This window comes from Paroedura picta, chromosome 10 (assembly GCF_049243985.1).
Source record: "Paroedura picta isolate Pp20150507F chromosome 10, Ppicta_v3.0, whole genome shotgun sequence".
NCBI classification, from domain to species: domain Eukaryota; kingdom Metazoa; phylum Chordata; class Lepidosauria; order Squamata; family Gekkonidae; genus Paroedura; species Paroedura picta.
Window position 1 is genome coordinate 71,996,068 of NC_135378.1, and position 288,358 is coordinate 72,284,425.

At 43.3% G+C, this 288,358-nt stretch overlaps 1 protein-coding gene across 1 annotated transcript; it reads left to right on the forward strand.

Moving 5' to 3' along the window:
* The first annotated feature begins 18,460 nt into the window (after positions 1-18,460).
* Positions 18,461-235,074, forward strand: STPG2 (sperm tail PG-rich repeat containing 2). The gene is made up of 14 exons (XM_077300835.1): positions 18,461-18,625; positions 23,304-23,413; positions 27,379-27,537; positions 29,679-29,843; positions 38,760-38,875; positions 40,558-40,669; positions 53,913-54,017; positions 55,894-56,047; positions 58,767-58,930; positions 62,126-62,215; positions 94,315-94,474; positions 134,337-134,452; positions 231,927-232,075; positions 233,423-235,074. The coding sequence occupies exons 1-14, from the start codon at positions 18,520-18,522 to the stop codon at positions 233,445-233,447; spliced, it is 1,731 nt and encodes a 576-aa protein (XP_077156950.1). The 5' UTR covers positions 18,461-18,519; the 3' UTR covers positions 233,448-235,074.
* Positions 235,075-288,358: the final 53,284 nt, after the last annotated feature.

The following is a 288,358-nucleotide window of genomic DNA, read 5'->3' on the forward strand; positions in this document are numbered from 1 at the left end:
GCTAACACACCTACAAGCAGTCATATAGAGAAAGGAAGGGAGAGTGGAAGGCTTGGTATAGTTACCTGTCTGAGGAATGGAGGGTCAGAGGAAGCAGCAGGAACCAGCGTGGGAGGTCTACAAATGTTCTGGGAACCACGCTCAGAATGGCTGTGTAAAGCCACAGTTTTTATGGGATTTTGGGAAGGGGCTACGTGACAAGATTCAGGTGAGCACATGATGAAAATCATCCATGTTGAACAATGCCGTGGCTGGATCAGGAGATGGCCAAAGATGGGCTTAAACAAAGGTGTTAATGTCTCTGAGGAAGAGAGCCATCATGTCTCGATGGGGTGAGCTGACAGGATGTGGGGAGGAGATTTCCCCTGGCAGAGGGGCCAAGTGTGAATATGAAAGACAAAAGGTGTTTGCCAGACCACTCAAACAGAAATACAGTGGGGGGGTTCAGGATGTGAACTTGAAGCCAGAGGCACCTGGGTCAGGCAGAGGTTGTTATTTCTAAACCTAAGGCATGGAACAAGATTTCTAAGATGGAGTCTGGCCTGGCTTGGCTGACCCTAGCAGCGTCATGGCTTTGGCTTAAGTCTAGACCAGCGGTCCGCAACCTTTTACAGGCTGCGGACCAGCAGCAGTAGGGAGGGCACATAGCGCGGCCCTGCTTCCCTCTCCCCCTTATCCCACAGAAAGAAGCTTGCCAGGCTGCAAGCTTGCGGCCTGGGAAGTTTCTTACTGCTGGGGGGGGGCGGGGAGAGGGAGCCGCAGCCCAGTGCCAGGGCCTTTGCGGGCCGGTACCGGGCCGCAGCCTGGTGGTTGGGGACCACCGGTCTAGACTATTGTGGGGTGCCACTGATTAAAGAGGACAGTGTGCCTGTCTGTGAGGCAGGGGGTCCTGCCACATTTAACAGAACCCTGGGCAGAAATCTGGAACTGACCCCGCAATAATGTACTAAAATGTGGAGAATAGACCATCTACTGAGGCTCTTTGTGGAGGCTTTTTTCTGTGCCATCTATCCCGTATCTCCCTTTCCCTAGATCCAGCTTCTGTGTACTCCTGGTCTGAACACTATCAGCAGGTCCCGTTTCTCTGATACTATCTAAATCCTTCATAAACTTAAAGCACATTTGAGAGTCCTCTGTAGCATCAACACGTTTTGATCAAGTAGTGGAACATAGTAAATGAAGATTTATCCTATTGTATTGGGATGTGCATAGAAATGTTTTTTTGGATTCCAGCCTGGGCAGTTTTGGTTTGTTGAAATTTTCATCCAGATGCTTGGATATTATGCCATGTGTTAAGGGATGTTACTACATTCATATGACATTAACATTTTTTTAAAATGGGAAATGCATTTTCACTGGTCACGGTTTTTCGCTCCCAACCAATTGGGATGGAATTCTTAGTAATTGTATCCTCCACCCAAGAAATGTTCCTTCCAAAGTTCAGCCAGGTGCAAAAGGATCTCTCTTCTAGAAGCAGTCTCATAGGCAAGCACATTTCTATATCTAACTCCCTCCTCATCGGGATGAAATTCTCAGGGATATGCTGAATGGAAAGAATACGCTCGTTTCTATAGAATGAGAACACGGTGTAAGGCAGCAGCAACATGATTTGGGAAATCATTGCATAAAAATGCTATGCAGAGGTGAAACTATGTGGGATATATTTTGGATGGATAGTGCATCCGGTCAGGCATATTTCTGCTGAATCACTGTTTCCCACTATTGCCCTAGTCCTCAATTCCTTTTGGAAATGAAGACTTAAAGCCATCCAGGGAAAATGCAGAGTAAAAACACAGATAATTGTAGTTCTGTCAGAAAAACAGAGCCTAGCCTGTTCTCAGACCTGAGATTGTCGTCATTTAATTAAATGTATTTATAATTTGATTTCTAAACCTCCCCTCCCTTCAAGTGGACTTAGGGCGGTTTACAACATAACTTTATTAAAAACATTTTGATAAAAACATGAAAAAACACAGTGAAAAAATGGAACTTTGTCATTTTCTGTTGTCACCGTTCTCTAGCGGACAATTTCCAGGTTATTCCCAATGGTGAGATTTTCCCTCAAGTGAGGGGGAAGTCCCAAGTAGAGAGAGGGATGTGGCTTTTCAAGATGACTGTGAGTGTCTTGAAAAAGTGCAGTTTCTATTGGACTTTATTTTTAAAGGGTCCCCCCCCCTCTTGCAGGCTGTTTTAGTGATGTGTTCTAGAATTATGTTGTTTTGTATTGGTTTTACTGTGGCTAATCACTTTGGGTTTCAGCTATGTGAGGTCAATGTTAGATTTGAAATGCTTTCAAATCAATACATAAGATTTTTCAAATGTACATTAAAAAAAAAAGAACTTCATGCTTATGCACACAATATTTCTGCTAATGTGAGATGATACAAATGCTCCATATGGCCACCGGAAAGCAAGGCAGCAAAGTCAAAGAGTGACAACCCTCCTTTAGCTCTGACATCGATACTCACAACAGATGGCCGTACTGACATAATCCCCTGTTCTAATGGCAGAAAGTATCCTGGGTCTCACTGCCATAGCACAAGATTTATCTGGATAGAGCATATTGCTGTGTTTGGTGTTGTGGTTAGGAATGCGGACTTCTAATCTGGCATGCCGAGTTCGATTCTGCACTCCCCCACATGCAGCCAGCTGGGTGACCTTAGGCTCGCCACGGCACTGATAAAACTGTTCTGACCGAGCAGTAATATCAAGGCTCTCTCAGCCTCACCCACCTCCCAGGGTATCTGTTGTGGGGAGAGGAGAGGGAAGGCAAATGTAAGCCACTCTGAGACTCCTTCGGGTAGAGAAAAGCGGCATATAAGAACCAACTCTCTTCTTCTTCTTCTTCTTCTTCTTCTTCTTCTTCTTCTTCTTCTTCTTCTTCTTCTTCTTCTTCTTCTTCTTCTTCTTCTTCTTCTTCTTCTTCTCCTCCTCCTCCTCCTTCTCCTTCTCCTTCGCATTTCATTTCTGGGCCCCATTCAATGAGCCAGTCTTGACTTTTTAAAAGCCCAGACCTGCCTTTCTCAGCTTTTTTACCCTTGAGAAACCCCTGAAACATGCTTCAGGCATAGAAAAACCCCAGAAGTGGTTGGAAGCATAGCTGGGTAGAAGCCCACCCAGGGCCTCTTCCCTTTCCACCCATATCTTGGCCATTTTGGGAGATGGGAAACGGCTCAACATGACTGTACATGGTCATATCGCCTGATAAATGTTTACCCAATTTAAAATACATTTATAAATGTAATTAACTCCCACTAATTTAGGAAACTCATCCAGGGGCTATTATGCATGGAAAGGTTTTAATTGAAGTCAGCATGCTGACCCTTTTAAATCATCATTTTTAAAAACGGTAGTATTTTTCTGCAAGGATTATGCATTGAAAGATGGATTCACCACAGCACATAGTGATGGGGGGGGGGAGGCGATTCCTTTGTTGTGCTAGATGCTCATTGGCAGGCCATGATCAGCTGCAATGTCACATAACCATCACTGTGGGACATGCTACTGGCAGGGCACTGCTTTGCAGGTCTTTTTTGATTGAGGTTAAATTAGCTGAGGATAGGAGCAGGGCTTTCTGCATGGGGACGGCTTCCCTCCTTGTGGAACTATCTGCTGAAGGAGAGTTGTGTTTCAAAGGGCTGTGTGCCGGTGAATGCGGGCTGCTTTTAGGAAATGTCAGATTTTGCTGAATTGCTTTCTGCCCTCCTACGTGTGAATATATGTATATTATTGTTGTATTTCTGTAGGCATGTTTTGTTTTGTATTTTCAACTACCATGAAAGTCTATATGTGGTTAGCCTGCTGGATACTAATTTTTAAATCAAATAATTAAAAAAAACCCTTATTGTGCTTCCTGTACGTGAGACACCTCAGCAACCCATTAGATCTGAACAGGAAATGGGATTAAGCTGCACTTATAAGTTTGGTCTTAGCCCTGATTCTGAATAACTGTTCTTGTCCTATGCCTTCCACTTTTTCAACCACTGAATCTTCCATTTGTAGTCATAGAAAGCCAGAATAATTCTGTCCCCAAAGGCACAAAATTTCATTCTTCATTATAATAAAGGCAGGGTATTCTCATTATGTGACTTTTGCACCCTTAGGTGCAATTTTAAAGCTGTCCAATTAAAATTACTAGGGTTACAAAGTTCATATTTGATCAGAATCAAAAATATATTTGCCAAGATTCTGACAAATGTCTACAAACTTCTGAGAGGGTAGATCTGGTGGCTTTTAATGGCAAGTTGCCCATTCATTATTCTTACATACAGAACTGCAATATTTTGTAATAAACCACTGAGCTACAATGTGTGGTCCTTGAAAATCCCCCTCCAAGTGTTTTGCAGCAGAAGTCTTTTATCTGCATGCTCGAGGAACATAATTGAGGTTGTGAACTATCACATGAATAAAAAGGGCATCTTTTTCAGTTTTTCTAACCAAGCATGAACATGGCGAGCTTAGCCTTGACTGAATGCATTTAGATAACTCTGAGGAAAAGATGAGTCATTCTTTTTAAATATATGAATCAGGGCTATTGTACTCCCATAATCTGTGTTTAAACCCTTCACTTTCACTTAAAGACTTGCTGGCTTTTCATAAGCTTTTAAGTTGCACACGGGCTATTTTGAGCTCTGCCCAGGAAAATTTGCGAAGTGAGGGGCAGTTCAATCTTTCAGGGCCTGCATGCATCATAATATCTATCTGTACTGGGGAGTTTTTTCAATGGAGGAGACTGACAGGTACTAGAACATATTTTGGGTATGAATCCAACCTCTCAGCACATGATCAAATGTTCAGCAGTATACAAATTCGAGCTTACAGATGTGCTATGCTAATGTGGACCATATTCTTAACCAGACAGACCATCAAGCAAAAAGAAATCAGTCACTTCCTTGAAACCAAGGGAACCTACACTGCCTCTTTGATGGATCTGGGAAACCTGCTTGGTCTTGTGATACAAGCCTTCCCCTTGGTTACAAGATATTCCATGGGTAGCAAGCATAAAGGCTTTGGGTTGCTGCCTTCAGGTTTTGTATTGCGCACGAAGAATACAGAGTCCGCTGAAGCAGGAGGTTTAATAAAACAACAAAGAAAAATTGCTCACGTACAGGCTATGTGGTGAATTTTCTAAAAAAAACTTGTATTTACCAGGTCAAATCATCAGAGGATTGTTAGGTCTCCTCTGACCACTGGCAACAGATGGGGGAGGGGAGGGTACATAGATCCAGATTAGGAAGATTTGGGGATGGTGCCTAGGGAGGACAGGGACCTCGGGAGGGTACAATGCCATAGACTTTACCCTCCAAACCAGCCATTTTCTCTGGGGAAATGGATCTCTGTAGTCTAAAGATGAGCTGTAATTCAGGGGGATCCCCATGTCCCACCTTGAGGGTGGCACCCTTAGCTCATCAACAGAGCCTCAGAACTCTATCCACTCCCAGAGGTAGTGAAAGACTTCAGGCAAGTCCTCGTGACATCATCAGGCAAGTCCTTGTGAGTGACATCATTTGCATTCTGGTTGGCAGGGGGAGTCCAGGTATGGAGAACCCTCTGTAAATGGATCCAGGCATGGTCCCATCCTTTAATTCAGTTGTGCTTGGGTGGAGACATATGTCCCGTCCTGCTCTTCTGTACAAATGATTGCATTACTCCTGTGACTTCATATAGAATCTGCCAGTTGACTTATTTCTCTCATGCCGTCCCATGCTTTTCTTGACCTGTATTGCATATAGTGAACCAGAAATAAAGATGGAGGATAACAGCTGCTTTTCCTCTTTGCACATCCAAAGGCCTACCTGGGGCGTGTCATCTGGAAGGAGCCTGGATGCTGGAGCAGCACGCCCATGGGCTCTGGAGTCAAAACAGCTGAGTGGCAGTTTCACTTCCCAGGGACAGGACAAGCGCCTGCTCATCACACTTACAGTTTTTAAATGATAGTGAAGGTCCAAGTGTAATCTAGAGTCCCCTTTGGGCCAGATCACATATGAATGTGCATCAGTTGATGACTCACAATGTGTGATCTGCCTCTACTAATAAATACTGTGTTTGGAGATGAGATGAAATATTTGCCGAGAGTGTTGGATTTGTGACAGCTCTTCCACACATAAAAGTCATCACTATCCCCTTGGAGTGACGCTTGGGCAGACCTTTATTTGGTTGTGCCTCATGTCTGCTGCTACAATATGCTTCTCAATCTGAAATAAACTTGGCATCCTCTTTTCAGCTTTCGCAGGACTGCCCCTAATGTCATCCTTCTTGCGTGCACCTAGAATGCCATCTGCCAATGTGTGATAGCAAGATCTCCAACCTCAAACATTGGAACAGACTTCCTTTTGGATGTTGGGAGAATAGTGGCATAATGTATCAAAAAGTTGGGTTTGTATATAGGTTGTAAGAAGAACTCTGGGATGAGTATCATTGGGTTGACCTCTACTCGTTATCTCTGAGGACAAGCAATGCTACAGAGTAACAGAAGATAAAACACTTTGAAATAGTATTCTATGTTATGTCTCTGTACCTTCTCCTCCGGATTGCTGTCTGGGGTGGGAAAGGTTCTATTGGAATGGAAGGATCCTTCCCTGAGTTTGGTTTATCTCTTATCCTCTAGCTGTGGGAATTTCTTTAGAACTGTTCTTCTCCACAGGAACTACACTGGAGGAAATTATGGCAAGTCAGCCTGTGTATAGTCTTCAGGTAGGGTTGCCACCAACGAATCTGGCAATTACAGGAGTTTAGGGGTGGAATCAGGGGCGGGCAAGGTATTGGTGGGCTATAATGCCATAGAATCCACTGTCCAAATCAACCACTTTTCTTTGGGGGATTTATCTCTGAAACCTGCAGATCAATAGTAATTCTGGGAGATCTTCAGGCCCACTCAGAGATTGGCAACCCTACATTTAGTGCATTCTGACACTGGTGGCCATAACAGTTATGGTCTGTCTCTTCTAACACTCACCTTTGTGACTGCAATACCCAGCACTAATCTTCTTGTATATGTGTATATATGTGTGTGTGTGTGTGTGTGTGTATATGTATATATATATATGAGCCAGCTTGCTGGGAGCAGCAGTATATAAATCAAATTATAAACAAACAAACGAATAAATAAATGAGCAGCTGCCTTCCTCTTCCTTAGTGCTCTCCCATCCAGGTACTGACCCTGCTTAGGTTCCAATCTGTGAAAAAATTGGGCTAGACCATACTGCTTTCCCACCTCCCTAAGTGTGTACAGCTGATTGTATTTGGAGTGGATGAGAAGGTACCCTGAATGTGGCAGGATCTATTGGGGGACTTCATTTCCATGAGAAAAACATAACTCCTCCACTCTCCTCTTCCTTTCCTCTCATTTCCAGCTCTTTCCATATTTACTTTTCTTCCATATTTAGTTCTCATAAGGAGAGTCTCCTCCCCTTCTGTAGGTGATGGAGCTGTTGTAGCAAACTGGAATTATAGCTGGAATTATTCCCCCTGGAATTATAGCTGATATTCAGCCCACAGAGACCAGTTCCCATGGAAAAATTGATGCTTTGGAGGGTGACTTCTATGGCATTGTGCCCCACTGTGGTCTCTGTTCTCCCCAGGCTCCACCCCGAGTATCTTGGAGTTTCCCACCCTGTATCTGGAAACCTTCCTTCATCCTCCACTGGTGGTCGGTGGGCACTTAGCAACGCACCTGCCAATCACATTACTACCACCACTGTAACCGTTCCAGCTTCCCATCAGCTTTAGCGTGTTTTAAACTGGTGTGTGCAGTATGGGAGAATAGCAGAGAGAATTTTTTAAAGAGGCAGGGAAAGGGTTGAATTAATAGCTGTGAAAGCCAAGGAAAATGGAGGGAGTATGAAAGGGGAGGTAGGTAGCAGGTAGATAGGAACATAATTGGCACGGTGCTTTGGCATCTACGGTTGCTATGTGTAGGATTGCTCTCTTTGATTTGAGTCAGATACTACAGAATCTAATTTGGGAGGAAGTAGTGCATTTTCCTAATGACTATATTTACGGAATTGTGTGGGCTCTCTGGGACACCAGAATTAACGAGCCTGCTTCAATTGTACTCATTAAGGATTTTAAACTTAAAATATCCTTGTTCTTGAATGGCTCATGTCAGTATTTCCCCCCCTTTTACAGGCCTCGAATAGAGAGGAACTTTGTGCTTATTTGGAAACGGATTGTGTTTATATTGCTTAAATTCAATGCTTTGCACAAATATGTAGTGCTACATGCATCATTAAGGCTGAATAAAATACTCAGAAGTAAAAATAAAAAGACTATTGTTTGGTGAAAGACAAAGTCAATGACTTTGTCAACTTTACAGCAACAGCAGAAAAATGTCATGTGCTGTGGATCGCAAGTCTCTTCCGGAGAGAAGAGGTCAAAGCTGAAACAGATGAAGAAGGAAAAATGAAAAGCAGAGTTTGAGGGGCAGGCCTTAACGCCATTGAATGGAGGAAATGGAGGGCAGGGATGCTCCCATACCTTTGGTTTTGCAGAAGTGAGAGAAAACTGTGGGGCGGGCGGGGGGGGGAGGAGGAGGATGTCATCACATGGAATGATGCTCTAAGAATTTCCCCAATCTCTATGTATTAGTGGTCAGACCCTTCCTCTCACTGAGAGGCAATTGATAGTCAGAAAACTTCAAACATCCTTCCTTCAATACATTTCAAATACATTCCCTAGCTGAAAATGACACTAAACTAGATGTCAGCCAGATCATGGGAACAAATACATATCAAATGATTGCCAGCCAGAAACAAACCTGGACATACAGTTTAGAGTGGGTAGGAAATAATAGATTATCTGCTCTGGTGACCATCTCCACTTCAGTGAGAAGCATAATTTAGGACAATAGGTTTCCCAGGAATTTGCAACTAACCTAATCAATTTCCTAGTCTCATTTCCCTGGCATACATTTACCTTACATTAACAATATTTAACACCTTTCCCAAACAGTATAGGTTTCCTGTTTCGTACTCAAAGGGTCACCAAAAGCCATTTTACATCTTTAGTTCCCTTCAGATAAAGCAATCTCAGAAGAAGAAGAAGAAGAAGAAGAAGAAGAAGAGTTGGTTCTTATATGCCGCTTTCCCCTACCCGAAGGAGGCTCAAAGCGGCTTACAGTCGCCTTCCCATTCCTCTCCCCACCACAGACACCTGTGGGGTGGGTGAGGCTGAGAGAGCGCTGATATCACTGCCCGGTCAGAACAGTTTTATCAGTGCCGTGGCAAGCCCAAGGTCACCCAGCTGGATGCATGTGGGGGAGCGCAGAATCGAACCCGGCATGCCAGATTAGAAGTCCGCATTCCTAACCACTACACCAAACTGGCTCTCAGCTATTGTCTATCTCCTGGGAACCTATCAAAGTTTCTCTCAGGTCACTGTTAAACTCCTGAACGCTCATCAAGTCATTGTTTTGAGGGCAAATATGTCAGCATTGCCCTGGGGAACATTTTCCCCATATCAAGAACACCTAGCCACTAGTGCTGTGTGTGTCTGTCCCATATATACACCATACTTATGTGTAATTGATCAGTATTTGACATATTGCTATCGTGTAGCTATTTAAGTTACACTATTGTGTCAGTTATGGGGAATTACTTTTTAAACAATAAAAGAGAGTCCCAACTGGCCTGGAACACAGCCTAGGTGGGGGGAAGGTCTCCTGCCTCTGCCCACCCCCAGCCATTTTCTCACACGGAAACAACATTCCCCTGGTACTGTTTCTGCTGCAATCTTTTATTTTTTGAAAGCCATTCTCCACATCTGCTGTGTGACTTTGGGAAATGCAGGCTCAAGTTATTAAAAACCCAAACATGTAGTGGGGCCCTTAGATAAAGGCAAAGCAACAAGTCTGGAGTGGGAAAGACGGATCTACTGACCTGTAGACCTGTAGCTCTGCCTCTTCTGCAAACAACTTCTGCAAAGACACGGTATGCGACTTCTCACCCAAAGGAAATTAAAGCCATGTTCAACTGCCATTGGAACATCTAATCCTTTGGAAAATGAGGAGTGAATGAAAATGCTATTTTATTGGTGCGAATGTTGGGTGCTGTTCAAAGAAGGGCACAACAAACTACACAACCAGCAAATATTTCATTTCTACAAACCCTCACACAGACCGTGACTTCATGTCACGTTTTGAAAACCCTAGTGAATTTCACAAGTACTTTGTGATGCAGAACTGTATGAAAGGGACTCCTGTTTAACAACAACAACAACAAAAACAGCAATAAATCCAAGTGGGTACATGCACAGTCGTTTTCTGGATTGCCACCCAATTATTTGTCTGTGTATTTATCTGCTAGCTTCTGTGAATTTAGAAACGGTTATGGTTTCCCCTCTCTGTTCACAGATCACGGAGATGCAAGTGTTGTGATAAGACTTATGATCCTCTCTCTGTCCCCCACCCCCATTTGTGACAGTTCTACATGCTGCTTCCTGGGACTCACATCCTAGTTATCCTTGGGACTACAGTGTGTGTTTTTAATACTTACCAAGGCAGCTGTCATGTGGAGGCAATATTCTAGCAGGTAGCTATCGGCCTGAAATCCCTGTCTTCATATCCAGGCAACACATAGAATCATTAAAGTAAGATTTATTTAGAGCACACATTTGGGAACATGCTGCTTTCAGGAACACTGATGTTGCTTCAAATGTTACATCCAACAATCGCTGTCCATTTAGTTCACTTATCTCCTGCCTTTCTTCGCAGAGGGGTCCCACATCACTCTCTCCTCCATTTTAGTGGTTACCTCCTCCTCATGAGGTAGGTTAGGCTGAGAGTGTGTGACTGGCCCAAGGTCACCTAGGAAGCTTCTGAGGCAGAGGAGGGATTTGAACCCGAGTCTGACACTCTAACCCCTATACCACATTTGGCACAGTCGTGGTCCATGGGTCTTACGTAAGCACCACACAACTACCCCTTGTTCACATGCTTTGCTTTGAGTGGCATGTGTTCTAACTTGCAAACAAGCTGATTCTTTGGTGGTGAATCAGTATTTTGTCTGACATTCTGTTTGGCTTGGTACTTCACTTTTGTAGAATGTTCTTAATTGTGTCGCTTGTGGTTTTGCGGTCATGTTTGTTAACCACCTTAGAATAAACAAAACGTTGGGATATAAATGTTTAAACTAAGTTGGAACAACATAACATAAAGGATCTATGGTTTCATGAACCATAGATCCTTTACGCAGCGTTCCACAACCCCTGGTCCGGGGACCGGGACTGGTCCGCATATCAGTTGGTACTGGGCAGCGGCTCCTCCTTGTCCTCCTCCCCGGCTGCTGCCTTGGGGGCTGCCCTGCCACTCTGCTGCTGGCTCACCTTTGGTGCTCTTCAGTGGCCACCATGGCTGGGGCTGCCCCTCAGCGTGGCACTGCACAGCTGCTGCTGGCAGCGCCCCCCAGCGGGCGGCAGGAAGTCAGGGGCGCCGGTGGGAAAGCAAGTGGAGCAGGGGCTCAGGTGGCAGCAGTGATGTCCCTCAGCAAAAGACTACCCCCCCCCGGGCCTCAGTAAAATTGTCAAGCGTTGACCGGTCCCCGGTGATAAAAAGGTTGGGGACCATTGCTTTACGGTATGTTGTTCCAACTTTATGGTATGTTGTCCCAGCTAAGAAAAAACATTTTTTTTTCACAAGTGTTCAGAGGGGTTCCCAAAGAGAGTGCTCATGAGCTATCAGTAGCTTGCCGGTTGCTGCCAAATCGCTCATGCATTCCTTTCGAAGGCCCAAGAAAAGATCACAAAAAGATCTGTTCCAGGCTTTCCTTTTAAATCTTTTATTTTATAGGATATCTCTCTGTGCTATTTCACTTTTAGCTTCAGTTCTGATGCTCATCATAGTCCATGTTCTGTTTCTAGGGCAGAACAGAATTTGGCAACATGCTGGGGGTTATGGTGAGTGAAATAGCTTGGTATATTTTTCATTATTCAGGAGAATTTCTCCTTAAAGAAAAATTGCTGACCCCCTAGTTCAAAGATATGAGTATATTCACATCTATGCCCATAATTGTGTATTTTTTTAAGAGTAATTTTGCAATACCTGAACCAAACTCATCGTTATTAAACGGGTAAGAAATTGATCTAGAATGGGATCCATCTTATGCTGGGTAGATTCAAGTTGAAGATGCTACAGAATACACCTTACAAGCATATATTTGTATCTGTCAGAGACAGGTACATAGTGTCTTTAATAATGTTTTTTAAACCACCCATCTTATTTACACGCTCAGCAACCCAAAGATGCCCTCCTCCCACTGAGAAAGGAGGCCAAGGGAGAATGATTGGGACTGGGCCGGGGACTTAATGATCTCCCCATGGAACATGGCTTCAATCCAAGGATATCAGTCTCTTCCCAAGAACATCTTTCAACTTGTGGAAGGACAGCCCAAGACAGTCTACATGATGGTTTGTGAAATTAAAGGACTGGTCTACTTCAGGGGTAGTCAACCTGTGGTCCTCCAGATGTCCATGGACTACAATTCGCATGAGCCCCTGCCAGCATTTGCTGGCAGGGGCTCATGGGAATTGTAGTCCACGGACATCTGGAGGATCACAGGTTGACTACGCCTGGTCTACTTCATCCTGACTTGGAGTAGTTATCCCAAATATTTGCTGCATACTTCCTTTTGAAGAGTGGCTTCTGCCAGCAAAGGGTCAACGGGAACAAAAAAAACCCCACATTAGTGAACTGTCTTTGAGAAGCTTTGAAAAGAGATTAAAATTGAACAACAAAGGAATAAAGAGAGGAGGGAAAAATCACAAAGAATGTGAGAGAATGTAAGAGAGAAAACCTCAATAGTACATTGGTTAATTTATTTTTTTTGGGGGGGGGGGAAGCTGTGGTTGCATTATCCATCTCTGAAACTAGAACAACTCTTTACTGAAGAGTCTGTGGTTTGGTAACCTTCGTTTAGAGGTAGCCCTGGAAGCTGAATAGAAGACTCTTTTATTTCTCAGCTACAACAAGCAAATGTGCCAAATGCATTGTGAGCAGAGAAGTAAGCAAGGCAGGCCTCTCAAATGCCAGACTCCAAAGGCTTTCAGTGCAGAGGCGGAGGGCCCTCGTCCACTTCCACAGTGCGGACTGCATGTTAATCAGGAGCATGAGTCATAAGGTGCCTCCCCTGCCCATTCACAATTGTCAATAACGACTCTGGGAAGTCTAGCCGTGGCACACTGATGTTTCTTTCTGTTTCGGGAGTCTGACATTTTTGGAGGGGATAGTTTTAAATACACCGTAACAGCTAAACGCAGGGGAAAGAGCCCGTCAGCATGTCCCCAGTACACTTCTGGCGCCCACCAACATGCATACCACCATTCTAAAGATCCTTGCATTCTGTATTTCTGGGGACAAATACAGGGATGCAAAAGTGCACTGGAGAAGTAGGAATTTTTTTTGGGGGGGGATAATATTTTGGGGGGATAATATTTGGTTTATTACAGCTATACAAGTAGATTACATGTGGAGGAAAAGGGAACAATGGGGAGGGAAGGTAGCATGGCACATCCTGATCTCACCTGGTCTTGGAAGCACAACAGGGAGACTTTGCAGGTTACTTTGATGGGAGACTACAGAGGAAGACAATGGCAAACCATGTTATGTTTCACTAGCCTAACTGAAAGCCCCTTGGAGGGCCACCATAGGTTGGCTACAATTCAGGGTTGCCAGCTTTTGACTGGGAAATACCTGGAGATTTTGCAGGTGGTCCCTGAGGAGGGCAGGGTTTGAGGAGGGAAGAGACCATAGAGTCCACCCTCCAAGCAGCAATGTTCTCTAGGGAAGGGGTGGCCAACTGTGGTTCTTCAGATGTTCATGGACTGCAATTACCAGATCTTGGTTGTCTGGAGATAAGTCGTAATAGTGGGAGGTCTCCGGGTACCTGGAGGACGGCTGTGCTATTACAGCTTGATGTACATACAGGGAACAAATGGAGAGCCTCTCCCATTTATGGATGCATATGTGGAGAAACAATTGATATAGGGCCAGGAGATCCCTTTCTGTTGCAGGAGAAACCTTTCTTGGGTTGCATTTTCCAGGAAACAGCATTTCCAGCTTTTACCTTTTTCAACAGTCTTCAGGTGACAGACTTGCTTTTGACCTATTTATTGTTTAGTCTCAGCACACTTCTTTCTAAGACCAGATTGAGTATGGCAAACAGATCATGCAGATCTATACACAGCCACTAGCAGAACAGTCCCCTGGTTAAGATCACATTGCCTTGACCTTTCTTGCAATAGAGGAGCATCAAGGCCTCAAACTGATGGAGGGACTTGCACCACCTTATTTCCTGAACTGAGATATTTCACCAACCCTTGCCTGCCTCGCGTCCTCCTTAAATAGGCCACCCTTACAATCCACTCCCCAGCCCTCCTTCAGGATCAGAAGTGCCCTGAAGCCCTGTCTCAGCTGCCTTCAGGGTCATTCCCAGGCAGGACTGATGAAGTGACTGACTTCACCTGACTGTCAGACTTGTCCCCAGACCTGCTCTGCCTGCTTCTAGGTGAACACATGAAACCTGGTGCAACAAGTTTAGAGTCCAGTGGCACCTTTAAGATCAACATTTTTTTATTCAAGGTATGATCTTTTGTGTACACAATGTCAGATACAATTTTGACAGTGTATCTGAAGAAGTATGGGTGCACAAGAAAGCTCATACCTTGAAAAAAAATTGGTACACAGGGACAGAGGAAAGGAAACATTCCTGTGCTTCAGTTAGGAAAATGCAGTAGTAAACAATTACTATAGCATATTGACAGCAGGGCTGGTTTATCCATGTAGCACATGTAGCATGTGCTATGAGTCCTGTGCTTCTACAGGCCCCACATGGTGCCTTCCACCCATGGATCAGGGCCGTAGCTTCTCTCCTCCATTTTACCTCTTTAAGGACACTTGGAGTGACATCCCCTTCCACTGTGGGAAGCCCCCCTGCCCCCTAGTCTCACTGTTCCCACTGCAATTGTATTCTTCTAGCCCCCTACAAATCCTTAAACCGGCTCTGGTGCTAAGGGCCCCGTGAATCCTTAAACTGTTCCTGATTGATATCATCTAACCATGTGTGAAAGCAGCATCAGGAACTAGAGAGGCTGGGCAATTATAAATTGGGATATGTTACATTTTGCTATTTAATTAGGAATTTGCAGTGCCAGCTTGATCACAATTACATACTTTTAAGTTGATTGATCAACTATATTAGAGGTTATAATCAACAAGAAGGGGTTCAAGTCATAATACTGCAAAAAATGATACAATTGAATAGATTTTATTCTCTGAGCTTCTTTTAATTCTACTATTCTAGAAGCTTGTTCCTGCTAGGGAGCAATAATTTACGATGGGAGCATTTTTGCTATTGTGTTACTGTTCTCTGTTTTTATTTTAAAGCAATCTAAATGATAGCTGCAGATATTTATTACTGTATTTAGAAAATTTCTATCCCACTTTTCCATAGAACCTGCTTGTATATTAAAGTACATCACAATAATATTGCTTTTATTTACTGTAAAGCAATAAGAGCAGCAGAGCAAACTAATTGCTGGAAAGTAATGTGGTGCAGAGTGGTAAGGCAGCAAACATGCAGTCTGAAAGCTCTGCCCATGAGGCTGGGAGTCCAATCCCAGCAGCCAGCTCAAGGTTGACTCAGCCTTCCAAGGTCGGTAAAATGAGTACCCAGCTTGCTGGGGGGTAAACGGTAATGAGTGGGGAAGGGAATGGCAAACCACCCTGTATTGAGTCTGCCATGAAAATGCTAGAGGGCATCACCCCAAGGGTCAGACATGACTCGGTATTTGCACAGGGGATACCTTTACCTTTTTAAATGGCAGTATACACCACCTAGTGCTGTGTTCATGGAACTGAAAACTAATTTTTAGTTCCTCCCTGCTATCCTCCAAGGCTACTTTGATGATTAGCTTAATAAAAAATCATTTTGGGTTAATAAAATCAGCTAGGCAGTCGCCAAATGGCTGATTTGTGAATCATTTTATTTTGTTTGAGGCAATTTACATCGTGCTTGCAAAACTTGTGACCTGGAAAGCTGATGGGCACATCAATTCAGCTCAGTATCATGGTTTACATGTTTGACAGTCTCCCTGTTTTTGTAGTCCCAAGGGGATGGGTTGCTCAAGACCCTGATGGAATGCCCTACATGGTTTGTGGGTTGTGACTGGTTTTGTTAGGTTGTTAGGCACCCAGTCCTGTTTTCAGTCTAGGTGTACTGTGTCTCCCATAGACTGTCCTGAATAACCAAACCTTTAAGACCAATCTCTGTTGGTCTTAAAGGTGCCACTGGACTTTGATTTTGTTCTGTTGTGCTGCTTCAGACCAACACAGCTACCCACTTGAATCTGTCCTGAATAAAATAGTGATATATATTTAGGGTTGTATTTTTGCCATAAGGTAAGGTGGTAGAAGGCTGGATTACAGATCAGTTCACCTAAATTAAGATAAAAATTTTAAAGAGGCACACTCAGACAATATACTTGTGCCTACTCTCTGATTGTGGCAAACTGTTATACATGTTTTAAATGTGCTAGTTCTCCTGTTCCATGTGCACCACCCTGAGACATCACAGTGTGGAGCGGTATATAAATCAAATGAATCAATATATAGCTCACTCAGTCTGATTAGCTAGAAGTTAATGAAGAGGCAGATGGCCTTGCTTGGCAGTGGTGGGATTTCCCAACTTTTACTTGTGTACAATCACTGGACACTGGAAGTGATTAAAGCTTTGTATTAGGATGCCAGCACGATACAAGAAGAAATCAAAACTGAGCAGAGAAACCCACAACCAACCTCAACTTATACACCTGGGGTTGTCAAACTGCAACCCCCAGATGCCCATGGACTACATTTCCCATGAACCCCTGCCAGCGAATGCTGGCAGGGGCTCATGGGAATTGTAGTCCATGGACATCTGGAGGGTCACAGTTTGACTACCCGTTATACACAAAAGCCCCACAATAGATCTTCTCTCCAGTGCCTGCTATTGGTCAGTTTCACTTTTCAGTTTCACTTTAAACTGACTGAATCCTGCAGACTAGCTGCGCATTGGTCAGTTACAGTGCAGGTTTACAATCCTGCCTTGGCCCTGAAGTTTATAAGTACTATATGCTTTTTTTTTTGTAAGAAGGATGCTTGAAGTGGAGGTTTCCCCCTAGGGTTGCCAACTCCCCACCTCCACCCCCGGGGTTGGGAGATAGGGAGGGAAAGACTTCTGTAAGATATGCTGTCCAGCCCACCTACTAAAGCTGCCATTTCCCCCCCAGGGGACCCCATTGCTGTAGTTTGGCGATCAATGGTAATTCCAAGGGATCTCTAGGTTCCATCGAGAAGTCGACAACACTATCTCCCACTGCAAAACAATGATAAGAAAATATTTGTCTCTCATTGACAAGGCAGCCATGCTAGGAAATTATGTGGCATCTCCCCTGTTGTGCTGTGATCCTGCGTCTATTTGCTGAGAAAACCTATAAGACTTCCCAGTGAACAGGATGGAGCCCTGTAAAATAAATTACCCAAGAGGCAAATATAACAAACTAAAACCAAAATGTGACACTTGAAGATACTGTAGTGCATGCTTAAAGCACTGACTATGAATTAGGAGCCCATGGTTCCAATTCTCCCTGCTAGAAGATTTCACTGGGTGAACTTGGTTTGCGGTTGCCAGCACCAGGCTGGGAAATTCCTGGAGGCTTTAGGGTAGAGTCTGGGGTGGAGAAGGATGTCAGCAGAGTATAGTCTACTGTCCAAAGCAGATCGGTCTGCCAACTGTAGGTAAGTTCAGGCGTTTGTAGCCGTGTTGGTCTGAAGCTGCAGAACAACATCTGAGTGCAGTGACACCTTTAAGACCAATAAAGTCCCTCCCCCCAAGGTCTCAGCATTGCACATTTCTTCCATCTGTACATAAAATTTGGTTGGCCTTAAAGGTGCTACTGCTATCAAACATTATTCTGCAGATAAGCCGTAATTCAGGAGCGCTCCAGCCATCACCTGTACGCTGGCAACCCTATCCCTTGACCCAAGCTGTCTCCGGCTGACTGCCTAGCCTACCCCACAGGGTTGTTGCGAGGACAAAAAAAGGGCGCGCGTGCAAGTTGCATTTTTAACAGGTTCTTTAACAGAAGCCTGGGATAAAGCGGCCTAGATGGATCCGGTCGACTGAAGCCACAGGCCAGGGGTAGTCAAACTGCGGCCCTCCAGATGTCCATGGACTACAATTCCCAGGAGCCTCTGCCAGCATTCGCTGGCAGGGGCTCCTGGGAATTGTAGTCCATGGACATCTGGAGGGCCGCAGTTTGACTACCCCTGCCACAGGCGTTTGGGGGCCGAGAGACCTCCTGGGGAAGCCCCTTCCCCCCAAATCGCCCCGCTCCTTGGGGAAGCTGCGGGGGGGGGGAGGCGCATGGGGGCACCTCGATTTGGGAGCCCAGGAGGCGCGGGGAAGGGCAGGGCGGGCCCGGGCCGGCCTGTTGGGCCTTCCGTAGCCATGGCGACGGCAGCCGCGGGCAGAGGCCGAGCCAGCGGGCCTCATGTACGACCGCGCTCCCCGCGCCTTGTCTGTGCCCTTGGGCTGCACGAGCTCCCGCCTGGGCCCCGGCGCCTACGAGCTGCTCTCCAGGGCCGCGCCGCGACGAGGTGACGGGGCCGCGGGGCGGGCGGGAGGGAGGCGGCGGCCGCTCCCTCCCTGCAGCGCCGGGGCTGGAGGCGGCGGGGAGTTTTGGAAAGTATCATTATTGTTGCTGTAGGCAGGGGTAGTCAAAGTGCGGCCCTCCAGGTGTCCGTGGACTACAGTTCCCATGAGGCCCTGCCATGGACATCTGGAGGGCCGCACTTTGACTACCCGTGCTGTAGAGCAGGGGTAGTCAACCTGTGGTCCTCCAGTCCAGATGTCCATGGACTACAATTCCCATGAGCCCCTCCCAGCAAATGCTGGCAGGGGCTCATGGGAATTGTAGTCCAAGGACATCTGGACTGGAGGACCACAGGTTGACTAGCCCTGCTGTAGAGTTTCATTTCGGGACTGCCCTCAGCTGTGGCGTGGGCAGGCTCATCCCGGTGGGACTCAAAAGCAGCAGCTCCTGCTTTGGGTAATGCTTTTTGTGGGGGTGGGGGTGAGGGTGGGACACACACTTAATCGTGCTTCCATAAAATGGCCTGCATATTTCAGCGGAGGCTCCCTTGGATTCGGGTAGGGACTCTTCAGCACATGTGCATATAGTGCGCACCCCTCGGAGCCAAGATTTTTTTTGGGGGGGGGGGAAGATGGTTGCCTGTGTTCTGTTCAGGGGCAAGAGGTTTCTGCATAGATGTGGCTTAGCTATATTCCTTATGCACGTTGGTTCCCAAGGGCTCGTGGGTGGGAGCAAGGGCTACCAACGGCCAGGTAGGGCCTGGCGATTTCTCAGCATCACCCCTCATTTATTTAGTTGATGTTTATACCACCCCTCTCGATTGAGATGAGTGTTCCTGGAGAAAATGCCTGCTTCGGGATGGGGACTCTAAGCCATTATACCCCACTGACGTCCCTGCTTTCTTTAAACCCCACCGCCCCAAGGCTCAAACAGCAAATCCCCAGGAAGTGTGAAATGGGGTGTGTGTATTAGATAGATAGATAGATAGATAGATAGATAGATAGATAGATAGATAGATAGATAGATAGATAGATAGATAGATAGATAGATAGATAGATAGATAGATAGATTCTTGTCAGTGACCATCATGGAATGAATATATATAAAACCAAATATACACATACACACAAACATGTCGATTTCAAATGAAGTTCTTGGGAAGGACCTTTAGAAATATAACGGAATAATAAAGGCCATTAACAATATTAGTTCCAGGAATTGATCAAGGAAACCATATGCATTTTTCTGAGTCTGCTGCTGTCCCCCCCATTTGTTTCAGTTATATCCTTTGAAAGTATCCCTACAATCCCCTCTCCCTTCAAATTTCAAGTTTACCTTGGTTTTTTATAGGCAGTTGTCATTGCTGTCACCTGCATACTTTATTTGAGAGGAAGTTCCATTGAACTTGATTTGATTTATTTCCCAATAATTTTTTGTAGCTGTATTATTCTGTTGCCACTCAGACCACTGAGAGTAATAGGACACCTTGCTGACTGATTGATTTATTGGGACATCAGTTTTGATGAATCCAGGAGTTAGCATTGGTTGTCTTGAACCTGATTCCTTATATAAATGGCAGCGCTTGGTATTAAGTTGCATTAGGTTGTAATCCCACCCTTTATCCATCATCTCTAAAGATTATTTGCAATCAATTCTTCTTACTCAGAGTAGACAAAGCAGATTTGCTTACATTTTAAGCCTCTTTGAGTTCAGCAAGGCAGAAAAGTGGCAAACAATAAAAAGAATAGTTTTGTCTTCTACAGCACTTCCCAGTTTGAAAATTCATGAAATTCAGGAACGATTTTTGGCAGTACTACTGGGGGAGGTAATATTTCTAAATAGGGGAATATTTAAATTCACAGTTTTTTTAATGCTCAGAACACTACTTGGGTTTATTCAGTGAGGCTTAATCCCAAGAAAATGTTTTTCAGATTGAACTGTAAATCAGAAAAGCATTTAAGAGGAATTGGTGCATGCATCACTATATGTGCAATGTGCTGAGTATGTTAACTTCAAAAGTGGCTGCACTACAAATTAATAAATAATAAAGGACAAATATAGCTAAACCATCTTGGAGCCACTGCTGAGGTTGTTCTCCCCCCCCCCCCCCCCGGTATTGTGCAGTTTCCCAGTGTAGAAGGACAGGGATGCAAAAAGCAAAATCTGAAAGAATTCTGTTTAAACAGATCAGATGCCGGTGTCTAAGTAAGGGATATGAAACTCTGCTTTCCTGCAGTTATTATTGGAATTTAAGCACTCTGCTTTCATATGACTCCTGGCATTTTAGAAGAAAGTAATAATGTAGCCCAATCTTTTTGTTTTCAAGTCAGCCGCTGCAGTTTATTACAGAGACGTTGGTCCAATTTGTTAAAGATCAAAATGCTATAGGCATATTGCACAAGGGTGCACAACCAGGAAAGAAGCTCCTGTTTAAAAGATAAGTCATGTGCTTAGAAGGCAGCGGTCCAATTTAAAAGCAGTGTGTTGTGAGCACCTTTCCGTCCCCCCTCAAGGAGATGTTTTATTGCTTCGTTATTTAGAAAGGAAAGAATTTCTGTATCTGTTACGTTCTCATTGTGAGATGATGATCAAGGATCGTGTGTCTTCAGTATTTGGCACTTGTGTTATCATTTATGTTTATGTGATATTTATCCTCTCTTTGAACCATTATGGAATGGCAGCTCTTTAAGTCCACCGTATATTACTGTCAGGGTATAACAGGTCTTTACATACGTGCAAGCTTTCCTGTACAGGATGTCAGATGTTAACAAATAACCGTATCTGAATGTTGCTTATATGCACACTTGTAAATGTGTTCCTTAGAGAGACTGTATTTATTTATATGAAAATGTCATGAGCCTGTACAAGGCATTAAGTCTATTGTGGCTTACGTTGTTGCCTTTTGCTGCACATCTATTTTAAGGGTTGAGCAACCTGAATTTTCCCATTCATATGTGTCACTCAGAAACTAGAGTAGATAGCTTTGAGATTTTTTCCCCATCCCTTTTCTCTTCCCCCCATTAAACATCTGTTAGATTTTCTGTGCAGCTGTGTTATTATGGGTGTGATGGACGTAGTTACAAAACAGAAGATAAGCATGGCATTAATGGGACCTATACAATATCAGGGCCTTTTCACACGGGGATCTTTGTTGCAAATTGGTCACTGAATGAAAAATCGCCATTTAAAATAGTGGAATTCGTCGTTTTGCATACCTGGCTTTGTAGTGGAATCAGTTGCGTTTTTTAGCGTTTCCCACAGGCTTCCGGTCTCGGCAGAAATCGCCAGAAAGGAAGCGCTATTGCCAAGCTCGTCCCGCCCCTGGCCGTCAAGCAGCCAATGGGCAGCCGTTAGCATGCTCCCAAACAGCCCCTTTCCCTTTAAGGAAGGTTTTTTTTTTAAAAAAAACACACCCATTGTAACGAATCTGGGTAGATTCGTTGCAATGGAGAGACCCATCCAGCTGCCTGGGGTGTTTGAGCTGTCGTTTGATCGTTTGATCGTTAACACGCTATCTCCGAGTGAAAAAAAAAAATCCCCCCCCCTCTCGTGGGCCCGATTTTCGGCTGAATGGAATGTGTGAAATGTGTGTGCTTAGTGACTGAAGGGGAGGGACTGAAGCCGGGGAAGCCTCTGTTTGAGCTGTCATTTGATCGTGGCCACGCTGCCTCCGAGTGGAGAAAAAAAATCCCCCCTCCCCCCCCCCACGGGCGCGATTTTCAGCCGAAACAGTGTGAAAAATAAAGGGAAAATACATCAGCAAACGGGCTTCTGCTGGCTTCTTGTGCTGTAAACAGCTCTGAGGAGGGACTGCAGCCTGGGAAGCCTCACTGGCTAAACGGAGGCTCGCCGGTGCGTTGATCTCCACTCGCTCGGGGAAAAAAAAATGGCGATTGCTTCGCCGGAAGTTTGGAGGACAGGCTCAGGAGGAGGGACTTTGAAGAAACCGCAACAATGTTAACGCACAGGTCTTTATCGCTATTGTTGCAGATTGGTTGCAGGAGTGTATCGCTTTCCGGAGGGTGAATCCACTTTTTGGGATTCCCCTGAAAGCGCTACAACGAAGCGCTTTTTGCGGGTCGGTTTCAGGAGTGTTGCAGATTGTCTACGACGTCGTGGGTTATTCCAGATTAGTAGCGTTTTCAATTAGCAACCATTGTGCTATTTTGAAGCCGTGCGAAATGGCCCTCAGTGTTGCATATCCTTCCATTAATCCAGGGGTAGTCAAACTGCGGCCCTCCAGATGTCCATGGACTACAATTCCCAGAAGCCCCTGCCAGCATTTGCTGGCAGGGGCTTCTGGGAATTGTGGTCCATGGACATCTGGAGGGCCGCAGTTTGACTACCCATGCATTAATCCATCCTTTCTATTTCTGCAAAGGAGTGCAGGGAAGCAATCTCTGGATTGGGGGGAGGGGGGGTCTGTCACAGCAGAAGGAGGAAGCCACAAAATGGGATTATTTAAAGGGCTTCTTTGGTTGCACCTAGATTGTACATCTGCTGCTTTGATGCCGGTTGGACTCATAGTCGATTTCTTTCCAGATTATACATTTATAAGAGCCGTTGAATTTATGCATGTCTTTGCCTAGTTCACACTGTGTGTGAATGCGGTTTATCAACTTTTTGTTAAAGGTTGAGATGAAAATAAATTTTTATAGATGCATATTTTTTCCTTTTCGCAGTGGGATATGCTCCATTTCTTTCCCTAACCAGTCGAGGCTTTGAGAGTCCTTCTCCGAATTTTGACAATGATTTTCCAGGGCCAGGACACTATGATGTTGTCAAAGAACAGGTAAAATGATGCTATATATAATGGTACTACCCGAAGAAGTCACGACTTACAATCTGGGTACAGGATGGTGGTGGAAAGTAGTGTCGAGTCCCAATTGACTTATGGCAACCTTGTAGAGTTTTCAAGCTATGAGATGTTCAGAGGTAATTTGTGTAGCAGCCCTGGACCTCCTTGATGGTCTCCCATCCCAGGGCTAACCCTGCTTAGCCTTCAAGTTCTGATGAGGATGGGCTAGCCTGGACCATCCTGGTTGTATTTAACACCCAGGCCTGGAGCTCTTTGATCCTTACCCCCCTCCCTCACACAAACACACACAGGCAGATGCCTTCCCTCCTCACTTCCCCTGTCCTCTCACTTCCCTGACACACATATACGCATACACACACACACATAAGCACATGTGCACACAAAGAGTCCTCCCCCCCCCCCCTCCTTACCTGTTCTCCCAGGTGGGGAACCAGCATTTTCCAGCCTGGAGGGCAGCTCCTGCATCACAGCCTGCGGCCCAGACCCTGAAGGCCTGGAGGTCAGCAAACCTGTGTTCTCTCATCCCTTATTTTGCGTTAGTCTTTTAATTATTTGTCCATCTTGTTTCCTTTTTAAATTCCTAATACCAGCTGTTTTTAGTACAATAGGGAAAGGGGCCATGGCACTGTAAATGGCAGTGCGAAAGTCACCAATTTGACTATTCCTGCTGTGAGGTATTTCAACAGTGCTTTGCCATTCCTTACTGAACAGAGTAGCACTACAATTTTAGACTTCATAGAATCATAGAGTTGGAAGGGACCTCCTGGGTCATCTAGTCCAACCCCCTGCACTATGCAGGACACTCACAACCCTATCGTTCATCCACTGTAACCTGCCACCCCCTTGAGCCTTCACAGAATCAGCCTCTCCGTCAGATGGCTATCCAGATTCTGTAAAAATTTCAAAAGATAGAGAACCCACCACCTCCCGAGGAAGCCTGTTCCACTGAGAAACCGCTCTAACTGTCAGGAACTTCTTCTGAATGTTTACATGGAATTTCTTCCATTGGTTCTGGTCCGTCACTCTGGGGCAAGAGAGAACAACTCTGCTCCATCCTCTATAAACCTCAAAGTTTAAAAAAAAATCACCACAAACCATGACTTAAAAAAGACAAGAGGACAGCAAGGGAAACACTAGGCTGCAATGGGTTGGCTGTCCTGTCACTTGGATAATTGATACCATGCGAATGAAAGATGACAGCCAGGGAAATAATTGCTGTTCTGGAAATTGGTTTACGTTTTTCTCCAAACAAATAATAAATTATGTATTTGGCCTGCTTATTTCTGAATCAAAATAAGGATTGCTGCAATTCACAGCATAACATTGTTGAAGATACTGATACCACATTTCTCTGAAGTGGCTGTCAGTGATCCTGTAATGTGGGATCTAGGCATGCTGTGCTAATAGAGAGGGTTTTTTTTTGGGGGGGGACATAGCACAGCAAGCTTTAAATAATGGCTTATACATCGGTTTGAAATATTGAACACAACAATGGGCAATATAATGGGAATCTTTTCAGTTTTATATGGTTCTCTGCCAAAAATCTTAGCAGAACCAAGTAAACGGAAATGTAATTGAATGCAGTAAAAAAGTAATTGGTTTCTTTTCCACTTGTGTGGAAGGATATCTGACAGATATTTGTGTGGTTGAATTAAAATTTGCTGAAGTTATTGAAAAAGCTGTTAAAAAGAATATTCAATTTTATGTGAATTACAGCGCAATCCTGTGCAGAGTTACTCCCTTCTCTACCCATTGGTTGCAGCGGGTTTGGATGAGAGTATCTCTGCATAGAATCCTGCTCTTAAACTGTGTGAATTACTACCTAGAAGACTATATAGAAGGTAATTGAATATTTTGTGTTGGCAGTTAGATTTATAATTCCTGGTTAATCACCACCTTGTGGTGGTTGTTGAAACGTCAAGTAAGATGGGATTTCCTGTAAATCACAATAGCCATCTTGAGTCCAGAATCACTGCAGGATACACATTATTTCTAATTAGACAAACTTGTTAAAATGCTACAGTCAGATTTCTAAACTGTACATCTCTACATCTTAAACGGAATGCACAAGATTTAAAGATTTAGTTGAGCACATCTGTGAAATGTACAAGCAATTCCGTTAAATGGTAGAGACTTTTAGATCCAATAATCAAAATTTCAGATTTGATAGTGCAGGATACTTATTGTTGGGCTTTTTAGGGAAATATTAAATGCACACCTCTGGAGGGAAAAGAAAATACTGCAGTATAAGAAAACATTGTAGTATATTGTGGTTATTCTTGAGAGCTGAACTTTACAAAAAAGTTTTTGAAAGGATTACCCCCCCCCCCGGTCTCCATATGATTTTAGTCTAGAATATGGTTCTCAGCCTATGCATTTTGACCATCAGGTGTGTTGAAGAGGCCACTTGGTGCATCATGAGCTTATTCAGGGCTACAGTGTATTTTATTATCCTTGTAGAGTTTGCTGTAATTCTTGCCTCATTTTTTATGCATTCAGGAAGAGCAGTTGAATGGCCAGACAAGCTCACTGAGCGGTGAAGGGAATTCCTTTTAAGCAGATACATTCAGAGCCATCCTTCCCTTCCCTATTCTGGTGTCTTCCAAATGACCAGAGCCGCACCCCCCCCCCATATATACTTGTGGCATAGAACCCAATCCCCCTTTGTTCTTGACAACTTTGTGAGGAATTTTTTTCCTTTTCCCTTTCCCAAAAAATCATTTTTGTTACTGAGAAGCCGCAGTGCATATTTGTGCTGCTGTTGTAAGATGTAACTTCATATCACTTCCAATAGAGTTTAAAAAAATTAAGGTTCATGCAACCTTAGGTTTATATGAACCTTCATACCCTGTAATATCATCAACCAAATCTATTTTATTTTGCAAAAAGGAGTGATAGTCCGTCACAAACTATTCAGGTCAGATCTCTGTTTACGGTTTAACAATATCAACATTTTGTATTGGCTATTTATAAATATAACTTCTTAACTCGTTTAAATACCATGTTTCTTGACATTTATAGAACATTTCTTTAATATATTTAATCTTAAAAAAAAAATTTCCCAAATCCTGTTCCATTCTTGTTGTAGAATGGGGCAAAAAATATCCTTCCCTGGTTTTCATTTGGATTTAATTACCTCCTTTGTCTTTCTGATCACACTTATTCCCCCTGCCAGGGGTGTTAAATAGAGATAGCAAGCTGTGCTTGTTTGAACAACTTGTTTGAGCAGCAGAGGAGCTTGTAAGCAACTGCAACTAAGGTATACTGTTATAACCCCCCCAGTTACAACCCCTTGTGCTCCCTTTGGTGACTGTCTAGGGCAGGGGTAGTCAAACTGCGGCCCTCCAGATGTCCATGGACTACAATCCCAGGAGCCCCTGCCAGCAAATGCTGGCAGGGGCTCCTGGGAATTGCAGTCCATGGACATCTGGAGGGCCGCAGTTTGACTACCCCTGGTCTAGGGGCCTTTTGCAGGCATGTGGCCCCAGGATGGCTCATTTAGCTAACACCAGGTGAGGAGCCTTCCAAATTTTGACTCCTACCCTGTGGAATTCACTCTTGGATGACATTTGTGCCCTGCTGGCTTGTTTAGTTTCCACAGGGCATGTGAAACTGAATTATTTAGGTTGGCCTTTGAAGGATAACCACATGTTTGGGCTGTATTAATAGAGGTATGGTGATAGCCATGTTTTAAAATGTTTTAATGTTAATATTTTATATTTGTTATTTGTTTTTATGATGTCTACCTTATTGGTTTTAATATTGCCGATTGCCACAATACCCTTTGCGTGCGTGGCAAGTAAAAAAAATCCAATAAGTAAATAAATGCTGGGATTTCCCTGCTTTATTATTATTTTTTTTGGTACAACAAATGAATGTACTTGCAATGCAGATTATTGTCTCATGTACACCCATCTTCTTTCATACTTTATTTCCAGAAAATTATTAGAGGGGGCCACAGTCCTCAATACAAAGAGAAACGTTTCAAAGAGGTCCGCACTGATACTCCAGGTCCGGGTACCTATAGCCAACCTCCTTCAGTTGGCATGGAAATCCAAAATAAGATGAAGCAGTCATCTAAAGTTCCTGAAGGTCAGGTATGCCAGCATAAAGATTGCACTTGTTATGGATTTGCAGTAGACAATAGTATTCTATTGTGTAGACCAGGGGTAGTCAAACTGCGGCCCTCCAGATGTCCATGGACTACAATTCCCAGAAGCCCCTGCCAGCATTCGCTGGTAGGGGCACCTGGGAATTGTAGTCCATGGACATCTGGAGGGCCACAGTCTGACTACCCCTGGTGTAGACTGTGGCAATCATACCGACATCTGTTTACTTGTAGATATAAATATTTGGATGCCAGTACTACAGTATGGGCACATGTGTACCTGGAACTAGAGACATTTGTGTAATATTTCTGTAACCAGCCTTTTTGGTTCCTTGCTCCTGTCCCTTTCCTTCTATTGTCTTTGAGCCTGCTCCTTAGAGGGTGTGGTTAGCATCTGAGTGTGTTGCTGGCCTGTTTATTAGGTGCTGATTCTTAATATGACTCCATAAACCCTGTCTCTGTGAAGGAACTGTGGCTCAATGGAAGAGCCTATACTTTGCGTACAATTTCCAGGTTTAGTCCCCAGCATCTTCAGTTAAAAGGACCAGGCAGTAGGTGATGTGAAAGAGTTTTACCTGAGAGGCAGAACTGAAGGACCCGGAAAAGGCAGGCTCCAAAGAAGGGGATTGGGGGGTGGGGGAAGGATTTTCATTTCTCTCACTTCAGTTTCCTTCTTATGGAAAAAGCCGCACAATATCCTAAATGTCTAATGTCAAGAGGAGATATGGGGTCATCATGTGGGCATAGAATTGACGGTCACTGTGGGTGGGCAGGTAGTTGTGAATTTCCTGTGTTCTGCAGGAGGTTGGACTAGATGACCTTGAAAGTCCCTTCCGATTCTATGATTTCTGACAATTTCCCTTCTCCTTAACTCGGTTCTGAGGTAGAGGCGTGTATTTTCTTTTGCACAGTACTGTTTTATGCATCTTGAGACATGAAGAGAGTTTACGAGGTGCAGCCAGCCTTGCAACATGCTGGCTAGAATGTGTATTAAAGCTGTAAATAGATGTAGTTGCTCTTGAATCAGTGATTTAGCACAGCCCAAGCAGCACCGAACATTTTGAATTTTATTCCCCGTGCTGCATTTGTGGTCGAAGCAAGCTTCACAATTTGGTTTGTGGCGCGTTTTGGGCTTCTCTGGAATCCTGCTCCAAAGAAACTAGTCAAATGGGAAGAAAACGAACACCTAGGCTTTCTGTAAAGAAACCCCATCTGCAGAGAGGGACAGTTGGAGTCGCCTTCATTTACACAAATTGCTTGAGATCTTTAGCCACTTCTTATTGTTTTTGTCTGCAATAGTTCAGCAGGCGAAGCAGTTTGGCACAAGTGTTAAGAAACTCAGTGGATAAAGGCTAAAAGACAATGGAGGAGGGACAGATAAGGATAAGAAATCACCTTAGATCACTCTTAACAGAATTATTGGCATCTAGACCTTTCAATGAATATGTGCCCTACTGTTATTAGTATGATGGTTTTTTTTTTAGATGCCAGTTTTTCGTGCTTATATCAACTTTAGTACATTTTTATCCTGCCCAGCCTTCAAGGACCTGGGGGTGGTGTACATCCTTACCTCTTGTGATCACCCTCTAAGGCAGGGGTAGTCAACCTGTGGTCCTCCAGATGTCCATGGACTACAATTCCCATGAGCCCCTGCCAGTGTTTGCTGGCAGGGGCTCATGGGAATTGTAGTCCATGGACATCTGGAGGACCACAGGTTGACTACCCCTGCTCTAAGGTACATTAGGCTGAGTGAATATGATTGGTCCAAGGTCATCCAGCCAGTTTCATGGCAGAAGTTGAGTCTGGCTTTCCCTGTTCAATACTCTAACCCAGGGGTAGTCAAACTGCAGCCCTCCAGATGTCCATGGACTACAATTCCCAGAAGCCCCTGCCAGCTCCTGGGAATTGTAGTCCATGGACATCTGGAGGGCCGCAGTTTGACTACCCCTGCTCTAACCATTGCACTAAGTATATATGTGTTCTGCGGTTATTGCAGTTGGAGTGTGCAACATCCACAGTTTGTGGATGTTTTCCAGAGTATTCCTTTTATAGGTCAACTCTATGTCATATTCTGCTGAGCTGTGAGATGTGCCTGCTTCAGCCATAACCATCTTGCTTTTCTCGTTACAGAAAGTTGCCGGCAGTATGAAGCTGTTCCGAAAGACAGACGCTCCCTCTATCCCATCCCGAGGGCAAACGTTTGGTTATGCCGAGGCTGAGGACGGCACTCTTGTCAAACATAACCCTCCTGATAAAGACAGTACTTTGGGTCCGGCATACTATCAAGCAGACCCTGTACGTAAGTTTCTAGCGTCTTTCCCTGAGATTCACTTCTGTGCAAAACAAATGTCAGTTTCTTAACTTCCTTGCAGTGGGAGGGCATGTTTGCGTTTGCAACTTAACGTTGTGAGCCGCTGTCCTGTCATTTCTAGGTCAGTTCCGGGTGACAGCTTGTGATAATCGGACCTCCAAACTGCCGTTGTCATCAACCCTAGGCAAACTTGAACTGGGGAAGGTAGCAAGCTATGGTATTTCCGTAGAAAACCACAGGTCTTCCTAGAGTGCTAGTGTCTCTTTCTGCCACTTCTTCTCATTGGAACGGGACCACTGCCCTTTCCCGTGCACGCAAGAAAAGCTCTGTTGTAGTAGATCAATGCTAGTCTAGTCTAGCCACTTGTCATCCACAGATCCTTCAGAACACTTACAGTAGGGATGAATAGGCCATGCCTCTACCTTTTGTTGCCGGCTAGTGTCTGCCATTCGGAAGTATACTGCTGCTGAACATGGAGGTCCACGTTCCACCAGGGTGGCTCCATATATTTGCCAGCACTAATGGCCAGCACTGCTTTCTAGAGCAGCAAGTATATATAAAGTTCCTAATGTTACCAGAATTTCCACTATGGCAAAGCACTTAACAATTATATTTCATAGACTCCACTCACTGTGCTGCTTCTACCCTTTTCCAGTTTCACTCTTGGATTCCGTAAGCCTTTTTCTAGTTCATTGTCAGAGCACAATTGTACTCGTCCGCAACAACAAAATAAATAATAGAATCCTCTTTGAAACGAATCCTTTTTTGTGCCAAGAATTATATTATTTTCAGAAATACAACCACAGGAGAATCAGGGCTTCCAACATCACTAGGTCTGTACTGGTACACATTTCTCTTAATATGGGTTCCCAAAATTGTGGGAATGGAAATTTGGCATAGATGAACTCCATTAACAACCCTAGAATAATGACTGTCTAATAAGCTTGTGTGTGTTTTACTAACTTACATACTCCATGTGTGTTTTTGTGGCTTTCTGATTGCCAGGATATTATTGGCAAGCCTGGAGTTTACCCATAAAGTGGCAAGCCCTCACTAGCCTTGGTTGCCGTCTCACTCAAAGATAACTTAGTTTCATACAGAGTTGTTCTCTCTTGCCCCAGAGGGACAGACAAGAACCAATAGGATGAAATTAATTCAAAAGAAATTCCGTCTAAACATCAGGAAGAAGTTCCTGACAGTTAGAGCGGTTTCTCAGTGGAACAGGCTTCCTCGGAAGGTGGTGGGTTCTCCATCTTTGGAAATTTTTAAACACAGTCTGGATAGCCATCTGACGGAGAGGCTGATTCTGTGAAGGCTCAAGGGGGTGGCAGGTGACAATGGATGAGCGATTGGGATATGAGTGTCCTGCATAGTGCAGAGGGTTGGAATAGATGACCTATGAGATCCTTCCAACTCTATGGTTCTATGATTGTAGAGCAAAAGCACCAATGAGGGAAAATGCAGTCACAAAGATGACGTTTTCTGTCTTTCTTGGCTAGTGTAGCATAGCTTTTGTTGTGGCTTCTTTCGATACTGAGATTACCACCCTTTCTTAAAAGTACTTTTGCGATGCTTCTTACTAGCAAGTACTTTGTCATGTACAAATAACCTTGATAATCTTCAAGTTCTGCTCATCTCTAACAATGGGAAACAATTTATAGTTTGCATTAAGCATAGCATTCCCTGAAAATCAGTAGTTACTATTCCCTATAATTTTTTTCCAGTCAGTGCATTAGGGGGCAGCAGAACCATAAGATTGCTTTGCTGGGCTTTGGTTTTAAGAGCCGTGCCACACTTTGACTTCATGTGTATTAACTTACGAGATGCAGGGATAGAACAATCAAGTGTTTAAATTTGGAATTTCCCTCTTGTAAAAAAAAAATCTAGATGTGTTAAAAGATGCATCATATACTCTCTAGGAATTATATGCTCTTCGGCTCTGAATAAGCCGTTTTTTCAAATATTCAGTGGTCTTAATCTTGAGCTAACGAAATAAGAAAATAATGAAGAATTAGAAAATACTGTAGGATAGCGATCCCCAACCTGTGGGCTGCGGACCACATGTGGTCCTTCGACTAATTGGAGGTAGGCCCCGAAGGATGCCTTCTCCCCCCGCCCCGGCCCTTTACTTCATCCCCCCTGGCTCTTTACAACACACTTCAGGTGTCATTGTCTCCCATCACTCCCAGATGGGACTATCTCGTTGCAGAGAAACAAGCTCAGGGTTCCCATTGATTTGTCATTGACATGAGTTAAAATTTCCATGAAAATAAAATGTTCCTTATGTTCATTGTTGTGGCGTGTCTATATCTTATTTTGAAGGGATGTTTAAACATTACCATAGCGATCGGAGAGCGTTAGGGCAGTGGTTGAGAGTAGAGGAGTAAACTACCCCCCCCCCCCAGGCCTCAGTAAAAGGCGTTGAGTGGTCCCTGGTGAGTGGCCCCTGGCGTTGAGTGGTCCCCGGTGATAAAAAGGTTGGGGACCACTGCTGTAGGACACAAAGGAGCAATTTATAACTGAAAGCAAAAAGTAGACAATTTATAACTGAAGTTCAGCCTATGTGGATTTGTAGGACAAAGAAGAAGCTCGTCACTGTGGGTGATTTCTTGACCGTAGGTAACAGATTGGGATGAGGAGTGGGATGGTTCCAGTCATTTCTCCTCATACTTACATGGATCCCCCCTTCCTTTTGGCCTTATTAATAGTTGCACCAACACCAACAGAGTCAAGTTCTCTGTGTGTGTTTGCTAGCAAGTTTCAGAATCTGATTTTTAGCCTTGACTAAATGGGGGGCTCGGCTAGTGATGTGTTGGTGGAAAGTGCCAGTAAACATAGCTGACTTATGGTGACCCCACAGCGTGCTCAAGGCAAGACACATTCAGAGGTGTTTTGCCATTGCCTGCCTCCATTTTACGACTCTGAAAGTCTTTGGAGGCCTCCCATCCAAATACTAACCAAGGCTGACCCCACTTAACTTCTAAGATCTGAGAGAGTGGGCTAGCCTGGGCTTAGCTAGTGTATCCCATGCTTAATGTTCATGTACACAGCATCTTTTTCTATCATACGTTCCTTCAATCCTTTTCCTGGGAAGTTAGGACTGTGTATGTTGTTCTCACCACCTTCGTTTTGCTTGGCTGAGATCGATGGCCAATAAATCGCAATATAAATATAAATAAATAAACATTGTTGTCTCAGCTTCTTGTATCTGAAAACACTACATTGTGTTTTGAATGAAAGTGAATGCCCTCTTTTCTCCTTCTCTCCTCTGCATTTTGTTGGAGAACTGCATTATCATTGCCTTCCCACTAGGTGGTGTTGGCACCAATAAAACTTTAAAAAAAAAGTTTTGGGGAATCAGATCAGACCTGGCTGGCCTGTCTATGACTAATGCCATTCGATCTAGGGAGCTAAGCAGGGTCAACCATTTTGTTAATACTTGGATGAGAGACTCCCCATTCTGCACCCAAGGGTTAATGCACCTTCAATGTAGATTTTCCTGTTCTGCACAGGAAAATCAAGCTGCCAAAGCACATTGAAAGTTCATTATCCTATGTGTGCGGAATGGGCCCTAGTTTGCTGAACAGAGGCAGGACATGTCAAACTATCTCTGGATGTCTCTTGTCTTGAAAACTCCCATCTGGTCACCATATGGTGGTTGCAACTTGATGGCACTTTACACTCTCTCTCTCTCTCTCTCTCTCTCTCTCTCTCTGAGATCACAGCAATATTTTAGCGCTCTCTGGCCAGTATGATGCCACTGTTCCAGCCTTCTGTGGAATCTGTGTGCCTGTCTTCCCCCAATATGTCGTGACTTGTCCAGTGCAATCACACCATAAAATGGCAAATTGAATGTCATCACAGCTAGAGAGGGGGTGGGTTCCTTTTGCTGCTGCCAAATACTTCAGCTCTTTTTTTTAAAGGAAAAGGTATTCAGAAGCAGCACAACTGCAGGGCTTTAACAAAATACTGTCTAGTCAGTCACTCTCTCCGTTGTTGACGGCTGCAAGACACCAGTCGCCTGAAGCAATTGCATGAGTTACGATAGCAGAAGAAAATTGCATCTCAGTGGTGCCTACACAAATATGTGGAGCTTTAAAAAATGTGGCATTAAGCTGTTCTTGTGCAGCACTACCCACACTCCCCCAGTTGTAGGAAATCAAAACAGAGTTGGGCAGAGAATCATAGTGGTCACAGTGTGAGGGGATCATCAGTGTGCATCGGATGAGTCAGGAAAACCTCAGCTAAGCATAAAGCGAAAATGCGTTATCTTCAGGGCCCATTCTGCACACATTGGATAATGCCCTTTCCATGTGCTTTTGTGGCTGGATTTTTTATGTGTAGATCAGGAAAATCAATTTCCGAAGTGCATTATCTAACATGGGCAGAATGGGCCCTGAATCCATGCAACAAGGGCGATTTCGCACAAAATCGCACCAGGTTCCTCCTACTTACCGCAAAAGAAGAGTTGGGTCTTATCTGCCGCTTTTCTCTACCTGAAGGAGCCTCAAAGTGGCTTACAATCACCCTCCCTTTCCTCTCCCCTTTCTTCTGCTCCTAACCACTACACCAAGCTGACACGTGGTGTGATGGCAGCCGTACTTGTACAGTTTGTTTGGATGGGTACTGATTGGAGTTTCAGACAGAAGTGTCATCAAGCTGTATTCCTGATGTTTTTTGTACGCTTCTCTGTCAATTTTATGTGACCCTGTCTCTGCTTGTTCCATCCTTGGCTGATGACTTGTAAGACCACAGAGAGCCTATGTAACCCTTGGAAGTGCTCAGGGCTTTTGGTGCGCATATAATTGATTGCACATAACTCAGCCTCATTGACAGCGCTGCAGTGGCTCACCTGAGAAGCCTGTAAATGATTCTTGCAAATCAGAGAAGGGCGATATTCTGCCTGGATTTGCTGTTTTCGTCCTTTGTTCTCCCTCTCTGTGCTAGAATAGCTGTGTAGTGGCTTACCAGACTTGGATGGCCCAGGCTAGCCAGATCACATCAGGTCTCCTAAGTGAGGCAGGGTCAGCCCTGGTTAATATTTGGATGGGATACCACCAAGGAAAGCCCCGGGGTGCTATGCAGAGCCAGGCAATGCTGAGTTACTTCTGAACTCCTCTTGCCTTGCGAACCCTATGGGGTCGCCGTAAGCAGCTGTGATGATGGCGTTTTCCATCCATTCCACTGGCAGTTTAGAGAATGTTTTTGCCCCAAAGTGCTGTCGCCCATTCAACCTAGAAGATCGATAGAGATGTGAAAGCCGTGTTTAGAACCTCTATAGCGTGATGAATGCAGGCGTTCATTGTAGAAGCTCTTTTTGCAGCTCATGCAGAGATCCCATGTGTGGGATCCAAAGACCACGCGCTTAGAATTGCCGCATAGCCAACCTTTTTTCCTCTACCCTGTGCCGTGAGCTCTGAAGGAGAGCTGTCACAATGCTTCCTGCCCACAAAATCCTACTTTGAGAATTGCTTCTGTTACAAATGGCAGCCTCACGTTGATCAAAAGAGAGGCCTGTGAAATGTGTGCTTGCTCTCAGGTTTTTAAAAATTAAGGCATAGTGGGAATGTGCGGTTTGGGTGTTAATTACCTTGCGGCTGGACGCCTTCGTGAGACATTTCATGGCAGTGCACGGTTTCTGTGCAGGCATTTGGGGGATGCAGTATTTATTTCTATTTGAGATTGCGCAGGCTGTAATCCCCAATCTGCTTTCCCCGTGTTCGGCATTCACGCCAGGAGCGTTGACACTGATCGATTAGATAATGTTGGGAACATGCTGGGTACTACCTGAGCACTGCAGCCCTGAAAGACAGTCCATTAGTGCTGGAATTAATGCACTCTGGGACTTTTAATTCTTCGTGGAATCTATTTCCATATTTAATTACGGGAAAGTCATAGGGAAAAAAAAAAAGAAGTTACAGAGCACCTCCATCCATTTTTATTGTCAACGGGAGTGGCAATTAGTAATTCTTCAAGTTATATTGCAACGCTCACTTAAAATAATGCACCTCCTTGCTGAGTTTGCTTCAATTAAACCATATTTTATTTGCTAATGACATAGCAAGCCGACAGCGACCTTGAAGCCGGCATTGTCAACACTTCTTGGCAAAGAAGAGCTTGGTGATTTAGAGTTAAGAGTGCATCAATTTATTCTTCAGCCTGTCAGTGTTTTTTTAAAAGGCTTTCTAATTCCATTATAGATGGGTTATTGTACCTGAGTAATGCACAGGTTAGCGAGTTAAGCAGCAGCTTATTTTGAACCCGGAGCTTAAGCCTCGTGCGCGTAAAGGAATGATTTCATTCTGGTCCACACAGTTGGAGAACAAACGGCCTGCAGTTGGCGCACCTTTAAAATGGCTTGCAGAGTGGACTATTTAAAACGTTCTATTAAATGTCTAATATATATTGGCCTTAACGTGCTTTTGAGAAGGCCTGCAAATATTTAGCTATTAGATTTGAGTTTTGTACCCAAAGATAGTCTTCCCCCCATTTTTTCTTTCTATGGGGAAATGTCAAGGAAAGACCCCCCTCCCCACCGTTTATTTATTTATTTTGAAAAGGCTTCTTAAATTCACAAACATTATTTATGCAGTGTGATTAGTTTTATCAAAGCTACAATGCTATCATTCTGCCGCAAAAGGTATTGAGCCAAAGAACTGGTTTTCCCTCATCCCTAAAACTGTTTCTGAAGGTTGCCTGACCCTTGGGAACATTGTGGGGGCCCAGATAGGGGATATTGCCACAGTTATGTGTCCTTGCCTTGCACTCTTCTTCTCCTCCTGCCACAGTTTAGAAAATGCTCCATGCAGGACCTCCTCTCCCTACGCCAACTTGGTATACTGGTTAGGAGCGCTGGCTTCTAATCTGGCGAGTTCCCCCAGCTGGGTGACTTTGGGCTCGCTGGGCAGCCAGCTGGGTGACTTTGGACTCACCACAGCACTGATAAAGCTGGCCTGACCGAGCAGTGATATCAGGACTCTCTTAGCCTCACCTCTCTCACAGGGTGTCTGTTGTGGGGAGAGGAAAGGGAAGGTGATTATAAGCCATGCTGAGACTCCTGGGAGGAGGACCACAGGTTGACTACCCTGGAGGACCACAGGTTGACTACCCTGCCATAAAGCAACTTTCCTCTTCCTGTCTTCGTTACGACTGCAGTAATACTTTTGTATCTATCAGTCTGCAGCTGATCTCCCAGACCTGGAAAATGTTCTGCCTACCGTCCTATTGCTGAGACTCAGCAATTTGTTTTTTTGGGGGGAGTGATTGGGTTAGAATTTGACTGCCAGCTGATCAGGTGAAAGTAGACTTCTGATGCCCCCAACCCTGTTGCTGTACCTGCACAAGACTTGGGCACAGCAAAGTTAGAGATCAGAAGTCAGTTGTCTGTGAGCCAGCCCCAAACATGATGTTTTTAGGATGGGGGCGGGGGTGAATCAGAAGTCTCAGCTGAGGTAGGAGTGAGATTCTGCCCTCTTTCCCCCAGTTTCTATACCAAGCCTGGGTTGGATGCCCTTCTAGACTCCTCACATATCTCAGAGAAGGCTGGATTGTGATCTTTTACCTGATTTGAAAACCTTTTTACTGGAGGGTTTGTTCATGCCCCCACCAGCTGAAATCGGACTGTAGCCATCACAAGGAGCCTGAAATGCAAAATGTGTTAAGCCTGAGCCTGAAATGCTGAATGAGAAATATTAGCAGAGGGTTCAGGTGTAAGGGGGTGCGAGGGACAGATGGATCTAGGCTCTACTGCTAGGATTCCCATCTTTTAAGACAAATTGATTTTCACTGTTGCGGTTATCCTTCAAAATGGTTGGTAAATAATTCCCTGCAGTAACCACTAGATGGTGGTCTTGTCCCATTACTGTGAAATATTTTTGGGGCAGTGGTAGAACAGTCAGATGCGAGTCCAGTAGCACCTTAAGAGATCAACAAGATTTTGGGGTTATAAGTTTTTGAGAGTCAAAGCTCCCTTTGTGAAATCTTAGCACCTCTGGCCTTAGGAGTTTTACAAATCACATCATTATGCGATGACCTTTTCCCTGCGGTAGACAGAGATAGTTTGCTGCTGATCCATGTATTCACAACAGAATTGGCTCTTATGGTATGCTGTTTGTATAAACTGGGAGCAGAAATGCCATCTTGCTGTTGGTCAGCACCTTTGCAGACCTTCCTAAAATATATACTTACTAGTATTCAGGCCCGCTGTATTCTGAATACAGTGGGCACTAGGCAAGGGAGCCCCCGGCAGCCGGGCGCAGGGCAGCTGGCAGGGGCTCGTTGGGCTGCGACCTGACGCGGCGAGAGCCTAAGCAGGCCAGAAAAGGGCAGGATGGATAAACCCTACCATCATTCATAAATGCACATGCTGGCTTTTATGGAACCATTGGTCTTGATGACAAAAGTGTTGCTGAGGACTTGAAAAACGCTGTTATTGATGTATTTATTATGAATAGCTTCCTCATACAAATCCTCTTAGTAAGTGAATCCTCCCTCCCCAACAGACCTTTATAAGGACTGTGTCCATACATATCACCTTGTAGGAGGTGTCTTTTTGCTCCCCCTTGCTTTTTCATGAAGAGCAGAAAGCAGGGGTTTATACTCCTGCTTTTTGCTCTTCAAGAATGCAAAACATAAGAAAGATCTTCTTTATATTTGAGCTGTGCAATACTTGAATCACAGAATCACAGAATCATAGAGTTGGAAGGGGCCATACAGGCCATCTAGTCCAACCCCCTGCTCAACACAGGATCAGCCGAAAGCATCCTTGGATCCATGCTAGTGTGGTGTGGCTTAGATAGTACTGAATTTGGCCCAGGGAGGCATGCATTCAGATCCTTATTTTAGTTGCATTAATGAAAGTGTGGTTTACCTCATTTCTCTCCCCGCTCCCCTTCTTTCAGAACGATCCCAGTGTTTCCATCAAATATAAAGGAGCTCATTTTGGCAATCTGACAGAAAAGAGACATGAATTCAAGCCACGTGAGGGCCCCGGACCTGCAGATTATGACATAACTCAGTATGTATTTCCTTGTTTTGAAATTAAAATTCTCATCTGACCCACATCACCTTTCATTATTAGAAGTAACATATTTTGAAACATGAATGAAGGTGTGAAAGAAGGAGATTTGCGGGAAGGACATTTGAGGAGAACTGTGACAAACTGAGATGGTATACAATCACCTAAAAATTTGATGGAACAGGCTTGTTCAGATTAAATCTATATACCTTTTCTCTTAAAATATCACAGCACAGTCAACATGGCAATTCTGTGGAGACATTCACAAGTGGCTTGCAACTTCCTGGCTCTGTGTGGCAACCCTGATATTTGGTGGTCTCCCATCCAAATACTGACCAGGGTCTACCCTGTTTAGCTTCTAAGATCTGATAAAATCAGGTTAGCTTTGGCCATCCAGTTCAGTTTTGTTGCATGACAGTAGAAATATTTAAATGGTTTTCGCAAAGACCCCCACCTTTCAAATGACCTTACCATGGACTGGTGCGCTTACTCTGCTCTGAGGCTGAAATGGCAACATGGCATTTCAGGGACTGATTTCAGGGAATGAAATGATCGCTAAAACGGCTGGCAGCCATTTTGGCCTCACAGAAGGAGGGAAATCAGTCCCTAAAATGGCTTGCAGCTTGCCCTATTCTGAGGCCAAAATGATTGAAAGTTTGGGGAAGTGAAAAAGACTGGCCCAAAGCTGGCCTTTTTGTTTTTGGGCTTCTAGGTTGTTTGAATGCTCCAAACCCCAAACTGAACCAGAATTTTCCAGTTCATGCCCATCCCTAGCTGGGAACTAATGGGTCAATGTGAAGCATTACTTTCCATGTACAATGCACATACAACATCCTGACAGCCTTGGCTATATTTTTGTTACACTTAACTTTTGGCAACCTTGACCTGGATAGCCCAGAGTAGCCTCATCTTTTCATATCTCAGAAGCTAGGCATGTTCAACCCTGGTTATTATTTGGATGGAAGACCTCCAAGGAAGTCCAGGGTTGCTCCACTGAGGCAGGCAATGGCCAACCACCTCTGAGCCAGCGGGGTGTAGTGGTTAAAGAACAATGGACTGTAATCTGGAGAATTGGATTTGATAACCTCCTCTGCTGTGTGCAGCTAGCTAGGTGACCGTGGGCTAATCACAGTTCTCTTAGGGCTGTTCTCACAGAGCAATTCGGTTGGAGCTCTCTCAGCCCCACGTACCTCACGGAGTGTCTGTTGTGGGGAGAGGAAGAGAAAGGTGCTCGTAAGCCGCTTTGGGACTCCTTCGGGTAGTGAAATGCAAAGTCTAAAAACCCAGCTATTGCAGCTATTGCAGGCCAGGCCAAAGTGAATGGACATAATTCATGGCAGAAGACACAGGATTCTGACATTCTTGCGAAAACCATATTGTGTCGCCATAAGTCAGCTGTGACTTGATGGCAAGAACAAACAACAACAAAACCCCTGGCAATAAAATGTCGATGTGAGAAAGGAACAAGCCACTGTTGGTGTGGATTCTTCTGAGGTCAGGCTATAGCACTAAAATAGTTTAAGTCCTAGTATTAGTGGGCAGTCCAGTTTGTTATTGCAAAGAACAGCTGTTTCTGATAGATTCATCGAATGGATTGGGTGGGAGAGCTTTCACTGTGCATAAGTTGATGCTTAGGCATTTAAAGGCGGTGACTCATAAATCTCTCCAAACTTTCTCTAAAGGGAAAGTGCTGTGTATTATGAGAACATCAACATCAAGAGGGAAGGCCTGAAAAAATATGACCTCTGCATTCCTCGATACCATGAAATAATAGTATTACAGGCAGAAAAGAAGGTAATGCCATTCAACTGTTGCTTTTTGTAGTACTTAAAAATAATTTATGCCAGGAATGAAACCCTGAGATATAAAGGATTACATGGACGGAAAATATATTGGTGTTGGACAAGAAATTTATCTAAATGCCAAAAAATATATATTCTGTTTTACGTTTGTTAGCACTCTGTTGGAATATTGTGAGGACAAATGAGATAAAAGATTAAAGAACTCTTTGCAATTTATGCACACTCTATGATTTTAATGTACCAGTTTATCTTCTGAAAAATTGAAATCTGAGAAATCATGTGTCATGTTTCTTCAAAATAGATGGGACACAAATGCCCAGTCTTTTTCCTCCCAACTTGAAATGGGAGTTCTTGAAATTGTGAGTTCTTTGATCTTAAATACCAGCCCCCCCCCCTGGTATGCAGTTTAATCCTACCCATGGATAGTCACGTATCTTGGTTTTGTCATGAAAATATTTCGGTGTTTCATTAGCATTATATACTTTTTATAACTGCAGGGCTCCTGTATACTTAATGTGCTTTGAGTCTTCCAGCTCATAGCTGAGATATCTGTGCCTTTCGTTTTCTATCTGTTTGGACACATAGGAGGTGACCTGCTCAAATAGTAGATAAGAAGAGTAGTAGAGGAACTCACCCTAGCCATTCAGAAGAGCTGGGTGCAATCTGCCTGAAACATCATGTAGTCTAAGATTACTATAGAGCAATTATAGGCCGCTGAACTGTACTTGGCTTATCTCTTACATTAAGTTGTTTGCCAACTAACTTTTGTTTTGCAGCATTAATGTTTCTCGCTGTTTGGATCTGATGAGGAAAGTAAAGAAGTATAAACAAATTATGGCTTCCAGTATTATGGACATAATTGGGTTATTGATTTGAATTACACTTCGGCCTTACATTTTGTCCCACCTCTTTTGTTTTGGTATCTCGCCAGCCACAAATTAATTAAAATCTACTAGTGTCTGCTTGTCACTGTTACCTACCGTTCTACCAGGGTCTGCATAATGGAGCTCTTCCGCCAGGTCTTTGGTTGAGGTCAGAGCCAGGAACAGCCGGGGCCCCTCCTCAGGCTATGTGGTCCACCCTGGGCGGTGGACAGCTGCAGGGATGGGGGAGGGACTATACCACCAATCTTATTTTATCTTTTTAGCTTAGGTTTGCTTTAGGAAAGGCTTAAATATAGCAATCGTTAATTCTGCAGCTAAAAATTTATTTTGTAAAGGAATAACACATTAAGTCCGGGGTCATTTTTTAAAGAAATAGTTGGAGAATTTTCTATACTTCAGACCCAGTAACAGAAACAGTAAAAATCCCCTTTCTATGACAGGGAAGAGCAAGCGTGTCAGAGTAAAAGAGATGTTGCCGTAAGAGTGATGATTGGCTCTAGTACTCATCTTTGCTTTTCCAGCTTAACCCTTTTGATCATCAATCAGTCAAAAATGGCAGGTAGTGACCATTAGGAGGATTCATTAGCACCCCGCAGCATGCTTGCACCAGGTGACCCACATCTGTCTTCATTAGAAGTTTGCTAGTTGCCAGCAGTGAACAGATGGGTCATTATTGCGTACCTTGCCCTTTGGGTGTGCCTGGAGGACAGGCAAAGTCATCCTGAGCAGGACACGCCGTATTACCTCACAGGGAGCAAGCAGCATACCTTTGCTAATATTATTACAGAAAAGGAGCATGATCATTTGTGGCTGATGAAGATGGACGCGCAAGTTCCAAAGATGCTTGGAATTATTTTTAATAAGACAAAGGAAGCTTTAGCCATGGCCCGATTCAGTTGCTGTTCAGTTTGGCAAAAAAAAAAAAAAAATCTCATATTAATGGATGTATTGCAAACTTTCAGAAAAAGTATTTTTGTGCACTTTTAAGGGGTGCGGGTGCCTTTCATGTGAGAGTTCATAGTGTATTGCAGTGGTCCCCAACCCCCTGTCCGGGGACTGGTACCGGTCCGGAGATCAGTTGGCATCGGGCCGCGGCTCCTCCTCATCCTCCTCCCCGGCTCCTGCCTCGGGGGCTGCCCTGCCACTCTGCTGCTAGCTCACCTTTGGTACTCTCCAACAGCCGCCATGGCTGGGGCTCCCCCTCTGCATGGCACTGCGCAGTGCCCCCCAGCAGGCGGAAGGGCAGGGGTGCTGGTGGGAAAGCAAGTGGAGCAGGGGGTCAGGTGGCGGCGACGTCCCTCGACAAAAGACTATCCTTCCCCGGGCCTCAGTAAAATTGTCAAGCGTTGACTGGTCCCCGGTGATAAAAAGGTTGGGGACCACTGGTGTAATGAACAAACCCAGCTGAACCTGAAAGTACTCCATGAAAATGAAAGTCAATGTCTCTTTAAACATTCGTGTATTCCTGAAGCATAGAAAAGTTTAACATTTCTTTCATTTTGGAATCTTCTTTGATTCAGGCCTTTTAGAACAGAGTGTACTCCATATTGGAAAGCTTTTAAAAGGCAGCCTTTATCTATGAGCCCAATCAAAGTCGTGGCTCAGTGGTAGAGCAGCTGCTTGGCATGCAGGAAGTCTTGGGTTCAATCCCTGGCATCTCCAGTTAAAGGACCAGGCAGCAGGTGATGTGAAAGACCTCTGCCCAAGGCCCTGGAGAGCCACTGCCATTTGGAGTATACAGTACGGATCTTGAAGGACAAATCCCCTAATTCAGTATAAGGCGGCTTAGAATCGTAGAGTTGGAAGGGGCCATACAGGCCATCTAGTCCAACCCCCTGCTCAACGCAGGGTCAGCCCTAAGCATCCTAAAGGCTTCATTTGTTCGAGTCCCAGTCCCCACCCTTTCCCAGAGAGTCCTACTCAGTAGCCAATCATAAATAAACTGTAAGCTGGCTTGAACCCTATAAAAAAGGGAAGCTAATGGATGTTTTAAATGAAACAAAAAGAACAGCTGCTTTTTCTCCCCTCATTTTTCACCACCCAAAAAAGTCCCAAAATGGCTTATAAGCACCTTTATCTTCCTCTTCCCACAACAGACACTGTGTGTGGTAGAGGTGGGGCTGAGAGAGCTCTAGAGCAGGGGTAGTCAACATGTGGTCCTCCAGATGTCCATGGACTACAATTCCCATGAGCCCCTGCCAGCAAACACTGGCAGGGGCTCATGGGAATTGTAGTCCATTGACATCTGGAGGACCACAGGTTGACTACCCCTGCTCTAGAGAATCGCTCTGCAAGAACAGTCTTAAGAGAACCGTGATCAGACCAGAGTCACCCAGAGGGTTGCATGTGGAGGAGTTGGGAATCGAACCCGGTTCTCCAGATTAGAGGTCACTACTCTTAACCACACCACCTCACTGGTTCTCTACTTGGTGTTTAAGTCTGCATTATCAATGTTATTGCATGCATGTCCATTTGTGCAGTGACATCTTTTCTAGTGTGGTTTGCTGCAAGGTTCATGGCATCTCTAGTTGCAGATGGACTCACAATTGTTTTCCTTTGGAAAGCAAATAATCAGTTTAGTTGATGGGAAGGGGGCGAGCTCATTTCCTGCCATTGAATAACTGGGGAATAGGAGATTTTAACCTGGCAATTAAAAACTTCCTTTTGATCATCCTATCAAATGATCAGTTAAACCGAGGACCAAACAAGGAACTACACTTCTGCGCCTGCACTTTGAATGGAGACTGGGGCTGCGTTTCTCAAGGGGCTGTCCCCGGCCCTGATTTTGAAGCTGAGCAGAATGTCAAAGCATCTTCAAAGGAACAAAAGTCAGACTCCTACTGGAACATGAGTATGCATGCTCCTTAAGTGGCTGAGTTCCTTTGATACTTCTGTTAATTACTACTCCTGTCTTTTATATAATGAGGCTGTTTTTGAAGTATTAATTTTTAAATTGGTGTATTAGAATTCACATCGGGAGAAAACTGTGTTCATGAGTCATGGCGATATACTGCTAGTTACAATGGAAGTTAATTAACTAATGACAGTGAGTTTCGGGGTTTGGCTTCTCTTTTCCTTATCCTTAAAGATTACAGAAATAACAGTTTTTTCATATACATTATCACTGTTAGCCCTAAAGGGGTGTGTGTGTAAGCTTAGAAGCATGTTTTGCTGCTCAATGAAGATGTACAGCTGAGTGTAGGAATGGCTTTTCTGAATACCTGTTAAAGTTATGGTGACATTTAGAGCTATTGTTGGCATTTGCAACTTTTATACCAAATGTCATCTTGTGTTATATTGTCAGCTGAGAACATGAGGATTTAGCAGTTTGAAATGGCAATACATGGGAAAACATATGAGTTCGGAGCAGCCGTAACCAGTTATAATGCCAAAATCACACATGGCCAGCCTGCATTTATCTCCGTCATCACTCCTCTGTCTTTTCGGCGAGCTCAACAAAGAAAAAGCTTTTGCTTAGCTAAATATTTTTTAATACTTTACATTTGTATGAGTTTTATGACTTACTAACTAACAGTGAAATATATTCCTGGGGTTAAGATTTACCAAGGCAATAAGTTATAGAGAGCAATTTGGAGGAAAAAATCTGGGGTTTTGTGAAATGTAAATGGGCCGCCTTCTTCTGAAATATAATTGCAAAATCATTCTTTCTTTCTATAAATGCAAGCAGTTTATTTCCCCCCTAACTCTTTCAGCTGTATATATTTTGTTGGTTGCTGATTATGCAGTAGTGGTTTTTCAGGCATTTCACCCTTGAGAAATTTAATTTCCATTGCTAACATTATCAAAGAATTTCAGGGGATTAACCCTCCTCTGTGTAGGAACCCTGTTTTTCTCCCCTTCCCCAGGCAGAATGCCAGCCCATGATAGGGAAGGAGGGGAGGGTGTCTTTCCCCATGTCCCTACCAAACCTACATAAACAGAGATCAGCCAAAGTTTGTTCATATATGTAAAGTTGGGTGCTGTACGAAAAAAATATGGATCATGCTCAGAATAAAATGGAGCTATACATACATACATACATAAAGTTTAGGGCCTATTTCCAGTGGTTATTTTGCTTTTGACCCTGTAGGCATACTTGAAAAATGTCAGATTATGTATGTTGTTTGGAGAATACATTGAAATCAGGATTGAGATAGGGCTTTTCCAATCTTGCTTTTTGCTGGAATTGGGAATTTGGTCTGGAGCCTGTAGCATAGTTGACAAGACTGAAGGTCAAAGGTTTTTAGCATTAATACCTGGCCTGCCTACATTGGTTTACAGACTAGTTTTGCAAACTCTTAATTTAAAGATAGAAAATTTGTATATTTAGCCCAGTTACTGAATCAAATAGCAGCTTGTGTGCATTAGTGGAGAAATTGTCCTCTGCTGCATGACTTAGTTTGGATTAACACCTCCTTTGACCATGAAATTTCAGTTCAAACTCCTGAGCTTCCAATAGCACATGTAGATGTCTTACTGTAGTTCTTACTGTATTGGGTCCCTTGGGCTCTCATGATTTTCAGGTAAGGATGTAGTAGTCAATTTCACCAGTGGTTTTTATGAGCTAAGGTTAAGTGGCAGTCTGTCTGAGGTAGCCTGGAATCCACAGGAAGATCCCAGGTTCTAAGATGTGATAGTTACCAAATAGTTGAGGCTAACCTCAAGTAATGAAAGCCCAAGGTGTTCCCTGTACAAGGGACCAAGCCCTATGAAGATAGGTTGAGGGACTTGGGAATGTTCAGCCTGGAGAAAAGGAGGTTGAGAGGGGACATGATAGCCCTCTTTAAGTATTTGAAAGGTTTGTTACTTGGAGGAGGGCAGAATGCTGTTTCTGTTGGCTGCAGAGGAGAGGACATGCAGTAATGGGTTTAAACTACAAGTACAACGATATAGGCTAGATATCAGGAAACATTTTTTCACAGTGAGAGGAATTCAGCAGTGGAATAGGCTGCCTAAGGAGGTGGTGAGCTCCCCCTCACTGGCAGTCTTCAAGCAAAGGTTGGATACACACTTTTCTTGGATGCTTTAGGATGCTTAGGGCTGATCCTGCGTTGAGCAGTGGGTTGGACTAGATGGCCTATATGGCCCCTTCCAACTCTATGTTTCTATGATTCTAAGCAAAAATGACAAGGCAGACCCCTGATTCCTGAAATCCATTGTATTAGTACAAAATGATTAGTGTATGAGTGATTTTTTTGCCTACAAAATTAGGTGACATATTGTAGCATGCCAGAGCCAACTTATTTATTTATTATTATTTTTATATACTGCCCTCCCTGAGGGCTCAGGGCGGTTTACAGGAAACAGGAAAAGATACAGATAACTTGATCTGGAAGTAGACAGAATCTGGAGCAGTGATTAGAAAGAATAGCTCAGTTATATGAAACAAATTGAAGAGGTATTTCTTTGCCTCTGCTGCCAACGTATCCTCCCCCTTCTTCTTTTTAAATCTCAGTACCATAATGGATTTATTTTGATTTGAGCTCAGCACCACCTGTGCCCTGTGGTCTTAATCCACAATGGTGTAAGTAAGGCATGCTACAGTTCCGTTTGATTTCAGTGACATTTGAGCACATCTGTAACTGTTGCTACCTAGCAGTCTTTCTTCTTGATGTCTGTCATTTTTTGTGGGTTGACCGTGCTCCATGTGGCTACTGCCTCTTGGCAGAAATGTGGTCTGTGAGAGCATAAACAAATAAAAATAAATATATTAATTTCCCTTTGATGTAGAGAAAGTTGTGCTGGCAAAATTCAGAAGACAGGATGATAATCAGAAGGTAGCTACTAGGGTTTTTGTTCATATTACAGTTAATTCCAGCCCTGAAAAGCAGCATGCGTAGTTCCAGAATGTTCTAGAATCTGGTAAGCTCGATTAACATGAGGTTGTGTTTGGTTTTTATGTATGATATATCCAGTTCATTATGTATCTTCATGTGGCATACATAGTGATCCAGTTAGGATCTGCAAGGGACAGTGGCTATTTCATATTTTGATTTCAAAATATGGCCTAAACCAGTGGTCCCCAACCCCTGGTCTGGGAACCGTGACCGGTTTGCGGATCAGTCGGAACCAGTCCATGGCTCCTCCTTGTCCTCCTCCCTGGCTGCTGCCTCAGGGGCTGACCTGCCACTCTGCCGCCAGCTCACCTTTGGTGCTCTCCAGCGGCCGCCATGGCTGGGGCTCCCCCTCGGTGTGGCACTGCGCAGCAGCTGATGGCAGCGCCCCCCAATGGGCGGCAAGAAGTCTGGGGCGCTGGTGGGAAAGCAAAGGGAGCAGGGGCTGAGACGGCGGCAACGTTCCTCAGCAAAAGACTACCCCCCCCGGGCCTCAGTAAAATTGTCAAACATTGACTGGTCCTTGGTGATAAGAAGGTAGGGGACCACTGGCCTAAACAATGGTGTTTCTAAAGCAAGGAGGTTTTGTGATCCTCCTCATACACTATACAGATGCAATAAAAGTTGGATACTCTCTTCCGCATCTTGTTAATAAATGATCATGTCCCAGAGTTCCTGCACTTTAGATACCTGACAAGAAGGTAAATATCTCTTTGCATCTGAATAGGTTGAATCAATTTAATAAAGAATACAATTACCGTGATTGTCAGAAATAATACACTTCAGAATGAATAAAGCACTCACTTGTGAAGTTGCAGATACAGCAAATTAACAGGACAATAAAAATACATGTTTAATATTTCATAGTGGAGGTGATTTATTTAACAATCACTATGACTTGGCACATAAAAGCAAGCATTAATTGTTTGTCTTATAGAAGGTGGAGCTCTTAGCTTTTATTATTGTCCAATAGTGTTATTTCAGCTGATTAAAATATATTCCAGTGCAATAAATGATAAAAGAAACAAACAAATCCACTTTACTTTCATTTAAAAATATGAATATTTACCGTTTCTTCTGTGTTGGAATCAGATAATTTATTATGTGAAAGGTTGTGAGTGCTTGAATATATCACTATCTGAACTTTCTTTCTACTGTGCCATGATTTTATTCCCACTAAATGTGTGTACTCTGAATGGCAGCGGTACTTCAGGACCCAACTCAGATGCTTGATATCCTTTTTAGGGATGGACACCAACCACATTTTTGTAGTTTGGTTTGTATTTTGTGGCTAAACCATGAACTCAACCACAAATGGATAGGCTGGTTCATGAACTGAACCAGCTATCCCATCATTGTGTGGTGCCCCCATGCCCCCCGCCCTGCTACCACTGCCACTGCAAGGCATGGTGGACTCTTCCTGCCCTGAAGTTGTGTGTGTTCATGCACAATGTCGAGGCAGACTGTGTGTGCTGGGGGATTCCATACCTCATGCATTCATGGGAAATGTCAGCAGTCCAGCATAGCTGCTGCCGTGCATAATCAGTCTGTGAAAAGCAATAAAGAGCAGAAAGCAGGGGTTTGAATGACTCCAAGCTTTTGGTGACACACAAAATGCAGGGGGTTAAATGGCTGAAAGTGAAAAGTTGCAGCCTCCAGAAAACAGGGTTAGAATGACTCTGAGCCATTTTACCCCCTGCTTTTTTGCTTGTTGTCTAAAGCCATGACCAACAGAAAGCTGGGGGTGAAATGACTCCAAGCCATTTTACCCCTGCTTTCTGTCCCCATCCCTGTGGCTTTTGGGGTCATTTAAACCAGGCAGCTGTTTTTGTGAAGAGCAGAAAGCAGGGTTTTAAATGGCTCAGAGTAATTTCACCCCCAGCTTTCTGATGACCGTGGCTTTGGCCCTTTTAAACCTCCATTCCCGTTTTTCACAAACTGCCACCAACTGCATAAAATTTGTGGAAATTCGTGGTGGCTCTTCAGTTTGCAAACATTGCTTTGCAAACCGTAAAACAGCCAGAATTTGTGATGAACTTCATTTCATCAGCCAGTTTGTGCCCATCCCTAATCCTTTTACCTGAATAGTAGTAGATAGTGCCATTCTCTAAGGGCCGGCTTTCCATTTAAAGCCTTAATAAAAGAGCCCATTTCCCAGTGTCACGATTGTTCTTTTACCTGTCATCTTGAAGTGGGGGAAAAAAATAATATAGAGTGACTGAGCAAAAGTATGATGATGAGTTGCAGAAATGTTCTTCATGCTGCCATGATCTTGCTGCAATAGATAGGATCTTTCAGAAAGCGCTACCGCGTTTTCTTGAATCACTGTAAACTAAGGATGAACATGGAACGGCTTTCCCTGAAGCTAAAAACATATTGGGAACATTTGCTGTCAACGGCATAGAGGACAAAAAGCTTACTTCGTAAAAAATAAAACTTTGAGGCCACCAGTGAGGTGAATGCTTCCGTTTCTAGCTAATTAAAACGACTGTTGTTCTGGTACGATGGTGGCCGTTCCCAGAGGCCCATCATTGCTGTTGCGTGACAGTTTTCTCTTGGCTAATTAAAGACATTTTTCCATGCAAACATACCTTCATGTCTCCATGTTTCAGACCTTTTCCAATTGCTGCTCACATAATTGGCTACATACATCTTACATAAGCATTGTTATGTAAGAACTTGGTAATAATGCAGCGTATAAGTTCTGTTCTTTATTCGAAAGCCGACTTCCCTCTTTGGCTTGCCTTTTCCCTCCCCGTGTCTCCAGAGAGCCATCTTCCTTGCAGCCTTCGTTTACGGATGATTTTGAAATTAGTTCTCCTTTACCACCCGGCCGAGTCAGTCACTAAAATGGTTGTAATGCCATGCCAAACATTCAGAAGCTATGACTGATAACATGGGGACCATCAGGAAATTTCAGTTTGATATTCCTGGTAGCTTTGATACAAAGGTTATTTCTGATCACTGAAGGATGCTCGTTTCCTCTTTGATCCACAAATATGGACTGTAAGCAAGTTGCTGTTCCTAGAACTCCTGTGAACTCTTCCATGAATGCTGAGCAGCCCTGTTCCTCTAGCAAGCTCCCAGGCAGGACATAGTGCTGCTTGTCATCACTTCTTGTTCGGTACTTGTAGGCTTTTGGGATATGGGTCCAAAGGTACCCTTCTTCTCATAGAGAATCTGCCATTTTTGAAACAATTCCTTTTGCTAACTAAAGTCTTCTTGGAGCAAAATTTCCTTTGTGAGCAGAAGGGTAGATTTGGATCTGAAATGTAATTTTAAGAAATGTTTATTTTTCAAATCTACTCTAATACTGTACTGAATTTTGAAAGCAACGACCAGAACTCAGGTGTATGACCCATCTGATGACATTCTGGCCACTAAAAAAAGAAAAGAAAAAGCAGTATCCAGTATCACATTAAAGACTAATAAAATTTGTGAGCTTTTGTGAGTCACTACTCATTTCTTCATGAGCCTCTTGTGGCACAGAGTGGTAAGGCAGCCGTCTGAAAGCTTTGCCCATGAGGCTGGGAGTTCAATCCCAGCAGCCGGCTCAAGGTTGACTCAGCCTTCCATCCTTCTGAGGTTGGTAAAATGAGTACCCAGCTTGCTGGGGGGTAAACGTTAATGACTGGGGAAGGCAAACCACCCCATATTGAGTCTGCCATGAAAACGCTAGAGGGCGTCACCCCAAGGGTCAGACATGACTCGGTGCTTGCACAGGGGATACCTTTACCTTTTACTCATTTCTTCAGAATTGGCCACTGTTTGCCAAGCGGCTTATGGCCCTCAGAAGATCCCGGCAGCAGCACTAGCAAAGCGTTATCAGTAAGTTTTGAGATGGATTTAAATGGGAGGAAAAAGGATAGCACAACCGTGAAAGGTTAATAGTAATCACCTTACATTAGTGAAAACTGAGATAGACTTTTTAAGAGGTATAAAATATTTATCTGCTGATGGAATTTTCAGTAGGTGAGATCTCTTAGAATTAATCATACTTTGATGCTAATTTCTTTATGAATATTTATAACCTCTTCTGAACAGTCTGCAGTTACTTTAGGACTATAAATATGCCAGTAGCTTCATCCCTTCTGTCCAAAATCCCATAGCCAGAACAGCCATTGAGACTCTAGGCAGAGGCATAAATTTGCCCCACCTCTGCGTGTAGCAATGCTAGCCAACATCTGGCGGAAGCACCTTAATGTATTTTTTCTCCATATGGTTTGGAAAAGTGTTGTTCGTGTTGAGTTTTGAAATACTTAAAGGAATACTTAGGGAGAAGCTTGAATGACTCTCCGCTATCTGATTTGCCGGCACAAGCCAGCACAACTGACACCATATTTTCCAAGTCACATATAGCTTGACCATCTAATTTTCCCCCCCTTATAAATCATTCATCATTCAAATACAGCATCTGAGGCTCTACAGCAGGGGTAGTCAAACTGCGGCCCTCCAGATGTCCATGGACTACAATTCCCAGGAGCCCCTGCCAGCATTTGCTGGCAGGGGCTCCTGGGAATTGTAGTCCATGGACATCTGGAGGGCCGCAGTTTGACTACCTCTGCTCTACAGGATCTGAGGCTTTACTGACTGATCCCCCTCACCCCCCACAAGTTATGTTCCACTGTCTAGCTAGGTAACATGCGCTGTACCATGCTTAGCTGATTCAAATCTTTTCAAATTTAATTACCCATGTAGAGCGGCCTGATTTCCTTTATTTAAAATACAGGATGTATCTGAGCCTTGAGTTAACTAAAACGGATGCTGCAATTATGTAAATTAGTGCTGCCAATGCAAAATGGTTGCTGTATTGCAAGCTGCAAGACGTGTGCTAAGCACTAGCCAGTCAAGCACTGATTGGCTGGCTAAACGGATTTCCTACGTCTGTGGCTCCGTCATTCATTCCAGGCTCACCTTCTGCTGTGCAAGCCCCATTTCCCCTTATTAGAGCTAAGGTGTGCTAGCCATTTAGCAAGAAGCTCAGTTGAGATAAGAGCCATATTGCATACACTTTAGGTTAATAAGCATTTATTTGAAAGCGTATTTAAATTTGTTTTATGGTACTTCATTGAGCAAGAGCATATATACTTAATGAGATACATTTTCACGAGCGCTTCAGACTTTAGAAATTTGGGACCTATTGGAAAAGAAATGACAATTACCGTATTTGCCGGCATATAAGACGACCCCCCAACATTTCCACTCAAAATATAGAGCTTGTTACATTACAGTACTATGGACTACTATGGGCAGCTATGTCTATCCCAACTGAAGTGCACCCGGCGTATAGGACGACCCCCCCCCACTTGGAGGCATGTTTTTCAGGGGGGGAAGTAGTCTTATGCGCCAGCAAATACTGTGCTTTCTCATCTGGAAGACGGGTTGAAATCCAAAGCCTCATGTGACATTCTTTGACCACCCTATTGCTTCTGGACCACCACTCCTGACAGCTCTATCCCTGCCTGCTTCCTTCCTGATCATTGAGCCTGGCATGCTAATATGCAACTGGAGTAGATTAAAAAAAATCTTGCCTTTGTACAGAACCAGCCTTCAGCAAACTGAACATTAAAAAATAAATACCAGCACAATAAGCCATTCTTAAAAGGCAGTGAGTAAGATGACCTTAGAACACTTTAGGTCAGTTTATTAACAGGTGTACTAAAAGCCTGCGCGAATAGGACAAGTTTAGTATAAAGGTAAAGGTATCCCCTGTGCAAGCACCGAGTCATGTCTGACCCTTGGGGTGACGCCCTCTAGCGTTTTCATGGCAGACTCAATACGGGGTGGTTTGCCAGTGCCTTCCCCAGTCATTACCGTTTACCCCCCAGCAAGCTGGGTACTCATTTTACCGACCTCGGAAGGATGGAAGGCTGAGTCGACCTTGAGCCGGCTGCTGGGATCGAACTCCCAACCTCATGGGCAGACAGTTCCAGACAGCATATCGCTGCCCTACCACTCTGCGCCACAAGAGGCTCAAGTTTAGTATAGAGGGCACAAAATGAATTTTCTTGGGAAGGTTATTCCATAGGGTGCTACCACAGAAAAGATTCTCTTTACTATATACTGTATTCAGTAATCTAAGATGCAGAAGCTGTAGGTATCTGGAGAAAGGTCCTGTTGGGCAAATTGTAAAATCCTATTATTTAAGAGCATCTGCTTAGATTGTCTGGAAAGATAACTGAAGCTCTGACTAAGATAATATCCAGAAATAATTATTTTATTCATGAGTCTCATTCCATTTTTAAGCTGCACCTTCACACTTAGCATTATTGCTGCACTTGTGTTGTTACAAGCCTTGCAGCAACACATGAAGAATTTTAATGTATAGATATTGAAAACAAAAATATTTGTGGTTGAAGGTAATTTAGGGATCTCTTCTATTTCATCCCCCCCAATTTATCTTTGTTGTTAGATTTCATATGAGAACTGTGCTTTAAATCAAGAGACCTTGTTCCAAGTTCGCAGTTCCAAATAACTGGTGTTCATGTTATGTCTTGTGCGTCTTCTGCTTTAACAGGGTATTCCAGGTCCTGGACAATATGAAATAAAAAGTCAATTTCAAAAGGCAGAGGGCATGTCACAAAATGGAAATGAAGTTGCTCCTTTTCTTTCACTTGCTGAGGTATGGAATTATTTATTTTTATCCTTCTTTTCTATGCATTGGAGACTCAAATAGCTTTCAGAAATACAACATGATTCCAATAAAACACTATATAAAAACAAACAAAGCACACATAACATGCTTAGCTGGTGCCTATCAAGGCCAAGGCCATCTCCCCTCCCCCCCACCCCCGCCAGTAGCTCTGGCCATACCTAGACTTTAAATACCTGCCACAAGAGAGAAAAACACTCAGTCTACAAGCTGACAGCCATCTCTATCCATAATTCCCCTTACTAATAATCCTCGTAGTTTCCTTCATTGTTTTTAGTAATTTCTTATATACTCCCCGCTTTTCTGAAAAGTGAGAAGAATAAGGCCAAGTGATAGGTATGTATAGTTTCCCTTTGTTAAGAACCCACTGAAGACTTGGTGTCTTTAATACCTATTTGTTTACAAGTAAACATACAGAGTGTAGTGGAACCAAGCAGATTCTAGCAGCAGTTAGCCCAAATGCTAATCCAAATGGATTATGTGTTGGAGTCCCGGGTTGCAATTATACCCAAGAATGCATGGACTCAGTGCACTTGAAGTGACTTATCTCTACATAAAACACTAAAATAATTAATCAATAAAAACATGGAATTAAATCTTAATTAAATGGAATGGCAACATCAAACTGCAGCAGCAAGTGATTCTCAAATGAACAGTAATTAAATATTCAGACATGAAATACTAAAATAATTTAAAGAAAATAACAGAGCAATCCTATACAGAGTGCTCCCAGTCTAAGCCCATTGATTACAATTACAAAAGCATGGGAGGCAGTATAAACTCGATAGATATTATTTGTGGAAATTTATTATCATTACACATTATTTTTCCTAGATAATATAATTCTCTGTGCTGTTACAGTTATTTATGGTGTAAAGAAATGGAAGCAAAATGTTTCTCAGATGTTCTTTACTAAATCCTAAATATAGATTTAATATGTTTGCCGTTAATGAGTTAGTTAATCAGAATTCAGAAAGATGAGTGCCCATTTTACACGTGAGACTGAATCAGTTTTTTTATATATTGAATCAGACCCATGGGCCATAAGGCCAGTACTGTCTGTTGAGATTGGCAGTGTCTTTCCAGGATCTCATGCAAAAGTCCTTCACATCATCTGAGAGCCAGTTTGGTGTAGTGGTTAGAAGTGTGGACTTCTAATCTGGCAAGCTGGATTTGATTCTGCACTGCCCCACATGCAGCCAGCTGGGTAATCTTGGGCTCCCCACGGCGCTGATAAAGCTGTTCTGACCAAGCAGTGATATCAGGGCTCTCTCAGCCTCACCGACCTCACAGGCTGTCTGTTGTGGGGAGAGGAAATGGAAGGTGAATGTAAGCTGCTTTGAGACTCCTTTGGGTAGAACTCCCTGGTCCGCTCCAGCTCCGGTCCACCCTGGCCCCCTCTGGGCCAATGTAGGGCAGGGAGGCCTTCCAGGCCCAGCTGTTCCCTGTCTATATGGGCCTGCTGTGGGACAGTCCCTGTTGGTCTCCACAGCAGACTAAGGGAACTCAGAAAAATCAGTTTCCCTTAGCCTGTGAAAACTGAGGGCCCAATCTGCAGCAGGCCCGTAATGGTCACCTTTCTGGCAGCTGCATCATATGGAAGCAGGCACCCTGCTTCCAAATGACCTTCCTCTCAGCCTTTTCTGTCTGTACAGCTTGGCCCTTGTGAGGGTAATGGATGAGTAATGATTTGAACTCAGGTCTCAGTAAAGGACTAGTGACCTAGTGTAGCATAGCTTCATATGTTATTGATGCAGTAATGAGAAAGTTGTTCTATCTAAATGCGAATCTTTCTGGTCACAAATTCCACTCAACTGCCTGTTGTTAATTTATTTTGTTTCCTCAGAGATTTACACCTGTGAAATCATCCACTCCAGCTCCTGGCACATATAATGAGCCACGCTGTGCTCTTGAGTCCTTGAAGAAAGCATCTAAAAATATTCCATTTGGTCATACCTCTGTTCGATTTACTGAGGGCTACAGGCTGCAAAAAACACCAGGTTTGCAATTAATCTACATATGTCGAGTGTTAAGTTCATAACCCATTGTAAAGCAAGATAGTTTGTTAAGTTAGCAGTTGATCTTAGTTGTATGATTAAACAATGTGTTCTACATATTGAAATGGAGACAAATAATATTTATTTTATTTTATTTTTTTAACTGAGAGCCAGTTTGGTGTAGTGGCTAGGAGTGCGGACTTCTAATCATAGAATCATAGAATCATAGAATCATAGAATCATAGAATCATAGAATCATAGAGTTGGAAGGGGCCATACAGGCCATCTAGTCCAACCCCCTGCTCAACGCAGGATTAGCCCTAAGCATCCTAAAGCATCCAAGAAAAGTGTGTATCCAACCTTTGCTTGAAGACTTCCAGTAATCTGGCATGCCGGGTTCAATTCTGCACTTCCCCACATGCAGCCAGCTGGGTGACCTTGGGCTTCCCACGGCACTGATAAAGCGGTTCTGACCGAGCAGTGATATCAGCGCTCTCTTAGCTTCACCCACCTCACAGGGTGTCTGTTGTGGGGAGAGGAAAGGGAAGGCGACTGTAAACCGCTTTGAGCATCCTTCGAGTAGAGAACAACGGCATATAAGAACCAACTCTTCTTCTTTTTCTTTTATTTATTTGGATTTTTATACCATCCTTCCCTATGGCTCTGGGCGGTTTACATAGGATGTTGTACAAAATTATATAGAACACTAGCAAGAAAGCCCATTGCGACCAGGAATGCATAGGAGGTAATCAGGCCTCCTTCGTAGCAGGGAAGCAAGGGTCGTTTGCAGTTTGGGCTTGTTTGCAGTTTGTCTCTGTCTCTCTCTCCCTCACAGCAAGAGCCATAGTAGGTAATCAGGGGTCGTTCGCAGTTTGGCAGGGCTCTCTGTGTCTCTGTGTGTCTCTCTCAGGCATCTGAGAGCAAAGTGGCTAGTGTCCAGGGAAGGAGGGCAGGAGCTGAAGGGCCAATCGGTGCGGCCAGCTTTGCTTGGACAGGCAGGATACTCTCCACCCCCAGGGCTGTTTCATAAATATTAGAGGAACAATGGATAAGGATTATAACAATCTGTCAGGTAACAATCATAATGTAATGTAGCATGAACAACAACACTGACATATCCCTGGGGAGATCAAATTATTCAGTCATGGAAGGGGCATCTGAGGAGGGGCCCAGCAGATGTTTTGAGTCAGCTGGCCTCAAGTGAACGTATTTTAAATATTTTTTTGAGAGGGGACTGTAAGGAATGGGCATGACCTGGCTCACAAATGTAAGTTCATAACAAATGTTGGTTGGTTCATGGTTTGTGAACTGAAGTTCATGCAGAGAAGAACTACCAAGAACTTCCACAAATGTTAAGGCAGCTTGTGAAGAGCAGAAAGCCGGGTTCTAAATGGCTCTGGGCCATTTAAACTCCTGCTTTCTTCTCCCCATCATTTTTACAGGGAAATCCCCACTTTCTGCTTCCTGTAAAAACAGCAGGGAACAGAAAGCAGAAGTTTAAATGGCTCTGAGGACTTTTAAATGCTGGGTGTGGGTGAGGCTAGTATTACTAGAAAAACTACCGAATAGGATACTGCACATGCTACAAAAATGCTACAAAGGGTTTTTTTTTCTAATATTCTAGTATAGGCTTTATTGAAAAGAAGATAATAAAAAGCATAAAAATAGCTAACATACTAACAAGCAGTCAGAGAAGAATAGGGTGGAAAAAGAGGGCCCAGTACAGTTACCTTTCCTGTAGAGATGATAGGCAAAAGAAAGCAGTCTATGAATCCCATATCCAAAATACACGAAGGGGCTTGCTAAAGCCATTGTTTATATATAGGGTTTGGGGGAGCAGGTTTACATGATGCAAGCCAGGTGGGAGGTTCGTTGGAAATTTCCACTGAGCCTGGTGTTCGGCAACTGCTGACCCAAACCGGAGATGGCTGTTAATGGCCCTAGACCAAGATGTTAATGGGACTAATAAAAGGGAGCCATCATGTCTCAATGGATCTAGCAGCTAGTATTTGGGGAAGAGATTTCCCCTGATAGAGGTGCCAAGAATGAGCCATGTGCAAGACATGGAAGTTGGCTAAGAGCCCCTGGGCAAACCAGTTCTGGCCTGACCACGCTATCAGCAAAACTATGGGGTGGGGTGGGGTGGGGGGAATCAGAGTCCAGAGGTACCTGAAATTCCAACCCGATGCATGTCCTGGTTTCCAAAATAGATTCTGCCCAGCAGTGTGTCTTGTCAGGGTATTTCAGGGTGTTCCTGCATCTGTCTTGCTCCCAAGCCTAGACTGCTCCCAAGCCTAGACTGTTGCGGTGTACTGGTTATGGAGTACAATGTGCCAGCATGTGAGGCAGGGGTCCTGCCATACTTAACATGTTAGACTGGGGTTTTCAAAGTAACAAGCCTAGCAACTGCTTTGGAGAACTGAAGTATCCAGATCTGTAGTGACCAACCTGGGTCTTACTCAGTTGAAGGCAAGATAATTCTGGTGAGATTATGTCTGTAACCAATACTGCAGTCCTGCAGCTGCTCAAATACTGTGGGCTTCAGTCATGTTAATTTGCAGCAGGATTGCACCCATAATTAATACAGATACCTACAGTCTGGCTTCGGTATACTACAGCCTTTTGTCCTGTAGTTTTAATTTTCAGCTTAACCGCTTCTGGTTTACAGAAACAAATAACGAGTATCTTCTCGGTTTTCCAAATTTCGTTGTGTTCTGTGCAGGCCCTGCATTCTATAATATCCTCAATCACGGCGTATCGAAAAAAAGTTACAGAAAAGCTGCTTTGGGGGAAAAGAAGAGAGATGCATTTGGTTCTTCAGTTCCTAGGCTTCTATATTTAGTGAAGAGGGAAGCTTTTTCTAGCCCTGGACCTGCTGATTATCAGGTAAATTAGATTTCTGTGTTAAAAAAAAATAGAGCCCAAATAACCATATCTGTAGTAACTCTGCACTGACCTGGTTGCCTAGGTGAGCCCCATTGTATTGGATCTTGACTGCTAAGCAGGGTTGACCCTGGTTAGTGCGTGGAGGGGAAATCACCAAGGAAGTCCCAATGTGGTCCCTATAAATCGGCTGAAGCTTGATGATTCTTTCCCCCAGAGTGATTTTAAATTCAAATGGTTAGAAGAACCCGTTTCTCTGCAAATACAATTGTTTACAAATGATACTGAGTTCTAACTTTGGAGGGCAAGGTTCTTAAAGATTATTACATATTATACTTAAATGAAACCTCTAAGATGAAAGGCAGCATGCATCAGAATACATGAGCTTAACAATGCACCGGAGCTGTTACCTTCATGCTTGGCTTGTGTGTTTCCTTGAAGAATGTGCCTCTCTTTGTTGGAACAACGGCCTAGTTAGATTGACTGTTGCATCTACCAGGGTCCTTTGGATGGTCCCCTGCAAAGAAACTTTGCAGCTTCTGGTACAAGCAAACAAAAGAGCTTGTTTTTCTGACTTCTGCTAATCCATTTGGAACTTAAGCATTTTAACTTTGTGCCATACTACACATTTTGCGGTGGGTCTGTGATTGTTAGGAAGTAGCGTGTTGACAAACAAGCTATGTTAAAATAATAGATGATTATCTGGGTCCTGAGTGATGTGGCGAGGGTGGGAGCCCTTTCCTCTACTCCCCCCTCCCTGATTATTATTATTGGTCTGGAGAAGACAACTCCTGTTCAACCCAGCTGTTCTTAATCCCTCCTCTCCCATGCTGTTTTCAGGCTGAATTCCAAATCAATATTCATTGAATTTAGTTCTGAATAAACCGTCATAAGTGCCAATATTGACAAAGGGCCTGCATTCTTTGAACTACTCCATGGGGAGGAGCATGCAGGAGCCAAGCTTGATCAGCTAACAAAGGAAGAGGAAGGGTGGGACGGATTCATATCTTTATATAACCTAGTGTTCTGTTTGACCCCAAAATGGAAGCTGGTACAATGATGCATATGAAACTGTCATAACTGAATGAGAACATACTCCTTAAATAAGAAAGGCAGGCATATGGGGCTGAAAGATTAATTAATTTTTAAGTGCAGAGAAAATAAGTCTCTTTAGTTGATAGGAAATAACTAACATTTCAGCACTCGTAGCTTTACAATCAAGCTAGAAAAACAGCCTCTCCTTCATGAGGCTTCAATTAATTAACAGAATCTCTTTCTTTCACAAGTTCCATATTATCAAACATATTACCTATGACTACCCAAGGTCCCCATTAACATTCACTGACAAGCTTAATTTAACAGAATCATAATCATGTGGGGAGGATCAGAATACATATTACCAAGTATGTTGGTTGTAGGAACAATTTTCTTCCGCATTTCTCAAATGCAAATAATTTTTTCCCCCTAGGTCTTAATCAAGCTGAGTAGCTAACATATATTATCACTAGAAATATAGCCCATTGCAGATTGAAATGCAATGGGCGCTAGCAGTTATCCCCCCCCCCCGCTCCGTGGAGCAGCCTACCTAAAGCGTAGGAGAGAGGGAGAGCCATTCTCCCTCCCTCTCTTAGTTTCGTCCTTCCAGCTGCCCTGGCCGGTCGTAGTGAGCTCCTCAGGCTCTTCTCTGAGCTTGGCTGGCTGGCTGATGGGCAGGAGAAGGAGGCTTCGAGCCAGCGGCAGCAGCAAAGTCCTTCAAGCAGGAAGAGGCGATGGGGCGTCAGGGGCGGGGCGGACGTCTCCGGCGGCGCCGCTGATGGGGCGGCGAACGTAGCTTCCTGCGGCGGCGCAGCAGAAGCGGCTGTACTGTTGGGCTGACGGCCCCACCGGCTTCGGGGCGGTCAGCGACTCGGCGGCGGGCTGCGGGGCTCGTTGTTGAGCAGGCTGCGGTCCAGCTTCTTCTGCCTGGGAGCCAGCTGATCCTGCAGGCGCCGCGTCCGCCAGTCCAGGTACCGGCTCCACATGCAGCTCGCCTGCCAGCCCACCAGCAACGCCGAGCCGAAGGCCAGCAGGACAGCCAACAGCAGCGGCTGTCCCGACAGCGGTAGGAAGCGTCAGGCCGCGTCAGGCAGGGAGCCCCCGGCAGTCGCGCTGCGCGCGGCTGCCGGGGACTCCCTGCCCGGAGGCCTGACGCGGCAAGAGGCGCTTCGCGCCTCTCGCCGCGTCAGGCCTCCGGGCAGGGAGCCCCCGGCAGCCGCGCACAGCGCGACTGCCGGGGGCTCCCTCAGGCGGCGGCCTGACGCGGCAAGAGGCGCTTCGCGCCTCTCGCCGCGTCAGGTCGGGAGCAACTGAGACCCGCGCTGCGCGCGGCTCTCAGTTCCTGGGGCTGGGAATCGGAGGGACCAATCGGCAGGCGCTTCGCGCCTGCCGATTGGTCCCTCCGATTGTCTGTCATGAGGAAGGGTCCAATCTGGACCCTTCCTCATCCCGGACTCATCCCGCCCCAGGACCCCTTACTGCTTTATTTAGACCGTGGCGCCCGCGGCGCCACGGGCGGTTTACAGATTAGAAGTTATTATAGATAAATTTAGAGATGGGTCTCATGATGGAAGGAGGTGGGGCATGCTATTAAGATGCCTTGAAAAAGTGAAGTATGCAAGATTCTATCCAGTTTTTTTCTAAATAAAAAGCTCTTAAAAGTCACTAATAAAAAAGTACTTAATTTTTTCAACACAATGCGTAACCATGGGACCTCAATGTAGCAGGTGCTAGCGGGGAGACGTTAAGTGTATCGGCCAGTATGTGATAAATTTGAATGATTGTTTAAACAGGCCTAAAGGTAAAGGTATCCCCTGTGCAAGCACCGAGTCATGTCTGACCCTTGGGGTGACGCCCTCTAGCGTTTTCATGGCAGACTCAATACGGGGTGGTTTGCCAGTGCCTTCCCCAGTCATTACCGTTTACCCCCCAGCAAGCTGGGTACTCATTTTACCGACCTCGGAAGCATGGAAGGCTGAGTCAACCTTGAGCCGGCTGCTGGGATCGAACTCCCAGCCTCATGGGCAAAGCTTTCAGACGGCTGCCTTACCACTCTGCGCCACAAGAGGCTCTTTTAAACAGGCCTAGCGTGAAACAAATAATAATATGCACGAGGGTTTAGATATTTGAAGAAAAGTAACTCCTGTGTTGTTGAATTTTCAGCACAAAGAGACCGCCAAAGCATCACGCAAAAAGGCAAAGCAGTTGTCTGTTTTTGTGTCGGCAACAGAGAGGATTCCATTAATTAGCACGGTAAGCCAACTCCAGGTTTGGCAGTTCTTCCTTTATGTAGTCTCTGTTCTGTTCAAAATGTGGAGTAACAACTAAAATTACATGTCCATATTCTCTCTACTGTAATTGAGAAAAAAAAAATCAGGCTAATGGAAGATCCTGCATGCGCTTTCTGTGGAATGTTTCATTTTTAGGAAACTGCATAAAGTCAGGTACTTTAAAAACGTACCATTTAACAGAGAATGAAATCATTCCTACGTGGAATAAGCAGTTGTGAACTCCAAAAACATTACCAGTACTTAAATAATCGTCACCCGCCCACACCCAACAATATATCTTCAGCAAAGAACTGTGTTGTTAATTAGATAAGCATCTGCCTTCCCTATGGTGTATTGCTGAGAGACAGGTGTTTAATTGAGGCTATTTAAGAGAGGCGTTAATTACACTTTGCATCTTAGTCCTGGTGCAAACTTGGGTTGGTAGACAATAGTTTCTCTCTTGTGCAAGGAATACAATTTAAAGGGGTGAGCTCTTGCAGATTGATTCTGTGGGGTCAAATGACAGACAATCAAATGGCAGTTCACTAACTTGACCTTTCTTTGAAAATTCAAATGGATAGCCGTGTTGGTCTGAAGTATCACAACAAAATCAGAGTCCAGTAGCACCTGGACTAGACTAGACTCGCTCTACGTGGGCCTGCCCTTGACTTTGATCTGGAAGTTACAGCTGGTACAAAACGCGGCTGCCAGGGTCCTTACTAGGACACCTTGGAGGGCCCATATTCAGCTGGTGCTTCACTTGTTACCAGTCTGTTTCCGGGTATAGTTCAAGGTTTTGGTATTAACCTTCAAGGCAATGTGTGGCTTGGGTCCTACTTACCTGCGGGACCGCTTGGTTGCTTATGCCCCCCACAGGGCTCTTCGCTCTGTGGGTATGAATTTACTGGTCGTCCCAGGCTTCTGGGATGTTCACCTGGCCTTGATCCGTGTGAGGGTCCTGGCCCCAACCTGATGGAATGAGCTCCCAGAACAGCTGAGGGCCCTGTCGGAATTGTCAGATTTCCACAGGGCCTGCAAGACGGGGCTCTTCCACCGTTTGGTTGAGGCCAGAGTAGACCCCCGGTGTTTCTATCAAGGACCCCTTCCCAAAGTCTATCAAAGTCTACTAGAGTCTATTAGACCTGCACCCACTCCTTCTTCCACTCTTAGATCTGCACACCACTTCTTCCACTCCTAGTGGAAGAAGATTTGGCCTCCGTCTGAACTGTCTGAACGAGGTGAGATGGGATAGATTATTGGTGTTTTTGACCACTTGCTTGTTTTATTGTAAATTGGGGTTTTACGGGGTTTTATTGTATTTTAATGTTTTATTCTGTGAACCGCCGCGGGTTCCTAGGAAATGTGGCGGTATATAAATCGAAATAATAAAAAATAATAAATAAGACCAACAAAGATTTATTCAAGGCATGAGCTTTCGAGTGCAAGCACTCTTAGTCTGAGGAAGAGTACTTGCATTCCAAAGCTCACACCTCAAATATTTCTTTGAAAATGTTCTTGACTCTGTTGGACTCGCATAAATAGATACATGGAACTGATGATTTTGAATTTGTTGAACCAATCAGTTGTATTAGCATCTATGTTTTATTAATAAAATAAGCCTTTAAAGCACAAGAAGTCATCTGTTTTTAGCCATGTTGTGTCCTAGCTATAGCTTGTTAATTTCTTTTTGACCAGTGGTGGGGTTTTCACTATTAGTAGAGATACTAAATTGAAACTCCAGGTAAATGTGGAATACATAAGAATCCTCATCCAAATCCAATAGAGAAAAGGCGAATGAGCAGCAAGCAATATGACATCTGTAGGGTAGAACTCTGATAAATGACGACTATGCAAGAACTCCTTCTCTTTCTGTTTACATTCTAGTTTGGTGTAGTGGTTAGGAGTGTGGACTTCTAATCTGGCATGCCGGGTTCGATTCTGTGCTTCCCCACATGCAACCAGCTGGGTGACCTTGGGCTTGCCACGGCACTGATAAAGCTGGTCTGACCGAGCAGTGATATCAGGGCTCTCTCAGCCTCACCTACCTCACAGGGTGTCTGTTGTGGGGGGAGGAAAGGGAAGGTGAATGTAAGCCACTTTGAGACTCCTTCGGGTAGGGAAAAGCGGCATATAAGAACCAACTCTTCTTCTTCTTCTTCTTTTTTTTCTTCTTCCTAGTTAGGCATCAGAGGACTGTCCACAGAAGTAATTGCTTCTTCCAACCAAGTCAGTGCTAGTTAGAGACACTAGGGAATGAGGTGTATATTATGTTGCGGGTCTTTGGGACACCCCCCCCCCCAAAAAAAAAGGGATCAAAATAAGGCAAATGTGCGCAAGCCTCTGTAGGGTAAAACATGTTGTAAAGTTGAATATTAATATTTAATAAAATTAAAAACCCAGGGCTTAAAATATAGCCTCATTAAAATCCAAGTATACATTCATACTAATGCCACCACTGACCGGATGTGTTTCAGCATTGGTGCCTTTATCAAGGGTCAGGCATAAATAAAGCAGCATACATAAAATACAGGAACAGAAACGCTTACTATGTTAAATATATCCTTGGCTCCTTTACATGCAGTGATATATGTTAACTATGTAGGACACTAAGGACTTTAATTGATTCTATGGACCAGAAGGCCAGATAAAATTCTTGGAGGCCTCTGATGTTTCTAAAGCAGGCCCTGGTTCAGATGAGCACTTCCAGTGGCCAGTGAGTGTCCTAGAGCAGGGGTAGTCAACCTGTGGTCCTCCAGATGTCCATGGACTACAATTCCCACGAGCCCCTGCCAGCATTTGCATTTGCTGGCAGGGGCTCATGGGAATTGTAGTCCAGGAACATCTGGAGGACCACAGGTTGACTACCCCTGTCCTAGAGGAGCCAGCCTTTCTCCAAAGTATGCAGTTCTATGGGAGCCTTGGGTGAGCAGCAGAAGGCTGGTGGAAATACTGGTTCATTTCTCTAAGAAGTTGTGAAGTTGTGAAGAAATCAGCGCTTGCCTACTCATCAATTTCTGCCAGTTGAAAGATTCAGCAGAAAAAGCAAAATTGGCTACACATAGCTGAACAGGACTATGAAATCATAAAACAGTTTAAAAATTATCAGCACTAAGCCATAAAACAAGATAAAACAGGCCTATTACTATATTCATAAAGAGTTCTTAGTCTTGAACCAAGCAACTCAAACAACTAAAATGGTATAAAAACCCTGAGTTATAAATTTAAAAGAAATGGTTTGTCCTAGGGCATTAGGTGCCAGATGAGCCTCAGTAGAGACAGCATTGAGTAGTTGGGCCACCACTGAAAAAGTCCTGCCTCTGGTTGCCACTGGCCTGCATTTTATTCATTTATTTAATTTCTATTTCGCCTTCCTGGTGGATTGGCTCAGGACGGTATACAACATCTCATTCACATAAAATGATCTGAACTGTTCATTAATTCAGTTAATAGCAATTGAATTTAGTTTCTAGCCGCAAATGATTTGGGTCCTGCATCTTTGTACCAGCTGGCAGCGGCAGCAGTCCCAGTTTTTAGCGGTTCTTCTGGAACTAGAGTGTAATCAGAGGGCATCTTCTGAGTTGATGTTACTATTTCACTGGTCCTAACCAGAAGTCTGGTGGAAGAGCTCCATCTTACAGGTCCTCTGGAACTATGCCCGTTCTGTTAGGGCCTGGACGTGTTCCAGGAGTTTATTCCACCAGGTGGGGGCCAGGATTATACTTTGAAATTGATATTCTGCCAATTATCTATGGAGCATCAGTTTCCACACTACACCACTTGTGATTCCCATATCTTGACTAGAATATGAACACAAGAGACTTCTCTGTTTTACAGGTTCCTATAGAAGAAGATGTGATTGTTGACTGTAGCATTTTTGCAACTAATATTCATAACAGACGGCCCATTAGTCTTTACTTAGTATATAATGATGAGCAGATGCTCAGAAATGTAGGCTTCTGGTTCTGTGAAATGAATGACTGTTAACTATGCCAGTAACAAAAGCATTATTATAAATGAATCCAAGATTGTATACCGTAATGGTATTTAGTAGAAAGTAGCTCTATGTAAATTATGTACTGTGGTAGAAAACAGCATACGTATTAACACATCATTAACACATCTGTTGTTGTTGAAGTTGTTGGGGTTTTATGGGGATTTTATTGTATTTTATTGGACTTTGTGAACTGCCACAAGACGACCTCTTGTGAGTGGCGGTATATAAATTGTAAAATAAATAAACGAACAATACATTTCCATGTTTGTATTAAGGTTGGGTGCTTCGGCACCCAAATTGGCTGTTTGCGCCCGAAGCTGACAGCGCCATGCCATGGAGGGGGAGGAGAGGTGTGGGCGGCGGCATGCTGGCGGGTGCACACATGCAGGCACTGAGCTCTGCACCTGCGTGTCTGCACCCGCCAGCATGCCGCCACCCGCACCTCCCCCCCCCATGCTGTGTCGCTGGCTGTTTCAGGTGTGAACGGACGCTGAAGCACCCAACCCTAGTTTGTATGCTTCAGTTTTGATTTCATAGCATCATAGCATACATGTACAGATGAAGATCTTTAATTCTAAGCAAAAAGTACAGGTAATACGGAAGCAAGGCACCTCCTTTATTTTCGATCTTTATCTGAATAAAAATGTAATTGATTTTGTCAGTATTATGACGAGATACTTTGGTTTTAACTTTTGTACCCCAGATTAATAGTGTTTCTCCCATCTCAAAGCCCCACCCTCCCATCTGTGTCCTCGTGGTCTGAGATCATCTTTATTTGTGCCTGGAGGGGCTCGATTGCCACCTTATCCTTGGCGGCTGTCGTGTCATTCAAAGGATGTTTAATGAATGCCGGAAGTGTGGGTTTGGTTTATGCCACGTTGAAACAACAGAAGCTATACTTCTCTGAAGTCTGTGTGTTTTGCAAATGGGTTGTGTCGTCATGGCAGCAATTAAAGACATGGTGGCAAATATGCTATCATAGGTCCATATAAAAAGGGGTGTGATGCAACTAGTGATAGTTGACCGATTTGCTTCCCCATATTTCCCTTTTCTTTCTTATTGTGCTCTGGAACTCTGGGACCTCTTACCTGTTGCTGAGCCCAATGAAATGGCTACCTGACTGTGGCTAATAGCTTTTTCAAGTGTTTATTTTGGTGAACGTGTTTTTGCATTTTATTGTGTTACACTGTTTGATGTAACGTGTCCCAAGTCTGTAGAGAAAGGGTGGCTAACAAATATTAATAACAATAATGATGATGATATGCATGTGTGTGGGAGGAGGGCACAGAGTAGCAAAGTGGGGAACATTCAGAAGTAGGAGGAAGACCTGGGCCCATTCCTCACACATTAGGTAATGCACTTTCAATGTACTTTAAGAGCAATTTTCCTGTTCTGCACAGGAAAATCCAACTGCGAAAGCACATTGAAAGTACATTACCCAATATGTGCAGAACGGGCCCTGAGGAATGTCAGGAAACAGGTGACTCCCCTTACTTCTACTTTGTGTTTTTCTTAGGCCCCATCAGGCCAAAAGAAGAGCTAGGGCATGTCAAGAAATATAGAGGCACATTTCTACCTCTGCCCTTTTCCATCCTCTGCCCATGCCTGTTGGCTGGCATTGTTTCAGGGCTTAATCAAAGGTACAGTTTTAAAGCTCTTTGCAGCCTAGAACTCCTATATGTTCTTGACTGTCTGCCCATGACAGCACTCTGTTCCACACAGCAGAGTATCAACCAGGGCCCATTTCGTGGTTCTGTGGTTGCTCCCTCATTCATTCATTCATTCATTCATTCATTCATTCATTCATTCATTCATTCATTCATTCATTCATTTTCGTATTTATATACTGCCCTCCCCGAAGGCTCAGGGCGGTTTACATGGAATGGGCTCCCCAGAGAGGAGTGGGCAGTTTCTAGGAGGCTCTGTAAGGCTGTTGTTCTCACCAGATCTTTTTTGGGGAATGTAAGTTGTTGGCTTTGTACTGCATGAAGTTGTGTGTTGTTAGGCATTGCTGGATTTTATTAGGTCTGTCTCGTTTCCTTTTTTTGGTCAGTGAAAAAAAAGGAAACCAGGCCAACAAAGAACGTGGTGGTTAGACAGGACTGGGAGGGACACCGGCCAGAACATTGCACAGCTGAGGGAGGCGGTGCGGGATCGAGGATCGTGGTGGTGGCCATGCTATGGGATTGCCAAGAGTCAGACATGACTGAATGGATGACAGTAGCAACAACATTAGGTCTGTGTGAGTGTTGGGGCATGATTTGTGGTTTTACTGTTGGAATGTATTGTAAGCTGACGTGGGGAAAGGCGGGATATAGCTGTTTTAAGGGAAGAAAGAAGCTATATGGCAAATCAGTAGAATAAACAAAGGAAAGCTTACAGTAGGTAAGCCTGTGGGGACAGGTGACAAGTACTCAAGCAGCAGTAGAGGGGGAAATGAGGCTGTAAATCTCTGCATACATCAGCAACAAAGCCACAGCTGAATTGAAAATATTTTTTCTTCCTTGCAAGCTACCCTTTCACTTCAGCAATGTTTCTGGGCAAAAATTCAGTGCAGTCTTTTTACTGTATAGATTTTTTTTTTTTGCTTGGGGCAGGATGCATAAGCTTGCAACCATTAACAGGTTTGGGATTTTATTGGTTTTGCATGCATAACTGTTCTGTTTTTGTTTTATTTTATTTTTTAGGTTTTATTCCAACATTAGAACAGTGTATAAAGGACCCTGTTATTCCGTAATGCTTTTATGTGATTAAAAACAGATTATAAACTTCTGTAGTGAAAATGGTTCCTATTAAATTTGACCAGAAGCTATCGGATGTAATCTACTATTATTATGCTGCTCTAATGAGAACTGGTGGTAGGTTGCCATTAGACTGTTAATAGTGCGCCGTACCACACAGCGATATAGATATCATTAAATATCGAGTGTTTATTGCCTCTAAATAGTATCAATTTGTTATGGAGTGAGGTTGCAATCATAGAGGTCTGTACTTTCCACGTCTTGGGATTTTTGTTCCTGCTAATGCATATGAATCCAACATGGATTTGCTTCCTTTTTCAATTTTTTAAAATTGTATAATATTTGGTTAAATGCAGAAATTACATACGTGGGAGAGATAATTGAATTGTTTATGCAAAATATTTGTACCCTTTCACCCATGATCCTCAGGGCTACATAACTAGGATTTTTAAAAAACATTTCTAAATGCAGCAAAGACACAATTGGTAGTAGTGGCAAAATTCATCAACATCTACTTTAGATGCCACTACTTGGTCAAGTAAAGGACAAATCATGGTATGAAGGAACAGAGTGGCAACTTGCTAGCTCTTCCTGCTGGGTTCCTGCAAGCCCCTCCTACCCCTTCTATCAGGCTCCTGCATGGTCAGAAACCCTCATGTCTGTCCCAAGTTTTGTCTTGGCAACACAACCCCTTCCTCTTATTTTCCAGGATGCCCAAAACAAACCGGGCAACCATGGTTGGCACCAATGACTCAGTATATGTCCTACTAAACAAAGTCTTCTAGCACTCCATAGCTCCAGAGATGGTGAGCCTACCCATTACCCCTTCCTGTTGTCGCACTTCAGACTCAACAGTCATGGTGTATTTCTACAGAACAGGCTAAAAACATTAAAGATATAAGAAAGTTTAATAAATGAATAAAAAGAGTACACATGTTCTTTTCAAACATTCAGACTGACCAAGGGAACAAAGAAATGGTGAAAACATACAATCCCCTTACTACCTACTCTGACCTTATCATAGATTATTCTTAATTGGGACAAGCAAGTTTTGCTCAAAGTAGCAGGGATGTAAAGTACATTATTACCTTAGTTCTCATGGTTGGGACTTCTTCCCATTGTCCATTGTTGCATGGACAAGACGGAGCCCTGAGATATGGACCTGCCCTTTTTTCAGATCCTTTATATGTACTTGTGCAATGCAATGTGGGCCTATGAAAAAGAAGTTTAAGGTAAAGGTATCCCCTGTACAAGCACCGAGTCATGTCTGACCCTTGGGGTGACGCCCTCTAGCGTTTTCTTGGCAGACTCAATACGGGGTGGTTTGCCATTCCCTTCCCCAGCAGAAAAAGTTAGAGTTCAGCAAATCATTAGAATGCTAATCAGACCCTGCATGGTTTGAGGAAATTCTAATTGTAACAGATTGTACTAAAATGGAACAATCCCTGATGCGTTCCTATATGTTTCTTCCTCATTTGCTGGGCTAATGAAGGAATAAGATTTATATACATGTCAGATTAAAAATAAACCTTTTACGGGCTTATTCTGGTTCTTTTTCGAATTTCAGAAACATTATGTCAGTCATGCTGTTTTATCAATTTTCACTTAAAAAGCATCGTGCCAGATCCTGCTGTGTGACTATCCCTTATCCCCTCCAAACTTGCAAGTTTCCACTATTTCACTTCATTACCCATCCCTCGTCTGTTGCTTTGAATTAAAATACATTTCTGCCGATCAAAGAAAGCAATTGCATTAAAACTTCATTTAACCAGATCATTTGAGCCCTCGGAATTCGGTTAGGAACCAATGAAAATCCGTAGTAGGGCGGTTGTAATCTTGTTCCTACTAGCTTGAAAAGGCATAGCAGAGACAAAAGGGCAATTACTGAGCAGAAGGACTTGGGTCGTGATTGCTGACTGAGATATTTATCTATTGAAAACTTTTGCATGATTTCATGTGTGGCAATTTAATATTCATTTTATGAAACGAATTACCCTATTAACTTACAATGGCGTAATAGTGCTTTATGTTCATCTTGCGCTGTGATGCCATATGGCGGTGGAAAGCCGATGCTCTCTAAACATTTAAGCGTTCCTTTTGTTTTGTTTTCTGATAGTAAATTATCCTTCCAGGAATTTGAAAACTGCCTCTGTGCTTTGCATCAATCTCAAAGACATTGCCTGTCAAACAAGATAAAATATTCCAACAGGATTTGCTGCCAGTCCACTCTGAGGTGAAAGTGGCCAGGTAAAACTAGAGCAGTGGTTCTCAACCTGGGGGTCAAACGACCCTTTCACAGGGGTCACAGCAGGGCAAGCAGCTTGGCCAGGGGGGAGGCACCATCTACACAACAGCCTTGCGGTGTAGAGAGCGTCTGGAGTAGCGGAAAAGAGTGAGATTGGCATGGTGGGAGGCAGAATTGAACTTAGAAACGCCAGGAAAAAAACCAATTTATATATAATCATGAACAATGGATCTTTATGCCATTGGTCAGTTTTGGTTTAATGTCTGTGAAAGAACACTTGCAGAATTTTACGGTGGGGGGTCACCACAACATGAGGAACTGTATTAAAGGGTTGCGGCATTAGGAAGGTTGACAATCACTGAACTAGTGGCTGATCAGGGCTTTAAACTCCTTCCCGGTTGTCAGTGGGTCAGTTGGGCGTGGCGGAAAATGGCAGAGAAAGCACATGGATTCTGCCTGTCAGGCAGGAATAACCTTTCTGGTCACATACACCGAAACCTGGCTTAAAAAAAAAAAGGTTTTGCTAAAGAGGAGCTACGTGCAAAGCATAAGATGTTAGTGCCAAATGAAATGAGAACAATTGTATCAAAACGTCTCCAGTTCTGGGATTGTGGCTCTGAGGATCTTTCCGGTAATTAACAACTCCCTCAACCTTTCCTCAGTTGTTAATGCAAGTGTTATCAATTAGTGTCTCAGAAGCCTCTTGCTGTCTCTGGATAATGGCAGAAGCGTGAAACAGCCCTGCAAATGATGTGCCGTAGAGTCAAGCCTGAAGTTACTCTTGCCACTCTAATAGTGAGGATCCGAGAATATCAAACCTCCGGTGTCAATTTGATTTATGGAGAAAAAGGAACAGATATTGTGTCACCGAGATTGGACTTTCAGAACTGTAATGCTTTCTTTCAGCCCTCACCCAACTGCTACTTTAGGCCTTGCATGTTTAAAAACTCCAGTGGTGTGAGTACTGCCATGCCTTTTCTCTTAAGGCTTTGCGCTCCCTGAATGCCACTGGCTGATGTCAAAGAGGTCCTGTGTTTCCAAGGTGTCACGGTCTCTCTGTCTTCCACTGACTTAGTTCCTTTTGGGTCACAGAAGCGATGGCCAACCTTTGCTTAAGTACAGTATTTGCTGGCGTATAAGACTACTCTCCCCCCCCTGAAAAACATGCCTCCAAGTGGGGGGGGTCGTCTTATATGCCGGGTGCACTTCAGTTGGGATAGACATAGCTGCCCACAGTGGCCCATAGTACTGTATTTTGAGTGGACATGTTGGGGGGTCGTCTTATACGCCGGCAAATACAGTACATGTAGAAGAAGACGAGTTGGTTTTCATGCCCTGCTTTTCACTACCTGAAGGAGTCTCAAAGTGGGTTACAATTACCTTCCCTTCCTCTCCCCACAGTGGAAATCATGTGAGGTAGGTGGGACAGAGAGTGCTCTGACAGAACTGCTCTGCATGTCGAGGAGCAGGGAATCAAACCCTGCTCTCTAAATAAGAATTTGCTGCCCTTAACCATTACACCAAACTGGCTCTCAGTGAGTAAGAAAACATTAACCTAGCTAACAGGGAATGGGAAAACACCAACACTATGCCAAATCAAACTGGCTACATGTCACAGACTGTCAAATGACATCTTCTTGGTATCATTTGATTGAGCAGCTCCAGACGGCATGGTCATTTGTCACAAATGGATGACACATTTAAAAAGAGGTGTGTAACATGAGCCACTTCATTGGGAGTATCCTGACTTGGGTATGGCATATCACTAGTCACTAGTAGTTCATAACTGCAGAGATGAGTAACTGTCCAGTGATGTTATACACACAATAAAAGGGAGATATGTTGATTCTGCTGGATAGACGGTTGAATTTAGGTCTAAGTTTCCTGGGTTCGGTTTCTGCCTTATCTGCAGACTCATTGGCAGACTTGCCTTTTTCACCAGGCCCCATATGTCAAATAGGAGCAAAGAGAGCTGGTTTTTTATATCCCACTTTTTACTACCTGAAGGAGTCCCAAAGTGGCTCTCCCCACAGCAGACACTCTGTGAGGTAGGTGGTGCTGAGAAAACTCTGAGAGAACTGTAACTAACCCAAGATCATCCCGCTAGCTTTATGTAGATGAGTGAGGAATCGAACCCTGTTCTCCAGATTAGAAGCCACTGCTCTTAACCCCACTGCACTACACTGGAATAATCTCTAAAGGCTTTTTTTAGAGATAAGAAATAAGGTGTTTAAAAATCATTCTAAATGGTTACCGTGTGTATATGTATCCTTCCTGTTCTCTTCCCTCTTACGTCTATCTTTAATCCCTATCTGCTGAAATGGTTTGTGTTTCTGTGCCAATCCTAAATATTTTCTTATTTTATTCTCTGTTATGCCAGAGCTGCTACTGTACTTTTAAAATCTAGTTCAAACAGGAGGCTTCCTAGCCATTTATACATGACATCACGTTCTCCTTCTTAGATTTTTTTTTCTTATACTACATACTCAGCATATAGAGATATACCTTGGGCACTGCTGGCTCCAAACAATATTCTATGAGGTTTATATATGTAAATGCAAACAAAACAAATCTATACCTTTCTTTAAGTATGCACCCTCAGTAGTGCTTTTCCATTATTATTTTATTCTTTTATAGAAAAAATAAATCCAGATGTTGAATTGCCCCAAACCACTTAATTAACGAATGCCCAAGTTGGGACTCAACGCTTATGTTCTTTTCATTGCATTGGACTGTAGTCCAATTATGGCTAATAGTGTAAGCAGTAAGCTAATAGTACCAGGTGTATGTTTTTGATCACAATTTAGTCATTCTGCTTCCCCCCAAAGGAAGTAATTGCTGGCTAGATGGGAAAAAATGACCATATTGTTAAATGTTATTATTCTTGGGAGCAGTTCTGAGGGTGAGGTGTCCATAGTAAGAACGGTATATGGCCATGGAGACAAAACTGACTGTTAAATTTGGCTTGTATTTCTGACATTTTGTAGGATAATGTATGTATTCATTAGTTATGTAATGCAACAGTTTATGTGGATATATATTCTGTCAATTGGCATAAATATTTTGACTGGATCAATAAAAATCCAAGCACACTTTCCCACTAATTTTAGTAAAAGTTACTGTATTCCTTTTTGCATTTCCACTGCACTTCTCATGTGTGTCTGGTTTTGGGGCTTTCTTTTTGAAAGTATTGCTGTTAATTTCACTTGTCCTTTAGGACTCAAAACTTAAGATTTACTATATTGACTAATACACATCTGGGCACTGAATATTTTTCTTTGATTTTGGTAATGGTAAGCGTGTATAACTAAAGCTGCAATCTTTGCCTTACTTCTCTGGTTTCATCTGTGCATCAGACATCTTCCGTGTTCCCTGGGAGATGGATGATGACCTCAGGCTCCACATGAAATATACAGCCCAGCAGGGACCTCTAGTTATTCATCCTTTCACAGTCCAGTTTATCCCATTTTTAATGTTAATTACACCTATATGACCACTTCAGTAGTAGTGGAAAAAAAAGAGCTGTTTTTTGGTATCCTGCTTTTTACTATCCAAAGGAATCTCAAAGTGACTTACAATTGCCTACCCTTCCTCTCCCCACAACAGATGCCCTGTGAAGTAGTAAAGCTGAGAGAGCTCTGAGAGAACTGTGACTTGCTCAAGGTCACCCTGCAGGCTGCATGTGGAGGAGTGAAGAATCAAACCCAGTTCTCCAGATTAGCGAGCCTACTGTTCTTAACTATGACACCACGCTGGCTCTCTACCATGCTGGCTGGTAGACAAAGTGTCTGTAACAATATGGTATATTAAGGCTTTTGTTGCCTTGTACCTCTCAGTATCTATTTTGTTTCTGTGTCCATTTACGTACCATTCAGTATTTTCTTACCATGAATGGCTTGCTGATTGCCCATGGCCATTGATAACACAATCTATGAACCGTATGCAGTCATGTTCACGCATGGTGCAAAGTGTGATTTACATTATACACTGGCTTATATTGTATTTCTTTGGTCATCTGTGTGTTTTCCAAAAAAGTCCAGGAGATGACTTCCCATGGATTGGTCCTGCTGTAATGTGTGGCCCATGTCTTATTTAATGGAGACAGGGATCTCTTTCTGAAATCCCTTGTCAGGTTCTTCCACTGCGTGGTATACTATAACACTTGTCGTGGCAGTTTAGTTTTTCATATATCCACTGTACATCCTTGATTGCAGTTGGGGGGGGGGGTAGGGGAAATGTGGAATGCCATGACATCGGGATTTCTCTCCTAGGTGTTCTGTTCTCATTTCCAAAGCATTTTCATGTGGGGAAAAGAGTAATAAGAAATTCACTGCGGAAAGAGCCAGTGTGTTTAGGAGTGCAGACTTCTAATCTGGCATGCCAGGTTCAATTCTGCACTCCCCCACATGCAACCAGCTGGGTGACCTTGGGCTCGCCACGTCACTGATAAAGCTGTTCTGACCGGGCAGTGATATTAGGGCTCCCTCAGCCTCACCCACCTCACAGGGTGTCTGTTGTGTGGAGAGGAAAGGGAAGGCGACTGTAAGCCGCTTTGAGCCTCCTTCGGGTAGGGAAAAGCGGCATATAAGAACCAACTCTTTTGCTTCTCTTCCCGCCCACCTTGTTCCTTCAGACTGTATGGATTGAATTTCTGCTAGTCACCTCCATGTTGGTGCCACAGATAAGAGGCCAGGATGGGTGATGCCGTTTATATTTCTGGAGCCCGATTTAACAGGCATATTTTCCAAGTGAAAGCTGTAACTGTGCTCTTCTCTTTAAGATGTGTTTCATCTTTCAGTCTAAACGTGAACAGAATTTATTTTTGTGCCAGTCTTCATGCAAAAAAAATCTACGGCAGCGTTTATAGCAAGGGGAACTTGACATGTGCTTGTAGCAACCAGCTGCTTAAGATCCTCACTTCTTGCTGTTTAGAAAGTCAATTTATTTTTGCACAAAGTTATGCACATATAAATAAATTCGAGGCTATCACAAAACGAGACACAGTAATCAACTCTAACTCAGCAGTTGGCAGCTATTAATTGCCATTTACACACATTTAAATGCAAGACTAGTGATTGCTTTGATTCATAAAAGGCTGAAGATGTTTTTAATGGGTAAAAATTTTTCTGCACTCATTCTGAATTGGAGAAGAATAATCAATTTTTTAAAAATTAAGCCAACTTTTTTTTAAAAGCTGTCGTATTAATTTATACAGTAGTGTGATCATAAATGTGGGATAACATGGATTTCTATTACATTAAATTTATTGGGCATAGAAAATGAAAGTTTGATCAAGATGGTGATGTGATGTTTTTTATTGAAGAGCCTGGGTTTATGAGACCTCAGCAACTGATTACTCTTCTAATTGCTACCTACAGAAGAGTTCTGGGTGGGGGGATATGTGCATTTTATTTATTTATTTTATTTATTTATCATACTTATATACCGCCCTCCCCGGAGGCTCAGGGTGGTTTACATCATAACAGAGAACAATACATAAAACAGTATTTTGACTTTTGTAATGAACATACTGTTGGCCTAAGAGTCTGAAGTAGAAACTATGAATCAACTAGTCCAGTGGGGAGAAGAGCAAATAGGAGGGGGGTATTTTTCACTGGAAAGGTGAAAAGAATTTAGGAGAGAAGAACAAGGTAATGAAGACCAAATTTAAGATTTTCTGTATTCTTTGATTTTTGCCTTGAACGATCTGGAAGGCTCTTCATTCATTCATCCACTGACTTGAAATGGGATCTCCCTTCAGATTTGGTGTTTATGCCAGCAGCTACTCCTTTTTCTTTCCCTATTGAGTATGTTGTGATGGCAGCATGCAGTCTGAATCACACACAAAAAAGAGGCATTTCACCTGACAGTTAAAATACCTGTGAAGACATTTTAAAAAATCCTAGTAGGGAGTGGGTAGAACAGGGTTGCTGGTGATGAAAAGTGACATCAAGTCACAACCATTTTATGGTGAACCCATAGTGGTGGTTTTCTATTGCCCACCTCTGCATAGCAACCTAGACTTCAGTCTCTCATCCAGGTACTAACCAGAGTTGACCTCTTTTAGCTTTTGAGACCTGACAAGAACAGGCTAGCCTGGGCCACATGAGTCACGCAGATCAGGTTTAATCACAAAAGCTTAGAAAGCTAGTACATATTCCATACCTCTTCTCAGTTCTAAACAATGTTGGAAGGTGAAAACAACATATTTATAAAACATCAAAATTTAAAACCCAAAATCTAAGTAGCCATCAAAATGTGAGCAGCAAAATAGTTACTGCCGAAGTTAAAAAAACAAAAATAAAACCCAAACCCACAAAGATTGAAGAAGATAAGGGAAGTGGCAGAGAACACACAAAACTTTAAGAGTCCAAACCCTGACCAAGGAGAATGTATGTCTCCAGGGAATGCGTAGGCGAGTTAAAAGATCTTTGACTGGAAATGGATGTTGTGGAGGACATCTAATCACCTTTCATTGCCCCCCATCTCCCGCAGTAGCCAATGAAAACTGAGCAAGGGTTGGGATAGCTTATTTGTAGACCTCGCAAAACGAAAAAGGCGCAGGTGGGGGCTTGCCGCTTCTGGCGGCCGTCAGTTCCACCTGGCAACATCATCTTCCCGCTTAAATCCCATTACACACCACTGCTTGCGCTATTCAGAAAGCATCAAAAGTATGACGGGCTTGAAAAGTTCTTGCGCGTATTTGCTGCTGCTCAATTTCAATTAGGCGTTGTTGGGTTTTCATTAGCGAGACCTTTAAAAACGCATCCTCCTCAAAAACACTGACGAGAGCCCTAACTAGGAGGTGTCACTGTTTTAGAAGAAAATTATAATGATGGAGTATGATGGCTATAAATAGATGAAGCATTTTAGTCATTTGCCACGGCAAGTCGTTTAATAATTTCATGCTGGGTCCCCTTTCAATAAATTTAATGAAAACCAGCATGATGTTGTGGCAGGTTCTATTGGATTTCTCTGCCATCTTAAGCTCCGTGGTGTGAGTGATTAAAATAGCGCCTAATAAACTAGTATTAACCGCTCTCCATCTTTCTTTCTCGCCTTACAAACTGACACAAGACCTTTATAGACTTTTCTCCTCTTTGTCGAAAGGGTGTCTTTGTTGTTGCCCCCCCCCCTTTCATTGTCTCAATGCCTGGGAACTAGTAGCGACTAAACAGGAGTTGTAGGGCCCTGTTCATTCCAAGAAGCAGCGTGAAGCTTATTCTGAGGCAATCTGAGTAGGAAGTAATGAGCTGGTTGTCAGCCTACTGTGAAACTTTATTAATCTGAAGAGACCCTTCTTAGACCCACTTGATGAGCACAGGAGTAGCCCAGCCCTATATATCCATGTCATCATTTATCAGTCTCCTTGGATCTGTGTGCCGCACGGAGATTTATTAAGCCTACTTGCTCCCCCATATGATGCGTCTTACTTTATGGCTCGCTTTCACTTCTTGAGTATGTTCACCATGCTTGACTACACATTGTGAAATAGTGATCTAGCAACGACAGAAACTTCGCCTTGCTTTGTGTGTAAGATGACGCCGTTGCCAATTTTTAAAAAAACGGCACTGGGTAAAGCTCTCTTTTCCCTGCATCTCTCCCGCCAGTGTTTGGAGCTGAGCCCAACCGTTGTGCCAAAGACTGGAAATTAGTTCACTTTATTTTGCAGATCCCAGTTTGAATGCTCAGAAAAAAATGGCTCTCCCATAGGATACTTGCTGAAGCCATGGAGGGGACCCAGTGCTTTCCAAAATGCTCCTCCTCTTCCTATACACTACCCATCAATTCCTCGTGTAACCCCAGTTTACCTGGTTGGGGTAGCAGTTAGCAGTCCTGCTACTGTCAGGGTCTACGTTGGCACCTACATCCTGCCATGTATAGCAGTATGCGTAGTTTGTTTTTTCTGTATTCTCTGCAGGTGGGGGATGGAACTCTGTGTTGATCTCTTGTGTTGGCTCTGTTGATACTTTCATTATCTGAGGAAGTGCACATGCACACAAAGCTCATGCCTGGAATAAACCTTTGTTGGGACTCAGATTTTGTTGGCTGTGTGCTATCCTTCTGTTATTACAGAAGCGTTCCCCAACCACTGGGCCACGGCCCGGTACTGGGCCGTGGCGAGGGGGAGGGAGGCGTGGCGCGCCTCCCCCCTGCAGCATGGTGCTCACTGCGCTGGGAGGTGGCCAATCACTCCCGGCGCAGCGACCACCGCACCGCAGCGGGGGAGGGAGGCGCAGCTGCTGATTTGCGGGCACCAGCGGCCACAGCTCCCTCTCCCCAGCCTGAAAAAGGTTGGGGGCACTGTTTATACCTTCCCTTTCCTCTCCCCAGAACAGACACCCTGTGAGGTGAGTAAGGCTAAGAGAGCCCTGATATTACTGAAGAAGAAGAGTTGGTTCTTATATGCCTCTTTTCTCTACCCGAAGGAGGCTCAAAGCGGTTTACAGTCATCTTCCCTTTCCCTTCCTCACAACAGACACCCTTTGAGGTGAGTGAGGCTGAGAGAGCCCTGATTTCACTGCTCGGACCGAACAGTTTTATCAGTGCTGTGGTGAGCCCAAGGTCACCCAGCTGGCTGGATGTGAGGGAGTGCAGAATCGAAACCGGCATGCTGTATTAGAAGTCCGCACTCCTAACCACTACACTAAACTGTTGAAAAAGGGGCTTGTGAAAGTCTTAAGAAACATTTTCATGGACTTTGTTTCTTCTTTTGTAAACCACTTTTGTTGAACCTACCAAGCCTGCTTATTGAGGAGTTGACCGAGAATCTGACAGCTGTGGCAGGTGGCAAGTGGTCAGAGAGGAGGAGGGAAAATGCACATGCCTTGGTGTAGTGGTTAGGAATGCGGACTTCTAATCTGGCATGCAGGGTTCGATTCTGCGCTCCCCCGCATGCAACCAGCTCAGTGACCTTGGGCTCGCCACGGCACTGATAAAACTTCTGACCGAGCAGTGATATCAGGGCTCTCTCAGCCTCACCCACTCCACAGGGTGTCTGTTGTGGGGAGAGGAATGGGAAGGCGACTGTAAGCCGCTTTAAGCCTCCTTCGGGTAGGGAAAAGCAGCATATAAAAACCAACTCTTCTTCTTCTCCTACGCTACTGCCTACCTTTCTCCCTTGAGTGCCTCAAATATTATTTCAGTTAAAATGATCATATGTTAGGTGATGTGCAAGACCTGTACTCAAGGCACTGGAAAACGGCTCCCAATCACTGTAGACAATTATGACATTGAGAGACCAGTGGTCTGACTTACTACTATGAGCCAGCTTCATGTGTAGCTTTGCCACAAGATAAACAGTATATCATTAAACAATCTAAACTGTTTTAGAGGGGGCAGGCAGGAATCTGATTTTCTGAATTGTCACACCTTGGCTATAATAGTTTTAGCAGAGCTTGAGTTCCGTAAGGTGGAATGTGTACAGAAACTGCTTCCATAGTAATGCTGTAGTGTATAGAGGACTCTGTATCTATCGGGGTTCTGTCCCTTAATGCAGCTAATAAATGCATGTGCCTTTTACCTGTATGGAATCAACCAATGCTATATCATTTAGTCGTTTCTAGTTTATCAAGAGTTCTTTTCTTTTAGCAGAATGAGCTATATCGTACATCCTGAGAGAATGAGCCCTCAATAGAGAAATCCTTTGGGTGCAATAAATGCTAAGTTGCCATTAATAAGCAATTGATCCTGCAGTTGCTTATATTGATGGATGTGTTGCACCAGGTCTCTGATTACTGATTTAGGGAATACTGGCTGCCATCAGGGGAAAATCCTGGTTTGTTCTAAGCTTGAGACGGCATAAATCAAATCAGTCGGATGTCATTAAATGCCCCAAACACGCATAACTTTAACTGTAGGCAACAATAAATGATTCTACTGAGACTGTTATGGATTCCAAGGAGTTGTCACCTGACAGTTCTTACTATTTGTGTCATCAGCTTTTTGATAAATGATTGGCCTTTAATAAAAACTAATTTTCAGATATTTCGTGGCACTGCTTTGCCCATCATTGTTCCTGGCAGCATTTCCCAGCCGGTTCACTCATGTGAGTTTACAGCCAGAAAACTGCCATTAAAAGCTAAAGTATGTCACTTGCCCTTGACAAGAGAGTGACCAATTTAAGGCCTCAAGGCAGGCCTTGAAAGGATTGGGCCAAGAGTATCATGAACGAGATGACCCGATTCATTCTCTCAGCTTTCACGTTTGCAGAAAGAAGAGTTGGGTTTTATACTTGTCTTTTATTTACTTTTAGGCAGCCTTTCTCAGCTGTTCTACCATTGAGAAATCCCTGAAACATTCTTCAGGCTTCGAGAAATCCCAGAAGTGGCGCAACCGTGCAGAATATGGGTGGGGAGCATACCTGTGTACATGCCCACCTGGGGCCCCTCCCCTTCCCACCCCTTCCAGGCCCATCATTGGCCATTTTGTGAGTGGGACAGGTCAACTTGACCATATATGTTCATATAACCTGATAAAAGTTTTACAGATTTTAAAAATATATACACATTAATTAACTCTCATCCATTTGGGAAACTCTTCCGAGGCTGTCAAGAAACCCCTGCTTTAACGTGTTTCAAAGCAGCTTATAATCACATTCCCCTCCCATCACCACAACAGGCATCTTGGGAGGTAGGTGGGATTGAGAGGTCTCAGAGAACTGTAACTGGCCCACGGTTACCCAGCAGGACTTCATGAGGAGGAGTGGGGAATCAAACCTGGCTCTCCAAATCGGAGTCCAATACTCTTAAATGCTACATGCTGGCTTTCCTATTGGATAAGGGATATCTTTTGTGTGCATTTGAGACAGGGTAGGGAAAGGCAGTCATCTGAAAACCAGCACAAAATTGGCCCAGAAAGAATGTTTGTAGGCCATCCTTCTCTTTCCTTAAAAAAGAAAAGAAAAAAGAAATCAGCCAACCTTTTCAAGGTGTTCTTGTTTGGATTTCTAATAAGCGGGAAGATTGCTTCAATACCCTATTTATGTAAAACTCTATCCCACTGTACATTTTGAGGTGGCTTGCAAATCAATAACAGATAGAAAGTGAAGGTGATTTATATTTCTCCTCAGGCAGCCCACTCTACAGGGAGAAGGCCACCGGTAAAAAAGGCTGTAGATGTTTACTGAGACCGCTATATTTTCACTTGATCTGTATATCTCAGTAGGAGGGGACTAAACATGAAAGCTGCTCTGACTGGGCAGAAGTGGTATGAGGTTAAAAGTCAAAGAATCAAATTTAGAAAAAAAATATCAAACACCCAGTATGGTTGCTGTAAAGCAAGGGGTAGTCAAACTGCGGCCCTCCAGATGTCCATGGACTACAATTCCCATGAGCCCCTGCCAGCGAATGCTGGCAGGGGCTCGTGGGAATTGTAGTCCATGGACATCTGGAGGGTCGCAGTTTGACTACCCCTGCTGTAAAGTTTCGATAGTATGACCGTTATCACCCGTGTGTAACAAAAAACTGTTCATGTTTCTTAATTGCCTTGAAGAGTTATTACAGAATGTCAGTGTGATCCAGCCTTGTGATTCTAAAAGAAGCCAGTGGCAGTTCTTCTCAAATTACAAAAGAAAGAAAGAAAAGTCAGTGAAGGAATAGAAAAGCAAGACCAGAAAAGCAAGACCAGACCAAGAGAGAGAGAGAGAGAGAGAGAGAGAGAGAGAGAGAGAGAGAGAGAGAGAGAGAGAGAGAGAGAGAGAGAGAGAGAGAGAGAGAGTTACAGTAAAAAAATACACTTCTGCGCAACTGTTAAAACTAACAGGTTTAGCTGTGCTTTGTGTAGCATGATTAACGAAAGAAATCAACTAAAATACAGTGGTTTAAGTCAAGTAGATGAAGCTGATAATTTCTCTTGCATCTCCAACAACCTTTGGTTCAAAATGGTCCATCATTGGACACGTGCATGGTACAAATAATGTGCATGGTACAAATAATTATTTCATTCCATAAGAATAGTTTTCCAAACGTTTAGAAACCTCAATAAGTAGAGTGGGCATAAGTATGCTTACTGAGCTGAAACTTAAGGGGAGAAGCCCAGCAGAACAAAGTAGTGAACTAAGAACACCATCCTAAGCAGAGTTACTCTCTTCACAGCCCTTCAGAGCTGAGCAGGGGTTAATTCTCTTAGGATGGCACTGTTAGTTACCCATTAGTTACTTTGCCTGGGAACCATAACCTGGAGGGAATTCTCTTACATTTCTTGTGCTGTAATTACAGCCTGAGAACGAAATCTTCCTTCACTGAGGGAAAGCAGTTTCAGGGAAATGGGAACAAGGCTTCCTTTTTTCCTAGTAGGGTTTCATAGAGATTGAGAATAACAGAGTATGAAGGCCCTCTGAGCAGCAGCATTCTTTCTGACCTCCCACTCGTGTTGCAGACAGCTTTTAAAAATAGGGTTGCCAGTTCTGCGTTGGGAATTACTGAAGATTTTGGGGGGTGGATCTTGAAGGAGATCGGTTTTGGCGGGGAGAGGCAGTTCAATAGGTTATAATGCAAAGCAGCTGTTTCTCTAGATCAGTGGTTCTCAACCCTGGGGTCCCGACCCCATTTGGGGTCACCTGGCCCCTTCTGTGGGGTCCCCAAGGTTGGTTGCACGTGTGTGTACGCCACTCCCGCCGCCGAAGTTGGGGTTGATGAGTTGGCGCGGTTGAGAACCGCTGCTCTAAGTACACTGATCTGTTGGCTGGAAATCAGTTGTAATCCCAGGAGATCTCCAACTGACATCTGGAGGTCGATAGCCATATCTAAAACTTCTGTAAGCTTGTAGTGTTTGTTGTTCCGGAATAATCTATCACCCTATTTCCAATGTGAAGAAGGAGAAGGGGAAGGAGAAGGAGGAGAAAGAGAGTTAGTTCTTATATGCCGCTTTTCCCTACCCGAAGGAGGCTTAAAGCGGCTTATAGTCGCCTTCCCATTCCTCTCCCCACAACAGACACCCTGTGGGGTGGGTGAGGCTGAAAGAGCCCTGATATCACTGCCCGGTCAGAACAGTTTTATCAGTGCCGTGGCGAGCCCAAGGTCACCCAGATGGTTGCATGTGGGGGAGCGCAGAATCGAACCCTGCATGCCAGATTAGAAGTCCGCATTCCTAACCACTACACCAAACTGGCTCTCTTGATTGCTTGGGAAGATATCATCAGGACTCCAGTTTATGAGTACATTTTGGGTGACTTTACCGCAGGCTTTGTGTGTATATATAATATATAAATATTTATGTCGCATCACTCTGCATGTTGCTCATGAGACAACTTCCAACAGTTATTAAAATGACACAGTAATGAATTAAAAAACCACAGTGAACCAAATAAAACTGGCAATTACATCTAAAGAGCCCACAGCAAAAATCCTCATAAGAAAGCAGCAGGTCTTGTGCATGAGAGAGAAAAGGCAACTCAAGAGAAGACCAGCTCAGCCTTTGCCTGGTGCCTAAGAATCCGGAGGCTTGGTGGCTGATGAACCCATGGAAGGGTGGTAATTCTACCTGAGACCTGCTCCAATTAGCTTCTTGCCTCACTTCAGAAACCAGAGTAGGATACAGAAGGGCTCCTGTAGCTGATCCTAATACTTTGCACTTTTATATATTGGGCTTCCCTCTCTGGTTAGATGGGAGGTATGACCCATCTAAAAGTTGCTGAAAATAGAATTTTACCTATTTATCTGGTGGCCAAACAATACCGACCAATGACCTCAGTATATGAAAAACATAGAAAATATTCTGGGTTAATGCTGTATTAATTGCTGGTATTTTTGAGGAAGATTTTGCTTCCCTTTTTATATACAAAATAATTCAGTTGCTAGCAACACTCACATGTTACTAATTTGCTAGAGAGAGGTCCTTAGTGCAGACCAAAGTGGCATGAGAAGTACTGGATAGTTCTTGACATTCTCTAGGCCAGTTGGTTGTCATGCTTGAGCCAGGAGAGACAGTGGCAAAGAGGCAGTGGAAATGTTAGTATCTTCCATTGTTCTATCTCAAAAAGCATAAAACATTTGGTTAACATTGGGGGTATTCAAATCATCCCCCACCTTTTGGATTTTTTTTTTTTGCTTTCAAGTCACAGGTTGACAGCAAAAGTTGTACAGAGACAGTCCACATCATCATCTGGATCCAAATATTGGTCCGGGTCAGTCCTTCTTAACTTCTGAGATCTGATGAGGTCAGGCTTGCTTGGGCTATCCAAATCTTGGTCTTTTCCTTCTTAATTGTTACAAAACTTCTGATATGACTAGAGGACGAGAGATCTGGATAGACAAAATTAAGAACCCTTTTAATCTGTTTGAACTCTTTTTGCATCCTTCAAAAAGTATGAATATCGTTCTGTTTGCATTTGGAAAATGGAAGGAAATCTGATTTCCATTATACCTTGGAAGTCGCCATTTAAAAGCAAGATGTAGAATTGTACTTCAAAGTGTTCAGTAATTTTTGAGAATGTACAAAGGTATCTCCATTTTATTGTAATCAAAATAAAAGCATGACAGCAACATTTCAATGAAAACATTTCTAGGTAATGAAATGTAAAAACTTGATGATAATGATATTTTTGTAGCTAGATCAAAAATTACTACTGCAATTTTTTTTACATTTACTTTCTGATGTGTTAAGTTGTAGATTCCAATGGCTGTGATCCAGACATTTAAAAATTATGCAGTGAATAATGCAAAACACAATTTAGTTTAATCCTACAAAATATATGAAAAAATTAAAAATAACTTTTGATCATGACAGTTTTTCAGTTGCATGAATGAATGATAGACCTCTTTATAAAGTGCCTCATCCTTTTATGTCTAATAGAGATAGAAGATATAGATATTAGGAAGATTACATTATACCCAGAATAAAACTGAATTACAATTACATATCTTTTTTTGTGTTTTTCAGTATTTGAGGCAGAGTTCAAAACCCACAGAGAATATGATTAAAGATCTGAAGAGCTGTGTGCGAGAATTTTTAGATTTTAATAGGAAATACTTATTGGAACAGTAGATCATCTGGGATGGGCATCTGACTCGGGGAAAATTTGTTAGGTCCTAATATAGCAAATGATTAAGCATATCTTTTTTGGGAGTCAAAAGAGGCCTCTTCTCCCTCACATACCAGTGCAAAAGTTGGTAGGATTCAATCTAATGCAGGGGTAGTCAAACTGCGGCCCTCCAGATGTCAAAGCGAATGCTGGCAGGGGCTCATGGGAATTGTAATCCATGGATATCTGGAGGGCCGCAGTTTGACTACCCCTGGTCTAATGCAATACAACAAAAACAAAAACAAAAAAAAAGTTGGGCTTTCCCTAATGTAACGATTGTTGTCATTTAGAGACACATCCTTTTAGGAACTTAATGGATTTTCTAGAGCCGCAAGGGAGTGGCGGGCTATCAATCTAATAATAATAATAATAAATAATTAATAATAATTAATAATAATAATAATAATAATAATAATACATAATAATAATAATAATAATAATAATAATAATAATAATAGAGTGGTGGTCCCCAACCTCCGGGCCACGGCCCGGTGCTGGGCCACAAAGACCCCAGCACCGGGCTGCGGCTCCCTCTCCCTGCCCCCCCCCCGCAGTAAGAAGCTTCCCAGGCCGCAAGCAAATCGGCCATAAAAGCGGCCCGGCAAGCTTCGTTTTGTGGGGGGGAGAGGGAAGCAGGGCCGTGCATGCGTGTTTGTGACGACGCATGCGTGCCCGCGCAATCACCCTCCCCACTACCACCGGTCCGCAGCCCTAGAAAGGTTGCGGACCACTGTTCTAGAGGATCCCAGCTGGCTAGGAGAGAGGAGCTACAGGCAGTAGAACTTCAAAAAGGAGTTAGGGAAGCTGGGAAAATACCATGTTTGGCAATAAACAATGATATGATATTATACATTCTTGTCCAGCTGTATGCATAAATGAAGATACGATTCAAATATTATTTCTGATGGTCTGAATGCTCCAGGGAAAGTGGAGGACTTTGAAGCTGCTTCACAGCTGGGTTAAGATAGACACTTAAGGAAGTGGAGGAGCTTAAGCAGTAAAAACAAGTGCACTTCACGAAGGAATACAAACTGCCCCCTTAGGTGACCTGCCAAGGTGACCAGGGAGAAAATTCCTTCTCACACAGTTCCTGTGTGGCAGAGTGGCTCTCAAATTCTGTCCCAGTGTACTTCTGTAAATCAGGAAAATGACTGATCAAATGAATTCAAAGACAGAGGAAAAGTAAAGGTGTGGGAAATGGGAATTGCTCAATGAATACTAGCTCTGGGACAGACGATCTAGAGAAGGGTGGGGAGGGCCAGGGGGTGAGAAATAAAACTAGGCCTTTGTTTCTCTGGCAAGTGCTCTTCTTACATTCTGCTAAAGAACAGCAACTAACTGACAAAAAGAACAACCAGCAGAAGCATAGGGTCTCAATATGCCTTCAGACCCCTGAGCATATAGAACAAGGCCAAACTGCATGTTATAAGGAAGAGCTCTTATAGGCCAGTCTAATGTTTTTATATGTGGTTATTTGTTTTATTATCTTGTTTTTGTAGTGCTACCTGCCTTTGGGCCAGGGATTTTCAGGAGAAAGGGAGGAGTGTAAATATCTGTAATCCACACCGGGAGCGGTATAAATAAAGCAGTAAGGGGGGTTGGGGTGGGCCCAGTCCGGGATGGGAAAGGGTGGCCATTGGCCTCGGACTGACAATTGGAGGGACCAACCGGGAGGCATTTTGCACCTCCTGATTGGCCCCTTCGCTTGTCTGTCCGGTGCCAAGCGCACCTCCCGATTGGCCGCTTGGACCTGGAGTCAGAGCAGGGAGGGGGCTGGGGGAGAGGGCTTCCGGGCAGGGAAAGGAGCTTTCCCTGCCTCGAAGCCGGGATCCTGGGGCGTGAGGGGGCCGGGGTAGAGCCTCCCCCCTCCAGCCACCCAGGTACATTGCCTCCCCCCCATGCCTGCTCTCATTCCCGGGGGCCACTAGCGCCCATTGCATTTTGGCATGCAATGGGCTTTTTGGCTAGTTTTAAATAAAGGAGTCCAACACAAAAAGGTTATGAACCCCCTTTCCTCCTGTTGTTTCTGTTCTTAAATTGGCAGCCCTTGCCCTTCTTGCTGCACCTTACCAAAAGTAAGAAAAGATGGGATTTCCTATGTATGGAGTTGGATCCAGCCACATTCATATAGGTCACATCATCACCAGCATAACTTTTTTTGGGAGGTTAGAGCTTTTCTTCCCCCCCCCCCCCAATTGAAAAAAAGAAATACATTACATGGAATCTTCCCACATTAATATTCTATAGCATTTTGCAAAAGATAAAATTCTTGTGAGGGTTTTCATCTTACTTTGTGAAATATACAGTCTAAAATAAATACTAGAAGCACCACAGATTAAAGCCTTAAACTGTAAATTGCATACCTGATTACTTCCAAGACATGCTGTCAGTCTGCATGGCTGATTTGCCAAGCATGAGAATTACCCAGTAGATGAAAAGCAAGTTTTAATTTTACAATACATACAAAATATTTAATGTGCACCCATTGCTTCTTAGTATAATTTGATGTGTGATTAACATTTGCATTTTTAACCTTTCCAACATGCCTTGAGTATTTTGAGACAGTAAATTGAAACGTTTGCAACCATATACTCCTAACTGCAATGGTAGTAAAGTGACATCATTACTGTAAAGTAGCTTCTTCCTTGTATACTTAATATTTTAAAGGCAGTGGTCCCCAACCTTTTTATCACTGGGGACCGGTCAACGCTTGACAATTTTACTGAGGCCCGGGGGGGTGGGGTAATCTTTTGCCGAGGGACGTCACCACCGCCTGAGCCCCTGACTTACCGCCGTCCGCTGGGGGGCGCTGCCAGCAGCAGCTGCGCAGTGCCATGCCAAGGGGGAGCCCCAGCCATGGTGGCCGCTGAAGAGCACCAAAGGTGAGCCGGCGGCAGAGTGGCAGGGCAGCCACCAAGGCAGTAGCTGGCGAGGAGGACGAGGAGGAGCCTCGGCCCGGTACCGGTCCCAGGACTGGGGGTTGGGGACCACTGCTTTAAGGTAAGGCATATTAAAAAAAACAACAGCACCTTGTTCTGGAGTTAACCAGTATTTGCTTTATTTGAACGAAGAACAATTGGTGAAGTGGGAGATTACCAGATATGCTTTGTTTTGTGAAAGGTATAAATACCATACTTGTAGTGGATGGCAGTGCATGAATACTGGTAATATCTGTGTTGTGAATAAGTAGTGTGAGTCATGTTCCTGTACCTCTCAGACTGGTGGCAGCGAGTGCTGTTGACCCCGTAGGGCAGAGGTGGCCAAATTGTGGTTCTCCAGATGGCCATGGGCTACAATTCCCATGAGCCTCAGCTAGCATATGCTGGCCAGGGCTCATGGGAATTGTACTTCATGACCATCTGGAGAGCCACAGTTTGGCCACCCCTGCCATTGGGTTTCAAGGGAAGAGACATTCAGAAGTGATTGACCATTGCCAATAACCCTGGACTTCTTAAGTGGTGCTGATCAGGACTGACTCTCTTTAATTTCTGAAATCTGGCAAGAGCAGGCAAGCCTGGGCCATACATTTCTGCATTGGTTACTTTGCTGCCTCAGCTCCTCTGCGGGAGTACAAATCTGGGGCGGACGAGGTGCATCAGGCCAAATGCTCCCCTGGGTGAAAGCAGGAAGAGGCAAGGCAACCCACCCCAGCTCAAACTTCAGCCTGCAGCCCAGTGCAGAGTCTCCAGTGTGGAAACGGTCCCAGGTCAGGGCACCTCCCAGACCACATTACATTAATGCACTCCGCATGCGACTGTCCTTGAAACTCTATATTCATCTTTGCATTAATAAATACGTAGCTCAGTTCCACGGAAGCGGGTTACTTGGCTGTGCTGACAGTCTCCCCACCAGGCTAACTATTGATTTGTGCCTGGATTCTCATTACAGTATCTGACAGCCCTGCAAGTTTTTTTTGTCACTGTTTGTCATGGATTTGGAGGCAGAGATGCTATTTGATCTTTAATGCTGCTTAGCTCAGCTATAAGCAAGAAGAATGCTGAAATGTTTGGGATATGAGACAATGGCATGTCAGTTGCCCAATAATCTCATCAGCCAAAGAGAATCTGAGGCTCAGTTCTTTTGCCAGATGTGGCTTAAATAAAGTGATGGAAATGCTGCTTGCTGTGGCTTCCAAACAGCTCACCGCTGGGACCCTCGAAAGATGCTTTGTCTTTGTTAGAGACCCACTGGCTTAGAATGCCCGCTGTCAGGGTCCTCTCTTGATTGGTCGTTACGACACAAAAGAGTGAGGAGATTAATGGGGATTCTTTACCTTTTTCATAGAAAAGTAAAATATCAACGTCTGGATAACACAACTGCTGCATTGTAGGGGAAATTCATCTTCTAGGCAAATCAAGTACTAGGAAAACCAAGAGGTTTGCACACCCTCCAATCCAATGTGCCAAAGGAATAAAGTAGGGAACTTGTCAGGGAGGTTTGTTTTAGTAGATTCAGATCATTAAATGGGCATCATTGACCTAAAGCAATGGTAGTCAACCTGTGGTCCTCCAGATGTCCATGGACTACAATTCCCATGAGCCCCTGCCAGCAAATGCTGGCAGGGGCTCATGAGAATTGGAGTCCATGGACATCTGGAGGACCATAGGTTGACTACCCCTGACCTAAAGTACTTCGAGTTTAGAAGTTGCTGCTTTGAAACTGATAATTTATTGGTTGGCTCTGGGGATGGGGTTTATAGCCCAGTAATGAGTCCAGGGTATCAATATAATTTTTTCCCCGGGTCTCTGCTTTCCACTTTCCAGATTTATAGTAAGGGGCTTCTGGTACCCCACATTGGGATCGGGTTTTCATATAGACTAGGAAGATCTGATATTTGGATGTTCAGATGGAAGCCGTATCTGATGTTTTAAGGCACTTGCATTTTAAGTCTGGCACTTGCACCATTTGATAGTTAGCCTAGAATTATTACCGTCATTACTAATACTAATGTTTCCTTGATGTTGATTAAAAATATTAATTTAGCAACTTAGCAGAAAGAGTTTATAAATGATGGAAGAGTAAATGTTTTGGCTTAATTGGAAACTATTACATCTGAAGCAAACATGTTCATCTTAGATAATAAATTAACACTCTTCAATTGGGATGAAACGAGAGCTGTTAAATTAAGAATTGCTGAATAAGGAAATACATTATCACTTCACACACAGTATATAAATGTAAATAATTACCTATCTTTAAAAAAATGATAAATTAAACTTATTAATGTTAGATACCCACTGCACAGTGTTGTATTCCTTCTGCCTATCGTATACATTTGTTCTTGAAAGTAATGAGTTCTGAGCTTGTTTGTTATTTCTTTCCATCTCTGTATAAAAGTGATAAAGGACTGTAAATTGTATTTAAATGTTTTTTTAAGTTTTAAAAAACTGAGAAGCATCCTGATCTTGCAGACTGGGAAGCTCTAACCTTGTTGAGTGTCTGGGTCCTTTTGCAATTTTGAAAAAGGGTAGAAATTTTGGGAAAAACATGAAATATCTCCCATGGGAATGGAGACAAGGTTGTGTTCAAGGCTATGCCTGTTGTTTGCTGACACTGTCTTTGGGACACATGCAGGCAATGATAATAAATCAGCTGTCACATTCAGGTCAGCATCTAATACTTTTTCTCTGCCCAGGAATTTCCAGAAAGCCTGGAAGCAATTATAAAGTATTAAGGTAATTAACAAAGCAGAATTACAAACCAATCCACAACAGGTTTAGGAATCAGTTGTTCTGTTGATGGTCAAGGGAGCAAGGAGGACTGGGGCTCAAGGTCTACAGGCCAGGCAGGGTATCAAGAATGTTTTATCTCCAGAAAACAAACACAATATTAGCAACAAGGCACAGACAAGACTTTGCTTTACCAAAAGACTTGCGGGACAGAGCAGTGGTTGCAAAAGTTGCTCCCACAATTTGACTCGCTTCCATGTCTTGCTTTTATCTACCTAATTAGCCGAAATGCAATTGTTCTTACTCATCAAGCCCTTGGTCCTGTACCATCTGTGTCGGAAGCCAAGGCACTCCTCCACTTCTCCTGAGCTGTTAATCTCACCTTTCATCTCCAAAGTTCAGCTAGAGGTATGAGACAAAACTGAGGGCCATTTCGCACGGCTTAAAAATAGCACAATGGTTGCTAATTGAAAATGCTACTAATTTGGCATTACCCACGACGTCGTAGACAATCTGCAACACTTCTGAAACCGATCAGCAAAAAGCGCTTCGTTTTAGCGCTTTCAGGGGAATCCCAAAAAGTGGATTCACCCTCCGGAAAGCGATACACTCCTGCAACCAATCTGCAACAATAGCGGGAAAGTTCTGGGCGTTACCATTGTTGCGGTTTCTTCAAAGTCCCTCCTCCTGAGCCTGTCCTCCAAACTTCCGGCGAAGCGATCGCCATTTTTTTTTCTCCGAGCGAGCGGGGATAAACGCACCAGCGAGCCTCTTTCTGTTTAGAGGCTTCCCTGGCTTCAGTCCTTCACCTTTAGTCACTAAGCACAAACCACATAAAAGCCCGTTTGCTGAAATAAAGTCCCTTTATTTTTTACACATTAATTCAGCCGAAAATCGGGCCCGTGAGAGGGGGGGGGATTTTTTTTTTATCACTCGAGGCAGCGTGGCAACGATCACACGATAAAACGACAGCTCACATTAGGCAGCTGGATGGGTCTCTCCATTGCAAGGAATCTACCCAGATTCGTTGCTATGGGTCTGTTTTTTTTTAAAAAAAACCTTTCTTAAAGGGAGAGGGGCTGTTTGGGAGCATGCTAACGGCTGCCCATTGGCTGCTTGACGGCCAGGGGCGGGACGAGCTTGGCAATAGCGCTTCCTTTCTAGCGATTTCTGCCGAGACCGGAAGCCTGTGGGAAACGCTAAAAAACGCAACTGATTCCACTACAAAGCCAGGTGTGCAAAACGACGAATTCCACTATTTTAAATGGCGATTTTTCATTCAGTGACCAATTTGCAACAAAGATCCCCGTGCGAAATGGCCCTGATTTCTGCCTCTTTGTCCCTTGCCAGAATGAACAATATTCATCCCTTGAAGCTTCTTTTGTTGGTTCTGATCCTAAATCCAGCTGTGCAGATGGGCCTCCCACTGGTGCAGCTCCTGATTCTTCCATCTCTTCATTCTCAGAGAAAGTGGCAGTTGGCTGACTCACAACAGCCAATCACAAAATATTGAGAAAATTTGTAAAATGTCAGAAGGTTCTGAGTCAAGTGTTATCTTAAAACAGAGATTTCCTCTTGAATGGGCTCTTCCTGCTCCAAGAGGCAAAGGAAAGCCAGGGATTCAGCTTCTAGGGAAAAGAAGCTAAGCTGGAAGACACATTAATGTCTAAGTTCAAGATGAAGGCACACAACTGAGATTCAGCTGCTTAGAATGAGCTCAGAATTTTGATAGACAGTTGGATGGAGAGTGGCCTGAAGGTCCCTGGTTTCCCTTTACCCCTGTTCTATTCAACAACCTTTGCATTTTATCTCCAAGACTTGAGGAGCCAGAGAACATACTGGTGAGCACTGCGACATCTGTGGGCACCGTGTTGGGAATCCATGGTATCGACAACGTACAGAAGAGTTTTTCACATTGCTAAATGAGAGCAGTCTGATCTTCTATCCTTTTTGTTACTTGTAATTTACATTCTCCGAGTTTACCTCCAGCTACCCTACCTGCAGGCTCATCCCAATGTCTCTGCGGTGCTCTGCTCAATAGGTCTTTGGAATTCTGCAGAGCAGAATTTCTGCCAGTCCTTTCATCTGTCCCCTCCCCTAGCGATGGTGATTGTTGCACACCTAACAGTGTTGACGAATGATGCTGCCCGGAGGTGATAACATTGTCTAAGTCACAATTTCAGTGTAATTAACATGGGTTTCTTTAGCGCAGTGGTCACATCGCATCCCATCCTAAATACTTATTTGTCAGCACATTAGCTCTCATGAACCAGCCGTAAATCTTCCTGGTAACTGATGCTTTTATGCTGTTTGTCACCTATTTCCAATCAAGTGACTATTGTGCTCCCTGTAATGGGTGTGCTAAGCATCACAGTATTTCAACAGACACTTCAATTTCTTTAATATTGCAGGAAGCTCCACCACCAGGCTCATACGATGTTCAAAAATCCTTTGCAAAAACGCAAGGCAAACGCGAGTACATGCCTCCTCGAACCGTGATGGCTAAAAGAAAACATGCTTCTTTTCTCAGTGGAACACCTAGGCACGGTTTGCCTAAGGCCAAGGCACCAGGTATGTCGACTACCTACGTTCCCAAGGAACCTATGACTGCTAAAGAATTAAACAGGGGGAAATTAAAAATCACCATTTTTAGGGTTAGGGTTAGGGTTAGGGTTAGGGTTAGGGTTAGGGTTAGGGTTAGGGTATGTCGACTACCTACGTTTCCAAGGAACCTATGACTGCTAAAGAATTAAACAGGGGGAAATTAAAAATCACCATTTTTAGGGTTAGGGTTAGGGTTAGGGTTAGGGTATGTCGACTACCTACGTTTCCAAGGAACCTATGACTGCTAAAGAATTAAACAGGGGGAAATTAAAAATCACCATTTTTAGGGTTAGGGATAGGGTTAGGGTTAGGGTTAGGGTTAGGGTTAGGGTTAGGGTTAGGGTTAGGGTTAGGGTTAGGGTTAGGGTATGTCGACTACCTACGTTTCCAAGGAACCTATGACTGCTAAAGAATTAAACGGGGGGAAATTAAAAATCACCATTCTAAGGGTCTTGAGGTCTCTGCACTGCTACTGATAACTTTGCTTTTTAGCTGATTAAAAGGGAACCAGCATTCAGGATAACGTTCGGAACCATTTTTCATCTACACCAGAATCGATATCAGCTCTGCTGTGGTGATTTTACTAAGGGTGGAATTAATGGGGCACACTATGTATTTTTTTTTAAAGCAAGCTGACCTCAACGCAAATCTGTATTTATTATATTTGTTGGCTGCTTTTTAGACAAACATTTGTTTCTCAAGGCCCTGACTGATGGTTGAATTACAATGCTGACTAACAACTGTAATCATCTAAAATGAATTTTAAAAAATTAAAGGATTAACCCCTACTACTAGTTTCGATACACAGAATCAGCCGAAGGTAGGAGTTATTACTGGGTACAAGTTTGGGGGGGGGGACATGCTTGTGGTACCTGTTAGCATTGCACTCTTGGGGAGGTAGAAAAAAGTTAATTCAACATATCAGATTATAGGAATGGAATGAGGCTTCCCTTTTGCTTAGCCAATTTGTTGTAGGGTTTAGGAGTGCAGACTTCTAATCTGGGGAGCCGGCTTTGATTCCCCACTCCCCCACATGCAGCCAGCTGGGTGACCTTGGGCTCACCACAGCACTGATAAAGCTGTTCTGACTGAGCAGTAATATCAGGGCTTTCTCACTATCACCTCCCTCACAGGGTGGCTGTTGTGGGGAGAGAAAAAGGAAGGTGATTGTAAGCCAAGGAAAAAGCTGATATCTTTGGTCTCTATTCTTCTGATCAACTTTCCTTAGTGGGAATAATGTAAATCTTACTGGTTCTTTGCCTTCTCTGAAGCACATCCATTGTGCTTGAGGGGCTTATCACTTGAAGTAAAGGTATCCCCTGTGCAAGCACCGGGTCATGGCTGACCCTTGGGGTGACGCCCTCTAGAGTTTTCATGGCATTCTCAATACAGGGTGATCACTTGAAGTAGGTCTCTGTAAATGGAACAGGAATGAACATCCCGTAAGAACAGTTGCAGCAGTGCAGTTAAGCCTTGTTTGCTTTGGTCTTTTAGCATTTCTAGCAGCTCACTTAAAGGTTGTTCTGATTTAATGGAAGTGTGTAATTGCAATGTTGCTGTAGGGAAGCTGAGGTTTTAAGACCTAGATAGCTTTTCAGTTCCACTGTAACTTGATCCTTACTCATTTGTACCACGGAAGGATTGCAGTGCAGTCAATAGATGTGACTGCAGCTAATTCCATGAAAACCCGTGTAAAATGCAGTCATTTTTAATTGATCCCATGAGAAAATGTTATTCAGAAGTCCATGATAAGCAATCTGTTCTAAAAAATTTAAAGGCTATCTAGTGATAAACAAAAGGGGGGGAAAGTTATGGTAAAACAAGTAATTAATCTTCAACGTGGGTATCAATCCACAGAGTTTGAACTGTCCTGTCCTGTCCTGTCCTTTACCTGGCCAATCAGGGAGAAAAGCACAAGGCTCTCCTGATGTAGGAGCTAGATAGTTGGAAGATGTCCAGGACTAGCATGAGCTAGTACCAGCATACACAAGAGCTAAAATGGAGGCTTCTTATAGGGACCTGATGACCCTAGCCAAAGTTGGATCTTGAATCCTGAATACAGCTAAAGGTTGGTGTTCTTCTACTTAAGACTGGAGTGAAAGGCCTTGCTCCTTCCCAGGGCCTCTGTTCCGTCCTGGTTCTCTACCTTCTTTATTTCTGGAGAAACTTTGGACATGCTGGAGATAGTCAAATCCATCCTTGATTTTTTTTTTTGCAGACTAATTAACACAACCTAATTAAAGAGCAGATATTTGCTAGGAAAGGGGAGAGACAGAGAGTTTCCTAAGTACCTAGAATCATAGAGTTGAATGGTACCTCCAGGGTCATCTAGTCTAACCCCCCACACAATGGAGGAACTCACAAATACCTGCCTTGGAGACTTTGGGATGCAGGGAACAGGGACACAACCCTGAAGATGGCAGCAGATCAGTTATGGAGCCAAGGAGAGAGCTGGTAAGGTGTGCTAGAGTGGAGGAAGGCCAACCTGTACTATCACTCTCTGGAGCAAAGGACTCCTGTGATGTAAAAACCTCCTTGAGAGAAAGGGCTTGCTTGGTAGGGAGAATCAGAGAAGTAGGAACTGGATGTGGACAGGAGCAGGAAGGATAAAAGGTCAGCGTTGAAAAGGGAGCAGCTGGCTAGAACAGGGAAGTCAGCAACCCTTGGGACTTCTGCAGGCTAGGGGACTAGGAAGTAGGCTTTGAAGTTGATGCAGTGCATTTTAGTACCACATCTGAGCCTTCCATTTCAAGAGAGAAAGTTTGCCTCTTGGCATTTGCTGCACTGCAAACAAGAGCGGTTTGACACACATCTGTGATAATAACCTGTTTGAGGTATGTGGGTGGGAGGAATGATTGCTGGTAACATTTCACCCCCTCCCCTCCAAATGCTATGCAGGAGATCTTGTGCACAGTAATATATATGCAGATTAGGACAGGATGTCTTGATCAGAGAAAGCATAATCTTACTGCTGTGAGATTATTATATCAAATAAAATGAGCAGACAATAATAGTGCCGGGCAAATGTTCATTTTAAAGTTGCAGCAACCTTATTTTTTTAAAAAAAACAACATCCAAAGTTATGAGAGGATTTCATAATATGAGTCATATTGCTTGATGATACTCTTTCCTTATATTTAAGTTTTTCTCCAAAGTTTTGCAAATGGTTTTGAGGCTTTTCCTGCTGAAGTGCAAGTGGAAGAAAGTTATTGGCGAAGATTCAAGAAGCATTCAGGTTCATACAGTGGTACAGTATGATTTCTGAGTTTTCTCCTTGACTAGCCGAACTCTCCCCTCATGATTCTATTACAGGCTGGTTTTGAAATGTCGCTTTGTTGCAAAAACAGTTTGTGCTAGGAGAGGATTGTGTTAGTCCAGGGAACCCCCTACATCTATGATAATGCTTACTTGGACGTCAGTCCCGTTAAACAAGGGATTGGGAGGTAAAGCCCTTTCATGTTCCTTGATAGTTAAATCAAACAAGGAAATGGAAAAAATACACATCAAGAAGAAATATTCATCTTCTGTTTATTCATTAATTCATTTGTACCCCACCTTTCTCCCCAGTGGCAGCCTCCTGTCGTGCATCGCACCACTGCCTATCCGTGCACAGTAACACAACTTTTATTCAGCCACGCTCTCTAAAATGGCCACCACTGGGATCTTTTTTTCTGCTGTGTCAAGCTGCTATTTTATGTTCTCCCTGACATGTATTCAGCCATGACCATCTACTGCCTCCCTTCCCCCCCCCCAAAAAAATCTCATGAAATCTCAGAAATGATGGGGAATGTTTCATTGCCACCATTAAACCCCTATTCTTGGCTAATATGGCAGCCTGATATCATTTTCTTCCTCCAAAGGAAAAAGAACGCCAGCATATATGACAGACATGAGGTCTTGCTAAACCAGTTGCTTTTGTAACCCTGCAGTGAATCAAAATCCTAATAATTTTATTAGCAGTTGACCACAGAATGCAGGTCCTAGACGACATAACCATGCCTATTTTCCACATGAATTTACTAAACCAATAGACACATCATGATTCACACCATCATCGGGTCCGCTTTGTGATGTGAAGGTGGCTTTTTATCACTTTTTCAAGGATAAAAGTGATGGAACAAGTCACCAGATTTTTCATAATTTGAAAACCTGATAATTGTTTAGGAAGTCCATGGAATGGCATGAGTTTTGGTTCTGCATTCTTAATGGAAATAACTGTGTTATAATGTAATAAAACAATTTTCAAATATTGGAGGATTAGAGAAGATGGCGGACATCTGCAAGTAAACTCAGGGGGAGGCAGTGAGACTCAAAATGGTGGCATGGCAGGAAAATACAATTAATCTTGCAACTCTTTGCTAGAAAACTCTGAGGTGATCCGAAGTCGGAAAAAAGATTGTCATTTTTGAGGATTCTTAAAACATGGTGTAAGTGGACATGCAATTTGAACCTAGGGACACACAGAGTTTTGTGCAGAAAAATGTACAATGCTTGAATCTTAAGAACATGCATTCGGGGGTTGGCTCTTGTGTAGATATTGTCAGAGAAAGATTGAAAGCTTCATAGTTGTGGAAGCTTTCAATTTAACCTCAGTTTGCTGTGATATCCTAATGTTAGCACCTGGGCAAAATGGAACTGGCCTCTTCCCCACGTACTAAGATTATAAATTAGGGATGGACAGAAATCTAGAATTCCAGTTTGCATAGAGGAAACAAACTGTAACTTGCCCAAGGTGTTTGCATTCAAACATCACAGCAAATTGGAGCTTGATTGACGTCCCCAATAGGAAGTTTTTAGTTGCGGCCTTGGGGTGGGGTGGGGTATGCATGTGATGAGTGCTTATCATGAATAAACAGAGCCTGGTGGAGTCATCTGGATGCAGCCAGTGTTCACGTATTGATCTCATTCATTATTATCTCCAGTTCTTTGTATTTGGTAGGCGATACGAGTCTTGTGCAGCGCAGACTATATCTTGTGTTTGATGTTTAACAAATAATTAGTAATAATGTGGAGCAGTGCACTTCACCATAATTCATTCATTGCCTTAGTTACAAAAGCCACTGTTTGAATTGCTCTCCCAAACTCATTATGTTTCTCAGCACATTCCCACAGGAAATTACTTTAGGTAACAAATAGAATTTATCTTCAAAATTAATTGGACAGATCACATGAAGGTAGTTGTGTCCACTTTCTCTATGACTTCGCCCAGTACCTTTTGATATAAAAGTCACTGTTGTGTGAAAACTAATTATTTCTTCTATTTGCTTGTTGGCTTGTAATATTACATTCCAAAATAGTTGGAAGTCTTTAAATCAGGGCTGAGTTCTCAGGCCGTTGCCATTAAAGTGTGCAGCCCGACTTCTGAAATTCTCACTTTACCCCCTCTTTCTCCTTCTCTCTATCCTTTTTAGATACATCAAAATGTCATGATGTTAACTAAACAAAAAATACTGGGTCAAAAAGCTGGGGGCGGAGGAGGCTTGGTACACTTACAGATTAAAGCTACTCAAGATGGAGATTAGCTGGTATCCCACACATCACTAGCTACCACCTGGAATTTATCAACCTTAAGGAAGACCCATTTTTAAATGTCAGGGTTTCCCCCTCTGAATATGAGGGTTATCAACTCAGAGCAAGTTACTTGCCTACCAAATAAGATGGATATGCATGGAAACATATGCACCATCTAGGCAATGGCTCTCCCCAGATTACCTCATTTATTTATTTTATTTATATACCACCCTACCCGAAGGCTCAGGACAGTTTACATGAAATGGAAACAATACAATTAACTCAGCTTATAGTGATGTGGTAACAACAATAACAATAACAAGATAATGATAGTAATAAACCATTGTAGAATAGTAGAATACTAGAAACATTGATTAACTTGTACTGAGGCCCAGTGGTTTGGGTGGATCTGTAGTGATTGTCAGAGGGGGGCCAGTGGGAAGTGGTGGTTCTGATCGACCAAATGCCTGGTGGAAGAGCTCCCTTTTGCAGGCCCTGCAATGAAGTTGCATTAATACGTGCCAACCAACCAGGCCATGGGATGTGTAGCTTTAGTCTTTTGTCTAGGTGAGAGATGTCGATGAGTCCAAGGAAGCAGATTATGTATAGGCCTGGATGTTAGCAAACATGGAAGTATCAAGAGCCATTTCAAAAATTTTGATTGCTGCTTACATAAGAGCATGGAGCTATCAAAAAAAAATTCACAAAAGATGGTTTGTGCAAATGGCATAATATACTTCTGAACCATAGGCCATCTTTATGCTGTATAAAAAAAAATCAAATGGATTTTAGTATGCAAGCATGGCAGGCTACCAGACTGGACTCACCAGGATGGAGCAGGGACAAGAGGATGCAGCCACAGTAGCCTCAGCATCAGAACAGCTTAGGGAAGCTCAAAAGGTATGGATGCAGGGAACAAGCCTGGGTGAGAGAGAGCAAAGGTTTCCTGGGGCCAGGTGTTTTAAGTCAGGGTGTGGCTATGTAGAGCAGGGAACAGAGAAAGAGGGTGGAGCTTAGCTCAAGGGCCAGGTGTGAAACTGAGGCTATAAAATAGGAGGATAGGAAACTAGCAGGGGGTTGCTGACTGGAGAGAAAGGGGGGGGGGTAGAAAGGAAAGACAAGATAAATAGAGGGGCAAGCCAGAGTGAGAGAAAAATTGTTTCAGGAAGATGCCTAGGCAAAAAGGCAGGCTTCAGTATTGTGCTAGATAATGTGCTATAACCCTGAGGTGAGTAAAGATAACCACACATTCAGGTACCTGGAGCTCTTAAGTGAAAATAAAAGCAATCTGTGTAAGGCAGCAGTGATAGGGCTGCTGCTTTCAAGATCCCATGGCCCTCAGGTAAGATATCCTCTTTCTCCCAGAGAGTATCATAGAAAGGCGGTATTTTACCATTCTGCTTAGCAGTATTGGATACTTTGTTCCAGCTTTAGAAGGCTTCCTGTGATGGAAGTGGCTGTTCTCTTGGAGGAAAATTTGCTTTCATCTGCTGAGAGCTCTTTAGCCTGGAAGAAGACTTTTAAAGTTTGATGAGTGTTTTTTTTTTTAAATACTAAACTTGCAGACCTTATGACATTTTGCAGACTAAACTAATTGTGTCTGTCCAAGTTACCAGTTTTCCATTTACAGAATTGTGAAAGCTGTTAGTACATCGGCAATGTAGCAAGACTTTCAATAGGACCTGATACTCATAGTAATAAAATTCATTTTTTTATTGTATGATGTCAGTGTAGGCCTATTGAATAGGTTATATTTATTGCTTGGCCCAAGCATCTCTGTTTTCTATATATCTGTTTGTGGGAAAAAAAGACATTGAGGTTCCAAAAATTTAAATTTGAATGTGCTTGCTAGATGTTTTAAAATTTAAATCCAATTAGGAAACTGCCAGCTTTACTCTCAGAGAGAGAAGGAAATGAAATATGGAAGTCAAAGAATCAATGCAAACCTCATTTTAATCATAGAAGACTGATCTTTGACATGCAGCTTCTGCCTGCTAGACCAGTTTGTTCTCTTGCTTAGCAGGTTTTGCTGTTGCTTTAATCCATTTCTTGCCCTGGCAGAGAGAATTTGGGGACCTGTCTCATTGTATCCTTTCCCCCTCATTAGGAAGTGGAAAGTTGAAGCCCGCCCCTTGTGAGGCTTGCTTCTCTGTCACTGGTACAGCAAATGGGGACTTGGGGGCAAATGTTTAGGTGCTCTTGCCCGTGAGCTTGGCAAGTAGCATGTGGAGATGCTGGAGCAAAGCAGAGCTTGTCTCCTGTGAACTGATGGCTGGATCCTAGCAATAATTTTGGCTCCGTTTAGGAACTGTGAATAGCAGCTATGGCACAGTTAAATTATTTAATTCTGCTTTGGCACCAAACCTCAAGATTTCTGCTTGCAAAGCCAATGTCTCCTAGAGACCTCCTTCTCTCTAAAGTAACAACTAAGTCCTAAATGTAACAACAAGACTCCGTTTAAAACATTTTCGGAACAGTTGGCAAGACCTTCGTAAAGGAGAAAGTTATTGTTTTCATCCTTTTGCAAATTGATTTCCTGGGGGAGAATATTAAAAGAGATTATAGAAAGTCCAAGTGACTTCATGCTTAATTTTTTTTTTTATTTCAGGCATTTTAGGCGATAGCCTTTGTTTTTTTGGACGCAGTGAATTTACATATATTTATTACATTTTTTTATATTGCATGTATTATGCAGTGCATATATTATGGTAGAAACTAATTTGAGTTTGTGTATTGGAGGCATGGCAATTTGCTGGTGTGTTGGCATGATTTCTATAGATGTGATAATTGCCAGTGATTGGTAAGCTTCCTCTCTTTGTGGGAAAGGACTCTACTTAGGATTGCCAGCTTCTCGATAGGGCAGGGGTAGTCAAACTGCGGCCCTCCAGATGTCCATGGACTACAATTCCCAGGAGCCCCTGCCAGCGAATGTTGGCAGGGGCTCATGGGAATTGTAGTCCACAGACATCTCAAGGGCCACAGTATGACTACCCCTGCGGTAGGGGCTAGCTATCAACCAGATCTCCAGGCTACATAAATGGCTTATTCATTCATTCATTATTTATTTAAAATATTTATTCTATTTCTCCTGGAGAAAATGGCTGCTTTGGAAGGTGGGCTGCATGCTATTACACTCTGCCGAGGCTCCACCCTCGAGTCTCCAGATATTTCCGAACCCGGCGTTGTCAACCCTAACTGTGCTTGTATAGGTAGCTTGCCCGTTCTGAAATGATACTGTCCAGGAAGGGCTCTAACACAGGGGTAGTCAACCTATGGTCCTCCAGAGGATCATGGACTACAATTCCCATGAGCCCCTGCCAGAAAACGCTGGCAGGGGTTCATGGGAATTGTAGTCCACGAACCTCTGGAGGACCACAGGTTGACTACCCCTGCTCTCTAACAGGTATCTTTCCCCCTTGCTCCTACTGCTATCCTGAATTAGCAGGTGAGTTGTGAGATAAGCCCTTATCTCATCTCCAGGAGAGCATCCTTTGCCTTGATAACGGCAAGTAAAGAGCAGCATGTGCGTATCTGACAGGGAGGCTCAAGCGAGAAAGGTTAGTGTGGGATGTCTACCGTTCCCCCTGAGCGTTTTGTCTTGCAAGGAAGTGGAAAGCTTTGCTCTGTCTTGACCTTGTGCTTTGTGATTTCATGCTCTTGCTCATCTGCATTTTACAAAAGGTTGATTAGAGCTCTGCATGTAAGCGTCTTGAGTGGTAGCGCTTTTTTTTTTTAATATATATTTGTAGTACAATTCTTACCGAAGAATGCAATTTATTTTTTTTTCCACTCAAATTAAACGTAATGAGGCACAGCAGCTATTAAAGTGATACTACCCAGCTCCAGTGGGTTAAAAAATTAGCTTTTCCTCAACATATTGCAGAGTGAATATAAAATATAGGCTTGCTTAGGAGAGCGTATTAAAATCAGCCAGAGGGAAAAGTTGTGTTTTCCTTTCGCATACTTGCTGTTTGAGTGGAAAAGGTACTCTTTGCTGAAATGTTAGGAAGGGGGATGTACTTGAAAGTGGGACGGCATGTAGCCTTTTAAAAGCACATCTGTGTTTTGCAGGTGAGGCCCTGCAGCAGGTCTGGCTGTTTTGGGTAGTGACGTAATTGTCCCTATGTACAGGCCTTTCGGTTGCCCCAAAGCTGTGGAATGGCCTTTCTAAATAGATAGTGGCATTCAAGGTGGGAAACAATATCGGGCTTTGAAAAGGGTGTCATTTTTGTCTTGCTGCTGAGGTTTCTCTTTTAGCATTTGATCTTTTATCGCACACTCTTAACATTATACATATTTTTAGACAAGAAAGCCATTTTGAAGTTTAGAATCATAGAGTTGGAAGGAATCTCCAGGGTCATCTGGTCCAACCCCCTGCACAAGGCAGGAACTCACAACTACCTGCCCACCCACAGTGACCCCAATTTCATGCCCAAGTGTACACACCTATACTTCCCAACCATATTCTGCAGTATCATACCACTCCTGAGGTTTCTCAAAGTCTGAAGAATGTTTCAGGGGTTTCTCAATGGTAAAAAAAAAGGTTGAGAAAGGCTGACTTCTGGCCAGTTTTGATTTCAGTTCATGAAAAAATTCATCTGCATATTTCTTTATTCCCTTGAACAAGGCTTTCATCTGAGTTTCATTGATTTTTTATTTCAGGCAATAATTCTTTGATGTCTGTTACTGTAACAAGCACACAAGCTTGCTTTTCACACCATGCTTTGTCTGGGAATGGAACATCGGTCTCTGGGGACCTCTGCAATGAGTCCCAGTGCTTCCCTCTGACCGCTTGTAAAGTAACTCGTAATATCAGAAGTGCATTTCTGCAGAAGCTTTTGGATGTGTGAAGATCTCCAGGCGCTTGTTAGCTGGAATAGCAGGAACTGAAGGCCTCTAAGTAATTCAAATTGGCATTTGTAGAAACAACTGCAGGAGAAAGCAATTATGGATTGAACCTGGAGAATATTTGAAAATTCTGGCATGATATTAAATGCAGTCTTTAAGCAGGGAGATACTCTGGTGAAGCAATTGTAGAATGTACACTTAGTTGTCATGGGTCTGCTAAGGAATAGATAGTACAATGTTTTTTGATTGCAGGGGTATGAGTGAAGTCCTGTCTTTATCTCATGGTTTCAGCAGCCCATTTCTAAAAGTGCTTTTTAGCCCATGAAAAGGTAGCAGGAACATGAAACATCACTTTCTCGGATCTTTTGCATTGTTGTAACATCCAAAATACTTTATGGCAACTGCACACTTAGAGGAGATACAGAAGTTCTATTTAGGGCAGGGGTAGTCAAACTGTGGCCCTCCAGATGTCCATGGACTGCAATTCCCAGGAGCCCCCTGCCAGCATTCGCTGGCAGGGGGCTCCTGGGAATTGTAGTCCATGGACATCTGGAGGGCCGCAGTTTGACTACCCCTGATTTAGGGCATTACAAGCTCTGAATAGAAAGCATAAGATGCATACACAGAATGAGGGAATACCTCATAAAATAGAAGTTTTCACCCTCTTGTGGAAGACAATGATAGAGGGGATAGACAGATCTCTCTGAGGAGATATTTCCATTAATTGAGTGCCATAACCAAGAATGCCCATTTTCTGATTGCTACCCATCCAGCTTCAGATGAAGGGCCCTCCCAAGAAGTAACTCAAAGTGATTTTAGTGGTCAGGTAGGTTCATATAGGAGTAGGTATTTATACCTACTGGATCTTTTAGAAATGCTCTGCTCAGGTCATCATTTACTCAGAAGTCTCTAAGAATAGGGAGTTTTTAAGGTACGCTGGTCAATACCAGCATCTTGAATTGAGCCCAAAAGAATTTGGGAGCCACTATAGGTGCAGCATAAGAGCCTCTTCTGGCGCAGGGTGGTAAGGCAGCAGAAATGCTGTCTGAAGCTGTCTGCCCATGAGGCTGGTAGTTCAATCCCAGCAGCCGGCTCAAGGGCGTCACCCCAAGGGTCAGACATGACTCGGTGCTTGCACAGGGGATACCTTTACCTTTACCTTTACCTCTTAGATGCTACAGAAGTAATTGGAGAATTTGTTGCTGATGCCAAACAGGAATCACTGGATATATTCAACAGCAAAAGCTTTACTGTGTGCTTTGGAAGAAGGGGCAACTGTAGCCAGGAAGGGCCAAAGGTTTACTTCTCCTAGGCAGAAGGTGGCCTGGAGCTACCTGAGGGTGAAAGACATCACAGTAACAAGAGTGCAGGCATCCATCACCAGAATGAGGATAGTGTGGAGGGACATCCAACAAACCAGTGGGTGGGGTATGGCCATAACTGTGCCAGCAAACACTGGCAGGGGCTCATGGGAATTGTAGTCCATGAACATCTGGAGGACCACAAGTGGACTACCCCTGCTCTAGAATATCATCCTTCCCAACCAGCATTACCTCTGTCTTACGTGGACTCAGCTTCAGTTTGTTCTGCCCTAGCACGTGACCACAGCCTCAAAGCACTAGTTCAGAGTCAAGATGGATGTATTTGGAGGCATGGAAAATGAAATATAGAGCTGAGTGTCGTCTGCATATTGCTGGCATATAACCCTCGGGATCTGGAGAATATCACTCAGTTTCATTACACTCTTTGAACTGGATGCATTCTCAATAGATTCAGCAAACATTTCACTTAAGACTATCTTCAAGGGTATGTTGAGGTGTGTTTAAAATGCCAACTGGTAATTTAAGTTCTGATCTCTCATTGGTGTCCTAGTACTGTGAATCCCCCAAAATTATTAGGTTGGCGGCCATGTATCAGGGCTTTCAGTGTTCTCTTAGTCTTCTGGTAACCTGAAGTAATCTTTCATGGTCCTTGTGTCTTTGGTTGTTGAAGTGATAATGTTGTAAACAGGGACATACTTACACCTGCCTACAAAAATGTTGCAGACAGGGCCTAGAAAACTGACAGAAGAACAGAAAAGATTTCATGCTGCATTTTAATTCTTGTATGATTTCTTTTAATAGTTTAATGTATAGACTTGCTGTTTGCTATTTTGGAAAAGTTTCCTTTGCTTTGTCCTGCCCGATCATGAGAGAAGCCAGCAGAACTGCTGTAAAAGGATGTAAAATATTTGTCAAGGAGATTATGTGTATTTCAAGTCAATCTGAAACAGTTTTGACAACTTTAAAATTATATTCAGTCTGAGCATCAGAAATGGTAGCATATAAAATCATAACCCCACAGCACCGCATGTGGAGAGATTATGGTTGTGCAGCAAATCATTTTATTTTATTTATTGTAAATGGAATCCAGTGTACAATATAGCCTTCTGAATTGTGCTTTGCCAGTCAAGTTATTTTTTAAGGATTAAATTAAATTCATTGCTGGGTGCGTGAATCCGCAGAGGAACCTCTTCCTATCTATTTGAAATATATCAGACCTCCTTTCCCCTTGCAGAATAAGAAAAAAAGTTTAGAAGACAGCTTTCCGCCTCATTGCTCCTTTTCATAATAGTGCTCATACCTTAATAGCCAGATTTTATTGAACACGAATAGAAGTAAACATATGTTGGAAAAGAAATAACAAATCACACAGAGAAGCCCAGCTTTGCTCTATGCAGTTTTGTGTTTATGGCAGGAGAAAAAGTTTTATGTACTCGGTGATTATTGGGTAGATGTTCTGGGTGGTTTGGCTGATTGTGGAGTGCATCATGGCCAATTTTGTCCCAGACTTCTTTTGTTGGGAGAGTCCAGTAATCAAAATACATAGCAGGGAAGCCCTGTGGTGAAATGTATGGTTCTCTGGAGAGGCTCAGTTGCCAATCCAGAGACAACAGAAGCGGGTAAAGAAGTGATGGTTATGATAATAAGCTTGTTGTATTTATTCATTTTATTATAAGAGTATCATATCTTTTGTCAAGAACGAATAAGGTAAAGGTATCCCCTGTGCAACACCGGGTCATGTCTGACCCTTGGGGTGACGCCCTCTAGCGTTTTCATGGCAGACTCAATACGGGGTGGTTTGCCAGTGCCTTCCCCAGTCATTACCATTTACCCCTCAGCAGCAAGCTGGGTACTCATTTTACCGACCTCGGTAGGATGGAAGGCTGAGCCAACCTTGAGCTGGCTGCTGGGATTGAATTCCCAGCGTCATGGGCAGAGCTTCAGACTGCATGTCTGCTGCCTTACCACTCTGCACCACAAGAGCCTCTAGAACTAGTAAGGTGGGTTGAAAGGTGGGTTGAACTAAAACAATATATCAGGCAGTATTTTAATATGTATCCATAAAGCTAACCAGGTATATTTAAATGAGGTAGAATAGTGCACAGAGGTAGCTTCCTGTGCCTCCATCGAGCATCTGCCTTAAAGCATGCCAAATAATATATTTACCGGTGTGCATTCGGGTAACCTGAGCTGAAAAAATTCAGCTGGATTTTTTGGGGGGGCTGTTTTTCTGGCTACCGAAATAGCTAAGCCTGAAAAATCCTAAAAATATTTGGGATTTTCAGGACTGCCAGATAACTGGTGTTAAGGTATTTAAAGAGACCAAGATCCCTTCAAATGCCTCAGACCACTCCAAGCCAGGAAGTTATGGCTTGGAGTGGTCTTGGATGTTGAGTTATTTAAAGAGATCTTGGTCTGTTTAAATGCCCAGGACTCATGGAGCTGAAAAAATATTGCATTTCTGATTATTTACCAAATTCAAATACTATGCCAGTATTGGGATTTGGGAATATTGGGGAAATACCAATATTTTTCACGTTCAGTGTACCTGAACCTGAAAAATACTGGGTTTTCTGCATAACCCTAAATATATTCTCCAAGAAATTGTAAACATGATGACCATGTAAAATAAAACCCGTGGATATCTTCTGGGCTGTTCTTTCTGAGTGGGCAGTTGAAGACAAATTTAAAAAATGGGATTTTCCCGCAGCCATATTGGGTACCTTCTTGTCATATATCTAGTTTTGAACCATGCTGAAGTTCCAGTCAAAAAATCTGTACAGAAGCTGGGACAGAAAGAGTGTTTCTCTGCATGCTTGAGAAAAAATCCAGACAAATCTAAAATCTTAGAAAAAGAAATGGAGGATTAAAATGCCATTAAATAAAACAACTGTAGCTTTAATAAATGCCCACTGGACTCTCAAGACTGTGTTCTGAGAACTTGGTGGCCAGTTTTTTTTTTTTTTTAATGGGGGGGGGTCTCTAGAACACTATAACCATATTGCAGAGCCTTCCACATTTTGGGTTTTATAAGCCAAAGATTGGAAGGGGAGCAGGGATTGACTGCTTTGTACCCAGAGGGGGAGATGACTCATTGGGTCAGGCATGGTGGTGATTTACTCATGATTTGTATGACTATCCTAGTCCTGATGGGAGCCACCAAGCAATTCATTGCCATGTGACTCACCCAGCCCCACACAACTCACCTGACTTGCCAATGCTTAAGTTTCACTATTAGTCTGCACCTGGGGGCAGCTACTGGCTGGACCTCACAGCAGCTACCCCATAAGTCACCAGTATAACTTGCTACTGTGTGCACTTAGTATGACTTGGTCATTTTGCCCTTCCCTGTTTCTTTCCTTTTATTGGTTGCATTTGTTTTCCTTGATTCCCTAGAAACCTGGAAAACAGATATCTAAGAATATATTGAACAGCCTTTTTGAGCACTTAGAACAGTGGTTCTCAACCTGGGGGTCAGGACCCCTTTGGGGGTTGAACAACCCTTTCACAGGGGTCACGGCAGGGGCGCCATCCACACAATAGCCTTGTGGGGTCGATCAAGATAGAGTGTTCGTCTGTCTGGAGCAGTGGAAAAGTACGAGATTGGCATGGTAGTACAACAGGCAGAACTGAACTGAGAAACCCCATAAAAAGCCAATTTATATACAATCATGAACAATGGATCTTCACGCCATTGGTCAGTTTCAGTTTAATTTCAGTGAAAGAACATTTGCATAGTTTTATGGTTAGGGGTCACACAACTGCATTAAAGGGTCGCGGCAGTAGGAAGGTTGAGAACCACTGACTTAGAAGAACGTTGCCATACCGCTCCTACACCAAGAAATTGATTATATTTTGTTTCATGCAAACATTTTATTGCCTAGCTGCATAATTTTGTAACATTTTCATGTTCATTTATTTTTCCTTTTGCAAAATGTTTTTAATCTAAGATCAGGAAGCTCCAAGAAGTTGCAGAACTCTTCAAAAACATGACTTGTGTTTATATATAATGTATTTTATAGGAGCTTATCCTCTCGGAGGGGAAGAACAAAAAGGGATGACAAAGTAGAATAAAAATTCTCTAAACTTAACAGGCGATATGTTTGCACTATTTCTGATATCTTTTTCCTCTTGTTGTTTAGCATTGCTGTTTAGTACAAAAAGAATGAAAAGATTTCTTATCATAAAGGTTATTTTTGGCTGTTTCACAGTCTACAAGAAACAGATTGCATGAAATGAGAAAATGAAAAGTCCAGTGTTTTTCTTCTGTGGGATTCTTTCTTTCTCTTTAATGAGATCAAAGATATAACATCAGTTAAGTAATATCCATTCTTTCTGATGGCTATAATACAACAAAGTCATAAGATTATGGGGAAAGCATCTTGATATTTAATTCTGAAGACAGATAATTGAAGCAGAATGTCAAGGTTCGTGGAATCAAGATGCATGACCTTGGGAGGTAAGAACATTGCCTTCTTATGTCAGCCACGTCTGAAACCTTGTTCTGCTGTCCTATGAGTGTTCAGTCAGCTCACATCCAGGACATCCTGGGGAATTTTAGTATGAGCCTATCCTTTGTGAAATACTTTGCCCAGATTCCCCCATTTTGTGTATTTCTTGTCTTGGTGCAATGGCCTGTCATATCAGACCGCTAGATAGGTTTTTGATGGTTATCACTGCAAAAGGCAGAAAGCCAGCAGAAAGAGTAGGACTGTGCATAATCCCATCATGCCACCTGGAGTAATTTAGGCTGGCCCAGGGAGAAACCTTCCTATACTCAGTGTGTGGCTGTCAGATCAGTGAGCCATTAGCCACAAACAGAAGATGCCAGATTCAAGCCCAGACCTTGCACTGCTGCCATGAGAAATGCAGCTGCCAGTGTCTTCACTCCCAGTGATAGAGAGCCTGGCAACTCCTGGGCCCTTACCTGGCACCATACCTTCAGATGCAACCAGAAGAACCAGCTGGGGCCCAGCATTGGAATGGCTCAGAGAGGATAGCAGCTTCAGCCAGGAAGCCAGGGAAGGGCTAGTGAGACCTGCACAAAAAGCAAACTAGATAAGCCTGCGCAAGGGAAAGGAAGCCCAGTAGCAGAGCCAAGAAAAAGCCAGGGAGGGGGCTGAGGATTGTCAACTCACCTAAGCCCTGGCTCCCAGTTGAATTCTGGATCAAGTTTAAGGTTCTGGTACTTGCCCAAAAGGCAAGCCACCATCTGGGTTCTGCATATCTGAAGAGACCACCCCTCTAGCTATATTGCCTGAAGGGCACTCCGCTCTACTAAAATCAACCAGCGGGTGGACCCTGACCCCAAGGAGGTACATCTGGCCTCAAACAGGGTCAGGACATTTTACATCCTGGCCCCTACCTGGTGGAATGAGCTCCCAGAACACATCCAAACCCTGTGAAACTAACACAGTGCTGTAGAAGGAGCTCTTCCATCATGCTTTTGGTTGGTGCCAGTGAAGCAGTAACATCTACCGGGTCCTCTCTGTTATGAAAGATGCCCCTGACCATACCCTAGTTCCAGAAGAATGCAAGGCAAACTCAGATCATTGATGCTATTCTGTTTCTGAGACTGGATGTTAAACTAAACTGCCATTCAATTTTTAAATCTCTTTATTTCAGATTTTATAATAGAATTTTAACAAAGTGTTTAACTGTTAATTCTGGATAGCATGATGTACACCATGCTGAGCCAGTTCGCTGGGTAGGGCGGTATTTAAATTCATACAACAATAAATGAGCCTATTCATGTTTAGATTTTGGGTTGTGAGTATATTGGAAAAGGTTTAGTGCAGCAAGAAAGTGGGTTAAAAGTAGGCTCCTTGGATTGGAGCAGTCCTGAATCTGAGATATTTCTAGCAGAGTAGCTAGAAGGGCTATGTGTTCAATGTGTGTGTGTGTGTATTTCTCTGAATAAACTTTGTTCTGCGACTTTGCCACATCCCTCAGTCCAGGCTTCAATTTATACCCAGATTTTTATCATTGGAACCATTTTGTTTCCAGAGTACAGTGGAGAAAGTGGAAAACTGTCACAGAAAATCCTTCTGGGATGATGTCTAGTCTCACGCACCTCCATAGTGTCATTGAAAAGCAACTAAATCCCAGAAGATATGGGGACCAATTTATAAATGACAGACTTCCTACTTGAATATTCCTATGTGCAGTTTCCATATACCCCGGCTGGACACCAACATGTCTGTCAAATGCACAACAGTTCATTTTCACACATATGCGGTTGTATGTGCCTGTGGTGTCATGTTTATTGGTCATGAATAATGATGAACATACAGTTTTCAACACAAAAGCAAGCTCTATGTGGGACATTTGCCATTTAAGCAGATCGTATAGCAGGATATTTTGCATGATGCAGGTCTCAATTCCTTGGGAAAGCAAGTCTTTCATTATGGATTTGGCTGTTTTTCTCCCTTTGCTATTTTGTAGGCCTGCATATCAGAATTTCTTAAATATTACCATATGAACGAATAAGGTGCAGTATATTTATGTAAGTTTTATGCTAATTGGAAGGATTCTTGTCAAGCCCTTTGCCTTGGGATTGATGTGTCACTATAGGTAGATAAGACCATTTTTGTCTCCTTGGCTCTTGCTTGCTCTAATGGAAGCTTACAATAAATATGAAATCATTTCCCAGTCATTGTTAAAAATAACATCAGAATGCATTTGCATTGTCAGATCAAATAAAGAGCCTTGCGGCTGTACTTATAATCAAATGATTATTGTAGCAGGGTTCAATATTGTCTGTAGCAGAGAAAACCAAGAGGGCATTATTTCTAAGAATATAAATGCAAGATCAAAGTGAATGAAACAAAAGAACGCCAGAGGATGCCTATACCGCAAACACAAAACTGTCTTTCTTTTCAAAGAAACAACCGTTGGAGTTATCAAATGTATTAGAAAGACAAGAGGCAGGCAGTTATCGAAATCTGCATTTAATAAGGCAAACTGAAAGAAGTAGGCTTTGTGAAAGCATACAACTATGTATTTTATGTATTCCAACAAGTGTTATGTGCTTTCAAGTTTCTGGTAACTTGTGACAATCCTCCCCCATTTTATGTCACTTTTAAACTTTGTAAAAGGATTTGCAAAATGTAGCTGTGTCTTAGCTTCAGGACGTCTTCCCTAAACTCCCCTGAACCTCTAAAAGTGTATATTTTATCTTTCGTGATCCCCTAGGACTGAAATTCTGCATATTTTTAACTTGATGTGCTAAGAATAGCTCAGCTGTTAATCCACAGTATGTATGCTCTGCATCCCATCTAGCATGTTCAGGTTCCTCTTAACAGGATGGGACATTTTCTGCAGGAATCAGGAAATAGCCATCTAGTATTACCTGATGTACAACATGAGTGTTGTTTGATGTAAAACATGAGAACGGCTATTAATTCATTCTGATTTATTAGATTGCTACACTAATCCTTAGTAATGGATGTGATCAGACCCAGGTTTAGCCAGCATATTTACTGAAGTAGTATATATGATTCTCTGTGATACTAGGAATTTCATAAATCTTTCTGCACATATATGTATTCTATTAATGTTGGAAGGGGATAAGGGGATACAGAAATGATGCGAAAAGCGATCTTCCAAAAACCTGCCAGTGTGCCATAAAGAAATCTGTGTTCCTTGTGTAACAAGTTAATACTGCTTTAGTCAGTTCTTGCTTACAAACCATGTCATCCCAAGGCTCCCCATCTGGCAGCGGACAGGTCTTGTCATTCTTCCTTTGACTCCCTTCTCTTCTGTTTAGCCCAGCTGTGCCTTTCTAAAAGCCATCTGGACCCTCACCCTTGACTCTAGTCCAAGCTAACACTTGTCGTCTTTCCTCAGAGCCTACACCAGGGGTAGTCAAACTGTGGACCTCCAGATGTCCATGGACTACAATTCCCATGAGCCCCTGCCAGCGTTTGCTGGCCATACCCCACCCACTGGTTTGCTGGATGTCCCTCCACACTATCCTCATTCTGGTGATGGATGCCTGCACTCTTGTTACTGTGATGTCTTTCGCCCTCAGGTAGCTCCAGGCCAACTTCTGCCTAGGAGAAGTAAACTTTTGGCCCTTCCTGGCTACAGTTGCCCCTTCTTCCAAAGCACACAGTAAAGCTTTTGCTGTTGAATATATCCAGTGATTCCTGTTTGGCATCAGCAACAAATTCTCCAATTACTTCTGTAGCATCTAAGAGAGGCATATGCAGAAGGTTAATTGATTTTTTTTTTCCTATGCTGCATCAGGGTCGGAGAATTCAAAGTACTGCCGATACCATGTTTCAGATTCTGGACCTCATTTTGTAGTTAAAAACTCTGGTTTGAAATATGGATAAACACATTGATGGCAAATTGAAGATTACTCAAAAATGGAAAGAGTTAGCGCCAGAAGAACAGTTTTAAAGTAACAAGTAGCAGGCCAACGCATTTGAAAAAATTGATAAGGCTTTCAAAATGAGAAGCAGTTTTGTTAAAGTTTTAGATTTGTTCAATGATGTCGAGCTTCTCTTGCCAATAGCAAGGTTTATTACTGAATGTTACCTTGGGAAGCGTCTTCTTTTATATGAATCTGGCTGTTGCCTTCCCCTGAATTTTCTTTCCACGGTGATATCCAAGTTGGATTTCAATCACCTCCAGTATTTATTTTGTATTCATTCCAGAAATTTTCACAGTTGCTGTCCATTTAGCTCAGACACATATCCAGCTTAGAGTACTGTGGCAGGGAGGATGTGGGTCTCTGCCAAATATTGCCCTCCACGATTGGCAGACTGCCGGGAATCTCTGTATCCGTCGACCTTCTAAAAACTTCACCTTCTGCTCTTGCCTGTCCCCAGAGTTGTACCATAGACCAGGGGTAGTCAGCCTGTGGTCCTCCAGATGTCCATGGACTACAATTCCCATGAATCCCTCCCAGCAAATTCATGGGAATTGTAGTCCATGAACATCTGGAGGACCACAGGTTGACAACCCCTGACATAGACAGTTTGAAAAGGCAGTGTCTGGTGTACAAAGAAGAAGAGAAAAAGACCTCGTTGCTTAACAAGACAACAGACAGGATAGTGAGGTCAGCACCTCTCCTGTTATGTGTCTTCCATGTCTGTATCCAGGTTGCTACTCTTAGGGCAGTTCCCCCTTCTCAGAAGTGCCACACTCAGCTTTACCCTCTCTCTCAGCTAGTGATGTAGTCAGGCACCTATACCTGTCTCTCTTCTTCCCTATCAAGCATGTTACTTCCTAAACAAACCCTTTCCTACTGTTTAATCAGGTTGTGCTCCATTGTTGTGTTAATTATTCTGCTAACATTTATCAGTTGCACATAAAGCTTTGATTCAAACCCTTGGCCCAGTTAGTTATACTAACTTCACTAACTGATCTCTGGTAGTGGCCACATTCCATGGAGGGACTTTGGCAACTGTGTCTATATCCCCAGAGTAACCCTTCAGAACATAAAATAATTGTTCTTTGAATTTGGGGGAAGGGGCTGAGTGTTACCAACACCCTACATCTCGTGATGCCCCATTGGTTACTGTTTTAGGGCCCCTACATGTGTTCAAGGGCCCCCAGAGCCCCTTGTCTGGCTCTTTCAGTCATGTGTCTGTGTACCTGCCTGCAAAAGCCATTTACTACAGTGGGAGGCTTTGCTGTTATTGTCCTGTTTGCTCTCTAGCCCGCATTTTAAATGATCACAGTCATATGAATTGCATTCGGCTCAAGGGTCATTTATATATAAAATGTCCTCCCTGTTGACCAGTGTCCTGATGGTTGTTGGAGTTGTCTTGACCATTGTTCAAAGGAGGGAGCTAGAGAAACACATCTGTGGGCGTATAAAGGGGAAAAAAAAGAATCGTCCTCGTTAAAAGCTTGCCCCTCTAGCTGGAGCGTAAATGGGCAAGTTGGCTGACTTCAGCTTTGCAAGCTATAGCTGTGCTCTGTAATGGTGCCAGGAGAGTCCAAATGTTTTCACGGGATATGGGACAACTTGATCAGTGTAACGAACATAGAAGGACTGGGGGAAAATAACTTCCCAAAGGTTTTAAATCTATTGCTTGAACTGAAAATAACACATAATTGTACAGGGTGCTTGGTATGAGCTTAAATATGCTGTAATTGCTTTTTGCTGATGTGATTTTGATTTATGATAACCATTAGAGACACTTTCCTGTTCTTTTTTTCCCCCCTGGGTTTTTGCAAATTAGGCACTGAACGTAGAGTCACCGATAGTTCAGATTTTGGCTTGAAAGCAGTTTTGGCAAATGCCCCGCTGTTGGAATGTCCAGATGAATTCATAATTTATGCAACCTGACGGTGAAATAACGTTTCTCAAAGTCCCTTTTAACCTACACTGGCCGTTGATGCGCTTGTCCTTTGTAAGACCTAGCTTGTAGTAACACAGAGAACAGTTCTTCTTCTTGTTCAGAATGATCCAGGAGAGGAAATTTGGCAATCGTGTCTCTTCTATTTTTAAAGCAAGACTTGGATGTATGAGTATTGCGCTGTGACCTAGCAGAGTCTCCCATAACTGGCTTCTGTGTCAGAGGTTTCTTGTCCGTATAAGGAGGGGTGCCAGCTCAGGGTTTTTAAAGGTCAGTAGCAGCACTTTGAACTGGGCAGAAATGCATTCATGTCTGAAGCAACGAAATGAGCTCGGCTGTTGCACGCTTGCTGTGATGCACAGCTGGCAACAGATGTCCAGCCGAATTCTGAACCATCTGCAGTTCCTGAATGGAAAGCCAGCCCCAATATCAAATACATTTCAATAGCTGATCGTGAAATTACCCAAGTGTGTATTGACAGCAGCAAGCTCCTTATTGATACAGTTGTTGAATGGGGTGTGGGGGTGGGGAGACATTTCTGGCTAATGTAGCCACCTGAACATCCAGCACCAAAGCCAGTTCTAGGAGTACCCCCTAATTATGCAACTGTTCTGCCAGGGAGTATGACCCGATACAGAGCACAAGGATTCCACTTCCAGGTCAAGAGGAATTCCACCATAGCTACTAGTTTTAGCTCAAACCTGTGGTGTAGTTTTGAAACCGCACTTGTGCCGTAGAAGCTTGCTGGGTGACCATGGGCTGGTTACAAATGTTCAACCTAAACTACCTCATGGGGTTGTTGCAAGGATAAAGTGGAGGAGAGGAGAATGCTGGAAGCTGCCCTGGATCCCCATTGGGGAGAAAGGCAGGGCACATGCAAAGTAAATAAATCAGTAGCATATCCCTGCTTCACAACTAGCACTTCCAGGTTGTTTCTGTCCAAATATTCAGGGTGGCTTCTGAAATATTAAGTCCCAAAGGCGAAAGCCTTTGGAGAGCGTCCTCTATGGCTGCCTGCTGCAATGCACTTCATCAGACATGAGGCCATGAGAGGACTTCTCTAGCTGTTGCCCCCAGGCTGCGTGGCCTCCTTGTTTTTGCAATTCCAGCATACTTTAAACATAACCTTGTTCTGGAGGGCCCTTGCAATTAAAGTCAGTTATCTGTGTCTTTCTTCTGTGCTGAGTTTTTTTAGAATACTACTACCTGGTTTTACCGCTGTACTTACCTTGAGGGTTTTTAAAAATCAGATTTATGAATCTATTATAATTTTATTGCATCCATGATGTTTAGCTGTTGTTGCTCATGCTATTCTTTGCATGCTTGCTCAGTTGCCTATTTATCTGAAACATTTATATCCCACTATACTGTTAAGACTGTGCCCCAAATGGCTGGTGTCAAATATTAGACAAAAACGGGACCAAAAATATCTCTACTACTGAAATGTGGTAAAATGTCAATAAAAACAGAATACTTTCCTCTAAAACTTAAAGGTGTGCTGAGCAGCATACAATGTATTAAGATACTTGCCTGCTTGGGTAAGGAAGCGGGGAACAGGCTGCATTTGTAAAAGATACTATAGGCAGATCTTAAGTTTATGGTCAGCTAGAGCTATCCAGCCTTGGTGTGTCAGACTTGTTAACTGTCCTTGGTACTGAAATTGAACTTCCCCTATTAATGTGGGGGAGTTTATGGCCTGCCATAGTCCATAGTAACTTCCTGCTATGCAGAACTAAGATACCCTTGTTCAAGAACTGTAACCTGGGCATTACAGTGACACTTCTGAACCTGTCTGTTTGGCAGATAACTGTGTCCCATGCCCATTCTCCTGACATACTGTAAGATAGACCAGGTCCCCACCCTTGTTGAACTTCAAGAATGTAGACAACAGCTGTCAAGGTAGAGGGAATGGGCAACCACAAAATGGTTGCCTTAGAGGCATGGGCCAGTCACAAAATATTGGGAGATTCTAAGCTAAGCATCCTATAATGGAGGAGTTATTTATGAATGGTTACATTCGGAACTGAGAGGAAGTTGAGGTATCCTGGGCTTTTCAGAAATATACCAGGAAATGCTGAAGCAAGGAATGCCAGGACAGGCTCTTCAGTTTGTGGAAGAAGGAAATGGGTGCTGAGAAACGCATTAGCAAGCATTGTGGCACTCATGAATACAGTTCTGGCTATCACTGATGTATACCATGTGTTTTGGATGCTGAAAAATTAAGTCGTAGTTGAACTATGGCTCTCCAGAAGTCCATGGACTACAACTACCATGAGCCTTTGCCAGCATGAAGTCCATGGATATCTGGAGAGCTAGTTTGGCCACCCCTGATATATACCATGATTTCAAATGAGTTTAAATGCTAATACTTATGATTTGTTTATTTAAAGCATTTACAGCCCTTAAATCATAATAAAGATGTTCAAGATGTCTAATAGGTCTGTATAGTATTCACTGTAGTCCTGAATTCAAATGTTAGGTGCTGGGAGCTTGAATTCCAAGCCCACTTGATCCAGTCCTGGCTGCTGGACAAAGCAGGGATCTGAAGCCAGGACAGGCATCTGAAAGCCGTATGGAAGGGTGATATAAAAATCTAATAAATATGTTTACTACCCAGGATCTTCCTTGTTCTGAAGGCTTCTGGAACAGCTATTTTCCCTTAGTCTGGACAGCTTGTTACTGAGAAGCCCATCAGACTATTCCTCACAGGTGCAGTGCAGCACTTGGACCTGACCCTCTGAGAACCTGAAGCCTTGAGATACCCAGAGTGTATAACATGTTGGTTATGCAGATAAACGTACCAAATACAAACTTCCTATGCCTGTAATGGAGTGGTAAAATGCTTTGGGAGCAGTTGAAAATCTGATTGCAAAGAGGTAGGGCTCTTCATTTGAAAACAAATAATATGTTCCTGGACTCCTGTATAGAACCAAAAGGAAGACAAATCAGTAAAATGACATTCTCCCTAAATGTATAAAATATATAAACATTCTCCATACACATACGCATGCCAACACACATATATACACATACATATATACACATATACATAATACATAACATACATATATGTGTGTGTGTGTGTGTGTGTGTGTGTATATAACTGCATCTGCCTATAACATGTCAGTGAATGTAAGATGCCTTCCCCCTTCCTGACAGCATGCCTGATTAAAACCATGAGGAATAACAACCCTAATCATCTTTTTGGTTAAATCCAGTCTTTTTTATAATAATGATAATGATGATGGGGAGGAGGTGGTGGTGGCAGCTTCATTCTTGTATGTGGCCTTCCCCTGTCTGGTTCAGGGCAGCTCCCAACAAATATAAAGCCATTAATATATATGATAAAATGTTAATTCAACAGATGAATTATTAAAAACAATTTAAAAACTGTGTCTTCTATTTCCATGTGCGCCCTTACGGGGGGAAGCCAATGTGGAAGGTTTTAGTAGGTTGGATGGGGTGGATGGATTCTCAAGTAGGGAAGCCAGTATTTTAGATGTTATTTTCCTGGCTTCAGCCATAGGTGCACAGTGCCTGTTTCCACAATGCCCATATTTTAAAGCGGCAAAGTGTTAAGTCCACACCTCTGGTGGTAGAGCGTACGCTTAAATGGATATCAAAAGCAGAAATGTATTTGGGAAGGGAATGGTGGTCTAAAGAAAAAAAGAACCTTTTGTAAATCTGTTTTATGTTGCTCAAGAATGTTTGTTTCACAGTAGCATTATGTGCTTTGTAAAGTGTTGGTTATTCAAGGAGGATGACTTAGAGCAGATGTTTTCAGGTAGTGAAAAAAGAAGCCGTCGGATTTTGCTCCTCTTGTGTCCTGGCAGTCAGATTTCTCAGGGCCTAAGTTTTAGAGCTTCATAGTCCACTTTGAAGCGGAGTTCTTTCCTCTTCCCAGTAGCATTCTGGCTTTCTCTTTTGCAGCCCAGCAATAGCCCCTGCTGCCTCGTAAGCGGAAATGTGGCTGTGCAGATGGGAGGCTGAAAAAGGCCAAGAAAAAAAAATGTGACAGTGTCTGAATTAAGCTTACTTTTAGTGCCATAACTCTAGTTTATTAGGCCGGAAAGAGAAGCTTCTAAGAACAAGCCCCAATATCTTTGTTTTATGGTTAGAGGGGCCTAGAGTGCAATCCTAAACAGAGTTACGTCCTTCAAAGCCCATTGGCTTCAGTAGATTTAGAAAGCTATAACTCTGCTGAGGATCATGCTGTTAGTCACCGAATGTAAGCTTGTCGCCCATTAACAGGATTAAAAAAAAAATATTGTAGCAGTGCTAAACACAGTCACTTTTTGATGGCTTATTTAGGTAAGTTCTGTTTCAGCAGACACTGAGCTTGAATAGTGTATGTTTGGAATTTTGAAAAAGAAAAGACCAAGTAGGAAATATACGGTAATCTACATAAGGTCCCAGATATTCAGAAGGGAAATGACTGTGCGGGGAAAGATATAAATTATAACTTTATGGAAGAGGTTAATGCAGGAGTAGTCAAACTGTGGCCCTCCAGATGTCCATGAACTACAATTCCCAGAAGCCCCTGCCAGCATTTGCTGGCAGGGGCTTCTGGGAATTGTAGTCCATGGACATCTGGAGGGCCACAGTTTGACTACCCCTGGGTTAATGTATATTAGAAAACAAACTGGCAAGGGGAAGAGTTCTGTTATCAGATTTCACCTGCGTTTCGAACCCACCAAGTTACTTTCTGGGCGAGAACAAATATTAGGTGAGTGAGGATTCATGAAATATGGTCTTTTAAAAATAGATTTCATTAGCACTTTGTGCCGATAATTTATTCCTCCTTTTATTCATCTCTTCTCATACTAATAATGGATAGGTTATTTGCATATAAATAGATTTCAGTATTTACTGAAGCAAAGGCCTAATATGTTTCCCTTTTCCATGGACATTGTTAAATAAGTGGCGATATTGCAACGATCAGCAGTTATGAATTGTAATAATTTTCTTGGTCAAAATTCTGTAGAGTGCATCAACAATCTGACATTTTAAGTGCTACAAGGGGTTTAGATCTCTATTAAAATAATGAAATCATGAAAACATTTTCCTGTTCCTGCAGAGATGCTTTTGATAGCCCTCTTAAAATAAAGCTAACATGAACTATTGACAATGTTGGTTTTGAACTCAGCCAATCTGTTTTTCAATAGTTTTTTTCTTTCCTCCCACCCCGCCCTTCCCTGTCTCCTAGCCCATGATGGGATTTCACAATTAAATAATACTGTGGAAGTATTATTAAATAAATATTTTTCCTTTTTAGAGCTGGTCATTGTACATACAGGCATTAACTGGTTGCATTCAAATGTCACAAACAGTAGAGTTTTGTTAATGTAGGCGCAAACACGGAAGGTGAACAGGCCAGATCTTGCCTCCTGTAGAAATGGAGATCGCTGTGTAAATTGTTACTTTGCATTCATGGGGATTCTCCCATTTTGTGCTTGCAACAGTTGTTTGAGGTAGGCGTGGCCCATGTTAGAAATAGCCCCAAGTCCCCCAATACCAGTCATGTCTAAGACAGGCCCTGCCATCCAAGTCAGTCATCTTTCCTTCGCACCACAGTGGTTGTCTTCTGAAAGATATGATAAGAATGGGGTGTAGTAAATGATTTATGTCTCTGTTTGGACCTGTATTCATTTCTAATTAATGTTTATGACAATAGTTCTGTCCCATTCATTTCGGTGAGATTTTGCTTGCATAGAGGCAGGTTTGCAGAGCAAGTGCGGAAAAGTTTGGTCTTGTGATAATTATGCAAGTTGGAATGGGAAAGTCTGCTTTTGAAATGCTGTGCTTGAAAACCCATGAATAGGGGGTGGGGGGGAGATAAAATAAGATAATGTTCTCCCTGGCCCATTATGCACGGCCGCCAAAACGGCGATTTCGGGTCACATGGAAAACGCGGAGGGGGAAGACGCGACGCATACCGGTTATACACGGGGCGGGGCGCGACGGCGGCAAAACCCAGAGTAACCGATTATGCACGCGCCGATCCGGGCGCCGCTTCTGGTTGCGCCCCGCTCACCCGGAAGCTGCGCTTTCTTCCGCGTTTCACTGACGCGGCTTTTTCAGCGGCATGCACCAAAGCTGCAGCCGGTTGCAGCCGGCTCCGTGCGTTATCCGTGATTTTAGTCGCCGCCATTCCACCCCGAATGTGCGCTAAAACCCCCGTGCATAATGGGTCCCTATGGGATTTTAATTTGTTGCTTTGAATAATAAGAACATGTTTCAAGCGTGCAGTGCCAAGGAAACAAACAGTGTACTTTCTTGCTGATATTACAGAATTTGAAATGACTCAGGATGTGTTATCTTTCTGCAAATAATAGATGGAGAGGATAAATATTTGACAGCCTTTCCAAATATAAATTGTAAATTGTTTTTACCTGGAAGAATATTAACTAATTGGCCTGTATGCTCAGATGTATGCCTTTCTGCTACCAGTAGAGGTCACTCAGTGTAAAGTGAATAATTTGCTTTCAGCGTTTGAGAAAAATATAAAATATTGCTAGATTTTTAGTCCCGATTCAGCAAACCCCCTTAAAAGTAATAGCTTCTGATTTTCTTCCCACAACATGGACCAGTACTGGGGAAATGTGCGGGTGACAAACTTTCAGAACATGGTTGCCTACTGAGAAACCGATGTAGGGTTAGACTAGCAGATTAGGATCTTGGAGGTAAAGTTAAGGCCCACTATTGAGTCACAACCTATTCATGGTAACCCCAATAGATTGCCCCTCATGGGGTACCATGGGCAGAGGTCATTTGCCATTGCCATCCATTGCATAGCAGCCTCAGTCTTCCTTGGTGGTCAGTCATCCAGGTACCAACCCAGTTTAGGTTTCCAAGCTCTGATGAAATCAGGCTAGTCTGAGATCTGGGACCAAATGTCCACTTTAAAATAAAGTTTGCTGGGTAATCTTGGACCATTTGTTCTTTCTCAGCCTAACCTGTGCCAGGGATTAATATTGTGGGATTAATATTGGAAAAGTAGAAAATGTATGCTGCCTTGGGATCCTTGGAGGATCGGCTGGATAAAAAGGTGCTAGATCAGGGGTAGTCAAACTGTGGCCCTCCAGATGTCCATGGACTACAATTCCCAGGAGCCCCTGCCAGCGAATGCGAATACTGGCATGGGCTCCTGGGAATTGTAGTCCATGGACATCTGGAGGGCCGCAGTTTGACTACCCCTGTGCTAGATAGATTTAGAGAAGGAACTGTGTATTTGATTGTGTAGAATTTTTTTAATGATGGGAGAAGTGAACTTTGTTGGAATCCTTTGCCATTTAGTCGTCCCCCCCCCCCCCACCAGAACCATTTATCTCAGCAGAAGCTCCATATAGCTGCATCAGACCGATATAAACTTGGCTGGGATAATCTACCATTTTTGCCCTCCTCTCAGAACTGCCCCCCCCCCCAAGAACAATTCCACCTAGCAGAACCAGAGTGAGAGGTGTGATGCCTTCATGATTTGGGTGGGGGCTATGACCCACTTGGCTCTTCCCAAGCACTAGCTGTAGAAGTAACTATCTTAATCTCAACACACTGATTTGTCTCTTTTCATCTTCTCTTCCTCCCTTTCTGTCATGTTTTATAACATAGGCAATTATTTTGAATTATACAGTGTTTGAGTACAGCAGTAGAAAAATGGTATATAAATACGGAGGGCAAGTAAGCAAATAAATACATAGTTTATATAACAAGTTCATAGAGACACCTCTCCACAATGTATATTACCCTAATTAACAAAGTAAGCTGTGTTTCAGTATCTTTAAATCAGCAAGGCAAATTCATAATGATTAACTGAAGTTCCATTTTTTTGCATGCTTGCTTTATTTCTTTCTATAACCACAAGGAAAAGGCATTAGTGCATTGTCACGTAACATGAAGACTGAGCAAACCTAGATTTTTAGATGTGCTATAGATTAGCATCTATTCCTATGAACATAAGGCTTTTTTGCTGAAATGAAACTATCTAGTAATATTTCTATGTGAAATGTTTCTAGTGTCTGGAACTTGCAGTGAAATACTACTTCTATTATAACTACTAGTACTGTGGGTAAAAATTTATGCTGGTACAATGAGGGAGAAATCTTCAGTGGGTCTCCTTAGAAGTCAGTCTCATTGGGAGTGGCCAGATATAAATTGAATTGAAAATTGAAATAAATAAATTCAGTAGGGCTGTTTCTTAGAAAAGTGCAGTTAGGATTGCTGCAGAAATCGTCTTTACTGTTGTATAGAATGAAGCTCTCAGATCCAATGACTGAATGTCTAAGTTAATAATTAAAGGGATTCCCCCCTATTTCTATTCTTAACTTTTAACAAGACCCTTAGTTATCTTGCTTATGCTCTTTGCATGGGTCCATTGGCTGAAACAGTGGAGCTGGGTGTGGTTGGGTTTAGATTTTAATTAAGCTACCCTCTCTTGTTGCTGCTGTATATCTTGTTGTATGGGGTTTTATATTGCAATTTTAACATTTGCTGTAAACCACCACGGGACGACCAGTTGTAAGTGGCAGTATATAAATATAAATAAATAAATAAAGTGACATTCTAGAAGTTAAAAAAAGAGATTATGGCTGTGTATTGTTGAGAAGCAGTCGTCAAACCACGGAATGTGTTTTTATCCATCCATTATTGAAACAAAAAAAGAAGAGCCAGAGTGAGCTTTTACTTTTGATACCACTAGATGTCCATATTTAATAAGGTTTGTATTTTGGTGTCATGCTAAGAAAATATATTTCCGTTTACATTCTGTTTTCAATTTCTGGCTTAGTATCCTAAGTAAGGATGTTTCAGGAATAGTGGTGTGATACCAAGGATGTGAGATGGAGAACAATCCACAATCCAAATTAACCAACTCTTGTCAGATATGAAACAGGATTGTAGATTGTGCTTCAGTGTGTCTTCTTCAGAAGTTCCATTAGAGATTTTAAAACTGCAATTTGTTGTTACTCCCTATTTTATCGAAAATGTTGTCACCACTATCACCACAATGCAGACTTCTGGCCACTCTACTCTCAGGCTTCCTTGTTTTCAGTGAGGAAAGGAAACACAGTTTTCTGTCTTTGGTATTTCTCACCGTTACTTCAGTGCGTTTATGCCAAGGGAAAAACTAGTGTAGTCTTGCTGATGAAGTAGGCATAGCACTATGCATTCTGAAATACCTTGAACTGTCCCTTTTCCCAACTGGAGATCATTGGGTGAAGCTTGATAAACAGGGTTGATCCCTTAGGATTATATCTATATTCTTGCTTCACTAGTTGGCCAAACTGACTTGGACCTCAGCTTTTAACCCTGATACCATGCCATAACCTGAATAACCCAGGTTGGCCTGATCTCATCAGATCTCAAAAGCTAACTAGGTTAGCCCTGGCTAGTACGTGGATGGAACACCACCAATGACTCCGAGGGTCATAACACAGAGGCAGGCAATGGCCAACCACCTCTGAACATCTCTTGCCTTGAAAACCCCATGGGGTCACCATAAGTCAGCTTGATAGCAAAGCCAATAATAACCATCTTGGATATCTATTGCTTCCAGCTCTTCAAATACCCTCCCATCATGTCCCTCTCTTTCAAACTCTATCCTTCTCAAAGGAATGAAGTGTTCTAGCACTATGTCATCTTAGGGGTGGCTTGAATACTGTAACTTCATTTGACATAATTTTGGCTACGGCATGCATAAAGTATGTGACTTCCATTAGTTAAAAAGGAAACAAAGAGTTTCTGTTGTTGCAACCTAAAAGATTGACAACTTGTTCAGCATGGAGCTCTGTACAATACAAATATTGCCTTTGTATTTTGTGATTTATCCCAGGAAACATGAGACCTGGAATTTTATTTCAAGGAGAACATAGAATTGTCAAGATTTCCATCCTCTGAGCAAGACTGAAGGATACCCATTACCTTCCTTTGGTCCTGCTGCACGTGAAAATAATACTCATGTAGCGTGTCAATCAGCTAAGTGGTTTAGGAACCAAAACATCTTGGCATGTCAACATTAGAGTTCCAGATTTGCATTAACATGTTGCCATTAGGAAGAACTGTTTGACTGACTTATAACAAATTAATTGCATGGGCTGCCGTTTTCCATGCCTGAGGTATGCTTCTTGCAGGATTTATTTTTTGAAACATCAATAGCTGAAAAAATATCCCTTAGTGTTTACATATTTGGGGCACGTTAAGAATGTCATGTAAAATGTTTAGTTAACATTCCATTGTTAGTCTCTCATATGGAAGGCTAAGGAGAACTGATCTCTGAAGTGGCTTTGCAGTCACTGTGACACAGAAAGAGAAAACCCAAGTGATAGCACTTTCATCTAGCGGGAAGAAATTTCTTTTCTTTTAGAATAGAAAAAAGCATCGTATGCCAGAGGAAAGCACCTCTCTTGGTGAAGTTGATCCACAAAATCCAACCCCTTCTGCCATGCTGGGAAGTGACCAAGGTCTATGAGTCCACCCCCTAAGGCCATTCTTCTCCAGCTTGCCCTATGACCTCAGCTCAGGCGTGAAGAGGGTTTTTTGTATCCAGCTCTTCTTCCTGCTGACCCCTGCTTGAAGCTCTCAGGAGTGGGCAACTGAGTGTCCTCTTCTGCAGGAAGCTCTTAAGAGTTTAGTGTTTTAGACAAGATCTACAGAGTCTTCCAGAGTCTCATGAGAAAGTTGAATTCCTCTCCCAATGTGATCATACCACTGTCCTGCTCCCTAATGTGGCCTGTACTCAGCTGAAGAAGCAGAGCAACCTCAAATCTCTCTGACATTGCTTTGGCCATCCCAATTCTCATGCAATCCCTGGTTATGCAGTGCTCATACCCTGTTTTTGTGTAACCCAAGAGACAAAACTATTGTAGTAAACAAATGATTTACACTTTTCTTTTCTTTTTTTTTTTTTTTGCTCCCCCTGAATCCAGCAAGATGGGTAATGGGTCTTAGAGTTTGGCTCCTTAAGCAGTTCTTGTGACCTCTTTCTGAATGCAACTGAAACTTTCATGAGCCAGTTACACTAACATGCATCCAATAAGGCCCAGCTCTGCCAGTGATATTGCTCCCTGGAGAGAGGTTGTGATCGTTGCCTGGCATCAGAAAGTAATGGTTTAAGAACTCTTGCAAAACATACGCATCCCTTCTCTCCACCCTGTTTGTCAATCTCTCTGTACTCCCACGTAAATGTTCTTGATAGCTTGGTCAAAAAGTCTTTCCCACCTCTCATTTATCTGTCTACCCCCAAGAGGTGGCCTGAGTGCTTGCGGCAGGGAAATGTCTGTTACCCTCATTCAGAACTGCACTGTTAGAGCCAAAAAAGAAATTAACATTCAACACGTTATGTGGGAGGGTTTTTTCTTGGGAGGAGGGACTTCAATAGCAAACCAGTCTGACTAAAATCCTATTTACAGCAGATTTGATCTGTGTTTTGGAATTAAAACAAAAGCTCAAACATGGTGATCTCTTTTCATTATGGGTGGGAAAGTTGGACAATGGAGAAAGCTGCTAGGGAGAAAGCCACTTGATTAGGAGTATGGTGTAGGAGAAGAGCTTTGCAGATACTATGGACTGCCAGAAAGATAAACAATAGATTCTAGATCAAGCCTGAACTTTCAAGAAGCTAAAATGACCTAACTGAGACAATAATGACAATAATGTTAAGAAAATCTGAAGGCAGCAGGAAAAGAGAGAAGCCCAGCTTGAGCTGGATTGACTCAAGCAAGGAAGACCTGGCCCACAGTTTGCAAGGAGTATGCAAGACCAGAGCAGGCTGTTCACAATAGGACATTTTGAAGGTAATTAATTTTTGTAGGGTTGGAAGTAAATTGATGGCACCCCCCCCACACGTAAATTCTTAACAAGAGTTTTTCAATGCAAGCCCTTCGTTGAATAGAGATACACAGACTTTAATATTATAGTTACTTTTTGAAGCCCTGCTTTTCTTTTAATATGTGGTGGTAATATGTTTGGATGCCTTGAGAGGGAAGGAATGGCTCAGCAGACATTATAGTTCTGTCCTTCATCTTTAATGTAGCATCGTCGTGTCTCCCCACCCCCACCATCATTCATATTTAGTATAAGAGCTACCTGGAGATTATCCCAGAAATATCCTACCGAACATCACTTCCACGAGGCCGCTGCAGCATAAAATGTCTCTAAGCATTTCTTTTATGGAGTTAACCTAGAGTGACTTAGAGCCAAACATGATTTCAGAGCTGCTCTGAGGAAAGCAGAGCTTTCTTGAGAACTCAGCAGGTTAGATCTTACCTTCCGCTCACAGACTGTTGTGAATACTCCGCTGAGTCCTATTAACCTAAATGTTTTACTTATCTAGCATTTATGGAGTACTGTTCTGGAAAGCAAGCTTTTAACTCCTCATTGTTGATTTTTGCTTCCTAAATTAACAGCACGAGTAGTCTCACAAATTTCTTTCCATCCTTTGGGGGAAGATAGGCTTTATTGCCTTTCAGCAGGCTTTCAAAACACATAAAAAAGACTAACACTGGCAATAAAGAACCCTATTTTTTAATCTCTTACTGGTACTTATTAATATTCCTTTATTTTGATTGACGGTAGGAAATGGGCCTAATCAAGGGTGCTTATCAACTAAGAGTGTCTGTGGTTGCAGGGAAAGTTGGAACTCTAGTTAAATGAACAGTTTGGGGGCAGAGTTCATTGGGGTCTTCTCTGCACAGGGTCCCTCAAAGTGAATGACAGCTGAGGCGCTCTTTCTTAAAAGCTTCCATTCATTTCACTGAAATTGGGTCCAGAGATCTTAACAGCGGATTGTGTCCGGGAGATCCAAGGACCACCCAGTTATGAATTTCTTTCCCCGGTTAATTTCTTGAATTATTTAGATTATATTCACCATTTGAACTCCACGAGCTGGCAAGAAGAAATGCTAAATATTCAGCGTACATTTTTGAAGTGCCTGAAGCAAAAACAAAAGTGAGGCGAGCGATCATTCTCCTGGCAGGCCAACAGCCAGAGCTTTTCTTGCTGCAGATTTGTGCCTTGTTTGTCACAGAAGCTGCATCTCAATGTGCTTTCCCCCTCCTTTTTGATAGGGAGTTTTAAAATAGCAATGAATCATATTCATATCATTTTGTTTTTTTTTCCTTTTCTTTACTTGTGAAATTACATTCTTTCATCTCTCTCACTGCCCATAAGGTGAGCACAATTTTCAGCTGCAGAAACATACACCTAAAGGGTTGTAGTAATAACAGGCCCTGGTAATTTATCCCATTAAGGAAGCGATCCCAAAAGTTTAGCTAGGATACCAGAAACATACACAATCTGCTTACTATGTGGGAAGTTGGACTGTGTCTGCTTGCTTCTTAATTGTGTGCTGACGTTCTGCAGGGTAGACGACTGTGGCCAATCTTGGAATGCTCTGTGGTTCTTTGTGGTGTGTCTGCACCATATTGATGGACGATGTGTGCTAGCTTTGATTCAAAAGGGTGAAAATCCTCTCCTCCAGAGAGACAGTCCGGTAGAGTCACACCTTCCTGTTTAGTTCCTTTTAGTCTACTATGGCTCTTGCACAGGATTGGGGAATCCTTTTCTGAGGGCTAGTTTTTCTCTGAAGTTGTTTTTCAAAAAAGTCCATTGTGTTCCCTTATTCTTCTCTTCAGTTTTTACCACTTTCTTATCCTTTCCAGTAGTTTTTCTGTGATCCCTGGTGCCCATGGTGATGAAGACCACTTTCAAAAGTTGTCATCAGTATGAGGGGAAAGCTGTCTTCCTGTGATGGACATGATTGGTCTTTTCTTTTGTCTGGGAGAACAGAGCACTCTGGAGATCTATGTCTGCTGCCTTAAATTTACTAATCACACAGAATGCGGAGGCAGTAGGTTCTGGGCCCACTTTGTAGGAAAGCATTTTCTCATCCTTTGGAGCAGTGCAGACAGATCAGGATCACTTGTAAGAAACCACATGCCCTGTTTCCAGCAGCTCCTGTACTAACAGCAAAACTGTCATGGCCAAGCTGTTTGATATCAAGTCAAGGAAAGACCAAACCTACCCCCTTGGTACCATGCCGGTGAACAAAGAAACCAAACAAGCATTGTTCTTTATCACCTTCTCTGGTAAAACAGAAAACAAAACACCAACAGCCGGTGAAAACTGACTGTCAGTTTTGACAGTGAGATGATTTTTCACTATGTGAAACTTACTAGTTTTTAATAATTCTAGTAATATTCATTTTTGTTTATTTTTAGCCACACTGAGCCCACTGTGGGACTACTATATAGTCTCCCACAGGTGTTTTTCATCAAGAGAGCTGGACTATGTAATTTCAGGGAGGGATCTGATCCTTTTTTGCTTTCTCACCTTGCCTAGAGAATGCTCTCCCCCTCCCCATGCTCTTAGATGTAAATAGCTGTTAATGCTTTTGTTTTGGTGCAGACACTACAGTACCAAATTGACTGCCTAGGGAGGTGGTGAGCTCCCCGTCACTGGCAGTCTTCAAGCAGTCACTGGACAGATACTTATCCTGGATGCTTTAGGCTGATCCTGCATTGAGACTAGATGGCCTGCATAGTCCCTTCCCATTCTAGGATTCTATGAGTCTAGTTCAGCAGTGGAAGGGGCTGCCTCAGGAGGTGGTGAGCTCCCCCTCACCGGTGGTCTTCAAGCAGTGGCTGGACAGATACTTATCCTGGATGCTTTAGGCTGATCCTGCATTTAGCTCTGTGATTCTACAAAACTATCTGAATCTTAAGTCAGTTTTGAGTGTTGCGAGTTCCAATCATTACTCTTCTCAGCATTAGAAGTAAGAGTTGAAAAATAATAGCTGGATGGTTGTATAGTTCTCTGACCATAATTTGAAGTGCCATTTATATAAAGATGAGCTGTAGGCAGAGTGAAAAGGGACAGTTACAGCATGGACACACTATGGACGTCTCTTTTGACTGCTTCATTGCTCCCTTGCTACTTCAAAGTAACATGCCATGTGAATCCATTTCTAAAGAGCAGCTTGACAGTTGCTGTGGAATGAATGGGGTCACCTTAACATTGCCTTGGAAATATCCATTATTGTTAGTCGATTCTTAAATATTAGAAAAATAGGTTTGTGTGTTTGAGCATAAACTGACAAAAGATGCTTGTGGCCCACCAAAAATTAACTAATGCAATAATAAGAACAAAGTTGGAGTCTAATGTCTGCCTGATAACAGCAGGTCCTGTCTACCGACAGCAGAAGGTCCTGCAGTCTCGCTGGTCAGTTGGATGCTCCTGGACTCCGTTCCTGAGGCTGGTTCCATCTCCTTGTTCCTCTTTAATAAAACAGAACTTTTGCAATAACTTTACCTTTAAGGTCTTGGTATTTTTGTGGTACTCAAATAAGAAAATTCTTGATGGAAACATCCAGCTGCTTACAACCACAGTTCCTGTTTTCATTGCATATTTTCTGTGCAATGAAAACCTGGATTTTTAATAACAGCTGATTTCTTTCTTTTAAAAAAATGCTCATAACAGGAGCCTGTGGTAAAGTTGATGGCATTTAACTAGTCCAGGATTCACAAACACGCCTCCTACCACGAAGAAATGTATGCTTGGATATAAGAACTCCATCCTGTAAAGTAATCATTTTCAAGTCCTCCTTTTCTGTGCGAAAATGTTCACACTGAGGGGCCAGCAGCATAGATTTTCCCTTGAAATTACCCATTGCTACTGTTCTCTGCTGCGTTTGCCCTGTAGCACTGGTTGACATTTCATAGAGAGTGAACCTCTATAGGGCTGGAAAATATATAATTATAAGAATCACCTTCTCTTGATTTTCCTATTATGTACCAATCACAGTGCAGGCAGGATTTTCTTAGGTGTTTGCTATGAAGGGAAAGAAGTTTTATTCTTGCTTGACCTGTGATTAAAGTGTGGCATTTTGGTAAATAAATAGGAGATAGCTTCTGCATAATTCAGTTCTAAACTAATGCTGTAAGAAGCTGGTAATGTGGGTCTTTGACCTGTATCACACAAGCAGCACATGTATAATGGAAACTATGTCCTAGGATAAAAATTATGTAGCAAAATGAAAATTTTCCAAGCGCTAAATGTACGCGCTCCCCTTCCCCATTCATTAAATTAAACCCTGCATTTCTAGCCACCCAGGTTTGCTAAGACCTAGGGCAACCAAGAATGGTTGCATTTTAGTGTACATACAGATTGTGGGCTGGATCGCATTCAGAGAGAAAGTAGAGGTAGGATCCTGATGTTGCTGGGTTCTGAAAAGTGGTAACTTGTATAGAGGCTCAGTGAATACACACCCATGTTCAAGTGATGTCATGAATAAGTGTTGATGAAGACCACACGTTTTTGTGCAATACTACCCGGAGGAGTACAACTGTGTCTTCCCCTCTTGAAGGAAGGGACCTGCCGATGTCACCTGCAAGAGGTTTGGCCTCACAAAGCAAAACAACAGTGCCTAAAACAGGACCATGCATCTTGCTGCTTGTGTCATTATAGCTAAAGTATTTTGCTGAGCATTCCCTGCTCATCTCAGTGAACTGTTTGAGGCTGAAAATGCTAATGTTCTTTGGAGGGAAGGATTAAATGTCAGGAAAATAAGCAGGTGATAGTGATACACACTGTTGTCATTGAACAGGGCACGCGGTATCTTATATAGTGATTATCGCTGCATTTACTTTGAGCCACTGAGTAAATGCTTGTGGAGAATGGAAATGCTGCCCATACATTGAAAGTGCTTTTATATGAGAGATTCTGAGAAAGATCCATGACATTAAAAAAAAGCAATTGGTTCATTTTGCATGTGTTAGGACATATAGTATTGTAACAGACACAAGGGATGGCATGAAGGCACGTAATACTGTTGTCAGGTTAAAGCTGTTCAGATATCTGCCTGATTATGGCTTGAGTAGGAGACCTTCTAGATTAGTTCATAAGAGTTGTATTGAGAACCAGTGTTCTTGGGTGTGCTTTATGGCAGTGGTCCCCAACCTTTTTGAGGTTGGGGACAGGCAGGGCAACTGCCCGCCTGCGCATGCGTGCCCGCACATTGTGCATGTGCGGCCGTAATCGCGCATGCGCGAAAGTGCCGTGAATGCGCAATTTTGGTGGCGCATGCGCGGCCTGGCCACGGCCCTGATTCCCTCTCCCCCCCCCGCAGTAAGAAGCTTCCCAGGCCACAAGCTTGCGGCCTGGGAAGTTTTTTACTGCAGGGGGGGGCGGGGAGAGGGAGCTGCGGCCCGGCGCCATGGCCTTCGTGGCCCGGGGACCACTGCTTTATGGTGTTGGACTAACGTCAGGGAGACCAGAGTTCAAACCCCTTATTCAGCTGAGAAGTCGTTTGGATAACTGTGGGTCACTCACTTTCTCTCAGCGTACCCCTCCCTTCAGGCTTCTTGCAATGGTAAAATGGTCGAGAGGAAAACAGTTGACACTGCCACGAACTTCTTAGAAGAATGGGGAGGATAGAAATGTGATGTTTTATCGAAGAGTGATGGTACAAACATACTGATGTGCATCAAAAATGTTCCAGGATATTCACAATGCCTCCATTCATTCCCCAAGCCAAGTGGATGTATAAAAGACACTTTAATATAATAACATGGTAGCATGTTGAGATGATGACGGATGGTGATTTGGGTTGTATTAATGCTGATGTTTTAACATATATATATATATATATATATATATATATATATATATATATATATATATATATATATATATATATATATATATATATATATATATATATGGAATACCATTGTTATCTCTGCTTTCTTTCACGGCTGTACTTTTGACAATACATGACTTGAATGTTTATCTTGGAAGATAATTGCGATTTTCCTTTTATTCCCTCCATCACCCCATTTTTAGGACCAGGGGCTTACAATCCAGTTGTGAAGTCAACTTCCTGTCTTACTTTATGGGTTTCTCGGATGCAGCGTTTCAAAGAGGCAAAGGATGATACTCCTGGTCCCGGAGCATACAAGGTTTGTTTGTTTTTGGCCTGGAAAGGTACATTATTCTGGTGGGAGTGTGATGTAATTAATTGGTTTGGTATAAAAATGTCTCCTGCTTGTAATACTGGTTTGTATTATAAAATGAATACCGTCGCCCCATCCCCACACCCCCAAATTCTTTCAGCTTGGATTATAGACTTAGGTTTTTTCCATGGTTAGCAAACCAGGTATTTAATGCCAATTACTTTGTAGTTGAATCACAGAGGTTTAAAAAAAATTAAAGCCCTTAAATCTTGATGAGACTCATTAATTGTTGTACATAATATGAGTAGACTATAGAGCAGCATTTTGTTTGATGATTAGCTCCCCTATTAGTAACTTTCTTTTTAATCCTTTTGTGTCAGAAGTCTGGTGTGATTTGTATTCTCCATGCCAATCTAAAATAGATTCTTGTTCCTGTCTATTGAGATACGTGTGTTTGGAGTGGGGGGAGGGGGGCAGTTGAATTTCCATGTGGTTCTCTGTCATGGCAGCTGGTGCTGTAAGATTGGAAACCAAAAACACAAGCCCCATGAGCACAACCATTATGAATTGGGAGGAAATTCTTGGGAAATGGACATATCTTTTTTTTTTTTTTTACCTTAAACACTCACCAAAAATGCTTGTAAATAAAAATCAAGTCAGTCTGAACAAAGATGAAGGGTAGCTTGCTCTCATCTTTTCAGATCACAGATTCTGTAACACACAAAAGATGGGTTGAAGGGATGCAATCTGATTCTCAGGTGCTATCAAGTTTAGACACGTATGCAGCTGGAAGCAAGATGTTGGTGCGTTCAGATGACAATAAAATTATTTGAACGTTGGTTTGGTATTTGGCTGCAAAAAACAGGAATATTTACAAGATGATTTATTTATGAGAAAAATTAATGCTTTCAGAATGTCCTGACGTTGACCATGTTTTGATTGAGATGAACAGGCCTGTTCAAATGTCTTGATAAGGTTTATTTAGAACTTGAACAGATTTCAGGCTGTTTGGGTTGGATCCAGCTGAGTTTTTCCACTCAAAGTTGCTGAAATTGCCTTTGTTAACCCCCATCACTTTGATGTAACTGGATTTATGGTGGTTTATGATTGATTGATATATACGATATCAACTTTTATTGTGGGTGTCTTTGGCTGAAAAGTGTGGCAGAAATATGAATACTTAATAAATGTACTTATTGATTGAAAATTAAGGCTGTATGTTTGACTGCAGCCCCCGTACCAGAATGAGAATCATTAAGCCACTTTTACTGTTTCAAATAAAACTCTGGGATATGTTGGGCTGTGCTAGGTGAACTTCCATCTCAGTATGCAGTGAATGGACAAATCATTTATATGATGCAAAAGTAAGATGACATCTCGCTTTTGGCGGAACAGTCCAGATTTGTAACAATTTGTCCCGCATCCTGTGGCGTTTTAAAAGTCCCAATTTTTAAAAAGAAATACAGCTGCTGGCTCACCAGCAGCCCAGCATTAACGAAGCGGCTAGACCAGGCCACGAGGAGTGGATGCCGCTGGGCTCCCTGCCCAGTCTTCCCCTACCTCTCCACAGGCTTGGCTTACCTGGTTGCGGGGAGGCCAGGGGAGGGGCGGTGCCATGGCCTATTTAGCTGGGAGCTCGCAAGTGGGACCTTCCCTTTGGCTTGTGGCTCCCGACCCATCCAGCAGCTTCCTTCGGCTTTTTCCGACCAGCTCTGGGCTCTTCCGGCTAGAGTGGCTAGAGGACTCCCTCCTGGCTGGCTTGCCAACTTCGTTTGGGAACGCTGTCGGCACCATTTTTGTGGCTGCTTGCCTGCTACCTTCCTCCGCTTGGAGCCGAGACTGCTTCTTTTGGTGGTTTCTGCGGCTGTGCAGGAACGGGGCAGGCTTCTGTGTCAGGTAGAGGCTGTGTCGATCAATGACTTTGTGGGCTGCACATGGAAGACTGTCTGCCCCAAGGCCTGGTGAGCTTGGTGGCCCTGCTTTGCAGAGCTTTGTGGTGCCCACGCATCCTGGTTTGCCCACCCTTGCTCCTTACCGCCCGCTGAATTTGTGGCATGGTCAGCCCCCCCTCTTTTTAGCATGGTGCCATCCAGCAAGTGGCGTGCAGCAAGGGCTGCAAAGCAGGCTGCAGCCTTGCCCCCTGTGGAACAGCCGCATCTCCCGGTGGGTAGCGGGGTGGGGTTCACACCACGAGTGGGGCTCGTCTACTTCAAGGGACTTCTTGGGACCACCGGTGAGGCATTGGCCATTTGGAAAGAGGCCATGGCTGGGGGGCTAGCTATTCTTTATGGCATATATGCCAAATTTTAAATCAAGACCCCCCCCCCCCCCCCGGGTCAATGGTGTTCCGCTTTACCAATGTTAAAATCTGGTCACCTTACCCAAAGGCACACCCCAATCACTAAGTAGTGAATTCACCACATCACTAAAGTCCCCCTGTGTTTTGCTTCATTAGGTTACTGCCCGTCAGAAAAAAAGAAAAAAAAATCTAAAGAGTATATTTGTTTTATAAGATAATGTTTTTACTATGTCTCTACCTTGAAACTTTATCCTATTAAGGCTAAATTTCAGTGTCATCCACATGGGAGGAAAGCAATTCTGTCAAGCAACTTCTTGTACAGATTCCAGGTTCCATCCATCCAGCTGTCTGAGGAAAGACTATGATAGAATCTGCCCTATACGCAGCATGTTATCCTGATGCCGTAAATTGTCTTGAAGACATCAATGTTAGAAAGGCGAGATAGTAATCTTTGTAATAAATAAAGATGTGTGCTGCTGCCGGGCTTAATTGTCCTGTCCCCAGGTCAACTAAGCTGCTCTAACTGGCTGATAAGTTGGTGCCAAAGCTCAAAGCACCCTGGGGGTATTTTTTAAAAAAATACAAAGCTAGGAATTGCAGACAGAAAATGAAAGCATAGGACACACAGAAAATGGCTTAAATGTTCCTTTAAGCCTCCTTTCTGCCCTAGTTAGGTTCCTTGTATTATGGGAAACGGGAACGGTTTGCTTTGAGAATTAGTAATGAGGAAGAATTTTAGATTGAAGCCCAAAGAAAGCGATATTATACAACTTTTCAGTGAGAATGCTTTGCCTGTGGAGGGTTCACTGCTTATAACAGGGGTAGTCAAACTGCGGCCCTCCAGATGTCCATGGACTACAATTCCCATGAGCCCCTGCCTGCTGGCAGGGGCTCATGGGAATTGTAGTCCATGGACATCTGTAGGGCCGCAGTTTGACTATCCCTGGCTTATAACGTCTTCAGGTCTAGATCATTTGTGATCTGCCGGAAGTAAATTGAGACCGCTTTATTCCAGTATTCTGTCAGAGGATTATGCACTGATGGGTTTGTGTTTTCTTCTGTCTCTGCCTTTTTTACGTGTGCCATTAAAAATTTCAATTATATTTTTCAAGGACTCCTAGTAACAAACCCTGCCAGGGCCAACAGAAGCTAACAAGATTTTCTATAGTCCTGTTTAGTTTTAGAATGGTTTCATGGCAGCTGTAAGCCACCAGAATGGTGCTTTGTGGTGTGGATAGAATTGATAATTTAATATCATTTCGAACCTTAGGGTACTCATATAGACAAGTGTCTGAGTCATGTAGTGGTCTTGCTCTCCTTTAAATTTTAAAAAATTCTTTATACATTTGAAATATTTGAAAATCCGATCTGTTTTCAGAAATTCAATCACACAATTTATTCTTTATTTTCCCCAAAATATGCAGATATGCTAACCCAAACTGCAACAGCCAATTTAGATACAGTTACATGCAGATTAATGCATCATTTAAAACCATTTTTATATGTTAGCCAATTTTATGACATTTCTGTCATGTTGAATGATAGTTTCTTCTTTAACTTGACAGGGTAAAATTTGGTGGTATGACAAAATCTTTCTCCTCCTCCTCTTTCGAATGCAAAATATTCTTTTATTTCTCTGCCTTAGAAAGCGTATAATTAATGTGATCCTTGGCCTACTGTTTGCTCTAATACAAGAACTTGCAAAATATGCTTATATTAGAACAGCTGCGTATAGAAACATTTTCTCTTATAATCTAAAATATTGCATCGTGACTTAATAGAAAGTAGCTTAGTTTTTTTCCCTTTCCAATAAAAATATTAAGCACATAACTTAAAAATTGAGTAACAAGGAGGGATCCTTTGAACTTTGCCGCTAACAGGTTCAGCAGGCAGATATGCTATGTCCATAACCAGGGGTAGTCAAACTGCGGCCCTCCAGATGTCCATGGACTACAATTCCCAGGAGCCCCTGCCAACATTCACTGGCAGGGGCTCCTGGGAATTGTAGTCCATGGACATCTGGAGGGCCGCAGTTTGACTACCCCTGTCCATAACTGTGATCCCCTCTGTGCTGTGACCCCCTGTTTGCCTCATCACCATCCACCTCCATCATCCACAAAATAGCTTTATGGCTGCACTTATAGCTTTGGCATTTCACTTTCATTGCCTTCTGCCTTGCCAGCAGCTCTCACATCTGAACAGTGGGTGAAAATAGTTCTTCCACAGGATCATGAATGGTTGGGTCAGGAAATTAAATGATGGAGGGGGGAGACTATGACTCCCATAAGAATCATAGAATCATAGAGTTGGAAGGGGCCATACAGGCCATCTAGTCCAACCCCCTGCTCTACGCAGGATCAGCCCAAAGCATCCTAAAGCTTCCAAGAAAAGTGTGTATCCAACCTTTTGTGCACATGCACAAAATAAATTCAACTGTTCAATGGATTTAAGCAACAAGTGACAAGACTACTTTAACCAAAATTTCTAGTTACAGGCCAGTAGCTTAATTTGTTCACCATTCATATCAGGGATCCTGAAATTTTACGAGCCTCTTTACAATGGCTGCCACAGGAGGTGAAGCTTAACCACAAAATGTCAGGGAGTGAGGTTATGCATCGCTCTAATAGTAACTCTTCAACTTTTCAGTGAAGAAGCTCTGTTTAGCAAGATGCTTTCTAAAGTGAACATTTTGCTTTGAAATATTTTCTTACAGATGTACCTTCTGTCACTCAGTGAGGAACATTGTGCTGTGGTGGCAGCTGAAGCAACTTTATGATCAGCCAGTTAGAAACCAAACTGGGGAAAAGGCTCATCTGGCCCCGTATACCTTCTAGCTCCGGCTTTCTCAACCAGAGTTTTGTGAAACTGTGGTGTTTCTTGATGGCCTTTTCTGAATGGGTGGGAGTTAATTATTTTTAATATATTTTTTAAACATTGATCAGTGATATGACCAAATATTATCATGTCAACCCCTCCATGACCTATAATTGGTGGGTGGGGAGGGGAGGGGCCCCAGGTGGGCATGTACACAGCTATGCTTCCCAACCATATTCTGCATGATTGCACCACTTTTCAGGGCTTTCTAAATGGTAAAAAGGTTGACAGGGGTTGTCCTAGAAACATTTGGTGATCACCAAGAAAAGTGTCAGGTGTAAAAGTGGGGACTCCTGGTTTATATAATTAAGTGCTGAGTGATAAGTAGGGAGATCATGTCTGCAGAAGAGGAAAGGGACTCTGATTGAGTTGTGTCATACATGAAAATACACGAGAAATAACCCAGCAAATAAGTTCAAATGTGCTCACAAACAACCTATCAAAAAATCAGCTCTCTAGTCAAAACTAGTGAGCAGAAGTGGGTGTTCAAAGCAATGGGTGTTCATATATCCTCTGGAAAATAGTAGTCCCAAATCTAAAGAAGCTTGATATTGATAGTATCAGGTAGAACACATGTTATTATTTAAAGGTGAATGTTAGTAGTATGAGCCTGGTGGTCAAATACCACCCTAAGTGGAAGACATGGAATCATAAGCAGTGGCCTAGAATTTCTTGTTGAGAATTCCATGTGATGCTATCACTCAGCACAGAGCGACTGATTCATAGCAGTAGGTTTCAGATTGCTATGACTGAAAGGTGAAACAGGGTCTTCATTCTTATTCATTCTCTTTAATCCTTGAGGGCTTATATATGTTTATGAAAATGAGATGAATTGAAAATCATTTGAAAAGGGAATGGCATGAGCTGGAATGCTTGTGTTACATTTCATGGCTAGGCCATTTAGAGGACTGTGAAACTGATACTGCATGTTTGACTTAACTATTCAAAGAATTCTGCTGAATCATATCACAGATCTGTACCGTATCCAGCATTCTGCTTCCTGCAGTGGCCAATTAGATGCCCCCTGGAAGGCCATAAGCAGGACAAGTCAGTTACAGACCTCTCCTGTAGCTGTCTAGTAAGCAGAACCTGGGAACATGGAAATTCCTTTTAGCCATCATGACCTGTCCTTAGGGTAGTTGGTCTCTAGGTGGTGACTGGAGATGTCCCAGAATCTCCAGGAAAAGAGTTTCCCTAGAAAAAATGACTGTGTTGGAAGCTGGAGTCTAGGGCATTATACCCCACTGAAATCTCTCCCCCCACCAAACCCCACTCTCCACAGATTCCACCCCCCCCCCCCCCGATTTCACAACCCGGACCCAGCAACCCTACCTGCCCTCCATGAATGTGTACAATCCTCTTTTAAAGCCATCTATACTAGTCGCCGTCATTATAGCATATGATCTGCTATGGGGAGAGGAAGGGAGAGGTGTTGGTAAGCAGCTCTGGCACTCCTTTGGTTAGTGAGAAGTGGAGTATTAAAAAAAAAAACACCTCTTTTTCTCCAGCTCCTGTAGTTTGCAAGTGCTTGGCTCGCAATTCTGAGTAGAAGTTGTCCCAGGAGTATTCTTTTGGTGAAGCAGGATGTAAAATTTTTTTGAAAACATAAATACATTGCATAAACAGGTTCATTTTTCAACAAAAGAACCTTCACATGCCTAAGTTAAAATCTCCTCTGAAGACCGAGATACAGTTAGAAATGTATTGGCACCAGAACTATATATATGGCTTGTACTATCTCATAGTGATGATGTTTAGGGAGTAAGAGGTTTAACTCAAATGTTTTTTAGGGTTGCTCCCCAGGTCTGAATTTTTCGTTCTCCAGAGTGTCACCAGAAGCCAAATATGAGTGGTTCCTGGAAGTCAGATAATAGTATGACTCAAGGCAGGGGGAAAAAACCCAACCCTGGGGGTTTGAAATCAAGCTGTGGCCTCATGTCTGCCTTCATGATCAATTTCCTTTTTTAGCACCAAAATAGAGATACTGCTGAACTTTTCTTATAGCTTAATATATAGTTTTGACATTGTCATTACATTCAGAAATATTATTAGGAGGAGGAACCCAAGAGCTCTTCAGCTTGCAAATTTTAAGTGATCATTTTCTAATCTGTCTTAATGTCTGAGTTTGTACGCATGGGAGATTGGGGGGGGGGCAGACCTGATGTGCCTAGCCAAATGGATTCTCTGCAATTCAGCGGAAGGATGCTAAACTAGAAGCAAGCTCCATAGGACACAATGGGACTTAGTCACAACTAACCCCACTCAGGATTGGGCTCAACGGAGGGAAGTGCTTGCAGTCAGCATGATCTGTTCTTGCTGTTTCAGAAAAGAACTTGGATTATGGAGAGCTCTCTTATTTCTACCACTAACCGTAGTCCTCCATGACATCTGTTAAAGTTAGTGCTTTTCTTCCAGACCGAAATTGGAAACTATAGCTTGAAATGAGTTCCTGGTCTGAAGAAAGGCAACTAACCGTTTATCAGTTCAGACGTCAGTTAACTTCTAGAGAAGCTATATAATAAGCACAAACAGGACCTATTATCTAGGGAAGAGAAAGGAGCATTTGAGCCCATGGCTCATTTTCAGTCCTCCGAACCACACAGGAGAGGAAAACCATCTGCCCACATAGCCCTTCTTTGGGAAAGAGCAAAGTAGAAGTACAGTAGATGTATCAGAATGGTTCTTCTTGTTATCATACAGCAGATACGCTGCAGTCTTACAGAGAAGTGGTGGTGGGATGTGGCATTTTTGCAACTGACTGACTCTGTAGGGTTTTCGAAGCAAGAGACATTCAGCGCTGGTTGGCCATTGCCTGCCTCTGCCTCTGTCTGTCTTAGTGGTCTCCGATCCAAATACTAACCAGGGCCAACCTCGCTTAAGCTTCCAAGGTCTGATGAGAACGGGCTAGCTTGGGCCATTCATATCAGAGCATAGAGAGTCAGTCTATTTCAGTGAGTTTAGATTGGAGTATTAGCCTAGGATCGGACTGTTGGATTAAAATGGTATTAATATGGACACTACATTAATATTAAAACTACCATATTAAGTATCTTAAAACTATGTAGCAGTTTCCCGATTTCATTCTAGGGAATCTGGGAATCCTTAAAAGGGGTGGATAAGCCTCCCAAAGTCAGGTTTCTCCTTTCAGTAAGCAACCTCAGGAGAATATTAGGTGTTCACTAGCTTGCATTCTCAGCTCAAATGGAGCTAATGGTGAGGCCAAGAGCACTGATCAGTGCTCCACATGGACTGAATGTGCTTCCTAAGTTATGCCTCATATCCTCTGGCAGAAATGTCAAGGTTCTAGAGTTGATTACTGGACATTGAAGGCAATTGGTTTGAAAAGCGCTGCTTTAGGGGAACGTGTAGCATTCTCTCTGCCATTCGAGCTGCATATGCTGCCGAGATGTTAGCGTCTGCTTTTCTAGGAGAGTAAATTATTCATTTGGTTCCAGCAGTTGACTCTAATGACACTGTTCAACTGGCCAGCGTATGCCAAAACGCTGTGGTGTCAAATTAATTGTGATTGGAGCCTTGCAACCAAACCCTTCGCGAGTGTTATGAAGGCTCAGAAGATGAGTTTGTGAGATGCTGATGAGGCACCGAAAGAGAGACCAGCTGAGGCTACAGATCTCGACTGCCATGCACGGCAGTCACCGCAAGCTTAATGTCTAGAAGATGACTTTATTATGCGGATAAAGAATCTGACCGCATCCATGCAGCATGAAACAAAAAGCTGTGTGTCTCCAGTGTAACAGCTGTGCTGTTGGCCAGGAGCCTCTTTGTTTATATCTCCATCAGCAGTATCTTGCCTTGGCCCAGTTATTTGTGCACAGAGTTTTGGAAGCACAGAGAACGATAGCATCAATAAGATGAAGGTTTTCTTATAATGGTGCAGATTCTCTTCAACACCATGAATTGTATATTAAAGGGTTGGTTTTCTGGACAAACCCGAGGCCCATAGAGCTGTGTTGAGGTAATACAAAGGATCTTTTGCACAGTCCGCAAAAGGGACGGGTTTCTGTCTCTGTAACAACCAATGCAGAGTTGTTGAAAGGAGACTAGAAGGGCATTTGACAGCATAGTGTGTCATTCCAGCCATGCAATTTGCTAGGAATGCTGCTGAAGCCCCGAAATAATCACAGTGGGATAGAGACTCAAAATGCCTGGAAGCAATGAATCCCTTCTTGAACAGGTGACAACCTTGCGGAAGATGAGAAACCATTAGGTTCCATTTCTGGATCTGTTTTGAGTAACTCTCATGAACATTTAACATTTGACTTGCAGGAGGACACTGGAATAAGACACAACACACAGTTGTTGGCTATAAACAAGGCCACACCTTTATTACCTCCCCATGGGAGGGTTGGCATAGCATGGGAGAGGGAGCCTGACCTAGCAGTCAGCAGAGTGCACAAAGACCCCACAGAGTCCAGAGGTACCCTGGGGATCTGCACCATTCCCAAGTGGGAGAACAGATCCCCTTGCCTACTGGAGTCTACAGTTATGGGGAGCAAACCGGATGCAAACCTCAGTTGGCTGTCACCTGGCAAAACAAACCCCTGGGTCAGCCATGCTCATATGCTGCCTCCTAGGGAGGCCCCGAACCCCAGGAAGTCCCATTGCACACCAGACTTCTTGCCAACAGGCTCCATCCAATGCAAACTCACAGCTGTGACGGAATATCAACCATGAAACATACACCTCAAACATGGCCACGACGCTGTTGACACATCAGCATGGGGTGCTCAGGCAAAGAGGGCGGAATCTGCACACAAGTCACCTTTTTAGGCGCTTTGGGTCCTGCCTGCCCCATGGATGCTGCGCGCACTGCATGTGTGTAGCACACTTCGCGAAAGGGCCATTGGGGTGATCGTGTCCACCTCAAGCCAGCCCTCCTCTGCGTCAACTGGCAGCTTGGGTGATTCCTTGCTGTTCATTGTACTAGGACTAGGTACAGGCACAATGTCCGTTCTGTTCAAGTCTCTTATAAAATCTCCTCCCACAACAATGTCCCTTCTATCAGCCATTAAAATATTGTTTATTATACTTAGTCTGAAGAAGGAGTTTCTTTTCCATTATGCCATTTTTGGGAATGTAATGACATCATCAGTTTCTCTGAGGTGGTATGATAGTGCTGAAATCTCTGTGGTTTGCATAGTCTGAAGAGCATGATGGATGGATGGATGGATGGATGGATGGATGGATGGATGGATGGATGGATGGATGGATGGATATCCTAGCCAACCACGTGGGTAGAATTAGGTAAAGGAAAGCAACAAATTCAAGATAATATCGTTGCTAAAACACAGAACATCAGAATTAATAAAAGTTCCCAATATATTGCCCCTCACTTTAACAAACAAGAACCAATGAAATATGTGAGAGAGTGTGTTTTTTTGCTCCAGAAGTACAAGAACATTTCCTTTCTATTTGGGGAATGGTTGTAAGCCTTCAAGCATATTCGGCTTCTGGAAGCGAATTGCATTCTGCTAATAAATCTAAATGTCTATATTTAGAGTTCTGCATTGTGAACAAATAGCTGACGACTGTAAAACAAGCAATGGGGATATACCATAGGAGAACACTTCCTATACAAATCAGTAAGCAGTCCAGACCATATTGAACAGTGATTCAAGCAGGTAGCCATGTTGTTCTGAAACAGAACAAATTTGGAGTCCAGTGGCACCTTTAAGACTAACCAGGTTGTATTCAAGGTACGTACACTGTATCTGAGGAAGTGGTCATGCACACGAAAGCTCATACCTTGAATAAAACTGCGTTGGTCTTAAATGTGCCACTGGACTCTGAATTTGTCATATTGAAAAGTGTGATTTGTCCCTTCTCTCCCCTCCCCTCTTCAATTTCCTTCTAACTACCTACGGAAAGAATGACAGCTGCCCATCAAAAGTGAGAGTTCTAATGCTGCACACAGGAACAGTGGCTGCTCTTGCCTTGGTATTACAGCACCATCCTCATTTTTAGAGCAACAGCTGCCACTTTCAAGTAGCAGCTGGCTACCAAACAGATGCATGGCTTTTGAGCATTCAGGTCAGGCAGGAGGGTATGGGATGTTCATGGCTGGCTCGGTTGAGGGGAAGAGGCATCACTTGGAGAGTGGCCTGGATGAATTGGTTTATTCTTCAGAACTTTCTCAGGGCGCACAGTCCTGGGACATGTGAAATAAAGAGAAAGATTGGTTTGACTGTTTGCATATATATGGTCTATGGCAGGGGTAGTCAAACTGCGGCCCTCCAGATGTCCATGGATTACAATTCCCATGAGCCCCTGCCAGCATTCGCTGGCAGGGGCTCCTGGGAATTGTAGTCCCTGGACATCTGGAGGGCCACAGTTTGACTACCCCTGGTCTATGGCAAAATAACCGTGATCCTACATATTGGGAATTTCCTAAATGACTTGATGAGGCTCCTCATAGATCATTAGAATCAGGCTGTGTAGGAACAAGTAATTATTTGGTTTAATGTGAAATGGGGGCAGGGAGGCTGCAGGACTGTGGAAGCTTTGGGGCCCGAGGGCTTGTTAGCTATCGATGGGCAGGGCAAAGAGCCTGAATTTCAAACAGGCCCTCGGTTCAGCCAGACATTGGTTGTGGAACTCATTATCATTCATTAGACGTTGACACTGCAGCTAATTCCTTCCATTCCTTCATGTTTACAGGTCCCTGTGCAAATCTGACTCCACCAAAATTATGTGATTGCGGGTTTACATGTTATGTCCTACTCAGTCAGTTCTTTTATTAAGAACAGAAGTTATTTACATAATATGATGAATATTTATCATTACTTTCTTTTCTCCACTAATGCTTAGGTAGTTAACTCAGGAGAAATGCCAGGGGTTTGCAATATTAACATTCCATTCCATTAGGGATACAAAAGAGACAAAAATGATCATTTTCCTATTTATAATCCAGCCCCCACTTGTTGTTTTTCGTGATTAAATTGAGCTAATAGTTGTAAAAACTGGCTAAGAAAATGGCGGGTGCCTTGCCATCCCCTCAAACAATTTAGTGCATTAAATATTTTTAATCTCATTAAAATAATTTTAGATGAGGTTCAACCTTAAACTTCGAAAAAGCATTTATTGAAGTTATAAGTAGCAGAGGAAGGCTTTTCCTGTGATTAGCATGTTGAGTTTTGCATAGCTTAAGTCTGCAACAGGAGAATGAAGTCAGAGTCCAAAGCAATGGTTTATCAGCTTATTATTTAATAGTTAATAGTTTATTATTTTATTGAACTTCAGTCTGAAACAGCACACATTTCATTTCACTGCAGCATTGTCTGTAATCTTGTAGGCTGTATTTCTTCAACATCACGTCTGCATATCTTGTACTGGAATTAATGCTTACAACATATTTGGATATTGAGAGTATGCCAGAGATATTGAAACCGTGTGGCTCTTAAGGAGTCTGCTAATTTTTCCAGCCCTTGAATCCCATTTAAACATGCTTGTTCCTCTTTTCTTAATTTAAAATTGGATGGAAGCCTTTGGCCTTAAAAATAGTAGTGGATTTCATCTCCATTATGACTTCATCTCTCAAGAAAGTTTGATACTGCTCTGTTTGGAAGTTAAAATGTGTATAGATTCCAGCCCAGAATTTCATCTTCTGCTATGGAGGAACCTTTGAGAACACCACTGGTTGTTATAGATAGCCAATGGAGAGGAAAGTTGGATTAGACCCTAAAATCCCAATCCTAGGTTAGGTATCTATCACATTTTTATTGCATCCTTCCCCCCAGAGCCCATAGTGTCATGCAGGGGCCTCTATTCCTAATAGTAAGAGCATGTTTGACGTATAACTTCCCAACCATTTACAATATTCCCAAATATTCTGTAGGAGTGATTTTTAATAGGCCACAGTGGCAGCCATCCTGTGATTATGACTACCCCCTCTCCTCAAAATTCTAAAGCTGCCCACAGACTCACAAGAATTAGGGGCACCTATAGTAATCAATTAGAGCCTCTTGTAGCGCAGGGTGGTAAGGCAGCCAACATGCTGTCTGAAGCTCTGACCATGAGGCTGGGAGTTCAAGCCCACCAGCCAGCTCAAGGTTGACTCAGCCTTCCATCCTTCCGAGGTCGGTAAAATGAGTACCCAGCTTGCTGGGGGGTAAACGGTAATGACTGGGGAAAGGAATGGCAAACCACCCTGCATTGAATCTGCCAAGAAAACACTAGAGGGCATCACCCCAAGGGTCAGACATGACTCGGTGCTTGCACAGGGGATACCTTTACCTTATAGTAATTAGTTATGCATCACTGCCAGAGGTACTGGATGGGCATCAGGGGCACAGTCCTAACCCTGAGTTGCCCCTAATGCAGAACACATGCTTGCTCATCCTGGTCATATCTACCCTTTGTGATCTGCTTTTTCAGGGATCTGGGAATAGCAGCTGTTATGTCACAATTCTGCGTGTTCAGAGTCCTTCAGCCTTGAATTACCTAGAGAACTACCTCTAGGTCTTGTCAGTGTCCAGTCATTGTCTTCCTGCTGACTTTGGACAGTAAAATTTGGGGTGAGGTGAGAATTTGCCAGCTCTTCCTCCCTACCAACAGCATGGAACTCCTGCCCATTCCCAACAGCCTCCAGGGTCCTTTGATTCTCCCTTTATATAGACCTTTTTATTGGGCATTTTTGTGTTGCAGAATTTAATCCATCCCTGTACAGGCTTATTTATTTCTGGGTTAGAGTTATTAATTTCTGCTTGGCTCAGAGACTGCCCCGAGAACTTCTCAGCGTCTATAGGATGTGGTTTGCCTCATTATGCAAATAAACTTTGTGAATGGAAGGGAAAACTATTAACTTCCTCTTGCTTATATTGACCAAGCAAGACTGCATCAAGGTGCCAAATTAACTGCTTAACCTGAGTTGCCCTCTTACATCACCTCTTTGCAAATCCCATTTTAGTTTAAAATTGATCTAGTAAGAATTAAAATACATACAGACCTAACTATGAGAATGAATTAAAATCTATCTTCAGCCACTCACAAACTCCACTAAATTGCCACTAAACAGATGGGGCAAATCATTATCATCATTACGAGGGAAATGTACTCATGAAAATAAGCATTCTCTCTCCCTCCATCGACATTCATGGTACCCTGTGCCAGTAGAAACTCTGAGCTAAGCTTTCTAATAAGTACCATATGAAATAAAGATTTTATAGCGCCACAGTGCAACAGAACACTCACTAATGCTTGTGCGGCCTAAAATTAGGGAGGATTGTTTTCTCCACACAGTGTGCGTTACAACTACCTCTGTGGCGCCACCTTAGAAGCACAAGAGAGGGAAGCTTGCTGGATTGTCTGTAGACTGTCTATCCCAGGGGTAGTCAAACTACGGGCCCTCCAGATGTCCATGGACTACAATTCCCAGGAGCCCCTGCCAGCATTCACTGGCAGGGGCTCCTGGGAATTGTAGTCCATGGACATCTGGAGGGCCCGCAGTTTGACTACCCCTGGGATAGACAGTCTAATCTCCTAAGGCAGTGGTCCCCAACCTTTTTATCACCGGGGACCAGTCGACACTTGACAATTTTACTGAGGCCCGGGGGGGGGGTAGTCTTTTGGCGAGGGATGTCACCCTTCCGCCTGAGCCACTGCTCTGCTTGCTTTCCCACCGGCACTCCTAACTTCCCGCCGCCCACTGGGGGGCGCTGCCAGCAGCAGCTGTGCAGTGCCATGCCTAGGGGGAACCCCAGCCATGGCAGCCGGTGGAGAGCACCAAAGGTGAGCCGGCGGCAGAGTGGCTGGGCAGCCCCCAAGGCAGCAGCCGGGGAGGAGGAGGAGGAGCTACGGACCGGTCCCGGTCCCCAGACTGGTGGTTGGGGACCACTGTCCTAAGGAAAGTTAGGAAAGAAGATTTCTCCCATGTCGACTGATGATCTTAAAACAAAACGATCATTGTCCAAAGCACAGGAAACCAATCACTCAACTGCTTGCTCCCCATCTTGCTGCAGTCCAGTTATTCCATTTATATATTTGCAAGTTGTTCCCATGCATTCGGGACTATGGAAAGAAATGTGTACTTGACCAACTTCTTTGTGAGTTATTAACCTTTCATGCCCTTTTTGCAGGCCTCGTGGTGCAACTTTTCTGTAAAAAAAAAAAAGTGTATGTCTTCATTGCCCTTCTATGTATGATCTATATTAGGACCACATCTTGTGATGCACCTTCTCTTTTTGTTAAACGTGAAGCAAAGAAAAGTGTACCATCAAGGGAGAGCAAAGGTTATATTTCAGCTGTTCTCCTGTATATTAACCTGACCTGTGCTGTGCTCAATTGAAAGTTTCCAGGGGCCAAGGTGATCCTTCCTCCATATACACATCCTACATAAATAAAAACATAAGAATCACTCAATGAGACCATGAAGACAAAATGTTGTCTGTGATTGTGGTGAACCCTGGTGCCTCAGGAGTTTTGCAAGCAGCGCATGCATAGTATAGGTAGACTCTCAGTGTCTTCATGTTAAGGTAAAGGTAAAGGTATCCCCTATTAATAGATTACAGACACCGCCTAGATAAGAAATACTGCCCTGGTCTTCCTGCTTAGTGGCTGCAGAGTAGATCTGTTTGTCTAATAATTCATTGGGTAAGACATTTATATATTAAGGTAAAAGGTAAAGGTATCCCCTGTGCAAGCACCGGGTCATGTCTGACGCCCTCTAGCGTTTTCATGGCAGACTCAATATGGGGTGGTTTGCCAGTGCCTTCCCCAGTCATGACCGTTTACCCCCCAGCAAGCTGGGTACTCATTTTACCAACCTCGGGAAGATGGAAGGCTGAGTCAACCTTGAGCCGACTGCTGGGATCGAACTCCCAGCCTCATGGGCAGAGCTTCAGAATGCATGATTGCTGCCTTACCACTCTGGGCCACAAGAGGCTCTATTTATATATTAGAATATATATAATAATTTTTTTGCCCCCAACTCCAAAACTGTCCATAAAACTATAAAATGAAAAAAAAAATACAGAGCAAGAATCAAATCAGCAATAGATTACATTAAAGATTCGACAGAATAATTAATAGCGCAGACTGTTCTTTGTATTTCCTTCTCAACACTTTGTGCTTTCTGAAGTTTGAGCATCACAACCAGGAACCCGGGTTGTGCGGAAGAGGAAAGCAGCTGCATTTTACTTCTGTTCCAGCCATTAACTGTAGTCAAGGTGCCTTTCAGCAGGAAGGGATGACAGATAGGTAACATTCTCACTATCAGATGCATCAGGGGACAGCAGGAGACAAAGTGCACTGGGATACAGGTGCACCTTCTCCAGAGCACTAGCAAGATGAATGCACCTATTGTCATCGCTCCCCTGCCTCCCCTTAGCCATTAATATGACAGTGTTGTAATTGATGGCATGACATGGGACCTGTTCTGAAATTTCTTTCCTTTCTTTTGAAGCTGCCCCATGTTGCTTTTGGACAGAGTCTGGTTATCTAATGTGTCAACAGATCTGTCTTTCAATTTCAGTTCATGCCATCCCAGTAATGACAGAAAATCACATACACTTGTAACACAAAAGAGATATTTTCTAGGCCTGATGATGTCTGTATTAGCAATGCCCTGCAGTGGTCTGTTACATAGTAATGGAGAAGGTCAGGAAGATATTTATCAGGGTAGGGAGAAATGTCAGTATAATTTAGCTCATCAATCAAGATATTTTGCATTTTAGGGCTCTTCATTTTACTTAAATGTTTCCCAGGATGCACTCTCCAAATTGGAAGAGTTCAACAGCTTCAGACAATGCTGTGTATCATAGATCACCAGTGTGTATTAAACAAATGCTTGAGAGTCTAGAACATTCTATGAATAAATATGATTATTCTAATCACTAGCAGTAAAGCCCGTTGTGTGCTGTAATACAGAGGGTGCTAGCTCATGGTTTGGTGTGAGTTTTCTGTCTCACTTGGAAGCTGGCAATCCTAAAAGGACGTCTCTCTGTGCACAACAGTCCTGAGCCAAGTCAGGGTCAAGCACAACTAGGAAGTGCAGAATTCCAGAACATAAACCTATGCCTATCAGGTGACCTTACCTCCTCTCTGCAATGTTTACTTGGCCTGAAATAGGCCGGGGTCGCTATGTGGATGGTTGGGTGGCTGTGGAGGCATTATGCCCTTTTGAGGCCCCACTTACGAACCTCAAGCAATATTTCCAGCCCAGGGTTAGCCAACCTCCAGGTGGGACCTGGTGATCTCCTGGAATTACAGCTCATCTCCATACTATAAAGATCAGCTCTCCAGGCACAAACAGCTACTTTGGAGGGTGGACAGGGTTGTTGTGTAAAAGAAATATTTGAGGCTTCCCACACAGTTTGTCCCACACTTGAGGCTTACTGCACAGGGTTGTTGTGCAAATGAAACAGGAAGGAAAAGAGCCCCTGCAACAGCATCCAGTTTCATCTGCACAGCAACCTTGTGTGGTAGGCCTCAAATTTACAAAGTGGCAGAGACATACATGGCTTGGCTGCATCTTCCCTCCAGCAGTGAAGCCAGCCAGAGCAGTATTTTAAGGGAGAAGGGACATTTCTGTGGTCTCCCTGTCAGTCAACCGTTAGGCAGAAGGGAAAAGCTTTCCCACCTCAAAAGGAAAGCATACACATGACCACAGACTCCCGTGCCTTGCTCTTGGAAACAGCAGCCCTCGCCTCAGTCAGGGGCTTTTAGAGGCTTCCGTCACAGCAGTCCTGAAGGGAGGGGTGAGTCTGTGGAATCCTAAACAAGAACAGCAATTGGCCCTGAGTGGAGGATATTCCACCAATAGGAGGCTTCAGAACCTTCAGCATTTTGCCAGGGTTAGGGTTAGGCTCACGATTTCATGTATCTCGATTGCCAGTTAAAAAGTTGCACACTTTGGAAATTACTGGACAATGTTTATGACCTGAATTGTTGATTTAAGTTTGAGTTTGTAATTTCTGTATCAGAAGATCTGTACAGGAGACACGGATGTTTCACTATATCTTCTTGGCCACAAACTGTGTTCAAACTTGATTTTGTAACCAGTTTGCTGTGAAACGTATGACACCCTGTTGTTAAGAACCAACATGTCAGAAAAAGAAAAAAGCTGTAATATGGTTTGCTTTGCTGTACTTGCTTGGTTCTAGAAAAACAAGACATGCATTTCATGACCCTGAAAGCTTATACCTTAAAAACTTTCTACGTACTTTTCAGATCCTTGCTTGGAAAAGAGATTTGTAGAATGGCGGTCTTGCCTAAAGTTGGTCTAATAAGAAAGCACTTGGTTGCTTTGTCCTTGAAATAGTTATGAGTTGTCTATATATACATTTACAAAGTAAATTGGGGATTTTTTTTGTGTGTGGCAAGTATCCAGAAGTTTGGGTTGAACCCCAAGAAATTGAGGGGAGGGAGAAATTAAACTTTGTTTTCAGTTGTCTATAACTTCATAGTCTTCATGTATTACTGAATCTTAATGTGGTCAATTGTGCTACGGTGTTTCATGCTCTCTCCTTGTCATTTTTTTTTTGTAAACTGCCCTGCAGACTTGAACACCTTGAGGTCATTTTTACCCTCAGTGGCACTGAAAGAGGGAATTATATTGGCATGTAGGCGGAAATTGACAAAATTATATTTTTCTTATTTTCTCCCTGGTGTTTTTGCTTCTGTTCTGTTGCTGCGCTGCCAAAGGGAAAATATTAATGAAGTATAGATTATTTTTCCGTCCAGCTTGTGTTGGGTTCAGTGAAAATCCCCAAGGGTTGTTTTTTTCCTCCTGTCCAGGGTTACCTTGAATTTAAACTTTTGAGCTGTTCGGATGACCTGGAAGGGATAATGTTACCAGAGTGGTCCATTGCTTGCTTCTTTTATCTGTGTATTAACCTTCCTGTCATAGCTGGTTAGAAATAGACTTATGGGAGTAATTGTTATTTCTGATGTTCAGTGATGTATCTGACAAGAAAATATTCAGTCTCCTGTCTCCATTACGCATTATTTGTTCTTTTCATCTATCTTACTGGCTCCAACTATTGCCTTTCCTCAAAACAGCGTCTCCGGAATATTTAATCTATGCTACTGTTGACTTTGTTATAATGAACTTGCTTCTCAGTCCTGTGCCCGGCACTTCAATCTCTGACTGTGATGGAGAGCTGCATGTAGTTGAGCTATCTATCTCTTTGTCACATTTTGATACCGCCCTTTCCCCACGGAGCTCAGGGCAGCCAACGTGGTTGTCACCGTCTTCATTTTCTCCTCTCACCTGTCATGTGAAGTAAGTTTGAGAGAGTATGTCTGACCCAAGGTCCGCTCAGTGAACTTTATTGCTGAGCTGGTATTTTCACCAAACGCACTCGGATCCGAGACGGAAACACTAACAGCTATGCCACATGTAGCCCCCATCTGCGGATAGCTATAACTACGGATTAGGGCCACGCTGTCACTGAACAGATTTTCCTGCAAAACTGGGGGACCCCCTCAGGTTTGCAGAAAAATCAGGAAAAAATGGGAGATTTAATTTCCCTGTTTAAATAAAACAGGATTGCCTCTGCTTTCTCCCAGACACTACTTCTGCTGCAGCTGACTTCAGGGGTGGGTGGTAGGTTCTGGAGCTTCTCTGAACTTGGAAATGGTGGGAGAGGGTGATGGCATTCTCCCCTCATGAGTCTTGCAGGCCTCTGACTTGCTGATTCTGAAGGTGAATTTTGGCTGGCAGACTCTAGGGGGGAAGTTGGGATTCCCATCAGGGGTACTATTTAGCAGTTTTAACAAAGTGCCCCCAAAGCAAGACTTTTCTGAAGGCTATAGAACTGCCGGCTTATAAATCCACTAGCATGAAAGACTTGATCAATTCATTTATTTAATGTGTCATTTAAATATCCAAACCCTACCTTTCCTCTTGGCTCAATGTAGAGTAGTAACCATGAACAGTGTCTTCTTCAACAATCATGGCATTTCAGAAAGGCTGCTGCTACTTCTCATTTGGGAATCAAAACCTATCCTGGGTTTCTTAAAATAAAAGGTAGACCAGACTAGACTTGTAAGGAAAATAATTTTCCTCATTCTCCCATGGCTATCAAGAATCTTGTCCAGACAATCAGGCAGGGAATTTTAACAGAAATTTTCTAGCAACAAGTAGCTAAAAATTGTAGATGTGGACAAGCAGTAACATAATATTTTGTTTTGGTAATTTCATGGCTTTTTAAAAACTAGTGGCTGTCATATGTGTGGGGAGAGCACAGTTTCCCTGCATTCTTCCCCTTTCTTGCTGATTCATCTGATCCCTGGAAAGATCATTCCTGGGCTTATGGGATCTGTGTGGAGAAAACCCCCAAATGAGTTTGTGAGGAGGCTAGAAGGCAAAGAGACAAGGAGTGAAATCTCTTAACTGCAGTTCTACTGAGAGGAGAAGGAGATTTAATCCTTTTGCCCTTTCTTGTCCCAGTCCCCAAAGCAATGTGTGGTTGATGTGTGACCCCTTGCATTTTCTTTCCAGGGTCACAAGGGGCTGCAAACATGGAGACAAACGCAGGAAGATTTGTGGATGAGCAGCAAGTTGTCTTGGATTCAGCAGTATTACTGCACTGACAACATAGCTGATAGGGATATGACTTGTGGTTTGGAATATAGAACTTGTGTTCACTTCCTGTTATGTTTTTATCCCATGTTTCAGCGCAGCATTGCCCACTGGAGCACTCACAAGAACTGAATGCTGCCAGCGTTTTACATAAATGAAAAAGTATGGTATGGGTCTCCAACAAGATGTTCATGGGGGCTGCGGTGTCCGCAGACACATTTCCTGGTGCTCGCTAAGAGCTTTTAGAAAGTGGGAGGGCTAGATGGGAGTTTTGCCCAGCAAGACGTCCAGGCATTGTGCTGTAAATAAGCTTGTATGTTCTCAACGTAAACAAATTAGCCTAGGAGAAGGTATAAGCTAGAAGTCCGTGAAGACCAGCAATACGTTGCAAAAGTTTCCTTTGTATTTCAGTATTGTCTGCCGTGCCTGCTGTTTGCAGTGTGTAAAATGATTCCGCCTCGCTTGATGTGTGCCAGAACCCAGCGGGCCCCACTGGTGGGAAGATTATTATCATCCAGCTATAATAAAAAGCTTCTGGAAAAGTGCATGTAATACGGGGTTTATTTTCTGGCTGTGACCAAGGTTTCTATTTATTTTCGTAGTGCCCGCTAGCACCATTGTGTTCTAAGGGGCTCTTTGTGTTTTCATTAGAAATTCATTTTTCAGGGTTTTTTAACTCCGCTGGAGACATTTGCTTGGAGATAAAATGTTGCGTAGAGGGCTGCTGCCCAAGAGAGGTCTTTTTTATTTTCCCCAATTGGAGTTGGGATTTATGGTCAATCAATCATTAGTACCTAATTGGGGCTTTTCTCGTGTTCGCCACTAATAAGTCATTACCTTCTTAAAATGGTATTAGCATTTTTGAAGTGCCGGCATGGAGAGAGCAGGGAAAGTGTTGCTTCTTGGGTGGCTTCAGCAAAAACATAAACTATATTGCATAAGCAGAGTAGTGGGGAAATGCCCAAATGTGCGCTGGAAAAGTCAGAAGTTAATAAGACATCCATGCACAATCCCCATTCACTTTTTGCTTGATGCGGTGTAGTCCCTGGCAAGGCCTGCTCTTGGGCTGTCCCTGATCAGTTCTTTAGGAGCAGAGCTGCAGGCAGAATAGGCCAATTGCTATGCTTAAATTATCTGGGTGATTTCCAGTGAGCAGAACGTCTTAATTCTTGGATTGGACACTTTATTGATTCCCTGCAGTTTAAAACATCTAATTGAGCAGTTGTCCCAGCTCCAGGAATATTTATTGAAAATGCCATTAGGCTTGCTAAAATGAAGAGCTGGTGTTATTGTAATTGTTAAGAGTGTCTGAATAGGAGTTGGGAGGTCCAGGTTTGAATCTCCACTCTACCACAGAAGATTGCTGGATGTCTTGGACTCACAGCCTAGTCTACCTCACAGCGGTGTTTTGAGGATAACATAGAGGAGACATGAATGATACAAGCTGCTTTGGGTCCCCACTGGGAAGAAAGGCAGGGTATAAATGAAAGAAATAGGAAATTATCTTTCTGCTCTTCATATTTTAACAGAGCTGGGTTGGAGTAAAACTCCAGAAGAGGAGAGAGGTATTGAAACTTAGCTAGGTTGACTTTATTAGCTAAATATGGATAGGCAAGAAAGAGATAGGTAAGATAGGCAAAAAGGAGAAATAAATGGCAAGCAGCCATTAGAACATGTTGAACGAATGAAATAAAGCAATAAACACAGCAATTCCTTGTGTCCGTACTATTGATTACAGATGTGAGCCACTCCCTGCTGGCCCAAAGGGAGCTCATCCAAGTGAGGTAGTTGACATGTTTGCATATCTCCACTGGAGATGGAAAATGGGAATGAGGAGGAAGGAGAGAAATCCCTTAGTTTGAAGGGCTTGCTGGTGAGGGGCAGTGGAGAGCAAGATCAAGGGCTTGAAGGGGATGAGGCACAACAGAAGTAGAAGGGGAGAGAGGTGGTAGGAGCTGAGATGCTGGCAGATAAGAGGTGGATTTGGGCTAGAAATATTGGAGGAGGTGGAGTGGTTTGGTAGTTGACTCGGTGAAGTCTAATACTTTGACCTCCTTATCGAATTCAGCTAGGATTTCCATGCTGTTTAATTTGAAGCCACTTCTGCATGGGTTCCGCTCTGCAGTACTTTTAGACTGGTATTTTGGTTTCAAACACAAAGTAAAAGAAATATCAGGAAAAATTTTTTCACAGAGTAGTTCAGCAGTGGAATAGGCTGCCTAAGGAGGTGGTGAGCTCCCCCTCACTGGCAGTCTTCAAGCAAAGGTTGGATACACACTTTTCTTGGATGCTTTAGGATGCTTAGGGCTGATCCTGCGTTGAGCAGGGGGTTGGACTAGATGGTCTGTATGGCCCCTTCCAACTCTATGATTCTATGATTCTATGGATTCCAGGCCTCTCCCCAAAATATAGTGTTTAGCACAGTCGACTTTGTCAACTATTGTGGTTTCTTAATGTGGGCTGTACACTTTGTGCTGGGCATGCAGATCTTCTCTCATAAGGACCACATTGAGTTTGGAGCCATTGAGTCACTCCAAAAGCCCTGAATAATTCACCTGCACTGAGTAATCTGATCTCTTGGGGGGGGGATTCTGAAGGCATTTATTGGACTGATGGTTGTCATTATCTGATTGTCCCTAGTTCTGCTCTCTTAAAAAAACAAACAAAAATAATGGCACTGAATTCTTGCCAAGATGCAGCTGGTTATAATACGGTATGGTGGCTTACGGACGGTTCCAGGTATATCTGAATTAGCCTATATCTACTCATTTGTCATGCTCTCAGAATTTATTCATGACTTCCAGTTGAGTCCAAGCTATGCTTTGGCATCATGTCTGAACAGTCAAAACATGGCCTGCAACTTCCCTTCAAATTGAGATCGCAAACTGCTGTTCAGCTCTGATCTGTGGTCTTTGTTGGTCATGGTCAGCAAAGTGAGATCAAACCACATTGTGACCATTTGAATGCAAATCTAAACTACAGTCTATGCTAAAGTAGAAGTTGTTGAATGAGTCCAAGTATAAGATGGGGCATTGGAAAGGTGGGTGTGCTTTGTATAGTGTTGTTATTTCTTGAGATAATGAATATGAAACCCAAATATCTGGGAAGCTCATTTTTTGATGTGAAAATGGCTGATTCAGATAGAAGAAACGTCAAGGAACCCACTAGTATCTCCTTGCTCATGGTCATTTCCCCAGGCTGCTGCCATTTTGGTTCCGTTTTTAATATATTCTTGAAAGAACTTTTTCGCATTCAGCTGTTAAGACTGTAAGAAGTTGCCTGAAGATATAGCAGTTAATAGATTTGGTTACATGATGGTGATGATGAGTGTAAATAACACCACATCTCTTAGGACAGGGGTAGTCAACCTGTGGTCCTCCAGATGTTCATGGACTACAATTCCCATGAGCTCCTGCCAGCAAAAGTTGGCAGGGGCTCATGGGAATTGTAGTCCATGGACATCTGGAGGACCACAGGTTGACTACCCCTGTCTTAGGACACCACAGAGTGAAGGTGTGGGGTGAGAATGTTCCTTCCCATTTCCAAGACACTCCCTGTATTATCACACTGCACTAACAAGTATGTGCTAGCATCATGCAGCAAGAGTTTCATTTCCGTCCATCTGTATTTATGCTTTCTTACAATGAAGTTGGTAGGACAGAATGTAGTTCAGGACGTGCATTTGGCTGTGCTTTGTAGTGAACATAATACCGGGCAAATGAATGGCTGGATGGTCCTTCCTGTGACTGGCTGAGGGCAAGGGAACCTTAGGCTAGTGACCTTAACCATGCATTTGTTTTCCCACATGGCACCTTGCAAACAGTTCCAAACCCTTTTGAAAAAGTATATAAAGCCAACAGAACATCTTGGGAAATAACATATCTTTTTTGGCCCAGGACTGTGTTGAATATACTGCAACACTAAATTTGATGAGTGAGAACAGTAATGTGCTTGGCATGCTAAAAGCAGCAAGAGATCTAAGGTAAAACAATAAAATGTCTTGTTGAATGGGCTATTTGTACAAGACTCTAGGTATACAGTGCTTCCTGCATTTGCCGGGAGTAATCTTGGGGCAAATAAACCATATCTATATCTATATCTGTATAGATCCACACTCAAAAGCATTTGTCTGTGGAATGAATTTTTAATTATGGGGAAAAAGTCAGCAGAAATAAATGTTCCAGTATTCAAAAAAAGAAAGACTGCTCCACTGTATTAATATGAATGATCAATTTAAAAGAATGGGCAAGTCCACATAAAGATATTTCCAGGCTTTTATCCAGCTTGCCTCTGAAACATTTACAGGAATATTCTTTTTTGCTAATGGCTTTTTTGGATTTAATAGCAATACAAAACAATGTATTGCTCATTGGCAGGCTTACATCTTTGATATTCCCAGAAGTACTTGTGAACATGTGTCATTGCAGTAATTGCCAGCAGAATATATATATATATATTAACGTTGGTTGTACTATCTTTTTGTTCATGTATAAAATTGTTGATTTAGTTGTATACATCACCAACCTCTCTGCTTATTTGGAAGCCAGTATTAATTGGACACTGGCAAGCAAGTGTGATAGTTTGCTTTATGGGAAAACTAATAAAATGTTTAAAATCCCCAATTCTTGCCCAGCGCACCTGCCTGCAGGCTGGCTTCAACATCCTTGCCATACTGCTGTAATGTCAGAATTTGGAATGTTGATCCAGCAGAGTGCTATAATGCCTGAAGTGCTTGGAAGTGAATTCCAAATAGACATATGAGAACTTCTTTTGTCTTATGTCGCTAATAGCTGAAAGCCAGCGTGATGTAATGGTAGGGGGCCTACCTCACAGCGGGGGGGGGGGAGGAAGAGAAAGGGGCTTGTAAGTGGCTTGATTGACAGGCGGAAAAGAGGAGTGTGTCTAGCATGTTCCCCTCTTCCGCCATGGTGTACTACTGACAGCAGTAAGTTTAACCTAGTACTCATCTAAGGGGATGATATTTTTCATGCACCATTTGGACAACCATCTAGTATTCAAATAAAGTTAAACCATGTAGAGCAGGGGTAGTCAAACTGCGGCCCTCCAGATGTCCATGGACTACGATTCCCAGAAGCCCCTGCCAGCATTTGCTGGCAGGGGCTTCTGGGAATTGTAGTCCATGGACATCTGGAGGGCCGCGGTTTGACTACCCCTGATGTAGAGGGTGTGACAAAACCTGTGATGCCATACGGATTGTGACCATTGATTGAACAGACAATGTGGTTTGTTAATTAACAGCTCATGATGTTGCATCTATCCTACCTTCCAACGTGCTGGGTGATGCATAAAACTTTGTTTCATTTGGGTTCCATTAGCAATAGAATCTGACGTTTAAAAAATAGTATTCTCAATGTGGTATTTTATTATGCATTAGCTTCACTTTTCAATCACTGATAAAAGCTGTTTCATAGAAAAGATTTTTAGTAACTACTTTTCCGTGTGCACTTACGGCATTAAATTACATTTGGTTTATATGTACTGGAAAAGTTTCAATAATATAAATGGCTCCAAACTTTAGCATTTATATAACACTTCTGTAACAACCTCTTGAAATGGTATCCATTAAAACCTTTTAAGTGTAATAAATCACACATCATTATTTAATCATACTGAAAATATTGTTTTAAAGAGTGGTTTACGTTTAGAGATGCACAGAATTGGCAGTTGCACAGCAAAAGGTTGCAGAATGACAATGTCCACAAAGTTGGGTTTTTTTTTTTTTTTGGTATTTCACTGTTGTGCAGAAGTTTACTTCAACATTGGTATTTCTCAAGACTTCTGAGTTTTGTATCTATTTTCATAAAGTATAGTTGTTGTGGTTTTCATAGTTTGGAATTTTGTCCCAAAGGGACGGACGAGAAAGAATGGGATGAAATTAATTCAAAAGAAATTCCGTCTAAACATCCAGAAGAAGTTCCTGACAGAGCGGTTTCTCAGTGGAACAGGCTTCCTTTTTTTTAGATGTTTGAGGTGAAGCCTAGTTAGGGCAGGGTTTGGGGTGGGGCCTCAGCTGGGTATAATACCATGGAGCAGCCATTTCTGGAGCAGCCATTTCTTCAGGGGAAATGGTCATCTGAAGATCAGTTGTAATACTGGGAGATCTCTAGGTGCAAGGAGGTTGGCAACCTTACTAGATGGACTATTAACCACTCAGGACAGGAGGTTGCAGTGGGGAGGAGTGGGTGGATAAATTCTCACAAAGAGATACTTCTCCCCCATTTCCTCTCCCCACTGAAGAGCCCTGACCTTTCTAGTTATTGATCTACATCAGGCTTGCAATCCAGGAATCAACTTTTTCCAAAGGAATGTCGAGAAGGAACGTGATAAAAATCCATAACTCTCAGTATTATCTGCTGTGTGAAGGATCACATGGTTCAGGCATGGTTTAAACTTTGAAAACAGTAGACATGACTATCACATTAAGCTTCCTTTTGTTGTTGTTGTTATGTGCGAAGTCGTGTCCGACCCATCGCGACCCCATGGACAATGATCCTCCAGGCCTTCCTGTCCTCTACCATTCCCCGGAGTCCATTTAAGTTTGCACCTACTGCTTCAGTGACTCCATCCATCCACCTCATTCTCTGTCGTCCCCTTCTTCTTGTGCCCTCGATCTCTCCCAGCATTAGGCTCTTCTCCAGGGAGTCCTTCCTTCTCATGAGGTGGCCAAAATATTTGAGTTTCATCTTCAGGATCTGGCCTTCTAAGGAGCAGTCAGGGCTGATCTCCTCTAGGACTGACTGGTTTGTTCGCCTTGCAGTCCAAGGGACTCGCAAGAGTCTTCTCCAGCACCAGAGTTCAAAAGCCTCAATTCTTTGACGCTCGGCCTTCCTTATGGTCCAACTTTCGCAGCCATACATTGCAACTGGGAAGACCATAGCCTTGACTAAACGCACTTTTGTTGGCAGGGTGATGTCTCTGCTTTTTAGGATGCTGTCTAGATTTGCCATAGCTTTCCTCCCCAGGAGCAAGCGTCTTTTAATTTCTTTGCTGCAGTCCCCATCTGCAGTGATCTTGGAGCCCAGGAAAATAAAATCTGTCACTATCTCCATTTCTTCCCCTTCTATTTGCCAGGAATTGAGAGGGCCGGATGCCATGATCTTTGTTTTCTTGATGTTGAGTTTCAAGCCAACTTTGGCACTCTCCTCCTTCACCCGCATCAACAGGCTCTTTAGTTCCTCTTCATTTTCTGCCATTAGAGTGGTATCATCTGCATATCTGAGGTTGTTGATATTTCTCCCTGCAATCTTGATCCCAATTTGTGACTCCTCTAATCCCGCATTTCTCATGATGTGCTCTGCATACAAGTTAAATAGGCAAGGCGACAGTATACAGCCTTGCCGAACTCCTTTCTCAATTTTGAACCAGTCAGTGATTCCATGTTCAGTTCTCACTGTTGCTTCTTGACCTGCATATAAATTTCTCAAGAGACAAATAAGATGCTCTGGTATTCCCATCTCTTTAAGAACTTGCCACAATTTGTTGTGCTCCACACAATCAAAGGCTTTAGCATAGTCAATGAAGCAGAAGTAGACGTTCTTCTGGTACTCCCTAGCTTTCTCCATGATCCAGCGTATGTTGGCAATTTGATCTCTAGTTCCTCTGCCTCTTCGAAATCCTGCCTGTACTTCTGGAAGTTCTCGGTCCACATATTGCTGGAGCCTAGCTTGTAGGATTTTGAGCATAACTTTGCTAGCATGAGAAATTAGTGCGATGGTGCGGTAGTTTGAACATTCTTTGGCATTGCCCTTCTTTGGGATTGGAATGTAAACTGACCTTTTCCAATCCTGTGGCCATTGTTGAGTTTTCCAAATTTGCTGGCATATTGAGTGTAGCACTTTTACTGCATCGTCCTTTAAGATTTTGAATAGTTCAACTGGAATGCTGTCACTACCACTAGCTTTATTGTTGCTCAGACTTCCTAAGGCCCATTTGACTTCACATTCCAGGATGTCTGGCTCCAGGTCAGTAACTACCCCATTGTGGTCATCAGGGATGTTAAGCTCGCTCTTGTATAGTTCTTCTGTATAATTTTGCCACCTTTGTTTGATCTTTTCTGCTTCTGTGAGGTCCCTACCATTTTGGTCCCTTATCATACCCATCTTTGCATGAAACGTTCTCTTCATATCTCCAATTTTCTTGAAAAGATCTCTGGTCCTCCCCATTCTATTGTTTTCTTCTATTTGTTTGCACTGTTCATTTAAGAAGGCATTCTTATCTCTTCTAGCTTTTCTCTGGAATTCTGCATTCAATTGGGTGTATCTTTCTCTTTCTCCCTTGCCTTTCACTTCCCTTCTCTCCTTAGCTATTTGTAAAGCTTCCTCAGACAGCCATTTTGATTTCTTGCATTTCTTTTTCTTTGGGATGGTTTTAGTTGCTACCTCTTGTACAATGTTGCGAACCTCCGTCCATAGTTCTTCAGGCACTCTGTCTATCAGATCTAATTCCTTAAATCTATTTGTCACCTCCACTGTGTATTCGTCAGGGATATGATTTAGTTCATACCTGAGTGGCCTAGTGCTTTTCCCTACTTTCTTCAATTTAAGCCTAAATTTTGCAACAAGAAGCTCATGATCTGAACCACAATCAGCTCCTGGTCTTGTTTTTATTGACTGGATAGAACTTTTCCATCTTTGGCTGCAGAGCACATAGTCAATCTGATTTCTGTGTTGACCGTCTGGTGATGTCCATGTGTAGAGTCGTCTCTTGGGTTGCTGGAAAAGAGTGTTTGCTATGACCATTGTATTCTCTTGACAAAATTCTACCAGCCTGTGCCCTGCTTCATTTTGTACTCCAAGGCCAAACTTGCCTGTTATCCCGGTTATCTTTTGGCTTCCTACTTTAGCATTCCAATCCCCCATGATGATAAGCACATCATTTTTGGGCGTTGCTTCTAGAAGGTGTTGTAGGGCTTCATAGAACTGATCAACTTCATCCTCTTCAGCAGCAGTGGTTGGGGCGTAGACCTGGATCACTGTGATGTTGAATGGTTTGCCTTGGATTCGAACTGAGATCATTCTGTCATTTTGGGGATTGTATCCCAAGACTGCTTTTCCTACTCTCTTATTGATTATGAATGCTACTCCATTTCTTCTGCGAGATTCTTGTCCACAGTAGTATACCTGATGGTCATCTGAATTAAATTCACCCATTCCTGTCCATTTTAGTTCACTGATTCCTAAAATGTCGATGTTCAGTCTTCTCATTTCTTGTTTAACCACGTCCAGCTTGCCTTGATTCATGGATCTGACGTTCCAGGTTCCTATGGAATAAAAATCTTTACAGCATCGGACTGTCTTTTCGCCACCAGTTACTTCCACAACTGAGCGTCCTTTCGGCTTTGGCCCAGCCGCTTCATTCATTCTGGCGCTACTCGTACTAGCCGTCTGCTCATCCCCAGTAGCATATTGGACACCTTCCGACCTGAGGGGCTCATCTTCCAGCGTCATATCGTTATGCCTATTGGAACTGTCCATAGAGTTTTCATGGCAAAGATACTGGAGTGGTTTGCCATTGCCTTCTCCAGTGGATCACCTTTTGTCAGAGCTCTCAGCTATGACCTGTCCGTCTTGGGTGGCCCTGCATGGCATAGCTCATAGCTTCACTGAACTACGCAAGCCCCCTTGCCACAACAAGGCAGCGATCCTACAACCTGACAAAAGTTGTAATCTGGCCAGAAGACATGTGGAAACCATCTTGTGTGACTGGATGCTTGGAAATCTCTCCAGCTTTAACGTGTGTCATATTTCCATCTCTTACGCCTTGACTGCTAGTTTGATTCATCATGTTGTTTTTAGCTGTAAAAGTATATTATCTAAGAGCGCATCATCAAAGGCAAGGTTAAGAGTAACTTCTGCAAACAGATATGTCAAGCTTCTGGAGTCTTACATTTTTCTTATGACCTGAATAATGAACATTGGATAAGAGGCAGGCCTTTTATAACACCCCTTTCCTGTAAAGAAAAGAAAGCAAGGAGAAGTTCTTGAAAGAAGAGGCCTTTTCACTTTCTAGGATCTCTTATGAATTTGTTTCAGTGTTACAAAACAAACTTCTAGTGGTCTAGAATAGGTTACTGACAGCAAATAGCTACGAAAGTGCAGATTTCAGCCTTGAAATAAACAGAACACTAACAGTTTGAAGCATTAGAAGTTACTCATAAAATATATATCTCACCGTTGTATTCATGTGTCCTGGGGTAGATGAAATTGTCTACTATAAAAGGCACCTGCAGTAAACAGGAAGTAAGTTTTTAAGCTCCTTATCCATGTATTCCAAAGAAAGCCTCAGATCATTTTCTTCTTTAATGAAATGATAGGTTTTTGTCAGTCTTTGCAACAGAAAAAAACAACACTTTTAATTATAGATACATTCAAGCAGCTGCTCTGCCATCACAGCTTTGCCAGTTTTCATGGCCACAGATGTCCTAGAGAACCAGCTGTGTTTGTTTAGTTTGAATTTGGGTTGTGTGTCATTACTTATAATTGTGATTTTTTTAGCCTTCAACCTCTTTTGTTACTTAACATCAAGGTTCCTGATTACATAGAGACATGCAAAAATCTCTTTGTCATTCCGTGGATAGCGTTTGCCATTTTTAAAAAACTTAGTGTCACAATAGGAAGCAAACAAACCATTGATATAAAGTCTCCGATATTAAAGACAATTGATTGTGAGGCTTGTAGATGAAGGAGAAAGCATGGAACCTGCACCCGATTCTCTAACGCGTCTCTGTTGTCTGAGGTGAGGTGCCTGGGCATATTTGGGATGAAACTTCTCTGCCAGTCACCATGATTGGTTTCTTTTTGTTCTCAAGCTCCTTGTGATTAGCACGCAGAATGCATTTATCAAGGAGTACCTCTACAGAGCAAGGCCTAAAATTGGTTCTTCTTCTGTTATTTCTTTCTCTTTTACAAGACCTGTTGCTTGATCTTTATCTGCAGTTCCAAGATAGACATTCTGTATCAGACCTCTACTTTTTTCTTGAGAAATTGCTTCCCCATCTTTCTTGATTCTGTGGTTGGGCATCATGTCAGCATCATAAGCCTTTGTAGACTAGGTGGGAAAGCTTTGAAATGGTTTTATGGGCCTTCCACCCTTGCCCATTTGACAGGTTTCCCTACCTTTTTTTGAGAATTATGAGTCAACTAGCTTCTGTAGGCATGTAAAGTGGGATTTCTTTCTATCATTGTTTGATCAGCTGACTCTCCCCCAGTACCCAATCACAAACTGCTTTTGAAGGTCCACAGTTCAAAAAAGAACTTATGATGCAACAAGGGAGATTATTCAACAACATGGGGCCAAAAATCTCGTGGAACACAGTAGACATACCTTTCTATGCAGAGTTGCCAGTATTTTGAGAGATTTGGAGGATGGAACCAGGGTTGGTGGAGTATGGGAAAATGTGACCTCCATCTGGATGATGGTGTAGACATTTTCCTAATCTTTGTGGTAAAGACCATAAAGACATGGATAAAATTCCTGGCATGTTACAGATGCTATTTCCTCCCTGCTTCTCAGTTTCTCAAAGGCAGGAGGTTGAGACTGAGCAAGATTGCCTGCTGTGTGTTGCTAAATGCCGAGCTTAATTTTATGGGTCCAGGCCAATGTTTATGTCATGCACAATACAAAATATTTTTATGGAGTTCTTGCAGATGCAGACCAGCTTTAGAAACATTGTATTTACTATAAATATCTCTTATCATTTTTGGCATATGGGGAGAACGGAAAATTCATATGCACTCTCCAAGATGCATATTTCTTATCATTTGATGGCAGCAGTGAAACCACATCTGTGTGAACATTTATAGAAGGCAACATGCCATCCATCTCTATGCAAACAGGTATGATCATGGCATATATTCTTGGCATACTGTGCTACTTCAGTGGGGAAAGTCATCCACAGATGGTTAGGTCAGGCCTCTGTTCACTCCGGTAGGGCTATTCATATTCAAATTATTTTGAGTGGTCTTAATGGGTGACCATGGGCTGACCTACCTGTTGTTTAGACCTGCCTTGACTGTAGAAACCAACCCCCCAAAGTCTAGCATCTTGCACCACATATTTTAGGTAATTCTGTGCCTCAGAGTAATTTTCAGATGCCTTTAGAGACAACATCATTAATCGTATTCACCCAATTAATTTCTTTCAGTGTAGTTTTGTGCCTTGCAGAGAGTTAGAACACACAGTTAAGGCCCTCCCATTATTCATAAATTTTGAGCATATAAGATCAGGAAAAAGCTAGTGATGTATTGGTTGGATCTTAGCTTGTTAAAAATGAAATCAGCGGGGAAAGGAGAGGCATATAATCGTGTGAACGTAATCGTTTCTTTTAAAAGAAAATGAGTTTGTAACTTCTCTGTTCTCTATCAGCTCCCACAGTGAACCATGAAATAAAGGCGTAAAAGGAAAAGACGCTCAGTATGCATGGCTTGGTCTTAAGCAAAATGTCTTTTATCTATTAGAAATGGAAGGGGAAAGGCAATTGGTTGGCAGGTTGAAAAGCTTCTTTGACACAACACTGTATCATGTTTGTGAAGCATTCAAGAAACCGTCCTTTCCTTTTATATTTCATTTACGATTTACGATGAGTTTTTGAAGCATGAACATTTTTTTTTTGGGGGGGGGGAGAAAGCTGGTTTCTTTCATCCGTTTGTATTACTCTGCTGATTTCCCCCCACCCCTGATCAGTTTCATCCAAAAAGCAAAAGGCCCTAGAATCACAGAGTCAGAGGGTCAAAGAAATAATGAAGTGGAAAATTACAAAAATGCTTCTAATCTCTTCCTTTTAAGAGCAAGCTGAAGACAACATGTTGTACAAGAAGAAGACCAGCATTGAGTAGAAAGTGAATGCTCCCAGGCTAGTTGTGCCCTGGTTCTGTCCTTGTTGTCTGGAGTCCTCAGAATCTTCTTAAGACTTAGATCTTATCTGGTCCCATCTAACCCTTTGTATCGTTACTCAGGGGCTGCAAGCGTGGCATAGTGGTTAAAGAGCACTGAACCAGGATCTAGAAGAACAAGGTTCGACTCTTTACTCTGCCACTAAAGGACACTGAGTGATTCTTGGCCAGTCACTCTTTCTCAGCACAACCTCCCTCACAGCTTGTCATGAGAGTTAAATGGAGGAATGTTGTAGCCCAGGGGTAGTCAACCTGTGGTCCTCCAGATGTTCACGGACTACAGTTCCCATGAGCCTCTGCCAGAGTTTTCTGTCAGGGGCTCATGGGAATTGTAGTCCGTGAACATCTGGAGGGCTACAGGTTGACTACCCCTGTTGTAGCCCATTTTGTGTCTCTACTGGAAGAAAAGTGGGCTATGAATATATAAATAAATATAGATAGGCAAAGCAAAGTGTGACACTTCAGATTTTATTTTATTTCATTTTATTTTTTGTAATTCAAATATGTTATTGAGCTATCAAACAAAATATCCATACCCATCACTAACCCATCAATTCATCAATCCAACATTCAATCCCAAATAAATACAAATATACATTCAAGACTTCTCTCCTAGTCCTAACAAATGAGATAGTAAACCTAAATCTGTGACATAACTATGCTTAAAACCTGCTGTTGCTATGTTAAATTTTACAGATCTTCATAAAGTCTGGATAGTTTTTTTTCTTCCCCTGGCATCAGATTTTAAATGGCAACCAACCATCGCTTATTCCAGGGGTAGTCAACCTGTGGTCCTCCAGATGTTCATGGACTATAATTCCCATGAGCATTTGCTGGCAGGGGCTCATGGGAATTGTAGTCCATGAACATTTGGAGGACCACAGGTTGATTACCCCTGGCTTATTCCATATCACATTTTTCCGGAGTGGTGATGTCCCACTTTCAGCATCAAAATGTTTTGTGTTTGATTATGCAGCCAACCATCTCTATTATGTATCCAGTTTTCCATTGTAGGTGGCTAATGTGTACCCCGATGGCAAAAGCTTTTAGTTTTCTTCGTGTGTTTTTCTTTCACTCGGTTCAGAATGACACATACTTCAGTTGCAGCTGCTGAATAGCCAAGCCTGTTTCAAACAATTGGCCTTATTGTTGGCTAATTTTTTAATCAGTACAGTCGAAAGCACAATACCAGGTGAAGTGAGATTTCAATAACCCTACTTTTACTATTTAAGCAGCTAATGTTTACTTTTTCACATTATAACCAGTCCTTCACCAGGGTTATGCATTGACCTTGACCGCAGATTCCATTATACTTTGACAATGTTTCTGTGTAGACTTTTTCTGACATCACTTTGTTTAATATTGACGCTGTTATCTTGTCCTAAAGAGGCACTGGTGATATGGTGAGATTCGTATAATAGCACAATCCCAGTAGGTGAAACATCTGCCCTTATTGTAAATGATGACATAAGGCAAAGAATTGATGTGATTTGTTTCTCCGTAAAGACAGAATGTGCCAGCATTTTCTGACTATTAAAACAAATGGCTGCCTGGTGATCCTGTCAAAACGAGAGGAGTTTGTTGGGTTTCAGCAAATTGTATTGGGGCCAAAACAGACAAGACAAAAACATGGATCGCTGCCCTGATGTGAAAATTAAATTTCATGTGTGGTTCTGATTCAGATCAAGGGCGCTAAGGAAATAGATAGAGGATTTAACCGAATGAAACTGAAATTCCGTTGCTACTGAAGGGGAAAAAAGACAAGTAATTTTAAAAGAAATGTAATAATAAAGCACTCAGATTCAGCTAGTAAGATCAAGCAAGGATCTCAGTTAGATGCCCTTTTCCGTCTCGCCCTGATCTAAGTTGCAACTGTGAACATGTGCACTTTACCATTTACAAGAAAATGGTATATTTGTAGCTTTGGAAATTTATGTTGCTCTATCTTGAAAGATTTATGTTTCAGTTATGTTAAATCAACACTGGCGTGTGAACTGGACTATTAAAAGGAGGAGTCACGATGATTCCACTGGTGCATTGTGGTTGAGCTGCATGCTTCGCCGCTTTCTGTGTCCCCAGGGGGGACACATATTGGTGGTGGACCAGGCCTGCCATGGATTTGTGCGTCCCAACAGACATAGCTGGGGTGGAACAATTCTGTCGTGTGGGGGGATGGTGGGGGATTTTATTTGCAGGAAGATGGGATTGCATTCTCACGCATTCCCATCTTACTGGGGGGGAAAGGCCCATGTGGCGCTGTAGAGCCAAGTGGGGAATTTTCTGTTCCCTCCTGGCCTCCATAGGATGGGGAGGAGCTGGGCTTTCTGCGTCCACACGGACCTCTGTTGGGCTAGACCCCGTTGGCCCCTGCAATGCCTAAGGAAATGCAGAAAATATCCACGTTCCTTTAAAATGGGGCAACAGGGGCCCGGGAGAAGCCCACCCCAGCGGCAACTTCATATGGAAGTGGGAATTAGCCCCACTGCCATATGACCGCCCTCCCAGCCATTTCTGCCCATGCAGAATCAGCCTCAGAAAGTATTCCCACGTTACAGTGCAAGTGTGTGCATCCATGTAAGAAACCGATCCCACTTTCACTTTATAAATGAAATCAGGGATTTAAATCACACAGTCAACCAGACACATGTTGAATGTAACATGAGATTTAATCCATGTATAAAGAAGTATCATGTGTACATGAATTGTATATGTGCTCACTGTAATTTGTGAACATGGCTCAACTGTGTTCAATGTAACGTGTGAATAGGGCTCATGTACACTACGTTATGTGTGTTTAGTGCAACCTGTGAACAGGGCCAAATTGTGATGTACTGATGTACTCTTGGTCGTGGAGACATGATTGACATTTTCACTCTGTCATAAAGCTTATTGTGTGCCCTTGGACGTGATCTGCCCATAGATAAATAAAAGATGCTATATTTATTAAGCATCTCTCATTCATTACCTCTTAAAAGGCATGGAAAATTCAACTCCAGAAAGGTAACTTTCTTATAGTGTCTTAAAGCTTAACCTTATAAAAGAAAAAATTAGTGGGAATTATAATTTTGGTATTGAAATGGGCAGATTTTTGACTATCAAATTTATCTAGTTATCTATCTATTTATTTATATTTATATACCGCCCTCCCCTTATGGCTCAGAATTTTACAGAATTTTGGGTGGAGGATGCAACTTACTTTATACTGATTCCTAATAATAATTTTAAAACTCCATTCTAGATATATTTTGAGTTGGATACGTTCATCTGTTGTTCCTTCATTCCGTCTGCCTTTCTAAATTTCATTTCCTAATGGAAGGCAAAGTCAGGGAATAAATATTCTCCTTTTCTCACAGTACATAGCCTTGCACTGTCAAAAATGTCACGGGTTAATGGTACAACTGAGCTCCATTTATCTTACTTTGACAGCTCAACCAACCTAATGCAGTCTCACCCCAACATCCCTCTTCAACCAGGTGACGCTCCTAGCCTTTGTTCTCTTAATTTAAAGCTGCTTTGGTGCATTGGTGATGATTTTGAGAAAAGTTTGGGGTTCTTTTCTTTAAACCTTTCTTGTTAGGTGCAATGTGATGGGGTGGAGTGAACAGGCTGGGTGAAGGGGGGAGGCAGCATCACCATTCACTTGAAAGGACTCAATGTGACTCATCACCCTTTCTGAAACTGGAGGTTCATTAATCCGGAATCACAGGGATACCATGAAAAATGACAGCTATGTATTTTTAATTTTCAGACCTTTCTATTATGCTTGCTTAATTATTCATTAAAGCTGAAAGGCTAATATGTGGTAGAGCTCAAGCCAATTTTATCTTGCAAACTAATACGATTTCTAATCAGGACTGTCTCATTCAGCTGGCAAATGAGTTGCAAAAGACTGAGGCCCTGAATTTCTTCCATAGAGACATAATGCAAATAGGATTCTGAATAAGCTGTGACACTTGCCTCATTCTACAACATTCCATATTGATACTTAAATCTGCTTTTTGGGATCCCTAATAAAGGCAAAAGCACTTTCCGTAGCCTTTAACTGTCATGCAATATGCATGGTTACTATCCACTTCAGATGTACCGAAGGACACACATATACCCCACGGAATTTTCAAATGTTTTCCCTTTGAATGCTGTGTGCTGTGCACCATATTACGTTTTGTTAAAAAAAAACCAAAGATTTTTTTCAAAAGGGGTTTTGTGAAGTAGCATAGACAAGCTTGCTACTTGAGAGCACAAATCCAAAGCTACATCTTGTATGTGATCCTCTTGAATTGCTTCCTTTTTCCAGAATGATAGATATTTGCAAACAGAAGGTCATCTGACTATAGTTTTCTATAGTTTTCTGACTTACAGTTTTCTAACTATAAAACAACATCAGTTATGGAAATAGACAATGACTCTTGGCAAACAGCCTTTCCACTCTTCTATTATATAAGTTGTAGTTTCTAGGATTCAGTTCTTGCTCATGGCCTTCAAGTTGAATCTAGAAATCAGGGCATTTCTGCACATCACTAAAAATAACTGAATGGCTTATCATTAAGGGTTATTAAGGGTTATAACACCTCCGGCCATTCCTCACCTTCTTGTTGTCTCGCTGCAATCTGCCGCCTTTTCATACTTCTTACACTCTGCATGCCAGCTTGAACTGGCCAAAGAGAGCAATGTGCTTTACAGGTGACTCTCTTCTGCCTGTCAATCAAGCCAGGCAGGCAATCCCCTTCCTCCATTGACTAAAATGGATTTTGGTTTTTCCGCCTTTCCAGGAGTAGGGGTTTGAGGTAGAGCTTCCAAAATTTCAGGGTAGCTCTGGGGGGCTCTTCCCTGACGCCCCTCCAAATTTCAAAAGGATTGATCCACAGGGTCGGTTTCCAGGGGCTCCCAAAGTGAGTGCCCCCATCCCTCCATTCTATCCTATGGTTCTCAGGCTTTCAGAAAAGTTTTCTAAAAATACACTGGGGATTTAAATTCTTCCCAAATTTACAGAAAGTACATTTTCTCGGTTCCCAGCTGCTGTCATGGGCAGACTTCAGGAGAGGCTATACGCCTGACTGCAGACTCTGAGAGCAGCTTGAAACTTGCCTGTCACCATGGTTGGTACTGGGAGTGGCTGTGCCCAGCCACACAGATGGAGCACTGTAGGAACTGCTACCATCCTCGGCGCTACTGTGGAGTGTTCTGGGAGCTAATCCAGGCCACACTGTATGGTGGAAGACCCCAGGAGAGTTTCTGAGACTGGCCACGGTGGTAGACCATACCAGGAGCGGCAGTGAATCAGTGTTGCCGCAAGTGGGTGGTGGTGTCTGGAGTTGCTCTGGTGGTGGTGGGGAATGGGATTCTCCTGCTTGTGAGTCTTCCTGCCCTCCCACTATTCTTCAGATATCCTGCCTGGTTTTAGAATATGAGTCTCAAGAAATATTCTCATCTCTCATATCCCATTATTTTTGTTGGACAGGACATGTAGGCTTTACAACTGTATCTCTTATGTGCCTGTTTTTCCCTTCGCCTCACCTTGGCTGTATATATAGAGACCATGGAAAGTATTAAAATTGTGTCTTATTTCCCACTCTCACTTAAAGGTTCAGATTGATGTTGAAATTAGAAGGGGTGCGTGGTCATGGTAGCGAGATGAACAGAAGCATAAATAAAACCAACCCAGATGGGCAAATCTCATTCCTTATATAATTAATAATGACAGATGGGAGGAATATAACACTAGACTTCAAGGGGGTGTCATGTTTTCAGTATATTTTAAAGTAATTTATGTTGTTTGCTAAAAACTGAGCAGCGTTTTTCTCTCCTGAATTGTAGCTAATAGAGTTCTAGCATAATGGAAGTTTTATGGCCGTGGCTTCAAGGAGCTTGAGGGATAAGGCGGTAGCGGATTGACATGCAGTAATCATAGCCACAATCATTTCATTCCTCCATTAATACTGGGTCTAAAAGATTAATAAATCAGTGCAAACAGGCCCTTTAGCTTGTTATGTCTTCCATAATGTTTCACATTGTCAAGTGTCACAATTGTGGTATGAGTGTAGGATGAAATAAAGTTTTGTACATTCAGGGGCAAGGAGGTAACACATTAAATAGGTTTCCACCAGTATTCATTCCTAAATGGATTGGGTAGATGCCCTGCTGTCCATGGGTAAGATGAGAAAAAGACCTAATTTTGTTTTTAAATTAATGTTTCCATAATTTTGGGGTCTGTGAGGTTTTGTCGTTGTTTTTTTTAACTAATCATGTGTGTATTTGAGAAGAGTGATTTGTTTTCATCCTTTAAAAAAATTAACTACTGGCTTTGGTAATATTACGTTTTCCACAAATGAACGCAACACAATGCCAGACCAAGGCATCCCCTTTTGCCTGCCTTGTACCTCTGCTAGCCTTTTGTATCTTGTGCTGAACCCAGCCATTGCATAGGGCCCCGCCATGGAATCAGCCAGCCTGCCATGGAATGCGTTAACACTGCAGAAGGGAATCAAGCAATTGGCCTCCATCCATATGGTTCTGCAATTTACACATTACTAAGCCACTGGGGAGCCATTCTTAGAAAAGCAGTTCCTGGGAAGCAGAGTCATGTTTGAAGGGTGTAGCTGGTGTGACTCATCAGCCTCTTGGAGTGCCTTTCTTCTTATTCCAGAATCACACTCTGTCCTCCCCCAGTACCTCCAAAACTCTCCTCATTTCTTATTTCTGTCCTGGTTTCAGGATGCCTCCCAAATAACAAATATTTGAATTTACTTATATATATTATATGGATCCCACCTTTCTGCTAGAGACTCCTTACACATACTGAGCCGATATAGTCAACAAAACGGGACTTTCGATAAACGATGCAACCCCTTAAAAGTAACAACATAATCAGAAAATTGGTGACCAATAACTCTTTCCATACCCCCGCTCATACAGATAGATACATCTCGGGGGGGGGGGGAGAGGATTAGAGGGGCCATCTAGATCAGGGGTAGTCTCACTGCGGCCCTCCAGATGTCCATGGACTACAATTCCCAGAAGCCCCTGCCAGCAAATGCTGGCAGGGGCTTCTGGGAATTGTAGTCCATGGACATCTGGAGGGCCGCAGTGAGACTACCCCTGATCTAGATCTTAATCAATGAAGAATAAGGAGGGGAGCCCAGATCTTATAGCCCCGGCCTCAAGCAAAGATCTGGAGGAAGAGCTCCGTCTTGCATGCCCTGTGGAACTTCGAGAGCTCCTGCAGGGCCCGCAGCTACTGCAGGGCTAGGGACTACCAGCAGCAGCAGCAGCAGCAGCAGTAGTAGCAGTATTTATCCCCCCCCCCCTTTCTCTTTATATTCGGGTGGGTGATACCATTTATACTGTATAAATACAGTATGCAAAAAATAATTAAACGTCTAAAACAACTAAAAACAGTCTTGTCCTTAATTACCTATTCTAAACCAGGTAAAATGATCCATAAAAAGACATGGCAGTGTACTAGGCGTGCCTTCCCGTGTACCTATGTTGCAATTGACTTTCATTTGTCCATTTCAGACAATGCATGGAGGACACGTTTAGAGGGTCATAATGAATGCAATAAAAAAAGATCTTATTGGCAAAGTGATAACCGTACAGAAGTTTTTCCATGTGTGAGATGACCTCTCCCTTCTTAAGGTCGCAGGGCCCCCTTTTTGATTAATGCTCACTTTTGTTATATAGGAAAGACTACATATGTAAGGACGTATCTTTTTGACTTGTCCGGACGCCACAACTTTCTAAATTACTTTGATCGTGTTAGGAGCAGAGGCAAGAGTCCTCCTCCTCCGACTCCTACTCAAAGCTATATGGAGTCCCACAATGATTTTGGCTTATGTTGTATTCTTGAAAAATGCCCTTCATATACATTTATATATCTGAAATGTTTTGCAGCAACTCAAATAGTAAAGATCTGTACCTGCAGGGTAGATGGCTAGACGTTTAAAACACCAGTTATCTAATGTACAGACCAATAAGTTTTTACGTGCCTGAGCTGCGGTTCGTCATGACTTCTGAAATAATTTTCACAAAACTGGAAATAAAATCTTTATTGAATGCCTCAGAAGTACCTTCCTGTTTCTTATGTGGCTTTTTTTTCTTTTCCTCTGTAAAACAACATAACCACACTGGTGGCATTTTGCTTCTCCAAATGTTGACCTCCATGCATATTTCTCTATCAATACTTATTTCTCCATATAAAATGTACAGAACTTCAAGCTTTGGACAGAATGAACACAGTGGAGTAAAACCAGTGTAGAGAGAAATGTGCTGAAAAGGTCAAGGGATGCAGGCCTTTAACAAGACGTTTCCCCATTAGAACTCCATAACAACACTTTAGGATGCCATTAAATTAAAGTACTCTTGGGGTAAAGCACTGCGGTAAAGATGAGGTTTCAGTCCTGTCCCTGCTGATTCAATGCTTAAGTTTTTCACCAAGTGAGAGACTTCACGAGTATTAGTTAAGAATATCTATCTTATTTTAATATAGATTTTGGTAAAAGTAATTTTGGATTATTTAGTGTTAAAACCTATAGATAAATTAAAAAAAACATTATAAATTTTATTAAGTTTAACTAAACAGTCGTGGCTTTGATGAATATTCACATTTAAATGAAATTGAAGAAGAGTTGGTTCTTATATGCCACTTTTCTCTCCCTGAAGGAGTCTCAGAGCACCTTACCATTTCCTTCCTTTTCATCTCCCCACAACAGACACCCTGTGAGGTGGGTGCAGCTGAGAGAGCCCTGATATTACTGCTTGGTTAGAAAAGCTTTATTATTATTATTAGCCATCAAGCTAGTTGCCTGCAGGAATGCAACGGGCGCAAGCGGCGTGCGCAGTCAGAGCAGGCAGGCCGGTGTACCTGAGGCGCTGGTGGTGCAGCAGTTGAGTGGGGCGCAGCGCTGGTGGCCATGAAACGTCACTGGAGGTGGTCAAGCCACCATGTGCCGTCGGAGGCCGCAGGCTCACTGGCGGGTGGGGGTTGGGGTTGGGTCGGCATGGCTGCTGGCGGGTGGGTCGAGTGGCGGCGAAGGTGCGGAGCCGCGGTGAAGCAAACGACACGGAGACTGTAGTTTGGTGAAAGCAAGCCTCTCGATGCTCCGAGAGCAGCTTATTTATACATTCTTGCAGACCACCTGGCGAAAGCTCAGTGGCTAATACTTGCCGCAACAAGGCGGAGACCCTGTGACCTGGTCAGGCAGGTAGCTCCTGATCGATGCATACCATGTCCTAATATGGATTATTGACCCTCCTGTCCACATGCCCAAAGGAGGCCTGATATGGTTTGTTTACTACATGCTCTGTTTAGGGTAAAGGTGCAGTGTGGAGACACTGTATCCTTGGATGGTTTGCCAACCCCAGGTAACGAGTCCAAAGTGCACCTACCTTGCGGGAGCGGCATCCTTGCCAGCCAGGAGAAGTCTGAAAAGATAAAGAGTCTCTTATGTTATTTATTTAGGCTTCAACTCTGCCGGAACCGTCTCTAGATTTGTTTTCCGTTTTCAATCTTTCGTCAGTGGCAGTGAGTCCGTCCTTGTTAATATTTGAGTATAATTAGGCAAACGCTCCTGTATCATGGAGAGTCAAGGCTGTGAGCTCTACAGTTGAGGCTGGGGCAGTGGGGGCTCACAGCCTCGACTCTCCATGATACAGGAGCGTTTGCCTAATTATACTCAAATATTAACAAGGACGGACTCACTGCCACTGACGAAAGATTGAAAATGGAAAACAAATCTAGAGACGGTTCCGGCAGAGTTGAAGCCTGAATAAATAACATAAGAGACTCTTTATCTTTTCAAGCTTTATTAAGCCACTGGATAGATTCTGTTTCTCTCTTGTCACTATTTGGAATCGTCCATTTTTTTCGTGCAGCATCCAGGAAAAGTCTGGCAGTGAGGCTGGCTGAGCGCCTCGCGGCTGGCATCTGAAGATGGGCACTCCAGGGGCCATCCCAATTCGGGTGCGCTGGGCTTTGGGCTTTATTTAAATATTTTTGGGCTTTATTTCAAATAAATAACTGATACATAAGTTCTAAGATCTTTCAGAGCAGAGGAGGCCTGCTGTATTGGAGCCACTGCAAAGGACATTTTGCAGTGCAGCATGCTGGGGAAGGAGCTACTGCAACAGAAGTAGGCGTTTGCCTTATAAGGGTGACAGAAGGGGGGTAAGGTTTCTGCTGCCAACATAGCAGATTCTCCATTCATGCTCATGCTTAGGTCCTCATGCACTTCCTGAAACAGAAAAGGTTAGAATGCATTGAAGCATGCTGTGAATATTGTTTTCATAGTTATTCTATTCTGAGTATTTCCAATCAAGGCAGAGGGAATTGCAGGCCATGTTATTGAAAAGACTGTTCTTGGTACACAGCTTTACAGGAAATGCCCTGGCCACGTTATTGCAAACCTCATAGAACCTGATATACTGGGATTTCAGAGCTGTTTGCTTGGTTAAGCTTTTATAGGGTGTTCTGAATGAGAGTTACAGCCTCAGCAGCCTTAAGGCATTTCGGCAAATTGTGCTTGGAGCATGCACAATGGTGTTTGTGTGTGTTTTATTTTTGTGCTTAAAATGTATTTATTTAGATTTGTGGTTTTCCTTATCCCAAGGGCTCAGAGCAGGTAACAGTATTATACAGATATAAAAAAAGGCCAGTTCCCTATTGAGTCACAATCTATAAAAATGAAGTGAATGTGGAGCGTAGTAGAGGGGTCTAAAACGAAAGGCAGGGAAGAGGAAAACACAATCACATCCATCTACAAATAGGTTTTGCAGTGCCATTAAGGTGGGTTGAGGGGCAACCATCTGTAGACAAGTCATGCAGTTGTTATTAACACTTTACTGAATAACTTTTGACTTCTTTTCTGATCATTGAGCCTCCTTGCCAGCTACCTCCACTGTGTATTCAAGATATTAACACATTTTGATCCAACTCCACTGGTCTGCTTCTCTTAATCTAGCTGCTATAACTTTCAGATCATTTTGCCCATTTAATATGGCAAATTCCACTTCTGTATCATAACACTTCCCATCCAAGAAGCTTGATAACAGGAGCCATATTTTGAACGGCCCAAAAACTTGAACAACCACAACGTCAGCATGTTTGAAATGCAAGGAATTCCTAAAGTGGTTTCTTCCGGGTCAGATTCGTAACCCTAGTTTTTATTATTAAAGGCCTAAGATGTCTTGATCTAGATTATTTGGAATTCCTACTCCCGTATGTTTTCCCGTATAGTCTTGGGTCATTGGAAAACCCACTCAAGGGCTTGGTGTTTGTTGTGGACAAACAAGGTCAGCTCTCAAGCTTCTGTGAATCTAACTCTCTTGTAGGTTTGTGTCCTCAGCTCGTTTGGATTTCTTTTGTGTCTTTCTCAAGAGAACTGACAGCCACAGTAAAATAACCGGAGTATTTATCCTAGTCGGATAAAAGTGTTTATCCTTAACACTATTTCGCTCCCTTATATATTTGGGAAACAGCCTCTTGGGAGGAGACTGTCCAGGGCCCTGTCCGTCCAGGTTCAGCCTGATTGGCCCTCCCCTTCCATATCCCACCCACCCTCCTTGCCTGCTAGAAGCCTTGTGGCTGCAGCCTCCATTGTCGCCCACGAGGAAAGAGGCAGCGACAGGGCTTTGCGGCTTATAGATACGCTCCTGCTGGGAGGGAGCCGGGCTGCCACCCCTTTCAAAGCCCATTATTAAAATGGGCTTTCATACTAGTTTTCTAAATAAAAGACAATTACACATTTACTAGAAGCATGTCTCATGTGTTCAGTAGGGTTTACATCCCAGTAAACATGCATCTAATCAATCTGTTAGAAACTGCAGGGTATGATATAGAAAGCAGCCTCAAATAGAGACAACCTATAAATCAATTAAATTATAGATATCTTAATTGAGAAGGAGAAGGAGAAGAAGAGTTGGTTCTTATATGCTGTTTTTCTCTACCCGAAGGAGTCTCAAATTTGCTCAGTCCTGAATTTGCCCAGTCTTTGGGTGTCCCCTTTGCTGAGTCTAGGTAGCTTTTATAGGGTCTAGGTAGCTACATTAACTAGTTTGTGAGAACTTGATTCCAGTCTGGCAAAATACCCATTACACCATCACTATATCTTAATTACCGAGGGCTGGCCCCTATCTGAATCACCAAATTTGCATAACTGGACTAGCCACAGTTATAATTAGAGTTCTGTAAAATCCAGGTAACCTTCAGATTTACAGAGAGATCTTCTCAAACAAAGCACAACTAATTTTGGGATTAAACTCTAAAACCTTAATAGTGACATTTGTGTAGTCATTGTGGTAACTAAACTACTGACATTGAGGTGATGCTTTACTTTCCTAATGAAACTTTAGAATGCTTAGGGCTGATCCTGCGTTGAGCAGGGGGTTGGACTAGATGGCCTGTATGGCCCCTTCCAACTCTATGATTCTGTGATTCTATGAGACCTAGAATAGCATTTGAATGCTGAAAGGGGTCTGGAACAGACAGCAGAGAGGTAGCAGAGGTCAGTGAGCCAGCAGAGGCAGGAGGCATGCCACAGCTGTGTGCGTGGGGGGGGGGGGGACAGCTTGGAACCCGTGTGAATGAGCTGAAGCTGACCATGGGGAGAGGCAGGGGAAATGGGGTCTTCCCCAGGGAATTCTCATAGGTTGTTGTTGTTGTTGTTAGTTGCGAAGTCGTGTCTGACCCATCGCGACCACATGGACAATAATCCTCCAGGCCTTCCTGTCCTCTACCATTACAGCCCCTCTTATTATCACATGTTACCAAAGTATGATTGCTTCTGGATATCACAACATAGTCTTCAGTTTGAATTCAGTAGCTCCTTAGAAACTTTAGAATTACAGCTGCTGTCTTCATATACCTTACAAAGGGCACTTTGACTCTCAAAAGCGTTTAGGCTAAAAATCTTGTTGGTCTCTATGATCTAGCTGTTCTGGTGCCGAACAGCATGGCGACCCTCTGAAAGATTGTCCCAAGATGCAACCAAATGTGAGGCAACATATGAAAATCATTCAAGGGATTTGAGAGAGAAGGTTCAATATTGTTTTTAGAATGATAAAATAGCTTTTCCAACATATTCTGAAATGTACAGTGAATACATTTATTCAGTACTCTTCCAATATGAGAAGATGGTCTTCTGTGTTCGGCATAAATGCGACCTGGTTACACAGTACTCAGTGGAATTTAGTCAACAAGGAGAAACCATAGGAAAGATGGTTTTTCATCTCCACAGGAGGCATTCATTTGATATTGGGACCATCAAACAGCAATATTTAAATCAAGCTGTTTTGGTTGGAAGAGATAAGATCTAAACGATCATGTTTAGACCCTGGAGATTTCAAAATGTCCTTTGAGATCTTTGCCGTTCGTTACATATCACCACGGCTTGTAATTAGAAACAGACAAACGATGAAAACATCAGATTTTTCCACAAGAACTGCATTACGTTGAATACCTTTCAGTACTCTATTTCATATATTCATCCCCCCTCCCATATATTCTTGAAGTACTTTCTGCTGCTGTGAGTTGAACAAACAGATTTCTGTGTAGTAATATGAAGGTGACTGGTAGCAAAATTCAGTGATACACAGAACTGAGGGAACTGCATGATTTGTATGTAAGGCTGAAAACAAAAAACGTAGAGAGTGAGATATTAGACTATAAGTAGCTTCCTTAAACTTATCTCCTGCTACAGACACCTTTGCGACTCTATAGATATCTTATTTGGATTTTGTACAGAAAAGGGATATGCTTAAGGGAAAGATGGGAACCACTCTCCATGTCAGAATTCTGGACATCTTCTCTGAATCTTTTTCATCCAGCATCTTATCTCTTGTCATGACAACATGATGTTCAGGAGGGCATGCTACAGGACCTGTACAAGCTAGAGACATTAAAGTTGCAGGGGACCTCCGCTAGATGTGACTCTATACGCTTTCCAAATTACGTGCAGATTGGACATAAAAGGTAAAGGTGTATTCCCTGTGACGCCCTCTAGCGTTGTCTTGGCAGACTCAATACACAGGGTGGTTTGCCATTCCCTTCCCCAGTCATTACCGTTTCCCCAGTCATTACCGCAGATTGGACATAGGGGTTTCAATTATATATGGCCCAGAAGATGCCCTCAGGAAAATGCTTTTGGAGGACATGTCAGGCACATGTTCAAAAGTGCAAGCTATGTAGATCAAACACATAAGGAACCTATTGGTGTTTCCAGAGCTGGAGAATTCCGCCTCTTCTGTTGCTCTGAAGTTTGGTAAACATTTTATTTGAATGGATGTCTGGAAATGTATCGGTTCAGAAACCACCATGAACTGCTTGAAAGTTAGTGGAAAGTTCAGGGTAGTTGAACTGCCACAAACTTCCGCTTGTGAACCACAAACTGGACGAAATTAATCATGAACTTTTAGTTCATGCGCTAGTTTGTGCCAGTCCCTAATTGACTTTCTTTGATTGAGAATGTGAGTTTTAGTTATGCTTACAGAGTTGACTTGTAACCTATATGGTTGCTTATCCCCACTTCACTAAGCAATATAGAATTTGAAAAGTGAAACCCTGTGCTTTTCTATACCTGCATTGCCTTTCTGAGCTTTCTGGAAATTATTTTCACCTGAGCAGACAAGCTACCTGTCTTTCCTGTTTTACTGTTTTTTGGGGTGGTGATGGTATAATTTTGAACTAGAAAGCTTAAAAAGGAAGGAATGCAGGGGTATTTATTTACATTTGAAGGTTTTATAGCAGGTTGTTTGCTATAATTGCTATCGACATTATTAAGTGATAAAAGTTAGAGCATGTTTTATTGATTACTGTGTTTCCTGAAATACCTATAAAAGAGATCTAGTTAAGATTTATATGCTCTAACAGCCCATTTGTTTTTGAATAATTATCAGTTACTTTTAACATGCGGCTACTATGCATTGTTGAAATGTTAGTCTCAGAGTTCCTTGTTCATTCAGTTTATACATAGAGAAATAATTTATGCCTTAATATGACCAAAAAGAAGAACTGAAGATAGGATGAGCAAACAAGAGGGTTGGGGCTATGCACAGGAGCTACCTTGATAGCTGAAGGCTGGGTTCAGCAGGGACAGAAATGAGTTTGCCTCAGTAATAATGGTGCCTTGGTGCACCCTTTAATTTTTCCCCAACTGGTTTCCATTATTCACTTGTTTACGGACTCTTCCCTCTAGCCTTAACATCAGGTGATTCAGCAAACAGTGTTAGCTCTCTTTTTTCTTGCGCATGATCTTCATATTGGAAAAGCAGAGATTTTCTTTGTTAATATGTAAAGGGCAGACGTCCCGATCTAGAAAGACCGAATGTACATTAAAAGGAATTATTGATTTCATTGAACTGCCTCACTGCAAATCAGCACTCCCAACCCCCTAGAAATTTCTAACGCAAGCACGTGGGCCCTGCCAAATGGCCAGGCGAGAGGCTGGTCAGCTGGGTGGAACCCATCTCTTGTCAAAACGTGGCTCTTGACTCTCCTCCAACCAGCCGCGGAGACGGCATGCTGATGGGGTCAAAACCTGGTTCTGAGCACCGAGGAAACCCTGCAGGCTGAGATCAGGCTAGAAGAGCGGCGTGGGTCGACCAGCTACCAGCTGACTCACTGGATGTTATAACCATTGTTGGAACTGGGCCCCAAGTGCCCCATCAGGTTTATAGAAATGCCCTTGCAAATACTTTTGTGAAACCCTGGTGTTTCTTGACAGCCCAGAAAGGGTTTCCCAAATGGGTGGGAGTTAATTTTTTATAAATGACAATATATGGTCATGTAGATCCACTCACCCCACCCCAAATGGCTGATGATGGGCCTGGAGGGCGTGGAAAGGGGAGGGGTCCCGGATGGGCATATCCACATGGCTTCCCAACCATGATTGTGCCACTCTTGGGGTTTCTAGAAGCCTGAAGAATGTACCAGGGGTTTCTCAATGGTAAAAAAGTTGAGAATGCCTGCCTTGGAGATTGCCATGGCTGACCCTGCTTAGCTTCCAAGATCTGACATGATCAAGCTTGCCTGGGTTATCCAGGTCAGACTCATAATAGAAGGACACAGACAATTTAAGCATATGAAACCGCTTTAGCCAAGGAATTGCACAGCTAATGTTTTCAGTAATTTATTACTCAAATGACAACCATATATGATGCATGACAAACCACTTGGGAAACTGAAGGGAGGTCCCAAAACAATTTGTGGTATGGCATGTTGGTCTGTTGTTAGTGTTGCTGACTCTTGAAGTAAAGCCTTTGGCATCTGGCCTGGGTCCTTGGTTTTCACGTCAGATGTTAAACATACACAAAAATGTGTGGTTCCTCTGTAGGCATATGCTTATGTATGTGGCAATAAACCTCCTGCCACTAAATGATTATCATCTGCAACTTAACACCAGTCCTTCACAGAATAATAATCTTGATAGGCTTGAGAACTGGTCTAAACTGAATAAAATGAAGTTCAATAGGGATAAATGTAAAGTTCTGCATTTGGGTAGGAAAAAACCATCTACACCAATATAGGACGGGGAGACTTGTCTTGGCAGTAGTATGTGTGAAAAAGGATCTAGGAGTCTTAGTAGACCACACATTGAACATGAGTCAACAGTGTGACTCAGTGGCTAAAAAGGCAAATGGGATTATGGGCTGTATCAAACGGAGTATCGTGTCCAGATCACAGGAGGTGATGGTACCGCTGTACTCTGCTCTGGTTCGGCCTCATTTGGAGTACTGTGTTCAGTTTTGGGCACCCCAGTTGAAGAGGATGTAGACAAACTGGAGCGTGTCCAGAGGAGGGCAACAAAGATGGTGAGGGGTTTGCAGACCAAGATGTATGAGGAAAGGTTGTGGGAGCTTGGTCTGTTTAGCCTGGAGAGAAGGCAACTGAGAGGGAATCTGATAACCATCTTCACGTATTTAAAAGGCTACCATGTAGAGGATGGAGCAGAGTTATTCTCTATTGCCCCAGAAGGACGGACCAGAACCAATGGGATGAAATTAATTCAAAAGAAATTCTGTCTAAACACCCAGAAGAAGTTCCTAACAGTTAGAGCGGTTTCTCAGTGGAACAGACTTCCTCGGGAGTTGGTGGGTTCTCCATCTTTGGAAATTTTTAAACAGAGGCTGGATAGCCATCTGACAGAGAATATGATTCTATGAAGGTTCAAGGGGGGGTGGCAGGTTACAGTGGATGAACGATAGGGTTGTGAGTGTCTTATATAGTGCAGGGGGTTGGACTAGATGACTCAGAATGTACGTTCCAGCTCTATGATTGTATGATTCTATGAATGTGATACAATCCAAAATGCAACTATGCACATTTAAAAAATAGAATATAACCTTTATGAATAACTCATGAAAGTGAGACGACACAGGCTGTAGGTCTAGACACACCAATGGCCCCTTGAAGACTCAGTACAATTTAAGCCCCTGGGATTAACAGAGATATTGGCTTCTTATCTCACTACCTATGCTAAATTGTGCAATTCCCTGTATTCCCTGTAATTTTGTTGGTCTTGGCCACTGAACTCAGACTTCATTCTTGCATTCACTACAAATCTGCCTGCTGATTTACTGCCATTTACCTATATCAGTATGCTAATTTACGGCCTTCACAGGTTTTATCTGCCTTAATCCTATAACAGTTATAATCACTTAGTTTCTTATGCAGGCCGCTAGCCCTTCCTGGCAACTAGCTACTCCCCCACATAATTGTAATGGTGAAGGAAATTTTGTTTCATTGTATCTGAAGAAGCGTGGATGCACACAAAAGTTCATACCTTGAATAAAACTTTGTTGGTCTTAAAAGTGCCACTGGATTCAATCGTTCTTCTAGTGTAAATGTAATTGATAAATGATAAATAAGAATTTGAGAATCTTGGAAGCAAATGCCTTTTTTTGTTGATTCTTGAAATGATGCCTGTTCTTTGGTGTATCAGGGTGACGATGCTGACAATGGAAAATGAGACATCCTGAAAATGAGACATTTCTTGAATCATCCTGTGAAATACTTCAGTGTCCTTTAGAAAGGCCCAGGTTTTTGTACAACTTGTGGGAAAGACATGTGATTTAGGACAGGCGTAGTCAACCTGTGGTCCTCCAGATGTCCATGGACTACAATTCCCATGAGCCCCTGCCAGCATTTGTTGGCAGGGGCTCATGGGAATTGTAGTCCATGGACATCTGGAAGACCACAAGTTGACTACCCCTGATTTTAGGGTACAGTCCAACCTCGCTTGCTCACAGCTGAACAGGAGAAAATAAGTCTGTTTGAAAAGAATGATAATCAAATGTACTGCGGGTCTCAACAGATACAAATGCAGTGGTCTCTCAATTGATTTAAAATAATAATCAGTTTTGAAGATGCTTAGATGCTGCTGCTGCAAGCAGTACCATCTTCAATTTGTTAACGCCAACTCAGTTATTCTTAATATATTCTGTTGTTAATATGCTCGTCATGTTTCTGATTGCATTGCGTTTAAAGGCCTTGGAGTGCATCACTTCCTCCAGATTGGTTGCGTAACATTCTGATATATATATATAGGAAGGGTATGCAAAAGGAGTGAGAAGTGTTAAATCAGAAAATAATAGTGTAATAAACTGAAAGCTGGTTAACTTGAACATTATTATACTCGGAAACCATTTTGGAAGCTGGCATCCGCTCCTTTTTGAATAATGCAGCAATTAAATAACCCTAAAATCTTTTCTGCCCCGAAGGAATGGAAAATTATGTTTCCTAGGACTCTGTGAATTAGGGACTGTGACTCTTCCACTCGCATGTCAAAAGACAAATTATATGCTTGCTGACTTTGCCATTTGTTGACCTTGATGGCAAAGGTTGACTGTTTTGCTTTTTCTAATATTTTAAAAACTGCTTAGTTAGTATAAAATATTGCAAGCTGGTTTTATAGCATTATTAGTCACTTACTTCAGAATTAAACAAGCACCTGCCTAGAAAATTGTGTCCGTTAGCTATTTAAATGCCCTTTACAGCTTTAAAAATGGCTCATTTGCACAATTTTCATTTTCTTTTACAACAGTCTATATTTTCAAATCTGAAGGAATTGGCTCTGAAGAAGCGTGCATGTACACGAAAGCTTTTGCCTCAAATGAAACTGTATTAGTGCCACTGTGCTCCTCTAACAACAGTGTATGTTCTCCCCGCTTCTGGGATATTCCCTTAACATACAAATCCATGCCCGTGTATCTCCAAATTTTGGAGGCACACCAGTTAAGAAGAGCATTTCTAATAGCTCGCTTAAACATCTTTCCCTCAAATGTCACCCGAGGTAGATTTTTGAAGATCCCTCCTCAGGAGAGATACTGTTTACATGGATGTAGTGTCCCTGACACGTTGCACCATATACTTCTGGTGTGTCCTAAGTTTGAAGTACATCGACACCTGTTAGCTAATTATCTGAAGAAACTGAAATTCCGCTGTGTTAATGAGAAACATTAGATTAAAATGATACTAAATGTGAAGGACTCGGCAACTATTATAAAAGTAGCAAAGTTTTTACTGGCAACTTTAAATGAAAATCTGTTACAATAGATTTTACATCTGGAACTGTTTGAAATTTTTGTTTTATGCTTTACAACCTTAGGCCAATAAAGGTACTCTGACTCTATTAGTGCCACTGGACTCAAACTTTGTTCTGTCGCTTCAGACAAACACGACGACCCACCTGAATTTAAATACTATTCCAATTATTCTTCATAATGTAGATTTCAGCAATGGAAAACAGCTACTGCTGTTATATAACCATTGTTCAGTGGCTGCTGTGTTGATTGGAGATGGTTCATGCTGCGTTATGTGCTGTGGATAAACTATATTGAACAGCTGACCCTTTCCCTCCTGTGTTAATCATTCATTATTCATGAAAAATAACCATTAATACAAACTCGTATCTTCCTTGACAGGAAGGGGTAGTCCAAGACTGTTGCCATTCCAAGCAGCCGCTGTACAATGCAAATTGTCATTCAATGTCATTTCCGTCATCTGAGCATCTGTTTCAGTATCATCCACCACACTGCAGAGTATTCTGCGAATGTATGAAGAGCCATCTTGGTGTAGCGGTTCTAATCAGGCAAGCCGGCTTTGATTCCCTGCTCCCCCACATGCTGCCAGCTGGGTGACCTTGGGCTCGCCACAGCACTGATGCAGCTGTTCTGACTGAGGAGTAATATCAGGGCTCTCTCAGCCTCACCCACTTCATGGGGTGTCTGTTGTGGGGAAAGGGAAGGCCGCTTTGAGACTCCTTCTGGTAGGGAAAAGCGGCATCTAAGAACCAACTCTTCTTCTTCTTCAGTAATATCAGGGCTCTCTCAGCCTCACCTACCTCAGAGGGTGTCTGTTATGGGGAGAGGAAAGGGAAGGCAACTATAAACTGCTTTGAGACTCCTTCGGGTAGAGAAAAGGGGCATATAAGAACCACTATTCTTATCCTGAGTAGACTATTGTTCTCCCATGATCACTGTTAGAAATACTGTCTGGCACTTACTAGGATCTCAGAACAGAGTAATTCCTAATGCTGTATCTGAAATAGTTTCCATTAGAGGTGCCAAGGTCTGAAATCAGGGTCTTCTGCATACAAAGGAGGCTCTCTGTCTATGAAATGTGGCCCTTCTTGATTTTGGGCTGTGGGTTTCGAATCTAACATTATTCTAGTGGCACCCTTAAAAATGTGAGTATCCCAAACATTTGCCTGGTTGGCTTTAAACTTGAACTAAATTTGCTGACAAGAATCTTATTTCCTGTTCTTTTTTTGTTTTTAAATCCATGTATAGGGCATATTACTTTCTTTGTATTCTGCACTTTACATACTGTGCTGTCAGACCAAGGATTCTACAGTTTTAAGTACATTCTGCAATATTCCTGCTGGATTTCTTTCAAAATGCTAACTGGTGTTGAATTCTGAGAGCCTACTTGCCCCTCAAGGTTCCTGGATGTCCTTACTGTCCTCACAAGTTGTTATAGCAACTTAAAACTCATTCTAGAGGCCCTTTATTAATGTGCTTCCTTTTCCAGGTAGAATAAAAGAAAACACTGACATCTTATATTTTAGGGAGCTCCTATGCAAGCTATGCTGGAGTCCTCCTGATTTATAGCTTCTCTTTCCAAAAATACTATTTACTTTATCAAAGCAAAGTTAACATCTGTTCCACATAATATATTTCTGGTAAGGCCTTGGAGGAGGAGCATGTCTCATGGCCAAAGTGCCACTCACTGCTTAACACCCACTCATGGTGGCTATGCTGCCCCTGAGTGCCTCCTCCTCCAACTGGCTTGCCTGTCTATCCAGCAGCCAGCCAATCACCTCTCATCCCCCACCGCTGACCACTCCCTTCTCCTTCTTCTTCCCTCTGAGGCTGCAGATCCCTGCTTCATGAGAGCTGCCCCTGCCAGTGAGTTCCCTTCCTGGGGGTCTCCTGAATGCAACGGCTTGGCCCCTAGTAGTAAAAAATGTATAAGAGTAAGTTGTGATCGGAAGAGAAACCTCTGAAATACTCATAATAGCTAGATTGATATGATAATCAGGTTTCTGACTATGGCAGCATTTGAGTGATTTCATATTTTTTTAATTCCTTGGGTACACGTTTGACTATTCTATAAAATGTATATCTTGTGTTTTCCCCTACACTGACAAGCATTGAATTAGTCTGGCAGCTGGAATGTTTCTTGTGTTGCTTGAGCAAGTTTGACATTCTGCTAGGTTGACCTTTTATACTAAGTATTTTTCACAATTGTTCAGCATGCGTCTGTGTTTCCCTCCTTGTGCAAATTGGAGACATATGACCTGGGATGGGAGTGCAGGCAGTGTAGCCTAGCCAAAGCATGTCAGATCTTGGAAGCTAAGTTGGGCTCTGCTCTCGAATGGGAGGCAACCGAGGAAGACTCCGCCAAGGAAATGTCATTGGGACATTTCCTCTACTTTTCACTTGCCTGGAAAGCCCTTCTGATGGGGTTGCCATAAGACAGTCGTGGCTTGACAGCACCTACATAGATATGTATGACCCAAACGTATCACCTGTAAATGATTTGAAGCATAATTATGATAGCTGATGTCCAAAAATGCTTTCACAGTAACGTGCTCTGTTCCACCTGACACGTGTTAAGTAAAGATACAGAAAACAGGGGCTCCAAGATACAGATCTCAGCAATTGTGCAGGTATTAATAGCAGTTGTATGTCACTCCCTCATGTCAGGGTTATTTATTTTTGCATTAATCTTCTCTGAGGTGAGCCTGCTCAAGTAGCAAGAATGTTAATAGCATCTCCACATGATTGGCTTCACTTCAGCCAAGTCCTGTACTTTGGTCACATTGATTCAGGATGTTTTAAACAACATCAGCAATTGATTTTGTTTCTCTACTGTTTTCTTTCAGATCAAGTCACCTAAAGAAAAGAATGAGCTTTAATGCAGGGCTTAGTGTAAACATAGAAGACATTATAATTGTGTTGATTTCTCCAGTTATAAAGGTGCATAAGGATGTTGAGAGTTGGAAATATGGGATTTTTTTTTTCATGCCTAGCGTGCAGTTCTCTTGATTACTAAATATTTAGTTCTTATTCCCGGACGAGCGTGATAATGCACAGATTGTGTGAACTCTCTTGTGCAGTATTTCTAGTTGCCTACACATCACAGAGCACCCTCTCCTGCCCTTCACCTTTCTGTCTCTAAGTTCATAGTATGAAATGGCTTAGGAAATTGTATTAAGTAATTTTCTCAAGCGCATTTGATGTAAATTATACTAATATTGTGAAGCACTTTTCTATGAAAGCATTCTAGGTAACTGAGATGAATTAAGCTTTCTGAAGGTTGCCTTTAGATGAAGTTGATTATGACAAATGCAGACTATTCATTTCATATCACTGCCGATTCTTTCTTCTCGGGACAACAACACATTTATCGTTTCCATTGACTTATCAATAAATAGAAAATCTCCAAGAAGGTTTAAGCTACGGGCTGCTCTTGCTGATTGTATTTTTTGCTCTGTAGTTTAGGCTTCTCCTGTGTGAAAAGAACAATGTACCATTGCAGATTTCTATAAAAATGCTGGAGTCAGAATATATTTTTCTTTGGCCTAATTTCAAAAGAAAGAAAGAAAAAGAACAAAAAAAAGGGGGGGTCTCCGTTGTTCTAAAGTAGTAGATACAGGATCATCTCTCACTTTGGTGAAGTGTTCACAAGTGTCCTAGATAATTTATTTATTTGTTTATTTATTTAGATTTTTATACCGCCCTTCCCTATGGTTCTGGGCGGTTTACAGAAAACATTTTGGAACATTTACATGGAACAGTATCAATATAACAATATAACAATATAACAATAACATACCAACTAGAACAGTATTTTGACAACAATAACTTTGACACTCCCTTGGTAGGTTCGACCTCTCAGTCTGGGTGGAGGGGGGGGGACCTGTAGATGTCATGGGTCAGTCAGCCTCAAGCAAATGCCCAGCGGAAGAGCTCCTTTTTCCAGGCCCTGCGGAATTGTGGAAGTTCTGGCAGGGCCCTGATCACTTTGGGGAGCTCATTCCACCCGGTGGGGGCCAGGACTTAAAAGGCCTTGGCCCTTGTTGAGGTCCGATGTGCCTCTTTAGGGCCAGGGATCCGCAGCCTGTTGGAAGTGGCAGAGCGTAGCTCTCTTCTGAGGATATAGGGAGGGAGGCAGTCTCGCAGATACACTGGGCCCAGACCGCGTATGGCCTTAAAGGTGATTACCTAAACCTTAAGCTTAATCCGGACTTCAACTGGGAGCCAACCGAGTTCTTGGAGTACCGGCTGGATATGAGATCTCCATGATGTACTTTTGACTATAATGTACTTTTGACTATAATGCAGGATATAAATTTTTATTTAGTATGCTTTTTAATGTTTTGTGATTTGGTTTGTGGTGAGCTTATAAAAGAAAAGGTAATAAATATTTTGATGAATAAATAGTTTGTGAAATAGCCCTTAACAGCACTCTTGGATGGTGATTAAGATTGATAGTTGTGTCATACAAAAGCAGTTTTTTGGTTCTGTCCTTTAGGAATGGACACCACTGTATTAGAAAATGGTGCATGTACAGTAGGGTATTCTTAGTAGGATGAAAATAGTGCCATGTGGGCATTGCCAGTAACCCTCAGTAATCCACTGCTATGTGAACATGGCAATACAAGAAACTTAGAAATGTCCATTCAGATATTTTCCATCTAAATGTATACCTGAAAAATACCATATCAGTATTTTTCAGGTATATTTTGGTGTCCAGATGATAGTCAGGATTCCCAGGAATACTAGTATGTGCGTCCTAAATATTTCTGGAAACATTTGGGAATATTTAAGGCCAGCATTTTAAGGATCCCCACCTTAAACTGAGGGAGTACTATCTCCTAGGCAAAAGGGGTCACAAGTTATGAGGAGCTGTAGAACTGTCTGCCAATCATAATTTTTAACAGATGTGCAGTTGAATTCTCACACTGGCCATAGTTCTGATGGGATGCTTTGGTTTGATGTTGATTCTGTTGGGCTTGTTGGTCCTATTTGCATTTGGAGGCTTTTGGCCAATGGTTGTTCTTGTGTTTTTTGTCTACTGGCTTCTTTACCGTGGTGAAAGCATGGAGATTTTCTCCGCAAAAGAAGCAGTGAAGACAAATCTAATGGCCGGGGTCTCTAGTAGACAAGAAAGACTAGATTCCTGGCAATTTAGGTTCATTTGCTTGAAAAATAGTGCTTCCAGATCTTGGAAAGATTCCTCCCTTGGGAAATAATGCCCCCCCTACTTTTGGGAATTCTGAAAACAACAACAAGAACAATCTTGAATAGGATTCTGAAATGGTATGGGAGGAACCAGATACTCCAGAATATTGATATGGAACTCATATTCCAGATCTAAATAATGCCATATTTTTTCAAGTGTGCATCTCTAAGGAAATTCAAGACACAAACATAGAGTTTTGTTTTGGTGAATGACCCACATACAATGACTGGAAAAAGGAACTCTTCCCCAGCCCCCTCCTCTCTCAACACCCCTGTAATGGATTCAGCCAGACTGTCAGTTTGTACAATTACCTACTGTGAAAATATTTTTTAATAACTAGTCCAATCTTTGAAGTCAAAGCACTGGAACATTTTGAATGGGGCTTTCAGTACTCTGGGATATTTGACATCCATGAGTAAATGGCAGCTTGGGTTATATGGCTCTGATTTTCCAGCAGCTTGATCTGCATATTGTATTGAGTCCTCTAAGGACAAGTTTCCAGCAGGAGAGATCAATTCAGCTGTCGGGAAGTTCAAACGTGCAATGTCAAGCAAAGTACATATTTCCCTCCACGTAAAATTCAATGTACTCTCTCTCTCTTGTTCAGAGATACCCTTGACGTCGTATCTATCAGCATGTGCTCTAATAAGGCCATGAGCATTCTTGTGCCTTTTAACGTAGCAATCCTGTGAGACGCTGATATTGCCTTTGCTGTTATTTAATGCTTTTTGTACTGTTTTAGTTTTGCAATTGAACAGTACTGGAAAAGATCTTGCCAGCTTATGGGTGTTGCAGTGTCTCTTCTCTAGAATAAAACACATTTAGTACATGTGATGATGATGTTATCTGTTCAATTGTGTCCGACCCTCCGCGATTCTATAGGAAAGTTTTATCCGTTCGTTTCTGTCTCTGACTGCTTCTTTTAGTTGGTTCATGGTCATCCCTGTATTAGCTTTGATGGTGTTGAGCCAGCAGATCCTTTGGCGACCACGTTTCCTTTTGCCACTGACCATGCCAAGCATTAATGATTTTTCTAGCGAGTTTGATCGCATGATGTGTCCAAAGTAAGTGAGCTTTAGCTGTAATATCTTGCCTTCTAATGACATAGTTGGTCTGCTCCTCTCTAATATTAAACAAGAATACATCTTAGAAAAAAGGCTCAGAACAAGATAATGAAACACTACTTAAAAGTGACATGAAAATTCCAGCGTCACTTGTGTGCCGTCAAGTTGCAGCTGATTTACATTGGCTCCAGCAAGAAGCTTTCAAGGCAAGTGAGAGGCAGAGGTGGTTTGCCGTTGTCTTCTTCTGTAGGCGAACTTGAGGGTCTTCCATCCAAGTGCTTACCAAGGTTGATCTTGCTTAGCATCCACCATCTGACCAGATCAGACTGTACTTGCTATATTTCCTTACTCAATATCTATTTACTCATACTTAAAAATATAACCCTACAAGTACCTAAAGCAAGTTATATTCTTTCAAGCCTATTGAAGAGTATTACTTTGCTCAGAATTGCACGGTTACCAAAGTAGAAAGAAATTATGTTTGGGTTTCCTTGAAACCCCAGTAAAAGAAATTGAAGAACTCCAGGGCGTATAATGGCTTTTAAAAATTCCAATAAAAACACTACCAAGCAGAACTCTTCGAGGTTTCCTGGACTCTTTTTCTGGCTACATTTTCTACTATGAAGACATTATAGTGAACATTTAGCCGGAAAAAGAGTTCTGGGAAATTCTAAAGGCTGTTGTTTATTTCTTGTTGATGTTTCAGCTGGTTTGTAGCAAGAGTTATTTTGTAATTATTGTTTTATTATGTAATAGTAAGACTTATTATGTTATTATAGTTCTTGATTTTTTTCTCTTTACTGAATTAGCATGGCTACTTGAAATATTTGTCCAAGAGGGGGGAAGAGATGACGTTAGATTTCTTTGACCTATTATGCATGGTGGTAGCTGCCCTGGGCTGCTGCCAGTTTCCTGTGGTGGGGCAGCATGTCCCGCCCCTTCTTGTGTACAAACAGGAGAAGATGTTCCCCACCAGACATGGTCCGTCCTGGATTTCTGTGTGTACACACCAGCTGGGGCGTTAAAGTTCTGCTGTGTTTCACAACGGTGTTTTGTTATGTTTTTTTAACTTGCATGAAAGTGAGATTGCATTATGATGCAATGGGGCATTTTCTGTCTCTGCCAGAGTTCACAATATCTGGTGCCTGGTGCCATGAACATGAACATAGTCATGAACACTAAGGTTTTGTTTTGCTCTCATGTAAATCAGAATTCTGCTTCCGTCTTCACTCTTTCATCCTCCTTTATCTACAGAGAAGCCAAGGATGCCCACATTCATACATTGTATGTAAACCGCCCTGAGCTGCAAGGGGAGGGCAGTATATAAATATAATCAATCAATCAGCCACATGAAACTAACCTTGCCAACCTCCCGGTGGCACCTGGAGATTTTCCACTATTACCACTGATCTCCAGATGTCCAAGATCAGTCCCGCTGGAGAAAATGGCTGCTTTTCTAGACCTTAGATCAGGGGTAGTCAAACTGCGGCCCTCCAGATGTCCATGGACTACAATTCCCATGAGCCCCTGCCAGCACTCGCTGGCAGGGGCTCATGGGAATTGTAGTCCATGGACATCTGGAGGGCCGCAGTTTGACTACCCCTGCCTTAGATCATGGTAAGGCCCTCCTTTCCTCAAACCCTGCCCTCTATAGGCTCCACTCCCAACTCTCCAGGTATTTCCCAACCCAGAGCTGGCAAGCTTACCTTATACTATAGCTGACCAACTATAGTTATTAAACTCAATTCAAATTGTTATTTCAGATCCTGGTTGAATGTTTTGTGACTTAAGTGGAGAAGCAGCCCATCATTTGGACACTCAACATAAGCCAATTCTAATTTAATTAAAGCATGGTTTTACGTTATTCTGTGTGGATAACAGAGCCTAAAGGGCTTTAGCTTTTCATGGTTTTTAGGGGGGCAAGAGAAGACAGCCATCTGCTGCTGCTGGGCTTGCGGATTTATAAATGGCATCAGCAGAGAACGTGACCTCTTCTTTGTAGGCTGGCCATTCAGTAATGACTTCAGAGTAGGCTTCTTGATGGTCAGTATGGTACATTCTGCCTCCTATTCTAGAAAAGCGAGCAGGCTGTCTATCTAGTGTGCGTACTGATTGAAAATATGAGTTGTTCTTTTGATTTAGTTCTGGGTAAAAACCAAGTGTCTAAAACATTGTGCTTTTTGAATCTCCAAAATCTCAACTGTTTTGTCTCTCTCTGAATAATACATTTTTAACACACCAATACACAAATAATGATGCCATATTATTTTATGTGGATATGTAAAAATAGTAAAATTTAACACAGGCAGGTGTTATGAAGGAGAAAAACAAAACACTGTTTAAAATAGAACTGGAAAGGACAAGAACACAGTTCTGCTGGGGGCAGAATTCTAGATAGTTTGTGCTCTTTGATATAAAAAGCCCCCTTCCAAGGGATTGATTGCAGAACTTCATGCAAACTATGTCACGAGGATCCCGGAGGGTTCTCAGGACCCTTCTCATGCCTAATAGTGCAATGGAACACTTTCCTGGGAGTGAGACCCATTACAAAGGCCTAATTAGGAAGCCAAGGAGATCCACCTGGGGATTTATAATTTTATTTCCTTTCTACACTTTATTTTCAAACACGAGAACTCTGCAGAGCCAATTACAACACTGCAGGATTCCTTTATGTTCTTGACCTACTTTTAAGTTTGAAATTTGGAATTTCAAGCTCTGTGTGATTTATCTTTGAATCACATCAAGAGATCTCTGCATTTCTGCTGATTGAAAAATGTTCCCCACTTCCAGCAAGATTTGATAACCATCTGATGCAGAGGAGGGTTGCTGACCTACAAGCAGAGCCTGGAGATCTCCCAGAATTGCAGCTGATGTCTACACTGGAAAGATCAATTCCCCTGGAGAAAGTGGCTCCTTTGAAGGGAGGACTGTATGGCATTATACCCCAAACCCTAGCCTTCCTAGGCTCCCAAATCTCCAGGAATTTCTCCTTCTGAAGATGGCAACCCTATGTGATAGGTTCATGCAGCCCCAACCACGTGTTTAATATATATCTGATAGACAGGCCTAAAGAAATTCAGCAGTCTTGTTGACCAGATTTAGATACTATATGAAGAGCACAAGCCTTCCATAGGCTATAAGTTAGGGTTTTGAGGAGGAAAACAGGGTGGGAAGAAAAGCAGAACTTCCAGACCTTTTCTGCACCAGGCTGCAGGCAGGAGTTTGAGTCGGGGCAGGTTGCCCCGCCTCATCCTCCTCCTGCACAGGGGAGCATTTGGCTAGGGGCATCTCATCCTGGATTTGTGCTCCCGCATGAGCGCTAAGGCAGCAAAGTTCCCAGTGCGGAAACGGTCCCAGTACTGCATCCTAAAGTCTATAGAAACAGCATTTCTTCTTAGTAGTGCTATTGAGTAATTTTGCTAATGATTCATGGCAGCGGGGATCTTGCAAAGAGCCACTTAGGGCTTAAAGTCAATTACCTCCATATGGTGCCTATACAGCTCTGGGTGTAAGAGATTTGGCTTTCACAGTAGCAATTTTAGGGGTACAGGATGAGATCCAGGCTGCCCAGCATTTGTTATGTGTACTAAATGCATATTTTTAAAAATGTAAACAGATGGGATTTCTAGCTAAAGAGATAATATCTGTTTCATCTATCTTGATTGCGAGGCATCCCATAGAAATATTTAATCACAAAATTCTCACATAAGAAAATAAAATCAATACCTCTCCATTGGTAAGTTCAGTGCTGAAGGAGATAATAATACTGAAGAAAGTAGACTGTTTATTTTTTGTGGTGTGTGTGCATGCTGGAAGAGCCCAAGTTTTTTCTCTCTCTATCATAAAGATTATTTCTTCCTGAGGGGTTTCAGTAATACAAAACTAGGTACACATTTTCTCATAAAGCTATGAGATTATGTTTTGTTTTTGTGTGCGTTTTTTAAAATCTCATTTTGCTGTGGGTTATACTTTCCACCACCTTTTATATTGTCTCTTTTAAAACAACAATTTAAAGATAAAATCATAGAATGTGTTATGTCATCCCCCCCCCCGGCCCCCTATCAGATGTGCTCTTACCATTGTATTGTATGATGACACACAATGCTTTGGGTGCCAACGTGATTAGCTTTTTACAAGTCCTATAGAAGCTGTTTATCACTCAAATAGATGTCCATCGAATAAAGCTTGCTTATGTATCACAGAATATTAAATGCCTGGATTGTACAGGGCAAGAATCTTGTGTCTTAATAAAAGCGAGAACATGTGGAGGAAATACCTTCTCCTCGAGTGATTTTCCCAGCCATTTTTGGATTGTCAGAGTAACCTTTGTATCTGAGAACCAACAGTTTGTCATTCAGGACTAGAGAATGGGGCTCATTCTCTTTGTCACTTCCTTCACTGAAGATCTATTGAAAGTCAAGATAGTTTAAATTGCTGCAGCCAGTCTTTTCATGTGTAGCTTCTTTCTATTAGGTGGGCAGTGTATGTGACTGGGACTCCTCTGGTCCCCATAGTTGTTGTACAATTCTCACGAGAACCTTGAGAATTAACTTCCCATTACCATTGTGTATCCTTGTCCTGCCCCATATGTTATACCGTAGAGAGATTCAATAACGTCAAAGGAGAACCAATTCCAGAAAAAGACCCTCTTTGATAGGCTCCCCACTGATACTGGGAATAAGCATGCTTTCATAAGAGACATGTTTAAAATGGAACATTTACAATATTCCCAGTTCATAAATTATTCTCTTTTTATTTTGTAAATTGGGTTTGCTCAGGCTCAAAGGAGAGTCAGGAAGAAACAATGATGGGGGCAATTTGGATGTTGTGAATATTTTCGAAACGTCAATAGAAAACAATCATACTCCCTCAGCCATAAATTTAACAATCCCTCATAATTCCAGTGAGCTCCACTTATTGCCATACATCCGCAATATGAACATATGATTAAACTGACCCAATTGTGCCCTTGTGTGGTAGTAACAAAGACAATTTGTTATGTTATCCAAAATGTTCACAGGAAGCAAATTTAGCTCATCATCAGAGCCTCAGTTTTGCAAACTGCTATTTATTAAGAAACATTTTCATGCTTTCTTCCAGCATAGTATTCCAACTGGTTTATAAACAAAGTAGCAATGCAAGAAGCAATGCAGACATGTGTAGCAATATATGGGAAAGCAGCAACAGGAAAGTCAGGGGGGAAAGAACTTGTATCTTAGAAGCCGGGACTTTTCTTGGAACCAAAACCAAACATACTGAAACTAAAGGAAGCAGGCAACTTTTCCTCAGGGGAGAGTGCCATAAATGGAGCTGAACTGCAGAAAAGGCCCTTGTCCTCATCACCTCCTACTTGATCATAGAAGTCAGGGGGCCTTGGAGAAGACTTCCCACAGATTCTCAGTAGAGGGTCAGCTTCTGGTGAAAAAGACAATCCCATATAAGAGTACCTTCATAATCCATGGTTAGGACTTTGAAAGCTTCTAATTGTTCTAAAGAATAATAACTGAAATTATTTTTAAAAACCCTGTAAAGTATGCCTCACTTCGGCCCATTATGCACGGCTGCCGAAACGGCAATTTCGGGTCACATGGAGGGTGAAGAAGTGAAGCAAAATGCTTATGCACGGGACAGGACGCAACGGCGGTAAAAGCCAGAGTAACCGATTATGCATGCGGCGACCCCGGCGCCGCTTCTGGTTGCACCCCGGTCACCCGGAAGCCGCACTTTCTTCCGCGTTTCGCTAACACGGCTTTTTCGGCGGCATGCACCGAATCTGCGGACGGTTGCAGCCGGCTCCGTGCGTTATCGGTGATTTTAGTCGCCGCCATTCCACCCCGAATGTGCGCTATCCCTCCGTGCATAATGAGCCTACCACAGACCAATGAAACTCCATGACTAAACACTGAACAAAATCCTAACTCCTGTAAATATCATCAGGGTTGCTTGTATGGATCACGCAAGAATAGGCAGGACCTTCTTCCCCTTGGACAGTAAGAGTGGTGCTTAAATTTACCACACCAGTCAACCTATCACTCTTGATAGGACATGGTGCATTGCAGAAGATAAGCAAACTGGGAAGTGCCTCTCACCACATATATTGATGGCAGTTTTCACAGGAAGCTCTCCAGGCCGTGAGATACCTCTCAGCATGTCCTTGTATTCCACACTGCCTGTCTGGTTCCTGGAGTGCAGTGGAGGAAGAAGGAAAGATCTGGAGTCCATGCTCTCTTTTGCATATGTAGACCAGCAGCCTTTTAATTAATCAATTAATTAAGAAGGCTTTTAATTACTGACTTTCAATCATACATAAAAGGAGACAATAACTATAGTAGGTGCTGTCAGTAGGTATTGTGTACTTTAGAGCAGTGATCCCCAACCCCCGGTCCGGGGACCGGGACCAGTCCATAGATCAGTCGGTACCGGGCCAAGGCTCCTCCTTGTCCTCCTCCCTGGCTGCTGCCTTGGGGGCTGTCCTGCCACTCTGCCGCTGGCTCACCTTTGGTGCTCTCCAGCCATGGCTGTTGCTCCCCCTCGGTGTGGCACTGCACAGCTGCTGCTGGCAGCGCCCCCTAGCAGGTGGCAGGAAGTCAGGCACGCCGGCAGGAAAGCAAGCGGAGTAGGGGCTCAGGCAGCGGCAACGTCCCTCAGCAAAAGACTACCCCCCTCCCCGGGCCTCAGTAAAATTGTCAAGCATTGATTGGTCCCCGGTGATAAAAAGGTTGGGTCCCACTGCTTTAGAGGACCAGGTGGTGTGAATGGGAAATGGGATGGACGTCATCCTAGAAATAGTCCCTTGTCGAGAGGGGTGGGGGGTCTTGCTATAATTCACATTTTATGCTTATGTTTTATTTCCCACTTTATGTTTTATGATTTAAGTTCACTTTCAGTTGTCAAGCACTGAGGGGTATTCTAAAATATATTCTTAAATGTGTTCCTGCCTGCTAAAAGACTTTTAAAAATGGCAAAATGCAGATTTATATGCGGAAATAAATTATTTTTATCATGTCAACATGCCATGGACTCCAATTTGTATCCAGTGTATATCTTGATATACCCTTATGATCATGGATCTAATCAGCACTTGGTACAGTTTCCTTGATAGCGATATGCAAATAGATTTTTTGCTAAAATTCACATAGCAGCCTTTGTGTGTAAGGAAAGATAATGTAGTGAGAGCCTTGATGAAATTTTGATTGACAATCCATTGACCTTAATTGAATTTTTAATGTTTGGGGTCATTTGTGTAAGAGATGATATTTTTGGTTGTTGGTATGGATGCTTTTCACATTCTTTTTGTCCTGAAGGCTTAGGGTGCCACATTAAATGTAAACCAGCGTGCTGGACACAATACAACATAATACGGGATTGGCTTCCATTCCTCCTTTATGTTTTGCAACCAATCAGCTCTATCAGGTAGAATTCTGGGCTATAGATCCACTTCTGCTTCCAAAAGGGCCATAGGGTTTGATGTAGCTGCTGTTGTGAATGCATTTCAGTCACAACCCAGAACCACTACCAGTGAGCACAAACACAAACTGACCACTAGAGATCAGACAATACATAGTATCTTGTTATTTCAGTGTATTTTAATTTATGATAGTTTAAAACATGTACATTTTTCTTTTACATTCAGGGATAATATTCTGTTTTCTGCATCTTTATTTTTCTTGTTCTTTTCTAAAAGTCAGTGTGTTATACAGATTTCTCTAGAACAAAGACAGCATCTTGTTACTCAGGAAACAAGGCAGAATATACCTGTTGTGGCTTTCACCTGAGACCTGACACAGGTTGCAGGATCTTAGAAGTCTGGATCTACACTCATGTGTTCAGAAGCAGAAGAAGAAGAATTGGTTATTATATGCAGCTTTTCTCTACCCGAAAGAGTCTCAAAGGCCCTTTATGCATGGCATCAGCTTCCCCGCGCTGGTGCTGTGCCATTGCGGCGGGGCACAATGACTCGCCATTTCCCGTGTACACATGGGAGCGGGGCATGTTGGGTTGCCCCGGCATAGCGCGTGCGCTTTACGCTGGGGCCGGATCCCTGCTGGCCAAGGTAAGTGAAGCAGCAGGGGTGGGGGAGGTGGGAAGTGGCCAGCCCCCCTCCACACACACTGGTGGGGCCAGGGGGTCGCCCCTGCCAGCTCCTTAAGGGATACCGTAGGATCGGGGCTGCGCGGGCCTTCCATAGCCCTGGGCCGGGAGGCTCCCGCACTGGTGGTGGCAGCGAGTGTTATTGCTGATCTTAACCGAAGCGCTCCTGCCGCCAGCGCGGGCCTTCTGGCCTGTGCATAAGAGGCCAAAGTGGCTAACATTCACCTTCCCATTCTTCTCCCCACAACAGACACCCTGTGAGGGAGGTGAGGCTGAGAGAGCCCTGATATTACAGAAGAAGTACAAGAGTTGGTTCTTATATGTTGCTTTTCTCTACCCAAAGGAGTCTTAAAGTGGCTTACATTTGCCTTCCCTGTCCTCTCCCCACAACAGACACCCTGTGAGGGAGCCCTGATACTACTGCTCAGTCAGAACAGCTATATCAGTGCTGTGGTGAGCCCAAGGTCACCCAGCTGGCTGCATTTGGTGGAGTGTGGAATCAAACCCACCTTGCCAGATTAGAAGTCCTTGCTTGTAACCACTACACCAAGCTGGTACTCATTATTGAGAGAAGTGAATGGGGAGGCAATTTTAGATGAGTAAATTACCTTCATAGATAACAAAGTACTAGGAGGTTTCTACACTGGATTCAGCCAGTGAATGTATTCATGGTATGAGCAAAATAACTATCCCCCAAGATTTAAGACCAGGTCAGATGAATATTTTGGCGTTACATGGGAAATTTAATAAATAATCTAGTGTATTTACATTTGTATGGCAGTGTCTCTGGTGTGAGAAAAGATGGAAAGTATAGGTTGAGATTGGAAAATGGGTTGTTGCCTGGTTTTTGGCCATCAAGGCACAACTAACTTAAGGCAGCCCTATGGGGTGTTCAAGATGAGCACGAGACATTCAGAGCTGGTTTGCCATTTCCTGCATCTCCATTATAGCCCTGGACTTCCTTTGGTGGCCTTCCATCCAAAAACTAACCTGGGCCAACACTGTTTAGCTTCTGAGATCTGATAACATTGGAGCAGCCTGGACTAGCCAAAAACATCCTTGAGCCAACCATCATCTCCCTGCTTCCTACCGCCTTGTCAAGGAAATTACTTAGCTTCTATAAAAAAGGAAAACCATCTTTCTATCCTAACATATTAAAGGAGTTTGGGTCGAGGGTTATGATCCTGGGATTCGTAGTGCTTCATCAGCCTTTTACTGTACTTAATTAGATTCCACAATACCTTTAGATTGGGAATTAATATACTTCTTAGTCTACTTGGACTACATCTTCTTGTAGATTGTTACCATCGACCTTCACAAACCCTTACCACGCCAAGGACATAGGAGAATCCCTCTTAATTTGAGCCAGGGAATCACGACCCATCATAAAATGCTGTCACATGATGAGATAATTCTTTGCTCTGTATTTTGTTTGTTTGTTTCTGTCTGTGCTATATAGATTTCTTTTGAATACAGTCAGCATCTTGTTGCTCTGGAAACAAGGCAGAGTACATGTGTTGTGGCTTTTGCAGGTGACCCAACCTGGGTTGCAAGATTCTCGATTCCTCACTGAGGTCTGGCTTATGCATGTGACAAAATGAAATGGAATGGATTCTGCTCCATTGGACCCAGTTGCAACTTTTAATACTTACTTTGTGTGCGTATGGGAAGTATTCAACAAAGGTATGTTCCATGTGTACCTGAGAGAGTAACACATGACAATGTGAATGCACACCTTTCTGATCAACCCAATTTCATAGCATGACTGTTTTGGGCCTAAGACTAAGTCTTTTCTGCTTCCCAGTGGACACACTCAGCACTGCTGTGAAATAGAGGTTTTCACTTTACAGGTGATTTGAAGTTAGAACCTCGGGAGACTGTTGTATAGTTTGCTTGGAGGCCAGTCTATTTAGCCCTGTCAGTCATTTTGTCTTTCTTTCCCAGTTTTGCAGTTCCACTTCATGCTATTAGATTCCTACTCTCTAAAACTGTCTTTCTTGAAAGTAATTAAGCCTCTTTAATGCAATGTAATCCACAAGAAGCAAGAACTTTAGATAGTTCTATGGGAATATTTTCTTCCTGTTTGTAGTCTAGAACTATGATTGATGTTTTCCTGTGGATATCGGATTCCCTCTCTGAATTTAAGGGTTGCTTCCAAGTTAATTAAAAGTATACTTTTAATAAAAAAAATGTCACAATAATAAAGAAAGGGCAAGCTATTGCTTTAAACAGAAAGGAATAAGTTTTCTTGTTTTTTGGAGTTCTTGCTAGTCACTTTAAATTGCACTCAAAACGTGAATCATAATGCTTGCATAATTAAATTTGAGCACTGCCCCAAATTTATCATGGGATATCACGGTACACAAGCAGATGTGAATGCTGATTTGCATCTGGATAGACACCTTTCCTCTCCACTGCAGTGCTCATCCAGACCCTATTGAATAGTCTACATGTATTTTTAAATATGGAGGTCAAGAGGTGTACAAACCTATCTAGGGATCCTCATTGGATGTGATTGCTACTCAATTACTGCCTATACAATTTGTCTTTTGTCTGCCAATCTCTGCAGATACACGAATAAAATTTGGCTGCAGGATAAACTGCAACTTGTTCATGCCAACAATATGGTTCATTCTTAGGCTTGAGTGCTTTCGTTCTCTCAGTCCTCCCTCTCGTGGGGGAGTGTGAGGTTGAAGACTTCCTGGTTTGACAGTTTTCTGATTTCTGATGGAGCCCTTTAACAAACTGTGGTTTGTTACTTGCCTTCAACCAGATCTAGTTGTGAATTATGTTTATGGTTTGTGGTCACACAAAAAAGGTGGCATGGCGACTCCAGTCACGTGCCTCTAGCTTCGTAGCCGGAGGCATTCCTGACAAGAGGGATCTCCCTTGCACTGGAGTTCAGGTCCAAGGATGGATGGAAGTGAGAGGCCTAAGGAGTACGAGCCTTTTGATAGACAAGGCAGAGACTGACACCAGGACAACCAGAGGAGAGGGGGATGCAGCTGCACCATCCCAGAGCATACACAAGTCAGCCCTCGCTCTTGTTGGAAACGGGAGATATGGGTTCGGATCACAGGTAAGGCTCAGCTTTTGACCAGGGAGAGGCTGACCAGCAGCAGCACAGGGAGAAGTGTGTGCTTCTAGCACCTTTCTTCCTCATGCACTCGGGAACAGTCATCTAGCCATTTACCCAACTGGGCACACAGGAACATGTAACAGTCAATCTAAGGCAGGGGTAGTCAACCTGTGGTCCTCCAGATGTCCATGGACTACAATTCCCATGAGCAGGGGCTCATGGGAATTTTAGTCCATGAACATCTGGAGGACCACAGGTTGACTACCCCTGCTCTAAGGCGTTAGATGCTCCTGAGCAGCCAGGACATTGACACCAGCCGTATATTCCAGGGGGATTACAGTGAATCGTACAACACGGTAGGTGTGGCATGACCATAGTATGCCCAGGGTCCTTTAAATGAGGGCAGAGAGCTCAGAAAGGAGTCCTAAATATACCAGTGTATCTTTGCAATTTGCCAGAGTAGAGCTCAGTTAATACGTTTAGTATTTAAAATATATCTTCAAATAAATTAATACTTAATGTAAAGGATTGGTTGGTAAAACATTCTGGATAATCTTTTTCAAAAAGTACAGTAAAACTTTTTCCCAGATATGCAACAAACTGACTTAAATTATCTTAAGTTACAGCGGAATGCTTTATGCTACATACATATTCAGGGCATGAAATGAGAATTGTAATGCTACATTTCCTGTGGGATCACACTTGAAGAACACAAACATTTCCTTCTCCCCTTGAAATGTGACTGAGTAATAATTAAAGTAATTATCATTGCAGATTCTGCCTATAAGCAGATTTAGAGTTTAACGTTTTGAGGGGGTGAGCTTTCATACTTTGTTACATATTTTACTTCTGCCTTGTGCATTTAAATATTGTTATTTACTTAATACCAACGTGTAAGGTGATTGCCTCTTATTGGAGAGCCATGCCAAAACATGAATTAATTTCTATCACCCTTAATAGGTTTATGGACGAGACTTGTAATAAATGCATCAAAAATGTGACTGATTTGGCTATTTCCCTCAGTGGATGAAGACAGAATTTGATTCCCCCTTCCTCTCTTTAATGGTGCCTCAAAGCTGGATAGCTAGCCCAAGCTAGCCTGATCTCATCAGATCTTGGCAGCTAAGCAGAGTCATCTCTAGTCAGTATTTGGTTGGGAGACCACCAAGGAATAGCAGGCTTGCAAAATGGAGGTAGGCTATGGCAAACCACCTCTGAATGTCTCTTGTCTTAAAAATCCTATGGGATCTCCATAAGTGAGTTGTAACTCAACAGCACTTTTCACCACCCATCTTTAAAGATGCTGGTGAACTTCAGAAATGGAAGCGTATCAGTAATGATTTCCCCTGGGGAAATGCTCTAGGGCAGTGGTCCGTAACCTTTTCTAGACCGCAGACTGGCGGCGGCGGGGAGGGCGATTGCCCGCGCATGCATGGCCCGGCACGGCCCTGTGAAGGCAGAGAGCCACGGCCCAGTGCCAGGGCCTTTGCGGCCCGGCACCGGGCCACGGCCCGGTGGTTGGGGACCACCGCTCTAGGGAAAATGTTGCAAGTTAAGCCCAGCATTCGTCAGTGCACCCCTCACACACTTTCCCAAATATACTAAGATGAAGGTGGGAATTAAAAAGGCACTTGTGAAAGTTTTTTATAAATTGTTCCCATGGTTCCTCATAGTCTACAGCAAAGACTTTTGAGCATGCCCAGTTGAAGCAAAAATAAATTAATTAATTAAACCCTAACAATTACTATATTTTTAAAATTCCTAGTAGATATTTTAGACACCCTAGTAGACAAATTAAGTATCCTGATGTTTATTAAGTAGATAGGTCACATTGAGTGATGTGTACATTTCACTCTTGGTCTCAATCCAAACTGGAATTAGGTTCACTTAAGCAAATGTATTATTAGTGGTTTTAGGCATGCCTAACCGCAAATTTACTACTTGGTAGCTGGCACATTTAAAAGTTTTATATCCCAAAGAGTTATTGTTTGTTCATTTATATCTTGATGATTGTGTTTGCCTTTTGAAGGCTGGTTTTATTAATTTAAGCAATAGATCATATCGATTTTATTGGTTGGTTGCATATTCACTCACGATGGAAGGAAGTTACAATGTAGTAACTTTACCACTTCCCTTTGGCAAAACTTGCCATATAACAGGGTGATGTTAAATACCAATCTATATTCAACTGCTTTTCTTTGCGGGTAAGGGGAGTAAATGATCCCATGGAGCCAGGTTTCTATTTAACAATCCCTTTTTAACCTTACATCTGGTGTCCTAGTTCTTCTCAGATAGGAGACACTCTTCATGGGACAGCCCTGACACAGGAATTGATCTGGGTAATAATTTTCCACATTAGTTGTAAGCTGTATGTCGTTTTGGAAGACAATGTATAAAAGTTTAAATAGCTGCAATTTATTTCAGCCAGTTTATCCGTGGAAGGGTTTCTGGAGTTCTGACCCCATTGGTGGACCTCCTGGTGGCACCTGGGTTTTGACCACTGTGTGGCATAGAATGTTGGACTAGATGGGCCACTGGTCTGATCCAACATGGCTTCTCTTGTGTTCCTATTTTGTTCTTAAAATCTTAAGAACAGCCTTGAACACAGTGGCATTTCAGCTGTGGAAAGTGTGTCTCCATTGATGGGTAACTGATTCTTGTGATGAGACAGCTCTGGTTGGTTATATGGCTTCTAGTTTCTTATAGGGCAGTTGTAGTTATTATGTGCTAAAGATGGCCATGTAAATCAGCCGGGTGTTACTACTGTTTGTTGAGATTTTAGAGCTGTCCATGAAATGGCGTATCCCCAGAAGCTGAAAGCAACCCATCTCCCCATAATATATTGTGTGGCTTTATTGATATGACCTCGGCTATATATTATTTCCTGAAAGAAACATTTTGACTTGAAGAGCCGTATTGTGATGTCAGAATACATTAGACATTTTTTATTAATATTGCTTTTCTGTGTGTGGTTCATGTGCCATCTTCATTAAATACTGCTTAAAACTTTATGTGCATTCTGTCAGGCACAGAAAATTATGATGCACTGCCATAAAGAGTGTATGGTATGATTTAAGTGGTAAAGCCTTTCAAACTATGCTGTGTAGAGGTTGTCATTTGAATGCTTCCCACAAAGCTCTGGCTTCCCCCCTCCCTTTTGTGTTGAGCACATCAACATTTTGGGCTGCTCAGTGACCTGTTTTCTCTAATGTGGTCCCATTGATTTTGCAGTACTGAGACTATAGAAACAGAAGTGATGAGTAAATGTCGTGGTTTCTTTTTAGTGCAATCCTAAGGGCACTTTCCTGGGAGGAAGCCCAATTGAACAGAGAGTAGGTTTCTCAGGAGACCTTAGGATGGCGCCCTTTAGCTCTTTGAAAACTTAATCTCCTCCTTAGATGGTTAGTCTCAACAGGCAAACCTCATCACTTTAATTAGGGATTATGTTAATCCTCCATTTGGAGTATAAATGAGCCAAGATAGATTCAGTGGATATATTGCATTGCAGCCATTTTGAATTAATGTGAAGGATCTTGGGTCAGTGATAGGCAGAAGGCTCCAGGTTTAATAACTAATTCCTCCAAATTGTTCTCAGGAAGCCATGACGACCCATTAGTTGAGTTTTCGGGAGAGACACTGCTAGTCAAATTAGATCTTTGGCATTGTTAAGTATTGGGCACTTTCAGTATCTAGAGAAAAGATAGTAAGTGCTGTCACTGATAAGGCTGAAATTTAATGAAAAAAGAGGGTGGGACTGAAAGAGTTCACTTCCTGAAGGTGCCCAAGAAAGCTTTCGGGTGCTGGTGTGTTTACTATTATTTATTCAGTTGAAAGGAATTGGGATTAATGGTATTACCTGCCACCTCAAGTCTTTGCCAGATCAATTATGGAAACAGGTATCCAATTGAAACCCATATGGTCCATAAGTCTGTGTACAGTAGATGAATTGGGGAGTAGAGTGAAGCCATTCTGGATGTAATATGTGCTAGTAAGATAAAGTAAATCTCGCTGAGAGCCAGTGTGGTGTAGAGGTTAGGAGTGGAGGATTCTAATCTGGAGAACCATGTTTGATTCTGCACTCCTCCTGCACAGCCTGCTGGGTGACCTTGGGCTAGTCACAGTTCTCTCAGAGCTCTCTCAGCCCCACCTACTTCACAGGGTGTCTGTTGTGGGAAGAGGAAGATAAGGCGATTGTAAGCCACTTTGACAGTCCCTTGAGTAGTGAAAAAGCGGGGTATAAAAACCAACTTTTCTTCATAGTTGGGAGTGTGCTCGCCATTGCCCTTCTCCTCCTCCCCTTCTGTCATCTGTTCTGGCTCTTCTTTTATTTGCTTATGTATCTCATGGTGAGTAGTCCTGTCCCCCTCCCTTCTGCTGGTGGTGGAGCTGTTGTGACGAAGTCGTTTCAAGAGCACATATGCCCTAATGCAAAAAATGGAACCAGGCTGTGAGGTTGATCACCTGTTGCTTTTTAATCGTTTGGTTGCTGCTTGGATTTTGCAGGAAGGTAGTAGTATTTAGCCCCCCCTGTTTGCCAGTCCGAGTGCCAGCAGCACATCATCTCTATTCTCCCACTGCATTTAGCATGCCTTGAAGCCAGGTGGAAGAATGAAGGATCAAGAGCTCCATAAGAGAAAGCAGGACAGGGAAAGGGGCTATGAGTGTCAGGTGGTGGATATGAAGTCAGTGAGAAGGATCTGGAGGACAAAGAAAGGAACGTAAAAATGAGGAATCGTGCAAGGGGTCAGGAAATGGGGAAACAAGCGGATACCAGGAAACACATTATTGGTTTCTCATTCCTGGGTGCTCCATTAGGGATTGCTCTACATGAACTAATGACAGATGTGCTCCTGAAGGCATTGATATGAAAAAAAAAACACCATAACCATCTGATCATGAAGTATGTTTTAAGTATACAGGGAGAGTAACAACACCATATTATATTACAGAAAAATGCTACACTATCACCTACCATGTGGTTACTCTGAAAATTCTCCCCAGCTTGTGTGCCAATGACCTGAAGGATGACTGGGGCACCAATGTCATACAGTTCTACAACTTATTTTAATGTTTGCAGGCGTATCCATTTATTTTATTAAACATCTGTGTTCTATCTATTTCATAGCAGCACTGATTGATTTTGACTGTGCATATTTTGCCATTTAAACATTTCCCTATTTCTTGAATGCAAAACATCCCTACAAACTTTTTTCTAGTACTTTGGCTTAAAATAGGTGAGTTTACTCATAACTTAATTATATATGTTCTTTAAATGTCCTACATATCTGCACTGGGCTTACCTTTTTCTACTAACTGAGCTTTCAAATGTGGCAGTGGGAACAATTAACCAGCCATTTAAACTGGCTTCGTTCCACTGAATTCAACAGGACCGTCCCTGGGCGAGTTGTTTGTGATTAAGCCCCATTGTACAACATTAAGAAATCTTCCCATTCTGCCTCTTAAGGCAAATAAATTCAATTTTAGTGCTCCACATTGCAGGCCTGTATCATTCTCAAAAAGCATTGTCTTTCCTCAGAGTACTACTTCTGTTTCAGGTTAAGAGTTCAGGTTTCTCTGTACTTCCAAACTTCAGAGATGGAAGTTAAGTTGTTGGAATGGGGGGAGGGGGAGAGACGGAATGTGAGTTATATTTTCACGGATACGCTGGAACACTATGAGTAAAATCCAGCTCTTTTACCATCCAGAGACAAATTTCCAGAAACATCATTGCATCCGTGGAGAAAAAACCCAGTAGGTCACCTTTGATCAGTGGTAAAGTAAGAGGGCCAGATGCTTAGGAGCACAGCTTAAAACATGTTAATGTTAGCCATTCAGTTGAGTCCAACTCTTGGTGATCCTATTGTACAACTGCTGCCACGATCTTGCACCACTTCTTTTAGTTTTGTAGTGTTCTGGATTTTGGTGATGTCTAACCACCACGTTCTTTGTCGGACTGCTTTAAGCAGTCAGCTGTATATTCCCCTTTCTACCATGATGCTGTTTGTCACTTACAAAAGTGACCTTTTTCTTATCTTGTTATGAACTATCAGCCTGCAGAAAGATTCTGACACTCTGAATTAATCTAACAAGCAAATATTGTATCGGATTTCTCCTGTCCTTGTGGCGAAGGTGGTAGATGTGAGACGGAAGGAACACCTATTGCGCTGCCAAAAGGCAAGCTAGGGTCTCTTTCATGGAAGTAGACGTCCAATATCTTTCAAAGCCACATAGCCACCTACTGGATCATAAATCTTTTAGCATGACAGCGAAATGCAATGGAACCAAAGGACACTCTCTGCTTCCTTTTGAAGCATTCCTCGAATGTTAATTGTGTTAACTGGTAATGGACCATTACTATCCTGTACTGTTTATGAAGCGACCATTTCAAAGGAATCCCAGTGACTTAGAACAGATGCCGCTGAGAATTTGTCTAGTTCATTTGTAATGTTTCAAAGAAGGAGGCACTGTTTGTTTTAGATTTTGATTTTAGTTTGGCTCAATACCAAGACAACATCTAGAAGTAATTATCTAAAAGGAAAACACTAAGTTTTTTTTTCCAGGCTTCTCCCTTAGTTTACAGCATCTCTTTCAAACATGCAAAAACATTAATGTATTCTCTCACTGTTTGATGAGTCAGAACTTAATGTCTCAAAGCAGACAGTGTGGAATTGGATGAAAATAATTCTTAAAAATGCTCATTTGTACAATTCCTTTTCTTGATGTTTAATTCTGAGTATGTTGTGTGCAGTAGTATATATGTCAAACCAATCTGGACACCCCAGGCTAATCTGATTTTGTCAAATTTGGGAAGCTAAGCAGGGTCACTATAGGTCATCAGTGAATTGCTGGCAAAAAAAAGTTTATGTTTAACACAATAATTTTGAAATGGAATCAGCTGTACCTTTTAGAAAAGATACTCTGATGTGGAATCTTGCTCAGTGATCTTGGCTGAGCTCCCTCAGCCCAACCTACCTCACAGGGTTATTGTGAAGATAAAGTAGAGAATAGAACATTGTAAGCCTCTTTGGGCCCCAGTTGGGGAGAAATGTGGAGTATAAATGAAGTAAGTGAATAAAGAAATGATTTTTATTGTTGTCCACTGGTGAAGACAGCTTTTTCAAAACATGTTTGGCCTTCCCTCTGGTAATTGATGACATGAAGATTTTTCTGTGTTAAGTTTATTTAACAATAACTTTATATTTATAAAAGGCTATTTATGTACTTGGTTTAGAGAGGAATGGGAAGGCGACTGTAAGCCGCTTTGAGCCTCCTTCGGGTAGGGAAAAGCGGCATATAAGAACCAACTCTTCTTCTTCTTCTTCTTCTTCTTCTTCTTCTTCTTCTTCTTCTTCTTCTTCTTCTTCTTCTTCAGAATTCGTAGCATTTATAATGTTGCACTTGCATATATATATATATCTCAGTTATTCTCATTTCCAGTTTTGGCGGGTCAGTTAAAGGTTTCTTCTCACCCTTTTTTCTTGGGGTGGGAGTATCTTATTGGCTGGGATAACTCATTTATTTGTATTTATTTAATTCATCTGTACCCTGCTTCTCCCTCCAGTGTGATCCAAAGCTGCTAACTTTGTTCTTTTCCTCTCCATCCGCCTAGCAACCCTGCAGGGTAGGCTAGGCTGAGAAAATGTCACCATAAGCTGGGTCTGATCTGGTGGCATTTTCTACCACCATGCCTGTTATCAGTGATCTTATGGTACAAATTATTTTAATCTTGGTCCCATTTGGGAGCTTTACAATTCAGCAAGATAAAAATCGGTACAAGCAAGGTTGAGTTTGCAGCTCAGTATTCATTTGATGCTGCAGGGAGTGGTACTAACTTAATGGAGCCATTGAATTGAACTGGAAACTTTCAGTTCCTTAAAAAAGCCATTAACTAGACTGCATTTGTCACATTTCACCCCCTTCCTAACCCACATAAACGACATGGGAAAAGGTGAACTGTTCATAGCCTCCCAATCACATAGCCTCAATCTCCTTATTGTGACTGTAATGGCTGGATCATCTGTAAATCTCTTAGAGAAATGTCATGGTTAAAAAGCACAGTGACAGTTCAGCTTGTTCATGAAACTAAATATTACTTGCCGATTCTCCAATATGTTCTACAATACAAACTCTCAGGTTGCCAGGAACAGCATATTGATAAAAAGAATCCCTTACAGATTTTTGTTCCCATTTCAGAAACTTACAATTGGCAGTTTTGACCAAAAAAGCGAACAGTCAGTTACATCATAGATCTCTTGAATCAAATAATAAAAGGCCATCAAGATTTTATTTTGAGAGGAACTGTTCAGACTAAAGACATAATAACAATCCAAACAGTCCATCAAGACCAGGGGTAGTCAAGCTGCAGCCCTCCAGATGTCCATGAATTACAATTCCCATGAGCTGGCAGGGGCTCATGGGAATTGTAGTCCATAGACATCTGGAGGGCTGCAGTTTGACTACCCCTGATCAAGACTATCCAATGGTGAAAGATTTATGCGATCTGAAAAGAAACCGGAGTCTCTTGATTTCTGTGTTCCTGGAACCATCAGTGTTAACTCCTTTAAAAAATCTCTAATAGGTTGTTAAAGTTTCTGTTGAAAGCCAGAAGCTGAAAATTCTGCCTAAAACCTACAGCTTACGTACCATTTTTAAATAACACTGGATAGCCAGCTTGGTGTTGTGTTTAACAGAGGTGGCTTCTATTCTGGCAAGCTGGGTTTGGTTCCCAACTCCTCCACATGCAGCCAGCTGGGTGACCTTGAACTAGTCACAGTCCTGTTAGAGCTGTTCTTACAGAGTGGTTTTGTCAGAGCTATCCCGGCCTCACCCACCTCATAGGGAGTGGAAAGGGAGGGCGGTTGTAAGCTGCTTTGAGACTCCCTTCAGGTAGTGGAAAGCAGGGTATAAAAACCAACTCTTCTTCTTCTTCAAACTAGTTTTATCAAAGACTTGTTGGCTTTTTATACCCAGCATCACTTGGCATCATATTTGTAGAAGTTCCCACATGAAAGGTGGAGAATACCCAACCTACAGTATAATCCTAAACAGAGTTGCACCCTGCTTAATCATTGGGGCTTGGAAGTGGATTGTCTTTACAATTGCCCTGTATCTGCATACGTTCAATGTACAGTTCACCAGTAGAGTGTTTACATGGGGACCTTTGGAATATACCCCATGTTCTAATGTGTGCTCATGTTTATGCATTTACTCCTATCTCTCTCCCCATATATCCTCACAGCAACCCTGTTAGGTATGCTAAATTGAGAGTATGTGGCTCTCCTGGGGTCTGCTAACAAGCTTCCGTGCAGAGTGGGAATTTGAACTTGGATTACCTAGCTCTTAGGTGGGCACTCTAACCAGTACACAGCACTAGAACAGAACACCGTAATGATCATATCAGTGATTATCCCCCCCCCAAAAAAAAGATAAATAGATGCATTAAATTTTATGCATTCAGTAACTGGCTTGGCCTACTTCAATAAGAGGGATAGGACTTGAGTTGGTTTGTATTTTATATCTTAGCTACCAACAAACTACTGTCCTTTTTAGATTTTAGATTAGATATGTATTTGGCTATACTCTAGTTTAAATTCCATGGAATAGCTCTACATTGGCATGACAAATTATATGAAATAGAATCCTCATTAGACATTGGCTTGATTTGTATAGCTTGTAATGGACATGTTAGTAATAGCTAATCAGGAATCTAACATTTTAACTGCATCTACACTTAATGGACCATAATGCCTGATATTCTTCACTATATTATGGCTTTTCAGCCCATTTCTAAGGAGACAAGATAACTAGTTGGGTACACATGTCATCCTTTTCACAGTACTGTCTCCACACTCTTGATTATTGTCTTTGACAAGATTCCTGGTAGACAATCTTTATTTTGTTGTTGCTGTTTCTTTCTCTCTCTTTAGATTCTTAATTATGTGCTGTCAGGGACAAATGGGTACTTAAAGAATGTCTCACTATTTACATACTCTTTTTGTCACCTTTCTTAACTTTGCTGTCCTGGTGGAAGACTTCTAATAATTACTATAATAGCACCTCAGAGAAGTTATGTCATCCTTGCGCATACCATTAATGCATTAATGTGTCAAAACAGCCGCTGAATGACACAGCTCTAGGCAGCTGTAAAAGCTCCTAATGGTAGCCCACTCCAAGGAATTGATTTGTAAGCAACCCTTAAGCTATAAAACTTTCTTCCTGATATATGATTCCACCGGCTTTGTACTTACAGGCCACCTCATTTTTAGTAGATGGCTAACAGCTGTTTGAATAAGTAAACAATTGACAAAGACAACATACTTAGTATTTCCCTGTTAGGCAATTGCTAATGAGAAGTAGCAAAGTCAAGGGAATAATGGAAATAATTGTCTTGGCCAGAATTCCACTTTCCATTGTTATAGTCTCTAGTCCAAAGTCAAATTATCACGGATGGTGATCATATTGTGTTGTGATAATGCACAAGCAGATTTTTGTCTCAAGAAGAAGACTGAACATAGGGGAGAGGGCCCTAACTTTTGGGGCCCTCAGAAGCAGGAGGTTTTTAATAAGTATGGATGCCAGATCTGGGTTGGGAAAAACCTGGAGATTTTAGGAGTGGAGCCTGGAAAGGATGGGAATTGGGGAAGGGAAGAAGCTCAGTAAGGTATAATGCCATATTGTCCACCCTCCAAAACAGTCATTTTCTCCAGAGGGACAGATCCTGGTTGTTTGGAGATCAATAGTGGGATATCTCCAGATGCCGCCTGTAGTGTGGCAATCCCATATAATAATAAATGTATCAATTAAGTACCATACCATAGTGATATTTCATGGTACCTCAACATATTCTTCCTGAGCCAGGTTGGGGTGTCCCCAGACGGAAGAATGTAAAACAAAACATGGCAATCAGATGGCATTCAGAAGAATGAGAAGGGAAGCTCCTAAAGTCATTGAGGCAGCTACTTTGAGCAAAAACTACAATGAGCACGCTTCCGTATGGTCCCCTTGAACATCGCATCTTAGCCATTACTTTCAGTGTCTTAGCAACAAGCTGTTGGCATGTCAGCAGAAAAAGATGAAGGCAGCTTTGCAGGTGCAACTTTGTAACAAAAGCAATTGGTTTCTATTAGAAGACTTTGGAGTCAACGACAATCCAGCTGGACTCTTGTTTTGTTGTGGATATTTAGCCCTCTTTTTAACCTTATTTGGAGGCTGCCAACCTTGGGGCAGAGGCATGAGATTGAGACCCCAATAATGAGGGTATCAGTATCAAAGTCACCCAAGGGCCCCTCGTGCCCTTGTCCATCTGGGGCCAGATATCCCTGCCGGGTTCTGAAGTGCCCAGGGCTTTTCCTCAGAGCATGGCTTTATGCCTTGCTGCTCTCCCTTAAGAGCCAAGGTTCAACACTGACAATCCTTAGATTGAAGTCACCCTGACACCATGGCTCACCATCAAAGCTTGATGTCAACTCATTTTGAAGACTGAAGACACTCTCAACATTGGGAAGAGTGTTATGCCCCCAAATTCCTCAGAGGATATTTGAGGTACCTCCCGCAGGTCTGCCTGTGCCACAGGAGAAAGGGCAATCAGACCTACAACCACCAAATTAATGGGCATCACAGCAAAATCCTTGGGACCAATTCCCATTCATGATAGCACTGCAATGGACATAATGGGTATCCCTGCAAAATATCTAGAGTTCCAGACAGGATCAACAACATCACTATCAGTCTGATGGGGATTCCTTCCATCATGTTCAAAGGATGCACTGTATCATATCTTAGAAGTAGGCTCAGAGACTACTTCTGTGCTATCCCCTGAGGATACAACCAGTAACCTATCAATGCCCTCAACAATCGAAGACCTAAGATGTATTTAATGCAGTTAATCCAAATGGGAAAAATCTTTGGTCTAGAGTTCATCCCTTCAGAACCACAATCATCAGACCATATAATCATCAGACCATACAGTCTCAATTCTGGTCCTGTGGCACTTCTGCTCCTTCAAGGGATTTAGGACATAGCCTTAGCCATCTGGTTAAAGTCAGCCTCGGCATCAGCATTATCGAAAAATTAAGAGAATCTCTACCGGATTAGAGAATAAGTTTGGCACATTTCCCCCCAACACACTCAAGCAAATTCCATGGTTTCAGAGGTCTGACCAGCCAAAAAAGTAGGAATCCATTCATCCCCCCTCAACAAGGGCAGACAACTTGACTTACTGGGGAGGAAGATCTATTCCTCAAAAGCTGTGGGACTCAGGGTGGCTAATTTCACAGTGGTTGTGGAGAGCTGGCAAGGGACATTCAATCTTCTCTGCCCTGGAATCCAAAAAGATTTGTAAAGGTTTATTTAATATATATTCCCACTCATTGTACCTCCTGTTCCACATTGGAATTTGATGCTAGTCCTTGCAAAGTTGCTGTTTAACCTTTTGAACCCATGGCCAGTGCGGATATGTCTTTTCTCTCATACAGAAACTCTTCTGGTAGTGATTACTTCTGGTAGGAGGGTGAGTGAACTACAAGCATTGCACTGTGACCCTCCTTTTATTAAATTCCACCCAGACAAGATAGTAGTCAGTCCTAGTTTAGGATTCCTTGCTAAGGTGGTCTCTCAATTCCACCTCCATCAGGAAATTACTCTCTTGGTGTTCTTCCCATCTCTGAAGCCACTATCCAAAGGAACACTACAAGTACTAGATGTAAGAAGGGCACTCATTTTTTATTTGAAAAGGGCGCAGCAGTTCAGGAGATAAAGAAACTTATTCATATGTTTCAGAGGGCAAAATAAAGGGAGAGCTGCATCAGCAGTCACTCTCTCGCAGGTGGTCTTTACAATAAGGACAGCTTACAACAAGGCTAGGTTCCTTGCCCTATAACCCTGAGAGCTCACTCGACAAGGGTCCAGACATCTTCGGCAGCCTTCCATGCCAGACGTGCCCTGGAGGACATATGTAAGGCAACAACTTGGTCCACTCCATCTACATTCATCAAGCATTACTCAGAGGATGTGGATTCCAGAAATGAAACTCCAGTGGAAAAAGTGGTGTTAAGTAGGGAATTTTCTGTTGATCAGCCTGAATTCTCCTTCTAGGGCACATGAGCTTGCTATTCTCCCATGTGGGACTGCACAGAAACCGTGAAGATGAAAACAAGGTTGCACTTACCTGTAACTGCTGTTCATTGAGTATTCTTCTGTGCAGGCACACATCCCTCCCTCCTTCTGTTCCCTGCCATGGGCTGACATTGTTCAGGGACCTCTTCACGGTACCGAAGGGAACTGAGGGGAGGAGTGCTTTCCCCACTTCTATCACGTGACCCTTTGGGTGGGAAAAGTGATCTCTAGAGAGGAAAGGAAACACTCCTGAGTCTGGAAGCTTTTTCAGAAAAGCTTGGAAGCTTCTCTTCATGGCTGGCCTGCAATCATGCTGTCCCATGTGTACCTGCACAGAAGTCCACTCAATGAACAGTGGCTACAGGTAACTGTAACTCTGTTTTTCAGTACCTTATTGCCTTGAGCCCAAACTCTTCCAGGATTCTTGCATTTATTCCAAACTGTTATACAGTTTCTGCTTATGTTTGATGCCTTGAAATGTGTTTTTTTTTAATGAAATGTCCATTGTTTGGTCTCCATGGTCCTGTCATATAGAGATATCTTGATGTTGTGTCTAATGATGCAATGTCATTCGTTGTGCTGCATCATTTCCTTATTTGACTTCATTGACCCACATGGTTTGCTTTCCTAAACTGCAGGGATTTTTTTGCGGGGAGGGGAGACACCATGGGTCATTAGGAAATGTCAATACATTTAATGTGAGGGATCAGAGTGTGTAGACCCGTAGGTTTTTTTTTTATATACTTTACTATCAGGAAAGAAATCAGAAGCTGTTGTTTGAAAATATCAAGGTTTTGTTTTCAGACATTCACATTTTGAATTAAATGACATAGTCACAGCCCAGGGCACCCTTCCCTTGGGGGATAAAAGGTGGAGAAGGGACACAACCTTAGAAAGGGAACAGTCTTATTTCAGAGCTGAGAAGAGGAGAGGAGGTGGGAGAGGAGGTGGAAGAGATGGGAGAGGAGGAGCAGCCAGGAAGAAGACTAGCTCCTTATGTTATGAAGCAAAGTTACTAGCTTCTTATGGAGCGAAGGCCTACTTGGGAATAGAAGCAGGGAAGCAGGAACTAGTAATTGTCAAGGGAAGACATAGCAAAAGTTCCATCTCAAGGAGATAAGGAGGGTAGTTGTTGTCAGTTGGGGAGGTGCAGTAGACCATCAGGCCTGGACCTTTGCTGGCTGGAGAATATCAGGTTTCCTGGAGGCCTAAGATATGACATTCCTTGCCCCCAAATGATGTCTATCTGACCCAGGCAGATTCTCCCTCCCCCCTCCCCTCACTTAACCCTGCCAGAAAGGTTCAGAAACCAGGACAGAAACTCAAGAATCAGAGGAACCAACTCAGACTGGGAACTCAACACAAACACTTAGGCCAAAGGGCAACCAGGAGCTTCAAGGTAAGCTAGCAGAATTCAGCATGGGTAGATTTGGTGGATTTTGCTAGTCCGGGGAATTCTAGGCTGTTGTCAATGCTTCTTGGCTTGTTCCGGCAGCCATGCCCACATGGTGCAGGGAACCAATACCTGATCCACTCTGTATGGTGTCTATGTTTTTCTGAAGAGGACAAGTGATAGCTGGAGGGCAGTGGGTTCCAATTGGGAAAGCAGCGCAAGAAGGAAGTGCTACCACCACTTCCCAGCTCTTTGCCCCAAGTCCAGTATAGAAGGCGCCAGACACAATTACAAGCATCTCAAGTAGCAAGGCTGCTTCCATAATAGCCAGGCTTGTGCTAAGTGGATCAAAGGCCCAGCTCTGCTCCCTATATTAATTCATCTAGGCCTTCTTGTTATTACTACTCCTTACTTAATTTTTTAAGTAAGGCTTTTGAACACTTTGGCTATGTTATACTTTGGGAGGGGGGAGAAGAATATCAAAGATAAAGTGGATTCCTTCAGTTCTCATGTACAGTTATTCCAGTGTATATGTTATTCAGTGTGGCAAATGAGGCTCAATGCAAACAAGTACAAAGCAATGCACATTGGAATCAAGAATCCTAAAGCTAAAAATATGTTAATAGTGTCTGAACTGGCAGTAACTGACCAGGAGAGAGATCTTGAGTCATGGCAGATAACTCACTGAAGATGTTGACTCAGTGTGCGACTGCAATAAAATGCTATGCTGGGGATAATTAGGAAGGGGATTGAAAACAAATCATCCAGTATCATAATGCCCCTGTATAAATCTATGGCGTAGCCTCATTTGGTCTACTGTGTACAATTCTGGTTACCACATCTCAGAAAAACATATTGTAGAATTGGAAAAGGTGCCGAAATGAGCAACTAGAAGGATTAAGGGGATCCTTATGAAAGATAGGATATTAAAGATATTAAAAGATAGAGATATTAGGGCTATTTATTAGGGGTCTTTCACTTTTAGAAACTGGAGGGCTGCAGTTTGACTACCCCTGGTACACGCTTTGAATGGTTGAACAGGGCTTAGGAGTGGTAAGATCTTGATTTTTCCTGCTACATGGTAAAGAAAATTGAAGTTGTCTGTGCTGGACTGCTTGCCAAGCCCAGCTGGATCTCAAAGTGTATTTTGGCACTAAACTGGAATCTAGAGGAGTCCCCCCCACTTCTTAGAAAATATTCTGAGAATGGCTGCAAAATGATGAATGAAATCTAAACAGGGCTGAGTAAAACATCAGATACCCATAAAATGGGCCACAGGCAATGAATAAGGTCTGCTTTTGTGCTCTTAATGAAATATGTAGGTGAGCTTGAACGATATGTATGTAGAAGATCATATGTGCAAAATTCTAAGTCTTGAGGCCATCCGTCTTCTAAAACCAACACTGCCTTCCAGCTGACTCCCTGAATTTGCCATATATTTTGCCTTTTAATCACGGCAATGTAATAATTCTCCCCTGCAACCGTTGTTTGGTGCTCAGCTGGAATTTTCGGAAGCCGGAAATATATAGCTGGCACGTCGGATCAGGAGTCTCTCTTGGAGAGAGTTCATGCTGTGTTATTCTGAGCTCAATGTGGATATCGGCTGGCATGTTCAATAAATCCTTTCTCCAAGGTAGCTTTAATTTTCGCAAGAGCAGGGGAATCAGTGTTCAGATGCTATACTTTAATTTTCAGTTTGGTGGGAGAGACCTGCGAAAAACTTAATGGTTGGAAATACAATTAAAAATGCTAATTCCCCCCCCCCTGCCCTTCTTGTGATGATATATGAATTGACGGGAAAGATTGCATCTCTGTCTTTTAAAAAGAAAAGTGTCATTACCTGAAACATTTGTCTTGGAGATTAAAACCTGCAGCAAATGACATGCGTAGAGGAAAAAGTAAATGCCGGAATTAATGTAGACGATGAACGGCCTTTTTTGTACTTCGAAAACTGCTGACAGCTTGTAGATTCTTATCAGCACAGTTCGTTCAACCTTTAAATTGCTTCTCACGCTGTACATAGCTCACATACGGTATGATCAGGAGAAATTACTCTGAAGTTGTATGATAATGTTTTGGAGACAATATTATTTTATCCACTCCCTAATGCATTCATTGAACCTATTGAAATGCGTATAATATAATAACATTATACTCCTATTCTCCTGGGGTTTGTCGTAGACCATGGAAAGACTATATAAGTATGCTAGCAACCATTTATGTGCAAGAAGCAATTGAGGAGTATGAATTACATTTTTAGTTCTGACTAAGCTTATTACTGTATTGTATGACAGAGGATTGATGTTGGAATAAGATCATCTTCTGCAAAAAAAAAAAAAACCAGTATGTCATAGTTATGTCTTTTATTTATGCTAGTTTTTTTTTAAAATAGGTATGTAGGCCCACATTTGGCCAAGTGAATTGGCTGATGATTAAGCTTTCAACCACGTGGCCACATTAGTTTGTCTATCTCTATAGCATGGTTTAAAAATCTATCAAGGTGGCGTTCGTCATTACCTTTCCTGTTCTGTCTTCTCTACTGTTCTATGGCATGGGTTAAGAGTGACCCAAATTAACATGGCTCCCAAAATTGCCTTCGCAAATGCTGTGAAATTTGGGGAGCAGAACTTTGGAAGGATGTGATGTCACGTCTCGGTGATCCTCTTTCCTGTCTCTCTATTTATTTAAAACATTTGTATGCCACTTTTCTACCAAACTAAAGATACCCAAGGCATCAAACAATGCAAACTGTGTTAAAATACAAATAAACATATTTTTAAAATAAACATATAAACATGTGTACATGCATATATAAATGTGGATGTTCCTCTAGGTTTGTAGAAATACCTCCCCTACGCTGTGGCCAACCCATCATGCAGAATTTTTATTTTTGGTTTGATCTGCATAATGGGGCCAAGTTTGAAAATGAAAAAATATTTTATTTGTTTTACAAAGTTGTATCTTGCCTTTCTGCCCTCGCAAGGGCTACCAAGGCAGTTTAGAAATTACAACATGCATAATGAAATCACATCTAAGGCCATCAATATCAACCCAAAAGATCCACACATCATGAAAATGATTAAAAGCATAACTAAAATATGTACAAACATAACAAAACATTGTGCAGGAAGGAGGGATCACTAAATAGGAATGGCAGCCTTCAGGTGGGATCTATGAATCCCCCGGAATTATAGCTCATCTCCAAATTTACCATAGATGCTTTGGAGAGTGAACTCTATGTCATTGTACCCCACTGAGGTCCCCGTCCTCCCTAGGTTACATCCCCAGATTTCCAGGCGTTTCCCAGCCTGGATCTGGCGGCCCTACTGCCTCATCCCTGTCAGTGGCCAAGTTGGACATTGCAACCTTGGACACTAAGGGAATTCCAAATGGGGAAAAAGGAGGCTTCATGTATTGGTGAAAGAAGAAGCTCCCTGGGAAAGAGTTGCAAGGTTTTATGGCCACAATCAAGAAAAACCTCTCCCTGATTGCCACCACCGAATCTCAGAAGGTGGGAATACCTGAAGCAGGCCTTCTAGAGATAACCATTGTGGTCAGATAGTTCATAAGGGAGTAGGTAGGCTTTATACCAAGACTAAGGGAAATTCTCCAAGGGTCACTATGTGAAAGCCATTTTTTTCCCCCTGCTCCTCAATTCCACAAGGAAAATTGCAGTTGGGAGCTGGTAATTCTCTACCCCAGGTGAGTAAATGGGATACCTAAGTGAACTTAATGTTCTAACGGGGATTTGCACTTTGGTCTCCTGAATTCTAATATCTTCCTTTAAAGGTAAAGGTATAGGTATCCCCTGTGCAAGCACCGAGTCATGTCTGACCCTTGGGGTGATGCCCTCTAGCGTTTTCATGGCAGACTCAATACGGGGTGGTTTGCCAGTGCCTTCCCCATCTTCCTTTACACTTGCCCAATCTGACTGGTATTGGTAGCAGGCAGAGAAAGATCTTTCCCTACACCTGCTGTATGAGACCCTTCAACCAAGGATACCAAAGATTAACCTTGGGATCATTTGCGTACCGTTGTGGCTCCTCTCACTTATGTAACACTATTTTACTGAAATCTACAAGACCAGACTCACAAGAAACATCAAGGAAAAGGAAGCCCATAAGGAACAATTGTTAAGTTCTTAAAGGTAAAGGTAAAGGTATCCCCTGTGCAAGCACTGAGTCATGTCTGACCCTTGGGGTGACGCCCTCTAGCGTTTTCATGGCAGACTCAATACGGGATGGTTTGCCAGTGCCTTCCCCAGTCATGACCGTTTACCCCCCAGCAAGCTGGGTACTCATTTTACCGACCTCGGAAGGATGGAAGGCTGAGTCAACCTTGAGCCGGCTGCTGGGATCGAACTCCCAACCTCATGGGCAAAGCTTTCAGGCGGCTGCCTTACCACTCTGCGCCACAAGAGGCTCTGTTAAGTTCTTAGAGGTCTTTAATTGGAGTGTTAGGAGAAGGTCTGAACATCATGGGAGCTGATTAGTACTCATGACTCAACTTCCAGAGTGCTAGAACAATTGCAAAGAGATGCGTTCCAAATTGTGTATGTGACTGAATGAGAAATGACTCTCGGAGAAAAACCTGTAGGCTCGGTTTGACTGCTTTTGTGTGATGATCTGAGATTCTTGGGTGGAGCTATTTAAGCATCCACTCTCGGCATTTTTTTCTTTCCTTAAAACCCACTTAAGATGTCCATGTTAAGAACCAGGCAACGTTTCTGAGCAAATCTACTGCATCAAAATCAGAAGTGTTGCCTAACGTTAGCATTGTCGTCAACTTGCTTGTACTTCCTAACTTGGCAGAGGGCCGTCCTTTTTATCGCCTCTATAACCACAAACCTGGCATCTTATTTTCTTCTGTTTGGAATATTTGATTACGTTCCGTTTTAATATACAGGTGCTTTTGGGTAATTTGAATTGTAAATGAGAACTTGCATCCACTGCTTTCCTGTCCTCATTCTTGGAAGTAATAGGGATTGAAATTGGAGCTATTAGAAGGATTAGGCCTACTTAGCCAAATTGTTACACGGAGAACTCTGGTTTGTAGTATTTACAGAGGAGAAAATTATTTACTAGATGTTTATTTTATGCAAATACTTTTGTCAAGCTGCCTAATGAGCTACAGTGCTGAAATTAACCTAATTACATAATGTGATATCCACTGGAAATACAGTGTGATTTTTCCCATCCAATCCAATGCGTTACATGATCCTCATAGATGGGACATTATTATGGCTTGTTATGTCATATTTCAGCCTGGAGGATGACAAAGAGCAGGAGAAAGTACATCAATCACTCACTTTCTGCAATAAATCCATCTTCTACTTTCAAAGTTTTGATTTTTTAAAAATGTCCATATTTTGATCTTGGTAATACATGCGTTCGCTATGTGTTTCAAAGGCTTGGATCCCATGGAGAATTTCCCCGAACAGATTGAGAAGAAAGTTTCACTGATTCAATCCCTCAACCTCCAACTTTCCTTTATCTACGTAACGATGATGGATGAGTGGCATAATGCGTTGTGGATTTAGTCTGTTAAGAATTGATGTGCTTTAATTTAAAAAGCTTAGAAAGGAAGCAGAGATTCTCTAAGAGTATTTACTTGTGTGCTATACCCAGAAAGAATCTGTAGCATTACTGAGGTGTTACTGAGGGTGCACCTTTCTCTGGAAGGTAAATGTTCTGGTATCGGAAAGCTAACGAGACACCTAGGGTTTCTGAAGTGCAGTTCTCTATTTGAAGCTGAGTAAATGGACTGCAACTTGATGGGACTTCCCACCACCTGAGTCACTGGCAACTACCAACAAAAAGCCTCTAGTTCAATCATACAGCACAGTGCAAACTACAGTGGGCACATACTTGCAGAGTGTGCCCTGAAGAAAGAGCTGTGACTCCCTTGTGGTATACAGGTGTTGTGTGAAAACGTTTCAGAGTTTATCTTCCGTTTTCTCATACAACCCCACATTGGGACTCTGCTCACGCAGGCCACCTACAGAACATTTTTTCAGGCTTACAAACTCCAAAGACCCTCTCTTATGGATCTCGTACATGTATGGGATTCTAGTCCAGTGCATTATGTCTTCTGTGAGCAGGTGACCCTTCCCTCCGTTCTTTTTTGTCACCATGAGGATAGCAAGGTTTCTAGTGCTGTCTGTCAGTGTGGAGCTACGTGGTCCAGACGTGTGGCTTGGTAGAAAATGGTTTAGAATAATAGAATCATAGAGTTGGAAGGGACCTCATGGGTCATCTAGTCCAACCCCCTACACCATGCAGGACACTCACAACCCTATTATGTTTTATATATGTTCAGACATCCAGAAAAGAGCCTGCAAAAAATTACTCTGAATTATAATGTACTTACCTAAGGTGCACTGAGCCGCAAGGGGAGGACAGTATCTAGATATAATGAATAAATAAATAAAATAGAAATTATTATGGGGAGGCCCATTGAATATTTGGCTGTCATGGCCTCAACTGTAGGCCTGGTGGAAGAGTGCTGTTTTACAGCCCTGCAGAACTTAGAGTGGTTAATTCTGAGTGAATGGCGGAAAACTGAGTCCACACCCCCCCCCCCCATATGTATGGTGTAGCATACGGCTAATTCTCCGATCATTCCATAGCATTGCCTCTGTTGATGTATCCCACATATCTGGCGTTGCTAATTTCACTGTATGTGTATCAAAGAAGTAAGCTTTTGTCCCACCCATTACGCCTAAGTAGTGAACGAAAACGGCCAACTGGCCTTATATCAAGCTTGTTTCATCCCCAAATACTGTCCCTTTTAGCATTGTCCCATCCAACAGCTATCTGAAGGTTCACAGAGGGCCACTTTCATGGAATGGCTACTGGGCAGGAAATATATGCAGTGGCAATTCTTCCTCATTTACAAAATGAATCATTGCAAGAAAATAACTCCGAAATCAACTAATGGGCCCAAACACAGCCATTGTTCAGTGCCAGACAAACAGAATGAAACCTTTGGAAACAGATATGCAATGGCTGGCTGGGTTCCCCCCCCCATTTCGTGGCTTGAGTGCTGCTAACGGAACATTCATATGTATGCACTACATCTTTACCTCCCATTTTAAATAAAGCTCAATGGGGGAAAAAAAGGCTTTTAAAAACAATTTTAAATTCAAATGCCAAACCCCGTTACCTTTTTGCATCCACCAGAATTGCATCGCCTGAGGCTATAATCTTGGTGAGGTTACGTCTCGGATCCTTCTGAATTTTCATGAACTGCTTTTTGATTGGGTTCTGTTTAATAGGAGGAAGGAATAGCTTAGTGGCAAAAGAACGTCATTGTGGCAGCCCAGTGCATTGGAATGAGCTTATATTTGTCTAATAACCTTTAACTTGCCACAAAATTAAAGGAATAGAATCCTTCTATAGAAATGATCGGAGGCTTTCTACGCAAACGTCTTTGGACTGTGATCTTTGCAGGGGATGGTTTGTGTGAACACATTAATTTGTTGATGCTGGTTTTAAAATAAATTTTATTGCAGTTTCAATATTCTGTCTGTCATCGTATGGCCATCCTCGTCCTGAAACACTGAATGGACAAAGCATTTACCAAAAGTGTCGACTCTTAAGACGTATTCACTGACTCTTCTTGACAGCTTTGAGGGCTGGGCAGCAATCTGAAGTTCCTGCAGAATTTTCATAGCATTTTGTGCTTTCTGTGCAAGAGGGGCCTGTTTGTATCAGGAGCCTTGAGATTTGAGAGATACGAACCCGGATCCTGTAGGTTTTTTTACACTCACCGGATCATTTTGCCTTATTTGGAGGAAATGAAATGGAACAGTCAGATCAGCCAGGCGCGGATTCCGTGCCTTTGTTCTGGGCAAACATGGCAGCATTTGACTTCCAAACTTAGGCCCCTCCCAACGATACCTTAGCTCAGGGGTAGTCAACCTGTGGTCCTCCAGATGTCCATGGACATCTGGAGGACCACAGGTTGACTACCCCTGCCTTAACAGAAGCAAAAGATGCCCCCCCCCCATACTGATTTGGAAACACTGGAACACCTCTGCTACATGAGAAGAGCCCAAGAGTAGGAATGTTATTGGAAGACTCCATGTTAGGGACTCTTCCTGTACACTGAAGAACTCATTACTGGAACCAGTGGGAGGAGCTCATATGGCAGCTCCTCACGTACCACTAAGGAACCATCAGAACTCATCAAGATTGCAATCATACCCTGGGAAGTGAGTCCCATTGAAATCCATGGGGCTTACTTTCAACCCGTCATGGTTAACTGGGCTGCAAGCTGGGTTTGCATCTCAAACATTCTTTGTATAAGGAGAAAATTAATTTGCCTTAATACTGGAAATTGTTCTGTGCTGTAAATGGAAATGAACTGGTTCCATTTGTGGTAGCATTTCCCTCCAACCCCCTCCCCCCCATTTCTGGATCTCATTTGTTATAAGTCCTTGCCCTGCTGCTTGTTTCATGCCATGATCCCATGCCAGGATTGATCTCTTCACTCTGGACATGTCGCCGCTGACCCCAGCCTCCAGTCTCTGGATCAGTGCTTCTGAGAGCTTATTTCTGCAGACTATTGATTTCTCTGACACATGGGTTGCTCGCTGCCTAGATCTGCACAGGCTGAATTTTGCCCTGGGGTTGGCCTTCTATTTAATCCGTGCCCTTTCCCCTTGGCCTTTTACACAAATAACCACCATTGCTTGTTAATCACAATACATCCGTCTTTAACTTTCAAATGAAGTCCCGTATAAAGGCAAAACCTGCCAGAACTGCATTCTGTACTTCACTGGCACAGCATATGTCCACATTTCAAAACCACAGAGTGATGGCATTCAGCCCTTTCTACCAGTCTACATAGATTTTGCCAGCTTAGACATGTCTACGTGAATGTTACAAATAGATTAGAAGTGATGGGACAAGATGTAGTTTCGGGGATGCCTGTCTACCATCTTTGATCTAACTCAGGGGTAGTCAAACTGCGGCCCTCCAGATGTCCATGGACTACAGTTCCCATGAGCTCCTGCCAGCGAATGCTGGCAGGGGCTCCTGGGAATTGTAGTCCATGGACATCTGGAGGGCCGCAGTTTGACTACCCCTGATCTAACTAATGAAACCTTGTTAAGCTCCTGACGCATCCCAAGATTCCCTAGAACTTTTTACAAACCACACCCATAGAGGAATGGCTCTGTTTACTTTTGTAATATTATGCCCGATGTTGTACAATTTATATCCTATCTTTCTGCATATTTGAGCCATCGAACCATTAAAAATGCCAATATGTTAAAATATAACAAAAAACAAAGATGCAGTGTGCTTCTTCCTCTCTGTAGATCACTAGGACAATAAGCAATACAAATCTTTCTGAGAAAGGACTGTCTTAGGCAGCTTCTAAAATGGCTCTTCCGGTTTCTTGAATGCATTTTGATCTTGCCACTCCTCCAAGAAATTCAGTGCAGTATCCATTTCTCCACAACTACTAACAAGGCACAGACAATACTCTGTTTTACCAAGAACCTTGGAGGGTCTGCTCACTTCTTTGCTTTTATCATCTTAATTACTGAAACCCAGGTGTTCTTCGTTCATTGAGTTCTTGGTCCTGCATGAACTTAGTGTCAGGAGCCCAGGCCAAACGGTGCTGTGCTAACAGCCTGATGCTTCTACATCTCTCCTGAGCTGTAAAATTTACTTTTTGTCTGCAATGTTCTTCTGGCTCATGAGACCCCCGAAGTGAGAGACAAATTGATTTCTGTCCCTTTGTCCCCTTCTAGAAAGAAATACCCTCAATCCCTGAGGCTTCTTTTGTGGGTTCTGTCTCTAAATCTGGTTGCTCAGACAGGAATTTCACCGGTGCAGCTTTTGATTCCCCCGTCTCCTCATCCTCATAGGAAGAGGCAGCTGCCTGACTCAGAACACAGAAATATTTTTCTTCAGGCAAATGCTCTCAGTGTCTTTTGGGTATTTACTTGCAAAAGTTGTAGATTGCCAGATCTGCTGCTTATTATATGTTGCTGTAAGATTTACAGGCATATCTGTCTTAACCATTTTGAGTATACCTGCATGTATCTTGTGGTCAGAGGAACAAGTTTAATAAATAACAAAAGGGCAGAAGAGAAAGGTTAGAAGAGGTTATAAATCAATTCAGGGAATATCCACATGTTTCCATGAATGTGTTTGATATTTCAGAAAACTTACGTTGTTTTGCTACACAGATTTTTCCCCTGATAGTCAAACCTGCCAAACCTGCTTATATATGAAAGGTGTTGAAGTACCACCTTTAGAAGTTGCATTTTTCGGAGAACACTCTGGTTTTTCGCCTTAATCTCAGTTCAATTTAAATTATTCATATTATGCCATGATATGTGGTTACTTTGAATAATCTGGAATATGTTTTCCCTACACTGGTGCCTGTATAAATATTGTCTACTTTCCAATAATAGTGCACATGGGCACTGAAAAAGCCCCGCGCAAGAAACTTACTTTCCTCTCTCTAGCCCCACACATCTAGAGAGCTGCTAACACTAGATGTGCAATGACCATAAATTAGGAATAGGGATCTTGATTAGATGATGTGGCACTGCCACAAACTGGGAAAGCAGCCTGAGAACCCCAATATGATGGGTATCAGAGATAACAGTTTATTAAAGAGTGACCATGCCAAGGTGAGGACCATCTGACGCAAACATCTGTAACCCCACTGATCACCAGGGTTGATTTGATTGATCTGGCTGGCTAGGCTGTCCTCTACTTTTCCACTGTTCTTTGTGTATCCCTCCTGAAGCTAAGCACTTGGTCAAAGAGGATGACCATCTCAGTGAAAAGTAGGGTTCCCATCAGCCAATGGCATGCTCCCCTGACAGAACTTCCAAGGACTGATCATGCAGTGCTTCAAAGCAGAACCCAATGACTTCAAACACTGCGATTCCAAGGAAGTTATTAATTCAAGTGGAATAAAGGACTATGTGGAAGACAGAGAGCGATGGCATGTGCTTATGTGTTGAGGTGGGTGGGGGTACAGCTGCCTGCCCTGGGATCCAAAACTGAGGAAGGAGTCTAGGTAGTAGGGCAAAATAAATGGTTATGTGTTGCATGCCAGTAGGAATCACCCCAGCTCAGAAAGATGTGTCTCAGGGAAGCTCCGCCCACCCCTCAAATGACGGGAGAGGTTCTGCTCACATTTCTAAGGCAAAATAGATGATGGCTAGAAGATGGATGGGCACAGGGCATTTAAAAAGCTGAAATACTGTAAAACTGGGGGGGTGGGGTGGAGGCTCTAGTAGGCCATGCATGGCTTGAAGGGCAGATTCAATCCTGTGCAAAGGCAGGAAACTGAATAGAGGTAGCTGGACGTATAAGGGCATTGGGCTTATGTGGGGCACTTAAACAGGGGACCAGCCACAGTGTCTTGCAGAGTCCTTGAAAAATGATCTCAATGCCATTGAGGAGAGGGCAGGTACTTTTCCTTCGGTCTTCTCCGATGACTGCCTTAGCAATTATTATTCAGTCATTGGGGAGACGGTATCTAGCTTCCTTTCTTTAATCTAGTTTCTTTTTTTGGAGGGGGGTGTTCTGTTAACAGTGCATTGACATAAAATGTGTGCTTATTATGACACAATAAGCATTTACCCTGTTTCAAACATTTATTTATTTTATTATTATATTTATATACCGCCCTCCCTGAAGGCTCAGGGCGGTTTACAGGGAACAGGAAGATACAGATAATATATGGTAACAGGTGATAACAGTAATAACATTATAGCAACAATAAACATGATCATAACAATAACATTAGAAAATGGAATTACAAGAGCCTCAGCTCAACTCTTACTGGGACCCAGTGGGTGGACACATGATTGTGTCCATAGATTCATTTGCCTCTTTATAAACCATGAGATTTTTCCTTGGAGAGGGTGGGGACCTGGCATGTGTAAATTGTCCTTTGAATCACCCAGTCAATGAAATCCCGCTATTGACTCACCATTTCCTGAAGAAATAGAAATGTAAGTAGTGTGACAGATGCTACATAGTAATCGCAAACAGGTTTCTTTGGAAGAAAAAAATAATAATTAAGGCCCATGGCCTATTTATTGAGAAATATGAAATTAATTGGTTATAATTACGCGATAGCAAGCACACAGTAGCAATGCTACCCCACTCCCCACCCCGGGAGAATCTAAAATAGAAATCTTCAGATTTCTCCTGAAAACTTCTCTGAAAGAGTGCATTGCTAAGAAGAAGAAACAAAATCCCTTTGTGGTTAAGCGAATCTCTTTTTCCTAGGAAGTATGCATTTTTCAAAGACAACTCCTTTTTGTATTGCATTGTTGATCTCATATGCAAGATGGCTCTGTAATAAATATAGACTATTATATTTATTTTCACAGCTGAGTCCGTTCTTTAGAGACACGGTTCTGAAGAGAACGTACAACTCCACGTTGAATAACCCTGTTGAGATTGAATTTGAGGACAGTTACAAACCTCAGGTAGCCAGGGAAGACCTTGTGTGTGTGTCTAATGAAAGGCTCTCAAAAGAGTGAGTATATCTACTGATCTAGCTGGCTACCCACCAACAATACAGCCTTCTAGTCTATTGGAAATCTAACAATGCACTTTGGCATAATAGTCTGCACTCTGGATTAGAGTGAACAATTTTCTTGTGAAGAGTTTGTGTGTTAAGAGCTGAAGGGCATGTATAAATTAATCATAGATGGAAGACTTGTCCATACCGTTCATCCTTCAACTCTGGTCCCTTGCTTAAACTCTTCTAATACAGGAGCTGCACTGGACTTTATTTAATCATGAAATGACTCTGGGCCTCTTGCGGGGGGGGGGGGGGGGCAGGTGCAGGCGAACTTCATTGATTTATTTGTTAAAACATTTATATCCCACCTTTCATTTTGGTTTAGGATGGCTTACAGTAATAAAACATCCCCAGATGTAACAAGCCCCAAATCCTTGCCCCCCTAAAAGGTACCTGCTGTTCAGACCCCTTCAAATGCCCTGGCAAATAAGCCAACCTTGCAGTGCCTCCTGAAGATAATCATGGAGGACCCTTCTTGCCTCCTCAAGGAGCCCATTCCACATAGCCAGGGCCACAATGGATAAGGCCTGGGCTCCGGTCGATGCCAGATGGGCCACCCTGAGCAGTGGGATAGCCAACAGATGCTGCTTGGTGGCTGTAGCTGATGCACAGGGACATATGGAAGGAGACAGTCCCAAGACTTGGGTCCCAGGTTGTGAACTGAACTTGGAAACAGCCAATGTTTCAAAATGGGTGATGTATGTTTCTTGCAATCAGACTGCTGCATTCTGGACCAGCTGTAGTTTCCAGGTTGTCTTCAAGGGCAGCCTTAGAGCATGTTGCAGTAATTGAAACATGAGGTTATCAGCATAGCCAGATCAGCTGAGTCTAGATAATGAGAAAGTTGGCAAATGAGATGCAGCTGATAGAAGGCAGTTCTGGCCACCATGCCAATCTACTTGTCAAGCAGCAAGGCAAGGTCCATGAACACACCGCAAGCTCTTAACTTGCTCTGAGAATTATGGGAATTGAATTCAGGAATATCTTCAAAGAGCTTTTTACTGGGTTAGATGTTTTACCCAGTCCTTCCAGAACTCAAGCATCAGGTCTTCGATCCATAATAGTCCCCTACTGCAGGGGTAGTCAACCTGTGGTCCTCCAGATGTTCATGGATTACAATTCCCATGAGCCCCTGCCAGCAAATGCTGGCAGGGGCTCATGGAAATTGTAGTCCATGAACACCTGGAGGACCACAGGTTGACTGCCCCGCCCTACTGGATGTATAATAAGGACTGGTATGCTGCATTTTTTCATTTGACATAAGCACTATGCCTGTCTCTTCCCACCCCCCTTTTTCAGCAACGAAAAGTCATGCAGTACCTGATAGGTGACGAAGAGTCTCTCAGAATGCTGTCTTAAGAAGAAAGGACTAGAGTTTGAGGAGGGCCTCCGACAACTGTTCAAATGAGTACCGTGATTTTTAACTCTAAAATATATTAAAACTGTGATCCTATAAGATACAATTTCGTTATTTCTGAATTTCTCTTCTTAGTCTATGATATCTCTTTCATTGTTTGACAGTACTTGACTGATGTTTTTGTTTGAACATCTACAATAGGTAACAGCTAGATTTTCTCCATCATTTTTTCATCCTTTGCAAGATAATGTAACCCATTCAGATGTAGAGGTTCAAAGCTTTGGATGAGAGATGCAAACTAGGATGTTCTCATTTGCCAGTGCAAATGGTGAACAGAGTCATTTTCATGATAACCTTTATTGGACTTTTCATTTTTTGCAGAGCTGGTCTTCCAACAGATATCTGGCTAATTGAAATCTCCCATGACCACTAGGCCTCATCTCTCCAAGAATTTTGTAATCTGGTCAAGGAACATCTCATCCAAGTCCTCTGACTAGGAGTCTATAGCAGACCCCCAGCATAATACCACTATTATTTCCTACTTTTATTTTTATCCAGTGACTCTCAGCTGAACTCTTATTCTAAACATGTAGTGCTACTCCTCCCCCTTCTTTATTTGTCCCTTTTAAATAAGTTGTACCCCTCAATCGTATTATTCCAGTTGTGAGTGTTATCCCACCAGGTTTCTGTAATGCCTATTAGATCATAGTCCCCTTCATTTATTAGGACTTCTAGTTCATCCTGCTTGTTTCCCATACACTGCACATTAGAGACATCGTAATCTTTCATACGGGTACCCAGGCGTTTAGTTTTTGAGCTTTCCTGTAAGTTAATAGTTCCCTGCATAGTTGCCATTTCCTTTAAATCTAGTGTTCCCATCTACCATTATCATCATCAAACTAGGTTTTGATTGTGTATCTCGCTCCCATATCAGAAGCCATGGAGTAGCCAATCCATACTTTTACAGGGCAAGCGGAAACAGATTTAGCATTCTTAAAGTTGCCTGCCAATGGTAATAGAAGCCTCTAAAATATAAGCCTCTAAAAACAAAGCTCTAAAATCTTGTGACCACTAGATGGCCATCATAAATTTGACCGACAACTTTGCCCACCTCCATGGTCTCACTCCCCTTCAGCCTTTTCCCAGTTCTGTATTCAGCTCTCAACAGAAATATCATAGCGAGAATCTCTGAGAGTCACATATTGCAACATTGTAATACTGATTCCATGTTCATGGGATGCTGGACATTCTTCTAGCTTAATGATGACTTAAAGCCTAATATTGAAACAGGCTGTTGATGGACACCAGGAATAAGATAATTAAAGAAACCCTTGAAACCCAGAAGCATGGGTAATTTGTACTCTCGAGTCTCGGCTCAAATCCAATTTTATGTGGGTGGTATACATAGACAAACTGCTGGCCTTAGCAAAACACTGAAGGGAACTACCAATTAAAAAGCGTTCTGCAATATATTTCTGCTATATTCAGCAATAAAGTGTCTTAAATTTGTTATATCCACTGATAACTTCTTTTATCACACCCTAATAAAGACTGTACAGAGCTACTCTCTCGCATCCTATGATGGACTCATTCGTTGCAATATTAGCCGTGTGATATACACCCAACAGCATGATTCACTCGCGCTTTTCAAAATGGAAACAAAAATCTGCAGCTGTCCTGCTGCTTCAAGTGTCAAAGATTTAAGAAAAGCATGTTTTTCACAATGCGCTGAAGCACAAAGGGTCATATTTTGAAATAGGAAAAATGAGGGGGGGGGGAATATAAACCCAAATCCAATACAAGTAATACTTTTTAATGGTGCCAATTTTCCAAGCCAGCAATGGACATGCCCTGTTGGGAACAAGCCCTGCACACATTTCATAGGAACAAGCTGAGGAACAACTTGTGCAAACATACATTTGTGGTTTTCCTCTGAAAATCAGGCACCCTTCTCCTTTTTGTCTTGCCTCGGTTTTTGTCCAACTCTATGATTCTATGATTCTAGGTCAGGGGTAGTCAAACTGCGGCCCTCTAGATGTCCACGGACTATAATTCCCAGGAGCCCCTGCCAGCATTTGCTGCAGGGGCTCCTGGGAATTGTAGTCCGTGGACATCTGGAGGGCCGCAGTTTGACTACCCCTGTTCTAGGTTATCTCTGCCCTAGACCCAAAAGAAGAGCCTCTTGTGGCGCAGAGTGGTAAGGCAGCCGTCTGAAAGCTTTGCCCATGAGGCTGGGAGTTCGATCCCAGCAGCCGGCTCAAGGTTGACTCAGCCTTCCATCCTTCCGAGGTCGGTAAAATGAGTACCCAGCTTGCTGGGGGGTAAATGGTAATGACTGGGGAAGGCACTGGCAAACCACCCCATATTGTCTGCCATGAAAACGCTGGAGGGCGTCACCCCAAGGGTCAGACATGACTCGGTGCTTGCACAGGGGATACCTTTACCTTTACCTTTTAGACCCAAAAGAACACTTATTTGGCCAGCAGCTAGAATAACTATCTCTCCCCTCCCCCCAATAAATGGGAGGCACTGTTGTCACAAAATCTGCAGTAAGAAAGATTCTGACACCGCTCAGTAGAACGAGGGGGAACGGTGCCAATACCCCATTTATATCAATAATACTTGGTGTCGTTGCTTTAGGAAAGTTAGGGAAGTTAACTGCTGTGCATAATTAGCAGCTAATTTTAAACCTTCCACAACTCAATTATTTGACTTCTTTTGAAACTGTAGCCACCTCTTGAAAACAGGCACATCGGTCATATTCATCACCCGCATTCCAGGCTTATAATCCTGAAATACGGCCGGCGACATCATAGCATTAACTGCACCAGCAAGCGTTTTTCTTAAGTCCAGGCTTGGCCTTGCTTATAATAGCAAGCTGGCCCTTTTTATTTGAGCCATATATTTGAGCCATGAAAGTGACTTTTGGAGAGTGTTTGCTGTACAAGGCTTAATTTGTCAAGCCCTGTGGATCACCCGGTTTGGCGACAGGTACGTTGCTGTAACCATTCTGCTTTGCTTTTTCGTCTTCAGGTGTCAGGTTTCCCAAAATACCGAATGTGGAACCTTTGTTAGAATTGCTGCCAACCAATGAAATCATGTTAAGAAACGTAATTGGGTTCGGAAATGTGTGCAAACGCAGGATACTGTTGGAAGCAGATTTTCCTCCACTTTCTTGTTCCTCCAACAGCCTCTGTGAGCAACCTGAAGGCACGATGGTGGGGATTGGTACTCCTGCACAGACACAGGTCTCCCATGTGAGTCAACCATGCCACATGTTACTCAAAGAGGCAGCCTCCAATTAGGTTGGGGGAATTAACTAAGGGAGAGCGAGAGGCGGGTAATTGGGATTCTCCACCTATGTATGTACAAAGAGCCTCTTGTGGCGCAGAGTGGTAAGGCAGCAGTCTGAAAGCTTTGCCCATGAGGCTGGGAGTTCAATCCCAGCAGCCGGCTCAAGGTTGACTCAGCCTTCCATCCTTCCGAGGTCGGTAAAATGAGTACCCAGCTTGCTGGGGGGTAAACGGCCATGACTGGGGAAGGCACTGGCAAACCACCCCGTATTGAGTCTGCCATGAAAACGCTAGAGGGCGTCACCCCAAGGGTCAGACATGACTCGGTGCTTGCACAGGGGATACCTTTACCTTTACCTTTTACCTATGTATACCAGAATGTTTCCCTTTAAGAGAACTTTCAAATAAACCAGCAGATGTTCAAATGGAAAGGGTTTTTTTTTTAATTCAAAAGAAAAGGAAACAGAAAGGGACCAAAATGCATACACACACATTAGACGCATACAAGAACTAATAAGAAAGGTAGGGAGAAAGGGGAAAACTTTTAAGGGAAAGATGATAATTACCAATGTTGGAGAGTTCTATGAAAGCAGCAGATGTAGCCAGTGTTTTGTTATGTGAAGGAGCGAAAAAGAAGCCCACAAATTGGGGATGTATGTGGTCACAGCAGCAGGGTAACATAGTTATTGGGCAAAACGTACCCTTAGGTGGGGATGATGTGCTTGTCAGAAATAAATGACAATGGCTTAACCCAGGCTTAGGGTGGTTAGGGACAGGGTGATACCGTAATTTTGCTGCCTGATCTACATTCTAGAGCCCCCCAGTCCTCAGCAGTGGAATAGGCTGAGGAGATATTTCTACCAGCAGATCCAGCCTCTGTCTATGCTGCCTAGCTGCTCTGCATTTATTTTAATGTTGATAAAGGTGTCCAAGAGCTCCTTTCTGATTATGCAATTGTTTGAAATCTGGCCAGTCTACGTTGTTAAGCTTGTTAGCATGTGCCCTGATTTTCTGCCCTTAGTGACAGAAGAGTTCAGTGATTTGTTTTAAAGGCAATCCCTGCGCACTTATCTTTGGCCTCCAGGTACAAGACTCTGTTACCGAACAAGCAGGCAGATATGTACAAGACGTGCCTTCGAACTACAGAACACAATTTAATTCTGACCTTGGTGATTTATGGATGGGATGGGGGGAGAACAGGGAGTGAATTTTCAAACAGAAGGAGTCATAATGCCACAAACTTGTCAATTGGACATGGCCCATATTTTGCTAGCTTGCATGTGCAAAGTGTTGCCAACCTCCAGGTGGTGACTTGAGACCTCCCAGAATTACAGCTGATCTCTACGCACTATATAACTTACTTATTTTGTTATTGTTTATTTAAAAGACTTAGTCCACTTTTCCTGGAGAAAATGTCTGTTCTGGAAGGTGGACTGAATGACCATTATACACTCTCAAGTTCCACCATCACATTCCCAGGTATTTCTGAATCCAGAGTTGGCAATCCTACATGTGAACTGAGCCAAAATGTTGGCTAGTATTAAAGCCAATAGAATCTGGGATATTTTCCATTCCCTGACTGAACTGCAGTTTAGGATTGGAATCCATCTCTCTCTTATTTTATCTCAAGAAATACTTAATATTGTGACTGTAGCTTTGCTGAGGACAAACCTTGACATCCAAGGAAGGATCCTAGCCAGCACAAAATTGGTCAATGCATGGCGAGTCCCTTCTGCCAGATTCAGTCAGTTTTAAACTGACCAACAGCATGTACTGGCTGGAAGCTCAATTGTGCAATTTGTGTATATATGTTGGGTTTTTTTTTTTTTTGGGGGGGGGGTTATTCTCACGTCTGCACCATGTTGGGTTCTTAATAAAGAGCTTAATAAAGGCTTATTCTGTGAAGATTCAAGGGGGTGGCAGGTTACAGTGGATGAGCGATGGGGTTGTGAGTGTCCTGTATAGCAGTGGTCCCCAACCTTTCTGAGGCTGGGGACCAGCAGGGCATCGGGACACGGCCGCTCATCGGGCCACGCCTGCGCATTGGGCCGCGCGGCCCGGCCCTGATTCCCTCTCCCCGCCTTCCCGCAGTAAGAAGCTTCCCGGGCCGCAAGCTTGCGGCCTGGGAAGTTTTTTACTGCGGGGGGGGGGCGGGGAGAGGGAGCCGCGGCCTGGCGCCATGTCCGCAGGTTGGGGACCACTGCTGTATAGTGCAGGGGGTTGGACTAGATGACCCAGGAGGTCCCTTCCAGCTCTGTGATTCTGTTCTATGAGCTCAAGTCACTATCGGTTTCCATGTCCACCTCTGAACCCACAGATTAAATACTTAAATGCCAAACTGTGTGAACGTTTCTGTCTGGGCGTACAACCTGTCTGGTTTAGGGCAGGGGTAGTCAAACTGCGGATAGTCAGGCAGGATAAGAAAAATGACCTCTGTTTTATTTGGAGAACTTCGGTCAAGGGTTCACACATTTTAGATCTTGCAAAACGTGAATCCTAATGAATTAGCTGGGTGGGACACTGAGGTATCTATCGTCATATCTTCAAAATGTTTTTCGGATACTCCAATTGTGCAGAGCCTTGTTGCAGATCAGGGCCGCACAGAGGAAAGGAGGTTAACTCTTTCATCTCTCCTCTATGGTTTCACCAAAATGACAAAGCACACCCTGTGCTGTTACCAGAAAGTTAAAAGATCAATGCACGTTTTGCAAAAAAAATATTACTAAGGATATAGTTGGTGCGTGTGTGGGGGGGGGGTTGGTTTTGATTGGTGAATCATACTGGGAAGGAGTCACCCAGCCCTGATCCAAACTGGGAACCTGCCAAGCTGCTCTTTCTGTCCCATGACCAGATCTTCCCACACAACGCAAATACCTGAACACTAGCATCATTCTAAATACAACCATTTCTCCTGAAAAGCTGTCAACTTATACCCCATTTTGACAATGGAAAATAGGCAATTGGGCCACAACTTGTAATATCTCCCTCCCTCCGTAAGCCTTTATTTAATCCAGTGTGTTTTAGAATAGAGCATGATTAGTTATGTCAGGAATTTTCCCTGGTTTGAACAAAAATGGATATGCAGGCTGCTAATAGCCAATTGTCTTAAGCACTTTTTAAATGGTTTTCAGTGTGTCTTCAGAGTCGCTGGGGGAAGAACCTGCCCATATCCCGGAGACGGTTTAATTTTACATCTGAATTAAGGTGAAAGTTCAATCAGCGGAAGAAAGTTCAACCCCCAGGAGAGGGCTGTGGCTGAAACAGGCCCTCACCTCTGCCTACTTCTTAGCCTGAATTGATAACGCTTCTCTGACTCGTACCAGCAACCCTCCCCTTGAAGCTGCACGCTTAATAAACTGCATGTCCGTCTGAAGACAAGCACAATTGCCCCCATCATCATGCCTCATTAGAGCTGAATGCTTATGGGATTTATGTCGCACTGGGGCAAATTTTGCACTACTCGGGGTCATTCCATTTCCGTTCCTGGGAGTGACAATGTGTGAGGTGGCCATTGTGCCCAGTAGAGCTGGGGCGGGGGTCAGGCATGTGGGGTGGCTCCCAGCGGGGCAGGCAAGAATCAAGACCATCCTGAAGACTTATCTGGACATATCAGGCTGAGTTAACTCATCACTTTTAAAGGGATTTTGGGGGTGGCCAGTGGAAACAAGGCTTAGGAACAGAAGATGTAAACAGAGGAATGGAAGCTGAAATATTTAACGAGCCATGAGATATCTGAGCCCATTGCAGGATGGGCCGTATCTAAATCAGATTTATAAATAAATAGAATTTAAATAAACAGTGGTTCATACTAAGCTGCTGGAAAGAAGAAACAGAAAGGTGAGGGTGAGCTGAAACTTATAAGATACTAGAGAATGAAGCTACTTAAAATTGTCTTGGGCTTGGATTACTGGTGGAAGATGGTAAGTAGGGATTGTTCTTGCATAGCTTGGACATCTCCTCAGAGGTAAGTGCAGAGGTGGGAATTCTGACCCTGGATGCGTGGCTTGTTCTCATCAGATTTCAGAAGCTGTGCAGGGTTGGCATTTGGAAGGAAGATGCTGCAGAAGAAAGCAATGGCAAGCCACCTCCGCTTCTCACTTGCCTTGAGAGCCCCTTGCGGGGGTCACCATAAGTTGGCTGCAGCTTTGACAGCACACATCACCTACTACCTGGTCCTACAAAAGGGAGATGCCAGAGGTTGAACTGGAAGCCTGAATGGGAAATAAGTGCTCTCCCATTGAGCCACCACTCCTCCCTGGTTTGTGCCCTCTTTTCCCCCCACTGAAAAGAGTCTGAGATTGTACCTGTTCCAACAGAGGAAAGCACACAAGCTTGCATGTCCTGTTGCTTGTGTGAACTGTGCTCCCTCGTCTCTCTTTTTGGGCTCGTCTCATAAACTGGGAAGTTGTGTCCTAGGAGAATAATGGGGAAAACTCAGGTTTTCAGCTCAGGTACCTGTTAATGGTGCAGGAGCTGAAAACCTTGGGTGTGGGGGGATAACCCCAGCTGTGTGAGTCGGATGGCTGCATGCATAAATTTGTGCATTAGGATTTGCTCAGTCTGGCCTTTTCCCCTTTGGGACAGAAAGCCTTTTTTCGTGCATAATGCCATCGGAAGAAGAAAGATGGTCGTTCTATATAGCCTTGTCTGTCTCGGCCACTGCTGGAGCAGGGGACCAGAGTGAGCTTATCAGATCAAAGTGGCATCTCTCCATGTCGCATTAATCTCTGCCATCTCTGCTTCAATTTGCCCCCTGCCAGTCTCTGCATCACAAAGGGAAGCCTAATGGACGCTTACCCCAATTACGGGCTGGCTATTATCATTCCTCAAGGACTGGCTTTATCCACCCACCCGTTGATTAGCAAGGATTGATGTGGGTTTCTAATGGCATGGCATGCTGTCTCTTTCAAACTTAGGATGTGTGCAGTTAGAGAGGGCTTAGGCTTGTCTCAAGGCAGGAGCAGACAGTGGATGGGAGCCGGTTCCATGCAGCTCCCAGACAATTTGAGGAAATGGAGCTGAGCATTGCTTTATAGATGGCCATGGGCTGAACTGCATGGGTTGGATCCAGCCAGCTTTTTCATATCTCCCAATTTGCCTCCTTTTTAGTTTGCACCCCACACGGATCTTGTCTCTGCAAATCTCATAACCTTCAGCATAGATTGGGGGAGGGTCAAAGGAAACCCCTTCCTCTTTGCTTCACCAATGAGCAAGCTGGCTAGATCCAACCCAAAGTCTCCAGTTCTCAACCCAAAGTCTGTGGTGCATGTCCTAATAAGGGGGGCAGGCTCTGTGTGTGCCAGTTGTACGCATCATTGTATGGATACCTGTCAAAGGCTTTGGGTGAGCTTGTAAAATTGTCATTTGCAATATACAGTAGCTTTATGTATTCATGGAGGGGGGGATCTGTGTGCTGCCTGTGCAGGGCACATGCTTGGGCTATCAAGTAAGCGCGATAGAATGATAAAAAGGCATAAAATAATTAAAAATTAACAAACGCTTGCAATCCAGCCACAGCATAAAAACACTGTAAAACATTTAACAACCTAAAATGAGCATCATAAAGCACTCCTATGGCTAAAAGCAGAGTGTGAAAACAATTTTAAAAGATTAGTTATTTAACCTAAAATCTGGGAACCAAGAAATGTTTGGATCTAAAAAGGAGTAGAGTAGAAGGATATGACACAATTAGCACCCCCCCCCCCTAAGAATATTAATGTCAGGCAGCCTAAACCTGCTTAGAGGCTCCGGCCCCAGGGAGATAAAACTGGCATTGGCCCAGAGTCTTTTTAGTCTTGGTCCCGGCCTGATGTAATGCTCTGTCTGAGGAGATCAGGGCCCTCTGGGATCCCAGAATTCCGCCAGGCCTATGGTTGTGGCCGTACAATTACATCAAGGAATGCAGGCCTCCCCACTTGAAACTTCCACCAACAGAGACCTCCCTTCAAATCCTGACAAACCCCCATAGAACAGGGGTAGTCAACCTGTGGTCCTCCAGATGTCCATGGACTACAATTCCCATGCGCCCCTGCCAGCATTTTCTGGTGAGGGCTCATGGTAATTGTAGTCCATGGACATCTGGAGGACCACAGGTTGACTACCCCTGCCATAGAGAATCAACATTAGGAAGTGGGTTTTCATGAAGGAGTGCTGTTTTATTGTTTACTGTTGATTTATGGTCTATGGTTTTTCAGAATGTTGCCAACCACCCAGAGCTACCAGATTGGGGCAGTATACAAATGAAATATTTTATCTATTTTAAGTGAAGGAGGGTGAAATGTATGTATACTTTGTAGTCCCTGTGACGTGCTGGTCTTGGGTCTCTGCATACACACACACTTCTCTCCAATACACAAGTTATTAGTTTTATTCCCCCAAAGAATTCTGGGAACTGTAGTGCGGCAAGAAGATTTTCACAGAGCTCCAGTTCCTTGGGAGGAGAGGCGATTGCTGTTTAAGTACTGTATAAATATGCCCTTGTGTGTTTTTGTAATTTCTGCTGTGGTCTCCAGAAAGGAACCCAGTTTGTGAATAGAGGTTCCCCTTCCAGTCCTTTTCTTCAGGATGTGCAATTAATTCAATCATAACAGTAATGATTAATAAGGTAGGACCAATACTGCATATTTTTATATCACGACCCTTATTTTCCCCAAAAAATTAAGTGTGAAATTTTCTCTCAGTTCCCACCTTCTCTTTTGTTTCCCTTCTGCAGCGAAGTGCATTCATAATGAGATTAATTAAGTGGAAATGGATGTTAGCCTATAATATACCAAAAGGTTGCTATGCACCGATAAATCATAATTAAATGTATTCAGGGTAATAGTAGGAGTCATTTACACTTAGGTGGCTTCCAACAAACGTTAATTGTTACCTTAAATGACAAGCACTCCCAATGAAAAGGCAAACAAATCTCAACCCCACTTTTGCTAACCACCAGGGTATTTACTTTTTGAAGGGACTCCATGTACTTTATTCACTGGGAGTTGCTCAAAACAAGGGGAATTAATAGATGGCAGCGTTCCCAGAGACTGGGTTGAATAGGTGGCATTTGGACGTGGTAAGACTGCACTGAAAGTTATTTTCTGAGAGTTTTTCACTCGGGTGCCTTCATCTCCTGAACTGGGGTGGAAAGATGTACCCACTTCCCCACAAAAGATGGAGCCAGGCCTGACAAAGAACAAAGGCCAGAGGGCTAGAAATGGCCTATGGGATGAATTAAACATAAACATTCCAACCACTAAGCAAAGGTTTAGATTCAAAAACAGGATAATTTGGTGCCAGTTTGGTGTAGTGGTTAGGAGTGCTGACTTCTAATCTGGCATGCGAGGTTCGATTCTGCGCTCCCCCACATGCAGCCAGCTGGGTGACCTTGGGCTTACCACGGCACTGATAAAACTGTTCTGACCAAGCAGTGATATCAGGGCTCCCTCAGCCTCACCCACCCCACAGGGTGTCTGTTGTGGGGAGAGGAAAGGGAAGGCGACTGTAAGCTGCTTTGAGCCTCTTTTCGGTAGAGAAAAGCAGCATATAAGAACCAACTCTTCTTCTTCCTCTTCCTCCTCCTCCTCCTCCTCCTCCTCCTGCCCCTCCCACCCACACCAGTATGGGGAACAAAGGAGATAAAACCTGCAGTACCGAGGAAACGCAAAGAATTTTCTACCTGGTTTAATTTTCTTCCAAAATTGCATGGCTTCTCTATGTAGCAAAATAAAACAGAAGTCTAGCGGCACGTTACTGGCTAACAATATTTATTTCAATATGAACTTTCATGGGTCGGAGCTCACCTCTTCAAGTGGGCAAAGAAATTGTTTGGGGAGTTCACATAGGGAAACTTGGGGAAGAGGGAGGAGGGTGGACATCTCTTTTGGTACAACAGTTTAACGGGGCTGTCCTTCTGGTAACTGAGTGATTTAGCACAATGTGGGGCGGGCTTAATTCTCCTACCTCCACCCCCCAGTGGTGATTGTCTTTCTTTCGTTTAGCAACTCCCGGTGCACCCCCATTCACTGTCTACACCTGGGCTGAAGGCATTGTGGTGGGAGCAAGACGGCATAGCAACAAGGTGTGTACATAAAGAAACTGAGACATTAGAAATAGACACTGAGACATTAGAAATCCCAGGTTGTTGGTGTAACAACCCCTTCTCCTTCCCAACACAATCCTCTGTGTGTGTTAGTTTAGTTTTCTTGTTTGAGATTTACCAGGAAAGCATCATGACCTGGGTTTTTCTCTGTCTGCTGATTTCCTGGGCAACATCACTTCTCCCTTCCAATTGGATCCTTCAAAGGAGGAGCACAGGGCACCCCCAAGCCAATACTCTTTGAAGACAAGTGACAGACCAGAGCGGTTTCTTTCCCTCATTGACTGCTTTGTAGGGAGCTGGGAAAAGAGAGACCTGGAGGGGTGGTGTCTGCTAGTTGGTGGGGCTCCGTATATGCTCAGAGATGCTGATGCCTGACACTGGGCCTAAGGGAGCCCAGAGATCTGATTATAAATGATGAGTCAGGGTAGGTGCTGGTTTGCCGGACAGGACCATCAGGAACCAGCAGACGGATGTAGATAAATGGTAGATGGAGATGTGTATAAATCAGCCGTAGGCAGAGCAGCTTTCTGAGGCGAGACTTCCTGAAGCATGGAATTGATCAATAAAAGATTAGGAGCCGGAGACTGTGGCAAGCTGCTCTTAAAACACTGGAATGATTGTCAGCAATCTCTCCTGGATTGTCGATCCATAATAGGTGGAGTTAATAATACACAGGAGCGTGTAGGTGCTCAGTCTCCTCCTGGGCGCATTGCACCATGACCAGGTTTTCTGATTTCTGCAGCACTCAATTCTGGCATCAATTCCTTGAGAAACTTTTGCTTTGGGGAAGTGGGCTGGGCACCACCGGTCTCACTTTTGCATAGTTCTAAAGAGGAAACAAGGACAGTCTGTTAGCATTCATGATAAGGCACTTCCATAAAAAATGGAATGATCTGGGCCATCTGGGGGCTGAGAGCAGAGTGCTTGGCAGACAGGGAACAGACACACCAGGGCCAGGTGGAGTATGCATTTGGGATGCCTGACCACCCAGATAGGCACCCAGCTGAGGGATGTGTGAGTGCCTGTCCCAGTGCCATGGCGTGGAAGGTTCCCAGGCTGGCTGGCTACAGTGTGGTGAGCTGGCTGGCCTAAGGCAGCAGAGGTCCTTGGGATGACCTTACGGAGGTGACATTTTGATTCCACTTTCTGGGGAAAGGCAGCCCTCTCTTGGCATCCCTGTTGGCCAGAGATTTCAATACCGTGTTAGTGGAACCGTAGGGAGAACGTTATTATAAAAAAAAGCCTTGGAGCAGCTCTTATGAAATTAATGGTTGTGAACTGCAGCTTGCTTTACAAACCTTGACAGAGCCACGGAAGTGCTGTGTGGCTTCCCGCCTTGAGCCAGCAGCTGGAATCTCGCTCGGTATGTAAATGGGCCTGCATAAAATCTGATGCTCTGACTTTCGTATGGGAACTGCTGCATAACCAGGACCACTGTCTTAACAAATGTGCAGCACTGTGTTCTGATTAGAGAGTGCACTGGAAATTCAGGGATGCCCTGACAGTGGGGGTGAGACAGAAAGGGATCGACAGACATCGGCTGAAATCCATGTGCCCAAAGCAATCCCCCCTTGTGCTCAAGCCTACTGAGTTTGGTTGACCATCAAGCAAAATATATGGAGAGGGAATGGGCTAGCGTTTTAGAGATCATTTGTGTGTAGGTAGTCAAGAGTGTCTGCATTTCCACACTTGGAGCAGAAATGTGTATTGTCATTGTAGAATCCTGAGTGATGGATTCTTCACCCAGTCTATTGGAAGTTCATTCATGTCTGTCTCATCTTCTTTGCCTAATGGTTTGAGCCAGCTTGGTGTAGTGGTTAGGATTGCGGACTTCTAATCTGGCGAGCCGGGTTTAATTCCCCGCTCCTCCTCCACATGCAGCCAGTTGGGTGACCCTGGGCTCGCCGCAGCACTGATAAAGCTGTTCTGACCAAGCAGTAATATCAGGGCTCTCTCAGCCTCACCTCCCTCACAGGGTGTCTGTTGTGGGGAGAGGAAAGGGAAGGCGGCTGTAAGCTGCTTTGAGCCTCCTTCAGGTAGAGAAAAGCGGCATCTAAGAACCAACTCTTCTTCTTCTGTTCTGAACGAGCAGTGATATCAGGGCTCTCTCAGCCTCACCTCCCTCACAGAGTGGCTGTTGTGGGGAGAGGAAAGGGAAGGTGACTGTAAGCCACTTTGAGACTCCTTCGGGTAGAAAAAAGCGGCATATAAGAACCAACTCTTCTTCAACTGTAAGGAGCAGTGTGTGGTCAGTAGAGGGCCTCCCCTTCTAGCACCATGGGAAGCCTGGCTGGCTTAACCTCTGTTGCAGCGCTGTATTTCAGACCATCTCCCATCTCGGGTTGCCTGGCATTCCTCCTACATAAAGCTCCAAAGAACGGGGCTATTGCCTGGACATTGTGAACAAGATGTGAATAGTGCAATCCAATGTATTGGCCCAGAATATGTTTTCCTCTTACTATGGGTTCTGGGTGAATTAGAAGCAATCGAGGGCTCCCTTCCCCCCCCCCCCCGATTTGTCTGAATGCTTCATTAGCTATAAAGTTCTCCCAGTGGGGTGGGGTGGAAGATCCTTGGCGTCAAACAGCATGGAACAAAGGGAGAGAACTCGGGACACCCCAATGCTAATGAAGATTTATTCCTCTGTGGCATTTGATCAGATCTACTGGGTGAATTCTTAGATTTCATTAGTTAAAGACAGAGAGGCGTCTGTCTGATTAAAAAGTGGGGAAACAGTAGGGAGCGCCCATAAATTACTGCAGCTCAATTAGGTACAGACAGTTTAGTGAGTGTTTATTACCGGCAGAAAGGAAGATTTTTCCAATTAGATTAAAAGGTTTGGAAAACAACAATTCTGGGGCTCTGTGATTTAGACCCCTTGCATTGTAAGAAGAAGCATTGATTAAAAAGAAACTGATAAGTCATTTGAGCTGCCTGGTAGCTTACCAATGGAGCCCGTCCCGCGCCACCGAGGTACGATTTACCTCACATGATCAATGTGTGGACTTGGCTAATTTTCTCCTTGGCCTGAAGATTTATATGAATGTAAAGGGCAGCTAAATCACTGTGGAAAATACCAACATGATTTATTTGGGGTAATCATCAAGGAACCAGAGCGGCATAAATCATTGGCAGAGTGTCCCTGCCATGCTGAGGCCTGGCATCTCTGCCCTAAAGCTGAGCTGTTTGTGTGTGTGTGTGTGTGTGTGGATCCCACAACGTAATCAGAAGTTTGGTCTACAAGCTCCTTGTGAGAAGCCAAAAGATGCATCCGCGTAGCGGTGGACGTTTATCGAGTGCTTCCGAAGCAGTCAATCAAGAAACTCAAGTTACTCAATGGAGGGGAGCTATCCAGGCGTCATGCATCTCTCTGTCCTCCCTTGCAGATTCAGACTTCCAGTGCTGCTGAGGTAGCTGGAATTTATAGCAGCCTTGCCAAAGCATTTGGAAGAGATGGATTATGGATGGTGGGGGGACTGTTCTCTGTTCCTGGAAATGACGGATTGCTTCCCATGGGTAAGATGAGAGGAAATGAGACAAACAGGGAAGAGAATAAAATGCATGACAGATAACTTCTTCATTGTCCTATTGTGCCCTTCAGAGCACAGCTGCTCTGAATCCTTGCCTTCTTGAACCCTTTCTTGCTAGCCATAAAGGGAAAATTGGAGCATGGAAAATCTGTGCACAGCCCTGCTTCAAATATATTTTACTGGGCATTCCCACTGAGGTCAGCGGGACTTTATGCCTACGAGTAAGTATGCTTAGGATTGTAGCCATAGTGTGGTAAGGCATAAGAATGGCTCTGTTTAATCAAGCCAAAAGCATACTCTCAAATGACCCGGGGAAGTTCTTACACAGGACATGGTAAGCAACACCCCACCAGCTGGTAATTGGCGGTGCCATTTCCCAGAATGAGAAGCTAGTGTGACCAATAGCCATTGATAGATCAATCTAATTTTATTACAGGCACAACACGATTGGCTGTTACGAGTCTTCTGGGAGTTAATTCAATTGGTTAATGAACTTCTTTTGTTGACTCCTGAACTTGCTGTCAATCAATTTCACGGGATGACTTCACTTCCTAGCATTGATGACGTCAATCGCTCTCTTCCTCTGTTTCTCATGCAGATTTTGAGGGGTCCCCCCCCCTGTCCTGTAGCTGCTCAGGCAGCTTTGCATAGAGTGGCAGGGGGAGAGGAACAGCAAGGAAATTGGACATCCTTGTACTACTGAGTGGCAGGAGGTGTTGGGGATCATTCTTGAGTCTGTCCTATTACAGCTGGGGTCAGAGTTCCTCTAAGGGGGCAGGTTCATACCTCGGGAGTGCTGGTAGATGCAGGTCCTCCTCTGTCATGAACAGTACTTTAATTGTAAGTGTGCTAGAAATTCCTCCTAGAGGAACACGATGTGGCCTTGATTATAAAAGCACTGGCCTTGCTAATTTGCTCTGCAAAGAGCTACCTCTGGAGCTTCAGTTGGTGCCGGATGCAACGGGAGATGGTTAGTATCAGCTGCTTAGAAAATCACATCTCCCTTGTGCTGGAACCACTTCATCTCATCAGATCTCAGAAGTAAGGCACGGATGTCCCTTGCTGGTATTTAGATAAGGGGCTGCCAAGGAAACCAAAGGTTTCTACACGAAGGCAGGCTACGACAAACCACCTCTGAACATCTCTTGCCTTTCATGGCTAAACACGAAAGGCAGGTCTAACTTAGACGTCAGCAACTATGTGACAGCGATCACGTTTCCAAAGGTATATTTCAGAATGCCAGCAGTCTGCAGAGATGGCAGCAGCAATTTCCCGGATCGTGTTACGTTCCCATCAGCAGGCAATTCCCAGAAATGCAGAAATCCGCCCTGAGTATTGTCTGCCCTGTCCCTGCGTCCAAGAGCCCGTGAATCAGTGGGAAGGATGTTGCTGATTTTTTTAGCGAGCTTGATGTGAAGTCCCTGCTTAATTCCTCCTCCCGTGTCAACTCGGCACCGAAGACGGCGTTCGATTTTGCAACAGACACAATGGCAAGTGAGGAGAACGTGTCTCTTTGCTTTATGTTTACACCATTATAATTCATATTACACCCTAAATAACCCCATTAAATGGAAGTAGAAAAATGTGACAAGCCATTTATGGATCATGTGAACGTAATTGAAGAGGGCGCAGCTCCTTTATATAATCTAGCTTTAATCAATACCAGGGGAAAATATTTCCCAGGCCATTTAAACTGTGCGGCATAAATAGTGTTTGACATAGAAAATGAATTTTTGTTTCAGCCGAACCCCTGATTTATTTGACCTGAATATGCTTGCGTTTTTATTTCTTAGCGGCTCGAGAGTTTGATTCTCCGATAGCGGAGCACCAATTAATCCTGTTGGCGGCGTACGCACAGGCGCGGTAATTCAGATTGAATGTGGGCGCTTGTTGGACGACATGAAGCTGCTCAGGAGAACGTTGGGCGTCCCAATATATACAAGCAGGGGATCTGTGTGGACGTAATGGGGTAGGGTTGCCACCTCCCCTTGGGAGATTCCTGGAGCTTTGGGGATGGTTGCCAGGGAGTGAAGGAACTGGAGGAGGGAGCTCACTTCCATTGTGATGCCATTCTAGGACTTAGGTTTTTCCTAGACTGTATGGGATACAGACTCTACGATATGCCTGCTTAGGTTGCCCAGCCCTAAAGAAGTAAAACTTGCCTCAACCAGGCTTTTTCTGCCTCTGGCCCCAGCCTAGTGGAACGCTCTGCTGAATGAACTCAGAGTCCTATGGGACCTCAAGCCATTCTGCACACCTTACAAGGCAGAGCTGTTCCCCCAGGGGCCATCGAAATCACTGGCCTCCCAAACCAAGATAGTCACCAAACATCCCTCCCCCTTCCACCCTGGAACAGGGATGAAGTGTGCAGCAAATGGCTATATTTAGTAGTTTAGAATTTTAATGTTTTCACAATTTTAGGAATGATGATGTGTAAGCTACCCTGAGCCCTTGGGAATGCCTGGCATAAAAATGGAATTAACAACATCAACAACAACAGCAGCAACAACAACAACTTCCTACTGCCTGTATCTGGAGCTGAGTAACCTACGCTGGGGGGTGGAGGCTTGCTATTTCCACTTCCAGTTCCCTCCCTTCCCCTTGTCGCCCTTACAGCTTCTCCCCTTTCCTAGACTGATTCCTCCCCTCTCTCAAGCCCCTTCTCCCCATTTTTGTATTGCTATTCTTTTTTCCCTCCCTCCACTCCAGCTTTGTTATATCCCTCCTTTTCCACCACAAACTCATCCCTGGTTTCAAAATGGAATTCTAGCAGCCATGTTGGATTTCATATGTAACCTTGTGTCCTGAGGTTGCCTAGGCAATCCAAAATTGCTGCCAGAAATGCAAATGTCAACCTCATGAGAACTAAAAAACTTTTAAAAACTTTAAAAAACTTTTTTCATCTGGATAGATCCAACTTATACTAACACCCAATACTGGGTATTGGGGATAAGGGCTGTGCTGAGTCTTCGTGTCCTCCTTTTGAGTTTCCTAGGGACATCTTTCTAGGTGAAAGTGAATTAAAATTGATCTGACCCAGCAAAGTTATTAATGACATCCTATTGTTTCATCTGGGCACCAACAGTAACCCTGTGGATCCATCTACTGCGTTTCTTCTCAGTCCTCATGATTCAAGCGGTGCAGCTAGCAACAATCCCACAGAGATGCTTTCTCTGAACAAGCTTTGGTTCATTCAGATTTACCTTGGCTTTAGATGATGGTGTCATCTGCATATAGATAAAATTTAGCCTGAAAGAAAGTCCCTTGATATATGATATAATAAATATAGAAGGGAGCATAAATATAAAATGGGGAGAATTTACTAGGTAAGTATAAAGCTTCAATTTTTATGTGCGCACATTATGTCATTACAATTCAATCCAGCTGTTCATTCCTTTAAAGTTGGTTAAAATCCTACTTTTATGGACTGGCAGGCTGCGTTTCTTATCAATGTGATATTATGTAATTAGCTGTGATTTATCCTCAGAATATAGGGAAATGGAATCACTTTCCTTTATGCCTTATGGGGAAAATGTCTGTGTATTTATATTAGCTTGTATTTAGAATGTCACGATGAACTTTATGAAAGAGGGGGATAAACACGATCTGTCTTCTTCACAGGCCAAAACTCTTCTAGATGTCATGGCTCCAGTTGGAGACTAAACCCATAACTGACAGGACAATGTTTTTAACACTGTTCTGACTGAGCAGTGATATCAGGGCTCTCTCAGCCTCACCCACCTCACAGGGAGAGGAAAGGGAAGGCGACTGTAAGCCGCTTGGAGACTCCTTCAGGTAGAGAAAAGCGGCATATAAGAACCAACTCAGTAATATCAGGGCTCTCTCAGCCTCTCCTCCATCACAGGGTGTCTGTTGTGGGGAGAGGACAGGGAAGCCAACTGTAAGCCACTTTGAGACTCCTTCGGGTACAGAAAGTGGCATATAAAACCAACTCCTTCCCTTCACACTTAAAAGCCGTGAGCGCAAAAGCTGATGTGTGATGGCAACATTCCAGACCTGTCCCTCCAGACCCTGTTCTTGACTTCTTGGACACTGATTCCCATTCTGACCTTCAGCTTGTGACTTGACTGTGGACCTTCTTCTTGCTCTTACTTGGGGTGTGAGTGATGGATTTATAGCTATTGACCTCGGCTTCTGTTTTGCGACCACATCTTTGCACACGCCCTTCAAAGTATCTGGCTGCCTGTGCATTTCTCTCTGCTGTGCCTGGAGACTTGACAGACAGGGAAGTAATTAAGTTTTTATATATTTTTTAATTGGCTAAACATTTATCAGATGATATGACCATATGAGGTCATGTCAATTCCCTCTCCCTCTCCCAATTGCCAATCATGGGCTTGGAGGGGTGGAAAGGGGAGAGTCCCCAAGTGGGCATGTATGCAGCTATGCTCCCCAACCATATTCAGCAGTATTGTGCCACCTCTGGGGTTTCTCCAAGTCTGAAGAATGTTTCAGAGGTTTCTCAACAGTAAAAAAGTTGAGAAAGACTGCCCTAAGCCCTTACTCCCACTGACAGCTCTTTCAAGAGAGGTTTCACCATTTCTGTTTTTCAGTCTCAATAGTTACCAGTCCATAAGGACATGCCAAGGGTATCAATTTATTATGTTTTGAACACATTATCAATTAAGGGATTCCTGGTCTCCCTATGCTAAGGAGAGGTTGAAAGGTCACTAGGGAGATCTTTCAAGCTCAGGACAGGTTTTCAATTAGCAGGATTGTTTTGGAATTCCAGAACCATGGGGCCCCCAGTCATGACAGCTTTAAAAATCTTGAATTGGACCCAGAAATGAGTCCCAACCCAGTGTAAGGACTGGGTGATATGGTCCCACCAGCTAGTCCTATTTACCAAATGTGTTGCCGCATTTTGTATGACCTGCTGTTTTGGATGGTCTTCAAGAATACCACCAGAATAAAAGCTTTACAACTCTTCTTTGCTGCCATTACCTAATCCTTCTTCCATGAAATTCCCAGAAATTCATAAGTTCCTCCTCCACTGTTCTTTCCCAGCGTTTTAAGGGGATGTTTTTATACCGTACTTTTCTCTATCCTAAAGGGTCCCAAAGCAGCTTACAATCACTTTCCCTTCCTCTCCTCACAGCCCTCACCTTCTGAGGTGGGTGGGGCTGAGAGAGAGCTCTCAGAGAGCTCTCAGAAAGCTTTGAGAGCTCACTGGCCCAAGGTCACTTAGGAAGCTGCATGTGGAGGAGTGGCAAATCCAACCTGGGTCACCAGATTGGAGCTTGTCTCTCTTAACCATTCCACCATGCTGACTCTCAATGTCTTATCCTCTTAATAAGCATGTGAGGCTAAGAGGACATCACTGTCCATAATCCAAAACTTCCCTACTTATTCCATCCCCCTGCTTTGTTACCACCAATGATCACAGGCCATCAATCCTCGCTGGGCAGATTTTGTAGCTATTAGGCTATAGTAGAACCTTGAAGAAGAAGAAGAAGAATTGGTTCTTATATGCCGCTTTTCCCTAGCCGAAGGAGGCTCTAAGCGGCTTACAGTCGCCTTCCCTTTCCTTTCCCCACAACAGACACCCAGTGGGGTGGGTGAGGCTGAGAGAGCCCTGATATCACTGCCCGGTCAGAACAGTTTTATCAGTGCTGTGGCGAGCCCAAGGTCACCCAGCTGGCTGCATGTGGGGGAGCGCAGAATCGAACCTGGCATGCCAGATTAGAAGTCCGCACTCCTAACCACTACACCAAACTGGCTCTTACCTGAAGAAGTAACAGTCACCTCCCTTTGCCTGGCCCTCAAGCAGTATGCATTTCTATAGTCATGCATGCAGAATACATATCTATGAGAGAGATGCTATAAAGCAGATGAGGGATTCTCCCCACGCAATCCATTTGTAGCCACAAAGCACATTGACTGTAATGTCTCTGTCTCAGGTTAGGCCAATGAAAGCTGCTGGTTGATAAATTTGCCTCAGAGAGGCCTTGTGAGATTTCTTTGGCTTGGCCTTAATGGAGCCGTGGTATGATATTACTGGCTGCATTCCTCGGCCTATTCGGCAGGTGTCCTAGAAAAGTGCATCTTTAACCCCTGCCTCCTTTGTCAGCTTCCTCGGAATAACACAGCCTGAGGACGATTCTCCGTTTTGGGGCTTTCACTGCAAGCATTCTGTGGGGAAAAGCATTGCCAAAGACAGATGGCTCTTGTTACACATCTTTGCATTGCAAATAGAGGGGAGCCAGCGATAATACGAAAGGGGAATTGGGTACACTGATAGCAGTAGGGAAGATCTTACCTGGGCTTTCTTGGTTCAGGCCAGTGCTCTTGGTAAAGGAGTTTGCCTTCCAGGCAAGTCCCATGTTTGCAAGCCAGGAAAAGGGATCGCAAACTTGTGTTTTCCCTGAAGAGTACTTTCCATTCCACTGAACTCCATACTTCTCTGTGTCTTTGCCAGTGGTTAGGAATAACAGTTGGCTCCAATGAGCTTAAAAAATACAGCAAGCCAAAGAACACCACAAGAGAAGGTGGCTGGTGACATTCTCCATTTGCTTAGTTCTCAGCAGGAATTGGACCAAAAGGGCCACATTCTGGAGTTCTCCTTCAGCCCCCCCCCTCCCCGAAGTGACATCATAGCCATTCATGGGAAGCAGGGCTTGGGTGCTACTGTAATCAGGGTTTCTGTCTTTCTCTCTGACATGCAGATTTTCTATAAAATCAGAGTTCCGTTGCACCTTTAAGACCAACAAAGATTTATTCAAGATTTCTATTTAGTGACGGTCTGCTCAGCATGTTGATGCCGCTTCAGAACTTATTAAGCAATTAGTCATCTCTGTTGTGTTTGCTTTCTTAGTTGTTGTTGTTTTGTTACTCTTCAATGTTCAATTAAGGGGAAAAGATGGGGGGGATGATGCCAGGACACCCTGTGTTTCTGCCCTTACTGTGGCTTTGCCACACAAAATGCCAGCAAAAGCTTCCAAATCAATGCATCACAGGGATAAAGACCCTTTCCTAGATCTTAATTTAGCCAGGAAGTCAGAATCTTTCTCTCTTTCTCTCTCCACTTCTTCCTCCAGGGTTAGGCTGGCTTGGTTGTTTTTTTTTCCAGCCATGGTTTATGCTCTTGGGTTGCTGAGTAGCTGAAAAATGTTATCCAAGCCATTAGAGACTGGGGTTTGGGTGGAGATTGATAAAAGCAATAGAAAAGGACGAGTCAAAGTCTCTGTGCTGTGCTCACGAAGAAAGCAGAAAGATTTATGGAGGCGACTCTGGCCTAGGTGGGTGGCAGCTGGGAGCTTCTCCCACCCCACCCCCCTTGCGATGTATGGCAAGGCATCATCCCTCATATTTCTCACTGGGATTCCCAAGATGTGCTAAGGCACTTTTTAAAAGAAATAATTGCCAGCATCGCTGCAATTTCCTTTTCATCACCGTCTCTGTCATGAGATGGAATCGGCTGGGATTCCTACTCAGAATTCAATATGCATGGATTTGAAACAACAGCATGAAGGTGTAAACAGTGTGGAGATACCACGTCTCTTGTTTCTCCCCCCCCCCCCATTTTTAAAGCCATCTCTCTTGATTGTGTGTGTAGATAGACCAGGGGTAGCCAAACTGCGTCCCTCCAGATGTCCATGGACTACATTTCTCATGAGCCCTTGCCAGTGAATGGAATTGTAGGCCATGGACATCTGGAGGGCCTCCTCCTCCTCCTCCTCAAGACCTGGACTGAAAGCACCCTATTCTCATTTAATATCTTTTGGACCAGAGATCCTGGGCAGATTTTGCTTGCTTGATTAGGGGACATGCTGGGAGATACAATGGGCCCTTATGGTTCCGAACGACAGTCCCAGATCGCTGAAAGCCATTGGCTTTGTGTGTCTGAGTCTTCAAAGGATGTCGGCACCGATTGGGCTGGGGGCAGTTTCCGATTACTGAGTCGCAAAGAAAGGCCCTGCTGCCCGCACATGCTCCCAGGTTTGGTCTGCTGTTGAAATTCCATTACTTGGTAGCTGATTCCAGCCTGGTTGTGAACCGTAAGGAGGGCTGGCTCAGTTCAAGCCATTATTGTAAACCATTTAAAAACATAATGCATAATGGAAGCCTGCTACCATCTGTCCAAACAGCTCTGGCAATCATTTCAGCATCCATCAAAATGCAAGCCTGTCTAAAGAGTATGCCGTAGCTCTGAAAGATGTCCTCCAGGACCATGAGGGCTACTCTCATTGGCTGAGTTCCGGGGTTCCTCAGTTACTGAGTGGGTTTCTAGCAGTCCTGGTAAAATTGCTTTGAGTATTAAATGTGAATTTTGTTAACAGGAACTCCAGCAGACTGGAATGGATTTAGAGTGCAATCCCATGCAGAGTGACTCTAGTCTAAGCTCAGTGAAATCTTAGGCAGGAGCACCATTGACTAGGATTGCTCTGTGAGCCAGTGCTGGAGCACAGAGAGGTTGTATAGGGGTCAAGAAGAGTCCCATCAGTTAGGGAGAAGTCATTTTATTTTCTAGACCCAAAGAGAGGGTGAGGATATGGGGGAAAGGAGACTAGCAGACTAGATAGGCACAGTCTACTGTAGCAGTGGGGTGGGACCTAGAAGACAAGGTGTTGGGTGGGCTACAGCCAGCAACCTGTGTTTATTCTCAGTGTTTCTGCTGAATCAATAATGATGTTGTACAAAGGATGCTGATTTGAAGTGTGAATGAAAAGAGAATCCAGAATCTGGCAGGGGGATTGACAAGAAGAATGGCATGGTGGGATATCACAGGGCCTCTCAAAGTACTGGGGCAAGCACTCAATTTGCTCTGAGATTATATGCATTTCATATGTATGTCTAATACAGGGTTCACCAGAAGGTGTACAATTTTGCCGTGAAGAAGTCCGCATGGAAGGGGAAAGAGAAGGGACTCCACTGAAGGGGAAAACCCAGCTAGTTTTGTAAAAATGGCATGGGGGATGGGGAAAACAGGTCTTTCTCCAGGGTGCTGAACTATCTAGGCCTAGTGGTAGCGGTTCTATACCAGCGGTGGCCAAACTGTGGCTCTCCAGATGTCCATGGACTGTCAGGGGGCCATGGGAAATGTAGTCCATGGACATCTGGAGAGGCACAGTTTGGCCAACCTTGTTCTACACTCGGCTGCTGATCTTAACGCCTCCATGCCTGCCTCGTCCTTACCTTCAGCACATAGTTTTCATTCCCTGGTTTTCTTCCTGATGTTTCTCTCAGCTATTGTATTAATTGAAGCTCAGGCAGTTGCCCCAACAGAGCCCTAAATTTTGCCTACCATTTATGCACTCCAGTTGATCATCATGAAACAAATAAAAATATGATAAGAGAAATCTCTAAGTGGCCTTTCATTTCTTTCCAGCAGGAAAACAATATTCACTTATCAAACCGCAGCCATCTTTTTTAGTGGGGCAGAGTCAATGCTCCCTAGGTGGCAATTAATTTGCTTGACCTTACTCTACATTTTATTGTATGGGGTGAAGGGACTTGTGCACACCCTTAATAAGGATCCATAACTGCAAGCACCTTCTCTGTTCCACTACAGAAGGGAGTAAGCAAATGGGATTGTAGTTGGAAAAATTATGGGTCTGGGACTCTTTTGCTCTTAGACAATGCTCACCAGTGCTGTGACATGTTGGGGGGGAGGGATACAGTGTTTTCCCCTAGAGAGCCAGTTTGGTGTAGTGGTTAGGAGTGCGGACTTCTAATCTGGCATGCCGGGTTCGATTCTGCACTCCCCCACATGCAACCAGCTGGGTGACCTTGGGCTCACCACGGCACTGATGAAACTGTTCTGACCGGGCAGTGATATCAGGGCTCTCTCAGCCTCACCCACCCCACAGGGTGTCTGTTGTGGGGAGAGGAATGGGAAGGCGACTGTAAGCCGCTTTGAGCCTCCTTCGGGTAGGGAAAAAGCGGCATATAAGAACCATCTTCTTCTTCTTCTTCTTCTTCTTCTTCTTCTTCTTCTTCTTCTTCTTCTTCTTCTTCTTCTTCTTCTTCTTCTTCTTCTTCTTCTTCTTCTTCTTCTTCTTCTTCTTCTTCTTCTTCTTCTTCTTCTTCTTCTTCTTCTTCTTCTTCTTCTTCTTCTTCTTCTTCTTCTTCTATGATGCTACCCCCATTCACTTCCCTCCCTCAAAGGCAATATTTTCCCTTAGTTTCTCTTACCCTTTACTGAGCCACCCTAGTAATATTTTTTTCTTTGCTGAAGAGCTCTGGCTGTCCCACCGTATCACACAGTTAGAGCGGTTTCTCAGTGGAACAGGCTTCCTCGGGAAGTGGTGGGTTCTCCATTTTTGGAAATTTTTAAACAGAGGCTAGATAGCCATCTGACGGAGAGGCTGATTCTGTGAAGGCAAAGGGGTGGCAGGTTACAGTAGATGAGTGATAGGGTTGTGAGTGTTCTGCATAGTGCAGGGGGTTGGACTAGATGACCCATGAGGTTCCTTCCAACTCTATGATTCTATGATTCTAAGACCATTCATGCCTAAGGAATGAAAGCCTTCAGCTGTGCTTTGGGGAAGGCTGAATGGGCGATGTCTCCCTGGAGCGCCAGATGGAAGAGGAAGAGCCCTCTTATTTATTACCATTGCAGCCGATCAGATGATCCCTTGCTAATGGGGAATGCCGCTGTGAATGCCTTGCCTTTCTAAATGGGCCTGGCGAGTCAATCTCCAGCAGTGATATATCGCCCTCATTTAGGGAAATGATGTGCTGCGAAAATGCAATCCTCTGAAGAGCACAAAGAGGGGACTGCGAAGCGTGTTGTTTGGCATGAGCGTGGCATCCGGACGCTCGGCTGTCTCCGGGCAGCAGCTGATTCCTGGGTGGTTCCCGTCCCTCGGCTGTTTAAGCAAGTCTTCTAAATGGGGACGTTCTTGACGTTTCTTGTAACTAGCTGCAATCAAGGGGCATTAGGATTCAGCCGATCTCACGGAGGACGATTAGACAACTTCCTTGTGCATTCAGCTCTTAATGGGAAAGCCAGAGTGGGGAGGATGGCTGGATGAAGAAAAAGATCCCCAGAGGGAGAAGAGAAGGGTGGCTTGAAATAGGTGCCCCCACTTCTTTTTTGGTGCTGTTTTCCTTTTGCACGGAGGGTCAATCTTGTGACAGGCATGCTCATGCAAGAGGCCTAAGGGAGCCACTTGCCTGATGACTCCAGCCTGGGATGCTAGTCAGAACTCCAGAAGACCCTGACCTCAGGTTGGTTCCTCCCAGTTTTTCTGCTGGCCAAGGAGAGCAGAGAGGACACTGGGAAGGAAAGTGAGGAAACACAGAATATATTAAACTGCTGTGTATTGAGTGATACTGCTGGTCTGGCGAGCTGAGTGTGGTCTTCTGAGAGGCAGTAGCTTTTCAGGGACTGCAGCAGAAACAGGTCTCTCCAGCCCCTGCTTCCTAGGATCCTTTTCAGCTGGGGTTGATCCTGGCATCCTCCACATGCAAAACGTGACATGTGCTCTGGCACTGAGCCATATTCGCCATTCTCAGCCCTGGCTTCTCTTTTGATCCATGAACATTCAGCTCACTGCTAGAAACCTCAACTGAGATCATAGAGTGGTGTGACTGTGAACCTTCTTATTTTGGAAGAGCCCGGAAGAGCCGTCTCATTGTTCCAGCTGAGTTCTGAGCTGGTGATTGGTAGGCATGTCTCCGCTGCGTGGACTAATTTGCCGAGCTATACCAAGCGCCTGCTTTATATTTCACTTCTAAGCCACTCTTTGGCTGGCGTATAAATTGTGGGGATTTCACAGGATTGTAAATATAGCCCTGAATCTCTTGGATTCTTGCAGTTTTCTCTCCTTCCTCAAAACATATGGTGTGTTTTCTCATATATATTTAATTTCCTTGCTGCTGCTTTGAGAGGCAGGAAAGGATGTTTTTTGGGGAAGTGCTGTAAAACTTCATTATCCATCGTCAGCCAGCAAAAAAGCCTCCTCCACCTAGAAAGAAAGAAAGAAAGAAAGAAAGAAAGAAAGAAAGAAAGAAAGAAAGAAAGAAAGAAAGAAAGAAAGAAAGAAAGATAGAAAGAAAGAAAGAAAGAAAGAAAGAGAGTTTTGCATTTTCAGTTTGGAAAAATAATAATCCATTGTTAAGACTGATAGCGCTGGGAGAGAGGCGGGCAGTGAGAAGGAAGGAGAGCCTAATGCTGGGAGCGATTGAGGGCAAACGAAGAAGGGGACGACAGAGAATGAGGTGGCTGGATGGAGTCACTGAAGCAGTCGGTGCAAACTTAAATGGACCCGGGGAATGGTAGAGGACAGGAAGGCCTGGAGGATCATTGTCCATGGGGTCGCGATGGGTCGGACACGACTTCGCACCTAACAACAACTAGGACTGTAGATCAGAATTGTTCGTGTGGCATGCAGAGAAGCTAGCACAAGACTTTGACTGCAAAAAGCACAGGATGATCTCTCCTGCTTATGGCCCTCATGGGACCCAACCAGGCAATCATGGCCTTAAAGCACTGGAATAGGTACAGCAAATAGAAATGCTTAACCAAGGAAGTCAAGGAATGTGAACCTGCTTTGTACAGCATCAGACCTCTGATCTGTTAATGGTCTCAGGAGGAGTTCAGTTTTAGAGGGTATCCATGTTAAGGCTGCAGTGGAACAGAGTCCACTGCATCTGAGTCCAGTAAAACATTAAAAAGCAATTATATTTTTGGAAGTAAACTTCCCATATGATAGGGTAGGCAACATTGGTTGAGGATCCAGAAGTTTTCTTCCTTTCAAATTGCCTTGATTCCTGTTTCTTTCATACTGAAACACAGGAGATGGGTTCTGTTACCAAACACTCATCCATTTTTATGCCATTCTTCTTCCAAAATCACAGGACAATGCATATTGTTTCACCTTCCCTATTTTATCTTTAGGACAACAGGGGTGTATCCTATCCGTTTTTCTACTCTCAATCTTGCCAATTCTTTCCTGCCACGGTTCTGTTCCCCATGTGGCTTTTGTCCCCAGCATAGCCTTTTGAGGGGGTCAAATGGGGCTCCTTCCTTGCTTTTGTACTGGTAGAAAAGCTGGTAGGTGACCTTGTAAACCAGGTTGAGTTGAGCTGGACTGATCAGTGTAAACACACTCGGTGAGCTTTGTGGCAGAATTAGAATTTGAACCCAGCTCTCCTGGCCTCTATACTGCTCACTTGCATGGGTGAGCCACAGGCAAATGGAAGGAAGCAACTGTTTTGCCTATGGGAGAAAGTTCTGCCAAAGCTTCTATGGATGATTATGCCAAGAAGGAGCGTCTTAAGGCATCCTTAGCCTGCCTGGCAGTTCATGTGAGGCTAGGTCATTGGGTAATTTGTTCAAAGTGAAAACAAACAAACGAACATTGCAGTCAAGGAATATTAGATATGATCTGTCTTATGAGTCTTTCTAGGACCATTTGCCATGGCAACAGCTTTCAAAATTTGAGGCAAAGGCCTTTCTGAGTCTTTGATCCTTCATCTGGGTGCAGTAAGGCTGCAACCTGGGTCTTCACACATGTAAATCAAGTGTCCATTCAATGATATACTAAACCAGTATAGTTTAAATTCTCTGAGTCATTCCTCTGATTTTAGATGGTCTTTTCTTATGTTCTTGCCAGAAAGTCTGGCCTCTGTTTGTATTCTGCTTTACCTTACAGGTTTCTTGGGATGCAGGAGTTAAATTCTCCCCATCTAGACACCTTGGCAACTCCCAGGGAAATTGCCAAGGTGAAAAGAGACTTGGGTTCTGGGTGAGTGGGTGTCACTGAACGGTGGATGTGGCCCTCAAGTGACTCTTGGTAAACACACTCCTTGCCTGAAAGACCTCAATGAGCCCATCAGGAAATTACACGGTTGGGCAGTTTTTTGAATCGTGTATTATGTGCCCACAAGACAGGAATTTCCCCGCAGGAGCTGTTCTAAGCAAAGACCTGATTACACTGTGTAGTCGGGGCATCTAATAATGGAAGCCCTGCTGAAAAGCCACATTGTTGATCTTCTGGAACGAGTATAGAACAATCTAGGGATGGGAGGCGACTCAAGGCCAGCCCAGAACATAGACAAGAATTGCAAAAATAAAAGTAAAAGTCCATGAAGTTGTTGCTCACTCTACAAAGCCTTGCGACTAGGGTTGCCATCTCCAGGTTGAGAAATCCCTGGAGGTTTAGGGGGTGGAGTTTGGGGAGGGGAGGGATTTCAGTGGGGTATAATGCCACAGAATCTACCTTCCGAAGCAGCCATTTTAAATGATCTCTGTTGCGTGGAGATCAGTTGTAATCCCAGGAGATCTCCAGCCACCATCTGGAGGTTGGCAACAGAACTTACCATAAATATTAACCCATAAGCTTTCCGGAGACATAATCTGTGTCATATGAGTGTTCCCCTTCATAACCTGAAAGTGCATCCTTGATGAAGCACATTGTGATCCTTGGATGTTCCTACCGCGGCCACCATGCTAATCTTTAATGTAGCCATCAAATACAAATGAAGTTCAAGCCTGTTTGGAAAGCAAGCCAGTTTAACTTGGAGCCCTTTCTGGTGGTTTTGTTTATGGAAAGGGAAAATTGCTCTGCACATGCCCAGAGGTACTGTTGTCGTGGTTATTATTTCATATGTTCAAGTGGCTCAGCCATGCTATTAGAAATTGGTCAGTGGATACTTTATGAGATGCTTTTTGAATGCTGGCCAAGGAGAGCCAAGCTAGCTATAGCCCTCTGTTTACCAAGAAAAACCTCTGCTTTTATTGCAGCAACATTTCTCACTGTTTACATGGCTCTATCGAAAGAGTCAGCTGTAAAAGAGGAATGTGCGTAATAACTAACATATTCACACCAACCAAGCTTGTGCCCCAAAATGCAGCAAGTTAAAAGGTTTATGTTTCTGTTCTTTTGGTAAACATGCTGTGTGTGGTGGATCCAAAGTTAAAAGGCTAAAGGTCATTGTAGTGTTAGAAAGTCTCAAATGAAAATGGTAGTCCGGGATGAGGCTGGAGGAATTGTTTCTCGCATTCCTTTCTGAACTCCTGGAGAACATTTTCACACAAATGCCGATCTGGCCTCTTCTTGCTAGAGCAGTGGTTCTCAACCTCCCTAATGCCGCGACCCTTTAATACAGTTCCTCGTGTTGTGGTGACCCCCAACCGTAAAATTATGCAAGTGTTCTTTCACAGAAATTAAACCAAAACTGACCAATGGCGTGAAGATCCATTGCTCATGATTGTATACAAATTGTTTTTTTCCCGGGGTTTCTCAGGTCAGTTCTGCCTCTTGTCCTGCCAAGCTGGGCTGCCCCCTGGAGTGCCTGGCGGGAGACTGCACTGCGCTGGAGGCACTGCTGGAGCAGCTGGAGGCCAAGCACGGCTGCCTGCAGAAGGAGCGGCAACAGCTGCAGTGCTCCCCCCCTCGGCCAAGCTGCTCGGCCAGCCGCGACCCCTGTGAAAGGGTCGTTCGACCCCCAAAGGGGTCCTGACCCCCAGGTTGAGAACCACTGTGCTAGAAAGAACACTTTCACTCAAATTTTGAACTGTGCCAAATTTGTGATGTGTGCTTGCCTGGCAAAACGAAAAGGACCCTGCCATCTTTAACCCTCACAGGATATGTTTAAATGCTTTTGTCACGAATATTTTTCTTTCCCCTGTTTTCTGCTCCCTCCATAGAAAAACATACTAAAGAAACCAACTCAAGTTTTTTCCAAAAGACCACAAGAGTTGTCTCTTGCTAGCCTTTTTGTGTGTACCCACAACTTCCCAAGGCACAATGAGTGACAAACATGGGGATTGAATGCCAGGCAGTGTAGCTAGCCACAGACACAGAAGGCTTTAAAGGGGGATTAGACAGATTAGACAGCAACATCAGGGGAAGGCCTTAGCCTCCGTGCCCTGTTGATGGCCCTCCAGAGCAAGGGTAGTCAAACTGCGGCCCTCCAGATGTCCATGGACTACAATTCCCAGGAGCCCCTGCCAGCGAATGCTGGCAGGGGCTCCTGGGAATTGTAGTCCATGGACATCTGGAGGGCCGCAGTTTGACTACCCCTGCTCCAGAGGAACTGGCTTGCCACTGTGTGAGACCACTGGACCACTTGTCTGGAGACACTGGGGGTTCCCCAGATTAAAGGCTGCCATTCTTCACCACAATAATAAACTGCCTCTCTAAAGAAGAAAAGCCGTATTTTTAATACCCCACTTTTCACTACCCGAAGGACTCCTTTCCCTTTCTCTCCCTATGACAGATGCCCTGTGAGGTAGGTGGAGCTGAGAGAGCTCTGAGAGAGAGGTAGAGCTGAGAGAACTGGGACTGGCCCAAGGTTACCCAGCAGGCTCCATGTGGAGAAGTGAGGAATCAGTTCTCCAGATTAGAATCTGCCGCTCTTAACGACACCACAGCTGTAATTTGACAGCTCTTTAGACACACACACACACACACACACACACACAGACACACGGTGCTCCTGAACTCATCTCTAGCAGTTCCAGTGCAAACCAACACAGCTGCCCTCTAAAACTATCTCCTTAGGATGGCACTGAATATGTATTACCTTACTAGCAGGTCACGTTTGCTGCGATGGCAAGTGGGTGGGGGCAGCACAATCAGCAGTGTGCCAGGAAAAGCCTGGTACTCACGCGCAGGCAGACCACACTCCTGGTGACAAGGGACCCACCCCCAAGGACTCCATTGCAGAAGTTCTGAACTTGCAGGAAATTAAACCGGGCCATTCGTATTAATCTGCCTCCTTCTGGCCATTTTGTTGCAGTGGCTTGCTTGGCGAGTGCCCTGCCTTTGAAAGCAGAACTGATTTCAACAACCAGCCTTTGTGCCAACTCGCCCCCCCCCCCCCCCCAAAAAAAAAAAAAACCCTGCTAGACAATTGCGGAATATATTCATTTAAACCAGAGAGGGAAATAATTGCACTCTTTAATTAAAAGCAGACTTAGGAAGACGGCCATAGTCTGGACTCGAAGTGTCTGTATTCAAGGCATATTTCCCCAGTCAGTCCAAGCCGCTGTCCTCTTGCTGATCTTTGCAGTGTCCTGATAGAGGGTGCTGGCGCGTTAGTTTAATGCTGCAAAAATGGGTCAGCTTTTTTGTTGTTTTTCAAAGCTCCTTGGTCTGGAGTTCTTGGTTGTTTTTATATTATTATTCTGTTGATGCTAAGCCATTTACTCTACCCTTTTCCAGCAAGCCCCCCCCACCCCCCAGGAAAGACAACACTATGCTTTCATGTTCTTTAATGAGAACTTTGTTCTCTAACAAAGCGTGCCTTAAGATCAAACCCCATGATAATTCATGGAGGAAAGAGATAATGCTAGGGGATAGGTGGAGCATAATGCAAAACGGAGGCAGCTGTGAGAAGTACAACGACAGGGGGAGGTTGAAGGAGAGCGGGGCTCAATCTTGCACTGCGGTTCAAGACTGTGGGAAGGAAGGGTTGTGGAGCATGTTCTTGGAAAACCTCATGGTGTCGTGGTTAAGAATGGCAGCCTCTAATCTAGAGAGCCAGGTTTGATTCCCCACTCCTCCACATGCAGCCAGCTGGGTGACCTTGGGCTAGTCACAGTCCTGTAAGAGTTGTTCTCACAGAGCAGTTCTGTCAGAGCTCTCTCAGCTTCACATACCTCACAGGGCATCTGTAGTGGGGAAAGGTGGGAAAGATGATTGTATGCCACTTTGAAACTCCTTCAGGTTGTGAAAAGCGGGGTACAAAAAAACCCACTTATTTTTCACAGACCGCCATCTTTAATCACAGGGCCATTCAGCATGCAAAGTGAGAATGAGATTGTGATTATTTATTTAGCCCATCTTTCTTCCCAGTGGGAACCCAACGCAGCTTACACTGTTCTAGTCTCCTCTGTTTTATCTGCACAATAACCCTGTGATGTTGGGCTGTAATTGGCCCAGAAATCTTCCAATGTGGAAGTGGAGACTTGAACCTGTGTCACCCAGATCCTAGCCTGACACTTTTAACAACTCTACCACACTTGCTTACTGGTCTGCCCTGTTCATCTGTCTAGACTCATACAAGTGGTCTGCATGTAGCCTGTATAGCCTCAGTGCCCAAATTACTATCTATGTAAAATCTCTAATCAAAATATCAAAGGTAAGGAAGCAGTTAAGGCCACATTTTCTTCACCACTTCCCAAACAGGTAATCTGCAAAGGAATCTACATATTACATTTTCAATGTCAAAGGAAAAGGAGTGAAAAATTGCCTTTATTCACACTGTCCACACCCATCCGGATGGTGTGCAACTGACAGCTTTGTGTACCATCAGAAATGGGGGGGGGGTCGATCTTTGATGCCTCCCTTTTCATGGAGACTCAGATCACAAAGGTAGCTTGTCTGGGATTTTACCATCTGTGTTAGGTGAAGCTACCTGGCCCCCGAAGACCTCGCTACAATGGCCCATAGGATGGTCACCTCCAGATTAGATTACTGTAATTTGTTCTCCATGGGGCTACCCTTAGCCGTGGCCTGGAAACTGCAACTGGTGCAAAATACAGCTGCTCATGTACTCACGAGCAGGGATAGTCAACCTGTGGTCCTCCAGATGTTCATGGACTACAATTCCCAGGAGCCCCTGCCAGCATTTGCAAATGCTGGCAGGGGCTCATGGGAATTGTAGTCCACGAACATCTGGAGGACCACAGGTTGACTACCCCTGTTCTAAGGAACAATGAGAGATATATACATGAACACACATTAAGGTACTTTGTACTGGATCAGATCCTTGGCCCGTCAAGGTCAGTATTCTCCACTCAAACTGGCAGCAGTTTCCCCAGAATCTCAGGCAGAGCTCTTGGCTCAACACCTCCGACTTGGTCCCGCACTGGAGATGTCAGGGATTGAACCAGGGACCTTCTGCATGCAAAGCAAGAGCTTTTCTACTGAGCCGCATCCCCTGCAAATATCATGGAGGAAGGCGAACAACAGGTGGTAGAGCACTAAGATACGAGAGCTGGCCATGCAGTCTCATGCAAAAAGTGGAACATCCCATTCTGGAACAATTCCTTATGTGAAGAACGTCCTACATTTACAAAAAATGACAAAGCAGGAAGATTTTCGTCTACCTCTTTCTTCTCTGCTCTGCCACTTTTTGTTTGCAATGGAGATTTTTTCCTTTTGAGCGTGCATTTTGTGTGGGCATTAAACAAGAAACGCTGTGGCCCACCTGCAGTGGGAAGTGGGACTGCCTGACGTCCCATTTCGCCCACTATGGGAGTAACACCAGTGGTCACATGAAATGCTGGGGGCAGGCCTTGCCCTCTATGCCCCATTTATTGGCCCTCCAAGGCAACTCATTGGGCACTGTTTGAAAGAGGATGCTGTACCAGGTGGATCACTGGTCTGTGCTAGCAGGGCGAATAAGTCAAGGATTTGCACATGCCGTAATTAGGATAAAGGAGGTAAAAAGGATTTATTGATGGAACGCCATACTGTGATAGTGCAGCAGAGGGACGGGGAGAAGTCTGCCGACATGGCTATCTGAAGGAGAAGAGAGAGAGAAGCTTCCTAGAAGAAGCAGGAAATTGCCCTGAGAGTAGCAATCTAGGGACAGGCAAAAAGCACACTTAAAAGATAGAAAGGTCCTGAACTCTCTGACCTATCTAACAGTCTTCTTCATTTTCCCTTCAGGGTCCTCTTCTCTTCTTAACTCTGAACACCAGACATTGCCTACTCCAACCAGCTGATCCCGCAGGGCTCTTCTGGATGCATCCTTATTGGGCACATCTATGCGACAGCTACATTTCAGATTTTAAAAAAATCCAGGTCGAGTTAAAATCACTTCTGCTGCCCAGATGCACCCTTCTTCAGTGCTATAGGACCTAATGGTGAAATATGGGCTTTCAGTCTCTCGTCTCGCCCCTGCTCCTCTCATTCTGCCCGTGCCCCTTTCAACCTGCCCCTTCCATCTCCTCTGCCGCCCCACCTTCCCTTGACTGCCGTCTCTCCGAGTCTGTCTCATTACCTCCCTCTCACCCCTTTGCACTTATTCAGCCCATCATGACTCACTTCAAAGGTGTTATTGAGTCACTGGAAATGAAAAAAGGAGAAAGTTCTGGGAGTCCAGCAGAGAGGAAGGGGGCGGGAGGGGAGCCCCTTCGGCTGGCGGTCTGCTTTTTCATTAACAAATACCTTTTGGTAATGAAGACTTCAAGAAGGCTTCATTTGGGCTTTCGGAAAGAAACGGCCTGAAAGTTAATTACCTGGAGCCAAGAACTTGTGCGTTCCCTTCTGCAGCCCAGGCCCCCGATCCAAAGGCAATCAATGCTCCACTGGCTGGCAAGCATTCCGCCTTCCTCGGCATAGTTCCTGGCACTTGGAGCCTCTCCTGTCTGTCATTAAAAGACAAATTGTTTGTAGACCGGGAGGCTTGGAGTCCTGTACTCTTGTCTTCAGCCGTTTCATCATAATTGTAATTCCAGGATTCAAGGAAATATCCCAAACTGAGAAATGGGAGCTAATTACATCGCTAATTGCCTGGTAATGAATTGCTGCTGCTCTTGTGGAAGGAAAGGGCTATTTATTGTTTTCTCCTTCACTTTCTGTAGAGGAGTCAGGATTTGCAATGCAAAGTGGCTCCCGAAAAGTCCTTTCCCCCTCCCCCTTTGTAGGAAAGACCAGAAGCTGGAAGCCCAGCATTGTGGGCTAATTTAGTTTCTAATTGGAAAATACAAGCTACTTTGGGGGAGGCAGCTGCAAGTCCTGATCTGGAAAGATGAGCTCAGAGGCCTGAACGGGAGATCCACCGGTGGTTTCAAGGAAGTTGGCCTGAAACTGGTGGTGGTGATAAGTTTTATTTAGTGTGCAGGCTCCTGTTTTGAGTTTCACTCCTATTGGTTAGTTAGGCCTAACCTGTGCTTGCATAAGCAGTCTGCTCACATGCACAGTGATGTTCATTTCCTCCATGGATGACCCACCTTTCTCTTCAGTGGGGGCTCCAAAGCAGCTAGCATCATCTTCTCTCCATTTTCTTCTCACAACAACCCTGAGAGGTAGCTTAGGCTGAGAACAGGTCACTTGCAGGTAAGGTTGCCACCATACAGGTCAAAGTACTATAGGAGATTCAGGCTTTGATCACAATCCACAGCTTTCCAGATCTTTGAATAAGACTAAATTGAAACTTAGGTTATATTTTTTAAGACTTGCCACTGAAGAAAATCTCCCTGTGAAAGCGTTTAATGAACTGGGGAATGCCCAGGTAAATCTTCCATCTGTAAATAAAGTTGAAAAGGACAAGAAGAAATTCATATAGTGCAGCTCTGTTGTACCAGGGAATTTTAATACTTTGCACTGGACAGACCTCCACATTCAGAGGCACTAATCCTTTGAATCCCAGAGCATCCTGTAATGAAAAATAGAATTGTTAGACACGTAGAGGGACAAAGCCTGTGAAGGGAAAATCAGCATGGCTTCTGCATAAGTCTTGCCTCACCAACCTTTTGGAGTTCTTTGAGAAAGTGAACAAGCTCGTAGATAATGGTGACCCAAAAACCTTCGACAAATTACTCACCAAAGACTCCTGAGTAAATCTAGCAGTCCTGGGGCAAGAGGATAACTTCTTATGGATTAAAAACCGGTTAAATGACAAGAAGCAAAGGGAAGGAATCAATGGACAGTTCTCACAATGGGGAGAAGTAAATGGGGTCCCACAAAGAGTTGGTACTATTTAACATATTAATTTAGAACTAGCTGGCTTCATGTGGAGGAGGAGTGGGGAATCAAACCCGGCTCTCCAGATTAGAGTCTGCTGCTCTTAACCACTACACCATACCAGTCCTCTGTAATGATCAGGCTTCTGGATAGCTCCTTTCTGGTTTCACTTGTATTTATTTATTTAAATAGACTGCATTTATTATTTTAAATACATTCATTGTATTTAAATACATTCATTGTGATGGAAGAAAACAGTGACTGGAATAGCTGCATCCCAAAATTTGCAGCCCAAATGTGGCTCTCCTGATGTCCATGGACTACAATTCCCATGAGCTCCTGCGAGGGGCTCATGGGAATTGTAGTCCATGGACATCTGGAGAGCCACAGTTTGCCCACCCCTAAGGGAAGCATGTATTTCTTCATTCTCCTTCACTCTTGTAGTCACATTTCAGTGATTTTGTAAACGAAAACTAAACAACCAAAAACTAACAACTAACTGCCTGAGAAAATATCCAAGCAGAGGACTCAATCTTATTTGCTGGAGTGTATTGTAAGTAGTCTGTCCTCACAGATCACTGAGTCATTGTCTAAAAGCAGAATATTTATGCTGCTAAAACCCCCGCTGTGGGTATATGGATTACAGATACTTCTGCCTGCCCTGATTCTTGGTAGGGTTAGAGACCAATCAGAGCTCATGGTTAAGGCAAGCTGACCCAGGAGTTTTTTAAATGGATGCTAAGTGCACCCTGATGCACTGTTTTCTCAAACTTCTTTCAATTTGCTCACCACTTAAAACTCATTCTACTTCCTGCCCCTTCCTGCCCCTCCCCACTGGACTGGAGTCTGTGCTAGCATGCAGAGTTCCTTGCTTGCCGCTGGGTACAGAGAACTGTCGATTTGGGATACGAATCCTAACACTGGCATAAAAAAAAATTGACCCAGTGATATCACACCGAAAACCATACAAAATTCAACATTTAAATTATTTCTTGTCTGAATGCAGACCCCCTTTGCCAGCTTTATTCCAGCAATGGTCCCAGGCTCATCCCCCACTCTCACCTGGCCTGATGGGGGGGGGGCTAAGAACCAACCTGCAACATTCTGTATCAATCTGAGTTGACTCATGTAGGCTATAATCCAACACTTTTGTCTTGATAACTCTGTGGCAAGGATCCAGGTGACTAAGTCAGCCATCTTCCAGGCTACATGAAGATGGGAAAAAGCAGGCAGTGGGTTCAGATCTCTACCACATCACTGGGAGATCTAAATAAGAACAAAGTCACTACTTGTTCTCCCTTCTTTCTAAATCACATTGGGATGATGGAGCAGAGATAGTGGAGTCATTCCCAGAAAAGGGCCCATGAGTGTGGTGGTTAAGACCAGCGGTTTCTAATTTGGCAAGCTGGGTTTGATTCTCTGCTCCCCCACATACAGCCAGATGGGTAACCTTGGGCTCGCCCCAGCACTGATAAAGCTGTTCTGATCAAGCAGTAACATCAGAGCTCTCTCAGCCTCACCTCCCTCATAGGGTGTCTGTTGTGCGGAGAGGAGAGGAAAGGAAAGGTGATTCCCCTTGATTGACATAAGGGGAAGGCGATTGTAAGCAACTTTGATACTCAATCTGGTAGAGAAAAGTGGCATATAAACATCAACCCTTCTTCTCTGATCTTGGTGGGGTGGGAGGAAGATACCAGTTGCTTCAGCATCTTATTGCTCTTTGGAAATTGACATCCTCTCTATTCCACACGTAGGGAGGGTCTTGCTCCACAGCTTGAGAACCGGTGTCTTAATGAAAACATTGAAAAGAGGTAAGCTTCAAGTTCTTCCCTCGTGGTGTGTGCCTCCTTCAGTCAATTCATAAGATCCACTGTAATTTCCTTGCCTGGTTGGTCACTTGCAGAGCCATGGACTGTTGATTGGCAAATCAATGAGACTGAAAGAAGGGCCAGGGAATGCTAGGAAGGGAGTGTTGGTGGGAGAAGAGCCTTGCAGAAAATCTCCACGCAGGAATGTCTCTGAGAAACCCTGATGCTTTTGATATTTTCCAGTGCTGCAGAAAACACACAAAGGGTTGAACAGAAGGAGCCTGAAGGAAAAGCTGGAAAAAGCACCAAGATGCTTTGGGAGTTGGAGCACGGAAGAGTCTGGGACTTTTCTGTTTAGGAAAGAGAGGACTGAGGAAGAGGACATGATAGAGGTTTGTAGAATTATGCATGGAGGAGAGAGTGATGATGAAGATACATTTTTGTCTCTCCCCCAAAAGAGTAGAACTTGAGGGCCTCCAATGAAGCCGATGGGCAGTAGTAGTAGAAGAAGAGTTGGTTCTTCCCATTCCTCTCCCCACAACAGACACCCTGTGAGGTGGGTGAAGCTGAGAGAGCCCTGATATTACAGAAGAAGAAGGAGGAGGAGTTGGAGTTGGAGTTGGTTATTATATGCAGCTTATCTCTACCCGAAGGAGTCTCCAAGCAGCTTAAAATCCCCTTCCCAGAACTGAACCGAGAAACCCCTGAATAAAACCAGTTTATATGCAATCCTGAATAATGGATCTTCACGCCATTGGTCAGTTTTGGTTTATTTTCTGTGAAAGAACACTTGCATAATTTTATGGTTGGTGGGGGGGGGGGTCACCACAACAGGAGGAACTGTATTAAATGGTTGCGACATTAGGAAGGTTGAGAACCACTCCCTTTGGGTTTGTGTTTTGCTTTGTTCAAGTATGAACAGTGCATTCCTTGCCCATCGTCGTGCCTCTGCAATAGGCTAGCTCGCCCCCCTGCCAGGGCAAGGAATGCGTTCGGGTATGAACAGTGCTATTTCTCTTGCAATTTTGCATAAAGAAAAATGCAAATGTGCTCCCCCTCCACACAGTGGAAGTCCAGGCAATTCAAAGAACGTTAAAAACGTTCCAAGAAGATCGACTGAATTTTCACAGATCTCTAAAAATGCAACGTTGAATCATGCTGATTTCTGTTTTGCCAGGAGTGACTGACCACCTCTCCCAATCTAGCCAAGCCTTTGGAATCCCTCCAAATTAAGGGGTGCCCTTGAATAGCTTGGGTTGCCTCTGCATTTGCAGAAGTTGATGGGGAGCCCATGAATGATGCTGCTTTACAATACAAGCCAGGATGCCCCAAATTGGTGTGCGGTGGTAGCTTTCTCCCCACGGTTTAAAGATCAGAGAACAAACAAGCTATCAGTCTGCGTTCTGATGTCAAAGGAATCATGGCGTAGTTATGTTTTACAGAAGGATCATCACTAGCGAACAGCCCGCAAGCAGCTGTGCCTTTCTGGTACACAGGTGTGCGAAGCTTGATCTTTGCCAAATTGCCTCTCAAGCTGTGAAGTTTTGATGGACGAGTTATAGAGTGGGGGTTGGGGGGGGGCAGACACCATGGCCCACGGATTGCTGCCATATCAGCTATGCAGTCCTCATGACCTCCGTTCGGTGCACAGCAATTGTGAAAGGTGCTCTTTCCTCGCTGCATCTGACCAGGAGTCAATATTCAGGCCAGGGGTGCAAGATGATGTGCAAATCTTAAGAGCCAGTAAGGTTGTCTGGGAACCAGATGAGGAGAGCCAGAGAGAGAGAGAGAGAGAACACTTTGAAGTTGTCGATGAACAGGGTTTTCAAGTGTAGTTATGCTTCTGTGGGTGGTTGGCTGATTTTAATGACTGTTCATCTTAATGTATTTAATGATTTAAAAAAAAATGTGCGAGCTTCCTTCTCTTTGATTCACCAATCAAGAAAGATGGGATTTTGTTCTTGCTGGAGCTTTTCCCCCCTCAGTTCCTGCCTTTAAGACCAGGGGTAGTCAACCTGTGGTCCTCCAGATGTTCATGGACTGCAATTCCCATGAGCTCCTGCCAGCATTTGCTGGCAGGGGCTCATGGGAATTGTAGCCCATGGACATCTGGAGGACCACAGGTTGACTACCCCTGTTTAAGACCATGGTTAATCAAGGAGCAGCTGGAATGTCCCAGAGAAGACAAAACTTGGACACGAAGCAAAGTCAACTCTGGGAAGTGAAATGAGATCAATCATTATCCAAACAATCCAATAAATAATAGCTTGTCCTGCACTGGAACCAGATGGGGTTTCCCAACTATATGATCCAACTATAGGTAACCTGACGCCTCAAACAAAAAAAGAGTTACACTGTATTATTGTCAAAATGCACCTGGATTTTTTTTGGGGGGTGGGGGAACGACATGCTTTCCACTGCACCTTGAAGTGGCATCTGTTTCTCTTCCTGAACACCAAAAGAAAGCCCCCCGCCTAATGATTTCAAGAGTTTAGGGTCCACAGGGTACTGCACAGAGAAACATGAAATAACATCAAAAAAATCTGCTGGCCTCCTTGCCCTGCTTAATTAACCATCCACCTAATTATGGTGCATATTATATGACCCACTCCTCCCTTCAGGAAGACGAAGAAAGCTTTTGTGCAGTTAACCAATATTAATGTTAACTTATTTTTTAGAATGGTAAAGGTTAAAATGCCTGATTTTATTCTGTATAGCAATTGTGTCTTCTGACGGATGTGATCCACCCCGAGCCCTTGAGGAGGGGCAGAATACAAATATAAAAATGAACAAGAAGAAGAGTTGGTTCTTATATGCTGCTTTTCTCTACCCGAAGGAGTCTCAGTGGCTTACAGTCGCCTTCCCTTTCCTCTCCCCACAACAGACACCCTGTGAGGTGGGTGAGGCTGAGAGAGCCCTGATATCACTGCTCGGTCAGAACAGCTTTATCAGTGCTGTGGCGAGCCCAAGGTCACCCAGCTGGCTGCATGTGGGGGAGTGCAGAATTGAACCCAGCATGCCAGATTAGAAGTCCGCACCCCTAACCACTACACCAAACTGTCTCTCAAATCGACTCAAATTAGTGAAAATGAATGTATAACCCTTGAGAGCGCCCCAATGTGACTGTGATAGACAGCTATTGTTGCTTCTATAGCCCTTGCAAGTCCTCTGCTTGTTTCTTATGAGTGGTCATCCCACCTTCACCCTACTGTTAGCTCTGCCCATCATCTCATGGAGTGGAAAGAACAGCTGTTGGTCTCCTTCACCATATTGCTTAAGGAGCTTCTCTGAACTTTGTCAGACAACTCAGGGATTACATGTCTTCTTTCCATCTTCAGATGCTCAAGAGATATGCTACAGAATTTTTGTTAATACTTCCAAAACAAAACAAAATATCATTAAGGATTTGCTTGCAGCCTTTGTTCCGGGAATCAGAAACGTCCCTGATATGTGCTGAGAACTCTTAAAAATAAATGCTTCTGGATTTTTTGCACATTTCCACCTGAGTTATGCTTAGTACCCAGTACTTGGGTAAAAAGAGTAGAAATTCTGGGTCCCCTGAAAATCTTAGCAGGAAAGATGAAGGTCGCCAAAATCCATCTTAACCCAAAGTCCACCACCACAGGTGACGGACTGAGTGTCCGCACCGGGCCCTGTGTATTCTATGCACACGAATTTCACTAATAAACCACCGATGTCGGGATAATTTTTTTCTCCAGCCGCTTTCCTCGAGAAGACCAGAACATGTGTTACTTTGTGAATAATGACTCCCCTATTAAGTCCGAGTAATGAGTAGAACTGAGACGGGAATGAAGACTGATTGATAGATCAATCATTCCAGATTGTCTCTGATCCTGTACTGGAACACTCCCCCTCACCCCCCCCCCAGCACTTTGACTCATGCAGCATGTAAATTCCTTTTGAGCTGGGCAGTGTTCTTTGGGTAGGGAAACCTGTCTGTGGTAGCATGCTTCGGCTCACCTGGCTTAATGGTCAGTCCTCTTCCTAAATTTGGAAATCTTGGGCTGTTCCGTTTTGCACTTGGAGAACTTGTGGGGCCCTACCCAGGAGACGTAATTAAAATGTCTAGCTCCGATACGCCTCGCTTCAGTTGAGCCAGGCGTGTGCATGTTGTAAGCTACAGAGAATGAGCAGAGCTTGCCACTTGCTTTCCCCTTGTTTTGGAGAATGGAAGCTTCCTGCCAGCACACCTTCAAAATATCTCTGGTGGGGGGGAATCTAAGCTGCATCTTAAAGGTTACTCCCACTGTTTGGCTAAATGTTACCAGCTCTCCAGGGAGATCTAGCAATGTGACCGCCTGGTGAGGAGCTGAAAATCCTTGAAATCCAGGAATGCTCCTGGTAATAAATTGCAAAGATTTTGCTGCTGAAATTTCTTTTGTCCCCCCCCCACCTGCTCACCTGTGCTCCTTAAGCAAAATTTAACAGTAATAGCCCCACAATTAGCAGAAAGTAATTTTTTTTTTTAAAAAAATGGGGAATTGGAAAGCAATGGTTTGGAAAGCAGCATCCCACTGGCTGAAAATCTTTCAAGAGGGTACTAGAGCAGGGCCAGGATACTCAGCTAGTATATAATAATAAGGCTAGAAAGCTTTTTGGTCTGATCTGCATCTCAAAGCATAAATGGAGGAGCCAGTTGTCAAGGAAAGAACTCACGATTTGCATGTAGGTCCCAGAGAAAACAGCTTACAATTTGCATGTAGGTCCCAGAGAAAAAGCTCACAATTTGCATGTAGGTCCCAGAGAAAAAAGCTTACAATTTGCATGTAGGTCCCAGAGAAAAAAGCTTACAATTTGCATGTAGAAAAAGCTCACAATTTGCATGTAGGTTCTAGGGAAACAAAAATCATGATTTGCATGTAGGTCCCGGAGTTTGGGTGCAGTAGGTGTGTGATCTTGTCATAGAGCAGTTCTCTCAGAGCTCTCTCAGCCTCATCTGCCTCACAGGGTGTCTGTTGTGGGGAGAGGAAGGAAAGGCAGTTGTAAGCCACTTTGAGACTCCTTTGGGCAGTAAAAAGTTCTCCTCCTTCTCCCCCAGCTGTCCTGCAGCCTCCATCTGTAGCTGACAGGTGCAGTGGCTTAGCCAATCAGCTGTAGTTGGAAGGGTAGTTACAGCTGGCTACCTGTGCAGGCACAGGGCAGTGAGAGACCATGACAGAGCTGGGGCTGCCTCCTGCTTCTGCAAAGTCACCTGTATGACGGTTCTCTGCCTGTGCCCTCCCCACCCCCTTCAAAGGCAAGTCAAGGATGGCCAGAAGAGAAGCGCTGCTCAATTTGTAATATAGTTTAGGTGCTGCAAGCCGAACAAATTGTTCCAGTGCCCCAGCTGATTACAGAATTCAGGAATGTCTTGCCGATGAACAGTTATTAACAGCAATGCCTAAGTACTAAGACGGCTCCTTCCAAAAAAGTATGATATTTTTCAAAGGATCTGTGTCTCGGAAGCCAAGATCCAGGGATTCCTTGAGGACAGACTTTGCTGCACTCCAAGAATGAGCATCGCTCTCTTCAGATTGTCCCCTGCTGAATGCAGGCCAACTGATCTCTGTCGTAAGTCTACATCCTATTATTCAAGTAAAGGTAAAATACCGCTGGTTATTCTGGTACTGCTCTGCAGTCAACTGTCCGTCAAGCATTTGCACGCCATCACTGTTTCTAAAGATCAGGCGGATGCTCGGCTCCGTTCCCTTCTGAGCTGGGCTGCTCTTCTGCACTTCACTGCAGGAAAAGCCTGAATCTCAAGTCCTCTGCCACCAATGTGATATTCTGTAGCTCAGGGATCCTCAACCTGTGGTCCTCCAGATGTTCATGGACTACAATTCCCATGAGCCCCTGCCAGCATTTGCTGGCAGGGGCTCAAGGGAATTGTAGTCCATGAACATCTGGAGGACCACAGGTTGAGGATCCCTGCTGTAGCTGGTGTGAAATGATATCACACTGGTTACCTTTGCTTTCTTGTAGATATGGTGGAACAATGGCTAACAATCCTCATTTTCCTCACTGGAACCATGGCTGGTAAAGTCTGTCGAGACTTTAGCAGTTCCAGCTGTTTCCTTACATAACTTGGTAGTTGCTAAGTAAAGAATATAGAAAGCAGGGGTGGGCATACTGTGGCCCTCCAGATGGCCATGGACTACAATTCCCATGAGCCCCTTACCTTCAGAGGTGAGGCAGTGGCAACCAAAGGCAGGACATTTTTGGTGGTGGCACCTCACTTGTGGAATGTCCCTCCCCTCGAGGCTCACCTGATGCCTTTGGTACTTTATTTTAGTTCACCTGCGTCCAGGTGAACCGGGTCCAGGCACTTCTTTTCTCCTACTTCCGCAGGGCCTGTAAGATGGAGCTCCTCCACCAGGTCTTTGGTTGAGGCCAGAGCAAGTAAGATCAGAGGCTCCTCCTAAAGCCAGGCCAGGCTTGGCCAACAGACTGTGCCAGTCCATCAGGTGAGTCGCCAATCCCTCCCATGGCAGGTGGCCAGCTTCTGGACCTGGGGGGGGGAGAGGGTTATTATTCACTGCCAATCTTGTGGTTTTGATATCCTGGACTTTTAATCTGGGCTTCTACTGGGGATTTTCCTTGACCATTGTTACCCGCCATGAGCTGTTCCAGGAGTGGCAGGCTAGAAGTCTAATAAATAAATAAATAAATCCTCAGCAGGACAGCTAATGCCATCACCTTAATTATGTTTGATGGCTCATGGTGGACTTTTTCAGTCAGCACGAGGGGGTACATGGGCGTCAGATGCAGTGTTTTCTTTTTTTTTTTAATCCTGTGCTGAACCTTTTTATGATTATTCCTTGTCCTGCTTTCAGTGGATACAGTGGAACTGTGCCTTCTTTCGAACATCTTTTAGACCAGGGGTAGTCAACCTGTGGTCCTCCAGATGTTCATGGACTACAATTCCCATGAGCCCCTGCCAGCGTTTGCTGGCAGGGGCTCATGGGAATTGTAGTCCATGAACATCTGGAGGACCACAGGTTGACTACCCCTGTTTCAGAATATCCGAAAATGGGAAATGGACCTGCCTAATCCTGTGCTCACCCTACAACTGCAGGGAACAACACAAAGGGAACAACTGTTTGTGCGCCGGTTGGAAATGTAGAAAAGTTGCCAGCTATGTGCGCGGATGCACACGAGAATAGCTGTATTATGTGGACACGGCGGCTAATCTGATCCCAGCAGCAAAAATAGAAATTACCCATCCGTATAAATCTTTAAATGTGTGGGCCACGGAAGAAAGGGGAGAGTGCAGTCTTGGGGAAATAATTCAAATAGTCAAAAGTTGCAAATGTTGTGAGATTGAGAGAAAGAAGGCAAACGGATGATTTGTGTTGACAACTGGAATAATACTTTATCAGCTGTGGAGCATCTGCTTTGCATGCGGAAGGTCCCTGATTCAGTGCTTGGCATCTCCAGTTAAAAAGATCAAGTTGCAAGTGATGTAAAAAGGCCCCTTCTGGAAATCCTGGAAGGCCACTGCCAGAGTAGCCTTCACAGCTCTTGCTAGGCCAGTACCCTGCCTCAGAATGGCTGCTTCCTGTGTCCATGTACTTTTGGATTGCAACAGATTATTATTATTTATTATAATTATCATTAATTGTATTTATTGCTTGCCCTCTCTCTGGCAAGAGAGCAAGGATACATAAATCAATAAAATCCAATATTAAACACAATTAAATTAGTTACTTAAAAACCTTAGTACTGTTGCCCGTTTTTCACTATCCTACCATACGGGAGCAGGGGGAGGGTCATAAGACTCTTTAGGACCATTTACGCACTGGAGGTTTCATGTCGGGCTGCAGGCTGGAGTTTTAGTTGTGGCAGGTTTCCCCATCTCTTCCTGCACCCACCCAGGGGTGCATTTGGCCCAGTGCACCTCATCCACCCCCAATTTGTGCTCATGCACGGGATCTGGGGCAGTGAAGTGCCCAGTGCGTAAACGGTCTAGCTGGAGTAAATTTGGTGGATTTCTGGCAGGGAGACCAGCATTTCTAGACATCATCATGGGCTCAACCATAAGCCTCAGGTTTACAAGCCTTACAGAACCGATTAAGGTCTCTCAGGGCTCTGCTTTCATTCCGTAGAGCTTTCCACAAAGCAGAGACCAGGGCCAAAAAAGATGGATATCCTTATGACATAGAAGTATCTCTGTCTCTGTAAAACAACGACAAACCTGCGATGACTGTATCCATCTTGTAGGTACGCTTTTAATGTAATAAAATGGATATATGTTCAACAAAGATGATGGTGATGATATTTGAAAAGACCAGCAGTATTATCAGTTGGCACATGCCGTGACCATTACTATGGCTTTATTATATTTTACATTGCTGCCACTATGGTCATAGTCTTGCAGCTTGTGACACTGTGGGATATTTCTTCTGGTAATGGACTTCCCAGTGACAGCATGTTGAATTCAAGGAAACCATGTTTGAATGATCCAGCACGTGCTGTCTTGCAGTATTGAGAGCTGTGAGTCTCTAAACTGGCAGCATGAGAATGCCTGTTGGTCAAACAGAGTTCATCCAGTCTGAGAAACATGATGTTGTTGGTGTCGTCCAAGAAGACAATCTGGTCCTTCGATTGATGGCGGCAATAACAGCACTGAATCCATTCGCTGTTATCAGAAGCAAAACAAAAACAAACTACCCAAGTCATACTGGCCTTTCCAGGATGGAAATCTTTCTCTCTCATCCCAAAATAATATACCACTTCAAAGAAGAAGAAGAAGACAAAGAAGAGGGTGGAAGATATTGAGAACAAGATTGAATAGTGTATAAATATTTATAGGGGCCTTGGCGTAAACGGAATAGGTGAAGGACAGCTGAGCGACCCTCGCAGGCAGAGATGCTGCGCTAACAGATGCTCCTAGCCCGCCTCTCTACGGCATGAAGTGATTCTGAGGTAGCAGCTCTTTCAATCAGAGGCAACATTATTATTAGGTGGTTTACGCATAGTGAAGCAGCGAGATGGGGAAAGGCCCTTGGGTTACGCTGCACGCCACGCTGAGTCCCAGATCATTTAAATTACCTTAATAAGTTTGGTGGCTTCTGATCCACAGGAGAGAAGAGAGTGAGAGCTTTCCTCATGCTCACATAAAGGTCGAAGTAATCATCATCTTCATAAAAAAAAACCCCGCCTCTGCAATGAAGCATTTTCCCCCCTAGTGTATTTACTCTTCCTCTTTAATGCAGGCAGAACCGGATGGCTCCTAGAAATTTTTCCTCTTATGTCCGCTAATTTTTAAAGGCACACAAATTGGTGTTATTGACATTGTGCCGTCAATGTGCCTGGCGTCAAGCACAAAGGTCAAGCACAAAGTGAGAGGAATTAAGAGAGCTCCCTGCCCAGACTTAGGCTGATCTCGTCAGATCTCAAACACTAAGCAGGGTCAGCCCTGCTTAGTACCTGGATGGGAGACCACCAAGGCACACCAGGGTCATGATGCAGAGACAGGCAATGGCCAACCACCCCTGTTGTTTCCTGCCTTGACACCCCTAAGGGGTTGCTGTAAGTCAGCTGTGTCTCGACAGCACTTTCCGCCCCGAGGACTCTCCCTTCTAAATCTGACAGTGGAGATGAGGAATGGAAGAAGCAAGGCTGTCTTTAGGCATACAGAGACCATTTCCGCACAGAGGGGTAAAACGCGAGTGGCTTCCTGCTTGCAAATGTAGGATGGTAAATCTCGCATTTGCAGCCCTCCTCACAGGGAGGCCCTTCCTGTGTTTTCCCTCTGCCCCATCGCAGTTTTTTGTCTCATGACGAGGCTGCAAGGGAACTTCTCCCTCTGCTCCTTGGCTTGTCAATCACAGCAAGCCACCAATCACAGCACAGCAGTTCTCTCATGGACTGAAACTTTCTCCCTTCCCCGCATCCCACAAATTAATTTTTTAAAAGGTACTTCAATATTGCTATGTGGTAATGCCACAATACAGATGCATTTAAAAATAAAAATCAGTATTGCTACATTGCTATGGAGAAACACCAGAATGATACAGCATTTTGGGATTCTTTTTTTCTTTTTTTACTTTATGTCTTGGTGGATTTCTGAGATGCTGAACATGGTCCCTGGACCCCAAAAATACATTTTGTGTTAATGATTGGCTTAACAACAAGGTGCTCAGACCCCTGTATGATTGGGAGGAGGATGCTGGATCACTTGTCCCCCCCTTTCCCAGGTAATTCCTCACTTCCAGATAGTAGAAAAGGGGGTGTGTTTTGCCTGCGTGATCCCAAAAAGACTGTGGACACTTTAAAGAAAAAATTATTTTACCTTTGACAATGCAGCTGTGTGGATCATGCCACTAAAAAAATTAAGTTACTCGGAGCAGGAAATTGAGAGGGGAGGGCGAGTATGTGGGTGGGACAAAGCCGCCAAGACTATCGCATACGGGCTTATCCCTGGTTGCTCAACGATAGGATGCGCAATTTATGGTGTAAATCCAGTTTTGGCAATTCCTGAAATCATGAGTTAAAAATGCCCAAAACTCAACCCAGCTACTGGACAGCTCCAGGATGCAGGCGATGTCATGTAGAGGGGGCTCTAAAACACACCAACATTTGAAGGCTGTCCAGGAACAGATTCCTCATGCGAAAATGGTCAGAGATTTCTACGAATTATACATTAGTTTTGCTACTTTTTAATGAACACAAGAAAGTGCTTTATAGTTAACTATATAACAAATCATGTCACTGGTCTTTCTAATCCTGTTTCGCCTACACTGACAGGCATCAGCTCTTCAAAGGGCTCAGATGGATGTCTTTTCCAGCCCTTACATCTGATATTCTTTGAATAAGAGAGGCCATGTGGTATGGTGGTTTGGGTTGCTGGGTTAGGATTGGAGTCCCAGGTTCATATTCCCACTCTGTCCTGACTTTGGGTTGGGCAGTCTCTCCCAGCCAAACAGGGTTTGTTTTGAGGATAAAATGGAAGAGGGGAGGAAAAAATGCACACCATCCTGAGCACCTTGGAGGAAGATGGAGGAGGGGGATAAAATGCTCTAAATAAAGGCCAGCAATTGAATCTGGGACCAGAAGCAGGTGCTCTTCCATTTACTTAAGCCCTTTTCTAAAGTGCTCTAAGATATTAGCTTCATTTCACTCTCATATAAAATTCATTTTAATTAAATTAGGTATGCTTGGTGTACCATCCAAAAGCTTGGTGTACTATCCATTATGTTAGGTTAGTCATGGTATATCAAACCAGACAGTGTTTCTTAACCACTATTAGACTTAGCTATGGTTTTGTGCAACAAACCAGTGTGGACAACCGGGCTTGTGGCCATTCTTGTACCGATTTGGACTGTGATTTCAGTCACATCTTTGTCGGGAGAGGTGGGACAAATAGTGAAGGTGAGGAAGCCAGAAACTGAATGGTTGTCCAGATGCTAAATCCTGATTTTCCCACTGAATCATATTTAAACAAAGCAATAGTATTAAATTACTGCTAAGTTCAGGTATCACACAAAATTATGAGTTAATTAAACTAGCTATTGCTGGTATGATTGTCAGGATACAGGTCATACCATGAAAGCAATGAAGCCCATGTTTGCTGAGACAAGCTATGATTTGAGTGCCCATGTACAGAATCCTGATGTTACAATCTATCCATAGTTAGGGTGAACATTGGTTTCATGTTATGTCTGAACTGAACCTGTGTGTTGGATCCAGATTAAATTTTGCATCAGCAGAATGGAATTTCCCTTATCTTATTCATTCCAGCTGTAGCCCACTCCATGCAGTGCTGCTCCTGGGGAATAGGGGACCCAAAGGAACAATATCATAGAATCATAGAATCATAGAGTTGGAAGGGGCCATACAGGCCATCTAGTCCAAACCCCTGCTCAACGCAGGAGCAGCCCTAAACATCCTAAAGCAATATGAGAGGATTTGGAATTGAGTAGGGAGGATTGGTGGGAAATGCCCATTTATTCGCTATGTAATTCCTTGTCTGAATTCAGCTACAATAATCAGACAGCCCTCAACCCGGATGCAAGCCCAGGGCAAAGGAGTAACAAGAGAACACCAGTAAAGCGACCTCCCTTTAAGGACAGAATTAGCAATAGAAAATACTTCTTGCCAAACCGTGATCAGAGATCATAATCACTTCATGGGGACTTGGAAGAAAAGATCCGGCAAGGAAAACATTTTTGCTATGACAAACTACTTTAAATTGCTAGTCAGCTTTTGACAATAAGTCCTTCATTAAGGGTTTTAATATTTTATAAAGAGGCAAATTTCCCCAGACTCTTCACGCCAGGATAAAGAGGAAAACAAGAGGTATAATCCAGCAGGGAAACTCAAATAAAAAATATTTGATTCCAATGGAGTTAGTTTAACTTTGCCCTTTTAAATGGAAAAATTGCACATTGAATTTATAGTACTGCAGTTATCTCCTAGGGTGCACAATATTAACTGATTCATGGGCAATTCACACCCTTCTCCAGTTTATCAAATTGCCCAGGTAGAATACATAACATTTAGGAGAATCAAGTGTAAGAGGATTTTCTGGATTTTGACTCTAAACCTGAACTCCTCCTTGAAGCTAAAATGACCAAACCAAAGGCTATTGTATTTTGGTCACATTATGACAGACTGAGACTTACCAGATAAGCCAATAATGCCAGGAAAATGTTAAGGCAGCAGGAAAGGAGAAAGACCCAGCATGAGATGGATTGACAACCCTCAGTTTACAAGACCAGTTTGCAATAGTCATTAATTCATAGTGTTGCTATGAGTCAGAAGAAATCAGAAATCAGGCACAAATCAGCTCACAAATTAAAGTTCATTATGAATTTTCGCCGGTTCATGGTTTGCAAAGTGAAGTTCATGGCAAGTCAACTGGCATACACTTTTAATTCACTTTCCAGCTGTTCATGGCAGTACATGAATGGATACATTTCCAGACAGATTGTTCCTGCTCAATCTAAATGTTTACCAAACTTCAATGCAACAGTGCATGGGGTGGGAGTAAAACGTGGAGGACATGTAAAGGAGCATCCGGGAGAGGTCCCCTGTGACCTTGATGCCTCTAGTTTGCACAGGATCTCTTCTATACACACCTGAACCTATGCCTGAACCTCCTGAACCTGAATTTCAAAATGACAGGCAGCATTTCAAAATGACAGACAGAAAGCACTTCTGTGGAGACACCTTCTTTGAGGGGCCATAAATCAGAAGTCATAAATCCAATCCTCACCAAATTAAGAGGCAGGTAAAGGAGAGTCAGCCAGAGATCTCCTGTGAGTTTAGTGTCTGGGGGGTGGGGTTGTATTCTCAGGTTATGAACCTCACAAATTTAACTAGTTCGTTTAACTCCTAAAAGTTCATGATGGTTCGTAGTTCGCAAATCAGGCATACCACAAGACATGACCTGAACTGCATTTTCCTGGTTTCATGCCCATCAGAAGTGACTTGATGGAACTTAATACACTCCCATACAGACAACTCTTTTATGTGGTCTGGAAAATCAAATTGAGATCACCACTAAGTGGCCGAATCAGCCTTCTAGGCTATAGGACCAGGCAAGGTATAGAAGCTAATGTCTTTGTTTTCAGGAATGGTCTAGGGTAGGGGTAGTCAACCTGTGGTCCTCCAGATGTCCATGGACTACAATTCCCATGAGCCCCTGGCAGGGGCTCATGGGAATTGTAGTCCATGGACATCTGGAGGACCACAGGTTGACTACCCCTGGTCTAGGGATTGGAGTTATATTTTACATTACAGACTGAATGCCTCAAGCTCTAGAATAACGCCGGTATTGTATAGCAACAAGGGTTTGGGGGAGTGCCAGTCATTTTTTCTTATTTGTCTGAAATTCGGTGAGGCAGATTTCTTACAAAGAGTGCAATTATTGAGACTTTCTCCCTGGCTGCACTGGAAAAAAAAATAGTTACAGGTGTAAATGTATGAATGGAAATGAAAACCAAATGGAATCATTAAAGCAAACAGGTACAAGGAGGATTTTAACAAAATCCAACCAATGTTTTTTTTTAATAAAGAAAAAGTATCTGAGTTTTTAAAAAAATAGATATCCATGTGCCCTAAAACATAACAGAATAGAGAACATCTGTACCCAAACAACACCTGGATGTCTGTGTGTTTGTGCAATGGGTGTGCTTATCCATTAAAATAACCAATGTGATCTTTTTTAAGGTTCACAAATCATTCCGTTGTGTTTCTTTAAAGGGCAGTACTGTAGTCTGGTGTAGGTGCATTCATTCATGCTGGTTATTACCTGCAAGCATTATTCTTTGGTCTCATGCACTCAGATTGACTTTACTTTGGCTGCGCATTGTTAGCTAGTTTCTATTATTAGTAAATGAAAGGCCCTTTTTTGGTAAAGGTGAGATATGTAGTCTCAATGGCAAGCCATTTCACTGGGAACGCAATATTTATTACAACCAAAATATAAAATGTTGGTCTTATTTACCTTTCGATCTTCCAGGATGAATGCAGTGATTTCATGTTTAACTTACTGGGCAAGTGAACAAGCTTTCTGCAGAAATTCTTTGGCTCTTTCAGTCAAGGAAATGGAGATTATTTTTCCCCTCACAAAGAAATTCTCATTAAAAGATGTGTCATGGTTCACATGGCAGACAGGTGTGGACAGGATCAATTTACAGCAGGGGTCCAAAGAGCAGAAACTGATGGAGGATATGGAAATGCAATACCTTTGAAAATATATGTGCTGTTTATGATAAAATGTGATGCAAAGGGGGAATGTGGATGAAAGAAGACTTGGACCCCGCCTCCCCCAGCAAGAAGAACGATCCAGCCTAGATTTTGGAATCTGCAATTAGAAATGATATTTTAACCACTGGAAATAGAGGCTGCCCACAAGAAATCAAATTTTAAATAACAGGAGCACAAGTTTGGAACAGCCTTGTTGGAATCAGTTGGCCAATGCAAGCCAAATCAGATTTAGTTTAGACAATGCATGCATCACTAGGCCATTTTTCTTTCCATGTGATCTGTTAATATTTTGAGAAGACTCACGCATATGCATTTGCCACCTTGGGTATCTTCAATAATACCATAAAGGTTTCTTGTGACCTTCATCTTCAAGTAGGTTTCTTTTATTTTATTTTATGGAGAAGGAGGCTTTCAGGATTGGCTGGCCATAGACTTCTGATTCTAAGCGGTTGGAAAGAAGGGGAACTATCTAGTTTGGTGTAGTGGTTAGGAGTGCGGACTTCTAATTTGGCCAGCGGGTTCCATTCTGCACTCCCCCACATGCAGTCAGCTGGGTGACCTTGGGCTTGCCACAGCACTGATACAGCTGTTCTGACTGAGCAAGGCTCTCTCAGCCTCACCCACCTCACAGGGTGTCTGTTGTGGGGAGAGGAAAAGGAAGGCGACTGTACGCCACTTTGAGACTCCAGGTTGAGAAAAGCGGCATATAAGAACCAACTCTTCTTCTTCTTCAGTGATATCAGGGCTCTCTCAGCCTCACCCACCTCACAGGGTGTCTGTTGTGGGGAGAGGAAAAGGAAGGTGACTGTACGCCACTTTGAGACTCCTTCAGGTTGAGAAAAGCGGCATATAAGAACCAACTCTTCTTCTTCTTCAGTGACATCAGGGCTCTCTTAGCCTCACCTCCCTCACAGGGTGTCTGTTGTGGGGAGAGGAAAAGGACTGTAAACAGCTTTGAGACTCCTTCAGGTAGAGAAAAGCGGCATATAAGAACCAACTCTTCTTCTTCTTCTTCTAGCTGCCTGTGCCGATGGTTCTCCTTTCAAAGATCTTGGCTTCGGCACCTTCCTTAGGAATTTTGCAGTGACTTAAGGGGTATGTCCCCCAGAGCTGCAGGGAAATATTTGATTTTCTTGTTTTTAAAAAAATCCTTTACTCCATGCAATGTCTGCAACAAACAACACTCAAGGCAAATACTCTTGGCAGACATCATGTCACCAGGCGGGAGAATAGTGAACCCACGGCCTAGCTTTAGCCTTAGACTATTGGGCTTAGGAATAAAGAAAAACCATGAGAAGTGGTGAGAAAAAGGACTTTGCACGCTTTCACTCAAAGTCTTTGTACCTTTTTCTGAAAGTACATCTGGGAATAAAAGGCTCTGGTTAGAAGCTGTGGATGTGCATCAGTCATTTCTCTTTTTAAAAGGAGTACTGGATCAGGATGGGGTTTTTTTTTCCACAAAGAAAAGATTTTTCTACTCTGCATCTATTTCTTCTAAAAACCTGGCAGGTTACTGCAAATCAATATGTGAAATTGCCTCTGATCCCCATCTGCTCTTCCTTTTTACTCACGTCTCCTGCACTTTCAGCTACATGGCTCTCCAAGTTCTCTTTCTCAGCTCATTGCTCACCTTGTTCCTTCTCTTCACTGAACTTGCACACTGTGTCCCAGAATTTCCTTACCTTCCTGGACTTCTGCAGTCTTCCGTCTGCTCCATGAAGTTACAACTGCTCCTGAAGTCTAGACAAACTGAATACTTTCCTTTCCCTTGGAGAATCTGGACTGCAAACATCACAATAGCTTTGCTCCCTGAGCATTTTATGCATTTATTATATTAA

What these genes read in the sequence shown, in the direction of transcription:
- STPG2 (XM_077300835.1), top strand. Translation starts at nt 18,520, where the DNA reads ATGTACGACCGCGCTCCCCGCGCCTTGTCTGTGCCCTTGGGCTGCACG. An exon ending in CTAAAGTTCCTGAAGGTCAG is followed by an intron (nt 27,538 to 29,678) that starts GTATGCCAGCAT and finishes TTCTCGTTACAG; the next exon opens with AAAGTTGCCGGCAGTATGAA. An exon ending in CTGGACCTGCTGATTATCAG is followed by an intron (nt 58,931 to 62,125) that starts GTAAATTAGATT and finishes TTGAATTTTCAG; the next exon opens with CACAAAGAGACCGCCAAAGC.